Genomic DNA, 288,358 nt, shown 5'->3' on the forward strand with positions numbered 1-288,358 from the left:
TAACAATATCTGCCTAATTTCTATGAGGAGGTTTAAGGGCCAGGTCATAACAAGATTTGCATTTATTTACACTAACCACAGATACAAGCAGTCATTGAATGTAATTCAGTGTCACAGATATCAGCATAACATTCGGTTTGTGTTGAGATTGGAACAAAAAAAGTTAAATAAAATTCTGTGTCCAAGTTTGATGGTTTGTTTTCAGTGTGTTTCTTAATTCTTTGTGTCTATTTGTCTTTGATAATGATCGATGGTGGGCGTACAAAGTGCTGGAAACTGGCTCCCGTTCGGACTTTGGTTCAGCCAACAAAGGCATTTTGGTTATAAGGTTAGGAGGAGAGTCTTGGTTTCAGTAACATGCTCATAAATTAAACATGCTTGAAATCCCTGTGGACTTTACTGGTATCAAAGCAAGAGGACAGTCTTTATTTTAGTTATCTGTAACCCAATGTTAAAGGTGCTGTGTGTAGGATTTAGTGGCATCTAGTGGCGAAGTTGCAGAATGCAATTGGTAAATCATTCGTAGTCGAAAGCAGTCTTCTAAATTCAAACACAGAGGTGAAGAAAGTGTCTTCAAACAAAAGCTGCTGCGCTGACATTTTCAGGTCAGAGGTCTGGGGCAAATCACCACTGTGTACTGGGTGCAGATTTTCATGATTATAAACCTCAAAGTCGTGTTCACTAAGGCACTGATTTATTGTCAGCCTGAGGGCCAAAGGCGAACATACAAACCTACATATAAAACTTACGTAACAAACCTGCTATAGGTGGCCTCTGTGGAGGTCATGGTAATTGCTGTAATTTTATCCGTAGAGTCGACAGTTAATTAAATGTTTTGTTTGACATGATCTTTGTTGGACTGCAGTTGCCCTGGGGACAGACAGATTTGTGTCTTTATAAATACCATAAAGAAAAATATATGACTCTCTTAAACAGGAGGTCCGGAGGTGCAGGCTGACGAACTTGTTATTGAACATTTTGTTTTTCAGTTCATTTGTTTGTTTGTTTATTTTTGTCTTTTCCTCAGGGGCTACTTTTCAAGTCTGTGAGAGGCAAAGTATATGTCATATGGGGAGCAGGATTAAACTACAGGGTATTATAATGCACGGGTGTTAATGACATAAGCCAGACAGAACAAGGGAGGCATGCACAAGTATGCTGTTTTTTAGAGGCAGACATTCTTCTCATGCATGATGGCGGTGACATAAGCCATATATAAGGCCTCAGACGTAATGTTCAACTTATACAAACTGTGCTTTGTAACAGGGCTACCTTTGATCCTGACTGACTGAGAGGTTATAATGAATGAAAAATATGAAGTCTACCTTTGCACACAGACACTAAATTGAAAATTGTACAGAAAAATGTAATGAATTCCACTGTGAATGCCAGACTTGGAATTTAATTGAGTTTCTTATTTCAATTAAAATGTGTAAACAAACATGTTTTGATATTCGCAAATTTTCTGATAGCAAAATAAGTTGCTTAAGATGTATAAGAAGAAACACCTTAAAAGTATGTATTATTTATCCCCAAAGATTAAATAAACAAACAAAAAAATCTACCAGAGTCTAAGAAGCTCTTTGGCGCTTACTTAAGCCCATGAGTGAAAGAGAAACATCACGGAAATAATTCAGACTGACTGCTCTGGCTACTGGAGACACAACATGCATTCCCATGATTCCCGGGCCCAGACACACCGTCCGCGGTTTAGGATGGTGAACAGTCTTCGTGTTCTAAAACTGATGAGACAATCCAAGCCTGGAGCTGTAATAACATCACAGGACGTTGAACGTCTTCAAAAACAAGAGGCGAGGGTAAACGTGGTTCAGTCCAGCGTGAAGGGAGACATCCGTTCTGCTGTCCTTGAACCCGCAGGATAAGACAAGACTGTACAAATGTGGATGGGGGAGACAGATATCGGACACATACCAGGCAGGGCTCCCCTGGGAGGAGGCTGGTTAACTGGTCAACAGAAGCCCAAGGCATCAGAAATGTCCTTGGCTGTGTATTTTGATGGGAAGATAAGCAGAGACTGACACTGGGATAATTGAGGAAACTTCATTATACGCCACAAAGCCAGTTCAAGCGGCCAGCAGGAAATTTTTAGAAAAGGGGCCCCCAGTTTGCATCACTCACTACAAGGGCCATCGGAAATGAAAGAGAGGAGCTCTGGACAGTGACTGGGATGCGAATGCTATAAAGATAACCATCCTCCCTATCAGCACATGAATCCGATGAGCCGAATAGCTGCCGGATACCTGCAGCCAGTTGGCAATCATGTGCTTTCGCAATGGAAACTGTAATTAAGCAATTTACCTTATAGTAGGTTACTTGGAAATTGAGACAGTGCTGAAGATGCTGAAGTAATGAGCCGGTAGACTCTTTTGCAACAGGAGCTCCTGGATCGATGCTCCAACAAGGAGGACACAAAAATACATATTCTAGCAGTCTGGCAGGGGTGGAAGAAGAACATAGAGCTTTAACTTAAGCAAAAAGTAACATTACCAGACAGTTACAAGTAAAACTCCTGCATTTCATATCTTAAGTAAAAGTACCTAAGTGTTACCATCAAAATATGCTTAAGGCTCATTTATGCTCATTTATGCTAAAATATTAAAAGACCCCTTTGAGTATGATTTTGTGACATCACAACTAGTTTGTCAGCCAATTGTAGTCCAATACGATAAAGTCTGAGGCAACTTACACAAGTGTACATGAGATCTCTCATGCACAATAACTGTGAATGAACTTTTAAGTGAACTTTTAAAACGAAAAATATTTGGGAGAAGGGTCTGATGTAATAAAAAAGTAATCAAGTGTGTGATAAGTATTTTACATACACTATGTTTTAAAACACATAGGCATTTTTAATGGGCTTCATGGAGGGATGACAAAAAGCGGGTGAATCCAAATTTCTATTGGAAAAAATATTCTCTCACTTTCTTTCAATAAGATCCAGCCCACAGATACATTTGAGTGCATAGGCTGTTGTCCAGATTTGGATGATACCCACTTCTAACATTTCTGCTAAAAGGAAACTGGGTATACAGACAAAAATCCCATCATAGCAAAACTCAGAACCTCATGTTTTCATGCATATACATCACAAACAAACACACTTAACAACCTGAATATCACTGATACTCCAAACCAGTTTCCTGCAGCTTGAATAGTCTCTTCAGTTTGACACTTGACTTTAAATAGAGAACACTGACCCTGAATAAATAAGCCTGGTGATTCTTTGAGCAAAGCATTTCAGATAAACAATTCTAAACAGTTCATCACTGCACAAGGCCTTGCTCAGCAGAGGTGAAAGCAAACAGCATTCCAGTGTGTTGGTCAATGCATTCCTGCAGCAGTAAATACAACATCATAATTCAAGAGCCGGGTTTGAAATGCATTGAATATTTTCAGATGAGATTGTGCAAACATTACAGCAGGGGATGCTTTAACTCAAAGGTAACTGGGAAATGAAATGTGTCCTTTTTAATCCTCAAAGTTTGGGGTAATTTCCTCTTTTAGTAATTGCCTTCCCCACATGTTTTTGTAAGAGAATGAGCCAATTTGCCCAGGTTTCAGTTGGAGATTAGTAAACTGTACAATAAAACTACCTTAAAATTAGTCAAATTTTATAATAATAATAATAATAATAATAATAATAATAATAATAATAATAACAATAATAATAATAATAATTTTAAGAAGAACAAAATAAAGAAAGAAAGAAAGAAAGAAAGAAAGAAAGAAAGAAAGAAAGAAAGAAAGAAAGAAAGAAAGAAAGAAAAGAAAAAGAAAAATTTAAAAAAATAATTTTCCAAATCTGTTCATTTGTGGAACATTTCTTACCAAGTCTTAAATACTTGTGAAAGGCATCTGAAAGCACGCAAGAAAATGATGTTGCTTCAGGTTTAAAGGGTTAAATAACTCACTCTGCACTAAGACTGGAGATCAACTCTTCATAAAGCGCTTCAAATTTATAATCTGCTTATTTTACCTGTTTGTTCCACCTTGGAATTTTGTAATTATGATTTATATAACTATTTAATGTAAGCAAAACTGGTTATTAAACATTATAAGTGGGAAGAACTGTGGTGATGTGGAGGGTACACCATGGGGAAGGGCTTGGCTTCGCACTGTAAAAAATACTTAGCCATCATAATACGGGTGAAAATCAAGGGGAAAAAAACATTACGAAAAACAAATATTACTGCCCAATCATTTTGTTTTGTTACATATTTTGATTTAATAAGGCTCTAATTTCAGTGCATTTTTGAGAAAATGCGTCTTCCAAATCGATTGATTTGCACTGGAAGCATGAAACTCAAATTATAGTCCTCAACTGTAATATTCCTTATTCCTGTGGTGCCTTGCAGGACGCACATATCCTGTTTGAGGAAAAACGTTTGTTTAGGAGTTATCATTAAACCAAATAACTTTTAAGGTGTTTTATTTTTTGCAGTGTATCCGCTTTACGCACACGCTGTCTGAAATTTGATTCGCGTTTAAAAAGCCCCGGCACTAGCCACAAGTCAGAAAGCAGTGGCTTCCCCTCTGTGAGCATCAGGTAGCGCCATATACGGATTGGAGAGGCACCTCGCAGCCCCTCTGGCACTGCATCTGCTAGGGCGCACAGAGGGGCAGTGCCATGCACACTCCTGACTATGCGCTGTTCCTGAGCGGAGGGAACCAGTCTCTGGTCTTCAGTCCCTCTAATGACCTAACGATGGAAACGTCTGGGAACAACACAGTCCACGCGAACGGATCCGATCCGTTTGCGCGAAACGAGGAGGTTGCCCAGATCGAGATAATGGTCCTGAGCATTACCTTCGTGGTCGCTGTGATTGGGAACGTGAGTGTCCTGCTGGCAATGTACAACACTAAGAAGAAGATGTCACGGATGCACCTTTTCATCAAACACCTCAGCCTGGCTGACCTGGTGGTCGCCTTCTTCCAGGTGCTGCCGCAGCTCTGCTGGGAGATCACCTTCCGCTTCTACGGTCCGGACTTTCTCTGCAGGATAGTCAAGCACCTCCAAGTGATGGGGATGTTTGCGTCCACTTACATGATGGTGATGATGACCGTGGACCGCTACATCGCCATCTGCCACCCGCTGAAAACCCTCCAGCAGCCCACCCAGCGCTCCTACATCATGATCGTCTCCACGTGGATGTGCAGCCTGGTGTTCAGCACTCCTCAGTACTTCATCTTTTCCCTGAGCGAGATCAAAAACGGCTCGGACGTCTACGACTGCTGGGCGCACTTTATCGAGCCGTGGGGTGCCAAGGCGTACATCACCTGGATAACGGTGGGCATCTTCCTCGTGCCCGTGGTTATTCTCATGATGTGCTACGGTTTCATCTGCCACAGCATATGGAAAAATATCAAATACAAGAAGAGGAAAACGACCGCTGGTGTTGCGAAAAAAAATGGACTGATTGGGAAAAATTCAGTAAGCAGCATAACAACGATATCAAGAGCCAAACTGAGGACTGTAAAAATGACTTTTGTGATCGTTTTGGCGTACATTGTTTGCTGGGCGCCGTTTTTTACTGTGCAGATGTGGTCCGTGTGGGATGAAAACTTCCAGTGGGCTGGTGAGTGCTGAAGAAATTAAACTGGAAATGTCGCTTAATTTAAAACTCTTGCCGCTTTTCGAATTATGTGACATATTGCCAAAAACAGAAAACCCCGGAGAAAGCTCTTAGTCACCGTGCGCAAACAAAATTCCAGGGGCGCACAGCCATTACGCACGGATTTGTTTGGCACACAATACTACAAACACGCGTAAATAGAGTATGAATGAAAAGAAAACGACAAAAATAAAAATATTTAGCGTGATTATTGTTTACAAGCCATGTAATTTATACGAAACAACCGGATGCAGCACTCTGAGCCTTTAGAATTAAAATTTCACTGCAGAAACGGTCTTATTAAAAAGTTAATTAGCTAAGAAATGCCTAATATCTTTATTTAAAGTCTTCTATTTGTTTTCAGAATCTCTGCATCATCCACTGTGAGATCCTAGAAATGCCAACAATCTTAACTTCATACCAAGTTTTAAATTCTCTTTAAAATATTCATCTTGAAACATAAATACTTATATCAGGTGATAAAGTTACATTGGGTTGGTTCTTTTAATGAACTTTCCTGGGACAGAGTCAACATGTGTAGCAGACAGATTACTGCAGTAATATCGAGGAAATGAGTCTTGCTCCAAAAAAGTCTTACACAAAATTTGATTTGTATCAGAAACTTTCTCTTTTTTAAAGAAAAGTATGGTTTTACATTTCAGCACCAGATGAATTGACTTAGACAGGCATTTCTGCAGCCTGGTCTGGACCAGATGTTTTGCGGATTAATCATCCTTTTCCTCTCTCTGTTCTCCAGATTCTGAGAACACAGCAGTGACTCTGTCTGCGCTCCTTGCCAGTCTCAACAGCTGCTGTAACCCGTGGATATACATGATCTTCAGCGGCCACCTCTTGCAGGATTTTGTTCACTGCTTCTCCTGCTGCCACAGAGTGAACACTGACTTTAAGAAGGAGGACTCGGACAGCAGCCTCCGCAGAACAACGCTGCTGACTAAGATGACCAATCGGAGCCCTACGGGCAGCTCAAGCAACTGGAGAGAGCTGGACTCTCCCAAAGCCTCCATTCAGGCAGAGTAAACACACAGCCAGGCAACTTTGTTTACTGTTGTGGGGAGGAAGACATGTTTGCGAGTGGCACCGAGGTACACAAACAATATCAACTCATTTTAACTTTGGGCATGACTGACAGTGACTAAAATGCCTCACAAATTCAAAAATCATGAAGCAAATCAAGCTTTTTGCAACAAGGACAGAACATACAGATGCATTACTTGGTTCCTCTTGCTGGATTCTGCACGCAAATATTGTTTTTCACATAACTTCAGCAAAATATTAGACAAACTTTAGGAAAGGAGATGAAATTGGAAATTGAAGTTTTGTTTCTAATTTATCATGCGTTTATATCTCTGTGATTCTATGTAAAAGCCTTAGATGCTGAAAATTATGGGGGTTTTTTTGTTGTTGTTGATGTAATTAGTTGTAATATCTGAACACCTTACAGCCCCAAGTTTTGTAGTCAAGAGTCCTAATGTGATTTCATTTACTACTTTTACTTACTTACTTTACTTTTAAGAGAAAACCGATTTTCAGGAATACTGATGCTTTTACTGGTGGTTAGGTTTCCCTGCTGTGCTGCTGAACACCCTTTCCTGTTTGAGTGTTCACAAAGACAAAACTTACACAGCAGCCAGGAGGTGTATGGTGGTAAAAACGACTCTTCCAGACCGCACGTCTCTAAGTAACCGTGGCAGTCACCTCATCCTTTGTGTTTGGTTTTCCATTTTGTTGTTTTTTCAGAACCACAATTTAGTGGCTCGTGTAAAAAGGAAAAAAAAAGAAAGAAAAGAAAAAGAAAACTTTGCTTTGACCAGTCACATAAGAGAAATAACGTATGTGGGTTTTAGGCAACAACTATTAATCAGGTCATTGTGCGCGTCCACATTTTCCTAATTAGAATATATTGCAGCAGTGTTCTTTGTGTGGGTCCCTAAAGACTGGCTTCAATTTCTGTTCAGCAGAGGCAGATGGGATCCCCTTGAAATTAGCTGGATATTCACCTACACACACGCAGACACACACGCACAGAGTGCAGGGGATGTTTTGATTAAGTGAGACTGACCACAGTTGGAGGAGTCTACCAACAGACCCCTCCCATGGCTTTCACAAAATGTTGTGGAGAAGCTCACACATTCCACACACTCTGCGTCAACACACTTCCTGATTTTTTTCAGACATCCTGCACCACTGGGGGGTCTTTTTTTTGGCTTCATTTGCACTCCAGACTCCTGCATATTAATGGGATCTGCAGCACCACAATGGTTGTCAGACCACCATGGGAATGTGTATGTTATGATGTATCAAGAAATTTCTATCTGGCTGTATAGTATTTGTACATAAAAGGCACTAAAATATCTGTATATAGGAATAATATATGTAAATCTGTTCCACGAAAATTCTTGTCTGTAATGGTTTGTGTAAATTGAGAACAATCTAAATATACTATAAATGTATATTAAAAAATACACAATGATGCACTGAATGCTACACTGGCTTTGTGTCCTTTTTTCACAACCGTGGCCCGGACGCTTTGTTTGTCCTTTACGCAGTTGCTACACAACCAAAGAAATCTCTGGTGTTATTTTTGCTGAAAATTGAGCAATTTTGAATTTGTGTCTGAAGCCAACCTAAGCATGGATAACGTGCCAAGCTCTGGGGTTATGCAACGTTACATGACCTTTCAGCTGAAAATAATGTGAGAAAGCAGTTCTGTTAATAAGAGGCTTGCAGTCAATGCGAGGCTATAGCCATGGAGTCAACACTATAAAAGTGCCCATTAATAGCATGAAGTCAACAAATTGCCCAGTCCACAGTAGCTTTGAGCAAATCCCAGTAGTTACTGCGATGTGAAATAAGGTATAGTGACAGCGTTGTGAGAGTGCACTACAACGGTTCATTTTTTATGCAGATGGGAAGTGTGAATTTGATGTGAAGTCATTAATATATTGGGGGTATTTTGAGCTTATTTAACACATCCTCACCAATATATACTATAATTACTGCCTTGACTCAACGAGCTGACCACAAATATATGATCAGATAATATATTAGCGTGTAGAGCTGTTGATTGTAAATCTTCCTGTGACTCTGAAGCCAAAACAGACAGAGAGAGATATCTGAAAACAAAGGCAAACAAAACCAAATTTGCATGGATGCATACCATTTTCATGAGAAAATACATTTGTTTTTGTTATTTGGTTGATCTGCCGTTCATTAGACTCCATCAGGAGAGAAACATCATTTCATTTTTATTATATGATAATAGTGCTGCCTAATTTAGGTAATCCCATTATTCTGTTTTCACTGAAATAAAAAAGGGTCACACCTCATGAAATCATAATTGTGTAATGGGATAATGCAGTGCAGCATCGACCAGTAACTCATCTTTATTGCATCATTAAATTAGTTGAACATTATAATGTGTAATTACACCAGCCTGTTTGCATTATTCTGTAAATGCATGATGTCCTGAAGAGTAACTAAAGCCTCCCAACCCTGTTGATCCTCTGTGGTTCAGTTTATCTCTGACCATACAAACTCATAACACAAGGGTCTGATGGTCATGTCACAGGGGAGGGGACGTTCTTCAGGAAATAAAGTAAGCCCTTCAAATAAGGTAGAGAAAATTAAGGCCCACTATAAAGGATGGAGGTGGACATTGTAAGCAATAAAAAGGAGAATAAACCAAGCATCAGGCAATCCCAGTGGGTATCAACAGGGATTATGCAGCTCTGAGCTCTACTTAAGGCAGTATGGAGAGAGTACCGCTATAGCTCTGATGGACATGTCTCAAGTTCCCTGTCCAGCACTTGCACTGCCTCTCATTAGACATGCCAATCATTAGTAGCATGCCTTTGAAAGGCTGCCCATGCTAAAATGATCTGGGCTATGGCCATCAGTCAATGTCTAGACTGAGCAAATTCTTTAGGAGGCAGTGATTGAGTTTCTCCAGAGAGTTTAAGAAACTAAGACTGCAATTAACGGCGCCAGAAAACAGACAAATCTTATTATAACGGGTCGTAAAACAAAGAGCACTGTAATAAAAGAGGTATTTTGTACCAAATCTGACTTCTCTGCTCATCAAAATAAACACATGCCTTCCATTCAATTCATTTCAGTGTCCAAAGTATAACAGCTCTGTGACAAACTGTGATTGATCCTGCTTCATCTTTGCTTTCTTTTGCACTTGGATATATTTTCATTTCGTGATGACAACGAAGAACGAAAAAAAATCAATCGGAAAATCTATATGTTCTCTTGTTCATACGTTCTGAGCTGCTAGTGAGATGAAAGCAGAAAGAAAAGATGAATGGGTCCAACTGGGGCTTGAAAAGAGCAATAGCAACAAAGACCTTCATATCCTCTGCAGCCCTTTGTGTGTTCCATCAATACCTCAGGAAACTAGAATTATCGCCTCGCGGTTGGTTGCCCCCGCCAACTAGTCACGTTGCAGTTTACATCCACATCCAGACTTATAGATGCATTTAAGACCTTGAGGGAATTTAATAAAAAACATTATTAAACAACACACAAGTGTATTTTTTTATATTAACATGCATGATTCCAGTGAGAAACATGCTGTCGTCACTTAGAAACTATTTTTATAGAGGAGGAGAGATGGCTGATAGAGAGCTTTGTCAAATGGTCAATCACCTAAGGCTCAATATAAGGAAAAAAGTATGTATAATGTATCTAAATAACTGCCTTACTAAATCAATGACATAACATTGATTGGTTACCTGCCTGTGTTTGTTTTTCATAAAATTCAAAAAGACGTTGAATTATAGGGGCCCATTAACATGCTGCATTTTTTGCGCCCTCAAATTGATTGTACCAACACAGAAGGTGCTGTGAAATGGATTACATAATGGTGAGCATGAAATGTGGTAAAATTACATGTTTTCAACAAGAAAACAATGTTAATGCAAAGTCTATTAGGATCAGTCGAAGTTTGGTTCAGCTTGGAGAACAAAAAAACACTTGGTTAAGTTTAGAGGAAGATCGTGGTTTCCAGTTAAAAGAACTATGCTGGACATAAGTGATGTAAGTATTTTGGTAGTTAATGTTCATGTTTATTAAGTCATATCTACGCTGATTTTTGGTTTCACACGGGATGCAAACAGAGGTCTCCTGGTTTAAAGTCCATGTCCTTCATTTGACTTTCTCACTCTTTTTGCCTAATTCGTGTGTCCCTCCACGATAAAAGATCCTCATAGACTTTGCTATGTTTGTTTTGTTTTTGTGTTGCCAGCATGAAATTTTAAGACATTTTGTGCGTGCCAACATGGAATGCATTGTTAAGTGTTTGTGATCATTTCCCGTATTTCAATGAGACTGAGCTGGAATTCTTGAGTAATTGCCAAAAATATCTTTTGTGAGGTCACAGTGACTTTGACCTGTAACCATTAAAATGTAATCATTCATGCTTGGGTTTAAGAGGACGTTTGCGCAAATTTGAAGAAATTCAACTCAAGGTATAGGAGTCATAGTGTGCATGAAAATGGGATGGACATAAGGATGGACAGATAACCCAAAAACAAGGCCTCCTGACAAGGCTGTTGCCGGAGCGGAGGCATAAACACACTGACAGCAGGAAGTTAAAGGTTAAACAAAGAACAGAAGATGTGAGCTCCATATGAAGGTCATCGTTTCTTGTCACACTCTTGAAGACAGTCTCTCAGGCATGAAACACAACTTCAAGCATCCGTTTGCTGTTTCTTGGTAAACTCCTTTCACCCTCCAAGTGGTTTAGAAGTAGCTCTAAGAACGTCATCGCTCAAAGAAAACAAGTATAGCCCCCAGAGTTGGATGCAAGATCGCCTAATGGCACTCTTTCCTGTGTCGATCAGAAAGAAACATTTTGACCAAGCATTGTGTGGGTCTAATGCCAAGAAGATTCATGCTTCCTTTCTTAGTGAATAAACAGCTTCCACCAAGATTCCCGAGCAGGAAACAAGTCCTGTTTTCTGCCTATCTGGGCAATTGTGTCCACAGCTGGCTTTCCTCCACCTGACACCCTGGCCTTTCCTCAACCCACACCAACACTCTTGTTGGCTGGCCAGCATAAACGAAACAGGCTAAAAAAAACAGTCAGACAAATGTTTACAATGATGTTATTCTGACAGAAATGTTGAGTCTTAGCACAGCAGTTTTACATTTTTTTTGGCTGAACCAGATTGTTGGTCAGTGGTGACCCAGTGAGCCAGATAAGTTGGTAATTAGTGGATGAGAAAGTGAAAAAGTTTCTAATACAGGAAGTTCTCTCAGCGCTCTGATCAGAGGTTCAGATGAGACGAGGCATCCATTACACGCAGCCTCCGCCTTCCTGCTCCATTGTTCTCCTTCCACTGTCTTTGGAAAAATCACACAGTTCTATTTACTATTGTGCTGTGTTATCACTCTCAAGAGGCCATTCATTTCCCACAAACAAGCAAGTCTAAACATGCCGGTACACAAAATCTGGAACTCCATCAAACGTTGTTGTTCGAACTTGTCACGTAATGGCAGTGTGAAGAAGGCTGATACAGATAGTATCTAGAAAATTATCCACAAAATTAGTTTGGGGTTGCATACCGCCCCCCGCTCCTGAAGAAATGAACAGCTTGTCCTTGTCCCTGCTTTTTTTTTTATATATAACATTTGTTTATCCAGAGGTTAAACTTTTTTTCCCATTTAAATACATTGTCATCAAAACTATTTTGCTCGCAGGATCTGTGTACAGTTGTTTGTCTATTGTCAACTTCCTCGCTCAAGAAGTCAGCATATTCCTCGGGTCAGCTCAATGTCAATAAGTTATTATTTCCTACTAGCAAAGGGTGTTTTTTTCCCAGTACTTGTAGATAAGCTCCTCAAAAGGGGAACCGGAGGAACATGAAACCTAATTAAGATCATGACTATAACATGGGTGACATTTATCTACACTAATATTTCAGCAGAAGAACAACAGAATTATTTACTGTGTAAATTTAAAAAAGAAAGATAAATGAAATAAATAAAGAGGCAAGCCCTTGATCTTAAACATTAAAACACAAATAAAATAGTTAAAATTAAGAAGTGGGTATGAAAAGACAAATATCTGTCAAACCCCTTACTATAATGGCCATTGAGTAACCAGTATTGAACATGTTTGCATCTTAGTAAGTGGACCTCGAGTTAAGATTGGTTTGTCAAACTACTACTCCCTGGGTCAACCATAAACTTTCACACACACTGTTCACACTGTTCCTGCCTGCATGTACAAATGACTTATATTTTCAACAAATCCATTTGGCATTCATAAATATTCCACTCACTCTGGAGCCCTGGCTTGGACAGCAATCAATAACTTGAATGATTGCCTATGTAAAAAAGGTTTCTTGTTATTGCTTCTTTTTTTAAGTTAAATAGGCCACACTACGAGTACAAACACAATGAGGATTTTCTCATGTTAAATGTTCACATGTTCGATAGTTTCTTATTTTCATTTATTGATTTATTTAAAACAGGGACAGTCTACAATAGATGTACTGAACCAGGTGTAGTGCATAGCTAATTTGAATCTGTTGATCCTGGTCCTAACATTTGTGAAATTCCAATGTTTTGTTGCCGTTACTGAAAATGCAGTTTTAGCAAATTTTGTTGACTGATGTTTAATTTAACAATCTCACCTCACTGATCTAGTTTACATGCATGACAGCATGCTATCATTTGCATAATATCAATGTCAGCATTCAGTTCAAGGTGAACATACATGTATGGTTCAACAACGTGGTTTATGCATTAGAGGAACCATTATTACTGCATGTTTTATGTATTATGTTCACTTTTTTGCCAAACACTGTGACAGTTGTTTGGCCAGCTAGTTTGGCCGACTTGAAGTATGTTTTCACCAAATTTTTTATGGTTTAACTAGTCATACAAGCTTGTGATTTTTACTCAAGCTGGTTTATCCACTGAAGTTCCTGTAATATTGAAACCAAATCAATGTCCTTGAGTATGGAGAAATAAAAGTGTGGTGAGGGGAAAGTATGAAAAGCAAAGGGCATAAGTCAGTTAAGTCTTCTGTCATGAGATATGCATAAAGATAAATATGAGTGGCACACCCAGCTAAGCCATTAAAGACCAGCAAGAACTAAGTCAGGACCATCTTACATCTACTAAAACTGGCTACCAACATAAACTGTTTTTTGTTGGCCATGCCATTCAGGGTAAAATCATTCCATAAATAGTATCCAGAGGAAAAGATTTATAGTTAATTCATTAATTAGGTGCATCGGAGATAAAATATAAATAAATGGAAAGTTTGTCTAAAATGCATGATGTTACAATGGGTTTTAGAAATTCACACTAATGATTTTTTTTCCAAATGTTTCCATAATTTCTAAACTGATCACAAACGTGGATTACCACAACCACCTGGAAGCACTGACAATTATAAAGCAGCAGCGAACAATGAATGAAGGCCTGAATTACAGCACACAAGTTAAAGGAGGTGATGGGATCATACCCACCCAGAAATTTTGTCTCCTGGTCTCATACGTCTGTTAGCATATACAACCTTTTGGTCTCTTTTCTTGAAGAGGCATAAAGGTCACGTGGAGATTTTTCTCATGAATATGTTCTTTGATGTGATATAGGTTCACAGTCTGACAGGTGATAGACTTGCTCTGTGAACATCCAGAACAGGTGGAAATCAAAGACAGCCAGGAAGGTGAGATAACAGGCTGTTGGACATGTTATCTACTGCATTCAGCCTCTGATGTCTCATTATGTCTGTCTACAGAACGTACACAACACTAAATGCATGAAAACCACCATAGGTAACATGATATCCTAAGAAATGGCATGTAATCACGTTCTGATGCTAAAAGTTTTTCAGTATAGGCCTATATATATATTGCTCTGTATTTATTCTAAACGCATGTGTTTATTTTGCATGCATACATTTAGACTAAAAAGCTTTATTATCTGAGATACAAGAGACTGAAACTCACACACAACCACTAAAACACCAAAACAGTATGTGATGCCTTCACAGTGCAGTTGTTGCCTAGAAACCAGTCGCAGGTTAAACTGGCTACGTGGACTATGATTGATGAAATGTCACAGCAATAGTCCTCACTGCTCATGCCCACAGGTCAGAGAAAACTCGACCCAGCTCTCTGATTATCACAGCCTTATTTGTGAACAGAAGTGTCACTAGCTGAGAGAGATGAGGTGTTGCTCCAGATGCCTTCCTGCCCAGTTAGTGCTGCATGCTGCAGCATCTGACAGGCAAGCTGCTGCCTTCAGAGAAATGTCTTCTCTGGGATTTATCAGGATTTATCATCTGTCGGCTATGCTGTGAATGTCAAGTCCAAAGATACACTGTGTTGCGCCCAAAGAGAACATTTCTTTTTTAAATCAAAACAACTTTAAAATCTAGAAGGACACTCAGAGAGCGCAGATCTCAGCTAAAGGCAAATCTTGAAATGTCATTCAGAGCACTAATATGGCAGCAAAAAACCATTTGCTATTTAAAGATATATTGGAGTAACGGCATCCTGAGCAGAGAATGAGGACACGCTTCTTGTGTGTTCTAATCCGAGCGTCACTGTGAGCTAACCCCTGTCAGTCAGTCCGCACTGTTGCTATTACTATGCAGCCTTCCATTTACCTCAGAAGTCAGAGGTCGGAGTTGGAAATGACACCATACTGGGGTTGACTGCATACCAGCACAGCATGTCGGGAAACCAAGATGCTGTTAGCATTACTAGTTAATAATTGCACATACAAATACCACAAATACCATAACAACATGTTCTTGGATAGGACTGAGTGTAATGAGACACTAACAAGACAGAATTAATTAACAGTATATTACTGCTGCTTTCATGTCTGTTGAGCCATATTGGATTTGGCGGTCGAGTTTGTGGGGTTCCTTCTTTCCGAGTCCAAAATCCAACTTCTGGGGTTGTTGCAGTTGAAATTTCCAACTGGGAACCCAGAAAGTTCGACTTGCCAGTGCAAATGGAGCACACCATTAGCACTGTACTGCTAGCTGGCACCGACAGCTGTTTGCTTATGATGTCTGCGGTGATAGCTGTATGCATATATTGCAAGTTTGACAATAGTGCAAAATATTTTTTTGTATCCACCCAATAATTAGAGCCAACTCTGAAAGAAGAAGCCTCCTTGGTCCATTCTACACCCTTCCACCACGTTTCATTAAAATTGGACCACTCATTTTTCCGTAATCCTGGTGACAAATAAACACACAGATGCACGCACAGCATCGAAAACATGACCGCAAAGATAATGAGCGACTGTCATAACTGGCAGAGACTTAGTTAATAAATATACTTTGTTACTGTATTCTTATTGCCACGCAACATAGTTGGTGAAAATTGTTTTGGTACAGCATGATAGTTCAGTTCCAGTGCAAAGAGCAAGAGAAGAGACAAAGAAACAAGACACCATTAACCAGTGATACTTAATTTATGACCAGATAAGGTGGCCCACCAACCATTTCCAAAGTCACAATTAAAATAAATCCATTCACCCTGGGGAATTTTTTTTTTTCTACTCTGAATGTAAATAAGGTGCATTAGTGCATAGAAAGCACTAACATCTGACAGAAGTCAAGGCTAAACCAAAATGTCCTCAAACCTTAGAAACACCACTGCATCATGGATGGATTCCTGAATGGGCTGACTTAGCACAGACCTAAGGGCCTTCACCGAGAAAATGTCACTCAAATTAACAGGAACTCACCACAAAGAGAAAAGAAACTGCAAAGAGACACAAAATAACTACACTGAGACACAAAAAACAGCAATAAAAGAGGGCCTTTTTTCATATCCATGTCCAGGGGCCCATTGTCACATAATCCACCAGTGCCCTGCCTACACCTGAGCTGTGCTGGTCTGCTGTGACTAGATTTGCCTCTTGGCAAAGATAAGTAAAGACAGCAAATGTTGAAAGGTTATATTCACTTATTATATATACACTACTGATAAATATTATTAATGTTGTTTAGTAACTGGCCCTTGGCCTGACATTTTTCTTAAGTGCCCCCCAGGCAAAACAAGTTGAGTATCCCTGCCATAAACCATTACATCAGTGCACACAAAAAAGAATGAATGTGTTCAAATATATACATTGAAGAAAGTATGGTTCAGTTCTCCTGCATATCATGTATTGGCAAATAGTACATTAGCTGATGTACAAGTTCAATTTGAGTTAAGTCCAGGGTCTGCAGATCAGTGCAGGTCAGTATATTGTGGGGGGCTGTCAGGGGGAGTTATTGTTCTGACTGCTGAGAGAAAGAAGCTGTATTTTGAATTGGGGAATACTTATTAATATAGACCTCTAGCGCCTTCCGGAGGGGAGAACCTGGAGGAAAAGGTGGTCTGGGTGAGAGGAGTCGCTTGTTATTTTAGCTGCTGAGACCCAGGTGTTTCTTTATAAACAGGTTTCTTTTTGGGGGGGCAATGTTACAGCCAACTGTGTTGGATGCTTAAGCAACAATGTACTCTTGTTTCGTTTTAGAGTGACTGTCTGAGCTGCCATTCCAGACAGTGAAAAGAAAATGTGATTGATTGGCCCAGGATGTCATGTGTCACGTAGTTACCGTTCTTTTAATTATTTACTTTATGCTAATCATGAAAACTAAAGCAGCTGTGATTTCATCATGTTAATGGCCTATATAAAGCCACTTAAACTTACATTACAAAGTCAACATTGTTGCACATCAGATAGAGTAAAAGCCTTCAGTAGGTCATTTTAAATGAACAGGATTTTGTCTTCTGAATGTATTTTAATGAAAAATCTATCTTGGCCTTGTTGCAGAAGCTCATTGAAATTCACAAGGTTTTGACTAAATTAATATTCTGTTACTGTTCCATTATACAAGGCAGTATACAGGCATTAATGTTCCAGCTCTCCATTTACCGTGAAGGCTACAGAGTGCAGTTCCTGCTCAGTATGCATTGATCTGTGCCCATGTTGGGGCTATTTCCAGTGTTATTATGTCCTATGATGATGGTGTGTGTGCCAATGAGGCATGTGAAGGAACAGAAATGATCAAAGTGGCACAGGGCTCTTACAAATGGATTCACAGGGAAATAATTCAGTGGATGCAGCCTATATTGGACATTTTAAAAGCTTTCTAAAAATTAACTTAGAATTGTCAACCTGATGACTTTTTGATGAGAATGCACATTTGAATGATATCACACTAAAATATGAATTCCAAATTTATCCTCTGCTTTCCTTTGACTGTTACTGAATATTGTACCAACGCCTGAAACGGTTTGACACTAAACGATGGTTTTCACAACATTGCTATGAGCTTCCACTGAATTTCCAATAAACACTCAACTGATTTCACATATTTGCGAATTTCTTTCACTTGCAGCTTTCTTATAATGGCTCACTATCCTTGTTCAAGCAACTATCATGATGAAAGTTGCGAGAACACATTATTTTAGCCATATTTTTTGATGAGGCAAGTAGTGTTGCAACTCTGCTCCTACACACATTACATTTTGTCTAAAATTGAAAAAGCAGTAGCAAGAGTCAAAAAAGGACCATCATTCAGTTAATTTAGATATAGACCTGGAATAGATGAAAAATCTTTTGTTTTTGGCAACATGGAGCCATGGATAGATTAAAAGTCTGAGTCCTTGCCACAACGCCTTTGCTGCATGTCCTCCCCTCTTTCTCTCCCCTTTTCATGCTTGACCTACAAAGAAAAGGGCAAAAACTACCTCAAACAGATGCACAACGACTACAAAACTATGCGCAAAAACAACAAAAGAGGCAAAACCATAACAAATTCAATGCGTCTTGCTCCTTTGTAGAAAAGATGGTGGGTCCTATTGCAAATCAATGCCCAGGAGTCCCATTGTTTCCAAATTTGCCCGTAACAGTAGTACATAATAGACAGTTTTTTTCTAAATATTTCCCTCTAAGCTAATAAAGAATGATGCAAGATGTGTGATAGGTGAAAGTGCTCTTCAAAAAACAACGCATACATGCCGATGACCTCGACAACAACATATGTATCCTGTTTTTCCAATGTTTTTTTTTTTTTTTTCAGAAGAAAGGTGCCATTCACGATGGAGTGAGAAAAGCAATAACAGAGACAAATGGTAAAAACATCTTACCACCCCCAGCTTAACCTCTGATGGGACAGATGGGCCTGGAATGTGGGCCCATCGACATCCATAAATCACACACATTCACAGCTGAACACCAGCACCAGCAATATTGGTGGTGTGTGACCATGTGTTTCATCACACAAAAACATATTATGTGTGTGTTTAGGGGAGCATTGGATACACTGAAACCAACTGTATATGGACCTAAGAGTCTGAAATAAAGTTGATTGATTGATTGATTGATTGATTGTATCCAATGCAGAGGTGCAGAAATGTGCAATGTCATACATACATGCACACACATACATGCATATAAAGACACACATACCAAGACAACTGAGTCTCTACAACATAGTGGTCAAATAATGTTTCCCTCTTAAAATTCGCTGGTGACATCTGCTGGTCAGAAGTTAAAACAACAAGCTACTCACCAAACCTAACATAAAATCACCGCTGACTGCAGAAGATATACTCAATTTAGTTTAAGTGTAAAATCAGCACTTTTTACCAAGACCTCAACAGGTGAAAAAAAAGAGATAATATGTTTGCTATGTATTAAATTGAACAAGCTGTCCAATATCAGTACCACATGATTTAGGGTGAAAGTAAGGAAGAATCCAGAATCACCCACTGCATTCATGATGGATTACTAAACAGGCCTACCAGGCATAAGCCTGCCACAGTGGATTGGCTATTAACAGGTCAGAGCTTGCACAGCATGGTAATGAAAATAGTCTACAGTATACTCTTAAACTGTATGTGATTACAAGTGTTAGAAAAACTACTAGAATATTACACCCAAGAAAAAGTACTGTTATTTTAAAGACTTTTGTTTTTTTTTTCTTTTCTTTGCTGAAATAAAAGTAAGATTACTTTGGGAAAAAATGAACTTTTCAGAAGAAAAGAAAAAAAATACAAGAAACGTATATGATAATGTTGTATGATAGACCAGTTAAAAAAGCACATCCAGGCTACAAACTATTGCATTAACATGCCATCGTATACACAGCAAACAAACAATGCATTCCTTCTCTATTAATGCCACTTTGCAGCTTTGGCATGTAACTGATTGTCAATTATACAACCACATCCCTAAGTGTAGCTTCACTACGCTCAGAAAAGACACAAAACACTTAAAGTTAAACAATACACAACAAACAACTGTACGAATATGCACCATGGCGACTGCAACAAGCATAACAGCCTGACACTTCTTATAGAAGCAACGGTAGATTAAAACATCACAGGGGCAGACAGCACAGAGATGTATCATAAACAATGTGAACTCCACAGCAGCCAACAAACACACATCAAAAAGCCAGCACAGTTTTTGCTCAGCTTGTAATGCATGCCAGTGCACGCAACACAACTTTCTCCTCTGGAAAGGGTTAAATGCATGACAGTATGTGTTTTGTTGTACTCACCCATCATTCTGTGAGTTGTGTGCACCGAGAAGCTCTCCAGCTTTTACTTCTCTGCTCAGTCATTAAGTATATTATGAAGTATATTATAATCAGTCCCGTCGGCCTCTTTGTCCCAGTATAGCCAGTCCTCTGGGCCTTTGTGCCCCACTGTGCTTCTCTTAGTTTGTAAATATTTTGAGCGGAATGAGGCTCTGCAGTCACATCAGGGATTGTCAGGCCTCGCACACGTCCGTGAGTGGAAAAGCTCCCCGCGAAACGCAGACGTCACCTGAAGGATCCCCCATCTTTTAGCATTTAGCCTGTTAGCCACACCCAGCATGCACCTGTTGGGTGTGTTTGATTTGAATCACTGAGCCTGCAGGGCGGGTGGTGCCCTAAATCAGATCAATTAAGGTACACACAACCTGTCGTGGTAATAATAATACGTTTTTTATACTTCTACTCCACTACATTTAAGAGGGAAATATTGAACATTTTTACGCCATTTGATACTAATAATTTACTTGTTACTTTTTACATTAAAAAACACATTATATGATGCTGCAAAACTACCAATAGCCAAATATATACAAAGTATGTAAGATCAGCTAACATTAATGAACACTGAATAAAATGCTTTTACATTTGTAATAGACAAAATACTGTCTTTAACCGCTGTGAAAGAAGCCATTCTGCATGAGGACGTTTACTCTTGATATTTTAGGTACATAGGCTACTTCTATACTCTTACTTAAGTAACAATTTTAATTCAGGACTTTTACTTGTAATGGATATTTTTGGACTTTAGTATTTATTCATAACTTAAATACAGGATATGAGTCCTTTTTCCACCACTGAAGCCTTTTTTGCTACACTGAGGTACAATATTATCCTTAACCCACAATGACACGATTCTTCATGATACTGTATCATTGTACTATTTGCTAACTGACCCAGTTGCAGCAGTAACATCTCCTGCCACTCATCCAGTGAACATTTTTATTTAGAACATGCTTTTTTATAAAGAAAATGTATATTTACATTTGTATATAAAATGTATATTTACATTTTCAAGAGTGTAATCTCTCTGGGGCTTCTGCTCTCATGCAGCTACAGACACACCAGGAGTTTCTTCACTGTTGCAGCTGCTGATAAGCTCATTTTCTTTGGTTCAAGTCTCGTTTATCAAGGCTTTTTTTTCACTTTTGATTTTACTCTGTAAAGGATGCAAGTTGAAATGTTGTACAGTAGCCATCCATCCATGTTCATCAGTTTATCCAGGGCTGGTTCATGGAGACAGCAGAGCAGTATAATAGGGGTGTCAATAGAAATAGGTACAGTAATAGAAGAAACGGCAGTCAGAGGGTGGTAGAAGTAGTTTAGTTGTTACTGTTTTCTGTGTTCACCTCAACACAACCATTATGATGTGAGTGTAACTATTGTGTCTCAACTTCAGTGGAAAGACAAATGTATGCAGAGCTGACATGAGGATGTGTTGAACTATCTGTCTGTCTCACACCAACGTTTGTGATCATCCACACCCACACTTGGGTTCACCACCTCCAGATTATCCTCTGGTACAAATGCGTGTGGGCGGCCGTCTGTGTCCATCTGTGAGTCAGTCATCCATTGGACTAGCAGGCTGATTAGACACACAGACACACACACACACACACACACTTGTACACACACAAGCTGGTATAACAAAGGCATTGCTCTGACCAACTTGACCCTGTCATCACCGTCATAATCCTGTGATGAATAAGACAGAGACAGAGCAGGAGGGAGACGTTGTGCAGGGAGTGGACACAAAAATATAGTCACATCACATTAGCGTTCAGTAGAACTGCAGCAGGTAGTCGTCTAGCTTTTTTTGACAAAGGCAAGGGGAAAAATATCAAAGATCTCACGATGACATGCTGCATTTCTAATAAAGCAAAGTGGGAAAAAAAAGAAATAACGGGGATCACAATTAGAGCATCATATATTCTGACTTATCCACACTTACTGTAATATTTCCTGAGCACAAACCACAAAAAGATTAAAGTTGAAACAAGACTGCTGACATATTCCTTCTTCCTTATTCCTTCGTGGCCTTCTTCTACTCACAGAACATAGACAAGGTTACACAGATGTATTTTTGGCTCTCAATACTTAAGAAGCTGCCTGCAAGCTATAGAAATGACATCAAGGCGCTTCCCAATGTTTTCAGATAACTTCAGGGCCTTCCTTACAATTTATGTTCCTGACAGATCAGTGCAACAAATCACTCTCACATTAATTGTTCCTTGCTCCATGCAGGGAAAAATCTACGGTAATATAGCATTTAGTTGAAAGATTATGTGGAACTGCCTTCGAGAAAAACCGACAGTAGGCTTATTGTGAAAAGGGTTCAAAATGTACTGAGAGTGTGCTGCAAATTTTCTCTGTGTCAAAGATAAGACGAGTCAAGCCAAGACGGGACAAAACAAGACAAAACTTTATTTATTTACCCCCAAGGAAATTGCTGAGTGGTACACAACAATATATTTTGGGAAGCTCTGAGAAGTTTTCCTGTATAAGATTACATCTGCTGGTATATATTACATTATGTTTCTGAGAGGAAAGGTGATCCTTAAATGATTTAGTGTTATTTTACAGCAGTGTCTTACATAACAAATAATTTAATTTTCATCAAATGTTATTTTTAGCCCTATGACATGTGACATGGCTCTATGGATGGTAACGGAAATACACAACATGACCAAAAGTATGTAGACACCAATCAAAGCCAACAATTACACTCATATAGTTTATGAATGGTGGCTATTTCATTTCAAATCAATTTACCAATAACAGCCTTCATTTTGTGGGAAGGTTTTTCACAAGACTTTGGGAGTTTGAGACATTAGAAAGGACGGGCTTGAATGTTGGGTGAAAAGGCCTGGCTCTTATTTCAATTCATCTCAGAGGAGTTTAATGGGGCTGATGTCAGGGCTCTGTGCAGACCACTCATGAGCTTTCCTATCAAAGTGAAAAAGGAAACATTTCTTCATGGACTTCGCATTTTGCAAGGTGGCATTCTGATGTTGAAACAGGAGTAAGCCTTTCCCAAAATGGGTCTCATTCAGTGCTCCACTGTTTACTAACTATGGATGATTGCAAAGAGTATCATCTCCTGCACTGCAGCTTCCAGACAGGCTTGGTGTGTGAAATTAGGTCAGTAGAGCTCTTTGCTGGCAAACTCATGAATTATTGATTGGATATAGTCTGCAAATTTGGCAACTCCACTTCCATTAGAGTTCATTCACTTTTACTGGAGATATTGTGTATAATCAGGGAGCTCACAGTTTAAGTGTACACTTTTATAAATTAAAAATAACTGTTGGTGAATATGAATTAGGTACTATAAGTATTTTTTGTCATCCGCAGAGAGTCACGTGCTGTTTCCTCTTAAAAACAGCAAACTGCAACTCTTCAAACAAAAGAGCAGTTCTGAATTCATTACATGCAAAATACATTTCACACTTTTACCACATATGATGCCCATTTCACATGCAGAAAAAGTCCAATATTGGAACAACTGCTGGTATTGTATATAGATTAGATAATTGAGATAATTCTTAAGTGAAATGTAAAAAGAAAAAATAAATTCACTCAAATAAAATAAATGTAGTATATCTCATGTCAAACAGCATTTTATATGGGATCAGTTACCATATTGTATAAGCATGTATGTTATTCGCAACCCAATCGCCAGAAAAATGTTAGCATTGTATGTTTCTGAAAACTATGCACACATTACATTTGCATGTTATCGTGTAGCGGTTATAAAAAAAAAACCTATAAAAACTGATTGCATTTTGCATCACTATTTCAGCTGGAAATGTAGCGATGAGTCTGTGGGGGAGAAAAAAACACAGCTTTTCATGCAACATTCTCAGCTGGAAATGTAGCAATGTCTCAGTAAAAAACAAAAACAAAAAAAACACTTTTTGTGTCACCATCCCACATTAAAATATAGCAATGTCTCTGTAAAAAATTAGTTTTTTGTGAAACCATCCCAGTTGGAAATATAGTGATGTCTTGGTAAAAAACAACCGCCTTTTGTTTCTATTATCCTGGCAGGAAACACAGCAATTTCTCCATGAAAAACAACTGTTTTTTCTCATTTTTCCCCATTGGAAAAACAGCATTGTTTTACAACAATACAGCCAAATTTGGTGCCCCAAAAGTCCCTGGAAAATAGAAATGACTCATTAAATCACAATCAGTTTTGTTGTTTGTAGGTCTCATGGTTATCTTGCCCCGGTTGCACACCTTCCAACTTTCCCTCCCTCTCCCAGTGAAAAAAAAGCTCATATTTCACATTACTTTAGAAATGTTGATTTGATAGGTATGAATTATAAAAATGTAATATATCCATGGTTTGCAGAAATGCACAAAGCAAACACAGTCTTTTGGCAACTGGGCTGGGTTTTTAGTAGTATCGGTATCTGTGTGTGTAATGAAGTAGAAGAAGCGTGGGTTCAGGGCCATTAAGGGCTAACAGGAAAGCTTTGCACTGGGGCAACAAAGAGAGTTCATACAGACATGCTTGACTTGAGACTAAATAATTTTCAACCAACTGAAGAACTATTAGAGGTCACATGATCACACATCATGTGCAAATGTGCTCATAAGAGTGATAAATAGTGTTTTGAAACCATTATGCTTGTGACTATGATGCTAAACATGTATCTGAAGGCTGATCAGACATCTGCCAACTTTCTGTTGACTCAAGCAACATTTGACTTCTGGGTTGTTGACAAAAGCAGGTTCTGTCCAAATGGCAATTTCTTTTTTTCCAGTGAACCTTTGTACTAAGTGGGTTTGAATCAATTCCCAGATAAGTCTAACGTTGCCAATTTGTGTCAGTCTTTCTATCATTAACAGTTAAGCATTTTTAAAAGTAATTCTCCGGCTGTCATGATTTTAAACGTCACTTTTCAACACTGACGGTCTGTGAATAGAAAGAAGCCTTTGAGTCGGACCAGTGGGTTGGCTGCTATAAAGATTGTGGTATTGTATAACAGACAATTTTGTGAGGCTTGCTTCTTCAAAACACAGCTCTAAGTGTAAGTTCATGATGTTTTGACACACATCCTGGTGGGATGGCTGAACACCCAGCCAATCAGATTTAAACCGCCTCACAGGCCAGAACAAACTTTAAAAAAAAAAGAAAGAAGAATCCGAACATGAGAACACCAAAGTAACATTATAAAGTCTTGTTTAAATTTAACCTCTGTTTATCATCTAGTTCAACTAAAACACAAGAAACTTGTGCTCTTGAAAAAGATAAGCACTCAATGAAGAACCTAGGATCACTAATCAGTTATTATGGCTTAAATATAAAGGCCAGTGAGCAGTGATAACCAACACGTCTTTGGGGTCATCAGGTGGGAACCTCCTTTCATCAGTGTTTCACCTAGTTGGTCCCACAACACCTCCAGAAGGCTAGGCAATGAACTCTGGCGTCGCAGAGTCACTCCCCTAGTGCCAGTTCTCACTGCTCAAATGCAGCCCAAACAGCTTTGCCGCCTTCAACAGACCCAGGCTCTCTTTATGCAAGCTCCAGGTAGTGACAGTGCCGATGCTACCTTCCCTAGCAAATGCTACACACCATCTTACATTACCTCTCTTACCATATGGCTTATCACAGCCTAAACAGCACCTTGTCGATACAAGGTTAAGCTACCACATGGCTATCACAGATACAAGGCTAAGCTACCACATGGCTATCATAGATACAAGGCCAAGCTACCACATGACTATCATAGATACAAGGCCAAGCTATCACATGGCAATCACAGGTACAAGGCTAAGCTAACACATGGCTATCACAGATACAAGGCTAAGCTACCACATGGCTATCACTGATACAAGGCTAAGCAATCACATGGCTGTCAAAGATACAAGGCTAAGCTACCACATGGCTATCACAGATACCAGGCTAAGCCACTACATGGCTATCACTCATACAAGGCTTAACTATCACATGGCTATCACAGATACAAGGCTAAGCTACCAAATGGCTATCACAGATACAAGGCTAAGCTACCACATGGCTATCACAGACACAAGGCCAGGCTCCAACAAAAGCTGATTCTATGTGAATTACAGAACCCAGTTTTACTATAGTTTAGTGTCAATCAGTTTAACTACAGTTAACTCATCTTCTGGAAGATGAAGCCGCAACAGTCAATATTATGTCTCAAATATCTTCTCAAAACATTAATTGACATTAATCAAATATTCTTATGTTTTATACATTATGGATTTTCCTAATTGTCATTTTAGAACTATTTTTTGTTGTTTTCGTTTTCTTTTTTGTTGTTGTTTTTTGGGGGGTTTCCCTTGTAGTTAGTTACACTTTATTTTATCCATTTTTATTTTATTTACCTTATAGTTTCTTTTCAATTTAATTATTGCCGTTTGTAAGGCACTAGATATTGTTTTCTTTTTTTATCTGCTCTTTGAATAAATATCAATATTGTTATAATTATTATTATGAGACTACGGTTACACTTCATTTATGAATTGCTTATTTGGTTTCTTCTCAGTTACAACCGCTGTTGTCCACTCAGGTGCAGAGAGCATGCCAAAGTCAGCTGACTGTTCTGAGAGAGACAGACAGAGACAGATACCATGTGTGAGCTCTTTTCCACTTTGCCTTTCTCTGTCTTAAGAGGACAAACCACTTGCATATGAAAAAAAACATATTAGATCATGTTGTATTTTAAATTTATGTATATTTTATTCTTTCCTTTTAGGCAAGGTCCTTAGAAAAGCCCATTGTGGATTTACCTCATCCACACATGTAAAGTGTTATATCCCTTTTCTCTATTTTTTTTTCTTTATATCTAAATGTGCAAATAAACTTAAACTCAACATTGTATTTTTTCTTTTTTGGGAAGAGTGATCTAGAGTTGTAACCTTTAACAGAATTAGGATTAAATCCATTTGTAATGGGTGGACAGTTGGTGCATTGGGTAAACTGTGTTATCAGCCCACACTTTGATTATTTTCTCCACATTTCATGAGAATTGCTTACAAATTGTATTTTGAACTGATTACAGGTTTCAGAAATCTGCTCCAAAAAACAATGCATTGCATCTGCTTGGTGACCTAGAGACCCCTGCTGTAAAACATAGCATAGCATAATGGGCTTTTATTATAGTTGTATAAGAGCTGAGAGGCCTAGCAGGGATTTAAACATCTTTCTGTCCTAATTGATCCCAAACATGAATGGCATCACCCTGTAGGATTCCATAATGTATGTGTGTTTGTGAATGACTTTTTGTTAATCAATAGCCAATATATCATATGAAAATTGACATATATTCTTATTTTGTATATGTACATTTCAGTGTTTTCTCAGCTTCATTAAGTGAGCAGGGCAAGTCCAGTTTGTGGCAAAGGAAGGGTTACCAGTGTTGGGGAGTAACTAGTTAGATGAAATTAAATTATTTAAAAAAATGTAACTGTAATCAATTTCAGTTACTTTAAAATGTTATTAAATCACAGTATTACAGAGGGGTTACATTTGAATAGATTCTTTTCAGTTAAAAGTATAGAATTTAACGTGCATTCTGTTGCTTTGCATCTGATAGTTGTTCAGTTATGCCTTCTTTTCACAAAGTTTATTTTTGGGAATTTTTAGCTTTATTGCCCAGTTTAATTGTCAGAAAAGTAATCAAGTATGGTAGAAAATTATTGCATATGAAAATATCTAATCAATAATAACTGTATGAATTTGTGATTCATGTTCATGTTTAGGTACTTTTGGAGGCCTTTGAGTCCTTCACTCATGCATGTATGTGAGGACACTCTGGGGTGTCTGAAGGTTAAGATACTGCAAGACTAAGACACATCTGTATGAGCTGTGAAATGTGCTGTATAAGGCTTCTGTTACCTTACATTGTTGGTGTGTCTTTGCCCATTGTTTGTGTTGTACCAACAGCTCCTCAGATCAGATTTATGTTATCATTAAACCTATGTATTCATAGAAGATCAACTGTGGCTCATCTGATTTATTTAATATTTATTATTGTGAGGACTGACCAAAAGTTTTTTTTCATAAACAGAAAAAGCTTTTCAAAATAAGACCTCTGTGTCAGAAATTTAAAGTTTCTTTTTTTGTTTGTTTGTTTTTTTTTTTTTACAAACTTGGCATGTTAACAAGTTAGTTGCTGGCCATTCAGAATGTACCTGTGTCCCATTTTTGGACCATGACCCACCAGTTGGGAACCACTGATTTAAACGGTGGTAGCTTTCGTTTATTACATGCTTATATAGTGTACTGTATAGCTGGTCATGATAAAGGTATTATAGGCTAATAGCCTATAATAGGAAATGTAAGAAACCAAATGTAAGAAACCTAATGCTGACCCCGTGGCTACGGCCTTGGAAAGAGGGCCCACTTCAACTCTTTGATGACAGGCTGCACCTTGCCCACGAGGTAATCGTTCCTGCGGGATTACGCACCTTTGACCTCCAGCACTGTCAACACTAAGCTGCTGGCTGAGATGCCAGTGCGAACAAATCCACCAGCAGCAACCGGTTTGTCACATGACTAGCGTGCAGCGCTGCCTGTGTGTCTGTGTGGCATTTTATTTCCGCATTCACCGAGGGAGCTGCTGGGCTGAATGAGTCTTCACGGCCGCTGGGACTCTACACCTTTCACGCCGCGAAACTGCGTCGCCGTGCGGGGATCTGTCGGGCGGGGGGAGACTCACGCAATCGCATTGCCTGGACCCACGGTGCAGCAGGACCATGCTCACGCGGGTGAAATCGGCGGTAGCCAATTTTATGGGAGGTGTGATGGCTGGTGGCTCCAACGGTGACCATCCCGGCAGCTCGGATCTGCCGCTGAAATACCCGTACAGCAGACCGGAGTTCCTGGGACTGTCTACGGACGAGATAGAGTGCTCGGCGGATCACATCGCGAGACCGATCCTCATACTGAAGGAGACCAAACGGCTGCCGTGGTCCACCGGCTACGCAGAGTGAGTAACCTGTATGCGTCCATCTTTTCTTGCACAGCATCCTTTGGAAGTGAGCGCGTCCTTCCCGGATCACTCAGAGCGGTGTAAACATGAGCACCTTTTATTATCATTACTATGCCAGGATTCATGTATATGAAATTAAAAATAGGCCAAGGTGCTGCAGCTGGCCTTTCCCCACATATAGCTTATAAACATCTCCATATGACATAAATAGATAAGGTCCCTATAATCCAGGCCATAAAAGGAATGCTTTATGATTGTGAAGGTGTGGTGGATGGACAAATATCATACGCTTACTTTTGTTGCAGACCAACTGTGAGTGTTCAGAGATCTACAGTAAACTGCACAGATAAAACTAGGTTTTATTTGGAATAGCAAAAACATGTTTTATTTGCACTATATGAGAGCAGACAGGAACACAAATAGTCACCTGTTTCATTGTTATGTTGTGTGCATAGTATTAAAAGAGTCCCAGTGAAGCTGGTAAAACCTGACCCTTTCCTTCAGATGTACAGGGGACACACAGCAATCACTTGTAGAATAGCAGGTTTGAAGTGTTTGCTCAGTCAGTGTTTGCCTTGTCAGACACTAAAAGTCCTTCTACTTTACAGCTGAGAGCAAAATAGCAACCGGACCTGAGATCATCTGCTGTATTATTGATATCACATTTTATGTTTGGGCGTGCTCAAATCCATTTGGCTTCCCTGCATCCTCCCTGCCGAGGTTGTAATGAAGCGGCTGTGCTGTTTTTTTTGTTTTTTTTTAAAGGACATATTATAAACAGCATCAAGAGCAGCAGCTTGACTCATGAAAGTTGTGTTGCCAGTATGGGGGTGCAGAGAAATGGCAGAACATGAGAAAATGCAGACTTGGTTAAATATATATTTTTTTAACAGCAACAAACAGGAGCCAGGAATGACTTAGTTTGCATGCTGGTGAGAGCATCGTGCTGTACACCTCCTCAGGCTAAAACAAGACCTGCACTGTGCAAATAAAAGCTTTTAACTTCATATAGTTTACATTTACCTTTGACAGGACATAACTCAAAAGCGGGATCATGTTATCATTGTCTAATGCCTTGGAGCACAGAGTCACAATCACTTTCTCTCATGCATTTCTACATGAAGTATCTGGGTGCTCATGATTATAGAGGTCACAGATCAGTCCTTCAGGCAACTATACAGAGTGTGACACGGCAGTTTAGTGCTCTGAATTCATGCAATGAAGACGTAGTTGCTCTGTGCTTTTTCTCAACATGAAGTCTTATCTTTTGCTGAAAGGATGTTATGATAGAGTGCCTGTTTCCTCAAGATTAATTGTTTAATCGATGATGTTAGACATTCAGTAAGAGCGCTGCGTGCAGACTCACTTTGCATCACATGTTTCAACTTCAGCTGTCTGATGTGAACCAAATGTGCAAATGCTTGTCCTCTTAAGTCAACCAGTGTTTGGACACAACTGACCAGGTCAGTCTCAGTCCCTCAGACAATTGTTCTTTGTTTATAAGAAGTCAACAGGACAGAGTAACACTTTACCAACAAACAGAGAGAGACTAGGGCTGCAACTTGATACTTTTTTAACCTTGGTTTAATACATTCATATTTCCTAATTACAGACCAGATGTTTGCAGCATAAACTGTTAGAAAATACTGAAAAAATGACCAGCAGGAAATCTCTAGAGCTCAAAGTGATGTCTTCAAATAGCTTGTTTTGTCTGATCAACAGCCCAAAAATTTGAAGATATTCAAATTGCTTTCTTTTAGAACATCAAAAAGAGCCATATTCACATTTCAGAAGGTGGAACAGAAGTAAATTTGGCATTTTTGCTTCATTGAGTACTTTAAGTAGTTGATTAATTTTCCGTTGATGGACTAATTGAATTATTAAGTACTAAAAGAGATCCAAATGGTCTCTGCTTTCAGAATGAAGAAATCCTTTGAATTGGTTTGATTCTCATACACGCCCTCTGCTTTGCTTCTTCATGCTAATCTGCCGTGAAGAATTTTTAATCTCACAGCGGAAAAGAAAGGACCATAATTCGCTTCTGAGAAACCATCACATATATGTTCAAAAGTAGGTTGCATGATCTATTTTTTGCTAATTGTGTATTACTTTATTAATCATAATCATTACTAATTTATGGTAGAGAAACAGATATTTTTATTGACGTTTCTGTGTCTTAAAAAAAAAAAAAAATCAACATACTTCAACAGGATGTATAATTCTACAGGATCAGATGAACAGCCCTACTTTATGAATAGATGTGATGCAGCTGCCAGGAGTGTGTGTGTGTGTGCGTGTGCGCCAGCTTGGTGTAGCATCAGCCAGGACCGAGCCATACTGGGGATTTGTCAACAGCTGGCTGATCAGCAGGCTTTGTTGTTGTTGAGAACCTGAGCCCGTATGAGATGATTTGATGTGAAAATTAACAGGGTCAGATACGGACGGGTCTCTCGGATAAAACCTCTCAATGAAAAGTGCATTCAAACTTTATTAAACCAACAAGGGAAGATTGGTTGCAGCCAGGTATACAAACACCTTTATCTAAAAAAAAAAAACATGATTGCAGAAGTGCAACAATCTAAACAATAATAAGGACAAATGCACCTCAAATGAAAACAGCAAAAGAAACAGCTGAATACTAAATGCATGAAGTGCTTAGGTACTGAGATCACCTGTGCAAATTCAGACAACTAATTGCTGTGCAAACAAAAGAAACTTTGTATCTTTGTGTCCTCTGAGCAGTTACTCTGTGTCAAAGGCCTGAAGGAAGGATCTCATCTCAACTTGACTTGACGTCACAGAACAACTGCATTCTGTTTTTTTTAGGTTTTCTACCTTTTGAGCAAAAGCCAGTATTATTTTTTTGTCTGTTTTCTCTGGTCATGTAGCACCAGTTTCAAAAGTATGTGGGTCCTTCTATTGCATAGACGTCCTTTTTTAAGAGAGGACTCTCTTTATAACGGTAAAACAAATTTTTTAGGACTTGATGGTTACAGCTACCCAGGTGGCATTGTTAGGGGCTCTAATGACCATCTCGAATCACACTGTGTCTTGGTGCTTGTCTACACTTGTATTTAAGAGCCGTCCACTTGTGATCGGATCACCCGATCAAAAAACAGAGACAGAGTTGTAGTAAAGACCACCTAAACTGAGACCAAGTCATGACCAAGAATAGACTATATCAAGACCAACACAAGATCAAGACTTTAAGCAGTTAAGACCAAGTCAAGACCAAGATCAAGGCAGGGTGAGACTGAGTCAAGATCAAGACCAGACTGGTGCAAGTTCCACACTTCAGGACATACTTGGGATAAAGCGTGGAACAGGCAAACCACGGGCACATTCCTACTCTGTGCTTTGTTTTCCTCCGTCGTACCCCTGTCTGTGTCTGGCCTCTCTAAACTCGCTGAGGTTATCCTGGGTTATTGTGTTGCTCCCTGTGGAGACAGGAAGAGCAGCTCTAGCTTTATGAGAAGGATTCTGACGCCCTGTCTCCGTGTGGTTGCGCTGCCATGTCCAGTGAGCACGATCATTTGAATGGATCAGTGAGTATTGTTCACCGCCCCTCTCATCTCTAGCACACTTACAGGCCTCAATTTTGCAGACATGGGCTACAGTTACTGCTGTTTTCCACCCACCATGTGAACTCCAGCACTAACGATGATTCTCGCTTGTGAACTCACTGTTAGGGTGCAGTTCACAGTGCTGCAATGTTACATGTTTCTTGGTCTGTTTCCAAAACTGCTCCTGATGTCACCTTCTGTTGAGTTAATCAGGCGTGCTCTTTACAGGATGTCTTTTTTCAGTTTTGGAGGGGTTAACCTCACTGTCAAGGTCAAGGTCAAATTTATCTACATAGTACATTGAAAAACAACCAAGGTTGACCAAAGTGGTGTACAAAAGTACTGGATAAACTAAATAGTCAATAAAAATACATAAAATGCTGTATAAAATGCACAAGTAAAAACAAACATACCAAAACAATTAATCAAATACAAATATGAGGGATGAACTGTGACTATTTCTATCCACAAAACGCAAACTTTTAAGTCATATGCACTCAGTGACGACTTTATACACATGTACTGCCTAATGCAATTCAAAAGAAATTTTCTACCTTTAAAACAATTAGTTTTTGTTGACATTGCAGGATGGTGTAAATTACTTGTATGAACACACACACTTCTAGTGATACATAAGTGTTGATTTAGAGGGATTACTTTTGTTTAAGTCTAAAAAGTGTTTATTTGGCAGGAATGGCATAAGAGAGGAGAGAGTTAAAAAGCTGGGGAATCCCTCTAACATGGAGCTTTAGTTTAGATAAAAGTGAGATACAACTTATTGTCTTATCAGTCCAGTGGTGATATCATAATAAAAGAAGAGGTCTATTAAGAACTATTAAAGCACTTTATCAATAGGAGAGATCCAATTAAACAGATGGACTTCCCCTGTACATCTGTCCTCTCTTCACCTCCTCCAATGTCCTTGTTGGTACGTGAGAGTAGTGGCACCAAGACGATAAAGAAAAAGTTGTGACAAAGCTTCCCCACTCAATCTTTCACCCGTTGACCCAGGACCAATAACACATAATCCTGCAACCTCAGCAGCAGAGCGTTCAATGCTTAATCAATACGTGTGTCTGTAAGCTAAACGCTGCGCTCTGTATGTTTTGTCTGCAGGTCAGCAGACATGCATGAATTAAAATGTCAGTGCTTTGGCTTATGAGGAGATGGCTGAAGGTTGACATGCTCAGCATTGGTATCAAAGTTAAAAGAGCAAAGATAAGCAAGCAGCAGCTCCAGGGTGTTTAACTGTATGGGACGTGGGTTAGTGAATGAACTCAGTTCATGCATTTCCAAATAAAGAAAGGTAAAAGATGTTGTAAAAATCATGAATGTGCATGTTATTCTTCCATTTTTATCCGTAATACTGTTTGGTCCTTTCCTATACTTACATTGAGTGGTTGTCTCACTCAACTGTGAAGAGGAAGCACATGAGCACATACATACAAAGCTTCCCAGTGCTCAAATCACATGATCCAGCAGCACATGTTCTTGTGTTGTTTCTGCTACATCAACACGCAACATCGCCCTGAGGCAGAAACGACGTAATACTGTTTCAGTTCAGTGCCAGCCTTCCTTAATGTGTTGTGCTCATTAACTACCGCTGAATAAGACATGTAACTCAGTGCTATAATCACATCATAGGATCATCTTTATCGTCGTCTTAAATTGCCTGTTCATACAGATATTTTGCAGGACAAAATGCATTAGCACAGCTGCAAATACAAGAACTAAAAAGAAAACTAGAACGCAAAGGAATATAGTAAAGGGGTATCTAAACATAAATAGTTATGCAATAAGTTCAAAATATTTAAAATGACAAATTTAAATCAACAATAAGTGAAAGCAGCAGTATTTTTGGAATTTATAGAGGTAAGCATGTAAATTTGTGTTTTCATGATGATGCATATGAAGACAAATTTAATTTACAATATGGAGATGTGTTTGTTTTTTAAAAAGTTCACATAAAGGTGACGTGCAGAATTTTTTTCCCCCTTCTGGTGGTGAGACACAAACATAAACAATCAGTGTCCAACACACTCATTTATACGTGGCAGCCTGCCACCATTAAACCATGTATCGCCACAAATAGATTTTCTGTTTTTGTAACTGAACTGTTCTTTAGGAGCGCTACAGGAGTACCCTTCGATTATTCATTGCATCACACTCAGAGCATGGAGCATATTTAGAGACAGAGTGAGCAGCAGAATATCAGGCATACTAAAAAATGAAACTTAAAAACTTGTTCCGCTGGGTCTAAAAGTTTGCTTTCACTCACAAACAGCTGCTCTTCTCATCCATCAATCTGATCAGTTTTGAACAGATCAACTGATCAATCATCCACCACACAAGTCACAAACTGATGCTCTGGAGATTAAGAACTCATGGACAGTTCCACCTGTGCTGCTTTCACAGGCTCGCAAAAACCTTTGAATTTAGAGAGGGGAAACTGATTGATATAAAGGGATACACATGCATTTAAAGGAAAAAGTTTTAAGCTACGACCATTAATGTACTCTTTATTCTGTGGGAAACACTGCACTGTCAACAAGTGCCTATAATTTTTGCCTGCAGGTGAGCTGGCTGCATCTTCCACGTGTCATCGCATGTATACCTTAATACTTCCCCTAAACACAGAGTTTCTTATTAATAAAGAGCATTCACTCAAAAAAAGTTTCTTGAACTGCTCTTAGGATTTTCCGCTATAGCCTCTGCCAGACTAAAGAGAAAACAAGAAGACAAAGAAAACATCAGAATGATGCACATACAGATGAAGCATTGAGAAAGAACGAAAAGCAGTGCCAAACAGAAACACGACAGAAATGGATCATATCCAGCACACTTATGCAGAAAAGCTGCCACAGGCAGCTGATTCCAAAACTCTAGCATTCTGAGAAGGACAGCGTTTTTCCTGGTGGCAATAGGTTTGATCTGGTTGTATGAACTTGTTTGGCAAGGGCTTAAATGTACAGATCTTTCATTTGTATGTAAAAGTCCAGCACTGCAGCTTTACAACATGATGCCTTATAGACATTTAAACAGGATTTGATTAAACAGACAAGATATACTGAATTATGTGGTAGAAGAAAACCAGGTTAAGTAGGCTGTGCAGTGGTTCAATAACAAACCTGGGAAACAGTAGTTACTTGTTTTCTGTGAACTGTTTTTAAAAAGAAAAAATAAGCACAGAGATTCTCAAAAAGAAGGCACACAGTGCAGATTACAACTCTGACAGTAATTAAGGCCATGCCATTGTCTGAAATGTGTAGAAATGGAATGAGGTAACTAAATATGACAGCCCTGCTCTCGGACACAGCTCGCGCCTCGGGCTCTGGATGGCTTTTCGTCTCATATCAGAGATGAAAGGCTCGAACGCTCGACTGTTGTTAATCTTGTGATTTCCCAGGGTCAAATGAACATCACTCCCCGCAGTGGTTTGGTCTCAGACGCATTAGGGTGCATGAAGTGTGTGACCTCTATTCATCACATGAAGTTAAGGGAAAGAGTTAACCTTTTTACACACATCACACACTATATACTCGATTACTTTTCCAGACCGTGTCATCATTTCACAGACTGATTTTAAAAGCTTGTGAGCTTGTGTATACAACACATCAGAGCTGTTGCATGAACTAAAACCAACTGTTGCCAGGGGGATGAATTTCTAAAAAATGTTGGTATGTTGTTGCAGTAATTTACAATAAAATGGAAAAACAAAATTCAAGAGTGGTTTGATAAGAATTGATTTACGTTGGCATTTTCAAGGCAAACTAAGCAAACATCCAAACTTGAGTATGAAACTTGATTCCTGACCTTAGAAACACTATAGTTTGACAAAAAAAAGTTGACTCAAGATCTGCTTGCTATCTTCTCTTATCATCTTAATTGTTGGATGGAGTTTTTACATTTCACACGGAGAATTCATAGAGTTATTCAGGGCTGTAAGATGTGGTTGAAAGCCACAGAAAAAGCTTTGAAGAGGACCTGTGAAATTACACAAATCACGTAATAATTATTACGTGATTTGCGGTTTTACTGGGTAAACTACTACATCTCTGTTGAAATAGAATAAATACAAATTGTCCCTCTTGTTTTTATTTATTTATTTATTTATTTTTACATAACTTTGCTCTCTGGAAAAAGAAACCTGAATCTTGAGCCATATTTACAAACTATCTTTATATCAGACATTTTGACTTGTAGTAGCAGGAAAAGCAGAGGTGGAAAATACTAGTGATGTGTAGTGTAGTTTATGTTAAAACAACAAAAACACAGAAATGAATCTTTGATGTATCTGAGATCATAGGGTATCGCTTTTGGTTTCCAACTAAAAACAATCAAGTCATTCAGATCTACAGATTCATTCAACCCCATTCAGAATACGAGGAACACGATCAAAGTTCTGTTTCATGAACTGTGAAATCAACGTACATGTGACAAAACATGTTCAAGTTTAAATGAACTTGTCTGCATATATGACAGTTTCCTGAGCCTATGCTGCAATTATGTCATTTTCTCTATCAGTGATGAGGTTTAGAAATTGCTGATGTACGGCTGCAACAGTCATTTATATTGTCAATGCATGTGTTATTTATTTGTTTTTTTAAATTAATGCATTTGTTTAGTGTATGAATAAATTGAAAGTGGTGAAAAATGCTTGTTACAATTTCCCAGAGCCCAATGAGCAATTCAACTAAAAATCCAGAATCCAAAGCAATGCAATGTTTATGTAAATCATAATGATACAAAGCAGAGGGAAAAAAGATTTTTTTTTCCTGTTGTTCAACACACTAATGGATGAGCCGACTCGAACTATTCCGAAGTGAGCATTTATCCATGTTTGTAGAGGTAGGAGTGAGTTCATGACAATAGTTGGGTCGCCACGTAGGCAAATGAAGTGTTTCCTTTAACCCCATCTTATTGACACACTACAGAGAGTGGGCTATTATTAGTTTGTAGGACAGGGATGTGGTGAGTAACCTGTTGTGTAAGACTCCAATTAAAACCAATCTAACTGAGTGAAGGTCTACTCAGTCAATATCCTGGCGGTTTTACAACACACAGTGTTTTCTTAGCTGGAGACAGAGGATCTGTTCTTTGCATGTTTATTCCCATGATCAAGTAGGATTTTTTATATAGGATCCATTAAAGGGAGGTAATAACCGCCTCTCATATTAACACGTTGCCATATAATGTCTCATTTATTTGTTAGAAATCTTACTTGAGACATTGCTTAGTGATGCAGAGACATGCTCACAGTCTTTAAGCGTAATAACTTTGTTATTTTACCAGTCGTCTGGTTAAGTAAAAAGTGAATCACACACACACACACACACACACACACACACACACACACACACACACACACACAAGCTTTCTGCAAAAACACCAATTTATATTTTACATCTTGTTCTGGGCCACTGTAGACCAAACATCTCCTACTGACTGTGTGGCTAAATCGAGATTGCCTGGAGTATTGTTAAGCAGCATGTGCTTGTCCACGTCTACAGCAGCTCACAGCAGCGGTGCACCATCTGCCAGGTGTTGTATAATGCAGTATTTATGCATCAATCTGTCCTCTCCTCTTCATGCGTGGGTCTCACACTGAAATGTGTATTTAAAGAAAGTGAATCTGCTGATTTTATCTCACAATATCTAACTGGGGAAACTCTGGCACAAAAATAAAGTTTGAAAGGGTTTTATAGTCCTAACATTATATAGATTTAAGGTCGCAGCTTAAAAATGTTAAAAGGACAGTTCACCCCAAAATCAAAAAATACATATTTTTGATTTTGGGGTTTTTGATTTTACTGCAGTTCTGTTTATCAGTCTTGATTGTTTTGGTGTGAGTTATCCAGTCGATATAGACTGTAGAGATGTCTGTCCTCTCTCCAATGTAATGGAACTAGATGGCACTCTAGACAGGGAACTTTTTCCAGACAATATTTATAGTTACAATTGTGTAGTATCACAGAGCAGAAGGAAGCATGCATCTGCTCATGGACGAGAGGCTCATGCACATGATGCCACAAGATGAAAACATTAATAGAGTGGTGAAGTAATAAGTCCTAAAACGCGGAAGTCAGTTAGCCTTATAGCACTTCCGGTTCCCTCGTCTTAAAGTCTATGGATTTTTTGAATGGGTTTTCGGTAAAATGGCCTAAATAAGGTCTGTGGTTAGCACACAGGCAAAAGATATTTAGACGTTTTGTTCTGCAACATAAAATATATCCACTTAAACCCGATTTTTGGACTTTTAAGGTTTCACTCGTCTTAAAAAAGGCGGTTGCTAACAAGTGGCTAAATGGGACTACAGTGTTTATCGGGGAAGTTAGACGTTATCACACCAGACAGAAACTTATTAAACCCACTTGTCCGCGTTTACAACTTTACAGACTCGCAGACTTGTAGATTTATCTGTTTATAGTATTTTTTGATCATGTTTTAACATGTTTTTGAAGTGTTTGTAGTAGTGACGTTTAAGTAGTGTGACGACAATGTAGTTTGTGTATCGCCTAACAAGAGCTTTTTGCTTCTGGTGATTTAATTTACATGTCAAAACACACAAAAGTGGTGTTCATCTGTGAAAATGATCATGCTGAACAAAACGTGTGAGTCTCATAAACATGTGTTTGCCAAAGAGCATATTTTTGGCGATAACTGAAATTCCCATTCAAAAATCCCATAAGATTTTTGACGAAGGAACTAGTGCGATGCTTACTTCCTGGCTGGCCTACAAAAATACGTCATCTCTTCATCACTCTATTGCGTCCTTCTCTGCTGAGCTGTAACATTAGCTAGCTCAGTGGTGCTAGGTGAGCTAGCAGTGGATGCACGCTGCCTTCTGTGCGGTAATACGGTTTGGTCGATGTAGTTCAGTGGAAAGAAAATAGTTGTTTCATAAAACTGCTCACAAAAAGGTCTTTGGATTGTCTCAAGGAACCAGGTCATGATTTCTGGAAAGAGACATTGCCGTTGAATGTTTCAAGTTTGATTTTTCTGGTGCATTGCCAAGTGCCAACTAGTTTCATTATATTGGAGAGAAGGCAGAAATCTCTATTAACGATATCTCTATTATCTCTCTATTATCTATCTCTATATTGATAAATAGCGCAACAGGTAAGAGGAATGTTTTTTAATGTTTAATGTTTTTTATTCAAACATGCACATATATTTAAATCATATATAGTATGCCCATCGTGCCTGCTACAAGATTTCTGGATTTCTTTCACACAAATATTTGCACAATTGATTCATACAGTCTAAGGGATTGTTTTGTATACAGTAAAATATTTAAGTCTTTTTAATGCCATGTCTCCAATTTCTTTAATATCTTATTTTATTTTTATGTGTTTAATTACAGTAGTTTTCATTTTTGGCTTAAATTTGTTAAGTTGTTGTGTCCTGTTATTCCCTCTCTGTTTAGGGTAATCAATGCAGGAAAGAGCACGCTAAATGAAGACCAGGCCTGCTGTGAGGTGCTGGTGGTCAAAAGAAGACCTGCAGGAAGCTCCACACCCAACCGAACCTCCATGACCCGCAGGAGGTCATCCCTGCCCAATGGAGAGGGTTTGGGCCTCCGGGAGTGCCTGGTGAGTCTGGTTCCATCAGGCAATAAGAAGCTTTTCCATCATATCCGATCTGAATGACAGACTGTGCACATTTTTTATGAGCACAGGAAGTGATAAGGGAAACTTAAGAACAGCATACAAACTTTAGTGAGATCTGTTTCCTCCCGTGTCCATTTCTTACTCGTAGAAATAATCACATAACTGACAGAATGGATAAACGTACGTACTGCTGATGTCAAGATTTCTGGATATGAAAAAAGAAAAGACAATAACTAAGATTTGGTGAGGTGAAGTGGAATTTCATATACAGAGGTTCATTGCACAATTCTAAAATAAGATATTTTTAACATGTTTTTTACGGCAGCCATTTAAACAGTAATTTTAAAGAACAAATTACTGAATGCTATACTTAAGAGCCAGAATTGAAAATAAAATTATTTTTCCTAAAGCATCTATTTGACAAAGTGTTAATACTGATTAGAGAGTGGCATTGTCTCCATTTTAGCATCGATTCACTGATGAATTCCAGGTAATGGCCACAGTGGATGTAGTCTTTGAATGCCCCTGAGGGCCTGCTGTTGGGACCCACTGTCCCCTCATCCCGTCCCATCAGCAGTTTATTGGGGCGTACAGCACAGCGCCCTTGACACACCAAAGCCATGGCCTTCAGCAGCTCTCGACAGCCACTAACAGGAGCAGGCAAATGCGAGTAGATTTGCTCCCAGAAACTCATGAATAGGCTTTAAAGTTAGTCATGCATCCTTCTGCTGTTACTGACAATGTTGGCTCTGTCTCTTTTTGCTGCTAAGCTGAAAAAAAATATAAAACCACTAAACACTGATCTCTTTTGTTTCACTTTGTCTTTCTGATTTAACATGCACTCTGTGATTTCTGTATTTCCTCACTGTTCATGCATCTCTGTTTATATAAAGCAATTTGTCATTTCATTCCCAAAGGCAGTCTATATAAAGTAATACTGCTGCTAAAATTTACCCACAGCCCACCAGTACTTTACTCAGGCCCACCCAGAGCCTCCAGCAAACTCATGCAAGTACCTCATGACTCACTACTGCAGTGATAATAGAACCAATAAGAGTACTGGTGTAGAGCCTTTCTTGTGCTGTTTGCTTGCTTCATAGGCTCATGTTGTAGAATCTGCCTGCACTATATTTAGAAAATCAGAGCTTTGGTTTGTGTGCAGAAATACATGCTAGCAATGACCTACACTCAGTGACCAGAAAAACGCAGCATAAATCCTGCCTCTGCAGAGGAAGTCAGCCCTGTCTGGGTCACAGCATGATGAGATGTGAGCCATAGCAACTCCACGTCCACACTTTCAATAAAAGTTATTTAATGACGTAAGATGGAGGTAAACAGCATGGTCATTTTCCTCCAGAAGGGCGGAGGATCATAGAGTTGCTGCACTTTTTGAAGACAGCAAATTCAAAAGGTGCGCAATGAGTGAATGGGATCACAAGACGCTTTGTGGAAGCATTACATGGGAGGTGGTACTTTGTAGATGACACGTAGGACGATATCAGCTTTAGAACATACAGCGCATCGTGGTGGATCTATTAAAGCCTGCATATTGAGGCATTGATCTTAGAGCGTACATTTACATCATAGCAGACCAGATATGGCTCCCCCAAGATGAAGGCTGCTTTTAGATCAGAAGACATCAGTGAATAAAAGCCTGATAGCGTTCCCACTGAACACCTACAGGATAAATATAACACAGTGTCAACAACTTTGAGCAATGTGTGAAGCACTGATGTTTTCATGAGTCCATGACACCTGGACCGTTTGAGTCTCTGTGGCAGCTCAGGGCAAAAGTGGATCCAACATGGTGTTGAACAAAGGTCACTGGTCACTGAGATAGTTTATATCAGTAGTTTCATACCTTTTTGGCCTCTGACTCTTGACACAACATCTCCTCCTGACCCAGCCACAGGTCGCATGCTATATGTCTGTTGCAAGCAGTTCCACCTGTGTTGTTCCCCTCCCTTTAGATGCCTACATAATTAAACCTATTCAATATTTAAATAATAAATCAAAGATAAGAGAATAGCAAAGAAAAAATGTTTTTCCTTATTTACTTTTTCTTTATTTTCCTCCTGAAATTTACAGTATCTTGGGATGGGTGAGTCCCTCCAGGTAAGAAACCACAGCAATATGACTAGAAGGAGAAAGGAACATTGGAATTACATTCACAAATTACATTTTATGCATTTTGGTAAATAAGATATATTGTGTCTTGTAACTGAAATTAGTTATAAAAAACAAATGTCTTGTCAGAAACTGTAATATTGTATTCAGCTCTCCATGCATCCATTTAGAGTTGCACATTAAACCTTGATTTAATTGGCTGTTTTCCACTTCTGCTGGGTTGTTTAAGACACCGTTTATACTTTGTATATTGTATATTACTGAAGAACCATGTAAACACTAAAGATGCACAATATGAGAAAAATCTCCATGATTTCGCTGCGTTTTTGGGGCGATTGTTGGGGCCTAAGATGCCTGATTTTATTGAAGCCTTTTTTTTTTTTTTTTTTAAACTTATTGTGTTGCAACATATTTTAGGAGCTTTTGCAATGAAAATGCAGGAGCAAGTGAAAATGGCAAAATTAGTTTGTTTTAGTTTTTTTATACTCCACTAATGTTACTACTAACTATTAATATTGAATCTAACTTACTAACAGGTTTTCTGGCATTATGTGGGGGAATGCTGTAGATGTTGAAACTCATGGTAATCTGTGATGATAAGATGATGATTGGTCAAATTTGCGGGAAATGTTGCAGTTACTGGACAAAACTGCAAAGTCGTACAAAATGTAAAAATATGCCATGATGTTGTTAAATGTTGTTATAACAAATATTACTTGTAATAAATAAACACATAGTAGAGTGTGCTCAGTTCTCGGCTTAGACTTGCACGGTACCTGTGCCGTGTCGTCTCTCCTGTGTCTGAAATATTGCCAGACAGCTGAGGTACCAGCTCCTCTATGGAAGTCGCACTGCATTCATGCACTCATCTTGTCATACTTTCGTCCTTCAACCATGCATGGCGATATGTTTATTGCACATGTTGACACCATGATGACAATATAAAAACAATACAATATGCAGACTACAGAAGTTAAGCAATGCCTACTTCTCTCTGCTGACAAACTTATTGATCATTCTCACCCTGGATAAATTCCATAGAAAATGCTTAATTGATTACAAAACTCCTCTGCTTACAACACCCCACAGAAACACTGATTATTTATCAGAGTCTGCTTTGACTTTTTCTCAGGAAAGCTCTGAAGACCTAACCCTCCATTACTGGGCGTTGTTCGATGGACATGCCGGCTCTGGGGCAGCTGTCGTGGCCTCCCGCCTGCTACATCACCACATTGCACTGCACCTTCAGGAGGTGACAGAGATCATCTGCACTCCAAACCTGCTGCCACCTACATGCCTCGGGGAGGAGCCCATCAATCACCACCTCACCCCGACATCCCAACGCGCCCTCACCAGGGCTGCCTCACTCCGCGGTGCTGCAGGGGCTCCGGGCTCGCCCAGCACCCCACCCACACGCTTCTTTACGGAGAAGAAAATTTCACATGAGAGCCTCGTGGTCGGAGCCATCGAGAACGCTTTCAAAGACATGGTAAGAGGCACACACCTGGTATGAAGTGGAAATCTGAAAGTTTTTTTAAAAATGTGCTGACCTTTTTGTTCCTAATAAGATCTTAGACTAACTCTCCAGTGTTCAATGAAAATACCAAACACACAAATACCAGATCACTGAAAACACACATTCTGGGGCTTCTAATCCTCTTCTTGCACAAAGACGATTTCACCCAAAGATAATCTTAATGATATTCCACTAAATTTGTTTTTGTACTCACTTTTGCCTCCACATCTGGGACTGTCTTCTTCATAGTTCACAGCAGCTTTTCTGTCTCCAAGAAGATTTCAATGACCTGGAGAAATGGAAGAAAATCTGGTCAAATATTATCTATATCTAAAAAATGACATCATTAAGGCATGTAGTTTTATTAGTATTATTATTATAATTTTTATCATAAATTGTGTTCCAAATAAAATAAGGTCCATCAATAGACTTTCTTTCATAATGACACTATTTTAGAAATAAATAGATAGCACCGCCTCTCTCCTCCCTGCTTTTGTCACTACCAATAAAGCAGAAATGCAGACATGCCAGAAACATATAAAATAAAATCTAAATTTAAAAAAAAGAGATAAATATTACAGATTTTCAAGTAATAAATAATTTAAATAATAACTAATAATAAAATAAATATATATGTAAATAATAAAATATATTTGCCAACAAAGAAAAATAATGTACAGTATGTAGATCTATCTGGCCTGTTAACATTTTAATTACAGCTTGCTGCTGCCAACTTGAAATCAGATAATTTCCATTTGCTGTAGGCTTTTTTCAGATAGAATAAAATAGAATAAAAAGTAATTAAAAGCAAAAGAAAAAATATCCATGGCCTATTACTGGCTCATATCTATTTACTTATGCTTTTTTGCAGCAGTGAAGGGAATTATCTTCCCTGGACAGTATGACCGAAGAGATTTAAATATGTCGGACTTCAATAGATTTTCCCTGTAAAAAAAATGGTTGTAACTGGATAATGAAAACCGTGGTTCACACTGTTGGCTTTCATCAAAACTGAGTTGGGAGAAAATTTATATTTATATTTTAGTGACAGGTTTTGGCTCTGTATCAAAATTTCACGTGTTAATCTAAGTTTTTTTTATTGCATGCATTCACCATTTACTTTTTAACATTCACATTAAAGAACTTGGTAGAAGCTGTATAATGACATGAATGATAGAGTATCACAAAAATACTGTCGGCAGAATTTCCAAACTACTGTTCAATTATACCGCATTTATTTGTATCTGTGTATACATGGAGGAATCGGTATGATTAAGTATCATCCATTAGACTGCTTAATTGCTTACTTAGTAATTGCTTACTAATTCAGTAGATATTGATTCGCTGTAATTAGACAGTCAAGTGAAAGGCACACAGGCCTCACTGTTTCCTGTTGTTGGTGTACAAAGATAAGCATGAGTATGATGTGTATAATATACACACAAACATGTTTGTTTGATTACATATCTCAACCCCTAAACCCTGTAAAATGACACTAAAAACAAAATATGTATATGCGTACTATTACGCAGTGTTCTTTTCCAAATTCAGATTGTGTTACCGCTCCTCTCAAACACAGCATGGTGCCAGTCAGCCAGTAAAGAGCCTCAGAGCCAAGAGAACTGATGTACTTTTCCCTTCTAGCTGCTGCAGGTCACACACACAGGCCATCTGGCTGTGCTGTAAGTGGATGCTGGAGACTTAATTCATGCTGAGGCCAAGAGATCGAGACCAGAGCCAATCAAAACAGTGCGGGCCTGCCTGACAGGCTTTAAGGGGGAAGAGGTCAAAGGTCGCTGACCTCAGTTTCAACATCAGGATTTTAATCAAATCCTCTCTGTTATGTTTGTCCTCTGCTGGGTTGTGAAAGAGTAACGGTCTTTCGTTTGGTTACACTGAGAGATTAAAAGTCACTCGTCTTCTGAAACAGAGCTGTTAAAATTGTAGTAATTCATAATATGCCATGACAATTTAATGTCTGTCAGCAAATTTAAAAAGATATATACAACCATAATTCAGTACAGTACATAAGAGAAGGAAATCACAAGCTTCTAAATTACAGCAGAATAGTTTGTTATGTGCAAAATTAAAAGGTTTTATTGACATGATTAGCTCATTACAAAACAAGTCCGCAGTAAAACAACACAAACCAGTGGATCCTATAGACATAGGCTTCTATAAAACGTGTTTGCACCTAAACATATGGCTTCACCCATATTGCACCTACAACTGCAACTAACAATAATTGTCATTATCAAGTAATCTACCAATTATTTTCTTGGCAATTCCCAAAAATGCCTATCACAAGTTTACAGAGGTCACAGTAATGTGGTGTCTTATTTTTTCTGACCTACAATTCAGAACCAACATACGGTATAGTCAGCTTACCTTAATGGAAGACTAAGATTACAAAAAATATTCACAAACCTGGGAACATGTTATTTATTTATGTACTTATTTTTGCCATCTTTGCTTAAAAAAGAATACTTAAAATGATAAACCAAATATGAAAATAGCTTATTTATATTCTGTCAATTGATGCATAGTGTATTCTTCAATAGAAAGTAAAAAAAGCAATATGGCAAATAAAATAAGTATTTTGGATAAAAGGAAAAAAGAGAAAAAAATGAAAAAAATATTATTTAAAAATATTTAAAATATTTTATCTAAAATAATGAATAACATCTTTTTACTTTACTTCTTTTTGTGATTGTCATCTGCTTTGCTTATGTAAACATGGGCAGATTATGAGACAATAGGCCCCTGGTCACAGATAGACAAAAGGCCCATCACCTCTCATAGCAAGGCACACAGACTTTGTGGTGGCTTTTAGGGCTGCTGCTATTGAGTATTCTGGCGAGTAACTGTATTAGAAATATGCACACTCAGCTAATTTTTAAATACATTACTTTTGCATTATGTGAGGGTCACAAGGTCTCAAATAATTGGTTTCCTTTTTTGAAAAATCAACATTTTTATTGGTTAAATTGCAATAATATGTCTGCAGTGTGCATGTGTTAAAGAATCAAAGAAGAAAGAAAAAAACAGTCTGATGTACATTAACTTACTACGTTGAAAGGGTCCTTACACCAGCTGTTTCTACTCACTGCAAACACATTAAAATACATATACCTGCTGTATTGAACTTAATTACATTTTAGGACCGAATATGATATGTCAGACAACCTGAGAATGAGACTCAAAATTCAGCTTTCAGAACCCCTTTGTTAGTGTGCCAACATTAATCTTACATAGTGTAACATCCCTCAGTGAGCAGGTGAAGGGATGATAGTCACTTTTCTTGTTGCCTTTTTATTTCACCCTGAACACAGGTTACTGTAGGCTGTTACCAATACCTGAACGAAACAGTAGCCTTTAGTACCTACACTCTGCAATCGCTCAGCCCCCAACATCCAAAACTATCTGACCCATCTTCCTCCCAAGGACAACAAACACAACAAGCACTTCCCTCCCAGAGAGTTCCTTTGCATCTCTTTGTGATATTTTTGTGTCTCTTTGTGGTCATGTTGAGTCTCTTCCTGATTGGGTACATGTTCATTTGAGTGACATTTTGCAGATGAAGGCTGTGGGGGCCTCCGCAAACACTTTGGGAAGGCCTGGAAGGCCCATTCTGTTATCCATCCATGTAAACCCCAGCCACCTGGTGTTAGAAACAGGTTTTAACAGACACTCTGAACAGCCTCAAAGTGATGCTTGAGCCAGGTGTGCACTGCTCAGATTCTTTTGAACGTTTGAGATCACTCAGGGAGGTTAAATTAATTCTTGATGGAGGGCAGCACAGCTCAGTCTAATTAAAAAATACAGTCACTAAGGGGAACCATGGTGTTTCCACATCTGTACCACTAGATGGTAGTGTGCAATTACTTATTCTTACCAATCTACATTGCCATAATAAGGGAAATGTACTGGGGCACTAATGGCTTATGCAGGTGTAATTAATGATTGTATAAGGATTAATTAATGCAGTGGTTCCCAACTGGTGGGTCGCAGGTCCATTCTGGATGGACCAAAGGTGATTTGCGTACATCTCAAGTTTGTAAAAAAACAGACTTTATTTTGAAGTACAGTGAATTTCCGATACAGGGGTTTTATTTTGAAGTGCCTTTTTCTTTTTCCTTTTTTTGGTGTGTGTGTGTGTGTGTGTGTGTGTGTGTGTGTGTGTGTGTGTGTGTGTGTGTGTGTGTGTGTGTGTGTGTGTGTGTGTGTTGTTCACATTTTGTGAAATAAAATTGAAAATATGGTAATTTATCGAATGTGGACCTTGAATTAACGTATAAACCTTGAATTAACGTATACAGAGGAGTTTGGGCCCTGTGGCTGGAGCAGTTAGGAACCAATGAGTTAATAAATGAAAAGGTCCATTGTGAATGTATAGTTCACGATAAAGGTTTTGTTCTGTGAGCTGCAGTTGCACATTGTTGTTATGTCACAGTCTTTTTTGTTGTTGCAGAAATCTCGTTGTTTTCAAGGGGAATACAGGATATAGATTTGTAGGATAGGATATTGATTATGATCCATTTTTACTATAAAGTCAGTACATATTGCGACTCTACAATGCAATAGTTCTTTTTTGCTGACCCTGTTCTTCTGTCTCTTCCTTGTCAGAAACCTATCTGCCCACGGCTCCTAGCAGCAAACATCTATGTCTCACTCTGGTCCCTGTCTCTCCTCTCACATGCCTCTCTGGCTCTTTATCCTGCTCTGAATCTGCACTCTGTGTCCTCTCTCTTTCTTAAAGGGGAATTGCTCTGAAATCCACCATGTCAAATGTGGCTATAAATGTCACAGTGTTCCTCAGTCCTTGCAGCTACAAAACTTTCTAATGGCAGAATTAAAGTTGTTCTTTGTAGAGCTATATACAATATATTTCTAGTTCATTACTCAGTGTTTTGCTAATTGTTTTTCCAGGTGGTTGCAGCATTTTTTTCTCACCTATGGGCTTTAATTACAGTGCCTGCTTACCTCCAAAGCTGCCATTTATTTTAATTTCGGTTATCATTCATGTAAAATTGGATGCAACCTGGTTCATGTGGTACACATTTCTGCTCAGAACAAAAAAACTGTCACTTCTGCTTTTGCTGAGTAACTACCCAAAAGTCAATTTTGGCAGAATCTCACCTCTAAAGGCCCCTCCGTCTTTTTTTTTTTTTTTAATGAAGCTCATTCGTTAAGAAAATGGGATGTGTCAGAGTATCTTGGTAAGGTTTGGTATCACTCTAAATCTTTGTCTTGGAGTTCACAGAGTCTCTGTATCTTATCAGCAGGATCCGCCTTTAATTCTCCTCTGACACGACTCACTGCATTCCTGTGGAAGCGGCTGGCGTGTGTGGAGAGGCTGCCGAAGCCTGATAAACACTCAGGGATGTGTAAACATAAAAAATAATGTGTAGCTCAGAGACAAAGGCTTATAAGCCAAATTGTTGGTGGGCCTGTAGCAGAAAGAGAGGAGATGAGATCACCAGACTCATATGATCCTCTTTTTTTATAAAATATTTATTTTTAGGCTCTCTACTTGGTACTGCGTGTGTGTGTGTGTCAGGTTGAGCTATACTTGCGCAGACTGTCACTAGACATCTTACCACCGTGTGAGTATTTTAGGGCTTGGGTTATGATTTGGATTATCAGCAATAGTTAAACACTTGCTTTGGGAAATTAGCTGATTGCCTTTTTTTAATTTAGCAGCCAGTTAACTTATCTTAGCACAAAGACTCAAAACATGGGAAACAGCCTGGCCTATAAATGTTAGCATTTACCACAACATTGCATAATCCGTACAAAACTAAAGTGTAAAAACGATTCTCTTATAAACTGATATCTGCATGTTTTCAGAATCGGTAGGCAGCAAACAATATTTTGGTATTATAAGCATTCAGGTTTGCGTTAGTAGTTCAAGTAGTATTGATCAAACCATTTGTATGGCAGGTAAGCAGTCCGTGTGGAGAGGCTGAACACCTTGGTTTTAACTGCAGTCTTGAAATCCACTATCTTACGTCCAATAACGAGTAAGATTTATATTAGCTTTTGAAAAAATGTATCTGCATTCATATGCAGAAATCTATTTATAGAAATTAACCGAAAATCACCAGAAGTAGTCCTGGCGCTGAATCTGCTGGCTACACCAGATCTCGGGAAATATTGGCTGCTTCCCCCAGTGGCTTACTGTCATCGATAGCTGGTGGGTTTCAAGTTTGTGTTAAAACAGAATCATTACTCTAAGGTTGACAGGTAAATAGTGGAGACTTCGGAAAGTCACCCCTCCTGGCCAAGATATAGTGTAGCACAAACCCCCCTGTAAAACCTAATTTTGCTGTACCACGTGTTGTTGAGTTTGAGTGAGCTTTACAGGAGCTGTTGGGCAGATTTCGTAATCTTTGGAGAGCCAGGCTAAGATCAGCTAACTGGCGGCTTGAAGATACTTCATATTTAGCATACAGCATGAAAGTGCTGTTTACCTTCCCACCTAATTCTTTGCAAGGAAATAAATAAAAATATATACCAAAATATCAAACTATTCCCTTATTAGTGAACTTCAGAAGTGTTATGGGCATATTTTCGATCACTGGAAAGTCCAGATGTAATAATACCAAAAACTCATGGTACGATAATTCCATTATAAAAAGTCTATGACACAATATTTATCACAAAATGTTATGAAAAATTGATGATGAGTACTTAATAAAAAGATACATTTGGATGCCAATGTGTGAGCTAACCTCCATTTTTTCTAAATCTTTGGCATTGTATTGATAGATTCATTTTGTTATTTCTTCAGCTTTTTGTCAGAGGGAAGTTGGGCTGAAAATGATTTTTTCAGAGTCCTTTGGCCCAGCTGCAGCTTCATCCTCACAGCAGGTTGTTATTGTAGTAGTGATGATGATGATACATCACATGACTTCTCATGTCTGATGTATCTCATGTATTGTATCTGATCCTTTTCCAGCAGTATTTCATATTGTTTTGCGTTTGTCAGTCTCCTTTTCACCATTGTCTTTTCTTGAAAAGGGAAAACTGAAATACTGCCACACAGCAGCTCTTACAGTTGATGGACTAACCACCATCTCAAGCTGAAATTCTTCATTTCATCATTTGTTGCTGCGCTCATCTACTTCATACGCCATGTTCTTGTTGGGTCTGAGCCTGACTCTGTGAAGATGCCAGTTATCAGTGCTTGGCTTGCATGCAAAGGATGCCAGGAAGTATGACTGCATTCTCTGCTGTTAAAACAAAAACATTACAATTTTTGACGAGAGATAATAGAACACAGCTTGAAAACAACCTTGAAATATCACAGTAGATTTCGATCACGGTCCTGCGACGGTGTTGAGGCTTTTTTTTCTATCGTGCTATCGCAAAATTCCATATATTGTTACTTCCAAAAAGTTTTAAGTATTCCTTTAAGTTAATGTCATTGTTTGTATGAGGTATATTATTAAGCATTAGCCTCCAGGAAATTGAGGTCAATCAATATTATGTTTTAACAATTTTATACTAAATTTAAATTTAAAAAAAAAAAAACATTTTCTATGTTTATCAATATTTCCACTCCAGCTCTTATTCAGTGAGAAGCAGGTTAAAACCCAGGACAGGGTGCCAGTCTATTTCAGGGTGCTAGTTAATAGTTAATACCATCAATACAGTCATATCAAGGTGTGTGATTGTGTGTGATAGCAGCAGGTTATTGATGCTCTGTATTAAAGGAACATTAGCCAGAGAATTTGCTCAAAGGTCCCTTCTTATCCTCAAAATCAGCTGATAATGCGACTGCTAATCAGTTAAAATGATTCATTCAGTTAATTAATGATCTCAGAGTTTCCCTTTTTTTTTGTTCGACTTCTCTTTGTGCCATCTCTGTTGTCTGTGTTTTGTTTTCCTGTTTTTCTGGCTCTCATTGATTCTGTAAACGCATAAACAGAGAACAGCGTGGAGAAGGGAGCGTCTGACCTGACCTGTAGATCATAGATAGTACGGTGACTCAACATTTGCCAATGCAGGCAAAAACTTTCTCCTTTTCTTTGGCGAGTACGCTGGTTTGAACACTGTTGTGAAGCTGATGGCCTTCATAACCTATAATGTGTTGAATAGCTCATTCTCAACTTTTATGAAATATCTACTCAATCCTGCTGAGCCTGACTTATTGTGGCCATTTTGTGGAATTATCTGTTAATTAATAGGTCAAACACATGGCTTAGTGGTCTTAAATGAAGTATCTATATGTTTAAAACAACTATATTACGATGTTTGAATGAGAGGTGCTAAGAGATGCATCAGTGTTTTATTGTTTGAGATTCTCTCACTGCATTAATATGACAGTTAATCTGGTTTTATGTTTGAGCTGTGTGGATCTGTTCTGCAAAATGCTTTTTGTGTATGTCTTTGGCGTGTCCCTGACATTTTTGTGATATTCCATTGGATTTCGGTACAATGGCATTAATTCCGCTTCTGCGGTCAAAGCACTTGTCACTGGAATGGCAGCGTAGATTTTTCTTTTTGCTTGCTGGGCGATTACTTCGTTTACAGAATATTACTTCTCTTATAATGGCTGATGTGGTCATATGATGTGATGTGGGACTGATGTGAAAACTTGTAATGCCTGATTTTGTCAATCCTACTTTGTGCCATTTTTTCCTTCTTTCATGGAAACAAAAAAGAGATTTTATTTGAGGAAGTGAAAAAAAAATGTTTTCTCTCTTTCTGCTTGCTGGTTATTTAGCTCAGTTGTTCGATTCTTACTGGCGGAAATAGAGAGGAGAAAGGTATAGATGTTTATGCAGACATTTTCATTATTAAAGACTTTGCCTGCAGCAAGAGGTATTGGATACAGTGAGGATAAATATGTATGGCTTGCTATGGATTCATAATTCACTGAGGGTGAAGGACACATTTGTTCACCCTCCTCAACACACACAAACACACACATATCCATCTTCTGTATTTCTTCATGCTCTTTCACTCTTGAGAAATGTGTACAGCAGCAACAGTGGTGTGTGTGTTTTTGTACTAGCAAAATAGAGGATCAAAATGTTTTTAACCACAAAGTGAGGACCTTTTTTGGAATTGAGGATATTACTATTATACTGTCTCCATCCTCCAGTTTCTCCCTCAGGTCCCCCTGGTGAGTAAGCGGCCTCATTTTGACTACAAAACCCCTTTAGCATTGGTAACTGTTCGCACCAGTACCTGTTCAAACAGAGCTAACAATAGTTAACATTTGGGTTTTACAGCTCAAGTTAAGTCGCTTACTTACCGGGCGCAGTGTTGTAGTCAAAACCATACTAACCGGGACTATATATAGACTATATATTTATATATTTATTTATAAACTGTTTTCCTCTTATTAGCCATTATTATTATTGACAAAAAAAGCAAACTACAAATGACTTACAAGATTCGCTGGAAGATGGAGGTTTTACATCCAATCACAATAATTATGTCAACAAATAAATCTGTTGTGGTCTCAACCGTTCTCAATAAAAATATGTCAGAGACCAGTAAATTCCGAGTCAAAATGTGGTCGATTCTGAGATGAGACCAAGACCCTCTAAAAATGGTCTCATGACCAAGAAGCGAGTACTACAACACTACCGGGGTGAGCCGCTGGGGAGATGGAAGGGTTGGCACAACACTTCCGCAGCAACGCTGTTGGGTCGGGATGGTGTTATCAGTGCTAATACTTGCAGAATGAGTCATGCCACTAGCCAGTAAGATCATCCAGAGCCAGGTGGGGCACAGTGCAGTAAACTGAAGAGAAGCAAAATTGACATAGGGACCGACATGTAAACAGTCCAAAATATACTCTGCAGTAAACTGCTAATAATTAACCATTTACATCCACAGTTCAGGTTAAATCTAGCTTCAGGTTAGGGTAAGGCATTTCGTTGTGAAGGTTAAGGATACAGTAAGTGACTAGGGAATGCATCAAGTCAATGAGTCGTCACAAAGATAGAAGTACAAGAATGTGTTTCTTCTGAAAAATGAAAAGAAAGATGGAGTGCAGGCATTCGGAAACACACTTTTGTCTCATACAAAAGTCTGCACAAAAATGCCTACAAACACACATACTTGTGAATTTGTACACACACATCCAGTCGCACAAATTATTGAATTTCATGCACACACGTAGAACCATGAACACGCATTTGCACTCTGATTACACACACATTCGTCTTTTCTGCCAGTCACAAACACACACATTTATACACACAATGCACGCATACGCTACGATTCACTTCTGCCAGAGAAACACCAATGCTGTAGAGAAACGCGCACACTGACAGAGCTGTAATGAGATGGAGGTCGTCGGCAGTGGAGCAGAAGGCGATATGCTTTAGTTGGGGGTAACATCCCTCATGGGGAAACTTGTTAGGGATGGCCTTGCTGCAAATGTGTTCGCCAACATTTTTCATCCCACTCAATCTGTTGATAGTAACTGAGGGATGCGAAGGAGGCGCCAGAGGGGTCATCCATTTTCCCGACACAACTTCCTGCTTCTGTTTTGCCATTAAAGGCCCCGCAGGAGCTGTTAGCAGTGCACTAACAACAGCCGCGGAGAACATAAAGGGGTTAAACCAAGTGTGAGCAGCTTGGTTCAAATTTATGTTAGCGTTTTGATTAATTCGCTGACAGGTTAATTATTCATCTAATTAATGAACTGATATCATGGATTTTTTCACATCATTTTTTAGGTTTAATTAGCAACAAATTAATCTGGGCTAATTAACGGGTGTAATAACCAGCGGCCGCTCGCAACTTTCTCTCCCATCCTTTTTGGTTTCCATTCCATTTTATTGCTTCTTGACTTATTGATAAATGAATTAATTATGGTGCTATAATTAATAATAGTATCATGGTACCAATATTTAACTCAGTATCAGATCCTTGCTTAAATGCTTTGTAGTGCTGCGTGATAGGGAAAAAGTTTTTTATGATTAGAATACTGATAATGTGCAGAGGATGGCTTTAGGATTATATGCTCCCCTGATTAATCTGTATGTGTATGTGTGTGTGTTTGTATTTAGGATGTGCAGATAGAGAAGGAGAAGGCAGTCTACAACATCTCAGGTGGCTGCACTGCTCTGGTGGTTGTCTATTTGCTTGGGAAGCTCTACGTCGGGAACGCCGGTGACAGCAGGTTAGATACGTATATTCATATACCTTTGCAGTGACGCACAGGTATTGGCGCCACTTTCTCATGCACGGCAGCCAACAGGAGCATCGGTGTCCTAAATAAAAGTGAGTTTTGTTTTGTCTGCTCCTCTCCCTCAGAGCTATCATTATCCGGGCCGGGGAAGTCATCCCCATGTCAGCTGAGTTCACGCCGGAGTCAGAGAGACAGCGCCTGCAGTTCCTGGTAAGAAAGATCCTTTCTCAGCTCCTTTCTAGCGAGCACAGCTGTCAGACATTAGCAGAGCTGACCTCCCCTCCCGTGGAGACAGGGGCTATGCTTAGCTCTGTCTCTCTTACACTGCCTGCTCTCTTTGCCAGCTTAATAGACTGGACTGGAATTGTTTTTCCTATCCCCTGGGTATGTCATTCTTCTTCTCTCTCTGTTTTTTTCTTCTTTTCATATCAAAGGCCTACATGCAGCCCCACTTATTAGGGAACGAATTTACACATCTGGAATTCCCGAGGAGAGTCCAGAGGAAGGAGGTGGGGAAGAGGATGCTGTACCGTGACTTCACCATGTCAGGATGGTGGGTTGACTGATTCTTTGATTTTTGGGCTTATTTACTTTTTGGAATTCAAGACATACTTTAGATTTTTTGAAGTGGGGTTGTATGAGGTGCTTATCTATACTCAGTGTATTACCTTGACGTCGGTTGGAACGCCCCAGTTAACAGCCAGACGGCCCTTTCCAATGGGGAACTGAAGCCATCATTTGTGTTCACTTCAAACCCACCAAACTCAAAAAACAAAAAGAAATTTTACCTCACACAAACCACCCTAACGCTGCCTCAATCTGTTACTTTGTGTTATTGTATGATTTTGGTGTTTCAAAAGGTTAGTTTGGATTCATCAAAGTCACACAGTAACCCACAGCAGTACATTGCTTAGTTATTGTGCCTGTCTCTTCAAACATGAAGTGTGCTGACCGCCATCTACTGTTAGCAATACACTATGTTTAAGTACCTCAAAAAATCCGAACTATCCCTTTAAGTGTCAAAACCGCAAACTGTGAGGATACAACTATTTTTTTTTCACATTTTGCTCCTTCAGTGTGTATGTCAGTAAGGTTTTCCTCTGCCTCCTTGCTAGATGATTTTACAGTAGACACATTTGTTGAAACTACTACTCAATTTTTTTTTAATACTTGCACGTCCTGTAACTGTTCAGAGTGCTCACATGATTCTGCCTTGCTGAAACATTACATTCTGATATCATCTGTGATTTCGTATAATGCACCCCTTGTGAAAATAGCCAATACTTGCAATCTCTTTCCAACTGAGTGTGCAGCAGTGTAAAGCCATTCAAAGCTTTACTGTCAGAAGGAGGCCAGGAAGTGGCCTTGACATTTCTGTTTCTGTGTGTGAGAGGAAGGTGAGAAGGAACCTGTGGGCGCAGCAAAGACAGCTCTTTATCTTACTGTGGAGAGAGAGGTAAAAAAAAAAAAGGGTCAAAGAGATTGAGGAAGATGGTGTGAGAAGGTAGAAAAGTGAGACTACATAAGAGCTTAGATACAGATGGAAAAAGAAAAGGAGGTGACCAGGGAATTGAAGAGACAGAAAATAAGGGAGAGTAAGATAACTCGTGCAACTCCAAGTATACACGAGTCCAAGGACTTTAACCCTAAAGCAACACAATCTTATGCTGCATTGCTCGGCTGTACTCAGCTCAGTTTTGTTACCAAGTCCGTTTCTCTGTTTCGTTTTCTACTGCCAAAAGTAGCCCTTAGTGAAGGATTTGGAACTGATTGCCATGGCGAAGCTGCTCGAAACTGCTGTGGGATCACTCAACGAATCCTCAACCAAACAGAGAGGTGTCTGTTGTCTGCTGACACATTGTCAAGTGTACAATGTAGTGTACGGTGTAGCTTTTTGGCCTGCAATTTTTTAAATGAAATCTGGGTCAAGTAAGTAAAAAAGTTGCAGTTATTGAAAGTAGCTTGGCTATTTATATGGCAGGTATAGCAGCACAAGCGACAATTCTCTTTGACCAATCAGAGCTTTGCAGTCTTTTGACTCTATCTCATAAAGCCTTACTTTGCTTGAAACCTTGACTAAGGTGGTAGCTACCAAAAAAGTGCTGCGGACAATCCATGACTTTTGCTAAGTTTAAATCAAAACAGAGTGAGTCGAGTTGAGCAGAGCTGTGACGTATCATGCAGTGGAAATATGGCAGTGTTTACAAACACTGCTACTGCAGGTCCCATCTAGCTAAATGCAAATTTACAGTATTTTCAGATATCGAGTAGTAGTCGGCACTTTTATGAGTTTTAACCCAAATTCTACTCGAACTGTGGAAAAATGCAAACTTTATTTACATGTCAAAGTTTTTTTAAAATCAGTACACATACAGTAGGCCAAACGCACCTAAATCACCTGTGTAGCCGCTTTTGCCAGTAAGTAAAAGTACTGTATAACTTACAGTAATTCAAGATCCTGTAATTTCAAAAATGAAGTTCTTTATCCTTGAAATGTTTTAATTATGGCTACCCCTTGTACAACATGCTATACATACAGCATGTATGCACTCATGGATATACTGTAGGTATATGAGTGGTAGGTGCAGGTGAGTGACGAAAACATTTTTCTGGCACTACCCCTGCACAGTTGTGTTTTGCGGCGCCGCTCGGTTTAGCAGATGTAGGTCAGTCAGCCGCTGTGTTCCTTTCTGGGCCCAGAACTCCCAGCCTGTCGTCTGCCTGCTTACTGTCTCAGCAGTGCAGACGGCCTGTGATGTATTTTTAATCAGGTTCTACCCATAAACCAGTTCTGCTCGCTTCACCCGGACAAAGTCTGGGTCTTAAATTAGTACCCTGTCAGCCGCCGTGGCTGATTGCTCTGATGTGTGTGGGCATGACATAACTGTGTCATCTTGTATAGGTGCAGCTCAGACGCTCTATAGGTATAGAGGATCGTTTTTTATGTCTCTGCAGCTCTCCGTCTATACATGTACACTCTCCTGTCAGTATGTGCAGCCAGTGTGCCCACATGCTGCGTGTGTGTGGGTGTGCACTGGCATCCGATTCCCTCAAAGGCATCCATGATCAAGGCCATGTTCTAATGAAGGCATACAGGCCTGCAGCCCACCTCTCTCTCTGTCTTCCTCCCTCGCTTTCATTACCTCCCCCTCCCTCAGCCAGTTGGATGCTTTGGTGTTGCAAGCTATAATGGTTGCCGTCGTCCAGAATGGCGCATGGTTTTGTTTGCGAGATGTCGCGGCGTGATGGATGCTGAGCGGTCGGCCGTATTCGAGGTGATCCAAACACAACAGCAGCAAAGACAGCCAGGCGGAGGGAAGGTGGGAAAGAGGGTGGGTGGATGAAGAGGACAGAGTGAGGGGAAAATAGAACAAATGGGAAGGGAGAGAAATATAACCTGCTAAGATTGTAGAAATAAAGAAGGAGAGGAAAAAGAAAAAAAGGTTGGTAAGATGTAAAGATGCTGTCACATAGGAGGGCAATGATAAATGACAATGAACGATGCTCAAGCTGTCTTTCTTTAGAGCCTACGCCCACGAGGGTGTCTGTTCTCCCCCTGATCTTACAGACAATGAGTGTGAGAGGAGGGGGGACTAACACACACCTTCATCACTGTCACACGTATCTCTCCCTCTCCTACTCCTCCTTCTCTCCTTCCCTTCTTTTTCCATTATGCCTTTGTAGCAACATGACTGATGCCTATGGCTCATATTTGGAAAGTCGTCGGGTCAATGCCATTAACTCTGGCTTTGCTTTGCTCCTGAGCGCACCACTCAATCTATGAAAAGCCCATCAAGGTTTGCCAAAAAGTTTATTCAGAGCCGACTGTCAATTACGCCAATTTGTCTAACTCATCCGGTGCTGACACACCGAGACTCGCCACAATGTCACCTCGAAGTCTGTCGATGACTGTGTGAAGAGATGTATATAAAAGTGTACGACCGAGATCAGGATGCTGAGCACACACTGTTAATGTTTCCCTGTCGTGCCTTTTTGCATCGAGCGGAGATGACATCACTTCTCTCCTCTCTGGCCCGTCCCTCATCACCTGCAGAGAGGATGATTCAACCCCCTCCTCCCCCCCGCATCCTTCTTTTCCTCTCCCTTCCCCCAATCTCAGTCGGTCACACTCTGCGACGCATCAGCCGACCGAACAGCCCTTGAATGTGAAAGCGCTCAGTGTTGTGGTCAAACAGTACGGCCCTTGAGCAACTCGCCGATTTTGGACACTGTGTCCCAGAGCGGGAAGCAGGTATCATAACAGGATTAATGTGTATCTCTCGCTCTCTGTCACACACTCGTTATCTCAGCTCTGACAGGATGGATTTGCTGTAAACACAAGTCTCAAGAGGGAGACTGTCCCTGACAGCAGGCTCTGGGGATTTCATTCAAGACATCTTTGAAATACTAACATTAAGAGCGTGTCTCTGTGTAGTAGTATTTTTTAAGAGACTAACACTTCTTGAAGGTGACACAAATGAAAGAAGTTTGGAGTGATATGGCAGGAAAAATGGTGTTTCCCTTTTTTTTTTTAAATAGAGAACGTGAGGCCTGCCCGGGTTTAATTAGCGCCTCTTTTAATGCTCAGTTGACATCATCAAACTGCTGTTTTAGAGCTTTTTCCACACCATGAATATTGCAAACATTAGCGAGTAGTCTTCCACGGGCTGTTATTTTGCGCCACAGCTCGTCGCTCTAAAGAGTCTCAGGCTGCAAACTGTATTTCTGTGTTTGTGGGCTGCATTTCGCTGTGATAGTCCTCGCTCTGCACACTGTTAAAAAAGTGCTGAGTGCAGCAGTATAGCGCTCGCCTAAGGTGGAAACATATGGTCTCTCTGAGTGGAACCAGCAGTAATGTAAAAACCATCCTGGTCCCTGCTAATCTGCTTCACAGCAGCTGAAATACATGGGATAAGGTGTGTGGGGCAGGCCTGGGTCAAATTAGATTTGCAAATTACACTTCAGGTTTGTTTTAAGCAGGTTTTCACACTAGATAACTGTTGTTTTCTGTCCTTTTTTCACATAACTACCCAGTCTAAAGGCTAAATAAAGACTAACTTGTATTTCTAAATGTTATGTGTTCCAGGTTAGGATGCCAGATTTTTCTATTTGCAGCACCTGGTGTGAGTTGTGAATGGAAAACTTTCTCCTGGTAGCTCTTCTGGCTCAAATTTGTAATGTTTCTGGTACTGTACAGTGACACAGTTACTCCTCTGGGCTAAAACTGAATACTAGCTATGAGCAAGAGTGCAGGGGTTTCTTCGCTGCTACAATACAGAAGTGAAAATTGTATCTTAGGACCTTGCATTAATACATACAGTATGATTTTTTTCCATGTATTGCAGCTCTGTCTGGTCCCGCTATAAAGACAGTAAATTATTCATTAGTTGGGGAAGTTTAAACACTGCACTGCTCAGCAGGGGGAATGTAAACGTGGATACTCTTGCATCATCTCAGCTGCTTTACATTTAGACATTCAGGTACATACATGCAAACACAACTGCAGCAGACAGTCACAGGAAACCAACAGCACACCAAGAGTGTCTCGTGCATGCATAGACGTCTCTCTCTATGTCGCTAGGGAGACTTTTATGAGATTAGTTAGAAAGAAAAAAAGGAGAGAAATATGCTAAGGCACTATGTCGCTCTCTGTGATGTCTGGGTGGATTTTTTTTCTCCTCACCGTCTCTCTTTTCCCTCCTAGCATGCTCTTTGTCTGTGCCAGTCAGCTCAGCAGCACTGCCCGCGGGGGGGCGTGGGGGCGATGTATCTCCAGGGCACGTGTGAACTGCCTGCCATAAACCAAAAACCCATTAAAGTGTCCTCTCTCCTCTGTGCAGGGCATATAAAACCATTGAAGACGATGACCTAAAGTTTCCCCTGATCTACGGCGAAGGGAAGAAGGTAAGAAGTGCTTGCCAGTCGCTTGCTGACAGAGTTACTCCCACGGCCTTGTGCGCCTCGCCTGTAATCAAAGCTCGCCAGGGCACCATTAGTCAGCCCCCTCTTACTCCCCTCTGTCACTGTGTGGAGGAGCGAGCCAGTGGAAGTCATTCCTGGCCTCTTTTTCCACAACGATTCACATCCTGCACCAACCTATGGCAAAGAAAATCTCTGCTCTAATGGACCTAGTGACTGTGCGTTCCTCAGCGGGTAAAACGAAACCCAGCCAGGGGTCAAAGGTGGGCTAATCCGTTACATATCTGAAAGAAAAATGCAAAGCATCCAAATGGTGACGTATGTTAATTGGAGTATAACGTCGCAAAAACACTGACTTGCGTGGGAATCTTTTCACTATTTTGACACGTAACACAAAAGAAAAGGTCAAGAGCTCAGCACACTGTTGATGACATTTCCCGTTCCTTCAGTGATGCTTTACATGTGCTGGTGTGCAGCATCTTGTCCTTGTTGCATTGAAAAGGTCAGGGAGGAAACATGATAGATCTGAGTGTGTTTCACTGTGGTCTTCTACAGGTTTCTATTTAATACAGACAGACAGTAGATTTATGTTTGACTGATGACTGGGGCAGATGTCACCCCACAGAGCTTGCTGCCTGCAACCACACTCGGGTTTACCCCTGCACAGTTGGCCGTGCCCACGTCGCGTCCTCTCCCTTTGAAGTGAGGCGCGGAGATGGATGGCTAGATAGAGTGAGGGGGCTTTGTGCGAGGGAGAGGAACGCCAGAGCACTTCAAAGCCCCGCGCGCAGCCTGCTGGGCCCCAACGCTCAACAATTAATCCCAGGATGTTTCCCCTTCGCCGCCGGAGGACCTTTGCCGCCACTTTGAAACACTCTCCCCTTCTCTCCACCTCTCTGTTTCCTTCTCTCTGAGCTGCATACTGATGGTGGCCCATTCCTACCTGGCCTGACTCGCCCCCGTGCTCCTCTCCCCAGCCTTATGTGCCACACCATCTCATGAGCTGTACAATAGATTCAATTAGCCCAGTTCCCCAGTTCTGTGCCAGCAGCCATTTTTAGAGGCGGTGGTGGCTATCTGTGCAGACAGTTGGAATTAAAAGCAGTTTCGCACAGCTTACAAATGAGTTTGATGGTGTCTAGGGCCCTGGGGGAATGATTGTTAGGCTCTCTCAAAACTGGAAGATGCTTATGATGAGCTTGTGTTTATTTGCTTCAATGCTGCTCATTCATGCAGATTAAGATTCCCAGTGGGAGTAGCCTGTATCCGTCAGTGAAATGTCACCAGGGATGTGTCATGCAGGTTATTCTTTACAATTATCAGGGATGAATACAATAGACTTGAAGGGGGTTCACTGAACTTAGAGTATATATAGTATTTTAATGAACTAAGTCTCAACTTCATCCTAGGAGGAGTGGAGATGCTCTTGATCAAAATATCTTGCTTCACAGTTACACATATATTGATGCCTGATACAAACACTAACAGCTCATTAGAGCAGTTTGGGGCCAAATGATGTGCTCAGGAACATCTGCACAGCTGTCAAAGTGTTACTCCACTGCTTGTAGTGTTTACACAGTCATGACATTTTCAGAAAAGTTATAAAATTAGATTAACAAAATGTTTAGGAAATGTTCTGAATATACATTGAGTACATTACATGCACAAGATATTACATTTTTGCCGTTATTCCGAAAAATGCAATAATGCTACTAAGCTGTTTACATGGCTAATGAAAACTAATATTCCACTAACATTCCTGTTTATATGCAGCTGTCAATACTCCATCAACATGCCCTAAAGTGTCGTTTATAACTACAAAATGTATATAAAAAGTGAAACAGCTTGCAGCGGATGTGTTGGAGTGTGCAAATCTTTCATTTCTTCAGCAACCGTCTTGAAAAGGTCGGTGCTGCGATATTTGCACATACCCAAAAACCTGTTGATGTCCAAGTCTTTTATGATATTTTAAAGCAGCTGTGTTTCTCTTTCCACCAAGAGTGTGGCCTTTACTTTCAGACACGCATGTTTACATGGCTTGCAAGTCACATGTCTTAATTGGGAAAATGCTAAATTTGATAATAGGCCTACTTCAGAATAACCAAACAGAATATGCTGTTTACATTACCTTAATCATAATCAAAACACTGTCATATTCGGAATACATGTGCATGTAAACATAGCCAGTGTTTCGACTATAGTGTCAAATATGTTCATGATATAGCTAAAAACATGTCTAACATTACACAAAATACTTTCCTTGTATTACTAATTAAAAATCTAATGCAGAACTCTTGATGTTTTGATGCTGAGTGGTACAGCGGTCACATTTTGTTGTGGGGAAACTAAGTGTGCATACTTTTCCACATTTGGAATTGCACCCTACTTCAAATTGCTTGATGTCACAGAAGCATCCAGGCAGGCTATTTTAAAGGGTTTTGGTGAAATATTTTAAAAAAAAAACAAAAAAAAAAAAAACTCAAAAATGTGTGGGAAACCTGTACTTTTCACACCCTACTCGACATATCAGACATATTTCCACAACACTGCTGCTCTAGACTGAACATACAATTCTGGTTTATTAAAACTTGAGTCTTACTTTTGTTATGTTGGCCATCATTCCTTTGTGTAATTGTAACCTTGCACTCACAAATTAAATTGCTTCGATGTGAGCGACTGTGGCTCAGGAGGTAGAGCAGGTCATCCGCCAATTGGGAAGATTGGCGATCCAATCCCTGCTTCTTTCAATATGCATGTCAAAGTATCCTGGGCAAGATGCTGAACCCCAAATTGCTCCTAATGTGACTGGTTAACTAAATATCGAACCTTTTATGGTAGCTTTGGCCAGTGTATGCTTTGAGTGGTTTGAAGACTAGAAAGGTGCTATACAAATGCAAGTCCATTTACCATGTGACATCACTAAAACGAAGTCAGTTAGGGCAAGAAGCAAGCTTTCAGATGAAAAAAGAAGTTCTGAACAAATCCCCAGGAAACCAAACTTATTTAGAAGGAAAATGAAGGTGAGCAGTAACATTATGACCCAAACCAGACCACTTCCACTTCAGTTTACAGTACTTGACCTGAGCAGATTATTTAAACTGCACTCATAAAATGGTTTATATAATAAATTGGTGAAAACTGTTGTCTCACAGCTCATGTTTCTTGCCCTGTCTGAATATATTTGAGTGATGAGGTCATGCCCCCACATCTCAGAAAATTACTTTGGCAAATTTGATGTTATCTTGACTGATAGAAATTATGGTTGAAATAAGACCAGAGTTCCAATGAATTCAAAATATCCCTTAAAAGTTGCTTGTTGCTTTGTTTGACTCAAAAAGAGTTTGCACTTTATGTTACTCTGATTTTTTGCAGGCTCGTGTGCTGGCGACCATCGGGGTCACCAGAGGTCTCGGGGACCACAATCTCAAAGTGCACGACTCTAACATCTACATTAAGCCCTTCCTGTCCTGCTGCCCAGAGGTAGGCTCCATTTTGAATTTTGCCTTTCATCATGTCCTTCTTTACAGTGTGTACAGACAGATTGGAATAACTCATTCAAATGATCCCATATACATAACTAAGAGTGTTCTCACTGTCCTCCCTCTGCTGAAATTTGAGCTTTTTTATGTTGCCACACCAGACGCCTCAGCTCGCCATGAATTATACATAACCTGTATGATACTAGTTGCTCCATTAGTAAGTTTACAAACATGATATTGTATTGATCATGCTGTCACACTGCTTATTACTAATGCATTTGAATTGGATTTAGCACTGTGGTAGGCTACTTGTGAAATTGCCAGAACTGGTTCAGCCAGTTTGCATAAATCAAACCAGTTTAAGCTCATACAGTGGATCGTACCTGCAAAACTGGAAATTGACCCAACTCTAAGAGCCTATTTAAACAATCTATAGTGCATGGTCTAAAGTGCATAGCACAAAGTAGGGCGCAAAGCAGTTGTATTTAGTCTATAGTAGTATAGTATATAAATTACAAGTATTTCTGCTAGCAAACCTACTCAGCTGTTGAAAATACACAACATCATCAAAACTGAATATTGACAATGTGATTGACATCATCAGTAGCAGTGTGCTAACACTGCAGATGAACCTTTTTTTAATTTTTAATTTTACCTCATTACCTCGGCCTCTTCATGAACGAGAGCACAGAGGTAACGATGTAAAATGCCTTTGGCCATTAACAGTCCACACTGTGAACTATGTGGTCAACGTGCACATTAACATTCCCCACCAGCCGTCGCTCTGAAATGACTCCTTTCCTTCCTGGTGTCGACTGCACATGATTGCAGTAGTCACGAAGCCTGTGAATTCTCTTGATCTTTAATTCATTGCCCTTTGAGTTCAGTCATAGTTCAGCCTCCTTTTTGATGTTGTAGTTTTGTTGGGGTTTTTTTGTGGGGGTTTTACCAGATGCATGTAGTCACTATTGTTTCAGATTGAGTGTAAACACATTACTATTATTATATATAAGACATGTCAAACCTGAGCATTAGAAGTCTTGCTGGATGTTAAATGCAGAAAAAACTGACTTTAAGTCATCAGATCATCCTAAGATGAAATATGTGCATTGGGTCAAAGCTCATCACTCCTCTCCTAAAGATAATTTTTTTCTTTGAAATCTCTGTTTTGAAGTTGATTCTAGGAACTGCCTCAGTCCTCTGCAGTAAGTCTGTGTGTCTGCTGTGAATAGGTAACTCTTCCACAGTAGCCAAGGAATTACTTAAAGCAGTCGAACTAAGGCGGTGTTTTTCTCCCCAAGGCCACTAGGTATTATTTTTTTCTTGTCAATTCAACATATGCTTTTGCTCAGGCATAGTAATTTGAGAGACTGTGCCACACAAGAGTTGCCACAGTAACACATCTCTTTTGTTAAAGAGACCTTTGAAATATTGCAGCCATCAATAACTTCCAGTGAAAAAAGGAAAGAGAGGGATGTGTCAAACAATGCCTATCTTTTAGGTATCTGAATTTTCTGAGGAGCTCACTTTAATTAAAAAAAAAAGATATGTAAAAGGTTCAGTGGTACATGTCCTTCTAAAACAGCTTCTTCGACTAAAATAAACCGTAATAAAGCACAGTGACAGTGAGGCCTGTAGATTTTTAGTACAGGAACACCGAAAGATATTCCCTTGGATTTTTAGCCTGGCTAGCAGCATGACTCTGGGGCAATGTTGGTCTGTCCACTACTTTGGTCTGGATTAAAATATCTCAACAACTGTCTGAGCATTCAGATTCCACAGATGATGAATAGCAATGCTGTTTTGGGTTTTTTCAGAATTAGAATCTATGTGTGGTGGTAGATGGGGGGTGTCAGTAAAAAATCTTGTTTTTATTACCTGGTGTGTGTACCTTTTTTTTTAATTATTGTGTGTCACTTCTCTTAATTCAGTCATTTTTGCAGGTTCATGAATGCAATGCAGGCAGAGCTTCTCATGGGTTCTTTTTTCCCTTCAACATCTGTTAAAGTCACGGGGTGAATAAATGATCAGTCAATCCGTTCAGAGCTGATCAGATCGGTGGAGGAGCAGCTGCTGCAGAAGCAAACTTTTAGATCCAGCACAATTAACGATTAAGTTTAACAGCAGCTGGCAGGGTCAGGGTCAGCAGGGTCATTCTGCTGCTCCGTCTGTTGCCTAAGTACATTCTGCGCTCCGAGAGTGTAATGAAATCCGTAATGGAATGGTACACTCCAATATTTTTCCTAATGAATAGTTAAGCTCCAAAATTCTAAAGTCAGTATGTGATTGCAGATGTTTTAATGGTGGCGGGCTGCCACAAATAGATAAATGTATGGGAAACTCTCAAAACTCAAAATTTCGAACTGCCCAAAACTTTGGATTGTAACCGATTTCATGCTCACCTGACATTCCCATCATCCTCATCAGCTGGTCTTTAGCACTAATAAGCATGTTGCCATGCCATTAAACTAACGCTACACTCTGAATCATGCTCTTTTTAATTTCAGGACTTACTGCAGCTGCCCATTCAAAGTATATGCTGTTGCATGAAGTATGCATACTGTTGAGACCTAATAGTTGGTCATAACATTGCACCTTAAACTTTGACCTTCTCTCTCATTTCTGTTGCAATCTACTTGACCTCATGCAACATTAAGGTATCAATTACATACACAAAAAATATGTAGTACTTACACTTGAATGCTCAGTCATCCGTTATTGCAGTTTCTGTCAGCTGTCAACAAGCTGTCATCTGTCTCTGTCAGTGTGACGTATCCTCCACTGCACAGAAGATATGGTGGTCAGAATAGCCAGAGACTTAAGCAGGCTTGCATTTAACAAAATGCTTCCTGATGTAGTAAGACGTCCTGGTTGTTTTAGCACACTGCATTTCATATAAAATCTTTTTCTGGCATACTAAATAGTATGGTAGTATGGGTAATGGAACACACTGTAAGATGGTGAACATGATATGCTAAGAATAATTACGTTACCATTAGCCAGTTCCTTACCAATACTTAAAGGGGAATAATGATTTGTAGCTATTCATTTTGGAAAAGTGACAAATTAAAGTATATTCAACACTTGGGGACTGTTTACTAGGTCTACTTATGAGAGGGGAGGGGGTGCTGGAAAATGAGGGAGGCACTTCAAATCATTTTTAAGCCCTGGGGAGGGACATGCAACTCTAACTCTATGTATTTAATATTTATTTTAAATACCCTTTGAGCCCAGAACCTGCAAGATCACAAAATTCACACCTTTTGTTTTAGCCAGAAACTGCAAAATGTGATTATTTATGTTAGAAGTAAGATCCTGCATTTTTGCTTAGTCACTCAAGGAGGCTCAAGGAAAATATTTATTGCTCTGGGGAGTGTCATGGTTTTGAAATATAGTCACACCCCAGCCACCCCCTTACTCTGATAAATAAAGTACAGTCCCTTCTTAAAAACCTTCATGTTTTTAGTGTGCAGTGATGTACACTATTCTCTGACAGTGCATTGCAAAAAGGAACTGGAAGAGCTGCTCACAGCTGATTGAAATAAAGCACATTTGTGAATGGCTGCGCAACAGTAAATCCCAAGAAAACAGAAAGAAAACCAACATATAGCCTGACTAGCCTATTAATTTCTGTAAAAACATTTTGATGTCTCTTTAACTTCAGTGGGCAGTGTCTTTCTAAAGTCACAGTTTCACTTATTGTATCATTTACTCTTAATATGAAACACTCATATGTTTATTTTTTTTTTGTATACTAAGTGCAAACACAGTATAGCTCACTATGACAGCAAACACAGCCCTGGGCACTGGATGCTATGAGGCTATCAGGGCGGAAAGGGCTCGCTGCCGCCAGGCTAAAGGTAAACAAACGGGGCTTACCTGTTGACTCGCTGCGCAGGCACTGACCCGGCAGCCCTCACCGGGTGTTCTCGCTCTCGTGTCCGTCGGTACTCCACTGACAGTTCATTTACACGCGGACAAAATCCTGAAACAAAAACTTGAAACGGAAAAAAAAAAACTCCACCGTCCGTCTCCCTCGCCGCACCCAGAAACAGCATTCATCAGCTGCGGTCGCACACCTGGTCCGAAACGCCCCTTGATTACCTCGGCACGCGCCCCCTCTCAAACTGTCACGGGCTCGAGATAAGCTCACCTGGCCTGGCAGCCGTGATTCGTTCCCAACCTAGGGGTCTCGAGCTCCATTAGGGGTCGTCAAAGGTTCATGGGGCGTCACGGGGCCTTTTTGATTTCAAGGGGTGTAAGAAAATAAAAATGAAAAAATAAAAACTAAATGAAAAATTTAAAAAGCCTACAGTAGCATTTCATTCATTAGACAAATCAAGATAATAGCCCATATTATTAGATTTAATAATAATAATAATAATAATAATAATAATAAAATTATATTTGTAATGCACTTTACATTTGGAACAAATCTCAAAGTGCTACAGGATAAAAGTATTAAAAAGTCATAAAAAAAATAGAGCATAAAAGCTAGTAGAGCAACCAGCAAGAAGTAAACTTCGGCATGTCAGAGATCTGATCACAAGCTATATTCATAGACTTTATGCTGCATCCCATTTACCTTAGAAGTCAGGAGTCCTAGCTGGGAGTGATGCAACACCCGAGTTGATCGCGTTTCAGTACAACAAGTTAGAAAACCATGATGTTGTCAATAATACTAATTCAAGCCTTTGTTCAGGTTTGCCTTTGTTCAAAATACCAGTTGACATTTCACTACTCTTTAGGTGTGGAGCAGCCATATTTGATTTTGAGGTCAGGATTGGTGAGTTTCCTTTGACTTTAGCAGGCATCCTCGTCGAAATCTCCAACTGGGAACTCTAACTGCATTAGAAAAGTATATCAGTAAAACATCCAAAGAGCTAATAAAATAATGGCCAAGCATCAGGGAATAGAAAACAATGAAATAGTAAAATTATAAAAAACAACAACTATTAAGTATGATGGTTGTTTAAAAATATAAATGATGTTCATCATACAGAGAATGCTATACAAAAGTTTATAAAAAATATCAGGAAAACCTATCTCTTATGCAATATTCACAGGAAATAATCTGCCCAAAATTCAATCAAATTGCTTTTTACACAAACATCCTGCAGCTGGGTTTACTAATTTGGGTAGTTGTTCAGCTGTTCTGTGCTGTTATTGTTATGCGTTGAATATAATATTAAATACCCATAATACATGTCACTTAGTCAGGGGTTTTCAGTTCAGTCAATGATAGAAAAGAGGTCCCATAAGGAAAAAGGTTGGGACACTACAAATGAAATTGTGTTTAGCTCCATTCTATTGTGTGGAGGCAGAAATTTATGAAGGGGATATAATAAAACCTGGACAAATGTAACCAAAATGATCTGAATGGATAGATTCCAAACAGGGCAAGGAATAAAATAAGTTTAAAAAATATGATTTTTTTCATAAATGGAGTAATCTGAACCTTTGAGGTAGAATTTATGCCACGTTCACCTTGTGTAAACAGTATTCATGAGCAGCGGAGTGGGAAAAAAATTTCCGTCATGGTGGTTCGACAATATCTCCAACTTGGCAAAAAGAACTACAGACATGACAGCAAACTGTTGGCAAATTTGAGGTAAATGCATCACTACAAACAGCTACATCCAAATGAAAAAATCAATACTAGATCCATCCATTAAGCTAATTTTGTAGGTGCGATGCAGTGTTTGTATCTGGTTTCACTTAATTAACTGCCACAAATACATATCACAACCAAAGTGGTTCTCGTTCTTCCCATTTTTCCACAGAGCCATTAATATGACATCTTCACAGGAAATTTGTGCAAAAGGCTCAAATGATTCCTAGAAACCATGCATCTTTCACTACTTACCTTTTTTTCCCCTTCACCTCCAGGTTAAAGTTTACCCTTTAGCGCAGTACGAGCATGGAGCCGATGACGTTCTGGTGCTGGGAACCGACGGTCTGTGGGACGTCCTCTCGAACCAGGAAGTAGCCGAAGCGGTCACCTGTTTCCTGGCAAACTGCGACCCCGACGACCAGCACAGGCAAGTTCGCTCATCACGCAGCTGCAACCGCCAGCCAATGCTGAACTTCCTCTCACCCCGGTCTTACTTATAGAGGATGAACGTTTTTATCTTGTTGTAATTATGCAAATTTCCAAACATTTAGATAAGTAATTTCTCTGATGTCAAGGAATAGCTCGTAAGACCGTTAACGAGGTGCTCTGACTCTTCTTCTCCCGTGAGCTTAGTTTCCAAAGTTCACCATAATATTTTCATTTTTAGGCAGACGTACTTTATCAAACACTGTGCATGATTATAATCAGATTTGACCATTTATCTCACTGTATATGCTTTGACTACATCTTACTTGTTTATCACACTGTTTTGTCAGGTACACAATGGCAGCTCAAGACCTCGTCATGAGAGCACGAGGGGTGCTGAAGGATCGGGGCTGGAGGATATCCAACGACAGATTAGGCTCTGGAGATGACATCTCTGTCTACATCATTCCCCTCATGTATGGCAACAAGCTGAACTAACTGAGCTACGAAACTACAGCCACCACAGAAACGTAACCCTGCCTTGACTCCCACAGTACCCCTCATCCCCTGTGCTCTTTTTAAAGTGCTTTAGAGTGGACTTCCTCCTCCGCGGAGGGATCCAAGATGTCTCTGGTCAAAAATGAGATTTTTGTCCAGGCTGTTTTACCCATGATCATCTTTAATCAGGATGATCTCTTTTTGTCTGTTCCCTTTTTATATAAGAGAAACACAAAAAGAGCTGCTAAAAAGCTTAACTACTGATTTGTTTTTAATCTCGAAGAAGCCATCATGAACCTTGTTGTGGGACAATGCCTGAGGTGACGAGCATGGACTCTCACGGATGAGACAGTGATGTGCATCTCAGGATTGCAGTTACTAATTAATGCACAATATTTATAAATGTGAAAATGTAAATACTCCAAGGCGTCTGGTTGAACACCTGTACAGTGTATTACCCTGAAGACTGATGTCCTGCATATTTGAACCATACCTCCTCTGTTCCATGTAGAGCTTTTAAATTAGCCACGTTAGTCCATTATCCGAAGGAAAACGTGCAAGCCTTCCCTAGACACGTATGTCAGCTGTTTCTCCTGATGCTGCAGTTGCTATTTTTATTCATTTGCACACCTTGCATTGCAATACTGTACTTACTACTCATGAAGACTGATTTCTTTTAAAAATGAAGAAACACATTTATGAAGAAAAACACTAACAGGAGTTCCCTTTGAATTTTGATGTTAGCTACACATGAACCCGCTCTCATCATAGTATTAAATCTAACCCAGCTTTTACACTGATTTAAAGGTCCAGTGTGTAGGATTTAGGGGAGATATATTGGCAGAAATTGAACATAATGTAAAAAGTGTGCTTTCTTTTGTGTAAAATCAACTGAAAATAAGAATTCTCGTGTTTTCATTACCTTAGAATGAGCCGTCTACATCTACGTATGGAGTGGGTCCTTGTCTACGGAGGATGCCATGTTGCATCATGATGTTTCTACAGTAGCCTAGAATGGACAAACTCCTCAGATAGGGTCATTTGCTCTTTCCTATCAGCCACTATAGTTAGAAGCCCCCTCACAGTGAGCCGAACAGCATTGGGGAAAAAAATTATTTTTTAATGCGAGACTGTTTTATTCAGTGTTTTTACTGGTTTTAATCACCTCCCAGTTAAGACCTCCTCAGTGAACGCTAAGGGAATCCTAACCAGGAGCTAGGGTTCTCAATGGGCCTAAAAAATTACAACCCAAACTGAACCGACCCATGTCAGCTGAAGCCTGAACCCGGCCCATCTGATATCATCATGTAAAATACTGAGCCCACGCCCAACCTATTCGAAAAGACACTGTCAGCTTTTAACACCTCGGACACACTGGCTGTGTGGCAGCGCAAGCCACACGCACATCCAGTGGAAAATGGACCAGCTCAGTGAATCACAACTCTCCACACTGTATTTTCTCACCAGAAAAACTCCCTGCTCTGGCCGGGAGGAAGGACAGACACGGAGCCTGGCTGCTCCCTCTCCTTCTTTCTCTGCCTGCACTTACACTGACAGCTCCCTAACCCCAACCCCCCTGCTGTGTTACTCATTGGTCAAAAGTAAAACCAGGCTACAGCAAAAAAAAAGAAAAAAAAAAAAAGATATGATATCAATCAATCAGTATATTATCTATAATATATTTTGCATTTACATTTTAAAGAATAGTAATGAAATAAATTAAACACGGAGTGCTCCCTTTTTACTATTTTTTTAATTATTTAAAAAATAAGATAAAATTCCACAGCCCTATCTCTACCAGACCTAGAAAATCAGTGCACATTTCTGGCCCGCACTTGGTCCAACCTATCAGGCTTTTTGGGACCCAGCGGGCTTGGGTTAAGACTGAGAACACTACACGGAGAAGGTTCAGCTGATTGCATCCTGCCGTCCTCACCACTAGATATCACTAAATGCTACACACTGTTCCTTTAAGAAGGAAAATCAAAAGTCTTGCACTAGTTCACTGTCAGCCATCTACCTCATAATTTTGTTATCGTATTACACAAAACACATGTTGTCATTGTCCTCTTTGAGCGGCTGTTTGTATGCTACATCAGGTGCATCATCAGCTGCTTCCTGTGCCATTATTCAGTTACATTGTAATGATTTGCGCCTGTACCTGCAAGATTTGTCAAAAAAATGTTTTCAGAAAAGCACTGAAGGGGGAAAAAACCTTGCAGCGATCTGAGTGTTGGGTAGTATTGTACCAAGTATATATTTTTTATATATATTAACTCAAAAAACCCTTTGTCTAACACTTTTCTCAGTATCACCTGGATATATTGTCCCTGTTAAGATAAACCCATCCTTATCAACAGCAGGTGCCTCTAATAAATAGAATTGTTCCAATTTTTAATGTGTCACTTATGAGGAAGTAGCTATGAATAAGACTATCACTGCAGACATTTATGTCTCTAAAATCAATATTATTCCTTGATTCACATCTTAGTTTGTCTAGCTTTTGTAGCCCGTCTACTTGTGCATAAATATTGTATCTTAACTGTTGTACGAGTGGCTGAAGCTGGAAAACATGGAACAGAGCAACTTAATTTAAATGTAAAAATGTAAATAATGTTTTCAGTGGATACTTCTCCTTTCTGTTACTCTAAGTGATGCACATCTTACTGCATCAAAAGATGTAATTTGTACTGTTTTGGAATCCTAGGAACACAATAAACATTGTTTAAATGCTCACTTTTATGCCCTATTAAAAATAACCATTTTTTTCATATTATTCTGCTTTGTTATTGTTAAAAGTTGGCGTGCTCATTATTTAGCAGACAGAAAAAAACTGATACCAGATGCTGATTCATCCTGGCTTAGAGATGCCCTAAGTGAGTGGGAGTGAATAATCAAATGGGGGAAGTATCAGTAGATTGTGACCAGTGATCTGGTTGGAGGTGTAGTTCGGCACAGAGAAAAAAGTTCCTACATGAAACTGCTCACAGTTAGGTCAGTGGATTATCTTGAGTAACCAGGTCATGTCATGTCATGTAAAAAAAACATTGCTGTTGAATTTTTTAACTGTATTTTTATGGCACTTTTAAGAAACACAAGTCAAGTGCCATTTAGTTCTGTTATATTGGAAAGAAGCTGAACATGTCAACAGCTGATATTTTCAAAACTGGCCAACTCACACCAAAACAATCTACACTGATGAATAGCACTACAGGTGAGAGGAAAAATATGTATTTTTTATTTTGGGTTGAAATGTCCCTTTAAATTCTTTATATTTAGATATTTGACTGCCAAAAATGGAATGTAAGTGTTAAAAGCATTCTGTTGGCATGATGAGGACAAACTCCCACACAGTTGAGTAACTATACAGAATAAGACCATCACCACTCTGACAAACTGTGTCAAGTGAGTCCCAAAGCAATATGATGAAGGGTATCAGTTCACAGAATAGCCTGACAGAAGATTTCATGGTGGAGGCTGCAGTGAGGAGCGTAATTTGACACTGAAGCACATGCATGAAGCACATGCATGCTCCAAAGTGATGAAAGAGGACTTGATAACTTGACAAAAAAAAGTGCACAAGATGTGTTCCTTCATAAAAACAAGTAAAAAGTGAGTGTGGAACAATGAGGGATAACTTTCTAATTTTTCAGAGAAACTTGTGCAGTACCTCTGTATTACTTACCACGATACAAAATACTTGAAATACCTGAGACCAAAGATATAAATCAGATCACAGGATAAAGCTTTCATAGTTCGTGACATGACAAAGGTATCATATGAAAAATGGTGCATTCCAGAGGTTGTGAGTAGGAAAAGGAAACTCGCTACATTATATACTGCACCTCCTCGTGCTCAAAAGTTTTGTATGAACCAGCATGTTTTATACTCTAATGTCTTTTTTAGAGATTGTTTGTTCTTTAAGAACCAGTATATGTAGACTTATTTTTATTTTATTTCAAAATTATTCTGAGAATCACCACAGATTTCACATTTCTTGCCAAAATTGTATTCTTTGTAGGATGGAAACACTTCAATCAGAATTAAGTCCATATTTGACAGTAAGGACGTGTACAAACACTAGTAATAATTGGAGTGGGGCAGGTTTCACTGCCATTTCTCTGGATTGCAAAACCAGAAGCAAATATTTATAGGAACAGCTGGATACTGTGATGTGTCCAACAGATATTATCAGATATTATTTGATTATTATTAGATTTTTGCTGGAAATGTGGCAATAACAGCTTAAAATAGGCAATTTTTTAAAAAAAAATGTACAGTTAACATTTAAACTTGTTATAGCATGAGAATGCATGTGTCCCTTAAACAATTAACAATAGCTGTTTTATATCCAAATATTCCTGTAAGTCTTGACAGTGGCTACATTTACATGCATGCTAATATTCCACAATTATGCCAAATACGACAACATTCTGAATGTAATACTTTTCACGTAAACAGCATATTATGCCTTTTCCTGAATTTAGCATTTTCAGATTAAGACAAGTGGGACATGTCGGTATTATCTGGGGCTCAATAACAGTCTTTGGACATACAGCACATTCAGAATATGTGTCTCCCATGGGGTTTTTAATGGCACTTTTGCAGCACTTGGCCTCTTGTCCATTTACAGAAGGCTCTGTGCGTTGTCATTGACAGCCTACGTTGTGAACAAACCCACTTGCTAAAAGTTTGCAGGGCTGGACTAGAGATGTATGCTCAAAAGAAAGTCCACATTTCAGGTTGGAAGTAGAAACACACTCACTTTTAAACATTATGAAAGACTTATATATCCACAGGTTTTTGAATTTGCACAAATATCGCAGCACAGACATTCTCAAGAGGGTGGCTGAAGGGATGTAAGAGGGAGACGGTGTTTGTGCCGTCTAATACAGCCTTCTCTTCTCATCTTTTGATAAACGACATGTTGGAGCACATTCATCGAAGTACGCTTGGCTGCATGTAAGCAGGATATTGGCTGACCGTTCATTTTTGTTACCATGTAAACAGTTTAATAGATATATTGTCTTTTTTAGAGTAAGGGCAAAAAACGAATATTGTATGCATGTCAGTGTAGTCAGAGTGACAGGGAGCCAGCATGCATGATACCACATCAGATTTCAGTATTTAAGCCTGTGCTTCCCATGTGACATGTCAAAATGTCTTCTGCTAAAATGGCCTGTATGGAAGATCCCTTTCTTTATTTTATTCCTTACACAGCATTTTGTTACTTATTTTGAAAATGAAACATCAGAGTATATAAAACTGGGATTATGATAAATGAGGCATCCATAAGGACTTACTTTTTTGCTGAGGAAGTTGGGGAGAGTAAGTTTCAAGCAGTCCACACACAGCTGACGTGTATCAGGGAGCTCGGTCAGTGACAGTTTGAACCTGAGGCCAATTAAGAACCACTGCTGCACAATGTAAGTTAATATGTGGCAGTTGGTTTTGACTAAATTTCAGAAACGTTAATTTGGTGGTTGAAAAATTTTTTTTACATCTTTATTTCATCGATGATCTTTTTCTTGTGTTTCCTTGTCTTTCCCTTATTTTTATCCCTTTTTTGTGTAATTTGGACTTTCTAATGTCTGATGTGCAATAAATGTAGTACATAACAATTGTAATTGAATTGTTATTTACGACACCTATTGCACATCTGTCCATCCTGAAAGAGGGGTCCATCCTCAGCTGCTCTTCCTGAGGTTTCTTCAGTTTTCTTTCCCCCGTCACAGGGGTTTTATTGGGAGGGAGTTTTTCCTTCGATGATGTGAGGGTCTAAGGGCAGAGGGATGTCGTATGCTGTAACGCCCTCTGAGGCAAACTGTGTTTTGTGATAATGGGTTTTATAAATAAAAATGACTTGTTCTGAATTGAATTGAAGTCAAAATAAAAAATAATCCAACAAAATATAAGACCGGAAGTAAATGCTCTGAGGGATATCAGAGAACTGGAAAGGTTCATGTATCACTCATGTCAATAACAATTGTGAGAAATCACTTTTGGAATTGTTTGATTAATGTTATCCTGCCCACACACGAAGATCTGTGTATGAGCACCTCACACACATACTTACCTTCACACAATCCTAAAGTGCTGTCATGAGAGTCTCACGCTCCTGGGTCCTCTGCAGGAGCTGGAGGGCCATCTGGTCCCCATAGGCCAGCGCCGCATCCTCCTCCAGTCAGGCCAGCACCGATCTGGCACTCCACTCCTACTCTCCACACGTGTGTGTGGTCCAGATTGGATGACGGCAATGATGACACAGTCATTCCTGTGGGCGGCTTGTTTTTCCAAGGTTACAGCACTCCCACCCCACCCGTGGATAGATCTGAGGGAGATGCTGAGTGGGCTTGCAGCGAGAAACTCATCTCTTGTAGCCTGTTGGAAAGGTGATGTGCTGCTGGTGCCACAAGCTTCAACCCTCCTTTCAGTGAAGGATACATTGAAATGACATCGTTCATTTTTGATTTATTGGCATTCTTATCTCAATATTTTGTAAGACTAACAGCCTAAAACCTTTAGATACTCAGTTTAATGTAATGTAGGGAAAAGGCTGGAACCATCAAATATTAGGCATTTTTGCTTAAAAAAATGACAAACAATTCATCAATTATGTTATAATATATGTTAATTATATTATACGTTCTGCCGACTGACTTATTGTGCTTTTGGAAGAAGGTTGCCTTTCAGGATTTTTGCCAAAAATGGCTTTCTTGGTTAAGACTAGGAAACAAATTATGGTTTGGGTTAAAATGAAGAGATTTCTGGCAGAAATTCCCGAAGACAAACTTCTCTCATGTTCGCTAAGCTTTTCAAGAGTCCATGTGTTAGGCCTGCACAATTAATCAGAATATCAATGTAAATGCAACATGGCCAAGTGCAACACTCACATCACAGGAGCTGCTTTTTTTGATACTGGTAAAATTTGTGTCAAAACGTATCATTATATATGAGGCATTGTGGTGCTACAGCTAAAGACCAGATGGAAGGGAACATGCTTGTTTGATACAGATTCCTGCAAAAAAAAAAATCGTCATTTTTATATTTTTTTTCAGTGAAAATTAAATGAAAAATTACCATCCCCACTAAAATCGTGACTCATATCGCAATGCAAATATCTAAAAAATAATCTTTTTTTTTTTTTCATATTGTGCAGCCCTAGTCCTTGTTGGTAATTTGCTGTTTATTTTCAAAAATTTTAATCAATTGGTTTTAAAAACATCTGAAAATTGTGAATAACAAGTTTAAACTATAAATAAACTATTACTTGATTAGGCCTACTTGAAAAATAACTGTTTGATCATGAAAAAAAAGTTAGCTGTATCCCTTTTTAAAATCATATGAAACAAAGACAAACCAGCAAATGTTTGGCATTTTGCTCAATTAATTACTAGTTAGATTGTTGCCGATTATTTTTCTGATGATCAGCTCATCAATAAATCTAGGGCTGGGCAATATATTGATAATATATTGATGTTCTGATACCAGACGAGATATCATCTTTGATGGCTGCATTAAAGCAATGTTCTGGATGGTGGTATTATTCGCCTTTACCCACTTGGTCATTATATCCACATTACTGATGATTATTTATCTTTCATTTTGTGAAATCTGCAATCCTCATATTTTGTTGCAATATCGATTGAGGTATTTGGTTAAAAATGTTGTGATATTTGATTTTCCTCTATACTGTCCAGCTCTAAATGAATCTTATAGTTTAAGCACTGATTCCAAACATGTTGTATTTCAGAGGCAGCATGCGTAAAGGCATTCGGGGAACACAGACACACACGAGGGTCGCCTGTCCTGTCAGGACAAGGGTGCGGCAGCTTCAGCGGTGCAGCTGTGATACCCGAGCGGGCATTTTCCACAGGGGGCTTGAATTAACTGCTTTAAGGCTTCGGCTGCCTCAAGTATGATTTATCTGCGGCCCGGCTCAAATGAGAGCTTTGACACAAGATGGATGAGAACATGGTCTGCCTCTGCGCTGCTCACTGGTCCATAGGCTGGCTCTCTTTACAGTCAGGATAAGATAAATGATGTTTGGTTTTACCCTGAAGGCTGTATTAGTTGTATTTCTCACATGAGACAGACTCTTATTTGAATAATGCAGACCTGTAGGACTGCTACTCAACAGGCTTGACAATAACCACAAGTGTCATGTGTGGTTTGTTTATTAGTCTGCTTCTCTTGCAAAAGAAAAGCTTTTCAACCTATGAGCATCTCTTCAACGAGTAGCTGGAATAGAATGTATTGTTTAATATCAGCACAGATGCTAGTGGGCAGAGCTGTGGCCCAAGATGAACATAACTCAGCCTAACACACTATCAAGTGTGAACTCATAAATATTTCATGGGAGTCTTCTTGGAAGGTCAAATGCAGGATTTAATCTTCAGTCAGTCACCGAGTAAGCGGCGTGCTCTCATCTGGGTTGTGGGGGTCTGAACTCAAGACTGCAGCCCCTGCACGGTTTCATCGACCCAGGCTGCATGGCCCCTGCAGCCAATCAAAGCTCATTATCCATTCTGGTCCCCACCCCCATCACGAGACCCCTGACTGCCCATACTAATGTGATACAGAGCAGCCAGATGCTGTTGGGCAGCAGAGGGAGGATTTTCAAAGGTTAACCCACAACGCATGACCCACATCAGCGCTGCGCTCCCAGACCTCTGTGAGGACAGCACTGCTGAAACGCCCTGTGGGGGTTAGATCATGTGGTGTGTCTGTCCCTGCACGCCATAGAGTTCAACACACCATGCAGATTTATAATAATCAGATTATTACTAGTGCCAACAGGGCTGCACAGATTTATGCTTGAGCTCTGTCCTGCATAGAAGAGGCGTTCAGGTGCAGGAGGAGCACACGCTATCTCTGCCTGATGGTATGCAGCATTATCAACAAAAGGACGTCGGGGAGAGCCATTAAAGCCAGCTTGTGTGTATCAGAGCAGATGTACTGTAGGATACCTCTGTGGGCAGCAGGAGCCACGTCACTCCTCTCCTCATAGCAACAGTACTGTTGACCTACATGCTTTCTACTCAGCCTACTCCGCCTGAGGTGGTGGAAAACTATGCAAATCCATACGAGATATCGACTTCCTCGGGCATTTTTAAAATGTGCATACCAAATTTACAAACTTGCATATCAGATTTCAGCTAATACATGCACGCTTTCTCCTCCATCCTGCAAAAAAATGCATTATGGCACCGATTGCAATTAAAGGCACATCTATACATACGGTGTGTAAAATTAAAACGGCATACAAAGTGCTTTTTTCCTCCACAGTCATTCACTATTTTATTGGATGAAACATGATACAGTTCTCAAACGGCTTCAGCTCAAAATGCAACAATGCAAGCCATTTTTCCCGATTAAAAGCAGCGCATTACAGCTTTAAATGTAACACGGTGGCTAGCTGCAGCGATAGCGGTGTGTATTACCTGTTAAAACCGTAAAACAGCGTAGTGAGCAGGGCTTCCCCCCCCCTCGGATGAAGCGGAGGCACCAGCACTAGCAAGGCAGTAGCTTGCGCAGTCATCTCCATAGCGGGCAGTGTCACAACCCAACCAACAGCACAAACTACTACCTCAGCCAGTACGTGGTCAAAATGCAAGACGAGAGGCGAAAACGAGGACATTAGAGAAGAAAAAGAAAAAAAGGTAAAGCTAGAGTAATGCACCGTCTCGACTCCAGCGACATTCCCATGCAGCCGCAGCCCGTCAGTCCTCTCCCGCTTCGCTCCTCTCTGCTGTGCAGACTTGAAATAAGAGGGAAACCCCGCCCAAGCAGACCTGCTCCCTCCGCTCTCCTCCTCCTCCTCCCCTTCATCCCCTCCTCCTTCTTTTCCTTTTCTTCAGTGCAAACCACAAAACGGTCCTTTCCCCTCATATGACCTACTGGATGATCCGAAACTGGGGCTCGGGGACCTGCGGGGGCCATACAGGGGAAAGCGAGGGGTCCCTAAAGCATGCAGGGATGACTGCCTGTGCAATGTTGTGTGTAGGCATTGAGCACAACGTTTTTAAGTGTGAAGGGGTGTTTTCTATAGCTGAGCTGTTGTCACCGTCACTCCACCTACTGTACAGAGCTGATACCCCATACTGTACAGCTGCAGGAACACACCTGACCCTCAATGCTCAACGTATTATCTTTAAAATGTCTCTAAACTAAAGCCCACATATATTATAGGTCTACCTCTGTGATACCATGCACAGTACTAATTAGGGGTCAACAGATATTGTTTCTTTTTTTTCAGATTATGTTTAGTTGTTTCAGTTTATGAGACCGATAACTGATATTTGGAACGAATATGCAGTTACAATAACAATGAAAATATTTCTGTCGATATTTAGAATTTGGAATAGAACAAACTCCAACTTTGTTTAAATGCCTTTAGCAAATGTTTAATCAAAACTGAAACGTTCAGCATCATATAAGCAAGTTCCCAGCAACCTTTTTTTTTAAAAAAAATAAAGTTCAATGAAACTTAAAAAAATAAAAAATAAAAAATAAAATTAAAAAAATACATAAAAATAGCTCCCAGGGGCTTTACAAAGTAAAAGTTCCTCTCATGCTGATACTTTCTTTGCTCTTTTTAATTAATTAACTTTATCAGCGATCACTAAAACAAAATACCAACACAGATAATAGGCAAAATGCCAAATATGGGCCCCAATATTCAGCCAGACCAATAATCTGTCGACCCTAGTATTAATATTGTTCAGTGGTATTTGGGGAGTTATATCAGCATGTTTAAAAAATAACTACAAATAATAATTAACATATATGGATGAAAATATTTGTCTTATCCCTTTGAAACACATATCAAAAGTGTGGGCCACATTACATGTGATAAACCTATTATGAAATATTTAAATTAAAAGGTATACTATGCAAAATTTTCTTTGCAAAAATTATACTCCAAAAAAGTAATCCATCTCAATCATCACTTATAACCCACCAGAAGTGTGTGGTGATATATTTATCTGCAGAGATGCTACCCTCTTACTGTATTTTCTTATTTTCTTTGCTGTTTTTGGGATGTTCCTGGGCTGGGCGCGAATGTGAATTTGGGAATTTTTCTAAAAGGTAGCAACTGTAAGCAGTACACATCCAAGAGGAAGCTACAAAAATCCCAGTTTTCTTTCTACATGAATTTTGGATTTATGGAGCCCGAAGTGACCCTTACTTTGTTGAATTTAAAGGTGTGAGTTATATGAAAATGGTCATTTTGCAGGGGTTGTGATGCTGAAAAAAATATCCACTGATGTACAGACATCTCTTTCTCAATGTAGGTCCATGAGGAAAAGTCTTTTTGAGTTGTAAGTTGTAAGTTCCAAGGTGAGACAATTACCAAAAGGAACTTCATGGGGGTTTGGACCAAAACTGTTTTTTTTTTTTAACCAGTACTATAATTACGTAAATATGCTGTATAAGTGGTAGTTTCTACGGGGATTGAGTTGCTTTTGGAGCCAGCCTCAAGTGGCAAACTGATGAACTGCAGTTTTTGGCACTGACGCACTGACGTGTTTTTCAGACTTGAAGGTTGCTGCTTGGTTCAGCCCAGCATATGTAGACATTTCAATGTTGCCACCTACAGGCAAACAAAGAAGCAGCCGAAAGGTTAACGCTCGCACCACCTGCAGGCAGTAGAAGTTGTAGCTGCTGCTTTGTTTTGTAGGTTTTAGAGGTTTTACATTTTAAAACATGAGTTAGAATTTTTAATCATAAAATAAATATTTGTTAGTGAATGGCAACAAATTTGAACCTGGGACCACATTGATGAAACTTAATAGGATTATGCCTATAGTGGTGGTGACATTTTAACAAGGTTAGGCTGATATCAGGTTGAAATAATTTTCATACGTCGTCTTTAGGTCAGGACATTACAAATATCATTATGAAATAAAAGGGAATGTTAAAGAGAAATCCTTGCTGATAGTGAAAGGAAGCATTTTTTTTCATCAGGGATGTCACATTTTGAGAAAATGAGATTGATAGGCCTATTATAGTTAATTTTTTTAATTGTACGGTATGGAGCTACACATGCGTTGTAACTGAGCACACTCAGAGCACAGAGCTGGTTGTAGAATTGTCCCATTTATTTTATACAGACAAGTACATCCCTTCTCAGATGGCTGGCTAAAGATGACATGGAATGTTACAGTAAGATTTGTTTTCTTGCATAAAATCCTCACTGTTGAAAATGTTGCAAAAGTCTAAGTGTTCATTTTTTAAGATCGATAAAGCCCCGTTTTTTGCATGTTTTTTTTTTGTTTTGTTAATTACATCATCACCACTATCACCACACACTGTACATCGACTCAGCCTCATCAGGAGAATAAAACAAACTAAATTCAGAGGCAACACTGCAATTTTTTTTAGATCTCTGTAGTTAACACAAGAGAGCAGTCAGTCTGTATGAGAATGGAGGGGGCAGAGGCGTGATCAGCTCACATGAGAAGCATACGATGATGCGTATGAAGGTCAGGGGCTACGGCGTGGTCCGAGCGGGCCTCGAAACTCTGTTCACCGTGGGTTGCTTCATGTCACCGTAGATGGGGCTCATGTGGAGTTCATGTCCGTGCACTTGTGAAGCACGTGGGTCGAGAAGACACATTCAAGATTTCTTCATTATAAAAAACGAATGAGAGCGAGCCTGGTCAGGACTCTCCGTTCTGGACTCTGGAGACAGGTGGCTGCATAAAGTCTTTAAAGGGCCCCAGGGCCTCCTTCAGGGCTGAGCTCACCTCAGAAGAGGAGCATGTAATGCACTCTACCAGTGTGGGGTACAGGGCAATCACTTGAGCCCATGTGTTGCCGTCCACTGAGGGCAGCAAACAAAAGAATCGCAGAACAAGAGGGGGAAAAAATAACAAAGGAGAAGCGGGGTTGGGAAGGAGAGGAAGAAGAGAATATGAATTGTGATAGAAGGCAATCAAAGAAATCATTTCCTTGATAAAATTCCCACAGGCAAATGGAAATGAGTTTTGCTCTGAATCAAGGGCGATGTAATGCAAACATCTTGAAGGGCACTTCAAAAACGTAATTTTAGAACGACTTCAATCTATTGCGGTTAAAAAATAATCATTCTCTGTAATTGACCTTCCTGGAAACGTAAACAGTTTTACCCAGATTGGAGATAAAACTCATTTGAAAAATGGTCCCAACTGTACCCTGACACATTTATCTCAAATGAATGGATGATAGATAACGTGGCATTGTTGTATTTTTCAAGTTGTTTTTTCACAGCTTCACCTCTTTCTAAACTCTGTTTGATCCTTGAAGCAGTCTGATACTCACCATTTTCTGGCTGTGTCTTTTTAAGTGAGTCCATCAAAGTGCTGATAGCTTTCAAGACAAAGATAATCTCTGTCACTTGTTGCCTGAAATAAAAAAAGACCAATGACCTTCATTAGCAACAATGGAAGTACAGAAAACCTGTAGATGTCGAGGATTTGTGAAAAAACAAGGGAACAGTGTTAGAGTCAACACATGATTTCCATTCTTTTCCAGGTTGTGAGAGCTGTTGAATGCAAGTTCAACCCTCGAACCACCAAAATTAGTGTGTATATGAAGGTGTTTTAATCACAAGGAAAAACCCATTAAAACGGCTTTAGACTTGTTTTCCTTCTGTCAGAAAACAAAGCTGTGTACTCAGTGTTTCAATTTTAATACTGTGTCAAATCTGATATCAGAAACGCGCCGGAAAAGAGATTATTAAAAAGAGGAAAGCAGCATGGAGGCCAGTGAAAAGGTTATGGTGGTCAAGTCTTTCTTAAAATCTCTTGCTTATTTAGTCTCTTTGTCAAACTTAATGTTTCAATGGTTAACTAATTTTCAACGTTTTAGTGTCGCTTGGGTGGAGAGGGACGGAATTTGCGGCAGTACATCATTTCATTGCGCTGGAAAGGGGGCAAAAATTAATGCATCCACCCCAGCGTCAAATTTCCATTACTGCCGAATGGAGCAGTCACATGTCTTGGTAATGAATACAGATTTTAACCTTTCCTACTAAAGACAAAAGCCAGATGTTAGTGGGTGTTAGTGTTTTTTTTTGTCCAGTGGGAAAGGGACTCAAGATTCAGTTTCTCTTCTCTTTACAGGAGATAGGAAGGAAATTGTTATACTGTGTCTGTGATCCTGCAAGATATTGATGTCTGATGGGCAGCAATTACAGTCAAAGCATTGATCAAGAGATGAAATACGATTAATCAGGAGATTAGACTCAACATATAATTAACCACCATGACTCAATGTACAGAGAGATAAAGCATTTCTTAAGTACTTTTATTAAAGTAGTTTAATTAAATTGCAAAAAAGGAAAACCTGCTCATGTCAAAATCTGAATCGTGTGTACAAGTGGTCAGTGGCTGAGTTATGCTGTTGCATTATAGCCACAGGATTGCCCATTTTGTCCTGTTTGTATCTCACAAACCAACTTTAAAATTATTAGTTGTAAATTCTGCAGTTTTCTCTCACATTTATAAATATTCTCATTAAAAGACTACTTTGCTGGCACAAAGTACTCCTATGACATTACTGACCGGCAGACAGTGAGTGCTGGGGAATAAAAAAATAAAATTTGATAAAGCAGAATCAGAGTGCTTGTCTTTTTTTTGTCACTAAGTGGCACCTCAATTACTCTCGATGAAACCCAAGCGCAGACATGGGGTCAGAGTTTTGGCTGTATTATGCTAGTAGTGGCTTATTCAGCCTCAAGCTGAGTGACATCACTTGAGGCATTCTGTCAGATTTTATTCAGCTCCCTCTGGAGCCGCAAAAGGTTTTACTCAACTTGTCCTACATATACAGCAGCACACTTTGATGTAATTAGTAGGAATTAGTTAAGTTCCCCTTAAAGTATAATGCAGATTTGAATAATATAACCTTTGACTGTGAAACTATTTCCTACTTTTTACAGTGTATATATTTTGTTGTTGAAGTTCTACTTTTTTTTAAATGCTCAAATTCAATCATGCAATCTATGATTTTCTCATTCTTTATATTCATATACATTGTATCTATCATATTTTAGTTATAAAATGTTTGTAACCTTGCATTTGCTATACATATGTATATCATAATAATCCTAAACTCCCCCCACCATCCCTTTATCATTTTTTGTGCTAATGGCGCAATATTCACCTGGACATAATTTAATTTTCCTCGCATCTAAGAAAGAAAAAAAAATGCACTGCAGTACGAAGTGTTATACCTGTGCCTAAAATGTGATGCAAGTGTCTAAAACTGGAAAAATACAGTGGTTTTGTGTTGTTTAGAAAAGAGAAAATGAAAAATGACAGATGCATAGCTGAAGCAGTGGTGGTTTTAGTTTTCACTGCTAAATGTCTCAGTGGTAACATGATGGCACTAACAAACGCCAATGTTTGGAGCTGAATTTCTGATGTGGACGTCAGTCACAAGACGTGCAAAAAAGGTGTTTCTGGCCAAAGCAAGGTCACCATTTTTTATTCAGAGGTGTATAGTGGGGTGTACCTGGGCAGGGGGCAACGTCCGCTCAACCTCTCATCCTCTACGTAGCGTCGGAGAACATCCTGGGATCTCTTGAGGAGCACAGAGAGCGCCATACGAGAGATGTAGCCCTCCTGTGGGGTGGACACCTTGTTGCTGAAGGAAAACTGCAGCAGTGTCTCGAAACACACCTTAGAAAACTCCTCCCTCATCCGCACATCGATCTCTGCCTCTGTCAAAACAAAACTCTCACATGTTAAACATTCTGCAGACGCTGCTCTCCAGAGTGATTTACAATGAGTGGACAGACTGGGCTTCACTGTCTTGCTCAACACATAAAGAGTCTGACAGGAGCGATTGTTGGTGATGAACCACAGGAAGAGCTTTTGCAACAAACCAGTGATTTAATGGTTTCAGTATGATTCCAGCACCCTGCTGTCTTATCAGAGATACATGCAAACAACACAGCGAAGTCAAATTAATTTAGCTGCTAAAGTTGCATCTTACCTGTGAATGAGGGGGACTGTGAATGAATGGAACCTCTATTGAGCATAGTCATGATCTGGCCAACAAAGTCTTTGGGGATGAAATTGGCGAATGGTAAAATCTCTGTGCTGATCAACTGGACTACCTAAAATGAAGAGAATATGCTGGTGTCAGATACCAAACAGAGTCTTTTTAACATACTGGATGCAAGAACAAGTCTTTACCTCTACATCAACTGCTTCATTTTTCTGAAATTCCTGGATAGACAGGTTATCTGGAGGTGTGCTATAAAAGGAAAAAAAAAACAAAGAATGAGCTTGGTACTTGGCGTCCAAATTATGCATACTCCACTTGAAATCTAAATCTGTACCTTTTGGTAAAAAGAAAGTCTTCGAAGGCATTGGCCAGCTCAGGCCACATTGTGTCAAACTTTCCGGATGAGGCATGCTGGCGTGCCACCGGCAGTCCAATAGACAGAACCTTGAGCAGAGACGATACTGCGAGCTTCCAGGTGCTCTCAGATGGACAGGCATACTTTAAACCCAAGGGCATTCTTAAAGTCTTGAAGGTTACCGGAAAACAGAGGAAGAGACATCAGTACCAATACATCATGAGACTGAAACACTTCAAGACTTCAAGGTAAAAATAGAAAAAAAAAACGGACTGCAGCACCCTGCCAACCTTTCACCTTCTTTTGTATTGAAATCTGGAGAGACTTTAATTCACAGAATCAACATCAAAGCAGAAAACACTTTTTGCACCTGGAGTGGTCCTATTCATTTAACAAAACCAGAGAAAGTAAGAGACCATCCTCTTAACAAAGCCCTCTTTTCAGTGCACAGCTGGGTTCCCCAAGGTTGGGATTTTACAAGTATCGCCTTCTTGTTTTGGAGACAAAAAAGGGCGGGGGGCAGATTTGGTTTTGTCCATTGGGAAGCTTCATAATAGCTCCTTGGCAAATTAACTCTCTTCAGTTTGAGGTTTATTATAAACAGACTCTGGGAAAAGAGCAGTTAAACCCAGGTGTCAGAAACTGGATAAAGTGAAAGGGTAAGTGTCAGCTTTAAGAAATGAAGGCTTTCAATGACTTTCACCGATAAAATGCTTTAATATTTGATAGACTGCATTCAGAACATGCAGGTTGCACTTGACTTCTGCAGTATTTAAGATGTAAGCCTTGAAATCAAAACTTTCAGAGAGATAAGTGAAGTGAAAGTTGTCCAGAGGCTGGCAGACACTGACAGACTCCTCAGAGAGCAAACAGAAATGTCTTATTTCAAAATATACCACACTCATTGCATACAAGGCATCTCTTGGACTTGTGATGTCTTTATACATCCATCCTCTTGAAAAGTAACTCACCCACAGTATTCGCTGAGTGAACTCTGCACTCATTCGTTGTTAACCTTGCAGATGACTACTGCTAAAACACTGAATAAGGATCATTGTTCACTCACTTCATTTTTAGAACACTGTAGAAACTGTGTAGGCTACTTCATATCTAGTATGTGTCTGAGATTTAGAACCTGCAATACCTGTGGGTACTCGATACTGCCTACATACATACATACATGTAGAAATTTAATCCATAAAAAAATTATTGATTATAGCAGCTTTGAGAGAGAATCAATGCTGCGATGCCTGTTGGTGCTCTACCTTAGTCAGCCAATGCACCCGTTATGACATCACTGATTGGATACAACATAAGTTCAACTTGCCTAAAGGTTTTATCCTGCAGGTAGCAGAGAGGCAACAATTTCCTGCCCTGTGTGATTCTGTGTTAATATGCTCTTAAAACCACAGCACCTTTGCACAACATCACACTACATTTTATGACTGCACTGCGCAGGTTTCAACATTAACTGCTGCCCAGTGGGCCGAGAGCTCTCTAATTGCACAGTGTATTGTGACGTAAATCTGTTTTACGAACTTCATGTCTGAATACTCCGTTAATGTTATAGTAACATTAGCTTTGCCTCTGACCTTAGTGATCAAAGTGCTTTTTCAACTTTAAGTTAGTTACTTTAGCTTTGCATATATTAGTGTTTACTGTTCATTTTTGATCATTTTAATAGCGAGGTTAGCCAGTTCAGTCGCCCTACCAGCCACTAAAATGATGAAAAGCCCTGTCAAGTTAATGAGGACGTTCAACATGCTTTCGCAGGACAATGTATTTTTGGCTGCTCTCCAAAGCACCGAGTGTAAAAGAAAGCTACCTAACATTTACTTCGGTCAGGCACCACACCAACAATAACATTATATACAAACATGAATGGTTAATAGTATTGTAAATATCTACAAAGCTAACTGAAAGTGTCTTATTCAAAGATGAAAAAGCATTTTGATCAAGATGATCAGAGGTGAAGGTAACGTTACTGTAGCGCTGACAGGAAGTAAGTGAAATTCCTGAAATGGATAAATGTCACACTACACTGTGTTCAAAAACGTACTGTTCTTATTGCGCTCCTGTTATAAAAACAAAAAACACACAGGCCTCAATGCTGCCTCTACCTAAGCATTGACACATTACTCCCCATTTGAGAGAATGCATGTGGACCAAACTTTAGAGGTGCTTTGATATGTGTTAGAATTTTTCATCACTAATCATTGTGTTCAATCACATTTTTGTTACTTTTATTTGTTTTTTAAAAGTATATTCTTCAAAAACAAACTTGTCAATTCCAACCTTTTACCAGTAGTCCTGTGACCATGAATATCCCGTCCTGGTAAAAAATACCTTGATGATGTTTTGCAGAACTTTCTCATTGATGACAGCTTTGTGACACGCTGTTTTATGGTACAGGTCCACCACCACCTCCAAGGAGCGCTCAGCAAAGGGCACATAGTTTAAGGCAACCCATTCCGCCTGTGAGGAAAAGAGGATTTAACAAGAGAAAGAAATGGAAGTGGTTATGAGTAAATCAAATCTGCAAAATCTCTACGTTTTGGCAGAGCCACATTGAAAGCAGTTTTTAAAGGCACACTTTGTATAAGTAAACAAGTAGCACACAAATTAATCTGAAAGGTGCAGTGACTATTAGTCAGCCACAAGTTTTGTTAGGCTCATGTGAGTACCACAGCCAAATGTTACAGCAAAACAAATGATTTGATGCTACAAAGTGTGTCTTTAAGAGATATAAACCAAACCACACGTGTGCTTATGAACAAAATCACCAAAAAGACAAAATCAACTGAAAATGGAACGGCACAGGGACTGTGCACACAGAGGCATAACCACCAGTTAGTGGCAGGCAGAGAGGGGGAGCATGGAGTGAAGAGACGCAGATGAGACGTGAGAGCCTACCATGCGGCGTGATATCTACCGCAGAGGGTAGGTCGTCACCATTCAGCACAGCTTAATAAAACTATAGAGGGGGGGCTGAAGGACATGACGGAACTCACCGGTGCAAAGAGCTGGATCTAAAAAGGTTATCCAGTGAGTAGTCCCAAGAAACAGAATGAGAGAAGATCGCAATTAAACTGCTGTTTTCAAACTGCATCAAATTTCCAGTGGCTGCTTGGCTAAATGAGATTCAATAACCAGGACTGATTTGGGGGGAAAACACTAACTCTTGGCACCAAAGACATTTTAGGCAATCTGATTGGATTAAATCCAACAAGGCAATAAAGACCCCCCATAACATCTGTTTGGCTGGCTGGGAATTGTGTTTGACCCTCTCACTTAAAGAGTTTAAACAGATTGAGATTCACATAGGGCTGGACCTCATATGCAGGACCAACAGACTGGCAGTCAGGATTGTGTAGCGTTATCGTTTCTTAGCATAAATGTACCAGACGGACAGTGTTTGATCGAGACAACTCTCAGCTTTCCCCTGAAGACACAGCACCTGGTGGATTTTGTAGGTTTCCGCGACAACAAGAGTGAGTAACAAACACACTGATATCAGAGCAATGTTGTGAAAAGACTCCTCTGTTCTTGAGGAGAAATGAGAATTGTTTGTGGTTTTATAAATGAAGTAATCTTACTCAAGATCACTAGCAAAAAAAAATGTGTTTTTTTTTTTAATACATCTGAACTGTGATTGAACCGAAAAGCAGTAAAACAGTTCTCTGGCATGCGGCCAGCAGGATGGAGCATGAGAGGGAATACAAGGAAGAAATGGCTTGGGGCTAGTAATAGGGGTCCAGAAGTATCTGTCAATCTCATGAAGGACCATGATAGGGGCTTCATAAGGACTAGACTGAAGGAGGGAGGGAGTGTAGATGCTTTATGAACATCAAAGAAGAGTGATGATCTTGTTCACAACAGCTGAAGAGAAAAGGGCAACAAGTAACAGTGTACACCATCCAACATTTTTATGAAACAAACTGGAAAAAGACACAAACTGCACATGAAAACCAAGCAGGTAAACAGTCAATTCCATTTCCCCCCACCTGGTTGTATTTGGCATTGGCCACGTGTTTGGTTTCCATCCTGCCGTACTGAGGAGGCTTGCAGGAGAACTCCACGAAGAGTAGCAGCTGTTCAAAGATGGCTGGGTACATGACCTGCAGGTTCTCCGGGCCCACACAGATGGCCTGCAGCAGGGAGGAAAGGGAGGAACAAACACTGCTGACATCCACCACGGGACTGCATGTTGCATAATTTAGCAGACTGACACATTGTTTCCTGGACTGAGTTGACACAGAATGGGAAGAAATAACTTTTGGTTGACAGGGAAAGTAAAGGTCTGCAAAACAAAGAGATTGTATTCATACCAGAGAGGATTGAGGTTGCTGCATCAAGTCAAGGTATCAATTAAAGATACAAGGAAATGTTTTGTCCAAATATATTGTTTAACGGTCCAATAAAAACACCAGCAAAGAAAAGGCATTGCTGACAAGACAGCTACAAGTTGCATTTGTTGATTCCACTTTCTCAAATTAGAGGATTTGCTGTTTTTCTCTGTTGTTTATTTGAAAAACATATTTGGACTGTTGGACATCTCCTGGCTAATGTTATCAATAGCACCTTTAAAAAGTATAAACACTAAGGTAAAGCATCAGGGCTGCTCCCACATAACACTGCAGTTTCTATGGGGATAACTTTGTTTCCCATCTTTTATTCTTGGCTCTGGAATCTTTTAAAAACTTAAAATTTCCAAGACTGTAAAGCAGAGAGATGGAAATGTAATCTGGTGAAAGAGGGAGTTTGACATGCAACAAAGGTTCCCTGCCAGATTCTAACCAGGGAACGCTGTGGTTACATGGTATGTGTCTTAGACCCCTCATTGAACGTACACCCCACTTGGCTCTTATCATAATGCTATTTTGTATAATGTATAACTGTAGTTACCAACTGGTCCAAGTCACAGGATCCAGATTTCTCCTTTGCTTTTAGTTCAAGGTCCACCTATTATAAATGACCAAAATGTAAACAACCAGTTTGCGAAGAACACAAAGAAATAAAAAAAATAATGTAAGAATAAGAAGAAACGCCACACTAAACATTTTATGTACTTCAAAATTAAGTGTGTTTTTACAAACTTGACACGTTCATGTTACTTGCAGTCCTTTCAGAATGAAACCATGTACCACCTTTGGACCACAACCCACCAGTTGGAACCACTGATGTATAACACAGTTAAAAGTCTCTTTGGTACCCACAAATATGTTTTCTATCAACACATTTTGCTTTTCCTACCTTCTGCAAAACATCCAGAGCGACGAGCACAGCTTCCTGCAGGCTGGTGAGCACTGCCTCAGTGTAGGAGGGGAGAATGAAGGGCGAGGCATCACTGCTGATAGGCACAGACACGGCCCCATGGAGGATGACCCCCAGCTTCTTCAGATCCTCCATACTGAAGTTGGCTTTTATGTGCTGGTAGAGTGCTGGAAAAATCTGGATCAACGCTGTGAGGAAGGGCTGGCTGGGGATGAAGGAGAACTTCTCTGTCGGGCCACTAGGTGGTCTTGTGCTGTCCGTTCCTGTTCGATACCACGTGTTCCAAGCCGACCACCACAACGCAGAGTCCTCTAAGGCGGACTCCTCCCCTGGAGGAGGGGCCTGCAGCTCAGCACCGTTGTATCGTGTCAGCCGCTCGACAAGTGAATCTGAACGCACTAGGGGTCTGCCAGGACCAGATGCTGAGAGGGGGTCAATGAGCACTGGGGGGACGCCCATAGCGGCAAGCGCATCACCTGCTTTGTCCGAGTCTTTAACAGGTGTAACAATCTGTAGGATCTCCTGGAAGCTCTTGAGGGCAGCCAGAGAGACCTCGTTGTTTTTGCTCAGAGCAGCTGACTGAATGTGGTTCAGCAGGACCTCCCAGGCCTCGAAGAAATCACCTGCAGATTCACAGCACCAAGATAAGCGAGTGTGAGACCGCCAATAATCAGCATGTGTCAGCTGACTGATATGCGACGTTTCAAACCAACAAAAGGCAACTAAAAGAAGTTCAGAGAGGCCACATAGTATGAATGGCGAGGACTGCAGGTGTATCAGACGCAAACACAGTTTCCTGTTAATAAATTTAGTTAAAATGAAAGTGAGCCATTTTTCAATGACATACAATCATCCTTGGAGGCCCATACGGTGGTATCATTTTGCCAGCAACAGTTAGTCATTTTATCTCTGCTGTATGTAGGAAGAGCAGCGTTCCTCTCAGTGATTTAATGTGTAGTAGGCTGGTAATGTGTTGTATATTATGAGTCACCTCTTGTAATTTGGCAGTGGCTAAAATGTTCAGACGGATGAGTGCAGTTAATGAGGAGCTCATGTTTTATCATTCATATCTCGCTGGAATGTTAATCCTGTCCGTATGGGGCTTAACATGACTTAATGTGTGGTACTATAGCAGTAAAAACAGCTGGGCTGTCACTGATCTTTTGCTTTACTTAGCACAGGCTTATGAATATATTTTGAAAGGCAATTTTTATAGATTGTAATTCTGTGGCAGACTGTAACATTGTGTCATATTCTACCTTAACATACAACAGCATTAGATAAGAGATTTTTTTAAGTGGTTCTGCATGAATTACTTATCCGCAGTCAGTGTATTACTTATAGTAGATGATGGTGGCTCCCAGTTTGGAGAAGCAGGCCGGATACAGGCTAAGCGATGTTCTGCTGCAGATGGGGCAGGCCAATAGTAAAAAATATTGTAGCAACTTAAAAATCAACATCAGTTTAAGTGTGCACTATATTTAGAGTATTTATACCACTTTACCTTACCTACGACAAACAGTCATTTCTGACAGGGAAGCCATTAACGGCTTTAGTTCTCCATCTCTCTCTGGCTCTCCTCCAAACCACCAGACTCCATTGACAAAAACAGTAATTTTAGTCTGCTGAGCACAGGAACTGCTGGTCTACAGCTGCTTTGATCAGTTAGGTTGGTTTATTGTGTGACTTTGGTGAATCCAAGCAAACCCTTTGAAACTTAAAAGTCACAAAATAACACAAACGAACAGAGGTAGTCCAGCAGTTTCTCTGTTCTGTGATGTTAAATAACCATTTGTCTCCATTTGTCAACCATTTGTCTCAATGTAGTGTGCAGGCTCAGTTTCCTGTCTGAAAGGGGTTGACAGAAGGCAGCATATAGCAGTGAAAATAATCTAAATGTAGCGTACACTTAAACTGATATTGTTTTTTTAGGTGGCCAAAATACTTCTGCAGTAGTGGATTGCTCAGTTTCCATGTCAGTAGTCCTGCCTGATCCTCCAAACTGACATCTACAGTATGTAATACACTGACTATGGATCTAAACTCTCCCTTAAGGTATCAGAGAAGATTACAACTGGCTCACCTAACTGCTGGAGGAGATACCGCCTTGTGTTGAAAATGCGTGCCACCCCAGCTAGCGTCAGCACCCACGTCTCTGCCCACTGTTTTTCAGCTGTATCACGTGAGTGATGAATGAGGATGTTCCCGCCGCCAGACTCGATTTTCTCCTTGTCGGCTGTGGTGGATGACGTCCTCACGCAGTCCAGTAGGTGGAAGAGCACCTGGTGGTGACACCAAGATATTTCAGCCAGCAGATAGAGCTCCAAGGTCAGCCTATTCAGAGTCTATTTATATCTATATTATTCTGTACATGCAATATGTACAACAGCCTCCCCCATTTTCACTAAAACAAAATACAATCAAAAATTCTTGCATGCTACCTTCCAGATGACTATATGCCATGTTGGCTGCTGCAGCAGGGTCCCGTGGGCAGCGATGGTCGAGAACAACGTCTGCCCAGCGCTTTTGCGCACAGCAGGCCTTGGGTCGACACACAGCTCGCCCAGCTTGGCGTACAGGCACAGCCACAGGCAGTCAAAGGGAGGAGCAGGGTGGAATGGCCTGTTCAGGGTCTCTCCTTTCTCTTGGGCCTGCTTCTGCAGAGCCTCCTCCTCTCTCTCCAGCTCCTGTGTGATGGCTTCGCCTCTTTGGAAAAAGTAGTCCGAAATGTTCCACTGTGGGTTAAAAAGGGGAAGTGGGGGTAGAGAGTGCGGGCATAAATTGGAGAGGAAGGTTTGTAAAATGCTTCTGGCAGTTCAGCTCTCCTATTACCATAAAGTAATCTCGCTGGAGCTGCCACACTCCAAGAGAAATAATCCTGCAAACCACAGATCAATATCGGGCTTTGCATGTCCTGTATACTGTTCAAAGTATCTATGAAATGTCAGCGGAGTGCCTGAGTGCTAATAAATTAGATAAGATAATACAAGGAATCATGCAATATAATAATTATCTAATCATATCATACATACTACATTTCAGCTTTAAAACTACTGGAAAGAAACGAGTCCAACCAGTCACTTCCTCAGACACGAGTTTTATTTCCTAAAATATATATGAGGCAGTAAGTTTAATGTTGTTGCGTTCTTCATTTAGATAACCATATTCTCTGATAGCGTAACCCACTTCACCTTTATAGTTACACACATTCACCCCTGGGAATTGACCAGTTACATCATATTATTCTAAACCCTTTCATTAAATGTTTTCTGAGCATTTTTACATTACATCACGAGAGTAGATTATTAACCACTTTGAGGTATGTGCATCTGAACATAAAACTTAAAAACAAAAACCACAGGACATCTGTTATCTCACCAGTAGGCCAATCGAGGTTAGGCTAATGTTGAGCTCCTGGTTCTGCAAGCCGAAGCTGCCGGCTACATCCACTACAATCTGGAGGCACGTGCAAGGCATGGTGGGCAGGAAGTCAGTCACCACCAACTGCAGGCACTGGAAGGCTGTTCGGATCAATGACTCGCTGAAGGGAAACAAGACGCACAGCATGCTATGGCTGAGTTCAGTTTTTTTACTTACTTGTTTGTATAATCTTTGTTACGACAGAAATTCAGGATGTCTCTCTCAGATAAAATATTTCCAATTTTGATAAAACAAGAACTATTTCAGCATAATGAAAACTCTGCCTGCTTTTTCCGTGTCCTCCTCCAATCTCGTGCTCTTACCCTTGATCGTTGCGGATGGCTCCTATGACACCCAAGACAAGGGGCCAGCCGGGGCCCAGGCTGTCCCCCTGGCTCTGGAGGATCTGCAAAACACTCTCCAGCTGTTTCTGCCGGATGTCTGCATGCAGCACGTTAGACAACTCCTTCAAGGGGTTCAGCAACAGAAGCTGCAGCCGCTTGGAGACAAAAAGAGGTAGAAAACCACATTTGCTCACTGATGGACAATTATCTGATTAAAGTCTTACATTGCTATTACAACACTGCATAGTGCATATATATACATATATATATATATATATATATATATATATATATATATATATATATATATATATATATATATAATTTTTACATGAAACACTTAGAACAGTTGGTTGTGGTGCATTAATCTAAAAGTCAGTTTTTTAAAACTCATTTATTAATTCCAATTTTGGGGAGGCATTTACAGTCTACCAAAGATGGCTGAAGAAATCTGACCATAAAAAGGTTGTTCAAATTAGTTTAAACAAAATTTATGCAACAAATGTTAGTGCACTGATTACTTTTTTTTTTTAATCTCTCGGACTTACTTATTGCACACACCCAAGGACAGTATGAAAGTAGTGGATGTAGCCTATGGGTCTGAAAAATGAAGCCAATGTGAAAGTACCACAAGCCTGCAGTCTTTCTAATGGCCAGCAGGGGGCGACTCCACAAAAAAAAAGTCTGATTGTAAATAAGTCAATGAGAAAATGATCCTGCTTCTCAGTGGATTTATTATTTCTGTTAACAGTTTCCTAATGACTTATAGTCAATCTCTAGTTTAAAATCTTCTTCAATTCAGCCTGATGTTGTCAGTGTAAATTATGATCCTATTTGGAGTAAAAATAGACCATAAAGCAGGGTGTGCTTTTCGTAGCTACCTTGTGATTGACTATTGGCATCCTCTCACCCAAATACAACAGCGGGTCAAGGGTTCAAAACAGTAGTTCACAAACGTCACAGCTATGTCCATTATTTTTTACACAGTCTACGTATTGAAGTTTGGTTTAAGAGTTAGCTCGTTTCCAAGTGAGGGCAGATCATTTTTGCTTTTCATTTTATGGTAATTTTGTGTCCTATATCGAGCAGAGTGTAAGATTGCCGACAGCATCATGCTCTCTGCCTTATATTCTGTGGAGCCGTCACATATTAAGATAGGCAGGTCCAGATTGCCCGCCCAGCTAGGTTTATGCAAAGTTCAGTGGCAGAATGTGTTGTGCATGGTTTTGTTGTTAAAACATAAAGCAGACTAAATGTATTTTAATATAAAGCAGCTACTGGGGGCTTTGTAGTATTTTTTCAGAAAAAAAATTCATTTAAGTAGTTTGGGCACTTAAAAAAAAACTTTTATTTTTGCTAAATTTATTTGGATTCATGATACAAAATAAAAAACTCCAGTGATACTACTTCCATGGCTAGCTTAACCACCTATTTTTACTTCCAGGGCTGAAGAAAGGGGAGTCTAACTGAAATGTCTTTCTATTTTCTATTGCATATCATGAGAAGTTGGGTGGTTACATTATTTCAATACAACTACTTGCAACGGCATTGAAGAAGTGACTGCATTGTGCATTTCTACAGGACAGCCATCATTTGTATGGCTTTGTGCTGTTTCTATTAACCTCCACAAAGCTCCTCTGCCCTGTTTTAGATAAGCTCTGTGCCATTCCCTTTATCTCTCTCACTAAGGTGAAGGTCACAGACTCTGTGTTTGTGAGTGACAGGGAGAAAGTGTCTGTGACATTTCTGTTTTCTACATTTTAAGCATTTGGCACACAGTCTTATCTGTCATGACATACGCTGCAACAGTGAAGGAGATTTCTCAAATGTCAGCATTACGTGCACACAGACAATATTAAGGAGTGAAACACAAAGAAGACAAACAATATATCCATCTTGTAAAATATTCCAGAGTCCCTAGAATTTTCATATGACAGCGGAGGGCTACGAGCAAAGAGGAGACGGTGAAAATGTTTTTGACATGTTTGAGCTTCACATTGTTTTATATGTACAACTTCCCAGAGAGAATTTTTGTTTTCCTGCCTTGACCACAGTCACATGTAGTGTTAGCTACCTGATTCTGAGACAGTGGAGGGTCATGCTTGTAAGCCAGGCCAGCCTTGATAAGCGCCGTCAAAGCCTCGGCCCCCCACTCCCTCATCCTGGAGTTTGGGTGCTGGCAGACCTACAAGACACATCACACAGACACACAAATGCGGACACATGCGCATGACAACTGATCTGATGCAGAGGCTATTCAGAACAGTGTTTCCCATCAGTCTTTACAGTGGGTGGGTGTGAAACAAGTAGGTGAAATTAACCACAGCCTGTGTGATAAAGACTAGGATCCCCTGTGATCACAAGATATTTTGTGACAGACAGTGTAATCATGAAAGCTAGAATAGATACACATGAAGAGGCCAAGCTCAGCAGAGAAAGAGATACAAAACCTGTTTTCTGCTTTTAAGAATAATGTTAAACTTGTGGTCCAAATTAAGCATCTTGGAGTCTACAAGGTTTTTCAATTTTTTACTTTTATGATGTTAAAGTTCTAAGAGGAGAAAACTTTGTATTGCTTAGGCACATAACGAGAAACTGCTAGGCAGATACTGTAGCTGTACCCCTTCAGAACCCAAAAGGTCTATGTGTATCTATTTAATAATTTGTCTTCCATAAGGCCTTAATTCTCAGTATTTATCATAATGTCCATCTGTAAATAAAGAGATTATAAAGGTAATGGCATGTCACATTTCCTTAAACATAGAAAAGCACTGATTTTGAATTTGAAGCCTGCAGAGAAAGATAAGCAGCATTTTATCAAAGTATTCTGGTGCAGCTTCAGATTCTTCTTCTGTGACAAATCAGAGCTTCACATTGCAACTTGCACACAACAATGCAGGGTCAAACACTGGTAGCGGAGCAAATGCACTGTGGACACATTAAGACACAGCGACCTCTCAACTCCAACATGTTCATGCCAGACGGAGAGGGAGAAAGAACAGACTGGGAAAAAAAAGGAAGGAAATGGGAAAGACAATGATTAAAGAGGAGGGAATCTGAACTTACCTTCTGCAAAACAGACACGAGTGCAAAAAGAGAGGGGAGATAGACAAAGAAAATATGAAGAAATCCTCTAAATACACACCTTCAAACATTTATAAAATGAGAATCCTTTTAGAGATATTTGGACAACTACACAAAGTGTATTATAAACTCACGTTTACTCAGCTCTTATCTACAGTATATGGCACTTTACAAATAATGCAGTTAATCCAAAGTGCTTTAAACCCAAATTTCTTCTACTGCATGTGTCTACACTGCCACCTTTCCCTTTACAAAGCAGCATATGCAACCTCAGATCACACATTTGAAATGGTCCCGTGGAGCGTATACTCAAACACAGGGCAATTCTGATAAAGAATGTGCCACAACCATCTAAACTACAAAAGATGTTAAAAGCAGAACATGCTTCAGCTTTGGAAGTTTAACCAACATGCAAAAGCAAAGAGGAAGAAGGAGAATAAGAATCTCACCTACACTACAACCTATTGTGCATCATTCACTCTGTTTTCATCAAAAACTGTAATACTAATTTAAAACTTTCTACCCTTCTTTCGCTTGTTCAACCGTTTTTTTCCTTCATGTCTAAACCACACTGCATGTGCGGACCAGACGCCATGGAAAAATGGCATTATTAAAGCCTTGGTACTGGGTGAAGTAACCAAAGGGCTGAAGGGGGCAATTTTGACATTCTTTTAGGCTTAAGTCTCCATTATTATTATTATTGTTATTATAGAGTTTGGTTCTAAATTTTTCAATGACATCTTCAATGAGATCATAAGCAGCACTGGAAAAAGTGACGAACACTGTATTCAAATTTGGAGAAACTGGAGCTAAAGAGAAATGCCAAACAGGTCAAATTCCTCGTGAGCTTATTGTACAACGTGAAATAAAGTGTGATGAAAGTGTATGTTGTAAAATTAATTACTCTTCTTGAGTGACTGTAAGGATATTGCTGTCTGACCTTGGTTGACAAAATTATACCACATTTCTGAACTGAAATTTTCATCCTTAACAGAGTTTGAATGGAATGTGTGTGTGAGAAAGAGCAGAGCTCTCTATCTGCACCATGTGGGATGTAACTCTAAATAGACATTACCTCCAATAAGTGGCCTGTCAGGGGTCTCCACAGGATTTCTATGCGGTCCATGTTAACAAGGCCAGTCTCCAGCAGCTTGGCCACAGCAAACAGAGAGGGCTCCTGAAACCCAGACAAGAAAACAAAAACCATACACAGGTAAGATTATATCCATCTAACAGAAAAGAAAGACAACATCCACTTCCTGCAAAATTTCATTAAACCAAAATGTCTTTGAACCAAGTTTCCAAGTGCTAAAATACAAAAATTCTTACCTTGTTGTTTCCATAAGCCATTTCCATGGCTTCCAGAGAGAGGGAACAGAGAGCATTGATCAGGTGATGCAGAGACACATCATCCAGGTACCTACAAATAAAAAAACACATTATGCATATTATATGTGCCTATTTTGGCATTGCAAGAATAATTTTGATTGTTAAGACCTCAGATTTTCAACAGGAACCTTATTTATCCCACATGTAGCTGTATATATAGATAGAATAAATGCTATTCTTCAGGTCTGTCCAATAATTACTGGACCACTAGGAAAAAAGGCATGATATTTTATCATTCATTATGTTTAAAACTCTTTTGCAAACAAGACTATTTCTACCCATATGATTATTATTAGTTCTGAGCAGAAAATGTAGTCTAATTAACAATAAGTATATTTCTTAGAAAAAAAAAACATTTGCACAGGTATCAGTAATTGGAGTTTGTATAGTGAGTGGGCATTATCACAGATGGTTAACCGTTCCTTACTGGGAGCTCTCAAAAAGTCTGGACAGGATATTGGAGATGACGGGCAGGTCTGTCATCACAGCTGTGGTCAGCACCTGTTTAGGTTAAAGATACAGCCGCAGCCCTTTAGCTTATCGTCTTTAACAATAAGGTGAACACATACAGTGCAATGCACGGTCACCATACAGCTTCTAAAAAAAAAAACAAAAAAAAAACACTCACTGTACTAGGTCCCTCCACAGCTCGGCCAGGCTTCAGGGCACCGCCCACCCCTGGCTTCAACCCCAAGATCCATACTAAGTGCTGGGAGAGAAAAATGAAAGCTGAAGGAGGATTGAAAAGAGAGAAAACTACATCTACATCAACTAACAAGGTCATACTGTTTACACTGATGAAGTTTTCACCTTAAATAATAAGAAATAAAACAAAAATCATTAAATTCAAACTAAATTGTCTCTTGTCTATTTCTTTAAGTGCTACAATGCACACATAAAAATCACCAACACAGGTAAAGTAACACATTTTAAACAAAAGTTATTCTTGGCAGTTAATTTATTTCCTAATATGCAGTGCAAACGCAAATGTCATTTAGCCTTTTTAGAGGATGAGGTGTACATCTGTGTGTGTGTGTGTGTGGAGTGTGTGTGTGTGTGTGTGAGAGAGAGAGAGAGAATGTGGACTGCCTATTTTGCCTCATCTCATTAGAAAAGAGTGTGTGCATACGTGTGTGTGGTTGTGTGCAACGGTGTGGTACCAGGTGGTGGTAGTACCTGCAGCGTAGCCAGTACAAGCTGCCAGGAGGTGCCCAGCACGGCCCCATGGCAGTGAGCCAGATTCAACAGGGTTCGCATGCACTGGATGTTCTTGGCAGTTAGCTGGAAGAGGGACAGACAGTTACATCATGGTACATTTTAACACACAACATCAGCTGACAGAGCAAATCATAATGACTGAGATTGCAGAAAATGCTAAAAATGCATGTCTTATTACAATTTTAAGTCAGTGTTTCCAACACGTCTGAAATATAGTTGGAAAGAGCTGGCATTAACTGCAAAATTGGGCTTCTACATGTAAAAAAAAATAAAAACACTTTTGACCTTTAACACTAAATTTTTATTTATGGAATATTTCTATTGATTTCATATGCATGATGTGGAAAAAGTTTGTAATTTATTAAACACAATCTGAAACAGCACTGACACTAGGCAATTTGTAATAATGGGTAGATTTTAAGATTTCATCATTTGGGAGATAAAAATCAATGGAATTGAACCTCAGAACAGGCAAGCACGTGATGCATATCTTATCATTTATCATAATCAGATCATTTCTCATGTATAAGATACCTTTTATATCTGTTGTAATAAATTATCAATTTGTTTTCTTGCCAGATTTGCTCGCAGCTCATAGAAAAAATAGACCCGAAGCCTAAACTATTGATGCAGATTGTGAGCCGGACACCAATACCCAGGGGCGCCTCTGCCTTGGCTGCATTAGCAGAACGAGCAGTAGAGCGGAGCACGGGACACAGGAGGAGTAGAGTGAGGGGAAATTTTCCCCTAGTTATTGATCATGGATAGAGTTGTTCCCTTGCATGGATAAAAAATAAAAATATGGGTCGCTACAAATACCTGGGCAACCTGCGCAAGTTAAGTGGGAAACACTACTACTACCATAAACATACAGCAATACGACCATGGTAACACAAAGAGGGCGAGGCATTGTGTGCATACATAGTAGTGTAAAAGGTTAGGCGAGACAAAAAACATGTTAACATTATTATGACTATAGGGAGAATTCTAATTACAGAATAATGATTGCAGGTTAGGGTCAAGGTTAATGCAAATGTATTCTGAAATGTTATTGCTTTAAAACGGTTGTCCTTTGCCTGAATAGCATATGTGGTTTAATGTGGTGTTGTGCATACAATGCATATTTAAAACATGGATAGTCTGTTAAACAAATTGCTTTGCTGTGAATTTAATTTCATCTAAAAGGTATGGGTGTTTGTTTTGTCACAACTCATGTTGCGCTCCACTTTGCTCTGTCTTGCCTTAGACTTTGGTGGTCACGACAGCAGCTCTCATTTGGAGTATTTATCATCCCAAACAGCAACAGTTCTGCTTTTTTTTTGCAGCTGCTACATTGCTGTATGACTTGATTATAAACTATTTGTAAGCTTTGTTTCTGTAAAAAGGCTACATGAATTAAATTATTGAATGTCAAGTGTAACCACAGCCTCTTCATAAATGTGTGTGTTTGTTGTGTGCGTGCGTGTGTGTGTGTCCTCACCACCACAGTGCCCTGGGGCTGGGCAGTGAGTGGCTGCCCAACAGCCACCACCTGCTGATGAGATTCACTGGAGGGGCTGATAATCTGCACACTCTGGCCTTGGATCGAGTAGGCTGTGTAGAATACACACAGACAGACACATTTGCAAACACGCAAACACACACACACACACACACACACACACACACACAGGAGTCAGGTTTTTCTATGAGAGTCAGTAAAACACACAAACAGGTTTTTGTAACAAGCTTACGACATGCAAGGAAAGCTTTCTTAATTAACTCCAAGGCAAACATCCATCGCGAGTTGAGACCCAATTTGCCGGCTTTATCTCTACAAGCTAATATGCAAATAACGAATGTCTGAGTGGCTGGTTTGAGAGCAGCTGTGTGTGTTTGTGTGTGCACGTCTACATTCCCCAGACACATTCTCCTCGGTGTTCCTAATTAGAAGCCGTGGCAAAAAAGATATGGATTAAAGCAATAAGAGTAGGGCGATAGGGACGGGCAGAGAGCCAACATTTTACATGTTAAGCTCAGTTTAGCAGCATGCGCGTCTAACCATATGGGAGACGAGAAACACTCGTTAGTTTAACATAAACACACATGACCAGAGGCCATCCTATGGGTTGGAAAAGGAGATTTTGAGCTGTGTGTGGCTAAGTTGTGCAGCAGAAATACAAACATGCAAACCAAACACAGACCCAAATGCTTTGCAGTATTATCTAGGTATTTCAGGTATTTATGTGTGTGTGTACAGGCAATAAAGCATTAAGGCCACATCTTGTACATATAAAAGATGCAACCTGAGGTACCGCATATACTGTGTTTTCTATGTAGTTTTTATTATGTAGTTTTTGGCATTCTCAGCTGAGGAGCTGTACCTTTGCTGGAGAGGTTGGCAGCGTTGCTGCTCAGAACAGTCAGAGCGTAGTGCGGTGGCAGAGAGGCCTTGCAGATGGCTGTGATGAAGGCGTCACGGGGCGTCACCAGGCCCAGACGACCACACAGCGAGGCCATAGTCAGCTCTGCCTTGAGGATGTTCTCTGTGGCCGTCTCATCGGTGCTGAAGTGATGGGACAAAAGGGAGAAAAACAGGAAAAATTAAATTTGCTGTGTTAGCTTGAACACTTAAATTATGACGTCTACACCAATTCCATTAAAGCAGATCTAAATGATTTTATTTGGTATAAGAGGAAGATTATAATCACTCTGGGGAAAATAAGCACTATGTGTGTGATGTATAAAAAGGAGTAACTCACCTGCAAAATGTAGGTATGTATATCAGTTACTTACTGTATGTTATGTTGAATTTGCGAGGAAATCTTTTCTCGCATTCCTTCACATTAAACGGAGAATCCAAAAAGGCAACATTCCTCATGAACTGAAGTAAGCAGTGTCCGCGTTTATCACCAGCTAAACTATATCAGTTTACAAACATTCACACAACTCGTGCAGTTTAATCCAAGTCTCATTCATCCAGTCACATGATCAGTACTTGCCTACATACATATGAGCTAAAATGTTCTGATTTAAAACACATCAGTACAGGCACAATCGGGGCACCATAATTGTACACAGAAGTGTTTGACATTGTAATGTTTTAGTAAAGATGCATGTGTTTGGGCAGTGCGGACCATAGGACTGGATAAATGAGACTTGGATTATACCGAACAAGCTGTGTGAGAGTTTGCAAACAGATGTTTTAACAGCTTCACTGTTGTTAAAATGGTGCCTGCTTACTTAAATTCATGAAGAATAATGCCTTTTTTGGATTTAGATTCTTTGGTCACCATACAGGCATATGAGAAAAAAAGTTTTCCTCACAAAATTAAGACAACATGCAATGACTAACTGATATAAAAATTGTCATTTTGCATGTGAAGTATTGCTTTAAACTAAATTTTAATCGTAGTGTTTTTTTTCTCACTATACTGGAAGAGTTGTGCGGACACTGAATTCTTAAGACGTATTTTATCTTGCTTGGCCTGAGCAGTAGTTGCTTGTAAAAAATACTGACAAATCAATATCTGAATAAAAGAACTATTAAACAGTCTATATAATCATTTCATCTAAACTGCAGTGCTAGAAATAATCTGAGGTCCAAGTTTATTGACATTTTCAAATGCTGCAACAGGAAATAAACTGACCCACATTTAAACGGTGGGTTTTCAACTGAGCATACACATTAATGGATCAGTAAACAGTATAATTTGGGGTCCTCCTGTGGGACAGTTTATTCTCTCCTGCTTGATTGCCAAATGTGTACATACAATATGACCGCTCACTTCAAAAGAGCAGTTTGTCAAAAGGGAGAGAGACCTTTTACCTGGCATCTAGTAGCAGAGACAGAGCAGCCAGTAGTCCACACCAGCAGGCACTGACCATCTCCTCCCACACCAAGTGGGCTCCTGGGACAACAACACAAAGCCTTCATGAGTTTATTATCAGGAATTATTTTCTATCAGTATCACTTGGGAAAAGAAAAAAAAAGCCTCCATTTTTAAACAGGCACAACACTGGCCACCAGGGCTCATAGGGTGGCTACCATCCAGATCCCTGATGGCCATGATGCAGCACAACACACAAACTGTAAGGATGTGTGTACAGTTTGCACAGATGCTCTGATCCCTCTTAACACGTTGCTTCTCAGTTTGCTGCACTTCCTCAAGCTTACTTACCACTTTCTATTGAATTTGTTTAGTTTATAACTCGATATTTCTCTGTACTGTCAGAACATGCTTGTCTTCCTCCGTAAACTCCCCCACCCTGTGCATTCTCACCAGGTTGTGGCTGCCACTCCTGATCAGGATGAGTCTCCCTGAACTCAGCAGCTGCCTCCTCCTCCATGGCCAACTCTCTTTCAATCATAGAGGTGATGCCCCGCACCAGGTCCAGCAGGGCACTGAAGGCCACAGACATGGCGTAGCCCTCCGGGATGGACGGGGGCTCCACCTTGTCCAGCATCTCTAGACTGGAGGATGAAAGGAAAGAACAGAGCAAGTGAGAAGGAGGTTAAAATGTGTGCATGTGTGCATTTCTATGACACTGTGGTAGCATCTGCTCTTTTCTATGCAGTGGTCTGCTGGGGAGCAGGGAGCACAGATCGGGACAGAAAGAGACTGAACAGACTGGTCAGGAGGGCCGGTTCTGTCCTGGACTGCTCCCTGGACTCCATTGAGGAGGTGGGTGAGAGGAGGATGTTAGCAAAGCTCACATCCATCATGGACAACCCCTCTCACCCACTGCATGAGACTGTGGGGGCTCTAAGCAGCTCCTTCAGCAGCAGACTGAGACATCCACCCTGCAAGAAGGAGCGCTACCGCAGGTCATTCATCCCATCTGCAATAAGACTCTATAACATCAGCATCACTGGCTGAATAATTTGCACAACAAATTTTTGTAAATTCTATTCTCAAATCCATCTTTTGTGTACATACTTATTCTATTACTTACTTATTATTATGTGTACATACCTTATTTCTTCTATGTACATACTTATTTTATTACTTATTTATTGTTATTTGTTATTGTTATTTTCTTTGTTACATTTCACTTTTCTTTTTTTCATGCTGCTGTAACATTTGAAATTTCCCCCAATGGGGGATCAATAAAGGAATATTCTATTCTATTCTATTCTATTCTATTCTATTCTATTCTATTCTATTCTATTCTATTCTGTGTCCTTGTGTGAACTGAATCATGTCTATAAACAAATGTCCATTTATATACCAGTGTATATGTGTACATCACAAGTTCTTTTGAGAGTCCAGATATCTAAACACTGCTTCCCTCTACAACAAATCACTGCATTACACGGATTGTTCCAGACTTTCTTCTTATTAATGAGCACTCAGCTTTTAAGACAGCAGCATCAAAGGCGTGTGCCCAATTCCCCTTCATACTAAGAAAAGTCAAAACCACTCGCAAGAATCCTAATTACAATAAATAGATACCAGAGAAGGCAATTTAGACAACACCCCTCTTTGTAACAGGAAGGCTTCTAGCTAATTTAACTTCCTGTATCTCCAACCTTGCTTTACTGTGAAATGCCAAAGACCGGTGACAATAACATTTTCAGTCCTCAAACTGGGATAAACTTTTGATCTCTGTCCTTTTATGATCCCCTGTTGTTTGAAGCAAAATCATTTATCACTGCTTGCAGGACACAGCTAATGCCAGTTATGTTAAGAGCTTATATCCATGCCAGTGTTCGCTTGTTCTGTGTGTGTTACAGGATTAAATTTGAGTTAACAGTGTAGTACTTACTAAGTGGCTTTGGCGCTGCCCTGGACACTAACAGTCATAAGGGGGATCCAGGTACCCCGGTATTCAAATGCAGCCTGGGTGGTCAGACTGCCGCTGACTCCTCCTGCCCCGGGGCCACCTTGTGCTGCGCCCTGGGCTCCTGAACCTGAGCCACCTGAATGCAAAGTTTAATGGGGGAAGTGTGGATACAATTAGTAAAATAATCAGAGCTCAATAAAACACAATATAGAAAAAAAAGTAAATCATAAGAAGACACATTAATGCTACCAAATATCCTTCACATTCCAATGACTACTTGTGTCTCTACATCAAGTGTGTTGATTTCATTTTGAATATGTTTCCTTTCCCATCTTGTTATTTGTTTAGGATGTTATTTTTCAAGTGCATATTAATAAGTGTCTCATCTAAATCATACTTTCAGATGTATCTGAAACATCTACAGAACTCTAAGGACACGTGGAAATGAAATGTATTGGCCGTCCAGGAAACATAATTGTTTAAAAATAAAAAAGTATGAGTAACATACTGATTACTGTAAACATCCTTATAAGGCTCACAATGAGGATTTGATTATGACTGAAAATCAGTGTACTGACCAGCTGGTGCATTAACAGCAGCAGTGTTGCCTGCATTGGGGACAATGAAGAGGGACTGGATGAAGGATCCCAGCGCGTTGACAATGTCTCTAAATACCTTCGTGGAGTGCTGCTTCATGTCATATGACTGGCAGAACGAACTGAAAAGGAAAAAAGTACAGAAAGACATGGTCCTTTAGGTGCTGATATAATACAGAACTATATTGAATAAAAAAAACACCAGTTTAGGACATCTCAGACCTAGCCTAGCTTACACTCGGCTCTATGTCATCAGACTTTGCTCAGTGTTCATCAGACTAAGCTCGCTGTCAGGATAAGCTCAACATTCGTCAGGTTCAGCTGCATTTTTTTCAGCCTCCGCTGTACATAGCAGCTGCTAGCATGCTAATATGCTAACTTTACATGTCAAAGTTGACACGTAAACCATCCTAAACTCATGGAATGGTGAATGTCAAATGCCAAATCAAAAAAATGGCAAAAATTTCAATATGGACCAAAGAGGTAAAGAGATGGATTAAGTCACTGACCAACATTGCTATTCTTAGAATCATGCTGACTGCATGGCTAAAAATCATTCATACCATGTAAACAATTTACTATTCTGTTGACCGCATGGACAGTGCAGTATCAAAGGTGAAGATACAGTAGATGCTAACTTATGTTTTATGGGTGTTTGTGGAGAGTGTGTACCATAGTGGTATGTTTTTTTAGATTTCTTTCCTGCTTAGCTCAGCCTCTGTTGCTGTATCAAGAGATACTGTAAATAAATCAGCATTACTCGAAACATCCAGCCATCATGACCTGATACATCACACTGTTTGAAAGCTAAGTGAAGAGTCATTAAGGATAGTCTGCCCAAAATCAAGTTGTGTGAGGCACAAATCAAGCATTTGTCACACTGCAGCTGTGGAATATGAGTTAATATTTAAGAAAGACAATAAAAACATTTTAAAGTGATGAGACTCGTTAATGAAAATGTGCAGCTGGTTTTGTAGAGCTTGATATTGCTTACCGTAATAAATGTGGCTGCACACAAAGCCTATGAACTGACTCCACAGCCACAGCTCTCAGCCACTGCGGCTTCTCCCCATCCAGGAACTTCACCAGCAGAGACAAGAAGATCTCGCACTCAGTCACCTATAACACAAACACACACCAATCAGATTGGGACAGACGTTTTGCCAGCTTTGTCCTGTACCTGGAGGCCGGCCTGGGGCAAAATCTCTAAATCCCGTTGGGCTTTAATGAAGCTATTCTTTGGCTTACCAAGCTTCTTGACAGACATGCGAAAGCCTAATTTCCATTTTAGGGATTGATAGAAAGTCACTAAATAAAAACAGCTGCAGTGGTTAATTACTTAACCACTGCAGCTAAGCTCATTAAAGCGCCTGAAGCAGAACTAAGACAAAACTACAACCACGTTAATCCAATGCTAATCAGACCAGATCAATTAAGAGTATCAGCTCTGTGCTGAAGAAAATCCCATACTCCTAAAGCATCCATCAGGCAACAGTTCTGACCAGTCGACCATCACTACAGACTGGTCCCTTACCAGTAAGCTGTAGAAGTGTTTGATGAGGACTGAGACCACGCGCAGCAGCCTCATGCAGATGGGAAAGTAAGGTTTCTCCACAGGTGCTGGGGAGGCGGCGCTGCTGCTGCCCTGCCGGAACTTAATGTTGGGGGAGAAGAGCTTGATGACGAGAGGACAAACCCGCTCCTTCAGCAGGAAGCTGAACTCCTGGTGCTGGGTGAAAAATCAGATCATTATTCTAAAGATAAAACTTTCTGTGGTAAATCTATATTCTGTAAATTCTGTATGCAATAAAAGTCAATGTCAATGACATGTAAGGCTGCATGTACCTGTAGGAATACCCCGGGAAAATCATTAAGAACAGACTCCAGCAGCTCCAGGCCAAACGTCCGAGTCATCTCTGTCATCCCCACCAGCCAGTAGGGGGCGTCAGCATTCACGAGCTGACACAAGTCCTGCAGGGAGGCACACAACAGCATTTTTTTAAACAATAGAGTGCTATGTCCTCCACACATCACAGTGGTGGAAACAGTGCAGTCACTGAGCTCTGCTGGAAGAATAAGCATGATCAAACAAAAGCGCAGCGTGGGTGAGGAATGACAAGGGACCTTTGAATTCCTGTTTCTTGCAAATTTCACTTCATTGCAGAGATGAAATCAACTTCTTATTCTCAACTTTAAAGCTCAAGGTTGTGTGGTTAGGAATATCCATAATGTGCAGTTGTTGAGACCTTTTGGATTTACTGTTACTGGTACACAAATGATAATAACATCACCCATGTTTCAAAACCAACTTGGTCCAAAGGTTTTACCCTGGGAAGAGGGCATAACACTGTGTAGAAAGCTGCTGCCTCCTTGTGGACATACCTGGAACAGCATGTATGCATCTTTAGCGCTGGGCCTCAGAGTACTAACAGACCGTCTGTTGGTGTTTCCCTGGACAGGAGGAGGCTGCTCTACAATGCCTGGAGGTGAATACAATATATATTTTAGGCATTTAAACACCTCATCTGTAGTACAACAGTAGACACATAGCTTTCAGGGTTAAGTGAGTTTAGAGTGATGATGTCATATGTAAAACCTGTATACTCCTCTCTTCTCTCCTTTAGAAGATCAGACAATGCATCCCTCTTTTATAATTTTGCATGCCCTCAATGTTTCTACTTCCATCACTATCACTCTCTGACCTTTGAAACGCTCATCCTCAGCCACCATCCTCTCGAAGACCACAGTGACGACCTGTCTGACGGTTGCAGCTGCTGTGTTGTTGGTGATGTTGTCCTTGGTGAAGTGAAGACGGAAACACAGCACAATGGCCTGGGCAGGGATTACACATAAACATATTATGCAGCACATGCATTTTGTACATAACATATAAAAAAAAACGTAAATGAATTACTGCTGCCTATGTTGTCCATCTTCAGGATAGGACGATTGGAGTCTTAAAGCTCCAGTGTGTAGGATTTAAGGGGATATATTGGCAGAAATTGAATGCAATGATCATAATTATGTTTTCATTTGTGGATAATCACCTGAAAATAAGAATTGTGTTTTCGTCAGTTTAGCAAAGAGTCCACCATATTTCTACAGTAGCCCAGAACAGCCACGCCAAACACTGGCTCTAGAGAGAAGGCGTTTTTGCATTTTTACCTAAAGGCCACCATAAACATGCTTGGAAAAGGAGGGCAGAGACATGGGGTATTCTGTGGTGGCAATCTGCAACCTTATTGCCAAATGCCACAAAATCCTACAAACTGCACCTTTTTTATCATCTGATATGTTAGTGTTTTCTGGCTTTTAAAAAATTGTATGAACAGAGTGAGTCCATAAAAGCTGACAGAGCGTTATGATGCTGCACAAACTGGTGCAAGGATACCTCAAAATATTTATTCATGTGTATAACAAAACATTACAGCTACAGTTTTAATAATAGATGGAAGATGACTCACTGAGAAACAGCATGGGGTTATACGGACAACTGCAAGGTACACATATAGATACAAGAAAGTGGGACATATATACAAATAATTATAGAGGTGTGTTGTTTGTGTACCTTAGAAAGTACTTCATCGTGTACGACTGTGTTGGTGGTTAGCAGGACCAGGACCGTCTGTAAAAGTTTCAGCTCCTCCAAACCATTTTCCATCAGCTGCCACAACATGTTGATGATGTTACCTGCAGCTGCCTGCCATGCACACAAACATATTCAATTGTTTACATTGATCAAATCCTAGCTTATCACTGATTATCTGCACACAAGCAGTTGAACTTGAGATGCAGTATCAGAGTTGTGACAGGGAAAAAGTCAAGTGAGAGCTCAGCCTGAGGTCACACAAAACACACACTTGTGGGACCAGCTGGTGCTGCCTGCTTAGAGGTCACAACATCATAGGGTTCAAAAACACCAAAGCGAGCTGCCAGTTGATATCATGTCACTTGATGCTTGCAGAAAGTGACACTGCATGTCCTTTCTTGGGTCAAGCTGTCCAAAATACAACTAGTCTTCACACTAAAGTCATAGGAGGACACATTACTTTGAAAAAAAAAGAAAAGGAAAAACAAAAACAAGAAACATCTCATTTTCATTTCATAGCAAGTAACCGAAGATTAATCAAATAATCATTTAGTCAATACATGTCACAAAATTGTTTATGTCATACCAAGTGTACAAAACAAAAAGACAGGAGATACACAATGATATAATATACTATAAATTGCCTTAGTAAAATGAGCGCAGCTGAGTTACATAAGAATGTACTCCCTATATAGTTGTCACGAATGCCCAAATTAGCTGTAGACCTGGTTGTAAACATGTATACTTCTGCTGTAAAGTTGGGCATTTTAACATGAGAATAGACTCACTTCTGAAACCAGCCTCAAGTGATCATTAGAGGAACTGCAGTTTTGGCCCTAGGTGTTACTGCATGAGAAGAAGCAGCAATTATTTGGTATTTTTTGCTTAATTATCACTTCATTGATTATCAGTTTGTTGTCTTATTGTTTTGTTTCTAATACCATTTCTTTCAGCTATATTCAAGATATTGCAGGTTATAACAGCATTTTTTTCTCTCTGCAGAGAGTTTATACTACATTGCAACTCCCAAACATTTCGAAAATAGTTTAAATGCAAATGGTTCCGGATTTGCTTCAGTGTTGACTCTGTTATTGAGTGTCAATCATGTAACAACAACAACAACCTTGTTTGCTGACACACATTTTACTATGATTATCATAAGCAGTGGTAACAATTATCAAGTGTTTTCGTTGCAGAGGATGATGCTCAGGTTTTGAAATGTTGACAATCTTGTTTCTGTGGTGTTTGACATGGCCAGATGCTTTTATTGGTGTCTAATCAATATGAGGCAATTCAGTGTCTGCTCTTTCCTTTTACAACATTTTCTTTCAAGACATTTGAACCTCTCCTTCCCCAAGGGAACAATATAACATTGCTAACACCACAATCTCTCGACCTGACAAAGTGTCTGACTAGGTTGCCTCCAGTGACACCTTAAGAATCAATACTGAGATAGCAGCCTTTTGTCTTGTGACGCCCTCAGGTAAACCCTGCAGTTCAAGGCTGCTGATGAAATGGAGTGCTGCTGGCAGAGAGAAAGAGAGGAGTTACAATGTTCAATGGATTAGAAAATGTGTGTGTTGTAGAATATGTGAAGTGTCTCTCTTAGATGTTCTGGATGTTTGTTGGGTGCGACAGTGAGACAACAGCCCCTCAAAGATGAACTCTGGCAAAGGGAGGTAAAAAAGACTGAAACAAAGACAAAATGCTGTCTTAAAGGCCAACAGTAACTCCTGCAACTTAAGACAACCTGAAAAAATCTGCCTCACACACTCAGGTTGAGCTGCCCTTGAACACACTTAACAACCACCCACCATCTTTAAGGTGTGAAGATATGCAGCAGTATGAACTGACGTGGATGAGTGTTGAAACGATTAGCTGACAGTTGACATAAAATAAACGAACACTTTCGATAATCATGGTAATTTATAAAGCTAAAATGAAAAACAACAGCTGTTCCAACCTCTCAAAATGTGAGAATTTTCTGCTTTTCCCTTTCCTCGACAACTGTAAATCAAATATCGTACGGTTTTGGACTGTTGGTCAAACAAAACAAGCAATGTGAAAATGTTACATAAAGCTCTGGGAAACTAGGATGGGCAATTTTTTTAAACAGATGAATTAGTGATGAGAATTAGTTGGGAGGGACCTAAATGTGCATAATTTGGACTGAAAATAGGAAAAATGGTTGATCAAAATTACAAGTCACATTTATTTTACAAGAGGCTTTATTCTGGCTGTGTAGCACACTTTTTACTCTTCTACCAAAGGCAGAAGCTTTGAAACCTGTATTAACATAATTAAATAAATGCCAGATATCAAAATGCAGAAAGCATGGGGTGGCTCCATAAGCTTTTAATAACAGTCTTTTATGGTGTATTAACAGGGCAGTTGTGCAGCAGCTCCGGGGTACCAGCTTTGAAACAGCTCTGGCTCAGGCTGGGTAATTTAAAAGGTTTTAAACCTTTTTTTAGCAATCACATACACTTATTTTAAAATACATTTGTGTTTCAGAAATTCCTTCAGTCAGACCAATTTCCACAGATGGATACCTTATTCTAAATCATCTTTCAGGGCTGTTAAACTGCCGCTGCACACATACTGTAGATCCTGTGAAACTACTGGAGCATCCTGGTAATATCATTTCTAAGCCAATGACTTACTTGAATACAGGGTCTAATTCATTTTTTGTTTTAATTTGTATAACCTTTGTTAGGTTTAGTTACGCCAACACTACATGTAATGTGGATATTCTATGTTACGACTTTCGAAAATGCTGTTGATCCTGTTTAAGTTTGACAATTTCAAAATTGATGTTTAGTCAAATGGGCATTAATTACAGGACAGAAAGAGTGGTGAAAGAGCAAGTGGGGGTTGGCGCCTTTCAGATGTAGCCACCAGTGACAGGAATACATTTAGATTCTAATATTTACATTGTCTGATTGGGTATTGATGAGCAGCATTGATTCCTGCATTGATATGAATTAATTACCCGTAGGATATTAGACAAGATGTGCCTGAGGTGATAGGTGAACTTCAATTTGCAAGCCTGCCTAAACTGAATGTGCAGAATGGCAAAAAATAAAATCTTAAGACACACTGAGGTCTTTGTCAATATGCATTCATTCAGGAGTTGAAGAATTGACATGTGAGAATAAACAGAAATAATGCATTAATTATGGCAATCCATAATAACTAAACAAAGCCCATTCTTCGAAACACATTAAAAAATATCTTGGAAAAACAAACAGCAAAGTGATCAAGGGATTACATGACCTCCATCACACAGCATATCTGAAACTACAAATACATGATTGTTTCTTAATGACTAAATTGGAAACATACTCTCCATGAGGGCGTGTGTATTGATGTGACACTCTTGGGGATGATCATCACCTTGTGTCATTCTTTAAATTAGAGGGACACTAGGTGATGAATTCAGATAAGAGCAGTGCGCCTTTATTGATCACACTTGTTAAAACCACCTTACTAAAGGGGAAGATGGAGGAAACAAAGCCTGAGGGATTTGGGGGAAAATGCAATCAGCAAATTAAGGGCTGAAAAATGAAGTGCCAAAAATTTCAGTTCCTAGAACTGCCACTTGAGGCTGGCTCCAAAAGCTAATATATTTCCATGAACACCCATGTTAAAATATCTAACTTTACAGCAGAGATAAACATTTTTACAGCCATTTTCATAAAATTAACCTCTTTATATATTTCACCCATTTACATTTTATTAAGGCTTACAACTAAACATAATAAGCATGTGGTTGATTTCGGTGACAGGCTGTTTAAGAGGCGTCACCTGAGGCTCTCAGTCAGCTTTAACCTCTCGTCCAAATATAATCACTTCTGGCTCCAAAAATCCAAGATGGCAACAGCCAAAGTTCCAAACCTGAGGCTTCAAAACGGGAGTCCATGAACCAATGGGTAAAAATTACAGTGGCTGCGTCTATTATTTTTATATTAAGTCTATGGTTATCCTCTGATTTAAAACTGACAGAGAAGTCATGACACTACATTGTTCAGGCACGAAAAAAATGGATTCAACAAGATAATGGTAATATGAGTGTAGCAATACTGACATATTCTTTTTTTCTGTAGCATTTTAATGGGCTAAGAATAAAATGAAGGCCAAAAATGTGTTATATATATTTCCAATTATGCTTCAGTGTTTTATTTTGAATATATTTTATCATACTGCTCTTTGATTAATCTAAGAGTAACGTAATATTTTTTTTTGTGCACATATCTGAACTCAAAACATAAATCTTATCTGGGTAACTCATGATCCTCACCTCAGAAACCACCTCATGGGACATGAGTCTCTGGATGGCAGCCAGACACAGCTGGGTGATCTTTGGCTCTTTGGTGCCACAGCCCATCAGAAAAGGCTGCACGACCTCCGAGCTGTTCTCCTTCAGAGCTGCAGGAAAAAGAACAGTGGTAAAGTGAAATGTCACTGTAATTTTTTTTTCAATTTCTTTTATAAAGATGCTGTTAGTAAATTTACATTAATGCCGTAAAATGTATGAATATGAAACATGAAACATCACTGCATAAATCACAGCACAATGTGTTGTGATTTAGGCGTCCAGATTCAAGCCTTGATGTATTTATATCAAATAGTGGTACTGCAGAGAAAGAGAGAGCTGGAGAACAAACATCTAACCCAAGGCACAGATTGAATAGTTAAAACTGCAGGATAAAATAACAGACTAGGACACTTTAAACAACCATCTGTTCCACAGCGCTTAATTATTAATCCAAGGTTGATTTAAAAAAGACATTTTTCAAATGTTAACCAACTTTTTTTTTTAACAATCAAAGTTTGAGGAGATATTTGCACTTTGTTTTTACTGAATTTCAAATTGTTATTCACAACAAAGTGTAAAAAACAAAATGAAAATGTGGCCTTGATACATTCGTGCTGTCTAATCATAGCGAGAGAGTTTGCAGTTTGCATCCAGCTAACTGTATCATTTTCACCTTCACTGCATTTAGTGTCTTCCATCATTTACACCTGCACAACAGGTTTCACCAATCAGTCTTTTTCTAACACCTCATTACACTGCTGTGACAACCAACAAATCCATTCTGGAAACAAAGATAAATGAACCCTTCTGCAGTGAGTTGCTATGCAGTTTACACTTCGCAGAGAGGCAGTCAGAGTCGGACAGTCAACAGTGGAACTCGGAAAATGTCGACAATGTGTCAACTCTGCAAATGTTACTAAAAGCTGTACTCTGTCTATGAAGACAGCGCAGAAACAATTTCCTAGTCAAGTGTTCAGGAGACCAGCCGCATTTGAAAATGTTTTGTAGTGAATTCAGAACATGCAGGTGTCTAGTCAGTAAAATAGAATCAATCTTGGGAATTTACATAAAAAAGATGAGAGATGAGTTCTGTTCATGTGTGGGACTGCTTTATCTTACAGAGCACTGGGTGAGAAACAAATACGACATATTTTTGGAAGAATCAAAGGTCAAGTGCTAACAGTATACTTCCCACTACTCTTATATCCAAAAAAAGGAAAACTGTCATGTGAATTTAAAACATTATCAATATTGTTTACTTGTATATAGGATGGTGCCCATAATTAATCAACAGTTACACTGTAAAGATAGAATTTATCACCGTTAGCGTGTGAAATCTTCAGTTTTGGCCAAAAAATAAGTTTTTTGTGAGATCACAGTGACCTTTGCCCTCTGACCACCAAAATCTAGTCAGTTCATCTTTGAGTCAAAGTGAAGGTTTGTGCCAAATTTTATGAAATTCCCTCAAGGTGTTCATGACATATTGCATTGTATTAGTTAGTTATAGTATTATAGTAGTAGTATTGTTAGTATAGTAGATAGATAGATAGATAGATAGATAGATAGATAGATAGATAGATAGATAGATAGATAGATAGATAGATAAATAGACAGATAGATAGAGCATTTTTCTACATACTTAGCCAATAAGGTGCTTTAAAATTTTTGTAAATAAGCAAGAGTTGGTGTTTAAAAAGACAACTTTGCACCTGTAATCCAAAATCAATGAAAAACAGACAAAGAAAGGGAACACTGTCAACAATAATCTGCTCACCATGCAAACATTAAATTCTAATAACTCAAGAGATACAATATTTTGTGGGATTTCACCATTTTCAGATCAGAGTGAAGTGCAACTTGATATCTCAGATGAGGTTAACCACCACCTTTCTCACTTTCTCACCTGCCAGTATGTCTGTATTCCTGGCTGCAATGGTCTTAATCTTCACAATGCCAGACTCTGCAGCCTAGAAGGTAAAAACAGAGAGTTGACGTTAAGGTTGGCATTCAATGCAATGTGTATCAAAAGGTGCTGATGGTGCAGCACCACTGTGCTAGCCGTGGAAGACACAGCCTCTTGTAGTGATGGCCACGGGGGGAGAAACAGGAAGGCCTGGCTGCAGAGAGACAGGAGGAGGGCTGGCAAATCTGTTAAAAAACGGACTTCAAATTGAGAGGGATGTGCCAGTGGACAGTGATTTCCCTAGCGAGGTGTCTGGCAGTGGTAAAATGGTAAGGGGGGAAGGAAGAATGTCAGTAGAGAGAAAGGGCAGGTGGAGGGGATGACATGAAGACAGACTAAATGCGAGTCAGTCTGAGATACTGAGCCATTTACCAGTCAAAGCAGGTACTCTTGTTATCTTTCTACAACTGCAAGCTACTGCAAGCCTTTCGTGATCTTCTCCCCATTTTTCCAACCTCTGCTGTCGCTTTTCTCTGCATTCTTCCCCATCACTACTCCCTCTCAACCTTTCCACCTTTTCTCAGTTTTACTCTTCCTTTACCTGTCTCTCACAATTCTGACCTTTGTTGTCATAACCATAACACACACACTTTTCACAGCGCAAACCACCCCCTAAAAGATGCAATGTGCAAATTTGTACCTTAAGAAAATAGCTGCACTGCAATTTTGCAGATTGGCAAACCATAACAACATCATTTACCTCCTTTGTCATCTCAGTGTGTATTTTTCTTTGGCAGACTGATGCTGAAGAAACCAATATTTGCAAAGCCCAAGAAAGGCAGTCTCTGGTTTTTAATTTCATGCATTTTATCACAGCAATTGGTATGAAGAACTCTGCTGAAAAGAAAAATGTAGCATTTAATCAATTTCTTTTTTTTATACTGGAGAAAGACTTGCATATTACTACTTTTAATCACAACATCTGGCAGATCACTGACGTCAGTGTTTGCAGCTACATTCTCAGCTGAATTAACAGTCACTGGGCCGACATTACCTTGATGCATTTTTCATACAGTCGCTGCATGATCTGACTTCATCCCGAGCATGCATGTGTTACAAATGACTGGAACCTCACCTCCTACAATCTCTGCAGCCACAGACGATAAAGTATGAGCCCACTTCTAAAAATAAGACATGGGTAGGTGACCACTACATGGGCAATTCAAATAGTTAAAGGGTAAACTCGTATTTTTCAACCTGGACCCTATTTTCTCATGTTTTTCTGTTAAAATGACTAAAGGGCACAACAATTTCATAGCAAACAGCGCCAGAATATTTTCAGATCTGAGCGAATTAAGGGTTTATTTGAACCCAAACAGTGTGGGGGATTGTTGGAACAGTAGAAAGACAAACAAAAAAGTTTTTTATGAGATTAATCTACTGATTATTCATGTGGAGTCTTGTTTGTTTGGTGATAGAGAATTTTGGGAATATCCCTCATTAAACAAAAGGATCTTTCTCTTTAACAAAAACTTCTATCTTTCAAGTGATCCTTTCAATAAAGTATTTATCTGAACATGAAAACAAGCACTTTTAGTAGACGTGAATTTCATGATGCAAAAATGCACTGAATAGTTACACTGCAGCCTTTTTTGCAACTGCTGGCTGCAGCGGTGTCACTCACTACTGGAACAAATTCTGAATCTGTTGTTACCAGTGGTCACTTGGACAAAAAAAACATGGGAAAATAGGTTTCTGGTTGAAAAATGTTGAAATGACCCTTAAACATTGTGAAATTTGTCTTATCAGATTAGTAAAAAAGAACCACAAGATTCAGAAACATTTTCTATGTGTATAATATTGAGCACTGTGTAATAATAAACGAGTCATACTATGTTGCTCAGACACCACTGATGTGAAGAAATAATGAAACTGCCCTTTTCGTCAGAGGGCCTGAAATCCAGAATTTGGCTGACGACGTGATTTTATCTCTATAACTTGTCATTTGAACAGCCACAAGGTCGGGCCACTGTGGAAGTCAACAATTCATAACCTGCTCAACAGTGGGTTACTATGCAGCCGCTGGTTTGTGGGTTGGGCTGTTAATACAAACTGAGCAGGCCTATTACCATACAGCTCCTTAAAAAGTTAATCTTCAAAAAAATGCTAGTCTCTCCCGTCTCCTTTGTTCCTCAAACAGAGCCAGAGGTCTTTACAGGGCAACGAGGAGAACACAGAGCTTAGTCCCAAATAATTACAACAACACTGTGGCTACTTTAGATATTCCCAGAAGCTGAGGCCGTAATATACTGTAGCCATGAAGGACAACTAAACAGACAAGAGCCACAGCAGGATATTTTGGGATAGTGGAGTGGCTTTTCTTTTTTAAAAAAAGGAAGCTGCTGAATATTTCCTGTATTATAATAAAATCTTGGGCAATGTTTTTTTCTGGCTTTGCAATGACCATTTAAATTCAGACCTCAGTGAGAGCTGTCGTCCGGTTGATTGATCGATTAGTGGAACTTAGAAAAACAATAGTCAACTATTTCGATAAGTCATTCGTTTCATTTTAATCTATTAATTATTACTTTATGAATTCATTAATCAAAGGAAATTACTAAACATATGCTGTTCATATTTCCAAAATATTGGAATTTGCTGCTTTTGTAAATGTAATATTGTTGTAAATGAAATATATTAAAAGTAAAACTGTTATTTTAGGACAATGCTTTCAGTTATAAGAACTTGTAATGGACATCTTTCACCACTGTCTTAGAAAAAACTATTAATTGATCAGTTATAGAAAAAAACTAACACAGAATCATGGATAATAAAAATATTTGTTAACTGCTGCCAAAAATGTGTTGTGATTAAGTAGCTGCTGATTTTCAGATGTATTCACACATGTGAACCTATCAATGCCTACATACCATAACATAACCTAACTGCAAACTGTGCGACAGCTATCAATCTCAGCTAAAATGAGTCACCAAGAAATTCTGCATCCTGTGGCCCAAGGGTAGTGAGAGAGATGAGCATGTGCCAATCGGCAAGTTAAAAATAGTCTTTCAAGTCCTCTTCATATTCAAGAGCCTTCTTTATTCTTATCAAAAGACCCGATTTTGCCAAACTTGCCACGGATGTTTAAAAAAGAGACCAGCTAGGGCAATAAAACTGACGGCGCACTGAAGGTATTAATTCAGATATTTGGTCATTAGGTGAGAATACTGACAGTTAAAGTTTATAATTAAGAGGAGGCTGGCGATGATAATGATGAGACACCAAACTGCATCTTGAGAAAAAAATCTTGAATAATCTCATCCACTGCACAACTCCTCAAGGAAATGTTTTCCTCTGCTATTGTAGAATCTATGACTCAGCCAAATTGAGCCAGTAAACCAATGAATGCCTCTAATTAGAAGCAGATTGTGTGGGATTCCTTTGTGCATCCTCGAGTGGCTCTATCTGGAAACCAGTGACGAGAAATCCCTGCATGTAAAAAAGGGTTACATTCTTGTGCACACAACCTTGCCGGTCTCCACAATCTTTTTGATTCTGGCCTACTTGATCCTTTATGTAATCAAAGGTTGAAAGCAGTGAAATCTCTCTTTTTGTATGTAAACACATTTTTTCACCCACGTCCTCATAGAAAGTGCTGTTTAAGCTTTCTGTTGTAAAGTGTAGACTTCACATCCTCTGAGAACTGTCAGCATTATGAGGTCACCACAGTGTGGAGGAAAATACCAATGGTCTGATGATGTCACTGTAACAGAAAGACGAAATTCCACCCCAATCCAGTTTAAGCGCTAAGTTATAGAGGATTTCTTTCATAAGTCTTTCTGAAAAACTAAAACCAATTTGTGAAATTTTTGCTTATATGCTAAGGGAAGCCTCATAACCTATTACTATTAGCCATTGGCATGTAGTCAAGGTTTTATGTGGGGTTTTTCTTTTTTGTGGTTTGCAAATGCTTTTATCTACCTTTTAATCCCTGTGCATCTTCAAGGTCACGCTTGCACTGTGTTTGCTACGGTTGGGTATCAAATCTTAACATTTTCTCAGTACCATCTAAAATTTGTCTGTATCACTGAGTCTCCACAGTAAATAGTAGAAAGTTGGGATTATATGCTTGGTCAGGTTTTTGTAGTTTACTTACATACTTCTTGAACAAAATTAGTAAATTTAGATTATTTCAGGGCTAACTTAGACTATTTCAGGGCTGCAACTAACTATTTTTTTCATGTTTATTAATCTGTCAATTATTTTCTGGATTAATCAATTAGTTGTATGCCCAAAATGATGTCCACAACCCCAAATTATCCCAGTTATTAGTTTTTGCTGTTGTACGTTTTCTTACTTTCACCAAAACGTATAGTGAGGCATCTTTTACGGCCCCCGTCTGTGGAACAGCTTACCTGAAGACTTGAGGGCAGCACGTCATGGTAATATTTTCAAAAACAAACTCAAGACCTACCTTTATAGTCTGGCTTTCAACTGAATTTTATTTTATCCTCTTAGTCTGTTTTATTGATTTACTGGGGTCATGTATTCTTTTTTGCTTAATTTTTTTGTTTGTAAGTAAAGCACTTTGTGCTGCATTAATTTTGTATTAAATGTGCTATAAAAATAAAGTTTGACTGATTGATTGATAGGGAAGGAAAAAAATCATATATACAAACCACGATATTCACATTTAAGGAACTGGAATTGGAGAATTTGGATATTTTTTTAAATTAAAAAAAATACTCAAACCAACTAATCAATTATCAAATTAATTGGCTATGAATTTAATTGTTGACAACAAATCGATTAATCATTGCAGCATTAGACTATTTTAGGGCTGCTTGTGTTAAGGCATCAATAAGCAATGATAACATTTTAAAAAGGTGGTGGTGGGGGGGGGTAAAAAAATCAAAATAGTAATGTGGCCTTCTGCAATTTTGAAATGACAGGACATGAAATGTTTTTTTAATAATTAACTCAAATATTGTTGTGGCGTATACATCATATTCTAAAGGCTTAATCTTTCTTTTTTTATGTAAAATTACGTTAAAAATTATGTAAAATTATTGTAATCTATGTTAAAATTTTGGAATTCTATTGATGCAAATAATAAGGTAAAAAATACTGTGACTTCAGTGGGACCGGTACAGTACATATAAAATCCTGGACAAAATTAATTTTAAGTCAGAATAGTCCGTAGAAAGGGACATTTAACACTGGTTTCTGCTGCACAGAACCAGACTGTATCAAAAAGTGCTCGGTACTCTCAGTTTTTCTCCAGGGCCTTTTTTGTGTGGAGATCCTCAAAGCGGAACTGACCCACGTCTGAGTGCCAGCTCATTTCTTTGAAAGGCAACATTAGTGAAGCTCATCACAGATCCACTTCCTCAGAAACATGCTGCGAGTCTATCAACTCAGCAGTTTTTTGGAACTGACTTTGCATATTATGAAAAGGGGGCTTATTCAGTCAGAGTTTCAGTGCAATAGTGTCAGTTAACTAAATCCTCACTCCATGTTTCTTTGTCTCTGTGCAGCCTACATGACCTGTCGAGCAAATGAGTTGTGCTAAGCAAGCCGCACAAAGGATGCCCATAATACTTTCATTAAATCTGCAGGTTTTCCCAAGACAAGCAGTCACATTTTACAGTGAGACACGTGCATTTAATAGCACCTGACTATGATCTATAGAGAGAGCAGAGGGCTGACTGCCTCCTTTTTTTACCTTGGCAAATGCAATCATAACACACACAGCAAAGCCTTGGCAGTTTCACTGACTGCTACTCAATGAAAGAGAGGTTCTGAGTGTGATGCTATGATGCAAAGAAATCGATGGGACTCTTTTTGGCTCCTCTTAACCTAAAGAAACCACTGGCTGTGGCGCAATACCTCCATGGGAGATGGATTGGGAATCAGGGGAGGAACTGGAATGTAGATGGGCTGGGAAATGAGGACAGGGCTTCCTCGTTCTTCTTGCAGTAAGGATGTAATTCTTTGGTATTACGTCTTAAGCAGCGAGTTCATTTACATGAAGACCTCTGTCGAATAAACTGTAAATCTCACAAAGAAATCAGTCTAAGAACTGACAGAGTGAAGACTACATTTGTGTGCTGTAACATGCACGCAAATAATCTGAATTCACAACCACAGGTATCGGTGCTCAGCTTGTTCGTGGCACAATTATATCTCAGCAAATATAGCCATGACGGCTCAAATTGGAAAAGGTTGTTCCAATCACAACACAATCAACCAGAGCGTGAGTGAGCTCAGGTCATGGGGAACATCAAAGTGTCTCTCCTGCACTGCTGTGATCCCTGGGGGAAAGATGCTGATAAGGACCAGGAAACATGGGTGGAGACAAATCAATATTGAAGGAGATGCTTCATGAGGCCTTCAGGCAAGGGCCAGCAAGCAGCCTGGGACATGAGACCAGGTGTGTGCTGCAAGAACTGGAAGCACTTGCTGGACTATTGTAATGTTGTCTTAAAGCAAGGTGAGACCTGAGGAAAAACAAACTGAGCTGGCATAGCCTGATATGTATTGCCCTGCTGAGCTGGCTGGCAAATATTTCCATGGCCTAAAAGCCCCTCATACAGTACAGCATTTCATCGAATGACCTGTGTGACCAGTGTTACATATGCAAGCAAACGGTGAGCTTGCTAGAACCTAGGAATTACAGGGATTTAAGGTAAAGAGGATCTGACATGCTGTCAGTTGAATCACATAACACTGGCAAACACTTGCTGCTCTGTGTGCATTTCAGTGACAAGAAAATAATTGGTTTGAAGTTGTTAATAAATTCATGTAACTGTAAATGAACTCTGGCCCAGCCCTGTGGACTGCTGGACACAGGTCATGTAATAAACAGGGTTGTATTGTCATAAAAGCTGATTGTATTCATGTGCAGATCTAACAATACACATTCACTGTAAAAGGCCTTGACACTGCACCTCCTTGTACTATTCTTTTCTTAAACTAAGCCATGATGTCACCAACAGTGCCACACAACGAAGCCAGTCAGCAGCCACCAACAGTAAGTCATTCCAATAAATATTAAAAAAAAACAAAAAACAAACACTTGAATCAAATTACTCTTGGCTAAACTGTTGTGAAACCAACTTGCAATGTGACATCCTAGATGCACCTATTTAGGCCAAACAGAGGTTCTGTATGACCTATTTCATCAAGAAAACATTTCGCCTAAAATAGCTCCCCTGTGAATCAAAAAGGGTCTCATAATCAGAAATACAAACAAAAGGTTCCTCACTGGTGGCATTTATCTAGCCAAGTTGGCTGCTTTGGTTTTATTTGTGGAAGTACTTTAAGTTGATATCTGATATCCATCTCTGGTTTCTGTAGACACCCCTGCACACCAGGAGTTAATGGAAAATTATTTGAGGTGCTCAAAGCATTGAAAGATGACAGCACCATGTCTAAAGAAAATGACAGTTATTCTGGATAATTCATCGAGCTTAGTGTGCACAGGTGAGGAAATATATTGTAATTTGGATGAACTGACATGTTGGCATGTGATGGGGAGTGATATTTTTTTGTTTTGGCTTATGGGAGGGACATTCAGCTTGAGTGGTTGTATTTCGTATTACAAAAAAACCACAAATGGGTTTGAAAGGCATGCTTTTTTAAAAAAAGGTTATTTATGAAAGAGGGAGGGTCATGCATTTTCCCCCAGTCACTCAGGGAGGTTCAAGGAAAATATTTTACATACAATATACATGTATAATATAATATAAGACAACATAAGATAGACAGATAGATAGATAGACAGACTAAGTCCCACCTCAGCCACCCTCTTCTCTAAATAAAGTACGGTCCCTAACTGGACCTTACAGCACCAATCTCCACCAAAATAAAAGGGGTATACGACTATGGGGTGAACAATTACTTCCATAAGGCAGACATTCAAAATTATTGATTACGTGCATGCCTCATATTAGCCAAAGCTGTGACTGTGGCCATTGAAAACACCTGTATGTCCCTTTAATTGAACGCCTGGTTGGCAGGAAGGCCCAGCAGCTGACACAACTTTTAATTTACCCGGACAGTATGAGGAAACTCGTCCCATAACAGAGTAGAGGCCCAGTATGGAGGGGGAAACGGGTTCAAACAAACACATATGTGCAGTAAAATCGACATATTAACAAATATAAAAGCATATACACACATGAGACAAGCTGCTGAACACCAGGGTAACGGCTCAGTGAAGCTAACTAGCGGGCTAACCTCTTTGACAGGGGGGAATTTCTTCTTGCACTCCATGGAGAGAGACCGCAGGTCCGTCTGCATGTTCTCCAGCAATTTCTTCACCGCTTCGGGACTGCTGGTCGACATCTTTGACGGCGTCTTCGACAGAAATCTCAAGAAACTTCACACGACAAAGAATGCGGGAGCGCAGTCGCCCCCCACCCATCCACAGCGGGGATATAATCCGTCGTTACTTTATTCGGCTGCTCTGGAAAAGAAAATAAAAACGCCGCGGTCCATTGACACAGTATCCCACTTCTGTGCTTTGAGCGCCCGTGCACAGGAGAGCAGCGATGACGCCGGCATATGTTCCTCCTCTTCACAGTCCGTTGACTTTAGCGTCGTGAAGCAGCATCATTTCCCCTGTATTTCTGTCTCTTAGGGTTGCTCAGTTATCGAAGATATTTGTCAAAATGAGCAGTCTGCCAGTATGCCATCAGCGGCCGTCAGCCCTACTTTCCTTCCCACAATGCTTCGGTCGACAGTGACACGTCATTTGGACTTCCGTAAACAGTGACCGATTCAGAGTATTGACTGCAGCGCCCCCTGCTGGAGGAGCGCCTTACAGACAGACACCGACAGGCCACGTCTGGGCATTTCTGCACAGTTACACGCCGACATGCACCGCCTAAAGGCTAGGAAAGAAGTTGCAGCAGAAGTTTTAGATGTCTACTTTTTGAGATTCTTTAATTGTATAAATTACGCAGTGGTGGAAATCCTATTCATACTCTTAAGGAAAGAGAACTATCATCTTTAAACTTTTCTGTCCAAGCTAAAATCCAACATTATTTTGCTCTTCAGTGTAATACACCATAAATAAACAATTAATGATATATAAAGGATAACATATCAAAAGGAAAACATATGGAATATACAATAAACAAATGTGCAAATTTGTTTACTTTTAGTTGCAAGAATGCAGTGTGGTAAATGGGAGAAAGATGTGCAAATTCGCCATGTGCGAGGTAACTGAATACTGCACATCTTATTCTCCCATCTACCCCTCTGCTTTCTTACCACCAAAAAAACAAAAAAAACTGGTATGAAAGATCCAGGTCCAGACACTCGGGGTTTGACAAGCCTAAAAGGCATTTAATTCATTAATGTTTCTAGCCCTATGAATAAAGGCCTTTTATTTTTTTCAAACCATCATGAGTGACTGGACCTGGGTCTTTTATACCACTGTTTTTTGGATATAATATCTCATTTTTTTAAATTATATTTTTTAAGTATTCCCTTCCATGAGCACCAGTGTTTGAGGGACACCAGAAGCGCTCCTGCTATCTCTCCTTTTCACCTTAAGGACATTTTGAAGTTGCATATTTAATTTAATGTATACACCAGAAGTATGTTATCCTATTGATATATTAGCTAATAGTTTATTATTTGTATTTTAGTTCATTTATAGTGCATTTTTCACATTCTTTATATAATATATTCTTTTTAAATGTCATGTTTTCATTCATTACATTTATCTGACAGCTGTAGTTACTAGTTTATGGTGCAGGTTAAGATTTTGCATCTAAACACATGAATGATTTATAAACTGTAATTAATTTTTAAGATTAAAATGCACAACAGATTTTCTATTCAAAATAGTTAAAATTAGCTACAACTCAATCAATTGTAAACATTGAAATGCTTCCTACATTATTATGCTTCAGCATATTATTCCAATTATAAACTGTGTTATAACATAATGACTGTTCTTCTGCATGATAAGTACTTTTACTTTTGATAGTTTAATTAGTTGCTGATAGTCGTACTTCTGTACTTTTACAAAATACAATTTTGAATGCAGGACTCTTTCTTATTATTGATTATTTTTACATTGTGGTATTGCTCTGTCTACTTCTAAATTATTTCAGTTGCCTACTAGGCAGAATATTAAATATTTAAAATATATATCATTCAGTCTGTGGCTTCTTAAAATATTTACACTGAATTTATGAAATATTTCCATATTCATAGGCCTACAATATGTCCTAAACATGTATTTGGTTGCCAGTTTACTAGGCACACTTGGGGGTATTTATTTTAAGGTAAATGTAGGAGGGTAGCATCGAAGAGGTGAGATGTATTAAAGGTAGGAGCAATAGCCAGCATGGTGAGACTGAGAAGAAAAAAAAACATGAGCAGATATAGCCAAGTAAACAAGAACATGCATTCCCTGAGGCTGCACAGTGACAAGCAGCAGGGGCCCACATACTACCTGTGTGTGCAGAGAGGCAGGTCTCCGTTGTGCCATAACTGTGAACAGACTGTACCAAGTTGCTGATTCTTTTTTAGTCCTGGCTCAGATTTCTGTCCTTTTTCATTCTATGTTTTCTAAAGAAAATGTATTAATTGGTACTTTTTTGGCAATCTAAAAACAGCCAAGAAACAATTCCACTCCTTTAACAACATTCAACTTGTAGGAGCTGCATATCTCACATGAAGCCTGCCACCCGTTGCTTTCTGTTTTTTCGGCTGCTGGAGTTTTGTGTTGTGTTGCTGAAGAAACAGCTCTTGTCCTGAGGGAGTTGCAGTATAAACTTCCACACCTTCTTAACTCCTTTTGAATTGTGATGAAAGGGAAAACAGCACTGAGAGGAGCAACAAGAGAAAAGAAAAGCTTTTCATTCCAGATAGGTGGAATTACTTTCAGATTAGTCTGTTCCCTTAAATTAAATACGTTGTAAGATTTCTGATTAGAGCATGTGTAGCCGTTGAGAGTTTTGTTTCCCAGCATTAGCTTTACATTGAATTACGCACATATTCATGAACTTTCCTTTTTTAATTGCAGTGTTTTATATTATAAAACAATTCAGGAGCAGTTTTGCACATCATCAAATCATTAATGCTCAGATGCTCAGAGCTGCACTCCAACCAAAACTTTTTGACTCTGGTGATGATACTTCAATAGATGTCAAATTGAGACATCAATTTTACCTTTCCACCGCATGCTGCATCTTGTCAGAACATTAAAAGACAACACATCAAGCATTCCCGGAGATTTCACTTTGAGATGTGAAAAAGAGACAGCATGAAGCTGATTTGTGTAAGTCATACCATTTCCCCAGTGCTGACTATAAATAACTTCTCTTGTACAAGCCATTTTGATTTTTGTGTGTTTGTGTTTTTCGTCAACAGTTGTCTTACTTTATCCCAGAATCCTGCTGATCTGAAATGACACCAAAAAACAGCCTGCTGATTTGAAAGTGTGAGAGACATGGAAGTGAATTATCCATACAATTACAATCTATGGATTTTTACATTAAAAAACTATCACATACATTTCACAGTTGGGAAAAATATGATTTTTAAACTGAAGTTGAAATGACAGATATACAGTATCTAAGTTTAGTAATGGCTGATGTAATGGTTGTTCAAGGATAATATCTATAAGATTCACACGTTCATGCTGATTTCTGTAAAACTGCATGTCAAATCTTTTAAAGCTACATGTTAGGTAGCATTTTGTGAGTTAAATGTTAACACAGAGATAGATAAGTACAGGGTTTCTAATAACTCCTCCATGTTTACATCAGAAGTTCTCAGAATTAACGCATTGAAAAAGCACTACAATACATTCAGTTATTGGATGGATGAACTACAGACATAAAGAACTGTTTAAACATTGAGCGTAGACGTATTTGTGTATACTGCATTGTATTGTCTATATTGCAATGTGTTGCACGTTCTGTATTTTTTTACCACAATCACTGATGATATTTAAAAAATGTAATTATAGAACATACATTACACTAGCTTGGCAAATCTTAACACTGACAATATCTTCAAATATGTATGTTTTAAGAGCACCTAAGGCTCTAAGGGACAGTAGAGTATAAAATGTTAACCAAGCTCGAGGGTTACATTACATTAAATCTACCCCCTAAAATGTTTACATTCTTTTTACTTTGTTGTACATGTTGTATTTTTAAGTCAGCACACCATTTCACAAACAAAATAACATCCAAAACTTGTAAAATGTTTTAAAAGATTACTTGATAGAAAAATTGGACTATTACTTAACATGAAATGTTCTTCTAAATAAGGACTATATTGCTGGAATTAAAAATATTTCTTTTTTGATAATCAAAACTGGCACATGGTTGATTTAATATCATTCATGCCCTGAATAATGAACAGGGTGTCCCACCAAAAAGAAGCACTTATTTCAAGAGTGATGTGTTTTAAATGAAAGTATTTTTATGCAGTCATAAAAAATAATTTTAGCATATAAAAGTTATACATTTAAAAGTTTTCCCTATCAGCAATCAACGATCATCCACTCATTCCAACATCTAAGGAAACACATAGTGAAGGTCATTATTATACAGCAGAAAAAGAGATGCCGAGAAAAGATTTGGAGAGTTTTGAAATTAAAACCCTTCAACCAGCCTGCCCTGTTCAGATTATCTAAGTGGCACAACTGTCTCCTTTAGGCACTTAACATTTTCATTTCATACAGTTGAATGCATTAGAGATAAGGCAAATTCGACTAAATTTAAATCATGTCAATAATCAGAAAATTGAAAAAAAAACAAAACACATATTCACACAACTCTGCAATGTTCAGCAAAAGAAATAAAAACATATTGAATAATGAACATAACAGCATTAATCTGAAAAAAGCAATCATAGCAAAGCTTAACTGAGTTGTGGTCAGTTTATCTAAACATAGATTTAAAAATCAAAATCTTGCATTCTCTAGCATTGGTTATTAGTGTGCTTTGTAGAATTTTTTTTTTTTTTTTAATTCATGTGACATCTCATGTGCTCCATCCACAGCAGATAGCTGTTAAAATCAATAAAGTAGCCGGAATGTGTCAGAAAAACTGAACAACAGAGTTGTCCATAACAGAAAAAAATGCTTCCTTAGAAAGCAGACACGATCAAATGTGAATTCTTAGCCACTGTGTTACAACAATGGCCACATTTTTTCAAGTGTACATGTGACTCTGCCTCTGGCAATGAGATGGAAACCAACTGATGTAACTCTTGAAGTAAGAATGCTGATGCCATCATACTGAGGGCAGTGTACAAAGGAGAACAGCTCCAGCAGCAGATCAGCAGTTACAGGTCTGCAGCATGCCTGTTATGCCACCTTGTCTGGTGAGGTATTGTGGAGAAAGATTAGGATGGGGCCAGACAGAGTGTCAAAGCTGAGGAGTGACCTTTGACCCCTAAGAGGCTCTGATTCCAACCAGCAAGTGTCTAGCAATGAGACTCCTTTTCATCAACAGGGAAGTAGCCGTCCTTAGTGGGAGGAGATTTTTGATGGAGGCTGTCACCGTCTGCTGCAAAGATGGCCAGCAGCTTCTCCTGTTCCTGTTTTGTCTTCGGTAACTCATCGGAAGGAGTGGTCAAGAGAATGATGCGCTGTGAGCGAAAAATTTGGAAAATTGTGGAAAATATATCAGTGATGGCCTACAGTGTTGCAGCAACTGATGATCAATTTTCAAACAAAAGGTTTATTACACAGGAATCTGCATCAATCATCTAATTAAGACTGTATTCAGTAACATTATCAAAAAGATTATTCAAGATCAGTACTTCAATGCAGCAGAAAAACAAAAAAACAGGAACACTGTGGCTGTTTATGAAAGACCTTAAGCACTAGACGACAAGAACACCACTTTGATTATTTTCAAAAAATAATTTACAGTTTTAAGATAACTGCCATAGTTAGGCTTAACAAAACAAAATATAACTCTTACAACTTGTAAGTTACTTAGATGTGCTGCATATGATATTCAGAGCATGATATTCTGAGCTGGAATTGTCTGCAAATAGCAAACAGTACTGCCAATGTAAACAGTGCTGATAGAGCAAACTTTGTTAACCAGGAGGGAACTGGAGGGTGAACTTGACAGTTTTGTGATGATGCTGTTGCCATTATCAGCGGTAATTGCCCATAACCTCCATGTTAGTGCAGTGCAGAGAGGCAGCAATTAGCGAGCCAGTGGTATTCAAACACATGAACTCATAATAACATGCACAAACAGCCAGACCTATCACAACAAAGAACAGAGAAGCTTGGATGAGAACACACAGAGGGAGCGTGACTTCATTCTCTGCTCAGGACGCCATTACTCTACCTTATCTTTGAATAGCAAACAGCAGTTTTCTGCTACATTAATACTGTGAATGTTTCTTACAGAACCTTAATTCCTTTTTTTTGACTACTTCCTTTTTTGTGTGTTTACAGCGACTGCAACTCACTGTAAACACAATATTGACACATTATGGTCCCACAAAGTTGTTAAGTTGAATGTGTTAGCAGTTGCCTATTTGAACATACAGCAGCAACAGTATTAGCATTCATTTCTGTTATTGTACATCCACCAAATGCAAGTCCAAAATTCACTCCCCTTTTATCTCTATTTTGGTCTCCACCAACCACTAAGGGGAAAAATGCCTGTTTAGCTGCTAAATGCTCCACTATATTCAACTAGTTGCTCACTTTGTTCATCTGCCATCTGGTTAGTGACACTGAAGTTGTAAAACGGAAACAGTGAGCTGAAAGATGCTCTGCAGTAGAGCAAAGGGGGGCTGCAGAGTTGTTTGATAATTCTCTGGGTCTATTACAAAGCATGAAACTTTGACATATACATAATCATGTGATTTGTAGCTAATACACAAATACTGATAAAAACAGCTCGAACACAATTAATTTCCTAAGTATCTATGATCATGTGGAGTGCTTTCTTTTCTTGGTTTATTCTTCTGAATTTACAAAGACTGAGAAACATACCTCTTTCAGTGTTCCAGGGGTGTAGTACAATTTCACTGCCACCCAGGCAGGGATACACAGCATGGAGGACAGGGCCAGGATCCAGCCTATGCCATTGCCCCACCATGGGTATATGTATTCATTGTTGTACTTCAGAGGTGAGTACTTGATCAGGGCAAAAGCAAATGTTCCCTGAGGACAGAGACAGAAAGCTACTCAATGGTTATGCATGGCGGATGTTGACCATGCTACAAAACTGAGATTTAAATTAACTAAATTATAAAGAAGGCTTTGTTTACTATCTGTAGTAGTTTGCAAATTAAAATGTATTTTCTCTGTTGCCAGCAGAGGCTGCTCTTGTCTCAGAAGAATAGATTGAAAGCATGCATATAAACAAAAAAAATGAATGTGAAACCCACAAAGCATGTTGCAGGAGTGAAGAAAAGCCAGCAGTATTTTATGACAGGGCTGGGGCGATAGCCAATCATGTCCTCTATGTTGTCATAGAAACGGTTGGCACCTGTAATCAAGGAAAGACAAGTGAAAGACAGCGGAGACTTACATCAATATCAAACAGTCATCTGAGTTAAGAATCACTCTATTGAAATAGCAGAAATGTAAAAACGACAAAGAATAAACATTATTGAAATGACTGCTTAGCAACTATACAATCTGCTTCAATACAGTTGGCAACTTTACTGTGATTTAAGTGAATGTTACTATTATTAACTTTATTCACTCAGTTAACCAACTGACTGAAATAACCCTCAAAACACTCTTTGGCTCGAATGTATGAACCAAAGAAAAGAGTTAATTCTTAGTGATCGGCTGAATGCAGACGGCATTGTGGACTGGGATGAATTGTGCCTACTGAGAATAAAGCCTTTTGTTTTTTAAATACCACCACTCATGAATAGCTTTCCTAACACACTCACCATAAATCCAAGCAATGCAAACAGTCTCAAAAATAGCCACAAAGAGCAGGCACATCCCACTGGCTGCATAGTAGTCAAAGAGCTGGAAAACATACATGCCGCCCTGTGGAGACAGACACAGGTAATAAACTTATTACCAGTAACAGAAAACTTACATGCTGTCAAATTTGAGAAACTCTGCACATTATGAAAGCTACTGAACCAGTAGAAAGAAAAAGGCCATTTCACTTTTAAAAGGCTTTGATAGAATATCATCAAGCTTCTTAAAATCTTCAGAAAGTCTTCATTTGGCCTTCAATTTTGGGCAAAATTACATGCGTATTCTGTAATCTTAAAGGAATACTTGACCCCCTCAAATGACCATTTGTGAATCAATTACTCACCCTGTGTTTGGCTGAGTTTTGTGAAGGAAAGTGTTTTTCTTATATGCCTCCACAGTGAACGAAGAATCCAAACAGAAGGAACTTCATAATGACTTTAAGTCACTGGGGTTTTTGTATTTAAGAATGGTAAAACTATATGAAATCATCCATGTACAGACTCTCACACAACTTGAGCAGTATAATCCATGTCTCATTTATCCAGTCATATCCTCAGTGCTTCCCAAACACACAGCCCTTTCTGATTGGTAACTGATTTAAAAGTAAAACTTTTATTTTACCACCCTGAACAGGGGAGCTGCTGGTCTACTGCTGCTTCAATCAGTTAGTTTGTTTTTGTTTGACTGACTTTGGTGAATCCAAACTAACCCTTTAAATCACCAAAGCTGCAAAAAAGCAAACTAACAAACTGATTAAAGGCAGTGGTAGGCCAGCAGCTCTTGTGTTCAGCGAGGTAAAATAACTGTTTTTGTCAATGGAATCTGGTTTTGAAGAGAGCATAGATTACGTTTTACTTCTAGTTCTGTTCCCCATCGGAGAGGACGTTCTGTTTGGCAAAAGAAAATTATAGTTGCTGTTAAACGTAGTCGTCTATAACAAGGTATTTTCACGTTTGAAACCAACCTCTGTCAGCATGATGAGCCCCAGGAGGAACGACACCACAGCCACTGCCAGGATGAAGAGCTCCCTGCGGTTTTTACGTCGGAAAGTGGAAGGATACATGTCCACCATGGCTGTCACAAGGCTCTCCACACACACAAACTGTTCAAGAAAGACACAAGCATGAGATATTTGTATACATGAGTGCATCACATGTTTGTTTGTTAGTGCATGTGTGCTGCTGACCGGTCCAAAAAACACCTGACAAACAATGTGTAAGCAGATCTGTGCACATTTGCTTGATAAATACTCACTGGTGCTCTGCGAGAATATTTTTTAAGCACTAATACTGGAATTCTTTGTTCGTGTGGGTTTGTGTGGTGCATATGTTGGGCTCACTTGACTATCCAGTCCCAGAAAGACAATCATAATGAAGAAGCAGCAGGCCCATAGAGGGGAGAACGGCATCATGGACACAGCACGGGGATATGCAATAAAGGCCAAACCTGGACCTGTAGACAGATTCTAATCTCATTTTTTGACTAAAAATACATATATGCACATTTTGATATTCAATCAGCAACATCATCAGCTTTGTTCTGACTCATTTAACATAATTCAGCCAAAGTAAATCACCAGAAACAGATGTTTCAGATAGACTCCCAGAGGATATTAAACCTATCAGTATGGGAGCAGAGATGCTTTTAATAAACAATAAAAGAAAAAACAAACCAGATTCAGCCACTTCTGAGATGGGCACGTTCTGCTCGTAGGACATAAATCCCAGGATGGAGAAGATGGCAAACCCTGCAATAAAACTGGTACCACTGTTCAGGAAACAGAGGGACAGGCAATCCCTGGAAATAACACAGACAGTGGTATTTGATAATTAGGAACTGCATGTGTTACAGTTTTTCTCAGTTGCTCAGACACATTTGTCCATGCAGAAGTTACATTCTCAAAACAGTTCACACGCAGGCCTGAAGTTTCTGGCTAAGAGGACACATTTTGTTTGCAAAATGCTCACATAGTCACAAAACATTTAAAACACACAACAAAAGCACATTTTTACATTGATGGATGGATACATTCTTTTTACACAATGGACAACAAAATAGAGCTATAAATATACACCAGTTCAACATTGGTTTGTGCTATATGCCTGCACCAGTAGTTGATAATTTACATAGTTATAGTTTGTGCCAAAAAGGCAATAAAGCATATCATAGCATCATGAGCTCTGCTGCACTTAGCACCTTCAGGTTTTCTTTTTTTACAATTTTTTTTAGGTGTCTTGTTAAAATACTGTAGAAACCAGAGATGTATTTTCTTAGAAAGAAAGAAAGTTTTCCTCATTTATTTTTTTTAGCTTTTCATTCATTAATTACTTGTATGTGCATTCGACCTTTTTGATCCATGCTTGCAACTAGCATAGAAATTGCCTCTTTAATAGATGGATGAGGACTGATTGCTGATCAAGAATTGTGCAAATAAGTTTTACACAGATGCATTAGAGATTTAAACTTATGCAAGTAATTTCTATCAGCTGTCAACAGATGTTTGCATGAAACCAATAAAAAAGCGTCAGCACATTTGTAAAAGAAAACTTCCACTGTGCTAAGAAGGTGATGATAAAGATCAAGTGGATTCGAGTTTCATTTTACAGTGTCTTAGCAATCAAGAAAAACTGTAATGGGTTGAGAATGATACTCAGCATTGTCTGAAGCAGAGATTTAATTCCCTTAAAATGTCTACTATTATTGTAATCTCAAACCACCCATCAAATTGTACTGATATCTGAGAGTTTTACAACTGATTATAATGCCAACTTTATTATCATTTCAATCCTTACCTGTAGCAGTTGTTGTTATATTTGTTGTAGCTTCCCAGGGCTGTGAGGCAACCCAGGCAGATAGCATAGGAGAAGAAGATCTGAGTTCCAGCATCCATCCACACCTTTAGACAGAATAGAAACAAGGTGAGGAAACAGAGAGCTGAAATTAAAAAGGACATAATAATGATGATCATCATCATCATCATCATCATCATCATCATCATCATCAAGAAGATGATTCAGAAGAAGAAGAAAACAATTTTTTGTTTCAGTTTTTTTGTTGACTTTGAGTCGTCCCATTCCAAAAGTTAATTCTATCTAATGAAGAAAGTGTGAAGTGAACATTTTACATTGTGCTGAATGTTGAATGAGTCATCTGTGAAAATGTGTCTTTTTGAGGAACACTGTATTCATACTGATTTTTTTCAACCTGGATAACATACAAAAGACCCACAGCTCCTCTGACACCGAACCAACTTCCTTTACAAGTGAAATGTCAGGGCTTTCTGAGCTGCATCAGCTCTCAGAAACAGAGTAATCATGGATCCATTATATCGAAAGAGTTATCTCGAGTCACAATATCTCATCTCTTTTTAAAAGCACAATCTTAACACTCAATGCATCTATCAAATCCCAAAACTCTAAGCCTGAAACTCACCCTCTCAACCCTGCATCCTGACATCACCCACCCAGCAAAGCCTATTTATCCCTCTGTCTCTCCAAGGCACAAAGTGCAGCACTTTAACATCCTCTCTTTGAACACTCAATCGCACTTCAAAATTCAAATGAGGTTTGTCTTGATGCTTGCAATTCTGGTTAAGTGCTCCTGGGGCACTGGGGCATGTTTCAGATAGCTGTTCACCAGCACTAAAGATCTGATTGACTGAGGGTCCAACCAACAGCACAAGCTCCGGACACAACATTACACAAAGGCAGGTATTCCCAAAGCAGCAGCTCCACTAGCCTGGCTCATCTTGGCCTGCACAAACAGGGCTTGTATTCATCCCCAGAGCCCTTAGAGGGATTTGAGAGGGCCCCGCTTTGGGTTTTCACACTGGTTGCAATCTAACAGCAAGGGGAAGAGAAAACTGTAAAGTCCCGGATGCCACTTCTATTCCCAATCCACTCTCTTTCCTTCAGCAGTGAATAAGTCCTTGACATTTTGCTAGGCACATTATTAAATGACACTGTCCATTTATGAAAAAAATGGTGGTAGCATTATTAGTTAAAACTGCCTAAAGAAAGCTATGTTTGTGATCAGTGCAAAAGCAGGAAGTAATGGGATTTTATTTTCACAAAATGTCATAGAAAAGTGGATGAATGGATACCAGAGACAAGATCTGCATACCTAAACCTGCAAAAAGTGGCATTTTGGACACTAGGAGGCAGCAGAAACAAGCTGTGAACACAACACGGACATAAAAACATGCAAACGTGGTAGCAAACCATTCCAATCAGAAATAACATTACAAGTCATTTGGAGCTGTAATTCTGATCACCTGACGAGTTTCTGGCTCATTATCTGCCAAATGTCTTACTATGTAGGCTACGCTAACTAGTTGCCAACTTTGTCTGTCCGCCACTTGGTGCTCAGCAGGTCTGTCAATCATGCTCCAAAACACTGAAGCAGCCTGCCGGAGGATCTAAGAGGAGCTGGAAATATTGATACTTTCAAATGTAACCTGAAAACCTATCCTTTTGGTCTGGCTTTTTTCTTAGTGTCTTACTATAACAGTTTTATGGTTCATACTAATTCTGTTTTTTAAGATCAATTTTTGCTTATTTCCTATGTCTTTCTTCAATAAAGCTGTAAAGCACTTTGAATTGATTTGTTTGAAAGGTGCCATATAAATAAAATATGATTGACTGATTGTACAGTGAGTTATTGAAGAATAACTAAGCCCCACACTCTTGACTGAAAACTTTTCAACTGAGAAGGTGGTTTGGGTGTTTAGTTACTCTTTAAAGCTTTTTCACTGAAAACAACTCTCTGCTGCAGCTGAAAATGACACTATGAGAGTGATAAGAGTGATAACAGTTTGGTAAAGTTGTCTAAACCTAACCACACCACAGCCAAAGACACAGCAGATTGGAAACACTTCATGCTGGTAATTCTGAAATGCGCTAAGAAAAACCCACTGTACTGACAGCACAGCTTTTCTGAGCGATCAAATTCAGATTACAGGCATAACAAAACTTCAAATCAAATAGATACCAGCTGATCAAATGCTAAGTCGTATTTGCTCCATGAGGGAAGTCAATAAAAAGCTTTCAATGATTAAGCCACCAACTTTTTACACAACCAATGACAGCCATGCTAATTTACTCCCTCCATATGGTGCTGAAACTTTTGGTCGCTGGTCACCTAGCTGCCAGCAGAGTTACATTTTGCTAGGCCAGTTCAGTATCATTTAATTTTTTTATGAAGCCACAGGGGGCATGGAAGGAAGGACATGTTGGTTTTAACATGACCTGAAACACTTACAGTAACTCTAGGTCCTTAAAAGTGTGCTTAAAATACCAGTCAGTCAGTATAATCATGTAAGGGTGCAAGTGTATAATTAGTAGGCAGCATTGTTTGTGCCAGTTTAAATATTTAGGTAACAAAGCAATTTGGAAGGCCTTAAAATGCTGGTCAAGATGAGATCATCGTCTTTTTAACAGTATCTGCGTGTCTAGGAGTTTGTGTTTCTGTGAATCAACAACAAAATTGTATATCTGAGTGCATTTCCAGCCTACCTGTGGGTCAGCCAGCCGTCCCAGGTCAGGGTAGAGGTAGAAGTGGATTCCCCTGGAGGCTCCTGGCAGGGTGACCCCTCTGATCAGCAGCACCAGCAGCATAGCGTAAGGAAAGGTGGCTGTGAAGTAAACCACCTGCAGGAAAACAGCAGCATTTCTTTATCAGATATACATGTCTAAAAGACTTATGACAAGAAGAAATTCTTTCTTCTCTAATAGTGTGTTTAAGCTTTAATATGACTGTAATGCATCACTTCCTGCATGCGTGAGGAAAGACTTAACCACACATCAAGCGTCTCGATCAAAACTAGTGAAAAAAAGACATAAAATAATCCTTTAAATAAGTAATGCTGCAGAATACAATTGATATGATAATGACTCATGATTCATGAGCATAATCATGACTCCCTTATTCTTACTGTATGGTGAATATTTGATTAATTTTGGTTATAGATGGAGTTGTGGTTTCACCTTGCCAGTAGACTTGACTCCCTTCCAAATGCAGAAGTAGCAGATGACCCATGCAACAGCCAGACAGATAACCAGGTCTCCATTTAAAGAGCCAATGTGGTCAATGCCTGAGGAGATTCTCAGCACTCTTCGCCTGACACACACACACACACACACACACACACACACACACACACACACACACACACACACACACATCGAAGACAAAAATGAAAACTCTTGTTATCAAAGTCATAAGTTTGTCAATGCTCTCAGGCGTTAAGAAGGGGTAAGGGGAAAGGGTCAAAAGCAATTCAAAAGGCCTGGTAGCCTGGTAGCTTGAGGGGCTTGAGCAACATCCAATTTTAGGGTTATATCAGGAATAACTGGTGAACACCACCCTCACAGGCTTGGTTCTCCAAAAGACTAACAATACACTTAACGTATATTTTTTATTTATCACTGGCCATGAATAATTATAATTGCACCTCTTTGGAGATAAATACATGGTGAAAAAAGGTTGGAAAATATTTGCCACAGTTAGGGGGCCGGCTTAATATTATGTAGGTGCTGCATCCCCCTTTGCCCCCCTTCCAAAACTTCTAAAAGTTGTATCTAGTCATACATTTTGCAATAGTATGGAAAACAACATTGAACTACTTGTTAATAAGATGAATATGTGGTGAACTTACTGGCCCCAATGAGGCCATTTGAGGACATGGCCAAACAAAAAAGGCACTTACTCCCAGAACTCAATGACAGGAGAGGTGGCGTTCTCATGGTGATTGATGGAGCTATTCCCCCTCTGAAATGCCATACAGGAATCTGGAATGAAAGGAAAGACAAAAAGACATTCAATCCCATGAAGAAATCCAAGCTTTCTCTCAGGTTTCCAAGTTACACACAGGGAAGCGAAACAATGCTACCACTGAGGCGGCGGAGCGAAACGGTGCAGCAACATTCACTCCTTTAAGATAAATGGAAACAATAAATGAATGAAATGTCAATGAAGAACACCAGAAAAAGAACAAAACAGCATTATTTGAAACAGATATATTTATGTAAACAATGCCAAAAGTCTAAAACCATGCTAGCAGTTCAATGCTAACATGTTGTTTAGCAGGCATAATGCTTATCATGTTCACCATCTTAGCATAGGGTGTGTGAGCATGCTAACATTTGCTAATTAGCACTGAGCACATAATATAGCTAGACCTGATGGGACTGTTTTGCTTTTTTAAGGTATTTGATCATAAATCAAAGTAAATAATAAGTAAATAGTAATAAACCCCCAAACCACCCTTTTCAGTTGAAAAGCAAAAAGGGTGTTTAGTGTTGATTGATTCAGGTCCAAGTCCTGACATTTGAGTGCAAAGGATGAAAATTCTACATATTGTGTTATAAATATGTACAGTGACTGCCCTCTAAAAGGTTGAAACCTGGCTAATACAATTGAATTTTTTACGATGGCGCAATAGGAAAAACAAAACGAAATGCCAAAGTCATTAGGATTCATCCTCTCTAGATCATGAATGTCTGTTAAAAGCCTTACAGCAATCCATAAAATAGTTGTGGCTGAAGCAGTTTATAGCCACTCAAAAAGCATATCTTGATGCAGACCTGGCTTCACCTCATCAATGATTACACACAGTAAACATAACTTGCAGAGGCACGGCACATCTTTTTGCTTCGGTTTATAGATAGATAGACTAAACTGAGAAATTAGCATCCTGTGGCTCACCTGTGTTCCAGGTGTTGTTACAGGAGGCCCAGGGCAGATCCCAGGTGAAGGAGTTGGACAGGAAGAAGATGGCCCACGCTAACACGACGATGTAGTAGATGTTAAGTAGAGCAACAATCACCTGGGTGGCATAACCAATTCCTGGAATTAAAAAAACATCAAGTTTTTGAATGAATAATAAAATGTGGCCATTATCCTATGGGTTTTTGAGGAAACAAAGAGGAAATTCAAAGCAATTTTTAAAAAAAATGCAACCATGTAGCATGTTTTAAAAAAAACCTGGGCTCAAGTGAGAGTTGTGACCACAGAGAAACTCTGCATTATGGCTTTGACAGTGCCATGAGACTAAAAATAAAGTATGTGTATATGTGACACATATTTTTGATTTCCACAAAGGCATACAGTAACATAGTTTCAAGTCTGCTCAGGGACAGTGTCTTGCATCCTATCTCCGCAGACACTGTGGTGCATTTTCACAATTAAACTTGAGCCCTTGACACCCTTGAACAATCATACCTATTGCAGAGATGCATTGAGAGCACTGTTGCAGTGTTGAATAAAAAAAAAGTAAATTCAGTTAAATTTACAATTTACATCTCCCCCTTCACATACAAGTAACTTCTGTAATTTATTTCAAATGACTCACAGAGATGATATGAATCAGTGACAGTTCCTTTCACATTAGACAAAGAGACATAAATTGACCCTGGAAAAAGCACATAGTTGTAGCTCAGTATTTAATTAAACTCATCCTCAGTTTACTGCTGCCATTCTTTTCATTATGTCATGAGTAGGTACAGCAAATTAAAAGATTGTAACAGGCACAATTTTAAACTCTTATTTAAATTATGATTGTGTGCCTGACTTGACTCTTTACCAGCTGTCATCCTGTGTGGATTATAATTATAGCTGAATACAGACTCATTCAAAAAATGGAACATTAGTCAGTGTTTGTTGCTTGCCAGCAATTATATCTACATTCATCACCAGCTCACATCTGTATGACATGTATACTGCTTGTTTGACACACGTGTGCAAACAAACACTCACAAAATCACACTTGTGCAGTATGCATCCAAATGCATATAATGTATACTAAAACAGCTACATGAACATAGACACTTTGTACACACATGGCTGAAATTCCTCTGGCGTCCCACGTTGTTGCACAGACATATTCAGATGTTGTCACATCTTTGCCCTCATGAATCTATGTGGTGCATAATTAACTCATTGTTTCAGAATAACTTACGTACTGTGGTCATAACATTTTATTATTCAGAACACAATGATGGAGGTTTCTTCAAACAAACACTTTTTCAAAACAGAGGAAAGATATTAAAAACATGTTAATTATGTCATAAAAGTGTAAATAAGCAGATGTTGGGGGTGCATAGCACAAAAACTAAACTAGGCTGAAGAGTGTGATCCACGCATGGTGCTATAAACACCCTGAAACATCCATTAAATTGTATTTCTTAATGAAATCAGTTTTACCTTCAAACAGTGGGCAGATTTTCCTCCAGCAGGTGATGCCTCCCTCACTGGTGTACTGGCCCAGAGATGTCTCCAGGAAGAAGACCGGAATCCCACAAGCGAACAGGAAGATGAGGTATGGTATGAAGAAGGCACCTGTTTAGGCACACAGATTAAATGAACAGTTCATTCAGATATGTCTGGTGCGCTCTCAAGCAATGCAGGGCAGAAAGTGCTGATTTTTTTTTTTTTTTAATTTAGAGCAGTCAGATATAAGCCATTATACTAAAGTATACAAATATTATCTTAACAGAAAAAATCAGAAGAAATCTGAAATCATCCACCTAGTTGCTAAAAGAATTTACTTCACATGGAACATAAAAAAATCAAGGTTTTATTGTTTGCAATTTTTTTCTCTTTGTCAGTGTGCTCCCATGTATCAGACATTAGCTGACTGGCCTCCGAAATCTGTCTGGCTCTTTTTTTTTTTCAGTGAACTATCACCCATAATGATCAATAGATCCCTTTGGAATAGATCACATATTAACCCATGTATTAGCTTTCCTCTCAGAAGCCATGCAATTGCGAGAAAATGTAAAGATGGAATTCCCAGAAGCCTTGTGCTTATGTGGTGGAATTACTAAATAATTCTTTCAACCCTGATGTTACATGAAATGCAGAAACTTGAGCTTTTGTGTTAAACATTTTTTATCATGAGATAAAAAAGTTATTCCAGCACTCACCTCCTCCGTTCTTGTAACAAAGGTAGGGGAAACGCCAGACATTCCCCAGGCCAATAATTTCTCCGGCCACCGACAGAACAAACTCAATCTTGTTGCCCCACTGACCCCTGTCTGTCATCTTCTCCTCTGTACTGGGCACGATCTCCAGGGGCCTGCTGTGCCCATTGGAGGGCTCCACCTTGGACGTGTTCTCTGTGTCCCCTGGGTGACCAGAGTGGGGAAAAAAATTTACAAAGAAGAAATGGACAAAAGACATCGTCATTTCAAGCATTTCTACTTTGATATCGAAATTCCTTTGAAAAAGAATGACATAATCCAATAGGTTATGTTCTACAATTCAGTTTTCATTTTCAATTTTCAACCAGAATTTTCTTTACATGGTTACCAATGAAACAAATAACAGAACTGGTTATGATGTCACCTGGAGACACCTTTACGGACTCACTACCAAGACCGCGTTGGATAAAGATCAACATCAAAACTTTGATATTTTTTTGGCTAATGTAAGCAAAATCACACCAACAAAATCAAGTTGATGACAGCTTAGTATAATGAACTCTGTTCTGCTGTCATGCATCATGTCCGTCAAAAATATGTGTAAATCAAGAACATGTACTTAAAATTTTTTTTGAATGTGGAAATGGCTCCAAATTATATATGTTGAAACTTTGGTAAAGTATAATATCATATGACATCACAAATGTGTCAACTGCAACTAACAGTCAATAAATAATAGCCTCATCCTGATGTAGCCTGTGTTCCTGTCCTTTCCACAGTTCTTTAGTAAAAAAAATAAAAGTACAAAATGGGTTATGGAAACAAATTCCTGTAACAGTTGTCTGTTTTTGGAGATTTTAATATCTAAAATGACTTGAATTAAAAGTTACAATTACAAGTTGTTCAGTATGCCTAAAATTGCATCCAGTAAGAGGGCTCCAGCCAGTCTTCATGCATATACTCATGACTGACTACTCACGTCATGAGTGTCAAGAGCTGTGTTCCAAACCGTCCCCTCATTCACTCACTCACGATTCTCTTTGTAGTGTGTATTAAATAGTGGAATTTATAGCCCTATATTGTGAGATAAAAGTAATTCAAGCACTCACCTCACAAATCTTGTTCATTATTCCCTAGAATAAAGATTTTGGACACTACGCTGGAATTTTCTTCCCCCATATCCACACTCAAATTTGCGAGCACCACTACAAAATGGCTAACACACCATATAGTGCACTAGTTCCATGATAGGGAACAGATTCAAACATAGCTAAGGTGTCTTAAAAAAAAACCCACCAACAGGATACCAAAAACAAAGAGTACAAATAAAATATGAACCAAAAACTGAACTGAAACAAACCAGGATAACAACAAAGAACTCTGGGCAGGATCACGTGGGTTAACAGCAAGGGTAACAGAGTAAAATCACAGCAAGGGTTACAGACGAACTGACATGGAAAAAGGGAAACACACGGGTATATATACACAAAGAGCACTAATCAAGACAACACACACACACAAACACAGTGACTGACCAACGAATGAAGGTGAGGCAGGGAACACAAGAGTGGAGCAAACCAGACTAAAACAGAACAGGTGTGCAGGGAATACTCTAACAAGGGAGGACAAATGTGACTGATAAAAGACAGGTGAAACTAATCAGGGAAACACAAAGACGGGAAGTAAAACCAGACATGACACATGAGGATAGATGCTACAAAAATAAAATTGGATACAGAACAAGAATAACATGAAAATGTAACAAACCCCAAAAACAGAGTCCAAATATAACTATAAACACGACATAAAGGACTATATTATCCACAAATGGAAAAATCTGTAAATACATTAGTCAAGCCAAATCACCGTAAAATTTTAAATATGCTGCATGAGTTGTGTGAGAGCTTGTAAACATATGTTTTGGTATTGTTTTGCTGTTAAACGTAGACACCAATTTTTCATGTAGGCATGCAAAAAAACAGTTGACAAGACTAACTGATTTACAAGCGTCTCTCAGTATAACAGAACTATCTTCAAAATTCATTACAGTTGCATTTACCTTGCCAGTGAAGGTAAAGGGGATCTATTTAAAGATTAATTGTACTTAAAAGCTGGAGGGACAAGAAGGAATTTCAGGACCTTGGCTAGTTCTCAAAAGTAATTCCCACTGATGTTCCAGATATGCCTGTTTTTATTTACATGACCTATGATGTGTGTCATTACTTTTCCTGAGATCAGTAATGATGCTTGATGTTACGTGACCACGCTAGAAGTTAGTCAAGCCAAGGGCCAGACCCCTGTTTAGAGGCCAGTGCTGCTGAAAGAACTTCTCTCTGTGGAGGAAACAGACAACTCACTGACTGTGCTCACTCCTGTCAGGTTTCATTAACAGGCTTTTCACAAGTCCTTCTGTTATCGCTCTCTCTGAAGCCCATCATGACTGCTTTTGCAGTCCAAATTCAAATGAATTGGCTCTAAGTCTGCAGAAAAGACACTCAAACGAATTCAGTTAGAATATCACATGTTGGCACCAAGCCTCCGTCACTTCCTTTATCATTAATACATCCACAGAAGCAAACACCTTACATGTTGTGTGACCTGGTCTCACGGGACCAATGAAATCACAGGGTATTGAAATCCCATTTAGCCTTATGTGAAGCCACCTTAGGAATGCGCTTCTACTGGCAAAGGGCAGAGGTGGAGCACAACTGTGACTCTGTGTGTGCCGCGTGCATAGTGTTAGAGGTTGTACCCATTTTAGCAGCCAAAATCTCCGGCACTGAAGCCAAATTGTGGCTTGAGGTAAAAATAGAGCCCCTTGTTTTCAGGAGGTTCTTGGTGGGAATGAAGACTTGGTGCAACAAAAGCTGAGGAGCCCCACCACTCGGTGCTGGCAAATGAGAATCCTCACTGGCCAGATCACAGTTCACCTCACTTTTTCACAGTTTCTTTGTGGATGCTGGGAAGCTCAACACACAAGCCAATACCTCACTTCAAACAGTCCTTTTAATAGGTGAGACTAAATATTGTCGTTATTTATAGTAGCATAGTCAGACTGAAATAGTTTTTTACACATACATTGTTTATAGGCCTTCACGGGAGAGGCATGCAAAGTATGCCAAGACTGAGAATGACCTCATTGAGGCCCAGTGGAGTTTTATCCCAGGAAACAGAGCCAACTTCGCTTCCCTGAAAAGCTGTGGATTGCAAGTGACTGACAGACTGACCTATTGAAGGATTGCCTAGATGAATGAATGTGTGGCTGACTTACTGGACATTGGGCGCTTTGTTTTGTCTTTAATCGCCCATAGTACCCTACCCATTTAGCGTTACACTTCTATAGCATTATCAGATGCACAATGGACTGGGGATGCATGATATTGGATTTTTAGTTAATATTCGATATGCCGCTATATAGCAACTCTATGTGACCAATACAGACATCGATATATCCACTTTTTCCTACACCTAGTAATTATCAAGTTGCTACAGGAGTGGAATTAACCTCATGTATACTCTTATCATGATGGCCAAGCAGCAGACAGAAACATGTAATACAATGCTTTTTTAGTGTATGTAATATTCATTTATTGTCCAGAATACGAAAAATAATTCAACTTATGGTTGGTTTTTGCAGTTCACTTTGTCAAAATAAATAAGTAAATAAAAATATTGGTTTGTATCTTGGCATGAAATCAGTATGCTGGCTGATGCCGATATTTAATTTTAAAGCCAATATCTGCCGATACTGATGTATGTCAATATGATTGTGCATTCATACAATGGACATTTTAAAACAACCAAACAAGAAACAGCTGCAGCATTAAAAGTGAGACATATTGGCACTGCTCCTGATGCCATTGGGCACTTTTTTGCATTTGTAACAACATTCTGAACACAGTCAATGTAGCAAGACCCTTCTTACCCATATCTATGATGCTGGTAACCCTTAATAACGCCTACTTAATTGGGTGATAATATTCGAAGAGATTTTGATGCACTGCAGGCCACAAACAGAGATGAAAAGTGGGTTAAGAAGCTAGGTCTGATAAGCTCACTTCTTCCTGCTTTAACTCTGCTACCTAACTTTTTCACATTTTCATCTCATTTTCTTGTAGCCCCAAACAACATAACGTCACCTGAGGCAATTTATCACACCTAGCACAGCTCCCTGTGGAGCCACAAAAGGCTTTATATGTTTTTCACACATGCATTCCTCCCAAAGACCTGTAAACAGCCTTGGGTGTGTAAAATCAGTTTATCTTTAAGCATCAACAGGACATAAAAAACAATTCTACATGCTTGCACTTTGGTTAAACTCTGACGTTAACACAGGCCATTTGGGACATTATTCTAAAGGTAACTTTAAGTGGTACTACAACATTTTGCATTGTACTTATTATGAAGTTGGGGACTAAAAAAGAGCAAATTAAAAAAAATATGTCAAGATGAAAGCAGAAGAGATCAAAATATTCTGCCTAGTTCTAGTATGAGTCAAGTTCCAAAACACTGGATCCTGCATTTTCCATATTGCATCTCAATAACATATTTCATTAGGCTCAAAACAGAAACTTCTTGTTAACAACTCAAAACCTCCACTTTGGAACACTACTGTAGCTTCCTGTGAAGAATATTTAAGTCTTGCAGCGGAGATAAGACACAGACAATAAACCTGATAATGTAATCAGAGTTACTTTTTTCAAACATAGAAAGGTCCCACAAGAACCACACAAGACATCATACAACTGTTTTATTACAATGACTAGTACTTGCTGTGCATAGTAAACTAAGCTTTGTGTAAAATCCATGGCGTGCCCCTTTAACACTTGATTGAAAAACATTGCTTCACTGCCCCAAGGCTTTACAATGTTCACCAGCTATAGTCACTAACTTTGACTGTTTGCCTTGTCGACTGGTGCTGGAAACAGCTTCCTGCTGCTGCTGCTGCTGCTGCTGGAAAAAAAGTCCATGAGAGTGGTGAGACTGAACGGAAACAACAAAATTGTGGGCCATAAAACCAAAACAATGGGCTGAATGACACTCAAATGCTTTGCACAGCTGCAGGCAGCAGCAGAGTCTAGTTTTAATTCTTTGTGGGTTTGTTATTACAAGTGACCCCTTTCTCAAATAGTCATGTAATTGATTACCAATATAAAAATGTCTCTTTTTTCCTTTTTATATGATGATTACTTCTGATAAGAGTTACAAATCAGAATGTTACATACATACATACCACTATTTAGGCAATGTGAGTGACTTGTGCGATGAGTCCATACTCTGTTAGATGATGACTACATGCATCAGTCAGACCATAGTATGGTACTTAGTTTTCTTCAAAATATTGATTTATGTAGGAACAAAAGCCTGAAAAACAAGGGTATCCCAGTCCTGTGGATCTTTGTTGTACCTCACACAAAAAGCAGTAATCTTGATCCTGCTCTATACAGCCCAGAGTTACATATTTACAAAATACTGTGCCTTAAGGCTCCGGCAGTTGGGTAATGCATAACTGGGCCAGTTAGTGTACATTTGGCAGGTATAGGTTCAATGTCACAAGTCTATCTGTAAAGATTTACAGTTGCTGCGAATGATGTTGAATACTAATTTATGTGCGTCTACATGGAAGCTAGAAGTGATAAATCTGGTTGGTGAAAAAAAATTCAAAATAAAAGCGATACCATATGCTATGACTAAAAATGGCATAAATGTATTTTAATTATGAATTAATTTATGAGCCTATGATTAGGTTTAATAATCAATTTTAATATCCTTGCAATAATTTTCTTTTAAAAGTGTCAGGTCTGAAATGGTGAGCACTTCAAATCTTTTCAACTGTAAAACAGGTCTATGTTTCACGTGATAAAGCTCCGTCGAGGCCACTCTCTGTGATAAATGAAAATGTAGAATTATGGAAAATGCAAAATAAAAATGCCCTGTATTAAACATATGAGTTACAAAAGCCACGTTTTGATTCCTGGATGTGCCGTATTTGCACTTGAGCATGTTAGTAATGTTTTAATACTGCAGATCTTTCATTAGCTGGACAAAAGCATGCATGGTTTATTTTCAAAGACTCTAAATATGCCAAAATTAATTGGTTTTACACAGTAACTTTCACTGAGCTCTGCTGCAAATAAATAAACCAAATCAAAATGTTAAGATGTCTGTAATTATGTTCATTATATCTCATAAATAGCTGTAATTTCACTTGTTATCCACCTTTAACTGCAAAAAAAAATCAAATCACATGATCAATAATCAAAGGCACTCACCTTTCATAGTGCTGACAGTTTCAAGAAGAGAGTGGGCCACCAAATAGAGGCCTGCTGTCGTTTAAGGTTTCACTATATAACATTCATGGAGGGGCGGAGATCTGACAAACTGAAAACTTTGGTGCAGCCCGCAGTGAGATTTTCCCTCTGGGTTGCCCCTCTCTAAAGTCCCCCCCCACCCCCCTCCCTTTATCCAATTCCATTCAGACACCCCCACACACATACACACACACTCACTCTCCGCAGCACACTAGAGGTCTGTGCTGTCTCAGCATGGTGGGCTGATTGCGTAACCTTTTGACACACACATTCTCCCAGGGCCTTTCTGTCCGGACAGCAACCCTAGAGTTTGGGGGAAGAGGCTGGTCACACTTGTGTTAGGATGGCATCTCAGATTACATGTCAACACAAGCATGCACACACGTGTTTTTGAGCAGTGATGATAAATATTTATAAGATTGGTTTAAAAAAGATTTAAAGATGCAAAAATGCATGATCTACAATTACATTAAAATTTTAAAAAATGTATATATAAAAAAATAGCAGCCTCCAATATTTCAGTGGTCTTTTGTGACTGATTGTAATTAAAACATCATTATTGCTTCATGAAACCCCTGCTCCAAACAAATCCTTAATTCAGCCCCCGGAAAGGAGTCTTTATTCCCCCCACAGACCCAGCAGCCCATTCAGAACATTTTCCCACCGCAGGGGTCCAGAGTGGCCTGTTTCACGGCATTTGTTAGAAGGTCACAATCCAGAGGGTCTTTATGGAGGTAGGGATGGGGGAAGTGATGTGCCTCTGCTTTTCCTTTCTGAAATCTTTCAGGGTGAGGTCTTTTTGTCCCCAACCCCCATCTCAAATCAAATTATAATTCAAGACACGGACACTTTGGCTTTCTATAAAAATAAAGCCGTCTTCCTGACTTTAGTTTTGTGGCAGTTTAGACTTTTTATTTGTGAATGAACAACCTGTTAAATCTTTTTTTAAAATCAGTTCAAAAATGACTAAGAAACACGAGTCCACAATGCCATGAAACCATTCATGATAGTCACATGTTCTCACCTACAGTAACTTTTCAATCCCTCTGCAATTTGCAGCATGGGTAAAGCTCCTGGCCATAATAACACGGCCCATCTTTGATGACATGACAGTACATGGCTAAAAGTGACACCGGCAAACAGTGGGACTCTGCATCTTTAGCTGAAAAGTTTGAAATTGGAAAAAGAAACACCACCCCCAAAAAAAAAAATCACGCAGCAGCAAGAGAGGCACCTGAAAGGCACACTGTACCATAGGGAAACAATTGTTTTGCTGGTGACACTTTTCAAGTGAAGCATCTCGATGTGATTATTTGCTTTCTTGCCAAAGCTTTATAAGAAGATTGATACTACTTCCATCCCACAATCCTTATATACAGAATGGCGAGCAAGTCAATGTTAAAGAGGCTATATAGACATGAGAGTTGTTATATATCAGTCATCTCTAACGCTATCAAGAAAGCAAACAACTTCCTTTTTACAAATTTCAAACTAGCTCTTTCTAGCTATACAGAATCATAATAAGTTAGTTTACATATACAAATTAGAAAATACTGGTTACACTCTGATCTAAAAAGGAAAAAAAAACAACTATTCTGGATGATAGGAAAGCAGGTAAAAAAAATAAATTAAAAAAATTCTCTCAGCGGTTATGATTTAGTGATCCTGTCAGCAAAAGTCTGTTATGGAACTGTTCCTTTCTTCTAAACTGTAGTAGCTCATCAAGAGCTGTAGTCATGCTTGTAAACGTCCACGGGGCACAAAAGAAGGCAAAACAACAAAAGGGGGTTCATTAATGAAGTGTATTTGTTCCTTCTCTCTGCAGCCTCCTGCTGTTCTACAACTGTACGACCACAGGTCACTGCTCAGATTGTAGTCTGAAGGGTCCATCCTGTCTCTTCAGATCAAACTCAAATGTTCTGGTTAAATTAGAACATCTGGTTTAAGAGATGCTGGCATTAGAGGTTACATTTCAGTCAACAACAGAGCAGACATTTTAGGGCTTGGGGGGGAGCTCTCTCCCAGGGCTTGTTAATGATTAATATTTGACCAGATATGGAAAACTTGAGGTGAGTTACAGAAAACAGAATTGTGCATTTCAATTGGACTGCATGGTTGGATTATCAAGCTTCCTGTTATATATTCATTTGGATACACTGATGGATTGATGACCAGATTCAAACACCTTCACTCTTTTCCCTTCTTTTCCCTTCAGGTTTTGCAAAATCAAACCGATCAACTGTGGCAGAGACAAATATTTACTCAAACCTTTCCCGAGAGGTGCCTGTCCAGCAAGAGTATCCTTAAAAAACATCATAGCAGATATCAAGTCACTAATAACAAAATACCAACATTTGTGAAATGCTTGTGACTGCTCCCTCCTTTCACGTAGAGGTAAAAAATTCTGTCTTAGACAGACAGCCAGGAAGAAAAATTGGCCATGATGGTTGAAGTAGGTAATAGGTGTGTACACAAAGATTACACAGTGTGTGTCAACACTGTGACGACAGATTGGGTCTGATTAAACTCAAATACCCACTATGACCAAACAGGACACAGAGAGCTCGGATTTAACCTGAGCCTGGTGGTTGTTGTGTCATGCATTTAAAGAAAAACACCAGCAGAGATTTGGCTGTCATGTGACAGATTCAGTTTTGCACATTAAGAATAACCAAATATAACTACACAAAAAAAGGTTCAGCTGTAATTGTATTTTTCTCAATTCAATCCCCAGAATGAATGTTGGCATTGTATGTACATTTCTGCAAATCATGTATGTAACATTTGTACATTATTATGTAGTGGATATGTTAAAACTTTGTATTTTAACTGTGTTGTGGTAATGTTATGTTTATGTTTATACTTGGTGATGGTCAGAAAAGGTCATTTTATGGCTTAAAATACGTGGCTTGGTGGCACTATTCCTGCTGCAAATGCTGCCCATGTCTTGTCAAAAAAGAGAAAAAAGGTTTGTTTGTTGGTCCCAAACAGTGACAGTGGTCTGCAGCCTGGCAGCCTCTCGTCTAGGTGTCAAGCCATCTACTATGCCCTCCCCCTCCTGATGGCAATGAAATTATCTCATTTAAGTAATCAGAATTATGTCACTCAAGAGACGTTGATATGATATGTATGAAACATACAAATGCAATGTATATGTGGTTTGCAGAAATGCACAAAACCATAATTTCTTTCAAGTAACTGGGTTGATTTTGTTTACTATTGTCAATGAAACATGTTCTGATGTCTGTAATCATCACTGAATGACTATAACAAGCCTGAAAATCACTTCAAAAGGTTGAAATCCATATCCAGAGACACCTTAGTGTCATTTTCATTTTCAAACCACATCAATCTCATTGTTTTTCATATGAGTTGTGCAAATCTAAGGATATTTATGTGTTCTCACTCTTTAATAGAATAGATTAAATCCACCTCTCTTGTCCGCTACAACAAAGATGTCTTTCAACAACATACTTTAACCCAAATTAGGGACTGAAATACTTAGACAGCAGGACAAAAACAACAGTGGCTTAAACTCCGGTCACGTCAACAAGTGCATTGTTGCCACGGTTACATTTTGCTTGCACATACTAAAATAGTGCCACAACTGGACCTGTGAGTAGCAAGTGTTTGTCTAATACATCTGTAGGAATTATACAAGAGCTGCAGAGAGAAAATTGTATTAGTACGTAATGCCTAACAGATGGAATCTGCACATTGTAATGTTTTCCCTTTAGGGCAGAGTGTTTTTCATACATTCAAACATAAATTTAACTTGATACTTCTGTTAATTGAATTTTTTGTACATCTAACAAAATAATGACACCCCAAAAACATATCCCGCATTGGCATTCAGCAGAATCCATGATAATTACTATCTTTTCTCATATTCTCCTTTGCAGTTACAGCTGCCAAATATGCTTAACCTTAACCTTATCATATGTATACTTTTTTTAATCAGTTACAACTACAGGTATTCTATATTTTTGCGATCCCCCAGAACTGAAACCTTTGCACTCCTAAGAGCCATTTTTATATTTTTGGCTCTAAGACTTACATAACAACCTCTTCTATATCTGTGATGTTTACTCTGTTTTTGACTTACCCTGAACAGGGTGCAGGAGCTTGGTCAAATTTGGTTTTGTTTTGGGGTTTTTTTGTAACTGTAATCTTCATACTTATATATAGTAATCATGTGGCCATGAGTAGCAGATGTATCTGAAAAATGTTGTAAAGACAAACCTGGATGGATATTTCAGCAAACCAGAGAAGTGTCTATCCACTTTTTCTCCAAATATTTAGTCACATTCAAAGGGATATATTTTCAAAGCAAACTTTATTTATAACATCAGGTGCATCAATTCATTTCAAATCACTAATAAGTTACAATGAACTCTTTTAGGACACAAGTCTCATGTCAGTGTCAGATGAAATTCATATGCAACAATTAAACAACATTGTCATCATACATGTGAGCAGTGTTATCTTTAAAGGCATCCATTTATTTGTGCTTTTCATTTACTGTGAGCTAGAGCCCTCTAGTGTTTACTGTGAAAATGTACCATTGCAAACTTTATTGGTGAATTCCAGACACCAAAAAGAGTCAGTCAGAGCATTAATATTCATCATGAAATGGGTACTCTGGATGATCACTCCACCTGCGTTAAAACAACAAAAAAGTGTTATAATTTTGCAGTATGACAATGTGGATTTAGTCTTTTAGGAAACTGTTCTTGCATTAGACTTAAAAAACAACACAATGCATTAGAATGCACATTCCATCCTACAAGTTGAGTGTTAGGTTAAACCCACTTTTGAATATATTTTACCAACAGTACTTATACTTACATCAACAGCTCCACAAAGCGAATGTTTTTGTTCAATGCTTCAATGGCTTTAATTTCTTCCTCAGTGAGTGAAAAATCAAATATCTGAAACAAATATGGAGGATGGGTAGAAGAGACCAAACAGTTAGAGAAAGGGAGGGCAGTTTTGTAACTTGCATAATACATTGTGATTATGTATAATGTATACCAGAATATTTTGAAAATCCAATGAAGAGATGGTTTTCTTTTAAGTGTTTTCTAATCCCACCTGGAAGTTGTGTTTGATCCTCTCAGGGCTGAAGCTCTTTGGGATCACGACGACTCCTCTCTGAACATTGAAGCGCAGAACCACCTGGGCAGCACTCTTGTTGTACTTTTTTCCAATGGATACAAGCAGCTCGTCCTCCAGCAGGGGAGGACATTTAACATTTACCCTAAACCAGAGACAGAGAAGAAAAATAAAGCCAGGATAAAGACCTTTATTAACAATTTGATGTTAGCGTTTCACACACTCTAGCTCCATGTGCATTTCTCTTATATTTAGATGATGTTTTTGCACTCTGGCCTTTACTGGCACCCTGATATATATATATAGGCCACACCCTTGTTACACAGCTGATAGTGATTAGATGATTACACCATTAGGATGAGCAAAAAACAACCAAGAGTCCTTCAATGAACGAGACCTTTAAACAAAACAGTGACAGGAGCTACAGCCAAACAGATTCCACCAGCCACGTATATCATACTACATTTCATTACAGTGTCATAGGCTGACATGTTGCAAAGATATTATCTTTGAATTTTGCACATTACCAAATCATAATGATCTTGGCTGGGTACTTTTTATGAAAAAAGCTATGTGTCATGTAACTTTTATTGAAGATTCTGTCTATTCACGCAATGAATATCCAGTATTTCCTTGCTTTTGTCACAGAGATTTTACTGCCCAATTTTTTTTTCAAGTTTTCTTCACCCTTCCATGAATATAATACCAACTGGAGAAAAACATTACAGAATAACAGCTGTCAGTGAAAAGTGCATAGATCTTAAAAACCTACATACCATGATGCATCTCTGGAGGAGCCAATTGGGCAGTAGCCAACAATCACAATGTCATTCTGACGACAGTACTCCAGAAGCTTGGGTTGTGTGAAATATGGATGGCATTCAACCTACAGGTATGTAAGACAGAAACAAACTATTTAAAAGATAAGTGGCCCAAAGTAAGCTGACATTATATTAGTACCCTGCGCTTTAAGTTACTAGAAGTAAATTGGATAGGAATGTAGAGGAAAGGACTAATACCATTAAAGCTAAAGAAAGGTGTATTTTGAGGTAATCTAGGATCTATAATAAGGCATACTATATTAAAAAAAGAATTCACAGTTGTACTGCACCATTTACTGAAACTTGTTCCAGTGTGGGAATTATCCAGTATGCATTTATCTCTGATGATGGATGGAGTCTAAAGAGAAAAGTTGGGGTCACCTGGTTGGATACAGGTTTGTGTTTGAGGCCGGGTTTGTTGAGCAGCAGCTCCAGCTGTCTGCGGTTGAAGTTGGAGACTCCCAGAGATTTAACCAGCCCTGCATCTTTGCAAGCCTCTAAAGCCTGTTGAGAGGAAAAGATTTACATCTTCTCAGAGACCGATAGTGATTATCTTTTCAGACTTACTGAGAGTGTGGAGAAAAATACAAAGCACACTGAGGAGGAAAAAAACAGAACTTTGAATCGAGCTTGGCTCTTTGTGACACCGTCCTTGACGGTTTCTGATGCTGCAGCAGAGAATGTTCTGGCATCAGCTTTCAGGTATACAAAAAGTGGTTTCTCTTGATTTATTATTTTAATGTTGGCACTGTCATATTTTCTTGGAGGATATTCACCACTATTTATTTGCTTTCTGTTGCTTGTTTGATTGTTGTTTTTTTTTCTTTTTCTTTTTCTACATGATCCATTTTATTTCTTAGTAGTCTTTTGAATACAACTGTAATGTTTTTTTCTCAGTGTTTTGTATTTAATGTATTTCTATGCCCCTGTATAGCACTAAAAATGGCCTTGTGTATAAATAATCCTATACAAATGAACATGCCATGCCTTACAATGCACAGAAAAAATAACAACATGGAAAAGGGCAACCAATTCAATGTAGCTCACCTGACATTAATGACATAACACTTGCTTGACCTTGGGCCTAGGTGGTATCTACACATTAGACCTGAAAAAATTCTTGACATTTGACCAGTATGAACTGTGTATTACGATATTAGAGTTAAAAAACAAACAAACAAACAAAACTAATTTTAAAGCCACTGATTATAGATGTCACTATAGCATGTATGACATACTATTGCTCCTTTTTTTCAGGCTCCTGTAAATGCTGGTGTAACGTGTATATAGTTATTTTTGTCTCTTCACACTAACATAAATACATGTCGTTTATAAGTGTTTTGACATATTCCCTGGTTCAACTTTCAAAACATGAATAAATATGTTAAGTGAGAAGACAACATGCCATATCTAGACATTACAGACAACAAGGTGGAGAGACAAGTCATGAAACAGAATGATGATCCTTTGGAAAAAGAACTCACCTCCCATGTTGCACAGAGGTCTGTGTGGTGGTAGATATATTTTCCATCCTGGTCTTTTGGATAGAACTCATTTCCTGGCTACAATTTAAGCACAAACCAGTGATTTGCATTAACGTTTATTACTTAATTTTAATGGCATGGCTTCGTCATGTATATACTGAACAATAAGTGTACAAAGTGAAGATTTGAGGGTGCAGTTAGCTTCAACTTGACTATAGTGGTTAATTTCACAACTCATATAAATATCTAGCTATGACAAAGACACTAACGTATACATAAAGTAAACAGCCACATGGACCCAGTTGCCCAGTCTTAACCAAAAACACCCCTGGCTGTTAAATCTTTTCTTGAACAAACTGTAAAACTAAAATATGAGCCACATTTCACACATGTAATGCAGTTAGCTGCCATGTTCAAATGTATCTGTTTAATAAAATTGTCTTGTTTCTCATTGGATATTAAATCTGTTGTTGGTAACATCTATAAAATTAGTTTTTGCCATATTTGATAAAATGGTCACTATATCCTGACAGTAGTATACAAGACAGATTCCTCCTCCTCCTCCTAGTGCTCCTTATGCAATAATCCGTTGAACCTGAACAAAAACAACAAATAACAGCCATGCATTCTCTGACACTGCTGTCAATCATGTCAATCACCTCTTGATTGTACTCAAAAATTACTGTCAAAGGTGCTTGGTTTTCACTTATCCTTAATGAAAATGGCTTTCGAGACAAACTTTCTCATTTCACAGCTAAACAGTACACTAAATATGTTTCTGAAAACAAAGGCGAGAGATAGGCGAGAGATAGGCAAAGATAGGCGTACACAGCTGTGTTAGAAACTTGTTTTGAATTCTTGCAATTGCCATCAGGAGCACTGGGAGGAGGCAGGAGAACATGATTTTTTTTCCCCACAAACTATCTGTCTCATGTCGCCTACTGCTGTCAGGATATAGTAACAACAAGTTGTTTTGGGTTTTTTTTATAAAAGTTTCCAGCTGCAGCAGTAAATAATTTAAAAAAAACGTTAGATTGTGAACAGTCATGTTAATGTGTTGTTAGGTTTGTGTTGCCATATTTTCCAATTCTGTTCTTTTATTTTAAACAGCTTTCAATGAGTATTTTTTAACTTTGAATTATCATGTATGACATGTTAAACCAATAAGTGTATTGTCCTAACTAAGCATTGCCAGTGTGTGGTATATCTAAGGGCAATGTTCAGACACTAAATGGGTGGCTGATAAGTGAACTGCAATCTATTTGTGTGCTAATATAGAAACCTTGAAAGCCATAGGGAGCTCAACAATATAGAGATCCACATAGTCCAGTTTTAAAGCTTTCAGTGTCCTCTCCAAAGCCGGTCTCACCAACTCTGGTGGGTGAAATGTATTCCAGAGCTGAGGAAGATAACACAGAATTAGTTATAAAAAAGATTAAATCGAGACAAATGAAATGCCTGACATATGACAGAACTTGATACCTTTCCACAGTAAAAGATGTCTTTTCTTTGAATCGTTCCATCAGCAATCTTCTCTCTAATGGCTTGACCCACTTCGTGCTCATTGAAATACACCAGTGCCCCGTCAAAGTGTCTGTAACCCACATCTATGGCCAGCTTGACACACTCAAGTGCTGTGCCTTTGGGAGTCTATAGAAAATCCACAGAGAATGTAATTATTACTTGACCTGCTGTACTTTGAGTCATGCTGCCGTTTGTGCTAACATGCACTCCTGTCTGAATGATCAATAATTGTTCATGTTTTGTTTTTAATAGAAATCCAATCACTGCAAGCAACAGACACTAGCACTCGTTCATTGTATTGCCAAAGCAATCATGAACAAGCCTGGCTTACATACAAATCTAGAAACACAGATGACATTCCTCTTACCGTTTGAGGGTCCCCATAGGTCCCCAATCCCAGCAGTGGAATACGGTTCCCATCACTGAGAGGGATGCTGTGGCTCTCTGCTGTTAGATTCATGTGTGTGAATCAGTGGATTGACAAGAGTGCCCTATAGCCTGTCTGTTTATCTATGGAACACCATGACCCTTGAACCCTGATGGACTTTTGGTACATTATGTTGCTTCACAGGCTTCACAGCATTTCCTTATTCTGAGAGAAAATGAAGTCAAAGGGAATTCCAGCAGTAAACTGAAACATTTACTCTTCTCTCATAAACTCTCTCATATAAATATTATCCAGCTTTTGACCATGCTGTGGTACCGACTAAATAGGCATGCTGTTTTTGTTACTATCGCTGTTATTGTTGTTACTATAGCAGTTTAAATAGGCTATGCATTATTGAAAGCAGTGGCAAACAAATTTAATATAACAATGGATGTGATAGTGCAGCATTATTGCAATACACATTAAAAAAACATAACCTCCATTAACCCTCTCTGACCACCTCCTTACAAGGCTACACAAAACCTCTTTATTGATTCATTTACTTATTTATTTATTTTTTTACTTTTCTATTATTATTGTCTTTCTTTATTATTATTGTTATTTGTTTATGCAATTATTGAACTAATTTATCAACATTATTATTAGTACTATTTATTTACTTATGTATTTATGATGTATGTATTTTCTCTCCTCCTCAACTATTCCTCTGGTTACAGCTTCTCATATATAAATAAACAAAATATGTATACAACACAGTTTCATGTGTGCAGACAAACACATCTTTGTTTTAATTTCTTTATATTTGTATATTTTGTTACAACTCTGTAGAATTTGTCACCTGTTGTCAACTGGGCCTGCTGTGCACAGGCCCAGGGACCCAAAGTGTCAAGGGCCTCTCAGAGCTTTCTTTGAAAGTTCTGGGACCATTGGAGCTTTTGACTCTTTGCTCTGCCCATCCTAGTTATCTCAAACCGATTAAAACGATTGTTTCATCTAAAGCACATTTGCAGCAGCACCTCAACAACATGTTTGGTGACTGGCTTTGAATATCTAAAGAGCCTAAGATGTAAAGCCGCATTCGTCCCATTTTACTTGACTCCTAAATTACCTGACTTCACCCTTAATTTCCAATAATCTCTCACAGGTTTAATTTTGTGTCAAACAGATGAATTACCAAATGTTACAAAATGAAAAGTTATGCAACGTGTAAGGGTAACGTACTGCCTCACTAATTAACTACAGTAATAATAAAAATATCTGTCCAGTAACGCAGTAACTCTGGGAGTAACAGGCTTCAGTCTTTGTCATTCACCAGCGCCCGTCTATAAGAGCGCGCGCTGTTTGACCCCACCCCTCTCGTGCCGCAACGAGCGCGTGCGGTGCAATTTGAGCAACATCACATCTTACAACATCTGCGGCACGACACCGTCACGCGGAGGTAATGTATTTAATTTTTTGAACTACAGACTGCAGCAGATATATTGTCGCTGTACAAAGAGGCAACACGTTAGCAGGATTGTTGTCATTGGTTAACAGCGCTGTGGGGGATGAAGTGGGAGAGAGTGAGGAGGAAAATGCAGGTGTGAGAAGATGCTCTATTCGCGAAGTCTTGGAAAATGACTCGAGCCTGGTCCGCTCACCTGTGTCGATAGCTTACCTCTCGTATACTTGTAGCTTGGAAGGCTAAAAGTGCAGCAAATGGACGGACGCACAGAAAAACAGGAGACGGGGGATGCTGCTGCCACCGCCGTCGAGAACGAAGCTGAGAGCAAGCAAGTGCAAGAGGAAAAGTCTGCTGCGATCGGCCGAAATTACCTGGACACCTGCCCCGTTTGCCATCTAAACTTTCACAGTCGAGAGCCCAAACTTCTGCCGTGTCTGCACTCTTTTTGCAAGAAATGTTTACCTTCACCCTCCAGGAATTTGGCCATGGCAGAGCCGCCGAACTCCCAGGTCGACAGCGCGAGCAAACCACGTGAGTCACTTTGTTTACAAACAATGACCAAGTATCGACTAAATTGTATCACCTTCACTGCATGCAAGGGAGTGAACATTTCATTGTAGCTCTATACGGCTTGTCGGTTTAGGTGTATGCATTTGAGCATCTGGTGTCATGTGTTAGTTATGCCATCAAAAAAGCACATATATTTCCAAATTTACTGATTTTAACCAACGTGTGATTCTGTTTAATTCCAGTGAATGTGATTCGCTGTCCGGTGTGCAGGCAGGAGTGCATGGAGGTAGATGTGATGGAAAATGTCTTTGTGAAGGACTCAGTTGAGGCTCCCAGCAGCACAGTGGAGAGGACAGTGCAGGTTTGTCACAAAATGCGTAACCATATGGGGGCAGCATTGTTACTAGTTTGTGGGGTCATGGCTATAATATTCCCTCATATTAAGCAAGTTTTGTGTGCTTTGAGGATTAAAACTGTGAAAACTGAGGCGCTACATATGTAACAGGTGTAACAATGTGGGGTTTTGTTATGTCTTTCATCCACTCTAACATTATTTTTGTAAATTAGCATGATCAAACAGCATCTCTCCAACTTCTTCTCACCTACTGACCTAAAACATATCAGTCTGTAATGGTTTTTTCCATCTCCCTGCAGCTCTGTATGACCTGTGATGACAACACCGAAGCTGCCGGGTTTTGTGTAGACTGTGTTGAGTACCTCTGCTCCACCTGCGTGGAAGCTCACCAAAGAGTCAAATTTACCAAAGACCACACCATCAGACAGAAGGCAGAAGTATCACAAGGTATTCTAACCTCATACAAATATTATTGTTTGAAGTAACCTTAATGTGGATCTCCTAAGAATGGAAAATATTGCAAGAGTATTTTAATTGCCCAAATAATACATAGAAATGTCTTATCTCTCATGGAATAAAAGCAATTTTGTGGTACTGTGGGCAAATAAAACCTTCACACCGAGTAAAATATTGGAATGCATTGCTTTCCGCATTTCCATTTGCAGCAGAATTCAAATTAAATTGAAATCTCTGAGATATGCGGTCGAAAAGAAGCAAATGTCAAAGGGTTTTTATCACGGATGTCTCATGATAGACCCAGAAATGACTTGCCAGTTACTCAGAGTAAAGGTTCAAGTGACGATGTTGTTTTTTCTTCTGTTGATTTCTAGAGGTCCGTGGGGTTTCAGCTCAGAGGCCGATGTTCTGTGACATCCACAAACAAGAGCCGCTGAAGCTATTCTGTGAGACCTGTGACCTGCTGACCTGTCGTGACTGCCAGCTAGTAAAGCACAAGGACCACAAGTAAAGTCACAATTTCCAGTATTATATAACTACATCATATAAGGGTTCAGTTGTGTTTCAGTTTTATCTGTGACAGTGTTGTCACAGAATCCCTCTGCAGGCTAATTAAGGGACTTTGTAACGGCCCTGTGGCACAACCTCCATGTAAAAAGAGCTATAGATAGAGCCTCTTAAACAATGCTGTGCATTTAAATGTTATCAACATAGATTTCATGATCTGACATTTGATTATGCATAAAAAGTGTCACTGAACCCATGTCAGTATTAGGCATGCTGCTGTATAAAACATTTACTTTTCATATTGTACCCACTGCCTTAATATGTTCTGATTGGATTAGTTACCAGTTCCTTGAAGATGCTTACAAAAACCACAAACAGCACATGGAGAGCATGACCCATCAGCTCCAAGAGAAGAAAAAACTGATTGAAGAGGTATCAAACTCCATAAACAATGGGTATGTATTTCCACACGTCATAAGATTACATATGTCAAGTGTGCAAAATGTAAACAGAAGTTGAATGCACTCACAGTTTATAGAACTGTTTAGAAAAAAAATTCTCTTCCACATGACCTCCAAATCTCATGGACAAGTACAACTGTGTAAGCATAAAAGCACACATGGTTCCAGTAATAATAAGATGCCTGAAAAAGTGCGTTCTATTTTGCATATAATTTGTATAAATGTAATACTTTTTGATAGTTGTTAATGTGTGCTTTTCAGACTTCTTCAGGTTGATCAGAACCGTACGTCTGTTCACAATGAAATAAAGAAATCCATCTGCAGTTTGATTCTGGAGATAAACAAGAAAGGCAAGATGCTAGTCAATCAACTTGAGGTATGACAAAAGCATTTGAGTTTATTACAAATATACTAACATAGTGGAATTTATAAGTTGCATGCTGCCGACCTATAGATTGCTGCTGTGTTGTTTCCAGACGAACATTACTTGCATGCAAACTCAGTTGACTGTCTTACCCCGAGGCCCAGAGCGCATACCCTCGAGCTGTTTGAACACTGCAGATGTTCACTTATTTATGTTTTCCAGGCTGTAACAAAGGATCATGAGACTGTCCTGCGAAAACAACAGGAGGACATCGGCTATCTATCCAGACACCTGGACCATGTCATCAACTTCACTAAATGGGCTACAGCCAGGAATGGGGGCACGGCCCTCTTGTACTGTAAACGTTTGGTGAGGCTTGTCTGGTCATTTATCTCCTATCTCATCACAGTCTCGTTTTTCCCAACATGAAACTCTGCTCTGAGAGCTGGTGACGAGCGTGGTCTAACTTGGACATGATGGAGTGGGAACATATGCCTTTTGTAACACATAAGCATCCCCCTCTAAAAATTATTAATAACATCCGTCTGTTGCAGATCCTGTTTCAGATTGGAAACCTCCTGCGGGCAAAATGCAGTACCTCGTTTATACCACAGAGCACTGTACGCTTCCAGAGTCGATCCTCTTACTGGGCCTCAAATGTTGATCTGGGTAAGACATGAACTAATGTCTCTGTTGTAGAAGCTAGTCAGGAATCCTTAGAAGGGATTTATTATAGTCTGGACGCTGTTTTTATTTATACATTTTCTGTTTTAGTGGTTTCTGACAACTGCCACACAGTCTTTGGCCATGTGATAAAGGCCACATTAATCACTTCAGCCCAATCACCACAAAAACATGTTGGTGTTGTGCATTTCCTCAAACAACGAAAATGTTTATTATGTATGTGTCATACCTTATATGTCTATTTTAAAGTAATGTAGTGTATGAGCTGACTGGGTACGGTTGATGGACACACCTTGGTAAGAAGCCTGCCAAGCTGCAAACCACTGTTCAAGACCAACAACAAACAACAAGAAAATCTTTTTTTGTCTGTTTGTTTTGGCGAGTCATTACTGCGTTTTCAGCGTCTTTTTAGCCACTTACCATAGGTGTGTATTTTGCAGTCTGTTGCTTTAAGACCACAGAGGATGGTGCCACAAAAAATGTTTTTTACGGGACATCATTGCATTTCCTCCCAGGACAGTGCTATGAAAAATATCTTTTTGTGACTGTTTGTTGTCATGCATTTTCAGCCGGGATCTCTTTTAACCATAATCTAGCAGATTTTGTGCCTAAACCAAACAACAATGTTGGTGAAATGTAGTTAAAGTATCAGTGGTTTGCAGAAACATACAATGCCAACATTTATTCTGGCGATTGGATTGCTTATTAAATAAGCATTACAGCAAAGATAGAGGCAGACGATGTTATTATGGTGAACCTTGCAGGAACTTCCTAAAGCTAGTGCTAGTTCTATCAGTCGCATGTCATGATTGTCCGTCACTCAAGAGTCTCGTGCGTCACTTTAACAACGCAGTGATTCAACAGTTACACTCTCTTGACTACATAAGAATGGAATTATGAATAGTGTGGATTTGCTTTTTTTCTGTTTTATGTCATATTAAATTAAAGATCATTTGGTTTTGGAATGTCAACAGGAGTCATTTGAAAAAATTATACTGGGCTTTGGGAACTTGTGAGGGACATTTTTGAAATATTTTTATTCTCATGACACTAAACCATCAAATAGATTGGTGATGATTGATAACATAACTTATAAAAATATCATTAGTTGCATCCTTACTTGTTTTAATCTTCTTCATATCCCTAAAGTTTCCCAAACTTTTAACAGTATTACTGCCCAAATGTTCTTCCCAAAGTTTTCTGTAGAAGTTTTGCCTGTATTTTCACCCATACTTGTTGTGCTCCTCTTGTCTCTGTGTGTACGTTCCCTCAGGCTCTGTAGTGGTGGAGAGCGTACCAGGACACCAGCTGGGCGGTTTTCAGGGTATCCCTCATCAGCTCTCCCACCCTGGGCAGGGCCCCTCAGGCTCACCCCACAGCTTTGCCCTGGGAGCACCCCACAGTACTTTGGCTCAGCTCCAGATGCAGGTGGATAAGCTAAACCCGCAGGCCAACTGGCAGCCCCAACCACCTCCTCCACCCTGGACATGGTACCAGAGTGTTCGACTACAGCGAACCATCCCAGGGCCCCTTCAAGGAGGCTCCCCCTCCCACAGTATGCTTCCCCAGCCAGGCCGCAGGTTTATGGTGCCTCCTCCCAATCACGTCAGCCCAACTAGCAGCCTACCAAGCCCTGGGTTTACGCCCCAGGTTAGTGCACATCTCTGTGTGTGAGTGTGCATGTGTCACACGTGTCTGTTTGACTGACAAGCCCTCTCGACAAGAACCGACAGTGGATGGCATTGTCCTAAATAGAGCTGACAGCCTTCACATCCTGGGCAATTTATGTCTTTCCTTGTCAAGATGGATTTGAGTCTTGGATGAGCTTATGACTCAAAGTCATAAAATAAAACAGCTAAATCTGCAGTGCAACAGCAGCCAGCATGTGACAGAGGACGGGCCCAAGATTCCATAAGAAAAGGGTCGATAATATCTCGTCATCCGGGGTTGTTTAGTCTAGTTCACAGGGTGTTTTGGTTCCAGCTCTGAAGTAAAGGCTTATTCGTGGGACAATACTGGTGTGTGAAGTGCACACTTACATTGTGTCACACTGATGTGGACAAGCTGTTTTAGCTGCATAATGAACTCTCAAAATGTTCTCTGTGGTAAAGATATATATTAGTGCTGTTGCATATTTTACTGCAAATCTTGCGTTGATACTGCAGAGTATTTTTCAAAGCAGGCTGTAGTCACACTGCAGAAGGTTTTTGTATTCCAGATGCTAAAGTTGCTGTTTTTCTTAATATGTCACTATTTTGTAATCAACTTTAAGATATTTGAAAATAACTGACAAGGCTGTAATTGTAAGTGAACAGAATGTGTGCCCAGATTTTTGTCAAGAGTTATTTTATTGTAATGCGATCGTGCAACTCTAACAGCAGATTAATATAAAAAAAAAATTACCTCATAGTGTTCACATAATCTTGATAAATAGAAACACTGACATGATGAAGCAAGTAGATTTTCACACTGTTGTGAAGTCAATGAAAACCAGTTGCTTGCAGAAACAGTGACTGTTGCATTCTCTACAAACTGGTTGGTATTAAAGCCTCTGAAAACCTGGCTTCAGATCTTAGGTATTAAAATAAGTACAATAAATATCCATGACTTGCAAAGTTTAGCACGCAAAACCTCACTGCGTGGGTGTGGGTTGATCAGATTTTACCGACATGTAATTTCACGTAAAACAATGACAACTGTTTTCAGATTGGCAGAAAATGTGTTGATGTTGGATCCCAGTGCTCATAGTTACAGACTGATTGAGGAAAAAGTAAATGTATGTTATCTGAAGTGGTGCGTCATTGTAGTATGAAAGCATTAAAGATGTTGATATGGTACTTTAAAGGGACAATTTTACCCCCAAATACAAAATACATATTTTTTTCTCTCTAAAAAGAAAACAGTTCCTACATAAAACTGCTCACAACAAGGTCTACAGATTTTCTTGAGTAACCAGGTCAGGATTTCTGAAAATGCTGTTGACTTTTTCACATGTATTCTTTTTGGAGCTTTGAGCACCACAAGCCGAGTGCCATCTAGTTCCAATATATATTCGTGAGAAGACATATCCATGGCCGATATCTTCAGCAGTTGGCAGCTCACACTAAAACAATAGAAACTAATACATAGCATTGCAGGGAGGAGAAAAATATATGTATTTTTGATTTCAGGGTAAACTGTCCCTTTTAAGTGCTTCTGAACTAAACTAAATTGGATACATGCATTTGAATTCTGTAAGAGAAGAAAGATTAGGTGCACCTGCAAGGTTAAAGCTACAATAAAGCAAAAATAAGTCTCAGGCAGATCAGTCTGGAACTTCTAAGTGTTTTTTTTTTTTCATGGTTTTATTCGTCTGCATTGCGGTTGTTGCCAGGTGGTGTCGACCCACGCAGCCAGAGACAGGGTAATGAAAGAAGACTCTTTCATCTCCACCTCCATCATCACTTACTTACAGACGCTGACAGGAATGTAGGATGAAAGTGATTGCAGCATTTCCATCCATCTTTCTGTTTTTCTGTCTTGTAGCCTCTGAGGGGGATGGGAAGCAGCTCCAGCTACCAACCCAAACCGATGGACGTATATCCCTCCTCACCTTTGTACACTCAGATAACACCACTGCCCATCAATGGTGGCGTCAGTTCGTCTCAGTCACGACAGATGGCAAGTGACTCAGTCTTTACTAAAAACGATATTTATACAAAGATTCTATTACCAATGTGGCTAACAACATGCAATGCTGTGTTTAGATTGACCCCACATATCTGAACAGGAGGAACGATTCTGGCGGTCCGATCTATATTTTAAAACCAAACTATTCCCAGAACCTGCCACCTTCTTTGCTACACAGAAATGGTATGTCTGTGCTATTATGGTAATTTGTACATTTGCAGACTGTATGCGTCACTGTATTCCTGATCTAAGACTTTTGTTTCTTTCAAGTGCAAGGACAGCAGAATCCACTTGGGTATGCTGCTGTGTCCCAGGAGGAGAAACCAGGGTAAGGCGACAGCTTCCTCGTCCCTTTGGGCCATTGGTCTCTCGAGTGGATTTTGCTATATTCCAATTGGTTCATTCTTTGTCGCCAAGGACTGAAACCTGGAAACCTCCAGAGACACACCAGGCGAGTGGAGCGGTGGGCTCATCTGTGAAGAAAAGACGCAGATCGTCACCAGGGCCCATCATTGTCATCAAAGATGAGCCAGATGATGACAGTAGCTACGTAAGAAGACAGTAGATTATTATTACAGTTCAAGGACTATTCCACATCTACTGTAGAGTTGAATTTTTACAGCTGCTTTTATCAAAGGCTTGTTACTGTTGCAAGACAGCATTTTTAAATAACAGGTTGGTCTCCAAATGGAAAAATGTTGACACTGTGCATTACTGCAAACCACAAATACAATATACAAATATGATGTGCATGTTTCATGTGTATCATATCAGCATTTCTAAAATGATGTAGTATAAGATTTGTCTTTATCATTGGGAGGTGGAGGGGATGGTAGATGGTAGATGGTAGATGGTGGATTTGTGTTTCACATAGGCGAGCAGACCACTGTTCAAGGAACTGTGGATGGTAGATGGTGGATGGTTGATGGTGGATGGTGGATGGTTGATGGTGGATGGTTGATGGTGGATGGTGGATGGTGGATGGTTGATGGTGGATGGTGGATGGTGGATGGTGGATGGTGGATGGTTGATGGTGGATGGTGGATGGTGGATGGTTGATGGTGGATGGTTGATGGTGGATGGTGGATGGTGGATGGTTGATGGTGGATGGTGGATGGTTGATGGTGGATGGTGGATGGTTGATGGTGGATGGTGGATGGTTGATGGTGGATGGTTGATGGTTGATTGTGGATGGTAGATGGTAGATGGTTGATTGTGGATGGTGGATGGTTGATGGTGGATGGTGGATGGTTGATGGTTGATGGTGGATGGTGGATGGTTGATGGTGGATGGTGGATGGTGGATGGTGGATGGTGGATGGTGGATGGTTGATGGTGGATGGTTGATGGTGGATGGTGGATGGTGGATGGTGGATGGTTGATGGTGGATGGTGGATGGTTGATGGTGGATGGTGGATGGTTGATGGTGGATGGTTGATGGTGGATGGTGGATGGTGGATGGTTGATGGTGGATGGTGGATGGTTGATGGTGGATGGTTGATGGTGGATGGTGGATGGTGGATGGTTGATGGTGGATGGTTGATGGTTGATTGTGGATGGTAGATGGTAGATGGTTGATTGTGGATGGTGGATGGTGGATGGTTGATGGTTGATGGTTGATGGTGGATGGTTGATGGTGGATGGTGGATGATTGATGATTGATGGTTGATGGTGGATGGTTGATGGTTGATGGTGGATGGTGGATGGTGGATGGTTGATGGTGGATGGTGGATGGTTGATGGTGGATGGTGGATGGTGGATGGTGGATGGCACTATTCAAGACCAACAGACAACAAAACTGGTTGTGATGTAGTGAGTCATTGCTGTGTTCCCAAGAGCTTTTTAGGCCCAGAAATGGGTGTTGGGTGTTGTATTGACCTGTTGCTGTTTTTCCAGAAGAGATAGTAGTACAAAAAGTAGTTGATTTTTAACAAGACATCAGTGTTTTTCTGCTGTGATCATGCCACCAAAAACCAGTTGTTTAAAGCCAAAACATGATCTTTTCCTAAAAATAATTAAGTGGTTTTTGTGTCTAAACATAACCACAAGATAACCACATTATTATAGAAACACTTTTTAGTGTATCTGCTACATATTAACATGCAAATAGCCATCGTTTGCCAACATTTTTTCTAGCGATTTGGTTGTAAATAGACTGGACAAACACACAGTGTGAATATAAATGCTAAATGCTGGTTTATTACAACTCAGCCTTTTGTTTGTTCATATAAATTATTATTATTTCCCCCATATCTTTTCAACTGGTCATCAGTCACTTAAATGCGCCGTCATCCATCATCGTGGTTTCTGACAGCTATTAATCAGCTATTGATCCACTGTCAAACTATCACCTGTTTATGGCTCAGTGAATGTGAGGGATTGTTTGCTACGCAGAGGATTACAGGTCAGAATAACTACGAAAGTGCACTAGTTTGCATACTGCAAATTGTGACCTGATCTAGTGGGACGTCCTAGTATTTCTATCACACTGCATTTGACATACAATGTATTGGGACATATAAGCGCAGAGGTTGTAAACAACCCAGCAGCTTAGTAAGATTTTCAATCTCTCTTTATTTGGAGGTTATACCAAAAAATGATGGCACCTGAAAAGGCAGCCATAATCCCTTATAAACAGAAAAACTGTCTGCGTATACAATTACTACAATTACTGTAGATCAAAGATGAGCCCATTCTTAACATATTGGTTACAATATTTTCAAAGCTGTTTTTTCTCTCTGTGGATTTCAGGTACAAGTCAACCAAAGAGCCAACCTCCCTGACAGCACAGGTGACCAACCCCAAATCAGTGCCCAAGGTGAGGGGAGCAAAGCCCCAACGCCTCTTCAAAGCACAGACGACAAACCTTACAGCCCTTCAAAGCCTCCGTGCAGCCCACAGGACCAGAGTAGGACTAATGCTCTAAATCGCATCTGTTCACTGAGAGGACAGCAAGTCGACCAGCACCAAGCTCTGCTGGAAGACTCTAATGAAGTCCTGTGTGCTGTGTGTCGAACTGGGGGAGAGCTGCTGTGTTGCGATAAGTGTCTCAAAGTTTTTCACCTTTCGTGCCATGTTCCGACTCTCCTAAAATTTCCCAGGCAAGCTCTGACAGAGGAAATGAATTTATTTATGGTCTCGGATGAAAACCCCATAACTCATCTTTTTATTCGAATCAAGAAAATATGGTCCTGTGTTGGAATGAAAACCCCTCTGCTATTAAGAATGAGGCTGTATGACATGTTTTTTATATATATTTTAGTGTGAGGTTTTCATCTGAGAGAAGAATTATGCATTTGTTAATGTTTGTTCCTTCTTACAGGCTTTTGTTTTGATTCTCTGGGCTGTCTCTTTTCAGTGGGGAATGGTTTTGCTCTTTCTGCCGTGACCTGTTGGTGCCTGAGATGGATTATGACTGTGAAAGCAAACCTGAAGCCAAAACAGTAAAGAAAGAGCCAGATTCTGAAGGAGGATTTCCCCCTGTGGAGAAACGAGTCAGTACTCTTTTTCTTAAAATTATGCCTGTAATTTGCCTAAATTATAGATTATAGAATTATATAATAACAATCTTTTGGATAGTAAACAACTCGATTCACCTCTGTACATTTGAAAGTTTGTAGTTTCATCCACGGCAAACATAATCATATCTTCCCAAAATATGGTAAATGCTCAAAGTCTGTCTCTTTCCTTATGCACAACCTTTTGGAACTTGCTTGTAGTTACATACCATAGTTTGTTATAGCACCCTCCTCTTTCTTTAATGGGCAGAATCCACCAGACTGCCAGCTCACTCACTGGCTAGCCTGAAAAACTCACATCTTATTTGTCCATTGATGTAAATTTGAACACCAGGCACAAGATATCCAGTTCTCCTGACCGGGAGCAGGAGTGCAGAGCAGATTCTGTCTCCAAAGTGTATGCATGACGGCAGTGTAATGAACATAAATCCACAATTATCACCTGGCATTACATCTGGACAGGAACAATTCCTAAACCCCAGTGACGTAAAATGTCAGTTCTTTAGAAAAACAAATGAGTCCGCCAAAACTAACATTACCACTACAGATGTTGTCCCTAGATTCCAAACTGTGACAGTTAGTTGATCACTCTTTGGCCTCTACTAGTCAGTTAAGAGACATCAGAAGTCAACAGTCAATCACAATATAAAACAAATAATAATCAATTATCGCAACCATGAAAAGTCCTTGAGTGCAGTCATAACTGAGCACGAAAAATATTAGGGTGATAGGTCAAGTAGATAGAGGTATTAGCTGTGTACAGACAGATACACACGCACACACAACCAAACGCTTGATTCCCGAGCGCTAAGAATTAGACACAAGCACATCAGTTTTTGGGAGCAAACCTTACCAATATGGTCCTTGAATTATTAAGTAAGCAATAAACCAGAGAATGAGGAAGTGTATTTCTTAATTATATGCTAATATGTGTGAATTGTGTTTCTCTACTGCTGCAGAAGTGTGAGAGGCTGTTGCTGCACTTGTTTTGCAGTGAGCTGGGTTCAGACTTTCAAGGGCCCACATCCCCCTCGGTGAGCCTGGAAGCTTGGCTGACTACAGGCGAAAAGTTCATGGGATTAATGTCACATGGAGTTACTGTAACTGTAATTTTAATGATGTGTAAGATGCAGTATTTATACAGAAACACTATGAATCAGGCAGAGCAACAATAATCGGGTGCTTTAAATACACAGGGATTTGTCTTGCTGACACTGAGCTTGCATTTGTTATTGAACAGAGTTGATGAACACTAAAAATTCTAGACTATAAACTGTACATCACAGTAATTACAACACTATTTCTGTGCAGCGCTTAACCACAGTGTGCATTTTAGCTTGAATTACTGTCTATTGTTATAAACCTTCACAGAACAAAATTGGGTAAAAACTCGTAACCTCTCAAGCACAGTGCTGACATATAATATCTTGTATACATTAGATACTAATTATGATTGTATTTTAACATCTTCCCATGAAGTTTTATTGTTTTATTATCTCTCCCTTCCTAAATACTGTAGGTATGTGCTACTAACAGACTGATGATAAAGGGACCGGTGAATCTTTCCACTGTGAAGAAAAGACTGGAGGCGAAGCACAGTGTGTGCTACCAAAGTCCTGCAGAGTTTGTATCAGACGTCAGACTCGTCTTTGGCAACTATGCAGTCATCAGTGAGGTACTGTGTTAAGAAATGATTGCAAAAGCCATTTTTTTTCATTATTATTAAGCTCTTGTCATCTTGTAAGCATTTTTTTGTCCTCAGGCTGACACAGAGGTCACCACAGCAGGCAGGAAGTTTAAAGAGCTGTTGGAGGAGCACCTGAGGATCACCTTCCCTGAACAGACCTTTCCAGAAATCAAACTGGAGATGATACCTAATGCCCCTATTGACTCTCAACTGTCATCTCTCGACTATATATCTCAGACTGCAAAGCGCCAGCGCACATGTTCAGACTCCCAGGATGCACCGAGCTGTCCCAGTGGGGAGAAGGAAATATGAAAGCACAAATTCATCATTTATTTTGATAACACTGCTGGCATCAGCTAATATGGGGTGTGTCCCTCTTTATTGCAATTTTTATTTCTGATACACAGCTACCTTCAGGTCGGCAAACTTGTTTTTTAAGTTTGATGATTCAATTGTATTAAAAGCAAAGAACCGTGATACAGGGCACCAAATTATTTCTACTTTTTGGACTTAACCGTTACATAGGTTTTGCATTTAGTCTGGGATTTATCCTGGGATTCATGCAAAACACATTAATGCAGCACATTTAGGTAATTGCAGGGTAAATTATGGGAAGTCTGTTTTAAGTTATCAGTTTAAGGTATCAATTTGCTCACATAATGTTCGCTCTTCTCACAGTAGTTCATGGACACTGAGCTATAGATGCTGTGGTCAGATCTGCTGTGTTTTTTTCTGTTTAGCTCTCCATGTGTAAATATAGAAGTTATTGAAGAGACGATGATAATCATCAGCTTTGATGTTTGTGGTCTGTCTTATGTAGAATAAGATGTGTTACGGGGCCCCTCGAGGCCAGTAAAATGAAAACATCAAAGCAGTCAAAGCTGCCTGATAAAACCTGAGACTGTTAAAGATGTTACATTGTCACACACCATTACACAATATTTCTGCCTGGGTCATTTGTCAGTGCAGAGCCACAGATCTAATGTTGTAAAGCTACAAGTTATGTGAAAATGTATTTATTCATGTTTATTTTAATAAAGGTTTTTGGATTTTATTGTGAAGAGTCAAGCACGGTGAAAATGTTATGCGAGAATATTTTTTCTATGATAAGTTTTCTTCCATTTCTTCCACACACTCTCCATTGTGAACTGTTTTCTTATAATATCCATGGGCCAGAACATTTCGCCATAAACCTACATGCATGCAAGCCAGCTTGCAGGTGTTTACAGGGTAAAATAAAATATGATAGCTCACATCTGAGCTAAGATTCTGGGAAATGATTAATGTCATAAACCTCCTTCACCCTATAAATGCACGTTAATGGAGTTTTTTAATGCTCTTTTTGGACATTTATTCCCCTTTTTAAAACTTTACAGTGAAGCAAAGCCACTTTCTCCCTCAACAAGTTTCTGTGTTGACTAACAGTGAACAAGTCCTTCGGACCCCACAGGGCAGGCCTCTGACTGCCTGGCTGTGTTAGCAGCCCTCGGCTGATTGACACAGACGTGGCAAGACAAGCTTTGTTGAGCTTCAAAGGAACTGTACTGCACCCCCCACAACAAGATTAACACTGTTTGAATGCGACCTCGGCCACTCCAATTTCCTCCACCTAGGAGCTCGGAGGTCAGCTCATGCTGCTGTTTCTTGTTAAAGCCCAAATGTAGATTGGAGGTGGAGTGAGGGGCGGGTAGTTTCTGGCAGGCAGGCATGAAAAGTTGCCCTCAGATGTTCACTGTGTTGTTGGTGTTCAGTAGACAGTGTGAGTCTCATTTTGGGCATTCTTTATTTGTTATATGGCCTCAAAAGGCCTATTATCTCTTTTCAACAGCAAGGCAAAGATAAGATTAAGGAAAGCAGTAAAAGGGTGCTCTTTGTTGTTTTGATAACTCTAACATCACAGAGGGGGGTTGCCACATCCTTGACTGATAAATGACTGCAGGGACCATATCTTTGCTGCCATAGCAACAGTCTACTTTTAACCACGAGGTCCTACTTCACAGTTTAAATATGTCTACATGGCCATTAGTGTTTTTGTATGTTTTATTTCATACACTATAAGATCACTTTCAAAGGTATGCTGTTGTGTTTATAATTTGTGGGTTTTTTTCTTTTCTTTTCATAGCTTTTCATTCATTTTGCAAAGGTTTTAATATCAACTTGCTGAAATGTTGGGTGTCCTGGTAGCGCTCTTGTTAGAGTGTGCACCCTATGTACCAAAAGGTTGAGTCCTTAGCAGCCATTTGGGATTCGATTTTGACTCGTGCTCTTTCCTGCATTTCGTCCTCCATATCTCTCCCCGCTTTCCCATTAATCTTCAGCTATTCTTTCACATAAAGGCAATGAAAGCACAGACTATAAAAACAATGGACATAGCTACCATGACATCACCCACTGATTTGTGGACCACCATTTTGAAGCCTCAAGTTTGGCCAGAAGTGACCATATTTGGGTGAGCCGGGGAAACTTTCAGAAGATAGCCAGCCACTCAAAGAGGCCAGCTTTAAGTTTGCATAGCTTTAAGCCTTACAAAAATGTAAACGAATTAGTTGTATTCAAATTTACCACCCCCGACAGTCGTCATGAAGGGGAAATCAGATATAAAGACGAAATCTGTTTTTTGAGCCAGCCTCAAGTGGCCATTCAAGGAGCTTACCACTTCAGTGTTAGCTCATTTTTTTCAGTCCTAGATGTTTCAGCTTTGATAAAAACCCAGAAAATAATAGGACATTTTAAAAAAAAAAAAAGTACAGAAAACCTGCTTACCCGGTAGAATAAACACTGTGTCTGCTTTTGTTGTTGTTAGGATCAAATCACTGGAAAAAAGTATAGCAATAATTGCAGCTTTACCAAGCAACCGTAAAGTAAAAGATAAAATATAAAGCAGACATGTTCACTATGATGGATTACCTCCTCCAGCACATTCTCTGCAAGCTTGTTTTTACACCACAGAAGCATGATTTTTTATAAATAGGTTTTATTTGGAAAAAATGGATCCCAATGTTGAAAAGGGCAACTGTATTAACTAAATAAGGACATTACATGACATAAAGTTCAAAAACCTTCACTACCCAAAGCCAGCTCTGCAGTGGTGGCACTATATAGAGGAATAATTGGAGGCACGTGGCTGTCTGGAAAAGTCCAAATAACATTCCTAAATGTATATTACGCATTTTAATGGACTGAAACATTCAAAACACTGGTATGCTCTATTAAAATGCGGTCTTATAGAAAGACTGTTAATGGAGTATAATAACCAACAGAAAACGCAGACTGTGTTGGACCTACGAGCACTAGAGATTGAGACACAACTTGTCGCACACTACACTGAAACAGTGCAGTTACCCATTTATAACTGCCATATACTTGTGGGCTTTCCTGTATGCCTGCGGTGTCCTGATATCAAGTCCTTGGTGATGTTTCTAGACTGGCTAGACTGGTGGTGGAGACATGTGGCTCTGATTAGAAGATCATTTAACCTCTCTCTGTCACCATGCCCAGAGTCAGTAGACTGATTGAATTTGCAGAGTTGGTACAAAATGTTTATAATGCAGTCTAGCAATTATTTCTCCGCTCCTTGCCAATTCCGGTAGACTTGCATGTGTGTGTGCATGCACGTGTGTGAGCTGCTTGTTTATACCCAGCTCCCTCTCACAGTTCGTGATCACTTTGGCTGACAGTGTGCCCACATCTGTGGCAATGTTACAAAAGCTTTAATTCATTAACTTTAAGGGAAATGGCCTCATTTTCTTTGGTGCTGCTGTGAACTTCAGTAACTTCAGAGTAAAATAGGCTCAGCAGAAGGTCTACAGGAATCTTTATCATCACTGTGCAGATACAATGAGGATTAAAATTTAAGCAAGTATTCAATGGGCAGAGACAGTTGCTAATTTGATCTATCATCTTCCTAAAAAGGGATAGTTCAGATATTTTAAAGTGGGGTTATATGGGGTACTTATCCATAATCAGTGTATTACATACAGTAGAAGGCAGTCAGCACACCCTCAGTTTGAAAAAACAGGCTGGAGTCTGACATGAAATTTAAGCAGTGTACTGCTGTAGATGGGGGTCAGCAACAAAACATACCTTAGCCACCTAAAAAAGAAGTCTCATCTTAACATATCAATCTAAGATTAAGTGTACGCTATATTAAAAGTATTCTCACCGCTCTAGAAACAGCCTGTTTCCACAAGGAAGCAGTTAACGGCCTCAGTTCCCCCATCGTCTAAGCCACCAGACTCCACTAACAAAAACACTAACTTTTTTTTTTTTTTTTTAACTCTCTTTAAAGTCAGACTCTATTGAGAAAAACAGTAATTTTACCTCACTGAACACAGGAGCTGCCTCATTCAGTTAGTTAGTTAGTGTTATTGTGTGACTTTGGCAAATCAGAACTAACTCTTAAAAATGCCAAAGTCCCACAATAACATAATAACTGTTTGAGGCAGCAGTAGATCAGCAGCTCCTGTGTTCAGCGAGGTAAAATTACTGTTTTTCTCAATGGAGTGTGACTTTAAAGAGAGCAATATCATGGCTTTATTTTCCCATTAGATATCACTGTCTGACATTATGGTAAAGCAGTGAAAATATTCTAAATACAGCATACAATTAGTATGTTTTGTTACTGATCCCTCAACAGCAGTAAAGTCCTTAGCTTCCATGTCAGACTCCCACCTGCTTCTCTAAACTGGGAGTGTGCTGACTGATATCTACTTTAAGTACTGTTCTGTCTATGGGACGTATACCCTTTAACCCAAAAAAATCTGAGCTATCCCTTTAAGGTGCAGTAAACTCAAAAGTAGCAGCCAAATAAATATAGTTATTTTCAGGCAGTGGTGGTGAAATTATTTACTTTTTGATTCCCCCTATTTCCTCTAACTGAGATATCCAAAAGGTTTCAAGGCTTACAATCTGGACATAGCCACAGGAGATTTTTTAAAAATACCCCAAAACTGGCTCCAGATGTTGAGTAATCAGTACAATCATTAGTCACAGACAGAAGAAGTCTACTTTGCCATTGATGGGAAGACAATTTCCATGTGTGCATGCATACTTTACAGCACAGTAGCCTGAAGTCACTTGAAATTCCTCCTACAGACAATTAAAAAAATATATATTCAGCCCGCATCGCCCATGGTAGTATTTCAAGTCAAGTCTTTTTCTTTCCCATGCACATTAATGTGCCAATCATATAAAACATTTTAGAAGGACTTTTGAATAAAAAATCCTATCAGAATACAGCAGAGGTGTGGACTTGAGTCACATGACTTTGATTTGTGTCAGGCTCAAGTTACAAATTGGCATTGGCACACACATGACATTCAGGAAGAAATAAATCGGGTTGCATCTGGTTGCCGATCTCAGCTGCTCTGGATGGACTCTGGATAAATGATGTCCCAGAATCTGGCCAAATAAACTGGCCCTATTCCGGCTGCCGACACTGCCATCACTGAGTTGTTTCAAAATATGACCTGGCCCAGCATCAGCCCACAGTCAACACACAAGAAGAAATAAGTTGGACCACATCCTGTTGCCCGACTCGGCTAAGACTCAGGATGAATGACACCCCAGTCGGGCCAAATAAACTGGCCTGATTCAGCTGCTGACACTGTCATGAATGGGACTTGATATCTTCCCCCAAGCCCAAAGATTAAAAAGTACATTTTTTAAAAGTGTGCCACAAATCAATGAACTTCCTTTCATTTCCTGATCCAAGCTAACATTATTGCTAGGGAATCCCAGCAGCAAGTTGACACTTAACATATCAACTTTGTTTGAACCAATAAGATAGCATTCAGTTAAGTTGCAGGAGAGACCCTTGAGGAACTAACTTTGCATTACTGAGTAGAATTTGAGGAAAAAAATGATACCAAAAATAATTTAATTTGAGTTCAAAAACTGTGCGGAGTGGCAGTATGCAAAATGTGAAAGCCGAAAATTGCAAATTGAGATGCAACAACTTTGAGCAAGCTCGTTTTAACAAATTGAAACAAATGTGTTGTGCATTTTGTAAAATGAACATGGCGGAGAGCGTATTACGACTGGTTTAGGACTCAATTCAAAGTTTAGGATTTGGGACTTGATTTGGAGTGCAAAGACTTGAGACGTTTTTGTAACTTGCAAAACAATAATTCTATAGTGATGAATCACACAATAAACTGCCAAGAGCCAATCAGTAAGTCCCAAAAGCCAAATAATTTCTATATTTGTAATGCAGGCTATACTGTAAATATGCTCACGATTAATCTGGAGTTCACACTGGAGGGGACAAAACATTTAGCCTATTAGCAATAAGTTTCAGTGTGCCTGTGGCCCCAGCCCGCCCCTCGCAGTGTCATAATTGGACGCTCATTCCTCCAGTCACGCTGCAGCTGCGACTCACTCAGCTCCATCACATCCACCTCTTTCCCGCGGAGTCAGTCTTTCTTTTTTTTCAAGGAGAGCTACTGTTTATTCACTCATCCTGCACAAGAACCAGCATCGGGAAAGCTCAAAGCTCTCGGACTTCTTTTTTTTTTCTCCCCACAAGTTAAATCTCTTTTTCATTCAATGGGTCCGTGTGTAGTGCTGCTCTGCTCTCTGTTCGGAGTTCTCCTTGGCCAAGGTAAGTTACCTCTCTGGAAGAAACTTTATCACCACTGCATGACGACTTTTAAATAAGATCCTCAGACCGGGCCAAAGAATGGAAGTGGCTCTTAGGTTGGTGGATATTACATTGCAAAATAACTTTGTACATGACTTCGTGTAAGTATTTACAGTAAGACTGAAAGTGATAAAGTTAAAAAAGAGTGAGACCCTGGGAGGTGACGAATTTATCACAGGACTAGTTTGGGCATGTGATGAGAGCTAAGCTCACAAAGCTGGGTGCTTCAAAGTGCTGCAGGTTTATATTGAAATGAAGAAAGGTTCAAATGAACCTTTATGTTGTTAAAAAATGCAACAGAACAACATTAGTACAGTTTTTTTCTGTTGTCTTCCCTCAACATGAAATGTAGGTAATGATGTGAACTTTCACTGCATTGCATAGGACAAAATCCAGATGCTATGCATTTACATAACTTGACAATGTCATATCAAAACATAAACTGTCTTTCATTCATTACATTCTGTTTATGCTAGAGCCTAACTTGATTTATAAAGTGCTTTTTTTTTTTTTTTAAAGGCCAATTCACATTACATAAAGAGTGTTAAAATGCAGTTTCGCATCAGTTGGAAGTCAGAGCTCTCTCTGCCTTGGTTTCTCTACTTTTTGCCCTCTAAGTCAAAGGCCAAGTGTCTTGGTATGCTGTGATGTTGTGTCAGAACAACCAGTGTCTCATCAGGGCAGGGTGGTTTGGACATAAGAGTGTGATTTATATGTATCCAAATGTTCTTGGTCCCCTGGTCACACATGGGGCAACTTTCACAGTCAGCAGGGTCACTTTTCTTCAAGCTGCCTCCTTTGTGGGGGGTTGTGTCACAGGTCAGGTTGGAGTGAAAATTTGTCAGCTATTAGTTAGATGAAACTCACAAAAGCACCTAAATGTGTCATGTAAAGATCTAATAGATAGATATAGAAGTTTTATGTCACTGTGACTGACAGAAACCTCTAAATAACAGCCTGGAGTGCAGCCTGTGAAGGAGATGCACACTGCTGTTGTGATGTCTGGCTCAGGCTAAACTACTCTGTCTGGGCGGAGCTCCACCACTGGGCTCATTAAGCCTTGTTTACATGAGGCGTCTAGACGCAGGCAAGCCATGTGCTGCTCTGCCAAGACCGAATGGCCCTCACAACCAGTACCGCCATCCAAGATGGAAATCAGCCCTCTCAAGACAGACAGACAATGCATCACAGAGACAGGGAACAGCGACAGACTGCATCTCAGCCGGAGCACGGCTGCGCCTGGTTTGCTTCTTTTGATAAACCAGCACCACACAGTTTTAAAGGCGCTTCTGGTCTTTCAATTTGCTGGAGAAGCAGACATTGGTGGCGCTGGAATGACTCTGTGATGCCATTGTGGGTTAGAGTTAGTTATCAGCAGAGAGCTACTGTGGGGAGAAATCTCTGAGGCAATTTAACTGTCATTTAAAATACACATGCTGCATACTTCAGGAGTATTTGACTTTTGGTCATTAACACATTTATAAGAGGCCTTAATGGCGCTTAGTGCATTTATATCCATATCATATTTTTGCAAGCTAAGTGTTTTGTTATAGTCTTTTTTTGGAACTACCTGGTGTCACTTTGCAAACAGATAGATGTCTTGAAAGGGGAACACCACCTAAATTAAGAATCCCAAAATTTTATTTCCATGACCTTGTAAGGTTTGATCAGTATTTGTGAAAATGAGTTACTATCTCTCAAAAGTCAGAGCCAGAGAAGTAAGTCTCAAAGTTGTGGTGTCATAGGGTATAAAATCTGGAGCTGCTCCACTGACAATGAATGGGGGTCAGATTTTGTGTACTCACATAAGTTTGTTTCATTTTTAGTACCCATCTAAGCTTTATTTTACTTAAGTGTCCTGAAGTCCTGAAGTACAAAATGTGACTATATTCTGGGAACATCCCCCTGGGTGCTCTTAGAGTCATCTAGAACATCTTTCGCCATTCATTGTCAATGGAGCAGCTCCAGACCGAATACCCTATGACATGACAAATTTGAGTTTTAGCACTCTAGTTTTTGGATTTGGGAGAGAACTGTTCATGTTTTCTAATATTTTTTTTTAACTGTCTTAGACCATAGGAATGACCTGTATAATTGAATATGGGTGTAGTTTCCCTTTAACATTTAGAGACAGAGACAGATTCTGAGAGGGCCCACTTGGTAGGCCCATGTGAAAAGCTTTTAAAATGCCATCTCATTTCATCCAGCTGCTACAAGGTTTATTGGCCAGAGGATTCTGGGATGTGCCAGACTTCCAGAAGTCAGTAGTGAGTCAGCTAATGTGGCTGCCTTGTAATAAATCCTCTGTCTATATTCACTCCTTTCTGCCAGCTTAATCATCCTTTGCGCTGCAGCATTAGTGTTTTCACTCTTTTTGTTTTCACGTAGCCTACGCTGGAGAAATGACTCGCTTTCTTCATAAGAAAACCACACATGCTGCTTTCAATAAACTCTTAGTCATTGTTATGTTTTGCCCCTACATATTTCTGTGCTGCAAAACTGTTTATAGAAGCCTGCAAACTGTTCTTGGAAATTAAGGGTTTTATTGCAATGCCTACATTGTGTTGTTACAACGTTTATCAATGCAGAAAACTGTGATGATGACTATTCCTGCTTATGCTTCATCTTTGATTTACTGGCTATAATAAAATTCCTCCTGCCCCTCTGGGAGAAAGCAGCAGATCTATAAAACTGAGGACTGCTATTCCAGACACTTGTCCTCCCAACGTAATCTAACTTATTATCTGAAGTTGCTGATTCCTGCCAGACTGCTCACGGCAGTGTCTCAAACAGATGGATTTGTTCAGTGTGTTTCACAATCACTATTCCCAATAATTCAGAGCATTCAGTCACTGACCAGCAACAAGTCGTATTCTATTACAATGGGTCGACAGAATTTATTTCACGGTGAGTTTGTTTTCTCTGCTTTTATCCCGAGGGACTTATTGTTAATATCAATTTAGCGCACTTATCCTGGTTTGAGCCGTAGGCAAAAAAAAGTCAAGGGAGCCAATCTGCCAAAGCTATTTCACGTTTGGCAGATCACACAAACCACAGGCGAATGAATATACTTGATGTGATTGGGACGGCTGATTGTTTACAGAGTCGAGGCATTCCACGCTCTCTAATCCACATGAATAAACAGCCAGATCACCGCAGAGTTGGTTGTGCTCCAGTAAAAAAAAAAAAGCCTCTCTTGTGTCTACAACAACATATCCATCATTCATTGTATTTGGCAAAAAAGAGCCTACAGGCAATTCAAAATTTTGTTTTTCCATCTTTTAGAGAATGCCTCAGAGGACAATGGCAATATCATTTGTTGTTAGATTTCCAAATTTGATTATCATAACTTGTCTCAATCAGCACGTTTGATTTTTGCCAAATGAAAAGTATTTGTCAAAGAATGCCTAATGTTACAAAACAGTGCCATCTGATATATTTTGCTTCATCATGAACAGTTTAAAGGGCATGAAACTAGTCCCGGAATGAGTTTGTTAACAGTGGCAGTCCAAAAGGGGGGTTGATGCTAGTGCTTGCTCCCCCAGCCAAAAATAAATGGGAATCAACACTTCTGTTTTTAACAGGCTGTGGTGTACTTTTTTTTAACTACCATGAACATAGGGGTATCATATAAAACAAGACAACCTAAGGCATCCATTGGTACAAACCATGTCAGAATAGCTTGTTAATAAGCAGCTTAATAACGCTTCAAATTTAGGCAAAGTTTTGGCGATGCACACTTTCAAATTAATGCCCTATAATTGCCTCTATAAGGAAAAGGATAGCATGCCTATTTGAGGACCAATGAATCACCTGAAACATATATATATGGTTCAGAGACTGCAAAATAGATGAATGAGCTCCCCAAAAGTGCAGAGAATACATCTTGATCGCCCCCTGGTGGCTGTCTGTATTATAGGTCATAAACTCCACCCCTTCCATTTTAGTGGATGGGAAATGGGTCAAGCTATAAACTCAAAGTACATGTCAAATAAGTTTTTCCCAGTGATGGTTTCTTTAATTTAGGCAGCTCTTAGCACACTGATGTATCTGGCCACAAATGATGTCACCAGTATGAGAGGGCAGCAGCCATATTCAGGATATTTTGGCTTTATTTTTGTACAAAAGGAGTACGTAGAGATTTGTCACCGATCTTTATATACAGTCTGTGGTACAGATACATAACACATTAAGGCTGGATTGATGTGGAACTCAAAATGTTAACTAGACCAGTAGTAGCCATCAGGTAATTAGTAACTTTGAATGTAAAATAAAATAACAGCATCAGTATGCAATTCCTAAACTCTCCATACTGACGGTTCTCAACTACTTCAACAGCATAGCAGAACTCCTAAAATTCAGTTATTGCTTTGGGTTTTTGGCGTGCCACCCCAAGATTTTCAGTGGCCCCATCTGGCCACCCCTAATTAACATTTCTGGAGGCGCCACTTTGTCTTCACTATCTTGTGTGTATGCAGGCAGGTGTGGTAACTGCAGATGCAGCAGTACCCCAGCGGGGGTCTATCTCCTGCAGCGATTACATCAGTGGGGGTCCCCTCACTGCGGCAAACCAGACAATACCACATATGAAAATCTCCCTCTGACAGTGTGCAGTGAGTGGGATGGACACCATTTTTCACCTGTTCACACAAACATACATTGTTTTTTATGTTTGCAGGAGCAGAGCCGATCTCCATAAAGGACTGTTGTAAAGATGGCCAGAGGCATGCCAGTGTTAACACAGACTGCGCGTCCCTCCCTCTCATGTCTGAGTCAACCACATGCAGGTGAGCAGCCGCTATCTGCCACTTTGCTCTCAATGTCTAATTGCAAATCTATACACGATAAGAGCTCTGGTCAGGAGACTTGCCTGGTGCTTATTTATATTTACAAGTTATTAAAATGTTGCACCCTTTGTCACAATCTTACCTCTGTACCGCAGAAGCTCCTGCAGTATTGGCCCCAAGGGATTTGGCCTGTACCATGCATTGGGGCGGGAAATCTCTGTAGACCCTTAATATGAGATTGCTTTACCTTACTCCTATAAATCTCCAGGCACATTATTCACTTCACGTGAGAGCAGGAAACACTAATAGTGATGGGATAATAACAGGTCTGTTGGTAACCCTAGAGGGTGTGCTGCCACAGGTTCAGGGCCCATAAGCCGAAGAGATCTGCCGCTGCGAACACTGATGGCAAACACATTTACCGTAGCCACCCTAAGTGATCCCAAATTTGTCTAAATTATAGTGTGTGGGGAAGAGAGGAAAAGGGCAGAGGTTTGTGGGGGAGCAGGGTGGAAAAGGGTTGAAGGGGGGGGGTCAGAAAGAGGGGCTGTTTCAAAACCCAGGAAATACCTCAGAGGTGAAACGCGACATTAGAGGAAGGATGGAGAGAGGCAATAACAGGAAATCTGAACGATTACTTCAGACACCAAAAGGCGGGGGTGGGGGGCGTGGGGGGGAGAAAGTACGAAAGAAAAAGAGCGAAGAGAAGAGAAAAGAAAAACAGGAGCACAACTGTGCCCTTAAAAGGTTCTGCAGAGGAGGTGTGCGCTTTGACGTGAATTCGAGATCTACGGTAGTTTATTTGGAAAGAGATTTCTGGTAAGAGTTGATAAAGAGGCTGGTTGGAAATGAGAGAGGAGAGGTGAGGGGGTGGAGTTTTATGCTCTCTGTCTTGTAAAGTTGCAGTGAGACAGATATCCAGACCAGACAGAAACAGTCACCCCACTCTTAACTGATTGGACTGTAATGCAAATGATAGACAATACAATGAAATCTGATACTTTTATAATCATAGTCTCATGAGGGGCTGTCCCAGATATTGCTTTTGATATTTTAGCAGCCATTAGAGTTATATATAGTATTTTATTGATCCCTGTAGGGATATACATTTTATGATCCTCATTCGCACAGAGCTCAGAGGTTAAGGTAAACTGGAGTACTTCCCGTATTTCTCCCTTTATGCTTTAAAGGAGCAGTGTGTAAGATTTAGAGGGATTTAGTGGGGATCTAGTGGTCAAGATTGCAGACTGCAACCAGCTGGAATTTCTCCTGATTCAAATTTCTTTAGCATTGTTCATTTAGGAGGCTTTTACTGGGAGCTGAACATTGCAGATTAGCTGTTTGCCCAGCACCTGCTAATGTGTGCTCATATTATTTCTTGTTCAGACATTTAGAAGGTTTTTACCATGAGCCGAATTATCCATAGAGGTTACTGCCTCTCCAAAACAAACAGATCCAGCAATTATGACAGGTATAAACACTGAATAAAGCAGTTCCAGTTTACAAATGAGTGTTTCTCCAATGCTGTTTGGCATGTGAGAGACAGGCTGCTAGCCTAGCACTTGTCAATACATGCTCAACTGCAGACATTCAGGAGGTTTTTACTGCAAGCCAAGGTTGGCCCTATCTAGAGCCAGTGTTTTTCTGTTCTGAAATGGTGGTGCAACATGGTGATCTCCATAGATGAGAACCTGCTCCCTATGTAGATAAAAAAGGCTCATTGTAAGGTGATGAAAACATGATTCTTATTTTTTAGGTGCCGAGAGAAAACATACTTATTATATTATATTCCATCTCTACCAATACACCCCCTTTAATCCTACACACTGGTCTTTTAAATCACATCTGTAACATGTTGACACTGATTTCTAAGGAAGAAGAGGAGTGATTCTGCTCTGGTGATGTCATGTCCCCAAAGCAAACTGTATATACTTGCAACCATTAGTCACCCAGTCAGTGGGTAGCTTCTCACAGGAGACAGCATGCTTATCTAAAGGGAGTGGTTTGTTTTGGTGATATTATAATAAAATGAATCCCTTAAGAAAAACACAATCCCACCCCGATTAAGGACATGTGGAGGTGGACAAATGTTCATCTTGGGACTGAAATGTTGCTTCAACTCAAGTCTAAAACAACAGAACAAAGGGCTCTGGGAGTGCAGCTCAAACCAGTTTAAATCCAGTGATGTTGGGGTTACGAAACACAAATAAACGACCAGTGCCCTTCTCTGAATCCACACACGACTCGCTCAACACACTCATCCATGCATTTTTAGTGTGACAACTCTGAGATCCCCATCAGGCTTGCCTCGGGCTGATTTTAATGGGCTATGCTTTAAGGCAGAGTTGTGCTGCAGCACGGAGATTATTGATAGAGCCGAGAATAAATGCACCACCTGTGTTTTGTGGTTTCTCTTGCTGACAGGATAGTGCAGGAGCAGTGCTGTGTAACAGTGCTGGAGGATAACATGTGCACCACTGGTATCAACATGGCCAAAGACCAAGGAGCCTGCGATTCTTTATTCACCAACACCTGTGAGACCAAGACTACGAAGGTGTGTTTGTATGTGCACATGCAATCTGTGTAAGTGTGCCTTACTAACTGAAAATACTAAATAGGGACAAAAATAGGGATCAAAATCACAAATATGCACCAAAAATCTCCCTCTACTCAATCAATGTACAGTATATCACTCTGCTGGACAGCCAGTTTGAAGGCAAATGATTGATGAGAGTGATGGTGTGTGCTTGTGTGTGTGTGTGTGCGTGCGCGTGTGTGTACGCATGCGTGCACTGTGAGCAGGATGAGGCATGTCACTCCAGGGAGGAATGGAGCTTGTTGCTGTCAGATAGATTATAAATTCAGCTCCGACTCTAGAATCTTCTGCAGGCTCACGTCCAAGCACTTTCCAGCCTTTCTGTGTTTTCTATTCTCTCAACCCAACCCTCAATGTGCCCCAATATTTTCACAACATACTGCACTTCAACACATCAGGAAGATAAATGCTTGGCAAAATGTGCAAAGGAGGGGATGCAAGTTGGTACATTATTTCAAAAGGATGAGATAATTGGGAGTGGGGCAGCTTGTCTTTACTTGATCAACTGACGCACAGCTGGTGGCTCAGACTGAAAGGTGCCCAGATACTGTAAGGTGAATAACACAAAAGATATGTTTGAGTTGGAGATGTTTTTAACATCATTCACTGGATAAAAATGGTCAAGAAGTCCTAATAACTCAAATGTAAATACATTACCTTGAAGGACTCTGACACAGCAAGCTGATGGTCAGCAGTTGGTCAGTGTTTGGCCATTGGTGAGTGTCTGTCGCTTTAGTTTTTGCTGTGCGTCCCACACTGTTGGCCCTTGTTGGCTTTTTTCAGACAATTCAGCATGTTGAATCAGTGTCAGAGCAGGCAGAGCCAGCCAGTGAATAAAATCACTCGGCTACAGTCAAGAGGGCACAACATCGAAACCAATTTGTTATATTATGTAAGATTATGTTTTCTTGCCATTGAGCTCTGAAGCAGAAATGTTCCGTAATTGTTTTGTTGTGTTTTTGTTTGAGTTATTCTTCACTAGTAATTTGTTCTTTAATCATCGGGTTGTGTTGTTAATGTTCTAACCGGCTAACCAGCATCTGTAATCAGTCCTCATCAGTCCTCATCAGTTTCTCTGTTGTAATGACAAATATAGACTACTGCCACCTGCTGGGTGGATGGGTTCTTTCCACACATGCAAGCACAGTATGTACTTTTGGTTTACTATAGCCATCCCTCATTATTATACTTACTTTTACTTAAGTAACATTTTCAATGCAGGATTTATACTTGTAACTGCGTATTTTAGCGGGTGGTATTAGTACTTTTACTTAAGTAAAGGATCTCAATACTTCATCCACCACAGCATTTCATGTATATACCCTCAGTTCCCAAACTGCAACACAAACACCCATCCCCCACACTCCGCACCTTTCATCCCCCTCACCGACTGACATTACCAGGCTGTCATAATGATTGATTGAGCATTCAGCCAGAGGGGATGATGTCATCTCATCACTGTCTGTCTGCCTGCTTGCCGGCCTGTCTGTCTGTCCGTCTTGCTTACTGACTTACTGCGTTTCATCTGTCTGTATGAAGCCTGTCAGTTAGCGTGTCTTCTCAATCAACCTCCTTTTTTGTCTGTCTGGTTGATTGAGAGCTTGGCTGTCTGTCTGACTCACATCCTCCTTATTTGTCAAAGTAAAAGCTCTTCTCATCTACCTCCAGTATTTTACCAACCATCATCATCCCACAACCTCCTTTTGCTTGTCTGCAGTTTTCGTTTCACTTCCCATGGTGCATTGGAGAGCTCAGTGGCTTGATTACTCCCTATGATAGTGTTTTTCCTGTGTTTTTCTGTGTGTATGCTATGTTGGCTTTATGCACCAAAGGTTATTGTGTTATATTTTACTCTGTGTTCTGCAGATGTGCTGTGACTGTTGTCTTCTGGGGAAGGTAGCCCAGGAGCAGGGCCTAACCTGTGACCACAACCTGTCAGTGGGTTACCAGTGTAGCCTGGTGTTCCGGGCCTGCTGCGTGAATGAAGCTGCAGACAACCAGACCACACCCACAGCAAAAACTGAATGTGGGTGAAAAAAACTCAAACAAAAAAACAAGCGTGAAGTAGGCCAAACGTGAAAATGTTTTCCTCAAGTTTGTTTCCTACAAAGCAGGCAACTTATATTCGGGTAGAAAAACAGATAACAGGATGAGAATACTTTCAACTGAATGTAAAAATATGGCAGAATGAACTAAGAAAGACAAATAATTGTGTGAAAATCGAAGCATCAATGATGTTGTCAAACATAAGCCCACACTGCCGCCTCCTGGATGTGTGCGGTCATTGCTTTTTGATCATTGCTGTCAGCTTTTAAAGTAGGCGAACCATGATGACACTCAAAGGAGAGTGTAATCACATTACACAGACAGGTCATGTTGAGCTAAAGGCCACTAAATCTTCACCTAGGGGTTTAGTGTATTTATTCATGGATAGCAAAGATTTCTTAGTTCCAACTTTACGGTTGGAACGATCTGCAGCCTTTATTTGTCCTTTTGAAAAATTTTGCATCTTTGGGTTTTGGACAGACAGAACAAAACTCTTGAAGATGTCACTTTGGTGTGTCGTATTTAAATGGATATTTGATTTTATTTTCTGACCTTTAACAGACTAAAACAATATTGAGTTAAAGGAGCAGTTTGTATGAATTAGTGGCATCTAGAGGTGAGAATTGCAGATTGCAATCAGCTGAAACGTCTCCCGTGTGCTGAGCATGAATTTCTCTGGTATTCATTATCAAGGAGGTTTTTACTGCAAGCTGAATTCTCTGCATAGGTCAGCTCTTTTCTAAAACAAACAGACCAGGCGATTTAAACCAGTAAACACACAGAGGGGATGCTAATTATGGTGGCTGACACAAAATCACGAATTACCCTAACTAGAGTCAGTGTTTGGTTTGTGTATTACTGTAGAAACATAGAAAAATATAGATATTATATCATTCTAAGGTAACAAAAACACAAAAATTCTTATTTTCTGTTGAGTATACATAAGAGAAAACCTATTTATTATTTATTAACTTACTCACTTACTTACGTATGTATGATTTATCATATTATATTCTATTTTTACTAATATATCACCCTAAATCCTACACTCTGGACCATTTATTGAAAAATGTATTGGCAGTTTAATTAATAATGATAATTTAATTGATGATGATGATAATAATCATAGTTGCAGCCTTGGCAAAAAAAAAATAACAAGTACAATTTTTTTTGCTTCTTACGATAAATGCATGAGGCGTTAAGATGCAGCCATAAAAACTTGTTATTTTTTTCTCTCATACAGTTCTAAACACGGATGAAACCAATGGAGACAATAGAGATAATTCAGTCTTAAGTGAGCTCTGCCAAGGTCTAGTATATATAAAGCTTTTCTACACATTAAATATTTAATTTTGCCAATACATCGATCAATGATTAATATGTTTGTATTTCTTTTATAGGTAAATGTGCTCATAACTGTGTGGGCAATGACACTTGCAACTGCTTCAAAGGCTACAAACTCAAGCCAGATGGAAAGAGCTGTGAAGGTCAGTAATATTCCAAACCTAGTCTTTGGCTTTGAATGTTCCAGTTTGTGTGACAAAAAAATTAGACCACGGAGAATGCCTTTCGATACAATTACTGTACTGCTGTGTGTCCCTAATGGAAACTTCAGCACAATAAGAAAACCCCTGTTTTCCCACACTCACAGATATCAATGAGTGCCTGCTGGGAGCCAGCAACTGTCGGGCAGGAGAGCGCTGTATCAACACAGACGGTTCCTTCCGTTGCCAGAGAGAGGTCAGCTGTGGGACTGGCTATGAACTCACTGACAACAACAACTGCAAAGGTCGGTCAAACTGTGCGCAGTCTGGCTTTGTTACTGCGTATCAGAGTCATGTGGTTTTTAAGTTACTGGCACTGTTTTTAATGACAGTTTCTTCTGTGATTTCTCCATCCAGATATTGATGAGTGTGAGACTGGAATCCATAACTGTGGCCCGGAGTTTGAGTGCCAAAACACCCAAGGGTCATTCCGTTGTCTCCCTAAGGTCAAGTGTGGTGCTGGCTTTATCCAGGATGCCCTTGGGAACTGCATTGGTATGCACCAAACTACAACAGTACTAAACAACAAAAGGAAAAGAATATTTTCGATGGATATTTTGTATTATTCCTAGGTAGTGCTTAAAATCACAAAAAAAAAAAACACTGAAAGAAAATGCACATTAGACAATCTAGCAAAGAGTGCAGACTGACTAGTAAATACTGCAAGGCTAATCAGCGAAATGGGGAGCAGGTGAGTAAGTGGGTGATGATGGTCAGGTGTAGTGAGTGGCAGAAAGGGGTTACTTTGCTCATTCATGGATTTCCATATTGAAAGCCTTGAGTTTGGCTGACAACAGCAGAACAGATTTAACTGCACATGTGCTGTACCCCAATTGTGTGTTAAGACCCTGACTTCACCTCTTTCTATGCTCCTTGAAACTGTGGAGGAGCAAGAGTTGGATGGAGGACACTATTCTCGGCCAGCCTGTCACTCAGAGCGAACACGCCACCAAATACGGATAACTTTAAATCTTTTTTTTTTTTTTAATCAAATGATTAAGTTATATAAAAAAAATCACCCCTACACAGTTGTCATTGACATTGAAAAGAACTCCAGACACCAAACTTGTGTTTTGAACCAGGCAGTAACATGTTTATTTTGGCAGTAAATTATAGCATTTTAATACAGCTGTAAAAAAATGGAGATTGATTTGTTTTTGGAGCCAGCCTCAAGTGGCCATTAGAGGAACTGCAGTTTTGGCACTTCCATGTTGGCTTCATTTTTCTTTTTTTTGGTAATGACAGGGAGACTTGGGCTGAAGATATACTTGCTTTTTAACTACGTGTTCATGTTTGCATGATGGTTTCCTTGCATATCCTGCATCTGCCTGGAGCGTTAGTCGTGCACATCCTCAGACATTCATGCAAGGTATCCACAAGATGCAATACAGACACAGAATAGGCAGCGTTGGCAGAACGAGAGAAACACATTATCACAACGTGAGTTTACAGTTAAAGAACTGTATAATCAGTTATTTTATCAAGATGGACCGAAGCAATCTGTTCATGATTTAACAATGTTTTCTGTGTCTTTGTGTTTTTCAGATATCAATGAATGTGTTAGCCAGACAGGCCCATGCCACCGCGGGCAGACCTGTATCAACACAGTTGGATCCTACATCTGCCAGAGGAACTCTGTTAACTGCGGTCGAGGATACCACCTCAACGAAGAGGGCACGCGCTGTGTTGGTACAGCTGAAAAACTCACTGCTCCTGATTAACAAAGCATGTTACTAATCTACCAAAGATGCACATTATGGTGTTCTCTGTTGTTTGCATCCCTGTCCGCAGATATTGATGAGTGTAAGGGCCCTGAAAAGGTTTGTGCAGGTCATGGTTGCATCAACCTGATGGGCTCCTACCGCTGTGAGTGTGAGGGTGGCTACATCTTTAACAGCATCAGTCGGACTTGTGAGGGTAAGCAGCTCAATTTCACCTGGTGTTCTTACACAAGTACCTAATCAAAGTGTATTTTTTGCATGTAAATAACATGCATGCTGTATGTGTAGTACTGATCAAACTGTGCACAACAGGGACTTATCATAATTTCAGCTTCTTTTATGGCATATATGGACTTTGTGTTTCAGATATTAATGAATGCAGGCACTATCCTGGCCGCCTGTGTGCTCATAAGTGCGAAAACACTCTGGGATCCTACCTGTGTAGCTGCACTATCGGCTTCAAGCTAGCTGCTGATGGCAGGAACTGTGATGGTAAGGCAAATATCTGAATCAGGAGAGTTGCAACTTTTTATAAAGGATATAAGTTATACCTTGCATATATTCCCGGTTCTGAGTTTGGAGACCATTTCCATTCGATTCCACCGGACACATCTGTTCCACCAGTTGCTATGGCATTAGGATTTTTTGGTATGATTTGTTCATTGATAGCATTCTAATGTATTTATCAAGTGCAACATATCAGACTTTGCCAGGTTGCACCAGGTTCTCTTAGTTCTCTTAAGCTATAGGGCAAAAAGTGATTGAAATGATACATCAGGACTCATTAGTTTGATTGTAAAGTTGATGATGTTTATTTCACCAGCGAGACCTGAGGTTCATGTATGCTACTCTGGCCTAAAGACCACTCTAACTAAAATATTGTTGGAGAAAATAATGTTTTCACTTCCTGTGGCCAATCAGTGAAAAATGCTATAAAAGGCTGAAGTTAATACAAACAACAAAATAGTATGTCAACTGGGATAAAGCATGATGATTAGGCAGTAACTACCTTAAGCAACCTTGGTGCAGAATAACAACGGTGACATCAAGTGGTGAAATCATGAACTACAACACAGGGTAATATAGTATCCTATTATTGGGCATGTGATACTGTAAGATTACAACAAACACAAAATCATGGCAAATAGCTATAAATTAGCTGTTTTTATTAGAAAGTTATTCAACCCAATATTATGCTTGCCAGTGTGGCACAGAGAATATTTCTATGCAATTTCCCACTTTTATTTATTTAATGTTTATTTAAAAGGGACATAGCATATGGATGAACATCAGTATAAAATCCAAATGTAAAGAAGCTGGAGTTAGCAGGACCTCTGATTAATATCTGTAGTCCCTGGCAGGTAATAGACAATAGGAACATAGAAAGAAAGAAAGAAAGAGAAAAAAGAAAGAAAAAGAAAAGAAAAGAAAACAACAATTCAAACAAAGGACAAAAGTGCATTAACAGTGGCAATGTCAACTGTATGGCATAAAGTGCACGGTGCAAAGTGCTTTATCTGCATGCAGAGTGTAGAATTCAACACACGAGTTGGTTGCGCACATACATCATGGATCACTGGATCAAAGGACAAGGAGCTATATTGGCAATGCATTGCATCAGAAGAACCTAGATGGATTGATCTTCTCCTGCGGCCTGGAGTGGATCTAGACGTGATATATTGTATTTTATATGTATGTACTTTATTTTGCATGTTTACACAACTTACCATTCAGTTCAGCATTTCTATTTTGAGTATGTCACAACCTGCTCTTAGGCTGGACAAAAAGAGGGAGACACACAGGTAAATTAACTAATAAAGGGATTTGTTAACTAAAGGTAAACTCAAACAAATTGCACAAAGGAGAAATCTGTTGTCAGTAGTGTAGAAAGTAGATGAGTGGAAATATGCTTTAAGGGTATTGTGCTGTGAAAACAAAGAAAAATTAAACAAACACAAAGCAAAGGAGTGGTGAGGAGGTCTGACAGCACAGACTCACTGTGGCTCTGTCTTATGTGCATGGGGCACACCAGGCCCAGGTGTATCCCATGATGCTGATTGCAGCTGCCCTGGAATGAGAAAACAAACAGCACAAGCAGAGGGACCTCACAGAGAGGCCCCAACAAGTGTAAAAGGCACGAGATCACCTGTGGGTCTAATCAGTCACGGAGAACCAGTAGGCTATCATTCTCAAGTTATACAAACTTTCGAAGGGACGCACTATGACAACTGCTGTTTTAGAGAGTACTGTACACGTACTAAGTGTAAGGTGTAAGATTGAAGTTATAACTTATAGTGAAACAAATTTAACCGGTGCAACCCAGTGCAGTTTTATTTGGTGTTTCACAGTCGACCATTTGTTGATATGGAGACAGGTCTTTAATGTTAACAAATACACAACTGTACTATATCAGACCAGAAAGTATTTTAACAGGCCTTGTGGTAAAACTAAAAACTGATTAAACTGACAATTAGTGGCCTCCTTTAAAAAAACCTCCAATCACATACAATCTTTTCTCCAAAGTTTATTATTTTTTTGCCTTTTCTCAATAACCTATGCACACGCAAATCAAGTGTGTAACTGTGCAAGCAACTGTTTATGTAGTACATTTTAAAATTGACATGGGAGGATCCACATCTCTGCAAGTGCAGGCTTTTTCTTCTGATCACAGAGGTGCATTCATTTCATAAGTTCATAATGGTCTGTAATCACCTTTTTTCTGCATAGATTTGAATGAGTGTGAGAGCAACCCATGCAGTCAGGAGTGTGCCAACGTGTACGGCTCCTACCAGTGTTACTGTCGCCGTGGCTACCAGCTCAGTGACATAGATGGCATGACTTGTGAAGGTAAATTGGAACTATCCATATCATATCAATCATAAGCAGTAAAAATATATATTTGTTATATTTACTCAGTGGATTGACTTATTTTTATCTGTCTGTTACATTTTGTAGATATAGATGAGTGTGCCCTGCCCACTGGAGGTCATATTTGCTCATATCGCTGTCACAACACTCCTGGCAGCTTCCACTGTTCATGTCCTGTTACTGGCTACACTTTGGCACCGAATGGCCGCAGCTGCCAGGGTAAGATATCCCACACGATGGTTGCAGGATAAGTTCTTTTTCACCAACAAAGATCACACTCTATGCATGATATAGCAGTAGTTTTATTTGGGATGACTAGAGGATGAGGGAAAGATGGAATGAGGGTCATGTACGAATGGGGGTTGAGGAGGGCGACGAAAAAGAGAAGGTTGCATGGAGATGAATGGGATTGCAAAGGGTCATAGTGTGGCAGCAACGTTGATGAGAGCCACTTGATCACATATTTTATACTCGGCAAAAATGTTTGTGTCGGTACAAGGCATATTATATAAGTTCTGATGATACTGAAGTTAACATACAGTTTCAGTATATTGTAAATAGTGTATAGTAGTGGACTATGTTAAAACTCATTCAAGTTTTTTTCCTGCCTCATTTGAGTACTATGGTTTTTCAAAAGGAAAAAAAAAAAAAATTAAGTTTGCACATCTATTTTTAAACAGGTGCGTAGGAGAGGGGCGAACAGAACACAACATAGAGAAAAACTCCGGCACACTGTGTAATTTGCAAAAAGCATTATTTAAATGCAACATTTTGGTACAAGACCCTCCTTTGCCTGATGAGGGTCTGGTACTGAAACATCTTTCTCTAACTTCTCCTATGGATTTAAAAAATAAAATAAAAAAGGAAGTACAACACTATTCAAAACCAAGACACCTTGCAGAATAAGTGACCTAGGAATTTTGGTATGGTACAACAGCTTATATCTTCTTTTTGTTAGACAATGTCTTGCTGAGAAGAGGGTTTGGAGGGAGGATCATGAGAACAAAGATAAGCAGGAAAGAAAGGGTTAGACACATCTGTATAGGGCTGAGTAGGTGATTGAATTAATAAGGAACAGGTGGTTGAATTAGTAAGATGCAGGTGACTGAGTTAGTGGGAGAGAGAAGCATGGTCTTATTTCTGAATCTTAGTCATGGTGAATTCATATGTGGATGTTTTTAAATCATCTTTTTCCACTTTTTGTCTATTCGCTCCCAGACATTGATGAATGCGTGACGGGAACACACACATGCTCGGAGAATCAGAGCTGCTTTAATGTACAGGGAGGGTTCAGATGCTTGTCCTTCGAATGTCCGAACAACTACCGGCGCGTTGGAGATACGTGAGTATCTGGATTGCGTGCACATTGCTGCTGAACAGAACACATTTGTTAACAGACACAACTTTAAATGTGTCATTTGCGCTCTTAGCAATATTAGATTGACTAGATGGACAATAATAATACAGACATTGACACAAAACATTCACAGAGCAAAGTCCATGTTCCTCACAGTTAGATCTGAATCTTCATCCTGCCAGTACAACGGTAAATAATGTCAGGCCTTTTGAACCGACCCCTAGTTATAAGATATCTAAGGCTCTGCATGTCCAGTATGCTTCATGCTGGAATGACTTCAAAAAAGATTTGGCTGTAGCATGTTGTGTTAGAATGATGAAATGCATATGGATATTTTCTCATTGGCTCAGTTACAGTAGAGGCTGTGTATGAGCACCCTGCAGGCACCAGTGACTCTTGCATGATCCCACAGAGGGCACCATGACTGGCCTGTGAAGTTTTACGCTGCAGAGACTGATGTATCTTCCACTGCATGCCATGCACGGCAAATAAAATTTACACCTGGTCTCTCTCTCTCCTTCTCTCTGTGCCTGTTTTGTTCTGTCTTGTCCCATCCTGCCCTGCCCCCCTCCCCCACTTCTCTCTCTTTGCAGTCGATGTGAACGCTTGCATTGCAATGAGTCTGTCGAGTGCCTGGCCATGCCCCTGAGAATAACCTACTACTACCTCACCTTCCCCACCAACATTCCCGTCTTCACCAACATCTTCCGCATGGGCCCCACACACACCGTGGCTGGCGATGACATCCAGATTGTTATCACCGCTGGCAACGAGGGCGGTTTCTTCAAGACGGAGAAGGTGCCCACAGGCGGCGTGATGTCGGTGGCAAGGCTCATCAACAAGCCACAGGACTTCGATCTGTCTCTGGAGCTAAGGCTGCGTCGCTACGGCACTCTCAGCACGTATCTGGCTAAAGTGATGGTGTTTGTTACCCAGGAGGAGCCCAGAGTACCTTACAATCCCCTACTAGAATAAACACAAGAGTATAGTTACACAAGTTACTACAGTCTTAAAAAAGATGTGTCATTTTTAATACATTGCTCCATAGAGGAAAAAAGGACACCCCCCCCCAAAAAAAAAATATATATATGTTTGAGAGATGACCATACATTATGTTGATAGCAAAGCATGGTTATGCCATGTAGACTACTGCACGTGATGTAATGCATAGATATATCCATTTAAATATACATATAAATTAGGATTTGCAGTGACTACTTATTCATCTTTATAACCACAGATCATTTATTTGTCTTTCTTTCATAGATGTATGCAATTAGGTTAAGGCTTGCCTCAACATGTGAATTATGCTAATTCTAATAAATCACAAATATGACCCTGTTCAACACTAAACACTTGTTAAAGATGACACATCATTTTTAAGAGAGGATATGAAAAAAAAGTTACAACACACAAAATCAAGAGAAAGAAGCACAGCTTTTAAGTACATAATCAACTTTTTAACACTACAATTAAGGATCATTATTCAGCAGTACAAATTAGGGTCCAATTGAATGTATCCTCTTGGAGGTGAAGCATCGTGATAGCCGCTAGGTGGCGTTCTAGGTCAGAGTAAATCATCAAATGGTAACGACCCAAGACTGCCTACAACTGAGTGTAATTTGATGATGGTTGCATGATAAAGTCTGACGTTTTGCAGTATTTTATGGTTTATGTGTTGGATGAACAGTTTTCTATTAAAATTGAAATAGAAATAACACATGTTCAAGTCAAATCCAGTTCTTGATAATGGCGCATTGTGGGGTTTAATCAAATACAGCGAAGGGAGCAGCTGGAATGTGAGGCCAAATCACAGATGGAGGCACAAAGACTTCCTCACATAGTTTCATATCACTATTATTCCAGCAGCTTCATTGAAGAGGAAATCCATTGATATATGCAAATCTGGAGCTATGCATATAAAGCTAAAAGTACATTCTGTGATCTGATTGAAAAAAAGGTTTGATTTACTACAAAAATCTAGTCACAAGGACTTTAAATACACATACTAGCTCGAAAAAAAATCCTGATTTACTTTATGATTATTGATTATTATTAGTTATTAATGTGTCCTGATCCCATCTATAAGTTAAACCCTTCAGGTGTATACTATATCTGCATATATGTCAAATTGCACTATTTATTAGGTCTATAAAGTAATTCCACACCTCCAAATTCCAGTTAGAAATGAGCCAGACTGGGCCTATTACTGTATTGTTACTCCCACTTCCCAAACATCAGTTACGTTGTACCGCACATATGTCTTTGTCTGGCAGTTATTTTCATGCACATCTCTTTAGCTCCCATTACAATTTAGGTTTAATGTGAAATGCACAGATTTCCACTGCATACTGCGGGTGTAAACCCCAAAGCAGACAGATAATCCAAATGAAGGCTGAGTAAGTGACACGCGATGGGATGCAGTGGCAAAGAAGAGGGAAATGTGCACCAGCAGGAGAGAGTATAAATAGTTTGACGTGCTGTGAGGCTGCTGCCCGAGGGCTGTGGCTTATAATAACTGTAAATTCAGATGTCCTAGGTTCCTCCTGTCCTGAGCTGTCAGGCCAGTAAGGATGCACTTGGTCCCTAGTGGGGATATCCTTAAAATAAGAACATAGTGGTGCGCATAAGGTTTTTTCCTCCCCTTTGACATTGAGTTATGGGGCTCTGGGCTCTGGCCGGTGGTCTGAACAATTTGTGGTGCAGCAACATCACCGCGCACAGAATGAATGATGCCCTGCAGTGTTTGTGTTGGGGCGTTATCAATGTGCCGACTATAAATAATAATTACCAAAAAAATAAAAGGCCCCATACGCTTGACCAGAGGACTTTCATCCAAAAAGTCTGTTTTTCTTTCTGGTCTGAAAGTATTGGGGTTTTTCTCCTGGGCTGGGCCACGTGAGGCATTGGGAGATGAAGAAGACGTACATTTGTGCATGCACGCACACATATACACAAGCATGTTTGCATGCACAAAGGCACACGTGCACAAATAAACATATAGACGCATATATAGGTACTTTTAGTGCATACATATACATGCATTAGCACACACGTGGAGCTGTAATTAGCTCCACTTGCTGCTACTGCTTTGAAGTGCCCGTCTGTATGTAAGGGGGCAGTTCACCCTGGGTCATTATCTTCTCGTAAATTTACTCTCTACCCCAACAGAGCTTTCACCTCGTCCTCTAGAGCCCCGCTCGGGTCTTTCTGCAGCTCAGGCCGTGGTATTATAAACTAGGAGAACATTTTGTGGGTTTGGCGTGGGCCAAAGCAAAACTTGGACCCACCCGCTAATTGCTAATTACAAGCCCCTACCCAGTGGTGGCTTGACTTTTTGTCAGGGGCTTCTCTCCTCGCTCTCCGTGGAAGGAGCCCTGCAACCCAAGCCGGGCCCGGGCTTTGAGCTGCAGCCTATAGGTCCCCTGAGGAGCGCCAGAGATCCACGGCCCATGACTCACAATGTGGCTATACGGCTGCCATGCACATTAACTGGACTTAAACATGGCAACTTGGCTGTTTTCATAACCCAATATAACCGTGTACAGACTTGTCTCCTTTGTGAAAAAAACAAGCTTGAATTTAACAGTCTGGATGTCAAAGTCGAGGCTTTTATTTTGTTTCAATAGCTCTCTCATGATTACAAGTTCCTCAAAGACAAACTCTTGATTTATGGGGTTGTTAGTGCTTTAGAAACCTCTCTCAAAGTCTTACGCAGCAGACAGGTAGTGAATAGCGATACTTCAGGTGGCGTTAGCCTTAGGAGCCAGCAAAGGCCCTCCATTCCCTCCGACCTGTCACTGATTAGTCTGTGGAATAAACAAAGCCCTAAATAATAGGATGAGAGCTGCCCTGGGGAGAGGCTGGGGAGTTGTCTAGTCATGTTGCTCACAATTTAGGAGTCTTTTAGAACACTCCCTTGCCCCATAAATCCTCCTCTAGAGATTATCTGATGTGAAGTTGGGGATGCTCAGCAAATCCAAATATTTTCCTGAGCAGGTTGTGGATCATTCTCTGTGAGTGTAGTAATTCATTTCCCACACAGCTTGAAATAGTGCATCAGAAAAGCGTCAATGGCAGCGCTGGTCTCCACAAGACAAGCTAAAAAGGTTGGCTTCAGCATGAGCTTTGGCCATTGTTGGTTTATTATTCTTCCAAACCACACAGAATTTGCTTTGTTTTTGATGTTGACTGCTATATCCAGTGTCCCTGCTGTCTTGTTCAGATATTGTTTGTGTAGCGGCTATTGGAGTTGTCCCACTGGGTTCTTGATTACGCAGTGGGCTGCTCCCAAGGATGCCCTGTTATTGTGAGCTTTAGAAACCAAAAGTGGTTGACTTTATATAGACATTACCTAAAGGTCAGAGGCCATGTGTGTTTTTGTTTTCTTTTTTTCTGTGGGTGTCTACGTTTGTTCTGTCCTTTAGTGTGGCGAGGCTTCAACGCACTGACACCATTCGCTGTGTAAAGTCCTGTCAGCCCAATGACGTTGCCTGTGTTCTGGACCCCATGCACTCGGTGTCCCACACCTTCATCTCCTTGCCTACCTTCAGAGAGTTCACAAGGCCAGAGGGTAGGCACAAGTTCATTTTTATGATGTTACCAATGATTGGAATTTATTTTTGGATTAGTCCAGATGGGTAAACATGCAGCAAAAGTGTAAAAAGGGGACAGGGTCCTCTGTTCGCAATCTTCCCAAGGGTCCTATGTTCCCAGGTTCCAAAGGTTCTATGTTCCCAAGGTCATATGCTCCCAAAGTCCTATCCCATGGTCTTATGTTCAAAGCATCCTGTGTCTCCAAGATTCCATGTTCCCACTTTATTATGTTCCAAGGACCCTGTGTTCTCAAGTTCAATAGTCTGTTTACAAAAATTAACCCTCCTATTGTTTTCATGACAAATTTAAACCTGTTCAGATATTTCCTGAATAAACTAACCTGACCCAAGATCTCTTTCGTAATCTTAACCTGTTTGAAATTGACAACTACTACCATTTTTTTCTTCCATTGTTTTTATTCTGCTCTTTTAATAGGTTAATTAATTGGCCGACTAATTCTTATGTTAAATTTAGGGCTGGAATATGATTGGGAGTTATCTCCATTCAAAAAGAGTAAGTATTAAAGTGCCCGCTAGCTCAGTGGGTAGAGAATCTACCATTAAGGCCAATGCCTATGCATTTTCATGACTCTCAGACTCATGATTATAGCTCCCAAACCTTACCCTGGCCCATAACATATTGAGCAAATACAGTGCTGGAGAACATCCCTTTCAGGTTCCTTTTATGTGCTATTTATAACTGTGGAGCAAAAGATCCTGGGAGCAACCCCAACTCACCTACAGTAGGAGCACCTCTAGAGCTCACTACTGAACATGTTAAGTAATTGTCACAAAAAACAAGTAAAAAATGACAGTCTGCATGTGTGAACTAGCAAACTTTAGAGGGTGTTTAGTTGTTTGTGTCTCTCTGTGTTTACATTCTGTACAGATATAAAAGTGGTATTGAGTGTCTCATCTAACTATCGGCAAAAAGGCAAATTAGTGTTTCAACACCACATTAATTTTTATGCACAATCAAAGGCTGTAAACTGATCAGTCTGCTCCAGTCTCTTTGCTTTCCCTTGAAAAGTCTCTGTCCTTGAGCTGAAAATCGCCTGATTTGGCCGCATGCTGTTGGATGATACGCGGGGGACCCTGTTTCAGGCAAATACATGTATTTTCTAAAATGATAAACTATTGATTTAACACAAATCTCAACTCCTCTTAAATTTATTTTGTATTTTATTTATATTGTCTCAACTCTACATTTTCACTAACCCATATAGGCCCATATTTCAGGCTTCATTTTGTGCCTGTTAAAATCTTTGGAAACAACAAATTCGTAGACAGCATGATAACTTGTGTTTTTTTAGTGTCATTGTGGTCCTCAGCATTTTTTTTCTTTTTAGCTCTGCTTTATCTCCCTTAATCTCCGACCTCCCATCAAACACATTTCCCTGCAGTTGTCAGAATCCATATGACTACCTCTGACCTCCAAATTAGTTATTCCATGATGTTCTTCATGCAGTCCGGGGCTTGGCTGGCCCACACCAGAGAGTAAGTGCCATGCTGGTTGGATATGAGTAACCACGGTAATCACTCGCAGACAGTGACAGCTGACAAGCATCTATTGGCTGGCATGCAGTCCATGTTTCAGACACACTCATGCTCAACGTCACGGGGAGTTAAGCTCTTGTCATTTCTCGTAAACTCTGAGTTGGGGTGTAAAGGACTCGAGGCCCTTCAGCTGAACAACAGCATTGAAAAGCCTCAACCTTCCTGTGACCCTCTCAGTGCACAATAAACACAGACCTTTCCATGTCCCATTTTATTGTCTTTCTCTTGGAAAGAAAAAAAAAGGAAAAGCAAGAGTTGGCACTGGATTGGCAGTGCAATCCCAGTGTGATTATGAGGGTTTAGTCTCCGAAAGCTTTTTGTGTCTAATTGTTATCTTCCAACAGAGATTGTTTTCCTGAGAACCACAGTGCCGGCTTATGGGTCCTATCACTTAGGCAGTTACGACGTCAAGTTTGACATCCTGGAGGGCAACGTGGATAACGCCTTCGACATCATCAAGCGGGTAGAGAATGGAATGTATGTGGGTGAGTACAGGGATTTTACTTCGCTTTGTGTTGTGGATGAACCAAACTCGTGCAAACATTTGACAATATGCACCCTGCACCAGCCGACAGCCTCAGTGACTGGGAATTTCTTTTTTTTTTTTGTTTGACAAAGAAGGCAGTTTTTCTTATCTGATTTTTCATTTTAAGTATGAAATATTATTTTTTCACAGATCAAACTCACATGTGCACATTGAAAAAGGGACAAAAAGCACAAAAATCTCCCAAAAGGGATGTCTGGACGCTCTGACATAACTGCATCTGACACAGCCCGTTATGGTCTTTGCAGTGTTGCGGCATCATGTAGCTGTCATCATCTTCACAAAGGCTCTTGGTGTCTCTGTCTTTGGCGAGTTGTCCTCTGAGTGGCTCTTTGAGACAGACGAAGGCCTGTTTCTGTCTCGCCAAATATTTGGCATCCATTTCCACAGTCTTGCGGTGAAACAAAGTACCATTTAATTCACTTATCTACGGCTATGCTTATCCCAAGCAGATCATTATTTTCCACAATAAGTTACGGCAGTCTGAATGTACTGGAATCGAGTGCATAAATCTACGCTTGTGTATTCACATGCACGAGTGATTGCAGTTGACAAGCGGTTCACTATAACTACCTGTTGCAGCAACCGCCAGCATGCAAAAAAGAGCCCTGCACTAGTTCAAGTAGGAGCAGCAGATACCATCTCCAGTGGTGTGTAACAACAACACATGTTTGGGGGAAAGCCATTCCCATCCTTTAGTCTGGTGGTGACCCAAGGCTGCTGCACGCCTGTGGGAGAGCTCAACTGAGCCTTGGCCCTGGGAGGATGAGGGTTGTTGTGAGCCCAATGATGACACATTGTTGGGCCCCGTCTAGGTGTTTTGTTTTTGAGCTGAAATGCAGGCTGTGTGATAACGTAAGGACAGCATCTTCTTCTCTTGCTGATGGATGAAGGGACGGCCCATCAGTGTCCACATCTGTCTTTGCAGATGGAAAGAGAGAGAGAAAGGGGGGGGGGTGATTGTCACTAGTGTAGGCTGGGTTGTGGGAGCATGCGAGTGTTGCTCTTTTGTACACTTGTGCAGAAACAGATGTGTGCTCATCAAACGTACCAAAATTCACAGACCAAATATGAGAGAAAACCAGCAAGAATTCACATAACTCACTGTTAACCATTTGATACCTAAGCAAATTGGCTTAATTTCTTTCAAAAACATGGGAAGAGGCAGCTGAGCAAAGAAAATTACCTAGAAATAAGCGCAAAAAATAGAAACAAAGAACAAAGAAATGCCTTCAAGAAAGGACCAAAACATGTCGATTTTTTTTCTTTAACAAAACATTTAATTAAGAAAATGACAAATATAGATTTCTTGACATTTTTTACTCCATTTTTTTGATATGGAAATCTTCCAAGTTGCTCATCATGTTTTTTCCTGTTTTTTAATTATTTTATTTTTTTAAGAAATCAAACTAAAACTGATGTCGATGTAGGTGTTAAAGGGTTAAGCAGCTACAATTATTTTGTACTGTCATATCATGGTATGTGTTTGTTGGAGTGTGCAATGGTGTAATTCTTGCCTTATTTTGTAATATCTCGTCTACTGTGTGTGTCTCTCTGTAAAGAGGATTTAGGAGAAATTCCCTGTTTATAGTGGTGCTCATTTACAGGGGCAAGTACACTGTGTGTGTGTGTGTGTGTGTGTGTGTGTGTGTGTGTGCGCAAGAGAGGGAAGGGGAATAAAATTGCAGAGGAAGACAAAGTGAGAGACTGTGATTCAATGAAAGAGGAAAGAGCGAGAGAGAGAGAAAATATGTGCAGAAGTAATCCTGGGCGCTTTGCTTCATGTGGTTAAATGTATTGTTCCATTTCCCCACGCTAGGCCTCAGTGTCTCGCCGAGCATTAGAGCACTTAAACTGACGACCACATGAAAGGCCTGTTTGTGAGGAGCCACTTCTCTCCCAAAACCCATTGGATGCTTATTGGATGCAGCTCTTGCATGTTAGCACCAGTTACCCGTCGCATAACCAAATTGAGGCGCTGTGCAATGGAGCCTTTGGTCACTGACTGCTCGCTGTGAAGTGTGGCGTCCACGGTGCGATGAAGGCCCTCTTGGTTTTATTTAGTGGGTTGTGCTGCTGGTGCTTTGGCCCGCAGATGCTGCTGTTGCGTAACCATTGTGTGAGGCCCGCTGACGTGTCACTTAAGGAAGCTTAGTTTCCAGTATCTCCAGTGTCTCCAACAGTGGTATTACAGCTTGGTGGGATGTGAAGAGTAGCAGACATTGAGGCTCCACTAATGAACAAGTGCGTGAACTCAAACTAACTTTGGCCATTATTTTTGGCCACTTCTTGTGTTTTTCAAAGGGACAAAAGAGGCAATTAAGAATACTCAGAATCTGTTGCTAACTTGAAAAAGTGATTCTTGAAAGGTTTGATTGGCTGACACTCTTTTCCGTTATGCTCACTTACTCTTTTAAAACCAGTCGCCTGCGCACACAGGCATGCACTGTTTGCATAGACATATGCGCACACACACACACACACACACACACACACACACACACACACACACACATAAAGAGGCTGACAGGACACCAAATAGTGTAAGAATTGCACCACTCTTTCCGAGTTCCTGGTCATCCATCACTGGTTTTCCCAGCACTGTCACATTTGGAAGACAACCTTGACAGCCTTACGCATCTGTGCAAACACAACACTTGGAAAACATGATCAGAACCAATCAAACACTTACAAATTCCCATGACGACCACAGTAGCACAGCAGCGGCGACCACACAAAATCCCCGCAGGTATGCAAACGCATGGCAGAAGTGATATGTGTCCTCCTTGCAACAAAGACAACATTTGTGTCACATCGTCGACATATTTGGAAACACAAACAGTGAAAGGAATGCATTAGTCATGCTGACGCTGTCGTCCACTTTTGATTAGGGACAGGTTGTTTGAATAGGGTTGATAATGGGATGATTGATTTTTGCAGTCAGCATGTGGATGCGTGAGTCCTCCCTTTGAAAACACTGACTCTGTGGTCTCTCACTGTGGTCTCATAAAAAGTTGGTGCTTTCCCTGTTGTTTTATCTCTCAGTGGCATCAAAGTGGGGATCAGTGTTGTCTTTGACCGCTCCCATTGATAATATCGAAAGCTTGGAACCATTTTCTAATTCACAGTCAAAATAAAGTGGGTCACAATGGAAACGGTTTTCTAACTTTTAGTATATACAAGGAACCAGAGTGCATAAAACAGCACCAAAATAGAGATTCTTCATTAAAAAAAAGTGCCAGTGGAGAATCACCCTTCCACACTTGCCACCTTAATACCTCAAAATAAGGGAAGATTATCAACAACATATATATGTATATATGTATGTATATATATATATGTGTGTGTGTGTGTGTGTGTGTGTGTGTGTGTATATGTATATATATATATATATATACATATATATATATACAAAATGTCATTTAAAACACATTTCCCTCAATTCTTCATCCCCTGCACTAGTCTATATAAATTACATTGACGAGGTAGAGAACAGCTAACTTCTTCTACAGCTGCCAACAGCCCACCACCATTCCCAGCTAGAGAATGGGTGAAATCAAAGCAAGGCAGTTGGGCTGGGGCCCCCAATACGTTGTTGTATTTATAAAGAATTCCATCTAACTAAAACAAAGTCTTCTGCAGAAGTCTGAAGAAGTCACCTCTCACCGCTGAACATTTTACTGTTCAGGCACTTTGACACTGAGATCTCTGCTGTTTGTCTGTCTCTGTCACTGTACTGCACTTTCACTCTGCTGCAATCTATCGATCAGCTGTTTAATCAGCCAGGTGTGCTATTTGTTTTCATTACTACTTGTTTTTGTTAGTGGTTGAAATTAGTAAAATTAATCTCTTAGGCTCAGTTACTTTGGTTCAGATAGAAATTTGTATCCTTAGCCACACTCTAGTATCCAAATGCACACACACCTGGTGCAGTTTGTATTCAGGGACGATTCATAAAACCGTAACAAATATTTCTGTGCATTTCCAGTATTAACTTTCTAACAAGCTGCTGCATGTTGGATGTTCAGTAAAACGTAAGACACACACATTTTTTTAGGTCGGTCAAATTTCTCAGTTACTCTCAAATTTCCCCAGTCCCCTGTGGAGATTACACACTTGTTTGAGGGGCTCTAAATTGGGAGACAGGAAAATACAGGAAAAATGTGACGCAGGGAGGACGCTGAGAGAGGACAGTGAAAAACTCCCTGGAAAATCGGAAAGGTTGGTAACTATGGGAGTAAGGTCATCACACACTGGACCTTCACTGGACAATATCTAAAATAGTTTATTTTCTAATGCATTGGCCAAATTTATTAAATGACTTTGGGTCTGTGCCCACCAGTGTGAGGGTCCCTCTGGCCTTCACTTGCAAAATGTCAAAAGTTCCGTAACAGATATCGACCAGGAAGAGACTCAAAATGACCACAAAAAGACAAAAAAAAGGCCACAAAATTACCTCAAATATACACATCAACAACACGGAGATATAGGGGCCCATTGTATCTTAATATAAGTACATGCCTGTCAAATCAGAATGATTCAGATTCACTAACGTAGGCACGATGGAAAGAACAAAATCGACTGGAGCGCATGTGTCATCTGATGGTCATTTTGCGTGCAAACATAAAAACATTTCTATGTACATATTATTGAATGTAGCCAATTGTGTGTAAATCGAATGCACAATACAGTCAGTAGCCAACTGTGGAATCAAATAGTCAGCGCATGTTTAGTCATCCCTTCAATGTGTCCAAATAACTCCTCTTTATGAGTAATTATTTGTCATGGAAGGATTTTACAGTACCATTAATCACTGCTGTCTAATTCTTTTTAGCAGGAAAAACTGATTTATGCCGCATTTATACTTATCTTACTGGACACTACCAGATAATATAGTACCTTCTCTTCATGAATCATCCTCTGGAGAAACTGTAAGTCTAAGAAGCTGCAGCTAAATTCCATTCATTTTTGAAATGCAGGTGGAAATATGCCTTTGTGGTTTATATCGTGTGCAGAGAATAAATACCTTTTGCATTGCCATTGACATTGCTGGCAGCCAATGAGGCAGCCAGCAAGATGAATGGCAGAGGAAGCGGACAGTTTGTCTCTGTGCAGGTAGTCATGGTCGTCAGTGCAGCCGTCCGCAGTGGCTGGTGGAATGTGAGCCTACTGTGTGAGACATGACTGCTTCAGAGCCAGTGGAGCTTGCTTGCGGCTCTGGCTTGTGGCTGTGCTTGGTGAGGAGTTGAGGACAGCAGTGGAGATAAGCAGACAACTCGCTCCGTTTGAGCGGCTGTCATTTGGATGAATCATGACATGGCAGCAGCGGGCCCACTAGAGCGCGCCAAGCCCATAAGGAATCGTTGTCTGCCCCACAAGAGATTAGTACGGTTAATCAAAACAGGGTCTTCTCTCCCTGACAACCCCACAGCCAAACACACAGTGTTCCCCCAGGGTGGTCCTCCACCACCAATGTACTGATGAAGAGTTAGCGATGCAGATATGCCACGTTCAAAAAGATACCGGTATGTACACTTATAGTACATATTACATGCAATAAAACTGTCTTCATAATTCAGCAGATACACTTATCTCCCTTGGTTTGGTGATCTATTTAATTTATACTTGTCATTATTCTCTGCTGTGATTTTTGGAAAATGTAACTTTGTTTAGGTAATAGCTCAACTCACAAAATGAATGCCGTTTTTATCCAAGCTCATATAGTAAAATGTCAAAATAGATAGCAGAGTACTTAAATAGCTTATCAAGATGTTCTTCCATTTATAATTTTGATGGAGAATATAATAAAGTGCAAACAAAGCAAGTTTTCATATCCTTTCCATTTAGTCTACACTGTCAAGTCTATATTTTGCTCCTTAGTTATGGGTCTTTGCTTTGAAAGGTCACTTGCAATATAGTGCAAAGGTTGTGGTAAAGATAATGGTGCATGTTATGTCATCTCAGCTGCTCTGGCCCACAACTGCTAAAACAGAAAGTCCAAGAAAAGAACCGACCAATTCCCCCATGGCTACTTTTCAGTGATGTCACTGCCCAGTTTGCGACACAGTCCAACAATGACCCATGGGCCATTTGAGAGATCTGTAAGTATGACTCGCTGTTAATTGACCTTAAAATATCAAGCCACATATGCTGGCCTTTCAGAGCAGGGGTGGTCAGGGCTCCCACCCCCTCTTTGGAGTGGTCAGGGTTGGGTTTGGACAGCCTGACCTGACTGGCCATCCCTGTACCAGTGAGCAGTGACCAGGCCGTAAACACAAGATCCAGTACCCGAGGGGCCTGTGCACTCAGTGTTGGCAATTTGAATGGATTATATTTCAACCATGCTGACGGGTTATCAAAACTGAAATTGGTTGCTTTGCTAATAGGGTAACAAGGGAGCTAGTTAGCAATTCCTTTGGCACAGCTCCTCGCTTTTATGTGCTTGTTGGACAAGAAGTTTCAGGCAGTAAAAGAAGAATAATTGAATAAGAAACCACTCCTTGCTTTGATTGTGTTTATGCCAGCAGTTGTACACCAGCGATATGGTCATATACAAAACATATCACTGTTTTAGCCATAATGATGCTGAAGAATGCCCTCCAGTGCCCTCTTTGCATACTGGAACTTTGTACACCACCTGGATACCCTCCAGTGGTTTCACTGCAGTGAGCATGCATCGCGCCACAACCAGTGTGTCATTATACAATACTGTGGTGAGGCCAATGCATATTTTTCATTTGTCTCTGGTGTTAAACCCGTTCATTTTGGATTTTGTCATACACTTCCTCGCTGAGTTGTAGAAACCAGAAAACCCCGAAATTGTACTGTTTACATGTAACCCTTCAATATTGCAGCGCTCGTGGCCATGAAGGATGACAAATGCCTCCTGGCATTTGCTTCACTTTGTTTTGTGGCAGTGTCTCTGCTACTAGCATACATTTATTTAAGGCTATTTTCTACTTAAGGGGCTACTTTATGGTGTGGCAGAATGTTTTGGAGAGCAGACAGATTGTTCAGCTGTTTGTTTGATGGTGGCTGTTCAAGCCAATGCAGTCACCTTTGCACCCTGTGGCAGATACCTCAGTGAGATGGAAAGACACCACAAACCTTTCCAGTGCTACAACTGGATCTACTCGGTAACTTCAGGCCTCAGATTGCATGACCTTGCAACCCAGTCAACAGGGCAGATTGTCAGCCGTAGGGGTTTTCTAAAAAACCTCTGCATGTTTATTTACATGAGTCTCAGGTGGTATGGTAACCAATCAAAGTCAACCTGTTTTGTGGCTCTTGGCTTTTTGCCTTACAGCCTGGTTGAAATGTTAAAGATGAGTATGTGGTTCTGGTTTCACCTCAGGTTCACTGTGAGTATGTTGAGGCCCAGCTGTTAGCTGATGCTTTCCCCACATTCAGGATACCACCGTGCTTTTGATGGGAAGCTTACGGAAACACAGAGTCATCATGGTCACACGCACTGACTTTAGTATCCTTTGTGCAGAATTGAATCCATATTGTGTACATAATTGTCTTTTTCTCGCCCTCAAGGCTGTGCAAAAAAATAACTTAAACAAAGGCTAAAGGTTGAATAAAACATGTTTCGACAATTGGGGTGTTTCTTACAGTAATGATACATCTTACATGTTAACATATGCTCCTTGGTTTGTTATCCTGCCCGAAAGCGTCCCAAAATCCAAAATCTGTGTTTTGCGTTAAGTTTCAAATCACCAACAGTGAGCTCAGAGGGAATTTGAGGTTTCGGAGAAGCTTCTCGGAGCTTATCCAGAATTTCTGTTCTTAAGAACACATCCTCTGCATGTGCTAATGAGACCACAAACAAATTTACAAAGCAAACAAACACATTCCACATATTGCACTATTTAGATGTCCTTAATAAATTTTAAGTTTGGATGCATTATGTGTCTGTGTTTTTGTTATTTATCTATGCAGTAGCATTGTCTAGCTTCTTGAACAATTTTTAAGATTTTCAATGGAAAACTTCCTCACAGTTAACCCTAATTACAGAGAGTCAAATCCTCGTTAGATAAAGGCCACACTCACTGCATTTTAAAAAAGTAATCGTTACTGGATTGAATCCTGCCCGTCTTTGCGGTGGTCCATATTGTGCATGATATCTTACTCATATTTTTTCATCTCACTCATCCTCATCATGTGCTTGCTCAACCCACTACTGAAGCTTTTGGACATTTTTTTTTTTTTTTTTAATTTAAGTACACCGATAACTCATGAACCTTCAGAACTCACTTTGCATCGGGCAACTCAGAGTTTTGTGACATCTTGTCTGGCTTATTTCTGAGAATAATTTTCAGACTCAAAATTCAGTCTCGTTTTCCATGTCAGTTATTCTCTTAATGTTGCGGCTGTTGTTAGGTTTAAACAAAGGTTAGCTCTTTCTGATGCTGCTGATGCTTTGGAAACAATAAAATCTGAGTGCCACTCCCCTCTGTCTGGTGTCACTATGCAACAGAGTCCCAAAACACCAAAACAAGGGGGCAACCCTGGTCGAAGCGGGCCCCATTCCACACTCCTCCGAGTGCTTATCGCCGGAATCTGCTGGAATCTGTATTGTGCCCGCGGATCCGACTCGGAGAGGGACGAGAAAGCAAAATAAAGTGACAGAGAGAAAGAGAGACAGCAGTTCAAGCTCCCATTGCTTGCCCCTCCCAGAGTTTAAAGATGGATTCCTGGAGGAATGCCTCCATGGCTGTATCGCGTGACTGCGACTGCTCCCCTCCATCAAACACATGGGACTCATTTACCCTTGTGGGCCACAGTGATGGTGCCACAAACACCAGGCCCCCTCAGGAAGGGAAGAGAGGGGAGGAAGAGAAGGAGGAGGATGAGTGGGTGGGGGGGGATCTGCCATCATACAATGCCAGTGTCCCAAAGGACGCAGCGGATGGCGCATAATGGATCATCATCTGCCCTGTGGTGAACGACCAAATGGGTTTTACTGCTTTATTACAAGTACCACAGAAAGGAGCCTCATAATTCAGACCGATCAAGGCAGTAATCTGTCGTCATTTTGATCCATGTTGAGTTAAACTCGTGAGTCATCATACTAAGAGCTTGAACAATACTGACTCACTTATGAATAAGAGAGGAAATGGGATGAAGAAGGAGGATGGTTGAAGGTGTGATAGGAGGACAGCGTGGTGATTGTGCTGCCTGACTGCACTTTGGCTGTTCAAACTGGCGATGGCTGTTCAAACAGGCCAGAGCTGAAATGTCACCAGCCATCCGCAGAGAAAAGGTCTGCTGACAGCCTGTATAAACACTGGCATTTTTTTGCCCGTGTAATCGCATGTTCACTTAAAAAGAGCACCCAATGAATTCCATGGGCATTCAGTAATGCTCTGTTTATTCTCCCATCTGTTTTACCATGATAGAGGGTGTCTCGTGTCCAAGGGGAGGTGCAAAGTGGAAGGAAGGAAAGAAATTCAAATTGTAATTGACAGTCCTGACATCACTAGACTGTTCAGTATGTCAACACTGCACCTTATTTGAATGCTCATCCGAATGCATCGGCTAGAAGAATGGCAAACCTAACCCTAACCCAATTCAAATATCTGAAAGAAAAATCAGATATGATCCAAATATGGAAATGCAAATGTAAAATCAGTATAAAATTCAGAAAATTTAATAGAATAAATAAATAATAATATCAGGATAAAAAACAGAAAAATACAATCCAGGTTTGATCAAAGACCAGTCCAAAAATCCTGACCTTAACTTCTAAGAAAAAGAACTGTCAGAAGCTAAAAGTCCCTTATTGAAGAAGTATACTACAACACACACAAAAACAAATTCAGTATATACTCCGTAGAGTAATGTGGGAATGGTCTGCGTATGACTTGCGTCAGCCCAAGCCTTGCCTTTGGCGCCCCAGTTCAACTGCCTAGTTATCTAGGTAACTTGCTCCTAATCGTTACGCGTGCACTACAAACTGCACCCTCGGGATGTGGACCGCCACTCTTTTAACTTTACCCTGTTTAATCCCAGGTTTTAGTCCCTTGCCTCCTGGGGGAAATGACCTATTCAAATAATCTGCCAAAGTCATTGCCTTAAGAGATCATTTGTTGTTATGGTCAGTATTCATTGGAACTATTTTCAACCAAAGAAACAGTCGCTAAGAAAACCGATGACAATTAGGTCTGTGAACTATCCTCAACATCACATCTTGTCTTCACCAGCTAGTGCAAGAAGCACATCAGCATCGTAGCTGCTTGGTTTGGCTGCACTCATGGCAGTGGGTGGATGATGAGACAATAGACCCATGGGCACAGACATGTAAAAGCCATGTGTCTTTTAAGATAATTTTGTGTCTCTGAGGCAATTGCATGTCTCTTAGTAGTTGTTTTATGTCTCCTTGAGGTCATTGTGCATCCATTTGCAGTAATTCATGTCTCTTTAAAGTTAAAGTTTAAAGTTTTGTTTGTCTTTGTAGTTTCTTTGCATCTCTTTATGTCCTTTAGTGGTCTTTTTGAGTCTCTTCTTGGTTGGTAAAAGTTAATCTGAACGACATTTTGCAGGTGAAGATCAGGGGGGTCCTGACATTTTGGGCCCCTGGGCTCGGTAATCCAATTCAGTAATCCATCCATGCTCACTGCTTCATACACAATCAGTGTTGTCAGAAGAAAAGAGACATAAAATGTAAAAAATGTAAAAAAAGAGCAAGCCATTGCGCAACCTATGTAGACAGCTGTACTGAATAAAATAGAAGTATATATAAATTTCACAGAGCTGTCGGACATGCTTGAGACCAATGACCGAAGAACAATTCTGAAACCCATCTGGTTTAGACAGCCTGTGTCCGGGACATTGTTTTGAAAGACAAATATAAATTTTTTTTAATGCGCTGAGCATCATAAACAAAATTCTATTATCCTCTATTGTATTGGGGTGGCGTCAGCATTTCTAAATCAAAACTTCAGCCCCTAAAACCAAACCTAAAGTGACAAAAACATGTTTTGGAGTTGGGGGTTAGGGTTAGATTCTTTAAACCAAATAGCAATACATAAAAAACCCCATTAAAAATCACATTGAAATGAATAAGCCAGTCTTATCTTTGCTAATTGCTGCTCTTGGTCAACCTCAACATTTGTGACACTGATATTGTTCTTTTTTGTCTTCTTCAGGTGTTGTTCGCCAGGTGAAGGCTCTGATTGGTCCATTGACTGCAGTACTGAAACTGTCCATGCGCAACCTGACAACTCAGGGTGACTCTGGCCAGAACGTCATCAACGTTCATGTCTTTGTCTCTGAGTTCTGGTTCTGAGAGGCCAAATTTTACCAAATGTATTAAGACATCCATTGTCAACACTGTACACATTGGTTTTGTTATATCAATGCATAGATCAGTGTCAAGGTTTTAGTTATGTTTGATTAGTTTTGACAGTTTCTGAGATGAAAGGCTACTAGCTGCTTCTGATGACAGCATGACACTTTGTTTTGATGACAAGTTCAGCCTGAAGTGCACTCCTGCGTTGCATCTGGCATGCTGAAGCTGATATGGAGAAACTTTGTTATTTTAAAATCTATAAGAAATAGGACATCCAGAAAGTTTTTAAATTGAAAGTGCATGCATTCAGAGAGGTCATTAAAGGATACGATGATTAAATTCAACAATATTCTTTTCATGACATTATAAGTCTTTGTTTTTGTAACATTCACTTTTCCTTTCTTATATATGCATCGGATGAGGTATTTTTTCTATGGAATAAACACTATTTTAGTTACAGTATTTGTTTTTTCGTATTTCCTTTTAAGACCAGCGCATGAATTCCGTACTACAGTTAAACTCATGGGATCAGGAAGTCGATAAAAAGGGGAAAAAATCTCTTTAAATACAGGGAAAATAAGGAATGTAAAGAGATAGCTGCTTCGTCTGTGATGAAAAACAGTTTTGTGAAGTGGTCATTTTCAGACGGATTATATTTCTACAAATATGATGAATTTCAGGATGGAATATTCAAATCAGGACCATGTGAAACCCATGCATTGGTGCAGCCAGACCTCTCTTCCCCTGTTGTCAAGCGGAGGCAGATCACCATAAAGCTGGTAACGTTAGCTAACACTATTCGCTCACCGAGACGGCGGTTCAGTTTTCCACAGATTTTTCTCACACCACAATTCAAGTTCTCGTTGTGCCCCATTATTTCTCTTTGTCCCAGCCTGCTGATGGTCCTTTGGCAGGATCAAAATTAGAAGGCTGCAGTTCATCAAATGTGTATAAGTACTTAGTTAGTATTTTAAACCTCATCTGGCTGGATGGGGTCTGTCATTATAATTGTTGTACTTGTCTGTGCTTGGTTCCTCTTCCCTATGTGACGTAATGTTCCAATTTTCCTGTCTTGAAGTGGGATTATATCTATATATAGGGTAAAGTCCGGTAATTTGGGACACTTTTTGGTAGATTACCAAGAACATCACCGAAACAATTCTTAAGACTATTGTGAGAATTACTTTGACAACTTGTTATGTATCTCTGCCATTTTTCTATGAATATGTTGCCAAATAATGTATAGGTAAAACTGAACAGTTATGTTTGTTTTTGAAATGGTTATATCCATTTATCTGTCAAGTCATCAAATCATTAAATCATTATATAACAATTCACTAATCAAAAAACTGTCCAGCTTTTCTGCCATCCTTTTCCTCTTCTTTTGCTGCCTGTTTCCTTGGTGCCACCTGGGCATGATGCAGGTGTGTGCTTGCGTGGCGAATGAGACTATTGTGGCTCACATGGACTCTCTGCATCATCTTTAATACTTTTAAGTGACAAATACATTAAATATGCTTTCATATGACAAGGTGGCACACAGTAGCAAAGCATATGATTTTATGACACCTGGTTGTCTGAAAACATGCTGGTTTAGCTTAAAAAATGTCCAATTTTACCTAAATGCATTAACTACTTACTCAAAACCTTTCCTATAAAAAACTAAGAGTTTTGTGAAATTATTTTGATTATAAGTCAAACAGTTGATAAAATGCAACATCCTACAGGGGCCAGATGGGCTGATCCACCTTGTGGGCCCATCAGCAATGGTAAAAAAAGAAATGTACGGAGAAAAAAAAAACAGAAGGAGTGATAAAGAAGCGGCCTAATTAATGCTGGAACAACCCAAGTGATTACATGACCCAAAAATGTAAATAGTCTAGCCACATAAGGCAGGTGCAGTGTTACCGGCCATTGCCCCCCCCCCCTCCGCAGCTTCAAGTGGATTGGTCCACCATGTAATGTCAGAGGTCAAGCAAGAGTTCAAGCAGGAAGTAAATAAAATCGAGGCAGGTAGAGTGGTGTAAGTAGAATAAAAACACAAATTAGATGGAAAATGGAGTCAGCAGCGTCAAAAATCTTAGTTAGCAGCACCAGAGGAGGGAAGACATGACGGATGAGCAGCCGCAGGCTGACGACTCCAGGCATGGATGTATTAAGAAGATCGGGGGACAGGGTCCAGCGGAGGCTAACGGAGCGGGTGAAGCTAACGTCACACACAGACAAGGACAGAGTGTGGACAGAATGGACAGAGCCAGGCTGATACCAGCGGAGTGACGTTACAGGCCATGGACAAGAGAAGGGGGACAATCGACATGTCAACAGGTAATACCGCTAATGCTAAGCAAGCTCGTTGTGACAGTCAACGGAGCTAGCCAGTTAGCAGCAGCACTGGCATAGCCCATGCTATACACTGAAGTGGCGTACACCTATCTCCTTTTAAGTGTATCTGCGCCGTAAATTTTGTTTTAAATAAATTCAATGGGGAGGATCACACCGAGATGCCTCGCCAGACAAACCTTGTCAACAAAACCATTGTTTCCCCGTGGTACAGTCCACCTGAGGGCGCTCCTCTCTTGCTGCTGCGTCACACGTTTTTCTGGCGTTTTTAGGGCGTGCATAAAAAATTAAAATATTTTCAACTTTTCCCTTCAAGCCGGAGTCAATGTCACTTTTGGCCACGCGCACGCAGGCCAGTCGATCCCAGCTGTTTTTCCAGATGGGTTTTGCAAGGCGTTTTTGGAGCGGTTAGGCCTGGCGGGATGCGTCTTGGTGACCAGCAGACCGTTGCTATGAACAACGGGTCTTTGCTTTGGACTCAGTTCTGATCATCGACATTTGCCTTTAGCTATAAATATTTCTTAAATTAATGTGGAACCCTGGAGTGATGCAGGACGCTATATGCTATACATTATCCCTTCGTCATTGTGCTGTGAGATTTGAGTGTTCCTGTACTGTAAATCCTGTTGAGATGCAGGTGAATATCTGTGCTGTGCTGTTTTTAATTATTGCACCTGGATCCTGTGTTGTTAACCCTGTATTGATGAAATACAGGTGAGATACAGGTGATTTTTGTCTGCTTATTGTGCTGTTGGCTTGCAAGTAAATGCATATCTATGCTGTGTTGCCATTAATTTAGTGTACCTGGATCCTTTGTTGTAAACCCTGTATTGTTGAGATACAGGTAAGATAGGCCGTGATTTTTTTCTGCTTATTGTGCTGTTGGCTTGCAGGTGGATATATCTGTATATCTGTCTGTGCTGTGTTGGCGTTCATTTAGTGTGTAGCAGTGGGCCGGTCCGCTGTAAAAATGCCAGGGCTGAATTTTGTTCCTTGTCTGACCCTGTCCCAAAACCACCCTACCCTTATTGGTATGACTGCAGTACTCTTACTACCAAAATGAGAAAATCAACCTACTTTGCAACTTCTTGGACCAGTGATTGTTTTTAATCTTTGCTCTACTCATTCTAGTTATCTCAGACCAATTAAATTATTGTTTAATAGAAACGATATTTGTAGTAACAATACGATTACATGTTTGGCTGCTAACATTGAAAGAGCAAGATAAAAAACCTCATTATCCCATTTTACTTGATGTCCCACATAACCTGATTTCTCCCTACGTAGGGGATATCTTCATATTCCCAAGAATGATCATTCATACTTGAAAGTGTCTTAATCTCAATTTTCTACTCTGGGTGTCTACTACAAGGAATTACGAACAAGTTAGAATTTTAATTTCCCAATATGCTAACCAAACAAAATGCCATTTAAAATTTAAATGTGTGATGTGTGTGTTTTGATCACATTAGTAATTCTGTGCAGTTTTTACTTGGTGAACCCCGGTCATGAAAACATTGATGTTTTCATGACCGGGGTTCACCAAGTAAAATTGTCAAGTCATGATCATGACTTGTGCAATACCCTGAACTAAGTCACAACAGGAAACATGAATATGATAACTTGGACATGTCAATATTAGCTAACAAACAGAGACACGCAGATAGAGCTATCTTAGCCAGTTTACTTTTATTCATGGCGGTCTGTGGAAAGTCAGTTTCCATCGGGACATTTACAACATTACGTTTACTTTGCACCCAATGATATCTGTTTCGGGGCGGTAGACATGAATGTATATTAACAGCTTGTCCTCAGAATGCCCTCAGTTCAGTTCACTTCAGTTCAGTACAATTCAATTCAGTTCAGTTCAATTCAATTCAGTCCTTGTATCATTCGTTCAATTAATATTTAATTGAGAATCAAAAAATGATAAATTAAACAGAATAACAGACATTAAACAGAGCAAAGCGCTGTTATAATCGGCCCCTGTGATGTTCCTTGTTGTAAACGTTTGTGAATATTGTAGTCTACTGTGACAAAGATGGAACCCTTTTTAATGATAAAAATAAATTACTCAGTTTAATTTCTGTCATTCTGTTTACCTGCCGTCAGAAATAATGAAACAGCTGATGAATGTCTCTGAGAATTTTTCCAACTCGACCCTCTCCTGCATGCACTCCCATAAGATAGCCAGTCATAAACTTGCGGCCATAAGATGGGCCCGTCTGTTATGAGAGAAATAGCCATTTATTAAAATTTTTAATTCACAGACAGTAGGGTATGCACAGAACATCAGGCCAGCTGATTACCTGTAGACCTAAACAAACAAGAAATCTTACCTCATATATTGAGCCATGCACCGCCCTCTCCAGCTCTCTGTCCAATACGTGCCCTTTTCGCTTGGATCTGTGCTTAGCACAGAATCTTCTGACACTCATTTCGGGTCATTTCTGGATACCGATCTGCTGCAGCGTGGAAGAAATTTCTGAGTGTGTCTTGCCAGCTTCAAACAACTCCTAATAACATGCGCATGTGGCTCCAATGTGGCCATGGTCTTAAACTCAACTGCCCACACTCACATTTCTCCTCTTAGATTCTAACTTTGCCAACAAAAAATATGAACTTCTGGGTCACACAGATCAGACAAATTAAATAATAAAATCAAATTTGGCCCGTGACCCGTATTTCAACTTAACTTTATTTAATCCTGATTAACAAATGGGATATTGAAAAACAAACTAATTTTCATATATTTGTTTATATTTCAAAAAGGAAAGAATAGCGACCAGTTTAATTAATCATTTTTTGATTCTCAATTGAATATTAATTGAAAGAATGATACACAGATTCAGTTCAATTCAATTCAATTCAATTCAATTCAATTCAATTCAATTCAACTCAAATCAGGTCATCTCAGTTCAGTTCAGTTCAATTCACTTCAATTCAATTCAGTTCAGTTCAGCTCAGTTAAATTCAGTTCAGTTAAATTCAGTTTAATTTTATTATTGTACTCGAGGGTAATTTGTTTTGCATAAGCGTCTCCTGAACATATTCTGTGCATGCATGTAAACACGTTGACTGTGGTTCTCCCTTGTAGTCTTATCATCATTCTTGGAACTGCAGGATGTAAAATTTTCAGAAAATCTTCTTTGAGGAGATGAATAAGACTGCAGCGGTAGTTAAAGACCATGGGCATGGGCACCAGCAACCACATTCCTAATTGCATTAATCAGTGAACCGTAACTTCTCTCTTCCTCAAACATGGGGGGTGGGGGCATCAAACAGAAAGTCAGCTGTGCACATGTCAGTAACAGCCTAACTATGAGACTGAAATCATCCCTGTGGCCGGGCCCAGCCAAAGCCTCCCAATGCTTCAAGGACAATAGTGGAGGAGGCGCATATATCAGGATCTCACGTCGTCTGCTGTGATGGATTTGGAGGCTCTACTGAAGGGGGATATCCTCTTCAGAGGAAATAGAGGCCAGCAGGTCAGACTTGTGGTCGACATGAAAAGAGGGAAGAAATGTGTGTGTGTGTGTGTGTGTGTGTGTGTGTGTGTGTGTGTGTGTGTGTGTGTGTTTGTGTGTGTCTGTGTGTTACCTCCAAGGTCCTAAAACCAAGCTTTCAGTTAATGTTTATTATTGTTCATGTTTTCAAAAACCTTTAATAGAATTTTCTTAAATTATACAAACAGAGTAACCTATCTTATGTGATAGTGAAACAACCCTGTCTCCTGGAAATTACATTTGAACTTTACTTAACTGCCTTCTTAATTACATTGTTGTCGCAACGTAATTGCTGCCTGGATTATGTTCAGAGACATTTCTTTCAGGTAATGAAACACTACATTCATGTATTGCACAGGCTTTGCAAGGAGGGGGTTGGAGAGGATGGCAGGATTACAAAGTGCAGAATCTAGACATCAGAACTTGGGTTCGCATCCACACTTCTGGTTAGTTTTAGGTAACAAAAGCAATTTGGTAAAGGTACAGGAAAGATGGTTAATTTGGGTCGAAAATAAATTAAAAAAAGCAACAAACAAACAAAAAATCAAACCATAATGACAAAGACTCTTGTTATAGTTTTACATCAAATGATCTTTGGTTTAATTTAGGGAAAGACTGTGATTTTGGTTAAAATTTAAATTTAAATTTAAATTTGTTGTATAATGTCATTTCTAAGAGATAAGGCTATAATGATAATAATTCCAAATGAAGAATATGTGGAAAATTTCCTTTTTTTCCCCCCTGCATGGCAGTGTGGCACTTCCATGAATTCTCTTGGAAAATGTTGGCATTGTATATTTCTGCAAACCATGACTACATTACATTTGTGCATTTCATACACATCATGTCAATGTTTCTAATGTGACACAGTATATGAGCTGAATTTTTCATCCTGAAGTTGAGGGAATGGTACATGGCGTGACACCTATGGGCAGACTGCTGCCAAGCTGCAGGCCACTGTTTGAGACACGACTGCATTTGTGGCCCCAAAATTGTGTATTTTGATCCTTTCCCAACCAAAACCAAAAGGTTTTAAGCAACATCAACAAAACCAACATCAACAAAACCAAAAGGTTTTAAGCAGCATCAACAAAACCAAAAGGTTGTGATGCCTAAATATAACCACACATTAGCAGTGTTGGTGAAAGGCAAAGAAGAAACATAAAGTTTCAACATAATAAAGTAACCTACAGTATCAGTGCTTTGCAGTAATGTGCAATGCCAAAATTTATTCTGGCGATTGCGTTGATATATTTCAACTGCTATGCTAATCGGAATAATAAAATCTGTGCATTTTGATTCATTTTGAAGGCATCAAAAGCACGAGTACACTTTCAGAAAGGAGCCGTACACACCTAACAGAATGAGGGCCGCTTCTCTCCAAACAAGTTAAAAGAGGACAATATCAGTCATGGCAAAAATCAAGTCAGCTCATCAGTGTTAGATTAGAGGCTGTCAATTTCAATCATAGTTGGAGAAACAATTTAAATTGGCTCTGAGTAGCTTGTGAAATTTAACAGTGCCTCTGTATTTGGCTCATCCATGCTGCATAGTGATATCCACAGAAAACGCATTGTAAGGACATAAACAGCTGAATATGAGCAACAAAAAGCCCTATAGCCAGACTGTGTGGGAGGACATTACCCAGGAAAGGCCTGGCTGGCTCTGAATCTGGACAGTAAGAAAAGCTGGGGCAGCAGTCCCTAGCAGCGTTACCAAACCACATACATGTGTGGGGACAAATGAGCAAATATCTTCTGCCAGATTCTCCATCCAAAGCCAAGAGGGAGCTGCTTGCACTGGAAGCCTATGGTATGACTAAGCCGAGTGGGCTTGATGAGTCGACGTAATGGCAGGGGAGCAGACCTGTGTGTCTGCACTGTTTGTTTGTGTACTCTGCTGTGGCACAATGGTGGTCAGGCCTCTCAATACAAGTGGTCATGGTGGTGTCTGGCCCGGAGTAGACGGGGTATGGGGCTGATGGGAGTCTAGCCCAGGGGTTGGTGAGGTGGACTGATCCCAGACAGAGACCAGAGGACCTCAGGAGGCACGTGCTCGGCCGACTCCTGCACTCACCCACTCCCTCTTTTTCCTGGCGTCCTACCCCGGCTCCCACCGCAACACATGTTATAGGATATAAGTGAGTTCTTTTAATAAATTTGGGGGTATTTATTTTTTTCCTCTATTTTACAAACCACTGTTCCTCATTACCATAAACACAAAAATGTTTCATGTAGATGGGCACTACCAACCCGCTGTGGTTTTGTTCCCGTCTCCCTGAGATTCTCATCTCTACAGTACATTCCCAATGTTCCCAGTTCCCAAAGATAATGGGTGAAATCACATATTGTAAATGTGAAAAAGTGGTAAGTTTTGTCTTGCATTTATTGCAAACTTGGTTCATCTGTCATCTGTCATTCTATATATCTGGGAAAAAAAAGGAAGAAATTATCAAAAATTATCTCCACTTATACTTTCACATTGTACTTTTTAAAGGAATTTCACCTGTGTCAAAAACTGTTCACTTACTGGGCTTTTACAGGAATTTACCAAGTGGTATTTCCTAGAAGTCCAATAGATGGCAGACACATACAACACAACACTGCACAGCCAGAGAGATCTAACAATGCATTTCCCTAGAAAACTGTCACCACCTTACAATACAATGGCAGAAACAGCCAAACTAAGACTAATGTTTTTTTACTTTTCAGTAAAGAAAAATCCCTCATGAATCTTTCTGTCCAGTAGGACAGACTTTGCAATAAAATCTGAACTTACTGACATTTATGCCCATCATTTTAAAATACATTCCACTGGGACCTAAATAGTACAAAATTAAAATCCTATAAGATTCTGATTTAAGCCTGACAAAGTGTTGGATTGCACAAAATACAATGTGGGAATATGATTTTAATGTTACGGAAAACTCTACTGGGACCTTCCCCCAAAATAGGATCGTAAATGATTGGCTCCGCAGCTCTGTGTTTCATGACAAGTTCCATACAGTCTTTGTGATATGGGACTCCTGTTATTGCCTCCCCTTAAATCAATTAAATATTTTGAGGTTTAAGTTGATAGACAGTCCACCAATTATACGGGGGCTCCACCTTGACCCAAAGAAAAACAGAAAGCACACAAGTGTGCCCCTCCATAACTTACAGATTTTAAACGTAACCATTTACAACCACTACTGAACTCGACCTGCTGCCAGAGTACACAGTGGATCAATCACATTTGGGAATATAGACCGAGGTTGTACTCATGAAAATTCAGCATGTAGTCTCTCTGTTGTTGCAAGCAGCTCTGAACACACTGTGACGTCCATGGTGCTAAAGTGGATGCATATCATAGGGAAGGAAGGGAAACAAATCCAACCACATATAAACGTGGTGTGATGGCCACCTAAAATAGTCGCTGACCTTAAACTGCGAAAGTCATCTTTCCTGAAATGAAAGTGGTGAGTTTAACATGGCATTTATTTGTTTCATATTTGGTCAACTTTTATTGCCTGTTGCAACAATTAAAACAAATGTGCTCTTTATAAGGATAAAAAGCACATTGTTTATTGGGGAAACTATTCCTACTCCATGAGACACTAGCTGTTAGATTTAAAAATCCAATAATGGGAAATAGCACTTCAAAAGTGGTTTCTTGAAAAAGAAAAAAGTGAATTTCCATCATGAGGCTCATATGCCATTTTCCAAATTGTCATGTCAGTTTCAGTACAAATCAAAGGATTTTAAGGGGATTCTAGTCCCATATCAAACCTACGTCATAGCTGTCTGCACTTTGAAAAACTGGTCCAGTGGTGAGGCTTGGCCCGTGAGGACTTTCGCTATATAGTCCGACAATGACCATGATTTCATAGCATGCCTACGAAAGACTTCACTGACATAAGTGGCCTTAGGACCTTGAATGTTTGAGCATTCATTGTATGTGAAAATGAGCTGGGAGTTTGCTGTGTCTGCCAAAGAGTTGTTTTGTCTGTGACTGAGTACACACACCCAACTGTCACCCCTCAGTGGACACCTTGCACCTTCTCAGATGTCTCTGGGTGTCGGAGCACTGACCAGACAGGGAGAGAGGAGAATTGCTCTGTAAACACAGAGAATTGTCTGTGGACTTTGGCATTTTCAGTAACTAGGAAAACCATTACGTACTGTATGTTTTGATCTGACGTGTCAAGTATGTAATCGTGGGGAACTTACTTCGCACTTGCCCTTTGAGTTAACACTTAGAATCATCACTTACAGTGGTCAGTATCACACCCAGTAATTCATCACCAAATCATTCAGCAGAACGTGTCATGACCCAAGCTTTAAATGCTGTGTTCCTATTAGCAGAAAGATATGTTGGGTTAGGATATTATTGGGCACTGTTTATACATATACTTACGAAAAAATAATGCACCAGAATTTGAGATCAACCCATGTGAGCCAGTAATTGGTGTATACGCCATGTAAACGGGAAGGCTGCGATCACATGACCAATGTGTTGACGGGAGTAAAGAAGGAAATAGTATAAAGAACAAAAGTTGGAGAAGTGTTGTCTGGAAGACCAGTGTTTGTTTCCTGTGTAAACCAAGTGAACTCTGAGTTATTTTAAAGGTGCATTATGTAAGATCTGGACATGATTTTAAAACAGTCAAAAAATGAAGTAACCCAATCAGCAGAGTGTAAAGAAGAAACACCTTTGACATTGTGTCCAAGATGCATGTTTATTGTATTGCAGAGATGTCAACTGCTAAACAGCCAGCTACAGGCCGTCCCTTCTGTAATAACACATCCTGGCCTAAGAGGCGATAGTGAGTCATTGTAGCCTCTAGAGTGCAGCAGGAGAGGATGAAGAAGTTCAGCCAGCCAGAGCACAGATTCAATGGTTACTGCACAGAGGTTACAGTCTCAGTGAATACTGTGTATGAAACACAGCAATGGCAGAAGCTCCGGGAAAAAAACTGTTATCCTCATCACAAGCAGCTCCAGGAAAGAAGCAACGTTCCGCGGCGAAGAGAAGAAGCGATGTAAGAAGAAGCAAACTAGAGTGAATATTGGTGTGGCTTTCCATTGCTGGAGCCAGCTGTTTGAGAGTAAAAAGATGCGGTTTGATGCTGAACTCGCAACGTTTCTTTCAGACTGATGAGTAACATCTAATGTTGGCTATTTGGTGAAAAAAAATCTTTAATGTTACTAATGACAACACAAACTGTAGGCTTACAATTCACGATAAACTTTTCAAATGGCGTGATGTGACCATGTTTATTTTCCTAAACCTATCTGACATTATATTACTTCCTAACCTCACCTACCTATGCTTCCATATGTTAGGTACGTAACTTGATAACGCCCAACTATGTATGTTTTCTTAAATCAAAACTACATAACTTGCCTAAATCTAACATGGCTAACTTTACTTTCCTAAACCCAACAACCCCACTGTTACTTGCCGAAGTATGTAATGTGACAACACCCAACGTTTCTTTTTCTAAACCTACCCGATTAAATTTACTTCTTAAACCTAACCTACATAATTTTGCCTTATGTAACTTAAGGCTAATTACGTAGCTTTGCGTAAATGCTAATTTCTCATATATCATACTAACAGTTGTAGGCTATGTGCATTTTTGTAGGGTATATAATCTGTTGTATCTGGATACGCTGGTTGAGTAACGCCTTACAAAATCTAAGAAAACGTCTGGCTTTGGACAAAAAGGAGCCTGCTAACGTACTCAGTCTGAACCAATCCCCATCTGACAGGGGAAGTGAAAAATAAATCAGCCGCTATGAGACAATATAAAAGCTATAATTGTTTTTGCCTGAGCTCACTGAGAAAAAAATGTTTTTTGATAGAAATACTATTTATGGGTCTGCAATGGCAAAGCTCGATCTTCCAGAGCACATCTGTATGTCATTGTTCCTAAACCACTGTCTCTGCATACACTCACATTTTAAGAAAAGACATTCAGGGAATTAATTATCCAATTGTTCAGAGGCATCATCATAGGGAAAAGGACTTAAGGCGTCAAAAGGCACATTTTTAATTTGGTGACAGTCACAATGTGTTTGCCTGCTTTCCCATTAACATCATTGTATCTCTGTCTACTCAATGCTCTGTTTGACTCGGCGCATGACTATGGTGTGATTGAGGCTTCCAGGAACCACAATGAGACAAAGGTCATCTGTGATATTAATGAGTGGAAGGCCTTTGAATCTGGCACGTTGGCATGGAGCTTTTCTCTGTGACTAAATGTAGCTCACAATTGCCAATGATAATTAATATGTCACATGCTGTTTCTCAACAGGGTGTTTTCTGCTTTTGTAACTTCAGGGGGTTGGGGAAATCCATCAAAAATGTTTCTCCCATTGGTGCTAGGTCATATGCACAAAGTAGCTTTGGTTAATGGTTACCCACTACAGTATGGACGCCTGTAGAACATGTCTGTGAACCAAACGCCACTCCATCACGACAACACGGTCTGTACACCATACGTCTGTTGACACAGCAGTCACCCTTGTGAACACACACTTCTACTTCACAAAACAGAATGCCTACTTAATGGACATATGGCCTACATTGTTGGTAGACCGCTGTGATGATGTCTTTTTCTGTTTCCTCTCATGTCTGGATGACTTAAATAGATCAAGCCTCCTTGATTCCGACCTATTAGTGTAAAGTTCAGAGAAACCAGACTGGTTGTTAGACACCATATCCTGTGTGTATGATGATGTTATACAAACTGTGTATCACACAGCCTTGACTTGTTGTGCGGTAAGGATAAAGCAGATGCAGCAGATAAGGTTAGGGTTAAAATGCAGTTAAGCCGGAGGAGACTCTGGAAGCCATTGAGTCATTGATCTCAGGGTTCTCCAATCCATACTGAGCCCCGAGTTATTCTCTATCCCCTCACCCTCCTTCCTTTTTTACCCTTTGTTGTGGTCACTGGGACAATCGGTTACAGCCCAGCGGAATGGAAACCACTCAGTCAGTCCCCTGCTACAGCAAACTATTAAACAGAGGATCCAGTTACTATGATCAGTCTGGGAGGGAAGGCATCTTTAGGGGAGATTTAGTTCCTCAGAATGCTTCACTTTAATCCAAGCCAACAGAAAAACATTTTAATACGTTATTTCAATCACAACATTTCAACTAGTGGAATTCCGGTGACTCCCGAAAAATGAGCTTTTACATGAATAGCCCTCAGTACAGTCTTTTCTGTGTTTTTTTTTTTCAGCATAAATGTTGTGTTTTAACCAACTTTTCCCCAGTATTTCTTTGCATTTGGGATTTCATGTTGTAAGTGGCTTCATTCCCAAAGCTATCGAAGAAACGTCAGAAGACAAACACAACAATGATGATGGTGGATAAACAACATTCCCCCCACAAACCCAATACAACTTGTTGCTGTGAATTTCTCTGTCTGTGTGTCTCGCTGAGGCAACAATGGTGATTTCTGTTTGAGTCTTGTGGCTTCCAACCCCAGACCCTGTCTCCCAGTTGGAGCGGCAGAAATGGAGGGTCGTGGTCGCCGTGGATGCTTTGTTTTCCACAGTCGCTTTCTCACTGCCGTCCCGCCTGCGATGGGACCATCTGCCTTCTCAATTAAAAGGCATGTTTGTGCTCCACATTTGTTTGTGCTCACAGATGATTTTTGTAATAAAACTCAGACTTTCTGGTATTTCTTGGATTCCTGGGTGATGACATTGCGCTTTGCTTTTTTGGGCTTGTGGCTGTCTCCCGTGGAAAATGTAGCTTGCAGAAACTACTAGCTGTTTTCTGGTGTGTCTGTGGGATGAAATGAAGAATAGAATGAGTCTTGCCGATGTTCTCCCTGCCACAATTAAGAGCAGACCCGCTGTGTGCTGGGGAACGCACAAGATGAAGAAGCAGCCTTTGCCATCTCCTCTGAGACTTGACTAGGGGGACAAGTATTTCAGCCCAGAAAATGTCATCATAATAGTCTGCTCCATTGTTCTGTCTTATCATCACAGTTACTGAATCATCATAATCTAAAAGCAATTTCTTTGTTAGTTACATTAGAATGTAAATCTTTGAGGACTAAGGGCACAAATGTTTTCCAAATCCAAATTGTTAAAATTGTTTCCTATTGTTTTACTGTGGCACAAAAAGTGTCCTCTATAGAGCAAGAAAAACAATACTTTGACAGGGACACTGACACATGTACAATCCAATGTAAAAATTACAGCATATTGTAGAAGAGTAGATGTCCTTTTATATATTCTTCAAAATATGATTCCCTGAATTCAAGGAAGGGTTATTATGTTTTTACGTACATTGTGGATTTGGCATTGGCTTTCTTTTGGACAACACCGGAGTGTCGTGGGAGCTCCATGGACCACACACAGCCCTTTACCCAGAGTACGTTCTGGCCAGTGCCCACTTGCCTAGACACCAAGTGTGGGAAGAGGGTGGTACCGACCATGACCAGCAGTCACCCTTTGGTTCAGTACTGTCCAACAGATGGACCTGCCAGGAAGCCATCCATTTGTTATGAGGAATTGCTGAGAATAAGGTTTAAACCTATGAGACTATATTTGACATTTACATTTCTTGCTGATATTGGGTCATGGAGTAAAGAGTGCATGTTTCAAGGGAGAAATCAGCTGTGAAATATATTGTGCTCTCATTAGATTGTCAAGGTTCCCACTTTCGAATGACCACTTGGGCAAAAGTAGGTAGATTTAAGAGAACTCTTTATTTGAAAAGGAGCTTTTTGCCAATCAGTCAATGGTTTCTGCAATTTATGGATTCCGGCTGTGTTTTGAAATGGACTGTGTGTGTGGTATATGGTAATTTAAGAAGAGAGTGAGAAGGCCCAGTCTGAACGCACTGTGGATTCTGAGAAGCCATCGCTTTTGGTCGGCCCTTGCTAAGCGGCCATGTGGCCTCTATAGCTTAATCTCAAGGATGTGCATATGGGCTGCAGGGTGATGAAGCAATAGTAGTTCACACAAGGGTCTGTCACCAAACCTCCCACCAATACCACTCAACGAGCAGCAGCATGGATAGATTTCTCGTTAGGGCATGGTTGCAGTGGTAAGGGGTCTTACAGTGTAATGATTTTAACATGTGATTCCAGAGCTGTGGCTTTTTGCTGGGTTTTCTCAAGACAGTCATGGGTATAAGACCTCCCTCTACACTTCGATGCTTCAAGTCTCCTTTCCACCATTATGAATGAAGCATGGCACCATTTGGCTCAGGGGATTAAAACCATAATGTGATTTCTCCCCATTGTTCTTTTCCCCCAAAATTGCGCACCCAACACTTAAACCAAGATTGTCTTTGGGGATATCTATGACTATGGCTGTGACCTATTAGCAGTCACTGGCGAAAATCTATAAACACACAGAATACTTGGCATTTACCCCTCCACAAAAGTACAAACAGGAATACTTCAAGACACTGACTGTCTTCTCAAAGGCCTGATGAAATACTGCCTGGATGGTCTTACATATTCAGCCCAGTCGCTAAGAAAATGTTAGCATTGTGCATTTCTGCAAACCATGAACATGTTACATTTGTATGTTTCATATTTATCACATCAGCGTTTCTAATATGACATAGTATATGAGCTGAACTTGTTAAGCAGAGGGGGAAGGGGATGGTAGATGCTGTGACCCCTCGGTGAAGGGTCCATTGCAGACCACCGTTTGATGTATGTATGTTTTAGTGGCTTGTTGCTGTTTGTCCACTTGGGTTAATGCCACATTGCTTCATTTCCTGCCAGGATAGTGCCACAAATATACAGTATATATATATATTTTATTAACGGAGACATCACTACATTTCAGAGAGTTGCTGAAATGTAATTTTCTCAATATATCCGTTATATTGTAATGTACAAATGTAACATATCCGTGGTTTGCGAAATGTACAATGCAAACATTTTTTTTCTGGTATTTAGGTCGAAATATTATTGTTTCGTCTTTGGGGAAAACAGTAATTTTTAACATTTGAGCTAACTACAATAAATGTTCTGCCATTATTGTAGTTGTTTTTTGGCATCTAGACATTGCGGATGGATAATAACACTAAAGAATGGCGTTTTTATTGATTCAAATAAAGACATTAATATTGTTTTATGTGCTGTTTATTTATATTTTCTGTCAAAAAAATGGCATATCTATTACATCAGGAAAATCTACAAGATACTGACGTATTTCTCCCTCTGACATGAAGCAGTGTCATCCTTGAATTAGCTGTGTCAAACTCCTTTATGCCAAGAAACATATATCTCTGTTAGCTCTGAAATTGTCATCTGGGGCATCAACTTTCATCTTTGCATGTAGTAAGTCCTTCCCTTGGAGGATCTGCAGTTACATAAACACGGAGTGTCTTATGGGGTTTTATAATTGTGTTATTCATACTGCATGATACAATCAAACCATAAGCCAGGTTGGGTGCAGTGCCATGAATGGTAGGGAGAATATGTGAGCAGTAAACATGAGAAGGTCTGCTCCATTGACAGGAATTCCACTTTCTGCTGCTGCTGTGAAACATGGCATACCTAATTGTACAGTGGTCACCCACTAGGTCTAAATAGGGTTCAAGACCACACAGTACGATGCAGGCCCACTGTAGGAAACTCTAAGAGACACAGGAAGAAACCGTGAGCTTTCTTCACTGATTGTTTTACTTCAGGGTGATCCATCTACGTAAGATCTGAAAATACACCATTCTGCTTTTATATCTGTTTCATTGCTGCACCTCTGTTCATGTGTTCCAACAATGGGGCCACATGCCAAACACTTTAGAGCAGAGATGTCAAACTCAAGGCCCGCAGGCCAAATCCGGCCCGCAGTGTAATTATATTTGGCCCGCGAGATAATATCAAATGTCTATTAGAGCTGGCTCGCCGGTATATAGCGCATGCACCTCTAATAGTACAAATCCCAGAATGCACTGCAAGTGCGTTGGCGCGTCAGTCAAGACCTGCAAGCGTCCCTTCCTCCTCTGTTGACATTCATTAGCAACCTCATGCTTTCAGTCACCTCAGGCCAATTTAAGCTATCCCTCCCAAAAAATGGTGAAACGAAAGGTGGACTTTGAAAACAGGAGCTTTCTAGGCAGGTGGGAGGCAGAGTATCTGTTCACGAATATAAAGGACAGACCTGGTTAGATCTTCATTGAAGAAAAATTATATATACAGTATTTTTTTGGTTGTTTTATTGTTGGCCTGTGAAAAAGGGTTTCCATTGAAAATGAACTCAAAAGGCTACAGATAGAGAGAGGGGCATACAGTTTATTTTATTTTATTTTATTCATTTAAATAAAAACAAGAAACAAATGCCACAGATGTGTCTTTTATTTGTAATTTGATTTCTCATGTGTTTAGAATATTAATAAGCTGTGCTTCTTCCAGATTCAATGTTTAAGCAAAACGTAAGTTTGTTTCCATATGAAAAAGTTTATCATTATATATCTGGAGAGAAGGGAAACATGCTCAATTGTAGTTACTTTTTCAATAAATATCGAGGCTGGCCCACGGCTTTGGCCCAGTTTTTAATTTTGGCCCACTGTGTATTTGAGTTTGACGCCCCTGCTTTACAGTATGGAGCCATGTGACAAAGGTGTTTGCTTTGTCTCAAAAATGTGCATGATGCAATACGTTTGGTTGCAAGACCTGCAATAACAGCACATTCTCATCCTAACTTGTCACATGTTGCCTCTTTGCTGTGGACTTTTGTGTCTACATATTGCATTTTAGGTATCCCTCTGTGTCTGCTGTTTACCTTCCAGGATGGTATCGTGCTACCGTGATGTCAACAAATGCACCTGTGGGATTATGAGGCATTTGGTTATGTTTAGACACCACAAGCACATGGCAATGCCAGAAAGTCAACAAATGCACATTCTGGAATGGATAGTTAGGATTAGGCAACAAGGACATGGTTGTTTAGGATAAGGGGAAGGAGGCACATGGTATGGTGTATTAAAAAAAAAAAAGAACAGACGTATTCAGACGGGAAGCAAACACCGGGATCTATTCACCATCCCTCCCACCCTCAGGGTCCTTATATTATATCATTACCAGTAGTATTTCAACCTGACGCTGTCACCAGCCATCTTTTGGTATATAAAATTACTGTCAAAGCGGTGCTATTACGAGTTTGTGATAAGAACGGGCTAGCAATACTCATCTTCTCAAAGCTTTTACTCTTTGAGTATGGAGCAAAATTGTAAATGTGGCTGTGTGACAATAATACCTATCAATGTATTATTGTCACACACAGGTATCTATGATATCTTACAAAAATACATACATACAATTTACTTCCCTGCAAATGATGTTACCTATTTAATGTTAACTCATGTAGGTTTGGTTTAGGTAAGTAAAATTACGCAGGTTAAATTTAGGAAAAGAAACATGGTTGGGTGTCTTAAGGTTTAGGCAAGTTGTTAAGTTATGTAAGTTAGGTTTAGGAAAGAAACAAGGTGAGAATGTACCTTAAAATAATGCAAAGCTCACTTGGTTTTATACAGTTCGAAACACCAGTCTCCTGCGGGGGACATCCTGTATTGTTTGAACCACAACCCCAACCTGCTTCCTTACATGGACTTTTGGCCTTTGTACTACCTTCCTCTTTACTGTCTTAAGTGCATTGGTTACGTGATTGCAGCATTGAAGATTATGTGGGTTTTTACACTAATTACTAATTACATGGGGTATATACTAAATGTGGTGAATTAGTTTTCCTAGGTATACAAACGATGAGTGCATGAGAACAGGAAAAAGAGACAGAAGCCATAGAAGCTTCATGAAACAACAGCTTCACGACATGGACAAGTGATGAGGAGGTGAGAAGATTTATGAGGTGATAAGTAGTGTGTTTACTCTTGAGGCTATGGTCCCTAAGTTGCCCCAAAAATCTCTCAACGAAAAGGGAAAAAACAAGTGGTGTCTTCGGTAGTATGTGAATTTCACTCTATCACTGGCCAACCCAAGTTTAGATCACCCCCCTCCTGCTAATGACACATTCAAATTAGCTGTGGTTAGGGTTTTCTTCAAATACACAGCTAGATTCACACAAATTCTTCTCCCCACCTCACCTCTCTCTGGTCTGGCCTAAGAAAACCACATGCCGGGGTCACTGCGCTCTCCTCAAGCCAAACCAGACCCATAATTTTGCTTTTGTTTCAGATGTAGCCTCAAAGCCTGAAATATAAAGACCCAGGCCAGCCTGGGAAGGTCAGTATGTAGAGGGAAAGATAGAGAAACAGAATGGGAAAAGCTGAAAGAAAGCAAGAATGAAAGAAAGTAAGAATGAGAGAGGGGGTAGAGAGAGAAAGAGGAACTCGAGAGTGCTGGTGAGAGCAGAGTGGTTTCCAATCTGTTGAGGAAGTCTTTATTATACAGTGTGTGTGTGGACAGGAAGAGCTGTGTAACGAGGAGCAGATCTCGCCAAACCACCGGCCATTACTGACCATTGCTGACCATTACACCCAATGAGCTTTAACTATTTTGGATGTGTGCTATCTCCAGGTTAACAGAGTACATTCACACTTAAGTGTAATCTCACGATGGGAATTTGGAGCAACTTCTCTCCCATAACTTCTTCCTTTGCCAGCCACTGACTTTAATATAGCTTAGAAAAATAAAACAAACGTCTCCTCATGGATGACCTTATAAAATGAGATGACTCAATTTTCTGTCTTTTTTTGACCGTACAGAACATACTTATGAAAATGACTTTTGTCTTAGCTAATGTTAAGAGATTTGTTTTTTGTTTTTAAAGTTAAATGAACCATTATTTGAAACAAAGAAATGGCCCCAAATTACCCTAAACTTTTACAGTGGCTGTTCATAAATTGACTTCTTTTGCAATATGTTGTTTATTCTATGTAATATTGTTAATGTCACCTTTCCAACAATGGCACTACTCTTTACCAAATTTATACACAGCTGACATTTAGGTGGGCCAAACCAGAGCTCCAGTCACGATGAAACACGTTTTCTGCCAATCACCACCTCGTGTTAAAATCAAAAAGGTTCCAAATGCACACACCATAAGGCTTCCATTGTAACAAATAGAGGGGAGTGGAGGTGGTGTGGTGTGGGGGTGATGGACTGAAACCCAAAAACCTCAGCCTCCTTTTAAGAAAAACAAACCAGTTTTATTTGAGAGCCAGCTTGTGCATTATACTCCCCTGACCTCAGGAAGCTTTCCCTTTCAGTCCAGCTCTGGACACGCTGTTCCAACATCAGGGGACCGGGCAGATCTATGACACATGTGATGGCCAAACTACAGTGTGGCCCTGGCCACAAATCCAGCAACATTTGGCCCCTGGAGCCTTGTTTCGTGGGAAGCTGACGCTCCGACCACAGATGGACAATAACATGGTTTTTGCTTGGCGTGCATTGGTGTTTTGTAAATTAAGTGACATATTGCTTGGCTTAGCATAACCTATTGTAAAACTATCCATAATCATTCATCCTCATGGGGAGGGGATGTTGAGTAACGGCAGTATAAGGATTTAGAGTGATTTTTACACAAGTATTTCAGGGTTATTTAATGGAAGAATATTTCAAGAAATTACGTGGAATATAAATGTAAGCCACTGCTAGTTGTGAAAGTCCTACAGTACACCACAATGCTTAGCAGTAGCTTGGTCATGCTGCTATCAGCTTCTGATGGTGTGACAGGTTTAAGTCAATCATGTTGTAATAATGTGAGGGTAATACCTTGTACGTCTTGACAGGAATAATCCTCAAACCCCACCACGTTTTTGGGATTCCCCTTTTATCGGGCTATTTTAAAGCAGCGTTGCCAGGTGTTCGATAATTATTGTATTTGTACAATAATCTTCCCCTCTGTATGATCAATAACGTCACAGTCTGCTCTGTGTCCAGAAGCCTTCAAATTTAAATAAAATTTTAAATTTAAAGAATCATTTAAACAATATAGTATGTCTTTTTTTCACATCCAATTCGTTTATTATATAGAGGATTGTGTTTTCTGGGTTTTTGGGTTTCTGTTTTCACACACCTTCCCTGCATCAGCCTCATTATTCGTTCCTCGCTCCAGAGTTTTTCCAGCCAATCAGCTCCCTGACTGTTCTCCCACCGCATCATCACTTCTATGCTGCATTAATGGGATGTCGAAATAATCGGAATGACAGCTTTCCACCTGGGAAAATCACATGAGCGGCCTCTCGTGTCAGAAAAACAATCGCAACTCTAAGATAATTTTATAACATGAGTTGCCGACTTGATGTCATAAAGGCATAAGTATGGTGGGCAAAAGTCAATGTTTGGTCACTGGTAAGAAACGTTTCCATTAATTCACATATTAATTATCAATTTTTGATAACATGTAATGTGTAATATGGTATTAATGTTAACTGCTGACTGTGTAGAGTGACCTAGATTGATTAGAAACTTTTTTTTTTTCATAAATCCTGATAACAAGTCAGGTGAAGCTATTTCAGCCTTTCCTTATCCGTCTGACAATGATAAACCTCTGGTAGCAACAGCCATTTTTTTCAGCGGGTCTCCTCAGCCAGTAGGTATCTGGGCCAAGATTTCCTCCTCAGGGTGCTGCTCATTCCAGCTAATCCCTGTGAACATATATCTACATATGTCTGCAAATAAATAAATATAAATTCAAATATAAAGCTAAGTGGCTGTCAGACAACAGCTGACGGGGTTCTGAGATTGCATTTCGGCCAATATGTTCTGCCTCTTTTGCTCTCCACATGAACTGTTAGCCTGCTGCTCAAACGTGATTGGTCAGTGCTACATCTGTAGGTATCTGCTTATAGAAATGTAACAAATCAGACCGCTAATAGTACTAACTCAGTACAGTATTAACAATGGAAACAGTGCTGACTGAGTTAATATTTTTAACCCAGGGGAGAAACAGGAAGATAGGTGCTATGCTTCTGCAACTGTATGGACACAGTGCAGAGCACTGGCAAATAGCTAGCCAGGTGGATAGACACACAGGGAATCACATGCACTAACATGCACGAGCAGTCTGACCAGCTAGCACAACAGCGAACACAGAAGCTAGAAATATAACACACAGAAAGGCAGCATGATGGGCATTCTGTCTGTGCTCAGGACGCCATTACAAGCAAATTTTGGTCTGCTGCTGTATTACAGCTCCTTTAAGGAGAACATTACATCAATGATAGTAATTCCACAGAATCGAACTAACAATTTACCTTTTTTGGACAGTAACCATACATTCTATTTTTGTTATTCAGTGAAACTTGTATATGAGCAGCAGGTTTTTTATTTTGGCAACAGTTTTGTTGGACTACCCATTATTCTGTTCCAGGAAAGCCATGCATACCTCTCCATCAGACAATGTACTGATTTTTATCTCCTGCTTGACAGAAATGCCACAGACTTAAACACTTTTTTTTTCTGTCGGCCTTGTCCAGCCTTGTGCTGTTGGATCGAGTTCCTTGGAAACCTGCTTTGTAGAAAGATGACATCTGGAAGCCTTGGTGTCTACTGCTTTCATAGTGAATGTTTATGTTTTGAGACCACTGGTGAGTCTAATCTTGTCATGTTTTATTAAGACCTGTATGAAAGAATCTACAGTGAAGAGTCCATGACAGACCTGCGAGATACCACCATGAGGAGTTTTTGTAATCAAAACTAAAATGCACTGCTGAGGAATTTTCTGTGCTCTTACTCTATGCAATCTACTCATGGCCTTCAGTACTGAGCATGAAACACAGACATGTTGGCATCTGGCTGGCCAGGCCATGTGTTATATCCAAGGTCAGTGAAATTGCCAAAATCTCAGACATATTATTGTAACATACTGTACACACGCTCCCTACACTGCAAAGTAAACAACATTATATGCAGCCCAGAGGGCAACAATTTACCCGAGAGTGTATTGCTACCTCTATTGTGAATTGTTTATTTCTAAGACGAAGGTTTGCTGTACATAATTGCATCTGACAGAGTGCCCTGTGACAAGAAACCACACAAAGACATTATATGCTGGTAGATTGGAAAGAAATGTATATTTGTCAGCATTATGATTTATTTTGCCTGCGTACAGTAAACAAGGCGAGACAGGCAATTCCTTCCTCTCTGAAACCAAGCATATCAGGCTGGATTCCATTCTTCTCCCGTTTCATTTCATATTTCGTACAGCCCATTTGAACAATTGTGTTATTATGGCAGTGTAAATAGACCTTTGCACTGGGCAAGACTTCAGGAATGCTGATGATGTGTTAGCTGACACTATGCTGGCCGCAGGAAGCTAAAGCATCATTTATTGTAGATTGGTGGCCCTAGTGATAGGTGGGTGGTGTTTATTGCCAGCCAATCGTGTGCACAGACCGTCACAAAATGATTGGCAAAACTGTATCAGTGTCAGCATGAATTAAATATAATAACTGGTCTGGAATTGCAAATATGTGCCGCTTTCAAATGGCTGCCTCAAATAGTGTTATTCTCCAATCATTTCTATTTACGATGCAATGTAATGTGCACCTCTTATTTTAGAGACACATTTCTACCTACTCTATGCTGTGTAATAGCACTGAGGATGTTATAGAGAGAAGCCAGGTTCAGATTACAAGACTACACATTTAAGAGCCCAGTGCATGCACATAAAAATGGTAACACTTCACACATTATCTGCTGTCAAAATGTTAAGTTTCAAAATACAAAGCTTTGGCGGTTTGGTATAGCGCGGAGCTTGACCCTACATGTAGACGTTTGCTTAGTGTATGTACCACAAACCGCAGGTCAAAGCATCAACTGTCATTTACTCTCCTTTGCTGCGCTGCACAGCTGAGATGCTTTAAGTTGTGTTGCTGCTTGTAAAGTGGAACTGTGTCCTGTTATTTACTTACTGTGTGTTCAGCATTGCAGCAATTTGACTTGGGAATCGTGGCTTACAGTGAAATAAACTGCTTGTTGTGTTTGACATTAAGGAAACATTTAGTGACATTTATATGCTTTTACTTGCAGTTTGCTGTTTCTATCCTCTGCAAACCTGGGATGCATCAATTTTAAAATTCTGAGCTGATACCAGTGTTCAAAATAACACTTTGGCTGATGAAGAATAGCTGATAGCAATACCAGTGTTTTTATATTGTTGTTTATTTGGGTTTTTTTAAGCCTATTTCCCTCTTTTGTATCACGGAAACAATAAGATCTACGTTCTAAAAAAATAACTGAGTTGTTTAAAAGTAAATTAGTCCTTCATTACTCTTCCTTTGAATGAGCACAAATTCAGTCATAAAAGTTTATGAAACAACCTTCTTATATAAACTTTCACATGAAAAACATCTTTAAAAAAAAAAAACGCCTTCAAAAGCTTTTTCCACAATAAATAATATTTATATTTCCCTCTCTAATATCTATTTCATATTGCTGTATTTATTCATGTTTCTCGCCAAAAGAAATACATTTTGCATTTTTCAAATTGAACACATCATGCGAATGTTATAATTTCCCTTCACCTAATACTCATTTTTACTAAAAAGAGCTGGAATGCAGGATGAGACAATGGAAAAACAGTGGCCACTGCCGTCGGTGAATGTCATCTTATTGGGCTGATGACAATCTGCAAGACAAAAATCAGCCGATACTGATGTTCAACCACTGAATTAGTGCATCCCTTCTGGAAACATCTCCTCTGGCCCACCTTTGATGCAGTAAAGCAGCTGGACCTTGCACATTTGGCGCACCAGGCATAGCCCAACTCTTCAAGAAGGTGGTTATGGGAATTACAGAGGGAAGCTGTGTTTGCATGGTCAGCCAAGTCTGCCGCTCATGGAAACTTTTTTTAAAAATCCTATTTTGATACAAAGAAGCAAAATAACAAGCAGCTCAAGCTGCTCCACTTTTCCATATTTTGATTTTGTTTTTTTAATGGAGACCCCAGTAAGAGTAGCTACTGTGTAAGCTAATGGGGATCTTAATAATCAACAAAACAAATATGATAAACAGCATGTTAGGGAAACAGGGTATACTCTGCACAGCTGCATATAAACAGGAGTATTAGTGGAATATTCATGTTTATTAGATATGTAAACAGCAATCGCATTTAGGAAAATCCACCACTGCAATAAAGTTACTGTCTAGATTTTTGCAAAATTCAGGTTTAAAATACGACCAAATACAACCAATCATATTGACTATTGCAGGAGACTGATAAGGTTTAGATACTGTCATTAAAATGTTCACATAATAAGAAATTCTTTGAACATTGGTACCAACCAAGCTTATAAACCATCATTTTTCACCTCATAAATTCCACTTACACAGCTGACTCAAGCCACAATGATAAAGGCCAAGTGAGTATAGTTACCCTGGATCATGTACAGGGCCTGGATTAACCCCTTCCACTGCCTCCGCCAGTGCCCTGGCCTTGTCTGCCCTCTGCAAGCCCCCATTTACCTCCACCTAAGAACTCATGGAGCCCAGCCAAAAAAATACATAGTATGTAAGAGCACAATATAGGCTGAGCTGCCAATCTGAATACAGTGAGACTTTCCACTCTCTTTCCATTTCACTTTATTCATTTCTGTGTAAAAAGTAAAAGAAAAAAGGGGTTTGTAAGCATAGAGGATTTATGCAGAACTCTGATGGTGTACCTGAAGGACAACCACAGTGTAAATCTTTTCCCCTGAGGAAGGAGATTCAGGATGTGGCTTTGAAGGAAAGCAGCACTCTGTGTGTGTATGTGTGTGTGCGCGTGTGTGCGTGTGTGTGCGTGCGTGCGTGCATGTGTGCTTGCGTTCGAGAGAGAGAGAAAGAAAGAAAGGGAGAGAGCATGAAAGTGAGTCTTGCACTCAACATCCATGCATGCATATGTGTTGGTGTGAGTGTGTGTATGTGTGTGTGGTCCTCTTAGTGAGGTGGAAAATTATTTTTAAGTTTTAGTCAAATATTTGCTTTTCCTTCGAGCTGCCAATGACGTTTTTAGAACTAAAGCAGGACTTGACACTGGTGAGACGTGTGTGAAAAACTGAGAATGGAAGTTTATGCGGGATCCTAAGAATGAGCAAAGCATTACTCAATAGGAGGGGAGATCCTGAGGCTTATTTACTACATGAGAGAACAACAAATTGCATGCAATTAAAGTCATGTTTATTTTCATCACAGGAGTGTTTGAACCTTTCCCCGTCTGGGATTTACATCGAGAAAATACACAGACACAACTGCAGACATCACAAATGAGTAACTTGGCATCGGTGACACTGTGGCAGAACCCAAACAAAAACCCAGGTTTGTTTAGTCAACCTGACCAATACTTTGTATTGTGGGCGACGCTGTTTAGCTAGGTTTAACTGCAATACAAAGCTTGATGTAGTCTTCCAGCCTGGTAAAGAAGGAGCTCTGAGGGCTAGCCTTATAGGACTCAGTCTTATCAGAAGTACTCGATCCCCGAGGGGAAATTGCCTTATGTTAGTCATTGTGAATCCATAATGCATTGGGGCTTTTGTTTACCAGTTTCGCAAGTGTAAGAAACGTCCTGAACATCAAGGAAATCTAGAAATACTCTAAAAACCAAAGATGACTTATTTCCTTATTACCTATGCAGCAACTGACAAAATTACACTGACTGAGAAGGAGGTTCAGGGGAAACGGCATCTCTAAACTCTGCAGCTCTGCAGTAATTCCAAAAACACACCAGTATCAGCCTGCAGTGAGCTGCCATGCAGTGTCAAAGTAAATCTGCGGTGGCTGCTCCGAGCTGCAGCCATTTGATTCTGTGGTGAAGTGTGGCTCGACTAAACTGGGGAGAATAACGGTGAATTGCAGCCAGAGAAAACCTGCAGCCATAGATGTTTTCAGGGGGACACAGTGGACATTTCGCCTTCAGTACTTGTGTATTTGTCCCTATTAAAAACATGAAAGTGGCAGAGGACTTACATTTTGACAAAATGAAAGACATCACCATAAACTGATGCAGAAAAATTCACCAGAATGTGGGGCGTCTGGTGGCTCAGTGGATAAAGCAGGCGCCCCATGTACAGAGGCTGTGTCCTTGCCACAGCGACCGCGGGTTTGATTCTGGCCTCGGCCCTTTGCTGCATGTCGCCCCCTCTCTCTCTCTACCCCTTTCACGTTTAAGCTTTCCTGTCAATTAAAGGCATAAAAGTCCCAAAAATACTTTTTTTTTTTTAATCACCAGAATGCAGGACAATAAGTGTTTGACATTTAAATTTTCATTTTAGTATTTTTCATTTCAGTGTCAAATGTGTAACCTTGCAACCATGCCGTCCACCTGCCCCATGAAAACACCTCCTTACCTCTGCTCTGGAGTGAACGTCACCGCCTTCATCTTCAGCTGAGCTGTGTGATTGGCCAGCTGGGTGGAATTGAGGAAGTATGCAAGATTTTAACTTCTTTCTCAGGCTCAGTTTTTCAGTCTTTACACAACTATTTCTGGCCTTTGTTGTATGTACAGCGGAGTGCAACACTATGAATACCTTCCAAGAAAGATGGTCTTAAAGTGCACACCCACATCTCCATCATTAAACGATGAATGTGCATCTCTCCCCTCATGAAGGCCAGCTTTTCAGACTCCTGTGATTGTCCAGTGTTTGGCCACTCAGAACAGCAATTCAAGCAAAAACTTTTGCATTCTGACCTTCTCAGGTAACACATAGTATGATTTCATTCATAAAAATTTTAAGCTCTACCGTGCCAAAAAATGGGGTAACCAAGAGGACTCTTTTGTCAATAATTACTTGTCCTAAAAGTTAAGTGTTAAAGTCATCTTTACCAAGGAAACAATAATTCAACAAAAAATCTTATCCACTTGCTAGCTTTTTTTCAAAATAGGTAATTATTAGTTGACAGCGGCTTATTTGACTAATCTGCAGCGCTTGTTAACTTTGATTCAGGCACGTGGCTTATGCAAGATACAAGGAATCTTAACTTGTCCTCTCTCAGCTAACTAGCTCTTGTCAGGAGAAGAAATGCAAAGAAAACTTTCACAACGGGTCTCACAGTATCATAAATAGCTGCTTTTTGTGTGAGAAGCACAAGAATCTTCAGCTTATGTGATTATTTGAGTCTGTAATGTGGAAATACTTCAACCAATCAGTGGCCAGGCAGATCAAAGACATAATTTAGTTAGGTTTTAGAGGTACTCTTGGTAACTTTTTGAAGACATGCTAAAAGGAAATTTAACTAGGAACAAATCCCAGGAAAAAAATACTTTTTCAATATGGCATTTGAGTTGTTCAAATTATGTCCTAAATTATTTAGGAACTGTAAAAAAAACAACATGGTTTTGGAATGTAGCAAAAGAACTTGAAATGTTTGTTTCTAACTCTATAATGACTTAAGAGTTGTTGATCAACAGTTTATTTCCACAGTTTCCTGTTTCAGGCTGCTCAACAGTCTTGGCACTGTCATGTTGTGAGGAATGTGCTGTTAAGCCAGTACCACCGCTTCTCAACTTCAATTAGGAGTGGTGGCCAGGCCCAGATGGACTGCTGTATAAAATCATCTTTTCAAAAAGAGAAGGAATTACTCAGTGTTTCATCAACAGATATTGATTTGGACCCAAATGAAAATTCCCAATCCTCCAAATATTTATCACCAGCTTGCCTTATCTTGATTAAAGTGAATTCCATTCAGAGTTAATCATAAATGATTCATAAAGGAAGCGGTCACTTCTTAAGTATGTTATCATTATTTATATTGTGGTTCAGGCTGTTCTCATTCCCTGTTAGTACTCATACCTATGAAAAGTAATGCATTATTTGCATATCATCCATGTTAGTGTGAGCCAGGGTTTGTGTCCTGTGTTACACTAAAGAGCAGTGCTGAGTCATTTTAAGTTATGTACACCTCTAACGTCGCCTTGTCGCATTATGTTAAGTACGTAACGTGATGACACCCAAACCTAATTCTTTTTGTCAACCTAATCTAACCAGCAGGGAGTGCTAATTAGTAAGATATCATGGTGCTGATTCATAAGATATCATATAAAGTGGGTGCAGAATACGGTGTGTGTAAAATTGCAGATTTTTTTTTTGTACTGTGCTCCGGATGGCTTTTACCTTTTAATATTCACTTACTCTAATTGTCTCCAAATACACTTCACTCCACCATAAGCGTCAATGTTCTAGCACGGTTTGACTGTGAAGACCGCTCACTGATGAACGCATTAAGTTGTACTGCACCACCGGGACTATTACAGAGCGACAGTGAGCCTTATATCTTTGGATCGTTTTCCCTTCATGATTGATTTCTTTGACTGACAAAAAAAATATATATATATGAAAAAATGGCTGTAATGTGACAGAATCACAATATTTATTTACAGTAACTTCCGGGTAGAAACCGCTGTGTCACGTACATATAATTAAACAGCACTAAGCAAACTCTGCCTTAATTGATCAGTTTTAAGCCACCTATAAAAAGGCCCACCAAAAAAAATTAGTATAGCATATGCATATAGCATATATTTAGAATATTTTTACCGCTTTACCATGCCGTAAGACAGCCCTTACCAATGGGAATTTGAAGCCATTATATCAAAAATACTCAGCTGAGAAAAACGTTTTACTCATTTTCCTCCACTGATTAGATGTTGTAAAAGGTAAAGCGGAGCACATATTCAAATAAAGTACACAATTAAACTGGTACTGATTTTTTAGGTGGCTAAAATATGTTTTTGCTCTGGGCCCATCCATCTTTCGCACCGTTAGATTTGGTTTATCAAAGACGTCAGAAAAGCAACACAGTTCATAAAAGAAACTCATCAGATCGGTCAGACCACTGGGTTTAACTCTGTATCCTTTCATGGTACAGTTAGGACTGAAAATGACAATAGAAAGCTAGTTTTCTACCAGGAAGTGACTTTTGTTGTTGGCGTGACGTCACTGTGATCCGGTCTATTTGCACGCCCCTTTGGGTGGTGCCCTGGGCAGCTGTTTGTCACCCACAGAAAGATTTGCCAATAAAACATATGCGCACATTTTTGGATGATTTCATACAAACTGTTGGGAACGTGTGGTTAAATCACAATTAGTTGTTAGACCTTGATTTCTTCTTTTTTTCAACTGTTCGACATTTTGTGAACCCTTTACTATGTTTAAATTTTCCCAAAAGAAAGTAATGGTCCATGATGAAGCTTTCAAATGGAATCTCCCTCCCTTTTATCATGCACTTCACCACAGGTGTAAAATTTTTTTTTTTTTAATGTCAAGATATTAATCAGTGGAAGCAGATGAGAGCAGAAACCAGCAGCCTGTAGGTCATGAATACGTGATGTTGACGAAAACAACTGACATCCCTTTGACAAAAAATGTTTTCCAGCTGTCCTTCAGTGGTTGAAGCACCCTTCCCTCCTGCTCTCCCTGAAATCCCCACCTGCGACGAGAGGTACCAACATCTTCTCTGCCTACCTACTGCCAAAGACTCCCCGGCTCCTCATTCCAGCGCATCTCTCAGCACTGCCTCTCTTATCCTTCTCTACACTCTGCCAGAAAAGCACCTGAGGGCCTGCACTCCTCCGCAGGTATTTCTGCTGAAAGCTATAATAAATCATTTGCCTTTTGTGTCTCGGCTTTCTGCCTATTTTGCTAATGTGTTTTCTCTCCTCCATCCTGGTTTCGGAGTTGAAAGAGGCCTACTTTAAATAGGTGCAGGAGTGTGCTAAGACAGATTCGGTGCTCGCAAGTGATTCTTTCTCCTTGTCATCACTCCAATGCCCCATTTCCCCAGGCTGAATAGCACAGGAAGCACAACGCTGGAGACACATTGTGACAAGTAACAGGTATAGGAGAGGAAGAAGAGGGGGAAAAAAGAATAGGCTTTTGTCAAAATGTAATTGAATATTTGATTCATAGTCCTCTGTTGACTTTTGTTGCTGTCCACAAGTGTTTTGACCATAGCGCTATATCAAATGCCAGTGACTTTGGTTGTGGTAAAGTGACTCTGCAGGGAAGAAAGTATAGTGTTTATTCAAGGGGGAGAATTTCACATTTTGACCAAATTGACTCTGTATAGAGAACAGCTCAGCAGGCCATGTAAATATCAAAAAAGGTTTAATGAAACCAAGAGGGATGACAGTTTCCAAAGTACATATTATCTATGGAGAGGTCACAGTGGGAAAGCGGCCCGCCGTCCGTCTGCATTGCTTTTGGTGGCCAGAAAGTCATGAGCGATCATTGGAATTTTCTGGTCAGAGTGTTTGAGCCCGAGCCTTCCTGACAACCCCTTCCTCACTGTGTCATCCCCCCCCCCATGCACGCACTAACACAGACACATGCACACGTGTACACAAAATATGAACATATGAACACACACGCACGCACAAATACACACGCACAAATACACACACACACACACGCACACACACACACACACACACACACACACACACACACACACACACACACACACACACACACACACACACACACACACACACACACACACACTGCCATCCAGCTCAGTGGCTTGGAGCTTTTGCAAAGTTCCTAAATCCGCCTCTTGCATTCGGGGTCGGTGGGAGCGGACTTCCTGAAAACAATGGAATGGACTAATCTGCGGATTTGCCAGTGGATTTGATAAAGGCCCATGTTCTAAGCCAAAGTTTCTCTGACCTCTTGTTAAAAACTTCTCATCTCTCCCTGCCCATCCCTCCCACCCTTGTTCTTTTTGTGAATAGGGTGAGTGGATTACCAAGGTGCTGTGTCTCTAATTAAACTCTTCTCTCCGTTGCATCCCCCCGTTACTTCTATCCTTCCGTCTTCTGTCCCACAGGCACGCAGACAATCCTCACATTCTCCCTTTCTTTCGGCATTTCGGCACAACCGTTAGTTGTGATGAAAAGGCTCATGCTGATGCCTCCCAACAGGAGTAAGGCACAGCGGTGTCAGGGTCACAAGTCAAAGGTCAATCCTCAAGGGTCAGGCGGAGGTTAATAAGGTGTTTTGTCACTTGAAGAAATGTCTAATCTCCCTGAGATTCAAAAGGATGCATCTTTCCTTTGGCAAACTTCACAAGTAGCCGCCTACCCCCTCCTCATCCTCCGTCTAACCTCTTCTTTTAAGTCCACTCCTCTTTGTAGTCCACCCTTTGTAGTCCATTTCAACAAGGCAATACTTTCCAAAGCTGGGTTTGTCCAGGATTAATTTATGGCAACATTTCCCAAATCCTCTCTTTCTATCTTCTCATCATCTTTCATGGAAAGCTGTCCTGCGCCAGCCTGTTTGAATGGCTAACTAGTTGATTCCCGTGAAACAATTAAAATTCCAGCCTTTGGCCCTCGCTCCGTGAGCTGTCTTGAAGCAGGGAGCCCGGTCGGGCACAGATGCAACTTTGCTGACAGGAGCCCTCTTGATGAGGGTATTATTTTAATGGAAAAGAGTTGCCTATTCATTACGTGCATGTGGCCATCACTGAGACACAAAGCACAGATAATGACAGGAACCAAAAGCTGGCGGGGCGCCAGGTCAGCTAAAAACGCTGCCCACTGGCCAATTTACAGTGCCAGTGACTCAAGCAGACAGCTGCAGACAATAAAGTGGAAAACAGGCCTCCTTTATGGTTTTAACTGAGCTCACAAACATCACATTTACATATCGACTGTCACTGATTAAACTTGTCATTTATTTGACTGCATGAAACAATATTATTTCCCTCCAAAACAAGGAGTAGATTTTTTTTTTTTTTTGCAGCAGCAGCAGTGATAGCCTGCTGGCTGTTTTCACAGTCTTTCCCAGAAATAGATGCTGCTGTGCTGAGGACAGACTGGAGCTGAAACTGCAGAATGCATTTGGCATTCTTACGCCCATGTTTCCTGTTTACCGTATTATTTTCTCATGTGGTGCTTACTTCCTTATGGGTGGGCGGTAGGATGCATTTCTGTGTGCAAGTGTATGAGCGTGTGAACTTGCTTCAAAGCATCATCTTTATGAATTGACCCTAATAATCAATATTATTATTGTTATTATTTCTAACAACCGTGCTCCATGAAAAATTGCTTACAGAAAGTTATCAATGCAACACATGCTAGTGTGAAATGTGTGTTTGTGAAATATGCTCGGCTACTCCTATGCGGAAACCCACAACATTAGGTCAAGGCCATGTGGTGTGTTGTGCCACTGATGGTGAAGAATGTGACATATTGAGGACAAACAGGCTTTTCCACAAACAAAAATATGGGGAAAGCCCACATTCGTGTTTTCCACTTGTTTGTGAAACAACCACACTGTTATTGTTTTCCTGTCAATTTAAATTACAGTAGTGTGAGAGAGGACTTTTTTGGCCTTCTCTATAATTGTCCATTTCTGTGTGAAAGGAATCCCCGGACACTGTACGACTTCACTGAGAGAGAAGTTCATTGAGTAACTTATGAACATCCCAAATCATTTTGGTTTCAGGAGAGGGATCTGTTTTCGCAGTTTAAGCCATTTCTGTAAAATGTAATTTTTTTATGCAACATTACAACAGCATAATAAAAGACACTCTAGGGCTGTGCAAATAGCTTAAATATCAATTTCACACGAGATTCAATAGAGTTTTGATTAAATGTACCACAGATGCCTTGTAATTTGTCTGTATTTCCTGTTATGAATAAAGTTTCATCTGTGATGCATTCTTTTATGGTAAAGAATTTTTTCATTGTACCACATTGTAGACACATAAAACTTAATTGTATCTTATGCACAGGCCACCTTGAGATCTGTAAAAAAATAATATCTGTAAAAGATCCCTTGCTCCAAGTGTGTATTCCTTATAATTAAAATTGTCTATATTAGGTCAAGTTAGCTTTTTCCTTTGTTCATATTATATTATGCTATATGTGTATATTTGTTCAGAGAGGATGTCAAGAGTTTTTTATGGTGTTCAGAGGTTTATGATATTTCCATTATTATTTTATTATCCCCCCACCCAGAAGCTGATTGGTGAAAGTTTGTATACTTTTATACAAAGTTATACATTTACCATGACTTTTATAACTTTTAGGGCCAAAGAATTACATCCTGTACATGAACCACACATCTGTAATAACTCATATGCTGTAAAAAAAAACGTCATACAATACAAAAATGAAAAAAGAGACCAAAACCTAAAAACAGGAAACGCGCCACGAGGTAAGCCTGTGCTTGTTGAAATGTTTTTGTTTAATCACATGTATGTATATGTTGTATTCAACATCTTTACCTACACTAACATTTTACCAAAATAAATAATATTAAAACAACTACAGGATCTAAGTGTAAAATAAAATAAAATAAAATAAATCTGGGACCATGACATGTAAGTTTGATCGTGACATGTAGTTTGTCCAAGTGGCGTAGTTTAGGGCTTTTATTTTGAAATGGTAATGGAGTAAATTACACTTTAAAGGCGAGTGCTTTAATTTGAAATGTTTGCCGCCGGTAGGAGGAGAAACCATGCTAGTGTCCTGCACAGGATAGTGTACAGTCAATGCTTTTTCAAAACGAAGGAAAATGTCGTAGTAGTACCTGGCCGATAAGGGCGCAAGGTTCGTAAGTGTTTAATGTTATTTGCTATATAATATTACGTTATATAATAAAGCCCATTTAATCGTTTTTCCGAGTTTAAATGAGTACGTTTACGTTAGCAAAATGCTATATTACCATTAGCTCAGTGCACCGGATGTCTGTCATGCTTGATTATAAATTAGCTCTCCTTGGTCAAATTAAGCTTGCTATTTGGAAGAAGTGTAATGTTCTTAAAGATTGTTTTGCTGTAGCTGTATTATTTTTAAATGTGGATGGAGGAGGTTTTATTTTATGTGTGATTTTTGCCCAGTTGAAATGCTTTTTTATTGATTGTACCTGGGGGGTTAAATAAATATTTCAAGCTAAATATGCTTCCCTACATTATAGCACTCCATTGGAGATTGTTAAGCTACAAGGGTTAAAAGTTGTGATTAAATGGTTGTGTATTAATGATAGGGCCAGTTCATTTTCTAATGTAACCTTTAACATATAAAACCTGTGAGTTGTGGTGGGATGTCATTGGAAGGTTATAGTAGACTGATATGTTCCATCAGGATGTTAAAGAGTTGTAATGGTTTGCTTTTGTTCTGTTTATGTGATGTGTTCACAGCATGTTTCGTCGCTTCAGTGTCATAAATACAGCTTTTGTGAACCATCACTAAGAGAGCAAGACCATCATTCAGCAGAGGATGCAACAAGTACTTCATGGACAGACGTAAGTTACATGATGCTACATTTAGACAGCACTGACTTTTGGCTTTACGCTCAACACGAACAGTGATCTTCACAGTGAAAGTATGTGTTTGTTTGACCCATCCACCATCCCTTCCTCTCACCCTTTGCTTTGTCAGTTGCTCTGAGAATCACATATTGCCGTGGATGGGTTTACAATGGAGTTTGTTGAAAGCCCAGTGTAACTCACAGAGATGCCAAAGGAGGACTTAGAGGGGCGTGATGACCTTAGAATTAAAACTGGCTAAAATTACAGATGATGATACAGTGAAAAATTAAATGCTGCTTGGCCCAAGGTCACAGGCCCACAGGCCCACAACAATAAGAAGCTATGGTAGGGTTATCACGATACCAGAAATTCAGTAGTCGATACCAATACCAGTAAATTTCTATAATTCTTGATACCAATTTCCGTACCATGGTCAAAGAGAAAAACAAACAAAAATAAAAAACATGTATTTCAACATAAAACTTGTTTATTAAAAGCTGTTGGATATTCAACTTTAGGTATTTAAGCCTTTAAGTATTTAATTTCATACTGATATTTACTATATTTATCTGTAGTCTAGGGTTATGTGGGGACAGGGGTGTTGAGGGTAGGCCATTGGTCAATACCCCAGAAAATCTCGGTCTTTTTCACAGCCTAATGTTTGTAGGGATGGAGGCAGAACTGTTCTTTGTTTTTGTTGTATTAATGTCAGTGAAATTTGGTTTGGTCAGGGCTATTAAATATTAAATCATTCATATTTGCTCACTGCATCTTAGCCATACTTACCTTTAGGTATGCATAAACTACAGGTCATGCATTTCTTTTTAAAATACAAAAATGTGAAATTTCTGATTATCATATTGGTTATCAGCCTAAGGAACGGGCAATTAACAGTATCAGTATCAGTTAAAAAAAAAAGTAACATCCCGCATCCCTAATGTAAAACAAACAAGAAGCCTACTGTGCTTTGTCACAAACAACTTTTTAGATTGCGCAGCATTTCAAGGTGGTGGAGGTGATATTTTTATGTTGAAAACATGAACAGCTTTTCTCCTTGAAACAACTGTAGCCTATTTGTTGAAATCACAGCCAAAAACTATATTTCACAAGATTATACTGAACTCATCACAATAATGTTACCTTTACCCAAATAATATCTCATTTTTACTGAGCAGAACATATCACAGTGTAATTCAGTATAACCTTTGTTCCAAACGAATTGAACTAACAAAAGTTCTTATCAAACGCAGATTACTGGGCCATTATTATTAGTTTAAAGCTTCGGTTACGATGAAAGGGGAGCTGTCACCAACCTCTCGAAATTTGTTAATAGGTCAACTTGTCGTTTCTTCAGGTGCTTTGCTAAACTGATTGTGTTAGTACCTTTGGTGAGAGAAAGACGAGAGACAGTGGAGTGATGAGGACAGGCGGGGCTGTTTGGGCACTTGTGCATGTGTGTATTATCTTGCTGTTTTTGCGATGAGTGGAGGTGGAGCTGCGGCTCTGGCCACATTAGAGTAGCCATCTTTGTGTGTTTGTGTCCCTGCTGGTAGGCGTTCTCTTGGCCTGCTGATGGCGATATCGTTGCTACGGTTCCATCATATTTTTGGTGTGTTGGCATTGACTTGATACCGAAGAATTGGTTCTCGTGACATAGCCTGTGGGTCCCCGTAGCAATGGTTGTTTTTACCTGGTCAACACGGTGGCAAATCGCAGCTCCTAAGGCAGTGGACTTGAGATAACTCCACATTTTCAGCTACATTTTCAGGCTCAGATCAGCATTAAACAACCAACCCCAACAGTGCATGTTTTACCCAGTGACAAAATGTTAATGATGAACTGTAGTACCACAGATTCTTACACAATACGATGTGGTTTCCTTTCTGAACGCTCCGTCTCATTTGGCACAAAAACCTTTAATAAGGGCTGTTTTTCCCTGAATTTGCATGACTATTTTAATACCACTGAAAATTCTTTTAATGCTGAAAAACTTCAACCACTTGTAAACCGCTCAGCAGTGGCAGTTAGTGAATCCGCTCTGTTGCATGTTTAAAGTGTAACGTATAGAGTTCCTTGCTCCTTAAAGTCAGTGGTGGGATGGTTGCTCTTCGCTGACGTTCTCTGTGTGGTCAGTTATTTCAACGGTGGGTTACAGCTGCTCTGCTTTCGCCGTGGCTCCCAGGCTTATTGCGCGTCCTGCGGTTTGGTATCGCCCAAAGGTGTCTGATGCATTTGGCCGTCGTGCTCGGGTGGCCTGCCCTGCGGTCGCCCTCTGTTTGGGTTTCTGCTTCATGCTCAGATTAGCAGCTATCTCCACTGGGCTCTGGCTTTTCCTGGAAGCTGGCTCTTTCATTGAGTATTTGCTTATGTTTCAGTGTGAACTGGCACACTCTTCCGCGTTCCAGATAGCCTCCGCTCTGAATGGTTCAGCTCGGTGCCAGGAGCCATAGTGTACTTCAATCTCCAGCTATTGATTTACAATTTTGACTACGGACGGTACAGCCACTTAAATAGCCACTTAAACCTGTATCTGGTCTCATCGAACATAAACACATTTCTAGATCGCAAAGTCAAGCATAATAACATACTACACTTGATACAGAGATTATTTTGTTTATGAATGTAAAGTATACAAGGTCAGTGTTTGTGTGTGTGTGTGTGTGTGTGTGTGTGTGTGTGTGTGTGTGTGTGAGCTCTGTTTAGTGTCTGGATAAGTTGTTGTGTATTCAGGTGGTTTACTTGCTGTCATCTAAACCACTTATTGTGTCTATATGGTGCTTGTTATGTCTGTGGGAGACTTGTGCAGTTTACAGGCTTTTATTATCAATATCTCCCATTGCATATGATTGCACATACAACAAACTCCAGTAATAATGAGGATTGCCAGGCTCAGAGTTCGGAGCTTTGCATGAGATGAAGCAATATCAGTTGCACTGCCAGACTCGAGTTAGCGATACCCCTCTGGAGGTTTCACCACACAACTCAAACATGATCAATCCCAATAAAACTGTCACATAGTGCATAAAGATTTCTTCTTCTCAGCCTGCTCATCTCTCCAAAAACATTCTGTCAAATATTGGTGACATCTTCCTCATGATGTATACAACTTTACAGCATGCTCTGCTTGTAAGGATTTTCCTTCACTAATGAGTGTATCTGGTTGCCCCGAACTGCAGCGAACAAATTAGCGGAGATGATTACACTGCCTTTTTACAAACTTTATCTGCTAATCTCTTGTTCTCTCGGTTTCATTTACCCTCTCCCTCTCTGTCTGCTTGGTGGGAATACATCATTGTCTCAGCAGCGAGTGTGTTTCAGTCTTGCTTTGAGTGATAAGTAGAACCCCTGAGACGTGCCAAGTGCTGTTTCCCAGAAGTTTACTAAAGGACGTTTCAGCACCTCTTTCGCTCTCATTGCTTTCATTGTGCTTATTTGCATTCATGATTAGTCTTGCTCTACTGGAAGTGTGGCCTCATCCCCACGGCATGAGGCCAGCGCCTTTGTTGGGCTTCTTATAATAAATGCAAAGCCTGGCTTTCTTGATTGGCTCTATCATTGTCTCGTTAGGTGCTCTGTGGTTTTCTTCAGTTTGCACGTGGAAATAGAGATCCTCCTCTCCAGGCTGAGATAGATAGATGGAGGAGCAGATAGCTGTAGATAGGTGAGGGAGGCAAATGTGTATAGATTTTAGGTGTGAAATATGAGCTCCCAGTAAACCAAGACTAGAGCTGGGTACTCTTGGAAGTTTCCCAAGCACCAGCTCTGATTAGTCACATTTAATAATGTTCTCCAACATTATTTTTCATGATATCTTTTATGTCATTGCAAAAAACGCAGATTTAGATATTTACATGAATGTGGGTGAGTCAGTTGCCTGGCGGAGGTGGGGAGGGGGTGAATGCAGCAGCGGCCCAAGCTCAGTCATTCTCACGAGAGCGCTGCTGGTTTAGATTTGGAAGCCAGGGCAAAGTGCCAGGGGCTCTTTTCACCGGGGATGAGCCACTAATCTGAGTTTGTGTCCCACTGATGGGGCTTCCTGACCAGTTGAGGATGTTGTCATCATTGGTTAATGTTGAACTTGCTCATGGGGGGTCACATGAGCCGCTGCCAAGCAGCCGCTGCAGGCAGGGCGAGGGAGGAGGGAGACAGAGGTGTGTGGCCCGGGCACTGCCATTTTCCATCCTCAAAGGTCTCATTTATTTATGTTGTGCAGAAACATTACTATTTTAATTTCTTTATTTCAGTATTTCAAGTCTATATTTTGTTCCATCAATAGCTTTATTTTAAGTTCCACATTTTGGGAAAGTATACTTATTCACTCTTTAGCCAGGAGTTTTATGAGAAGATCAACACCATTCTCATGTCATTATGGTACACATGTAGCAAGACCTTATGTATAGAATATTTTGTCAAATTACTTTGTCTTGTTTACATTATGTGCAACTAAAAATAAGACAATATGTGCAATATGTGACAAATTTATTGCTTTATAGCTTTATTTTCTGAAGTCTTACACAGTCATTTCTAAATTTGTAGGTGTCAGAAACAGCTCCTAAATCAGCCCAACTGTCTAAAAAAAGGTTTGCATTGCACGTTTTTGCAGACGATGATTACGTTACATTTGTGCATTCCGTATGTGTCATACCAGAATTTCTAAAGTGACGTGATAAAGAAGCTGACTTTGCCATTGGGATGTGGAAGGGATGGTGGATGTCAAGACCAACAAATTATAAAAACAATCTTTCGGCAACCTTTCGTGGTGTTTCCTAGCAGAGTTTGAGCCACTGAACTTTTATATTTTTATCAGCACATTGTGGTTTTTCCCAGTGGTGTTTGTGGCAACGAACCTGGGTGTTTTACACCAACACATCACAGTGTTTATTAGTGACATTTGAGCCACCAAACATGGGTGTTTTAAGTGAAAACATGATCTTTTCCTAACCATAACCAAGTGTTTTTTGTTCCTAAACCTAAAAACACACAGCATTGTTCAGGAAGTTTTAAGTTTCAACTCGAGGTCGACAGATTATCGGCCTGGCCAAGTATTGGGGCCGATTTTCTGTATCAGCGTTATATTTTAATGATTGCCGATAAAATTAATTAATTAAAGTGCAAAGAAAACGTCAGCATGGGTGGAACTTTTACTTTGTAAAACCTCATGGGGCTGTTTTTATTTATTCATTTTATATTTAAATTTTCACTTGACTTTATTAAGAAAAGTTGCTAGGAACTTTCTATATATAATGTTGAGCATTTCAGTTGCTATTAAACATTTGCTGAAGGCATTTAAACAAAGCTTCGTGTTGGAGTTGTTATAGTCCAAATTCTAAGTACTGACAGAAAGATTTTTTATTTTTATTGTAAATGCATATCGGTTCCAAATATTGGAACGGATAAATCATTAACTGCTAATAATTGTTATCGGTACCAACCCTGAAAAGCCAAAGTCGGTCGACACCTAGTTTCAACATACCTACTACAAAGTCACAAACAAAATAACACATCTGTTATTTGCAGAAACGTATAATCCGAACATTTTTCTTGTGATTTGCTTGCCCAAATATTATGTGGCTTTGACTATCGTGGTGGCAAGTGGTTTGCCTCTACTTGAGACCTGATCTACTCATCTGACCTTTGCAGTCCAAATCACAGGTAATAACCTACCAGCACGCATTTGTAAATGTGCGGAAGCTTCCCTCTTCCATTACAGCTCTCAGTGCCAACATGAGCACACTTTGTGTAAATCTCCTCTACAGAGCAGACCTGATATTAGACTTGTGTTTATTTGAACAGTCTTAGAGAACCAGGTGGCTGGGGTTTGCCACAGCAGGTCAGCTCAGATAGTCTGTTAAGTTGTCATTGAAAAGTGCAATAAACTTTCTTCCAAGCACTTTCCCGTGCTTGTCTAAACAGTCTTGGATTCACTTATTGTCCTGTGTGGCAAATCCTACAAATCTGGCACCTCAGCAGGCAAAAACAAACAGTAGAACAGTATTTTCAACAGTGTTTGACCCAAGTCTGCTCCAGAGGAAGAGCAGCTACAGTAGAAGGGCTATATTTACTCTCCTGGTTCCAGCTGAGAGCTTTTTGAAAGGAACCAGCTCCTCCACCACAGGAAAGGTGTCATGGTTTAGCAAGGTGTGGGCACAGCACATTCCTGGCATCGCATGCGAACCCGCGGGTGGAAGCCACCCTGCTACCGGCCCTCATGCGGCTGGTGAATGGAGGCTGTTGGATTGAGAATGAGGAGCTGCAGGGATGGGTTCATGTTGAGGTAAACAGAAAGTGTGACTCACTGCTAGTCCAGACAAATGCCACCCGAGACCACAGACAGATAAGTCTGCCACACTGTCTGTCAGCCACAGATGATGTAACAGGAATCAGAGCCCCTTCCCCACACCACCACCACCACCACCCTCCTCTTCTTCACTCTGCTGTGTTTGTCATCTGCCTCTTTGCTGACAGCTTGGTACAGGCCAGGTTAGACCAGGCCAGTCGCCACACAATCCTTCTTCTCTGCGCCTCTTAGTCACCTCCCAGACTAAACCAGCTGATTCCTGCTTGCCTCTCTGATGCTAAAATAGTTGCATTATGTGATTGCCATCTGCCCAGCCAGACATGAGCTGTGTTCAATAAATTGTGTTCTTCTTTTCAGCATCCCAGACACTCTGCTTTAAGATGCTGATGTGAATTCAGCCTGATGCTTGTCACGCACCATTTTCTCCATGTGTTTCGGAAACAGCAAAGCGAGATGCACAGAAGCTTTAGTGATGTGGTTCAGCAGCACTTAGATTACCTACATGCTTAGCATTCATCAGTCAGGTATACCAAGGAATGTGTTCACGGCAGTCTTGGCTCATTGCTCCTCAGATATCATACCACCACCATGCCTACCAGAATAAACATTCAGCCGGAAGGGAAACATGCAGCTGTAATTCCCATGGGAGAAACTGAAGAGGGGAAAACCTCTTTCTGTGGTTGTGGTGGTCGTGCTGATCTCATGGAGGACTTCATGGGATGATCATTGAAGGAAGAAGGAGGTCAGCTTGGTCATTTTATGGCACCTCATTATTGTGGGTGTATATTGATGTAAATGAATGCATGGACGGATGTTCATTGCCTGCCTACCACCGGTTATGTAGTGTAACTCATCCATTTTCATTTTCCATGAGGTGTTTAACCGTATAACCTTTGAAATGGTCAGGCGTGAGAGGGGTCTCTGACAGTAAAAGAGACACTGGCTGCAAATTCATGAGACTGCGTTTTTCCTTCTTAATATGATCAGTTTGACAAGTTTCAAAAGTGTTTCCTTGATTGCTTAATAAAAAGATATCCTGTTGATATAAATTCACAGCCGGGAAACGGAGAAAATGATATGTGCAGTACACCAAATCTGTCATTGCACCATGGGTAAACGTGACCTTTAAAAAGCATGAACCTGTAGCAAACACAAGTCACCTTAATTGGTTCATTTCAGTGCTTTTACACTGATGCAATAGTTAAACCACTGCTTTAGCACAGCTCAAGAAAGTGGTCGAGAGCACCTGCAACGATCAGCGTTTTTTGCACCAAACAGTTCTGGGGACTCCCTGAGAGGAACTGCCTGCTGGGGAGCTCCTCTGAGAACTGCATACCGACAAGGTCTTTTTCTTGTCAAGTCAAAATCGCATTGTATGTCCGCCGTTTCATACATGTTCAGTACAGCCTGGACTTCACTGTCGGTCCATCTGTGTTTTTCCCCTTTTTTTTTGTTATGAGCTATTTTTTGCTTTTGTGTGGTCCGTTGTTTACACGGCTAGCAGGCTTTTAAACATGGCAGTTGCTGGTGCTGCATTGTTTGTGTTTGCCCACAATAAACACTTACGTCAGGTTCCTCTTGTTCTGGGAGAGTACCTGCTCTGAAAAAGTCCCTCAAAATGGTGTACTAAAAACTTAGGTTGTTCTTATTTCTTGCGGTGCGAAGACAACAAAAAGGGGGTTGTTTATTAAAACTATGACAAAGTTCTTTGGATTCAAAAAGAGAGAGAGAAAAAGAGGTGTGTCATGACAAGTGGGCATGGCTAACTGTCAACAGAACATTTTCTTCAAATACTTTAATATTCTTTTTATATTTTGACCTAGTATGAAGTGTGAACATGCTCATCATCTTACAAGCTAAGGTCAGTCATCAGTAGATGATCGAGAGGCCTATTTCTTTCAATAAAACATATTTTAATAAGACTTAACTCAGTTTAGTAATTTTGTTTTCATAATGTCACAACTATTATAATTGACATTGTGCATGTGACAATTCAAAGCCTCGTTCTTGAACTTAAAATGACGAAACAACCCCAGCACAAGATCCTCGTACTATGTTTTGATTCTGGAGCTCTCAACTATGTTACATACTCTTCTTCAGTAAAGTGAGTTCCTGAACAATGTCCATCTGCTGATGAAGACCATGTCAAAAATGAATGTGTTGATTGTGTCTACTTTCTTGTACATGCTATACTACTGATTTTTTTTTTTTACTTCTTTCATGAGATTCCTTTTAAACCCTCTTGAGGATTTTTCAATCTTACCAGCACGACAGTATTTACATCCTAACACATTGTCTTTTGTGCTTTCTTGTTTCTACAAATTAATAATGTATACTATAACTAAATGGTTTAAATCTACAGGAAAAGAGATAATAAATAAGTCCTTTTGGGGCTTTATTTCCCCTCTCTTTTATTTATTTACATTGATTTAAAAATTTGTGTAAATATATAAAAGTCAGCAGTGAAAATCTTAAATCTACATGCCTGCTTCCTCGCCTGTGTGTTGATGTCTGTGGGTTCTCATCGGTACTGCTTGTTTTCAGCTCAAGCACACACACAGCCCAAAATGCACATTTCTTCATATTTCTGTATACGGGATTGTGCCAACACTTCGGCATTGCAGTGAAAGTTTATGATAGGGGGGCTTGAAGCAGTGACAGCTGGCTTTATGTGCGTTACCATTACCAGCAGGGCCAGTAGGATGCAGCTCTCAACACCAGCCAGCAGAGCTGCTGAGAGGGGTCCTGGAATTTACACGCATAATTATCACTCTCTGCTCTATGGCTTTAAGAGGCTCACTGTACTTGTATGTGTGTGTGTGTGTGTGTGTGTGTGTGTGTGTGTGTGTGTGTGTATGTGTGTGTGTAAGCCATATCATTGCATGTGTATTTGTCTTTGTGCAGTTACAGGAACAATGTCACGTTCAATTATATCAGCATCACTCACCTCTTCTCTAATTCCTATTTTGGTTCAAGCCTCTCTTCTGTTTGTTTTGACAATTCGGCGTGGGAAACACAAACATACAGTGAAGTGCTACCTTTCTGTTTGTGTTTTTCATACCTACATGATCTTCTTGTATTCTGAAGCATCACTGACAGGCACTGTCTTGTGTTGCTGTAATACACCATTAATAAACTTGATGTGAGCAGTCTATGAGGCGATCTCTAAATCGCATGCTCCAACACTAGGTGTCAGTGTCGGGTCTAGCTCTCCTAATGCCGGCAACAGACTTTCCATCCTCGCTTTATTAGTGACTTAAAAACTCTCTCACTGACCTACCACAATAGATGACAGAGACAGGATAATAGTTATAGATGCTCCGCTTCGAATTTCACTTTAGCAGATCTTGTTAGGGGAAAAATAGGCAAGTGACATGACAGTGTTGTGAGCGTTCATTCCACCATACTGAAAGTCCCTCATACAACAAAGAAAATGCAATTAAGGGTTATATGTGTGCATGGTGGTAAAGCGTTTGAAGTTTGCTTCTTGCTGATTAATTCATCAATTAGGCGTGTGCTCTTCTCCGTCTTAAGTTTTATGAAACACCCTATAAAAAAAGACGAGCACATCTTTGAAACAGAATTCCGCTATTAAAACTCATTTATAGATTAATACAACTGGTTTGCGTTCCTTTCAAAGTCCATTAAATAGAACCACATATCATGACCTATTTGGTATTGTGCTGTTAACAGAAGTAAATCATTAAGCAGGCAAGTGCATGACCTGTTGAATGTGCTGTTTTTAAGTAGTCCTTACAGCACACTGTTTCATTGAATGGGCAAAGTTAGCACCTCAACCTCTCAGAGGGCCTCTCAATAAAGACCTCGGTGTGCTGATAAGGACTGAGGAGAACACACTTCATTATTTCTTCAGTACAGGATAGGAAGTAGAGAAAGATGGGTCTGCAGAATGTCATGGTGATCCCTTGAGCAACAGCATGCTGCACCACCAAGAGAGAGTACCTCTGACTCCCCACATTTGACCACCTTTACTTGTTCTCTTCTTCCTTTACCTTATTTCATTTAATCATCCATTCCTTCTCCTCTGTTGCCGCCTCCTTTTTTTTTTTTCAAGTTAGTTTGGAAACACTGCACAGTTGTTTTAGGCTCAGCAGCTGCCGGTAGCTCAGCCTGACGATTATGCAGATTAGTTCATTCTGGATGACAAGGTGTTGTTACTGGAACAAGGAAGAGGAAGGATTGGTGTTCCCAGTTTTACAAACCAAAAACGCCTCAAGGCACTGTAGCCGCCTCACAGCAACTAAATGTAGCACTTTCATTTGTATATGAAAGAGGTGCTGAGTTGGTGTTCTGATGTTAGTTGGTGGTGGAGGTTTGTTGTGTGTGTCAGTTTTAGTGTGTGTGTGCGCTTACCAGCATAGACTTAACCACTCATGTTTGTAAAGAAGCACACTAAAAATTGCATGTCTGCACTTCAGCCAAACAGGAGCTGGCCTTGTTAAAAGGCACTTTCATTCACTTTTATTAGACATCTACCCAATTTTTCCCCTACTGTTTCACCTTGAATACTTCAGTGTACCCTCAGTGCTTCCTGTTGCAGTCAACTTACAAGACTTCTCTCACTGCTGACTGGCTCTGTGCTGGAAACGCAGGTGCTTGGTGAAGATGATAAGGCTACGTCTTCTTTCTCCAACAGAGTAGTGCGCTTTCAAGAATGGCACTTTGTTTCACACTGTCCCTCTAATGCATTTTCAGTTATCAAGGTCACATGTAGTTATTTGTCCTATTGATTTGTATGATGGATTTTTTAAGGGAAAATGGGGAAGGAAGGAAATGAAGATGCAAGAAAATTTAGCATGCTGTAGAACAGCAAGGAAGTCTTTTTGAGACTTAAATTTGTAGTAAATAATAACCCCCAACACTTAAGTATTTTTGTTTCATTTTTGCATTTTTAGGTTGACCTAAATGAACTGACACAACGCTGATGAGTCACCAGCATGCAGATGGCAACAAGAGAGGATGCGGGGGCCCAGACCGACCACCCAGCTCCAGATTGAAGTGCCAACAGGCTGAGAGAAGTCAAACTCATTGGGGTTCAGGTAAGGCTGTTGTCAGTAACCGCTGGCATTCAGTGTTTTGGCCTTTAGTGGCTTGTATTGCTGAATGCTTACTCACACAACAATGAATCATCGTTATAAAAGAAGTATGTGTGGTGCGCTGGGGGAACCCATTATTTACACAGCTATAATAATGAGTGTGAAGCCTGCTTGATGTTTTACTTTAACCTGGTTGCTTTCAGCCCAGTCTCCATAGGAAAATGTTGGCATTGAATGTTTCTGCAGATATGTGACATTTGTATCTTTAGTATGAAATTTCTAGAGTGACGTAGTTCAGATTACATGTCTATGGGCTGAGGAGGAGAAGGCAATGGTGGAGGATGTAAGACCCAAGTGAGATGGCTGCCAAGCAGCACACCACTGCTCTGGACCAGTCGAGAATTGACTGGTCCAGAGCAGTGGTGTGCACACTGGCACACACTGACACACTGGCACATTTCCAGCGACGATTGTGGCAACAATACCTGGTATTATAAACCAAAACACGATCTTTTCCTAAGCATAACCAAGTGGATTTTGTGCCTAAATCGCACGTTATCCACAGCATTGTATCCACATAAAATTGAAACTTCGACACAAAGAAATGTAACATGACAATGTATTCACTCCATGTGACTCCATGTAAAATGTAACATCCATGGTTTGTAGAAAAGTTCGATGCCAACATGTAATCAGGGGATTGGGTTGTTAGTTTACACCTCAAGAAATGTGGCTTAACTCTCCATATGAAACAGGCTTGCCTTTAATTAAATAAGCACTTCAATGATTGCACATCATGAGCACGACTTAGCTTGTGAAAACAGTTGTAAAATGGCTTTGAGCAGTTTTTAGAACAAAGTCTGTTGATGTCAGCAGGGGTTATCTTTGGGCATGCACCACTTCTGACCATGACCATACTAAGGACTAAAAATAAGGATATTTCTTCCTCTGCATCATTGGTATATTAGACATTGACAACATGTTCCTTGAAATCAAATATCTTGGCATGTAAGCTTCTGTGTACTACATGTTTGTTTGAGTGATAAAGAGACCTGGTCATTGGTACATCTCTCACTGTGAGGTCATGTAGTTCAGCCGGCACTCCATGGTGATCCAGCAAGGTGTATGACATCTGCTGGGGTGGAAGGCGAATGTCCAGTAGTCATGGCTACGAGGAAATGTGGCCACATAAACACTGTTTATTTTTGAAACACACAGACAGTTAAGGTAATGGCTAATCGCTTATCTGAAGAATCACAAGTATGTGTTCCGAGTTTAAAAAGAACATGGGGATCTGTGTTGAGTTGGGTGCCTATATGGAGTTGCAGCTTTGCGCGTCATAGAGGAAATTGCAAGATTATGCCTTAGGCCTGGCCAGTAGTAATTACTGAAGAAGTGGCCTATAATCTGTGGTTGTTCTGTGATGTGTGTGAGTATTACTGTGATTGTGTGGAGGCCGGGATGGCATTGTTGCGCATATTTTTGTACTCTTCTATAAAGGTTTGTGGCCAGTCACATGCGTATGATATGCACTTAACACCTCACCTTTAAGATAAAACTTATTCAGATTTCAAATATGATGAAAAGGGGGGCTATAACGTGCCTTCTAAATAAATTACATGCCAATAAAGTTTAATACAGTTGATTTTGAAAAACTGATCATTGTCAGAAAATAACACACATTTTGACTGTCATCTGTCACCCAGAGGAAGGGAAATGGGGCATCGACATTTTAACCACACAGACTAGTAATTACAAACCTTTACAAAATAAAATCAAACTGTAACATCAGTAGCCCGAGGAAGATAAAAGCCCCTTTTAAAAAGTCTCACCTTTGATCTCACAAGATCACTGGCACACGTTTAATTACTCATCAGTTTTTCTTGGCTCTTTCTTTGTCTTGCTTTCGTCGCCTCTCCTCTTGGCACCAGTTTCTGCATCAGGATTAAAGTTTCGCTGGAATTATGAATATGAAGTTATATTTACCAGCCAATCATAATTTTTGTGTCATTAAGGCTTGATAAAAGCCCTCGTTTTGAGGAGAGCACCTGGTCAACCTGCCATCAGCTCCTCATGTGCTGCATGCAGCTGCTTCTTTGGCTTGCCCATCGCTGTTCAGTTCCAGGCCCTGAAGCCCATTACCATCAACACTCACTCAGAGCTACCACATTAAGGTTGGTGACAAATGACCCCTGAGGTCATGGCTCATCATAACACCACATCATAACACCTCACAGCAGCTCGTGACAGCTCACGGCAGCTCAGAACATCTCGTCCCAGCCAGAGCTTTGATGCATGCCAGCCTTATTAACCACAAATGGAGGCTGAGTGTCGGATGCATCGGCTGATGGCGCAATTAGGGATTTCCCAGGCAGAGAGGTGAGGTTATTAGGTCAAAACAATGCTGAAATTACAAGGAAAGCAGGACTGGATATACTCTTTGTTTCTGACACCTGTCTTATTTTGAGTTGCAACCCAAATCACCCCTTCCTAAATATGTAATGTAAGAAGTTGGTGCACACGTCCATACATCACCAGAAACTCTAAAGGTATCAAAACAGGGAATTTATATTGTACAGGAAAAGTACATCACCTTAGGGGTTGATTATTTGTAAAGAATTTGTGTAAAGGAAACACTTTCAGATTTAATGATATGGAAAACTTAAAGGGGAACACCAAGAATTCCAATGTGTTATTTCCATGGCCAAGGAAAGTTCAATCAATATTTGTGAACATTAGGTACTCCCTCACAAAGCCAGATGCAAGAGAAGGAAGTACCAACTTATGATGTCATTATGTTTAAGTCTGTGGCTGCTCTATAAACAATGAATAGAAGCCTGATTTTGTGGACCCACAGAAGAAGTTTCTTTTTTATACCCAAATAATCTTTACTCTATCGTAATGTTCTCAAATGTGAAACTGAAAATGTATTCATAGCTGCTCTCAGTGTTATCTAGAACATCTTTCACTATTCACTGTCTGTAGAGCAGCTCTGGACTTTAATTCCTATGACATTGCCAAATTGAGTTTTGGCACTCAAGCTTTTGGATATGTCCTATATCTGCACACCAACTTGGCAATTAGTGAAATTCCTACTTGTGTATATCCTTATAGTAAACTACAGTGTAGAATTGATCTGTTAATTTGTTGCACTGCTCCTGCCTCACTCACACTGGATCAGTTGCATTGCAGAGTCAGCAAACAGCCTTACATTATTTGGGATTTTTACATGGTCTAAAATGCTTGCACACTTAACTTGAGAGATGGTTTGGTGTTATGATAATATTTTCGGCTCAGCTTTTTAGTTTCATCGATTTTTCTTTAGCTAAAAGAACAATAAACCTTGTTTACCGCTTATCAATGAATTTTGACATGAAGCAGATTATTTAATATTCAGCTTTTCCCATGTTTGCATGGTTATTTGAATGTTGAATGAACAGTACTAGCCTTTGGACTCACTTTCTTTGTGCCTCTGATTTGGAGACACTGTGGACAAATTTAAAGGTCCAGTGCATGTTTTAGGGGCATCTGTTAGCAGAAATTGTATATTAAAAAATACTGAGCTATGCTTTGAGTAGCTTATGATAAATATTAGGACCATTGTGTTTTTGTTACCGAAGAGTGAGCTATTTAAATCTACACATAGAGCGGGTGCTCTCACTGAGTCAGCTGTGCTGTTTTGACAGTAGCCCATAATGGACAAATCAAACACTAGCTCTAGATGGGGCCATTTGCATTGTGTTTTCACGTTGGCCACTGTAGTTCTGTTGCACACTTAGTACACAGGAGGTGCATTTGAATTTTTTCCAGGATAGGGAAGGCATTGCCCACCCTGCTCTCCCTGTGACTGGCTAGTACTTGTTGCCTTTATTGGTTGGACTGGTTAGCTTTAGGTAAGGGAAGTATGATTGGTTTGGGTTAGAGCGACTGTTGGGATAAGCCAATCAGAGGCAGAGTAGGCAGGTCATGACTTTGCTATCCAAGTAAACGCAAACTCGTATGTGGGAGAAGTTTAATTTCTGCAACATCACCGCTAAAGCCACAAAATCTGACACTCTAGACCTTTAAAAAGCAACTCAAAACCACAGTTTGCAACATCTGCTCTTTGAACCAAGTGTTTAGCTTTTTGCTGATACTGTGTTACTTTTAGTCATAAATATTCCCTGTTTTTATGTCTTCAACTTTATGGCCCGATTACTTCTTGTTCGACATGGAAACAGAATATCTGCAGTGTTTGTATGCGATGGTGAGAACAGGAGAAAAACAAGAGAAGCCAGGGGTGTGTATTTTAGAAACACTCTTGCTTTCAAAAGACCTTTTTGGTCTGTCTGTTACCCGTTCTGTGTTACCCTTCGCTTGCTGCTGATTTATGGGCTTGTCTGTTGCTATGATACGGACGCTCACAGTAGTTCTTCATCACTTTGAGTAGACAAGATATGTTGCCAGAACCTGGTCTGGACTCAGAGCCAAACACTAATGCGAGCACAGAATGACCTGCAATAACTGTAACCCAACCTGCCAGTCTAAGAAAACACAAGCATTAGTCAGTGTGGGTGCAGCATGTCAAAGTCGGCACGAATTGGATCAATAACCTGATCAAATAACAATCACCAGCCAATGGTCTATTGTTGTGAGACCCAAGTTTACATCTCCAGCAGCAGACTACTACAGCTCTCTTGCTACGCTACCTATCCACTAACACGCAGGCTAATTACCGCATAATGACTTAATGAGAGCTGCGGGTTTGACTCAGCAGGAAACAACTGTTCTGTTTTACATCCAGTAGCATGCTCCTGCAGCATGACTCACCCCTGCTTGGCCCAGTCATTGGCTCCGTGCATGCTGGGAGACAGTGCACAGACCTGACTGCCAGTCTGACTGCCTGACTGACTGATTGACACCAAGACGGATGAAGGGGGTGTGTGGTTTAAGAGAAAAGGTGGAATTAAGGGTGAGATAAAGTACAGTTGTTATTGTGATTTGATGCAGAAAAAGCCTTTGACAGGGAGCAGGACACTGTAAGGTTATTTTCAAATGTGTTTTAAATCTTGCCAGAGATTTCGCACAACGGTCATTCACCAACAATGCTATTCTTATCAAGTTTTAGCCAGGTGTTTACTTATTTTTTCAATGACAAGTAGGATAACAGCATACTTGCCTCACAATATCTGAAATAGTGTGTACATTAATACAATAATGACTAAAGTGTAACACAAATCAAAGCAGTTTCAAATGTTTTTGTGCCTCCTGAGTTTGGCGTGTGGCGTCTTTTTTCTCTGTTTTTAATAGTAAATTAGGCAATTTTGGTACAAGATAGATAATAGTATTTACTTAATGTTTATATAATAATCCACGCTCACAGAAAGGTGAGATTTTATTCCCTAAAGTTGAATTCTTGAAGTCAGCATGTTTCATTGATATAATTATCTGGGTTAGCCATGCTATTCACTGTAAAGTTAACAAAGTTAAATATGAAATGTGATTGACTTCACTTATAAGAATTCATTCATTAAGACTCATTTGTTAAGGTCTCTGGATTTCACACTGTTCCAGAGAAAAAGAAAACATCCCGTCGGTGCACCTCCTGGCGGGAAAAAGGACCAGGTCAGGCAATGTTTAACCTCTGAGATTCTATAATCCTTCCTTAATACTGGCTCACTCTTCCACTTAAATGGTCTGCATGTCTGAAGCTAAGCTGACAAGATGGAGGTATTGACATGAATCCAGCAATAAAGGGCTGCCGGCTCCAGTTTGTAATTCCCTCTGAGGCCAGTTGGCTTATGCAAATAGTAGACCACCCGTTACCACTGAAGAAGGATTAGAAACCCACTGTAATGAGTCTGCAGCCACTCTGAATGACAAGTTTGGTAGCAGTAACAGTTCACCAGTATATTAACACCAGCAGTGGTGTAGTGTTGCAAAGTAATAATCATTTGTTATAGTACTTCAGTATTTTTGATTTTCAGTTTTCCTTCATTGCATTTTCTTAATAAAATGTATGTTTTTACTTCAATTCCCCAAAGCATTTTAGTTACTTACCACAAAATAGGGCCATTAAATATGAGTATACTCTTGTTAAATCCGATTTGCATTTAAAGCCCCAGAAAGTTAATTACTGTATTTTTCATCATAAAAAAATGACAAAATACTCTTTATATGCATCTACCATCCAAAAAACAAAACAAAACATTAAGCAATGCTACTTTCACTGACAGTAAAATTGACCCAATTCTGAGCCAACCTACACCACTAACTCACCTGGCTGTAAAACTATAAGAAGAGGCTTTACTGTAACAATACAGATCCATCAGCAGATTGTGGAAATGACTGATGAGCGTGCCAGTGTGTGTCTCAGGCAGGAGTGTTGTTGGAATGGATGGCAGTCAGGCGCATCCACTCTCACTGGATGAGAAGGAGGCACACCTGCAGTCGCGCCATATCTCTCTCTCATCACATCCACTGAGTGTCACTCACAAGGACAAACACGCTCCTCTTACACACTCGGATGCTAGATGTGTGTGTACGTTCATCGACGTACTTGTAGCCACAGAAATCTAATCAGTATGTTAAAAAAACTTTTGCCACAATTAAGCTACTGTCTTTTTAATTCACCATTTTGTACTCTGAAATTGTCACTAATTTTTATCGCCTTGAGGTAACTTTAACCCCTATAGACAGGCAACTCTCTTTACTCTCACGTTAGCTTCAGGGTTAATGCTTCTGTTGATCCAATTTTGCTGCTGGCTGGAAATTGTAAACAGTATATTACATTTTCATAAGTTTGATCACATTATAACTGTATGTCTTTGTGTTATTTTCTGTTTAGAGATTAGTTAAGTTGTTTACCATCAAGGCAATTAGAGTGACTCAGTCTGAATCATCTTTTAAATGTCTTACTGAAACTAACTTTTATAGGGAGATTTTTCATTATTGCTGTGACCTCCCTGTATGACCCTTGGGTTGCTTTGAGATCTGTTACAATTGTTTTCTGTCTTTCTTTCTTTTTTCTTTCACTCTTTCCATCTTTTTTTTAGTATTCCTTGCTTCACAGTCCTTTGTGCAGTACTATGAAATAAAAAAAAAAATTTCCCTCCATTACAGATTATAGAACAACACTTTGGCTTGCATATCTTCATTCATCATTTACCTCATTGAGGTTGTTTGTAAGTCAAAAATTGGTTATATGGTCCAGCGCAGGTTCTGTGGGAAAACCAGCTCGGTTTAAGGTCTCAGACATTAAAGAGTGGGACCACACGGTCTTCTCTGACCTGTGTCTACCTGCTGTGATTGATAACTCTGCACTGGAACTGGAACATTAGGACACTGTGACAAATAGGCAGATCTAAAAGGTTTTGGACAGTTGAGTGTACACTTAGTGGCATGGTTAATGAGATATGCACTGTAGGCTGTAGGTTGTGCTTGTGTGTGTGTGTGTGTGTGTGTGTGTGTGTGTGTGTTTGGCTCCATGGACCTGTGGTAATCAATTAGGAGACATTAGGCTGTAAAGTGAACTGATGCCAACAGACTTTTTCAGTCCAGCTCGTTCAGTTAGAGCGAAATATGTTGAACTCTGAGTTTGAGCTCGGCCAGACAGATGCAAGAGGTGTCCTTGTAATTTTGCTCTTAACTGTTTCAATTGGCAGACTCCGTGAGGATGTTTTTATAGCGGGTTCATGCACAGAGCATTGGGCTGCCCTTCCCCTCCAAACGGGGGGAAAAAAAGACTTGCACGCCATTTTATTTGTGTTTGCTTTTGCCTTGGCTTCTTGTGAGGCGCGTTTTATGATGTTGGGTGAATTCATGTCTTTGTCATGCTTGCGGTCAAGCCTGTGAGCTCAACATGCACTCTGTATTTTGTTTTGAACATATGATTAGCAAATAAGCAAATGTTACGCTCTTGGCAAACAAAAAAGCAATATTTTGCTTTCTGAGAAGGCAGATTTATTTCAGGAAAAAAAGCTATGGTGAAGTTACATTTCAGGAAATAAAAAGACAAAAGACAACCTAACCACCTGCTCTTAATTTTACTGGAATATGATCAAAACATGGTTAGCTAATCAGGGACAGATGATGTTAATGTGCAATCTGTATTTTGTTAAAAACGAGAACTTAAAATGGACTTATGCACTTCTTAGGAGACCAGTGAAGCCTTTCAACTGTAACAGCTAAACATGTTGTGAATTAGTGCCAGAATGCCAATTGAACCACAAGCCAGTCCAGTTTTGACCTTTGAACTTGACTATACCCACCGGCTTCATGTTGGCACTCCCTTTTCCTCTGTGCTGTGCTGTGTGTGTGTGTGTGTGGTGGATGTTCATTCATCTTCTTGTGGTTTCTGCGAGGATATTGGAGGCTGTCATGCAGACATGCATGGGAAAGGTTTGTCGTGGCCGTGCGTATTTGGCAACACAGGGTTAGGGCTGTTTTTATTTGGGTTTGCAAAGTCGCAGGATAGAGTTCACGGACCTGCAGCCAGCATTTAATTGGTAAACACAATTCTCAAAAACACATTTTATGGCTGTCACCGGGGGTGTAAGGAAAATGAGATGGAAAGATATGTATTTATTTGCACATTAGCTGTCACGGCATGTTTTTTTTGCGCTCGCTATAAATGTGCCAGCAGTTGTAAAGGAACTCATAAATGATATTAACTATGTATAAACAATTTTGATTAGTTGCTCATGCTTTAAATGAGCTTTTACTCATGCTTTAAATGGGCTTTTATTTGGATTTGTTGTCCTTTGGTTGTTGCTTTAAATCAAGATGGTTTTGAAACCTCCAGTTCCACACACATATGTTGATATCTGTATGGAAATGTTGTCCACGCTTAAGAACACATACAGTTTTGCTCCACTCCTGCCAGGTGTTTGAAGCTCCTACAGCTCTCTTGTAATGTTTAACTAGATGTTGTGACTCTTTTAGACGTGAGGGTGGTCATTTGGGGGCCGCGCAAATTCATGAGCTGGGAAACACACACACACGCATTGACATAGTCACATGCATGCTGGATGATACTCATATAACATGCACACACACTCCTCGCTCTAACAGCCCCGAGGGATTAGTAATGGTTTCTTGGCAATGAGCCTGGTTTCTAGCACCACTCATCGTTGGGATCCCATATCGAGGGGATTTTCACTTCACCTCGCGCTGTTTTTCTTGCACTAAACTCATATGTTTTCATCTTGACAGCACATGTTAAAAGAAGAGTGATCATTGCAATCAGGGTAGAACATGAGAAGAGTTCAAAAGGGGACCACATGCTTGTCTAGTTGTGGTTATAAATCGTGTATTTCTGATGCGTGCGTCCACGCTGCTTTCACAACAAATCCACTAATGGTTTCATAGCCGCCAGTCGCCATGGCAGCGCTGGAAGCCAAAAGAAGTGCACCCTGGAAGGACAATATGAGTGTGTTGAGTGTCTTCAGGATTAGGACCACAGGGCTATTTTTCATTTCACCTTTGGGCCACTGAACAAGAGAGTAATGGGGAGCATTGCCTCTCCCAGCATCTAATCTCCCTTCAGCAATTGAGGCCATGCAGCCGAGTGGGAGGATAGTTTGTGTGGGTCTGGGCATGAGTGTGTGTATTTGTATGAGAGTGAGTAAGGCCCAGATGATGCATGCTAACAAGTGAAGCCACAGAATATTAATCACAGAGTCCATAGTCTTACCAGTGCTTTAGCTGAGGAGAGTTTCAGCATTCAGGACATGTCTACACTTGAACAGCAACACACAACCAGCTACTTGAACTCATTTCTGATGAAATGAGTAGGTTTGAATGTTTTCAAGCTGAGAAATAGTCTCCCAAAAATTGTATTGTGAATTAATTTTCTTAAAATGAAAGTCCAGTGTTTATCAACATGAAAAATGTTCCCACTGATTGTCCATTATGACTATTGGGTCAAACTCTCCTCCACTGTAAAGATTTGGGAGTGGTAAACTCGAATAATAATGACATAAACTGAGGCATAGAGCATGAGGAGGACTCTCTCCCCCTCTTGTAGTTAACTGCTTAGAACAGCAGATAGACCTCTGGATCATTTATCAGCCGTATTCATATGTGCATGTAGAGCAGTGTAGACAAAACATGAGAAGATGTTTCCTTTCTGCTGGTTTCCAAAATGCAACAAAGCCAGGGTTGCAGCAGTATACCGTGGTATGAAAAATGATTATTATATCATGGACATTGGCTCATCTGTGGTAATGTAATAAAATAAACACAACCAGACAAAGAATCTCACCTATATTTTAGATATTTTCAAAATTGTTTAGTTGTAGTAATAAAGCATTTGTTCATCCATAAAACCCATTCTATTTTTTTCTTTGTGTCATTGTAAATAATAATAATAGCAATAATTTTGTAATAATGAATACCAACATATCATTAAACTGCTATACTTTCTGAGAGCATTATCATACTGTAAAAATCTCATACCTTTGCAACCCTAAATGCTACACGCAATACAGTTTTCATCAACTGCCATTGTACATAAGGGATATATCAGCTTTGGGTAATTAGTCTAAAACTGCTTTTCTACAACAGTTGCAGGGATTTTTCATGTTTTTGGGTATAGGATGCTTGTGTATCTTGAGGTTGGTCTTGTTAGAGTCTCTCTCCATCAGCAATTCTCAACCTGGGGGTCAGGACCTCTGAAAGGAGTCAAGAAATGAATTTGAGGTCACAAGATGATTTACAGGATGAGAGAAATTGTAATTTTTCCGGCTCTTTTTTAAAATTATTATTTTCTAACTCATCTGTAGAAATTCATTTTGCTTGTCAAATACTGCATGGGTTTACATTTTCCAGAAATGATTCAAATAAAAGAATTTGACACTGAAAATCACTTTCTTTTAAACTCCTCTGAACTCATAGACATAATAAAACTGTGACAAGGGGTCATTGGAAGACATAGCTTAATATTGGAGGGACAAAAGCAAGGCATTTCCAGCAAAAGTTGTCGGTTAAATGTTATCGTGACCATTTGCCAAAATGACCAAAAAAGAGAGAACATCTTTATTGCAGCTAGAGACATCTTTCTTCATGAGTATTACTCTCGTCAGCTGTCATAAAGCCTATCAAGAAAAGTGCACTCAGTGGAGTGCAGATTTCAGCAGGGCGGACACTTTACACTGTAATTGTAATTCCAGCAGATGCACCACGTTTCAGCAGCTGATTAAAATACAGAATTTGTCTAGCAGCACAACAGTGCATGAAATAACAATAAACATAATGAAAGCAGACAGAAAAAGAAACTATTTAATTACATAGCCTACTTACTAGCTTTTGGTAGAAACACAGTTGTTAAAAATATGTGGTGTTGAAAAATAAATACCACATTAACAAAAATTTGCAAGTCTACAAAATCAAAAACTCTGCTTCTGAAATGCTCCTAGCGTGGTATGACGCCATGCGGAGGAAGTCCCCCCTGTTTTCCTTACAGTCAAGATGGCGGAGAAGATAACAAAAAAATGGGGATTGATCATTTCATCTCGTCTCATGGCTTACTTTAGGGTATCATGACATATCAGATATAGAATTAATGTGTAGATGCTTTGGTACAAAGTAAGACCAAACTTTTCTATAGTATCAGTTTTTGAACTATGACAGAGACCTACATTTGGCCTGCAACAGACCATAAGACTTGTTAAAACAGTCAGTAAAACAGGTTTCTCACTAATTATAATTACCACAACCATGAGAGGTCCTTACATTCATAAATGTCCATGCAAAATATAAGGCTGATTGGTCCGGTATTTTTGTGGAGATAATAACAGGAATGGCAGGGTGCATGTTTTTGGAATCTTCTGTACATTTTTTTTTTTCATATAAAGATTTTATGAACTTTCTCGTTAGGGCTGTTACATAAAATCACTAAAGAAATTTTGACAGTGGACAAGACTGTTGTGTCACCGTTAAAAGCCAGTGTGGATGTCTATGCTGACGTTTTCAGGTATACAGTACTGAGCAAACTGTCCCCAAGGGGGGAAGACTTATGAGACTCAGCTACCACTTTCTAGCAGACTGAGTGGTTACCTGGGAGAGAGAGGAGCAGAGCACACAAACACATGCAAACACACCTGCATGTGCACACACACACACACGCACACACACAAGCACACATGCACAGCCATGCACATCATGTTTAATGGTTTCTGTGGAAAGCTGCCAAACTCACTGGAGATCTTTCTCTCCTTCTCCTCCTTATTCCCTTCATCCCTCCCATTTTCTCATCTTTCTCTCTCCCCTCTGACCATCTCTCTGTCCCTTTCTTTTTTTCAGATAGCATGCTCTTAACCCATCCAACAATGTGCCACTGCCTTCCTTATGAAAGAGAGGCATGACATGTCTGTGAAGTAACAATCTGTCATGAAACACAGTGTGCCACACACACAGAAGAGGCCTGGAGACACAGTACCACCTTATGTCATCTTCCCCATTGCCTAAAAGCCTTTTTTTTTTTTTTTTTTGGAATTTTTTACTTCTGATTCAAACACAGGCTGTGACTAAGCAACAGTCTTATACAGAAAGCAATGGGGGTTGGCGGGGGTCTGGTCAGGAATGTGGGGGAGCATTTTCAAATTGCTAAAAGTTTGTGTTAGGCCATTCTGCCCACGCGTCAGATGGGTTTGTACTTAACCATGCTACATTCTCTTTTTTGCAAAGTGATGTTTTAAGATGCAGCTGATAACATACAGAGATGTGGTGCGTGGGTGAGACTGATGTCATCACTGTGCCTTTAATGGGCTGTTTCAACACACTGATAATGGCTTCCATCGGTGTAGATTAGTGCATAAAACACTGTGAGAATTAGTATCAGTGCATACAGTTTTACTCCTTCGGTGCTTTGGTCAGTGCTTTAATACGATATGACAATGTAGATGCAGACCAGAAGCAATTGCACAACATTTGACCTTAATGCATTATGGGAAAAGCTGGCAAAAAGGTTATGTTCACATTCAGTGTCTCCCCTAGGTTTACTATTTTTTTTGGGCGGGGGCTTGCTGCTTGTCAGGGGATGCAGTTTAAGCAGGAGAGCTGACAGTGTTCTGTTTAAGACTTGGTACTTTGACTAACAGCAGGGCTAACGTCTGCTCGCCACTGATGCAAGTTTCATGGTGTGTTCGTCTAATAAATACGGATATTTTTGCCTGTTTTTCAGGTGGTTGGGGTCGGCGTCTTTCCATTAAGGATTTATTTGTTGGCTTTTAGACTGTCAGTCTTGGGTGGGTGACAAATCACTCGCAAAAGCTGCAGTGCTTTGCAATACACTTAACGTAATGTGTAGAATCTTTCCTCTGCTCCGCTGACTGTGGGTGTGTGTGCACCTATGTGTGTTGGTGTGTGTGTGTGTGTCAGGGCGGACTTGACAGCGATGCAGTAGAGTCTGAAACATAAGTTGGATAAATAACATAAGCATATTTAGTTATTTTAATAAAAAAACATGGTCAGGACCTGTTCTATATGAAAGGTGACCTTAGATGACTTCTGTTGGGGTTTTGCGTTAGATATAAAATTTATTTGACTTTTCGGGGGGGGTGTGAGGTCTCTTGAGGGGGGGAGACCCCCCAATTTAATGACACAACAGGTAAATGGGGCCCAAATCTTTTTTTTAGTAGTGAGTAGTGTGAACAAAGAAATCTGTTTTTTTCATATGTGGTCCTTAATCCAATACATATTTGATCACTGGCCTTCTTATCGAAATTCGTGGGTGTTTTTCCCACACCTCCATGGTTTTTCCATGTCATACTTCATTGCACACTCAACCCGCAGTGCCAGAGCAGGCTTGAAAGTACAAAAGTCTGCCAAAGCCATACTGCTGCTGGAGTAGGCTGCCTCGGTCACCAGCCAATAGAGCCCGACTGCTAGATACTTTCTGACAGGGACAGAGATGTTGGAATAAGGCTTTTATTGTTGTTCCAGGGCGCATGCTTGTGATATTGTTGGTTGCATGTGAGATATTTTAGGGCAGAGATCTGTTCACATTCATGTTTGAAATGACCCATATCTGACATCACTGTGAACAGTCTAGGCAGGAAAATTGGATCTGTGTGGATGATTGAAAGTAGAAAATGAATGTGAATGTAGTCAAAGTCATAGTGGTGAACAGGTGTGAGTGTGGAAGGTGTCTAATTTTCATGCAGAGGACAGGAGTTTGTGTCCAGTCAGTCTTTTTATTAACTAAAGCCGTCTTCTTTTCCCAACTTAAAGTGTTTTAGTTGCTCTCTCTTTACCATAACTTACTTGCCATTACCATTATCTTGCCCCAAACTTAAATGTATCAAACTTGCCACAAGATGACATTGTAGAAAGCGAGAATAAAGCATTGTTATTTAAAATAATCGAATGACTGAACTGTCCAATATTGACTTTGTTGCAGGGATGCAATTATGGCAGATTCTAATTTTGCATTTAGATTTTCATTTGGATTGTTGATTGATTGGAGTACTCACCTTTGACTGATTTCCGGCAGTTCTATTGAATTCTTCTTTCACAAATGTTTGCACATTGCCTGCTCTGCATTCATACTGTACATGGAAGCTGTCCAGTGCTTTGCAGATGTGGACTATTAAGTTAAGGACTATTATGCTAACAAAAGTTCAGTGCTGTAACATTACATTAGTGGCTGAGAACTGCAGGGTTTCAGCTGACAGATGTTAGCTTGTTTGTCACTTTAGGATTTTTTCCATCCTTGGTGTGCACTTGCAAACACCCCATCTCTAACAATCAACGCTTGTGTTTTTTGATTTGCATTGCAGTCAAGAATGTTACGTCCTTGACATGCAGCAGTACTTTTTTCTGTGTGTGTGGAGATCAATGAAGTGAATCGCTGTGGATGACGCAGGATAAACGGAATCAGATGTATGTGGTTTTGATCGGGAAGCTGAAGGAGAGCGACATCGAATACTTCCTCTCCCCATTGTCATACATGGATCTCACCTTTCACAATACATTATGCCCAGACAACGGAAAAACAGGCCATATAATGGATCCTTTGATAGCATTATTAAGAAAAAATGGCATTGTTGTTTCACTGCTGCAACACATCTGTCTACTTCCCCTCTCCTCCAGATGTTTCTTGTTTTCGACTGCTTGGAGTTTTTACATCAGTCAACATTTTCAACCATAAAAATAACTTTTTGATCTTGAGTCTTTGGTCCCACATCATGCAATGCCTCACAATGAATTTCACATTACACCATGCCAGTTGTCCTGACTGAGGCTTGTAAATACCTTACACTTGAATAAGTATTGTAATTTGTCATTTAACAGCAGTGTAAATTTTGACACCCAGATTTGGATTTCGTCTAGACTTCTTGTTTTGTACTCGTACAGCACGTCTAAGGCAGCACCTCTTGTGCCCAGTATTTTCCATCCGCAAATGAACATTTGGAAATTTCTATCATGGAAAATGTGATGATATAACGGCTGAAAGTAGATTACTTTGTTGCAGTTTACCTTCACTGAAAACGCGAGTATTATTGCTTTCTTTTCTTATGATATCTTACAAAAACGCACATACTAGGGTTTGTATGTAAAGTTATGTAGGTTTAGGAAAAGACACACGGTTGGGTGTTTTTAGATTTAGGTAATTAAGTTACGTAGGTTAGGCTTACGAAAAGAAAGAGTGATGAGGCACCTTAAAATAACTTCAAGCTCACTTGGCTTCACATGGTCCAAAACATTGGTTTCAGGGGGGAAAGTCCTATGTTTTGTGACATATCCACCAACCCAAACTGTCTCTGGACTTCTGGTCTTTGTATTACCTCCTTGTTTACTCCCGTCATCGCATTGGTCATGTGATTGCTTAATGCTTACGTGGTTTGTGTAAGAAGTAATGGCTCAGGATTATGTGTGGTATATAAGAACTGTGGTGCATTACTTTTTGTGTGTATGTAGGAGTGCTTGAGAACAGCCTGGTTATTGTAAATATGTAACAGGATCCTGAATTCATGGAAGACTCCTAACAACAAAACATGCAGGTTGGGTAAAAGGAGGACAGCTGGATAATGTGTCCTTGGCCAGGTCATGAGTTTCCTCGCCCTCACCAACCTGTCTGGAGTGGACACTTCTTCACCTCCGCCCCCCTGCTACACAGAGCCCCAGGGCTCCCAACAACACATAGGATTAATCCATATAATAAAGCGGGTGGCTGAATGGGTTTTGTAGAGAGCAGAAAGGAGGTAATGCTCTGTGTTTTATAAATGGGGGAGCAGAGGGCCTTTCAGAGGGAAAACATGCTGATTACTGTATTGTAAAATGGCTTTTGATTCCCCCTGCCTGCTTTAATCCCCGGGACACAACAGTGGCCCTGTCTCCAACCAATGGCAATTGAGCCTCTAAGGAGACTTGTATTACCAGCGAGCAGGGTTTAATTGTGAACTCGATCAGTTATTAAAGAAGCCAGGCCTGCTGAATTGGAGACTGGTGGGCCAGTCCTCCACTGCTTTTGACCGTTGTGCCTCTTTCTTCCTAGACTGTGGTTCGCAGTTTGTTGTTTGCAATGCATAGACCAGGGATGAATGCAGGCTCCCCACTATAGAGTTCTTTCTTTTCCCTCCTCCCTCTAAGTTCTTCCTCCTCTTCTCCTACTGGCTTCCAGGAACGCAATTAAATTGGGGAATTTTATGGGAGGATGGAGCACTGGTGGGGAGTGGAGGGGGAGCAGGCCAGCGAGGCTATTATCCGTCCCGTAGGGTTGAATGGCTGGCCCCCCTCAGCGAACACAAAAGGAGTGGTCACAGCCGAACTGGAGAGCGGCCCCATTTGAAGAATGGTGGCCGTCAGCGGTGGCTGGTCCCTGCTGGCTTTACGTCTAAGGATGGTCATGGTGTGAAAACTTTTGGTCTCAATAGTGACATATTTCTTCATCCTCAAAAACGTATTAAAAGACTTGCTAAAAGGTCAGTCAGGTTTCTATGGATGGGATTACCTGCTTTAATTAACACTGTTCTGGAAGAGTTCCAGTGTCTGCAAATAATCAATTTTTCAAGTCAATTATCATACTTTTATCTGTTTTATATCATTGTTAATGGGACAAAATAGGTATATTGTTATTAGGGTGCCCAACAGCCCACCCAGTAGATCAGACACCCCATGTCCTTGCCTCATCGACTGCGGGTTCAATTCCAACCTGAGGCCCTTTGCTACATGTCATCCCCTCTCTCTCCCCCTTGCACACTAATAGCTGTCCTATCAGATAAGGGCAACCCCCCCCCTCAAAAACTAACAATAATCTTTAAAAAAAAAAAAAAGTACATAGATATTGTTGATAGTTTAAGAGGGGGCATGGCGACCGCCATGGGCAGGTGCGGCAGGTGCGGTCCGGCGGTCTGATGGTGTGTAATATCACAACAACCAGTTCTCCCCGGCTACGTTCTCACTTAACACTGTCTGGTGGCCATCTATGTGCACATGAATGGTGCCTTTTGGTGTCACACACATGCACCAAAGGCACTGACAGAGCAGCGCTATTTGATGATTTTGGAATCAGAGCGGGCTGCACAAACTCTGGTCAGTTTAGATCTGTCCTCTTCCACCTGCCTTCCAATCACCTGAGATTTCCATCTCCCCACCTCCACCTTATTCCCTCATCAGCAACTCTCTATGTATATTGGCCCACATCCATTGTTCCTTTGCCAGAGCATTTAACCTGTCTCAGTCTGCCTGTATGATCCTTTGCTTTCAGGTCTGCCTTTGTTTTCTAGGCTGTTACACGAAAGGGTATTATTGCACCCACAAGTGTAACAGCACAAGTGGGTGCCACACTACTTAGAACATCGTGAGTCTTGTAGCTCCCGTTCTTGGTGAATTCTGCAACGATCGAAAGAGGTGACATTAAAGAAAAGTGATGCTGCCATGCAGTCTCAGCTGCCAGTAGGTAGTTTTGCATGCAGTTTCTTTCCTGACATCCCCTGTTAACAAATATCGGCATATTAAACACAAATATAACACCACATGCAACAAAGCAGTAAAAATGACTCAAAATGCATTACATATACCACAACATAGTTCTACAGGGACAAGCAGGGCGATGATTAACTATTTGTTTTTTTTATTGCAACATTTCTGATGGATCTAAAACAGGGCACACATCCAGCACTCCGTCTTACCTCAGCATTCCTTGCCATCCATCCGCCTAGTTCTCCATAAGCAGACAATGGTGGATTGAGGACACCCTGGGCAGGCCAGCCTCTGTGGGGCCTGTGAGCTGTGTGCCAGTATGGGTAAATAGAGGCTCTTTAATATCCGCCAGGGGGCCGAGGGGTGGGAGTGGGGTCAGGGTATGGAACTCACTGAGCTGGCAGCCATGCAGCCCATTGTTGCTGTTTGTTAACAGGTGTGTGTGTTTAAATGGGAGCCTTTCAGTGGAGCTGCTACACGAGCCCATGGGGCCCAAGCACCTCTCACCCCCTCACAGTGTTCTCATCAATGACAGCTTTTCAGCAGCCTGGGGTAGAGGAGGAGGAGGAAAGGAGGACGATGAGGCTGGCTGAGAGATTAGAAGTGAGAGTACAGACTGCACTACAGTACACAGTATGTGAACAGGTACATTACAGTCAGGGAGACTCCATTTCAAATTGTATAGAAGAGATAATAATAATAATAATGAGAAGAATGATGATGATAATAATAATAATGATAATAATAAATAATAGTAATTGATCAAAGATCTGTGGCTGTGTTTTAGACATATAAAAAACAGTCATTTTCATATTATATTATATCTATATTTCACATACAATGCCTGATATTTGGGTTTTCTGGTTCTCCAAACAAGCCTGAGTGGAGGCATGTAAGGTGATGTGCCAGCATGATAACATGATGACATGATTTTTTTAATTTTCATTTTCAGCATATAAATACACCTACATATAAAAACTGGTTTGAAACATACATTTAAAAAAGCCCACATTTTTTGAACTATTCCTTTAAACTGTGCGCTGCTTATTCACATCTTTACGTTACTCCTCTGTTGACACTTCACAAAAACTGTTTTGCAGTCGGCCGGCCATCACATTTTCCTTCCCATGTCACCCCTGCCTGTGACACACCGAGGCCCATGAAAAAAAGGTCAAGTCTTACGCATTTTCACCACGCGCGTATCAGGAAAAATCGTTACCCTGCGGCTGTGGAGGTTTAAAAACAGAGGGCAGCAAGTCTCCCCCGCTATATTGGGCTGTGTGTTGGGGATTGCTGTACTGAGAGAGAAAAAGAGAGAGCGAGAGAGAAACAGACAGAAGGAAAGGGAGAGGGAAAGCTGTGTGAACGATAACCTCGCCACACTGCTCCATGGAACCCTGCCCTGTTAATAGTTTCCACCATGGGCGAGTGAGGAGGAGACTGAGAGAGAAAGGAGGAGAAGAGGGGGGGGGCAGTGGAAGATGCTTCCTGTGTGGCTGCTTGGGTGCTGGCCGCACCACGGAGAAGGAAGCAGCCCTGGGCACTGTGGAAGAAGTGATGAAAGATACACTTTCCTCCTCATGCAAATAAAAACTGGTTTATTGTTTTGTCAGCGTGCTGCAGCTAAACGCCTTCATCGTACACTGTGATTCTGATAGTTTCTTAAAGAAAGTGTGCTGCATAAACGTAGAAGACGTGATTTTTTTGCGTAGGGAAGGCAGTAAAATTTTAATTACCCAAGTCTTTGAAGTTTAGCGTTTGGGCCAACAATTTGAGCTACTGTTTGTTTGGTTTTTCATCCTAGATTGGATGAAGCCTGGTCTACTTTGGCCCAGTTTAGCCTGGCCTGGTCTGAGTGGATCTGATTGGTTTCCAGGCTGTTTCTCACCACGTGTCAATAAAGAATCAGTCTGTCAACATGGCCTAGTGAAGGTCCAATTCAAGTAGACTTCAACTGAGCAAGTTAATCCACAAATATACAGTGTTAGATGCTCAGACGTCTCAGTGGATAAGGAGTGGATGACAGAATACATTTGAATTTTTTGGTTTGAATCCTAACTGAGTTGGAATGATATTTCTACTTCGTGTGTGTTCTCTGATTTTTTCGACTGTTTTGACTTTTACTTCTGCTTGCTTTCTTTGTTTCTCTCAAAATCTGTCTGAGATATATGATTGCCCAGTATTGGCTTTGACCATACAGTAAACTGTAAACTTGCAGTAGATCAGATTAGATCAGAATACATTACAGTTTATTTTGAGATGGTGCTCAAAACTTATCATGTCATCCTATGACATAAAAACAAAGATCTGTGTATTCCAAAGTGAAGTGATCCACCCTCTTTCCTTTATTCTCCCTGTGCACATTAGTGAATCACTGTGCCAAGTACTCAGGTAGTAAAATATGAATTTTGAGTCTTCAAGAAAAAAAAACTTCTGAGGCCAGTGCCTCCTTAGCCACCACAGGCCTTGGCACTGTCAGGCCTCAGTGGTAGAACAGTAGTACGTAGTAAAAGGCAGCTGTGCATTACAGATTATACATGTTGGGATGGCCCCGCTGATACGGCGGGTTGAGAAAGCCGTTCACTCTCTCCCTCGGGGAGATCCTAACCCCAGGCAAAAATGAAGCGTAGCCGTGTTTTCCTCTATAGGGTAGAGCAGCCGTGACATGTTAGGCGCTTCAACCAAAATAGAGAGTATATTTAGGGTGAGTCAACATCTCCAGAAAACAGTCCCCCATGCTTGAGTTAGCAAGCCACACGGGTCTTTAACGTCTTTATTGTAAACTGTGTAGAAGAGCTCTTATTCCAGAAAATCCTAGAAAGAAAACAAAGACTGGAAATCAAATGTGTATTACAGAGGACTGCACACAGTACTGTGTTTTAAAGAGATAACTAGCTGTAGACATTTAATAGTCTGAGTGTTTAACCTGTATGATGTACAGTAGGTTATGCCAACTAATCCTGTAATACTTTGCAAGGACTGAGTTTATTTTATGTTGTCTTACAAACATCTGTTGTCAGACAGTGAATTTTGTTATCAGTATACTATATTATACATAATCAGTGCTTAATTTGTAAATCAGGAGGTGCTGGAACACAGAGAGGTTGATAGAAAAAAGTCAGAGCATGCATCAAAACCAAAGTGTCTGGTGCACAGACAACACCAAGGTGCTGCTGTGCCATGTTATCTATGGCTAATGAAAACTCTCAAGTCGCATTGTTGTTGGCATAATATGTGCATGTAATATTTCGACATATACTCCCACATTGAGTGCAGTGTGCTGTGCAATGCATTTCAAAGCACAAACCTCCAAGTTCTTAGCTGTGAGGCTTACAGTTAGGGCTGCAATAATGAATCGACAAAATCGACTATAATCGATTATTAAATGTGTTGGCTAAAATTATCGATTTGTTGTGTCGCGCGATTATTACGTCACTCACTTGTCGCAGTACTGATTAGGTCACATTGTATATCTTATCTCTTTCTCTTTTATTGTAAATCTGTATTTTTAACTATGTTTTTATATTTTATTACTCTGTAAAGCTTCTTGAATTGCCCTGTGTATGAAATGTGCTATACAAATAAAGCTGCCTGGCGTTGCAGACGGGAGAAACCGGTGTTTTGTAGAGGCATGGTGGAGGCAGAGAAAACATTTTGTACGAAAATTTCAAAAGTTTGGGGGCACTTCACGTTATGCAAAACAAGGAAGTGTGTTAGTTGCAAAATATGCAGAAGTGACACAGCATGGCACCCGAACACAACAGCTGTGATGCAGCATCTAAAACGAAAGCGAAAGTGAGGAGGAGGAGAGCTTAATGGCAAAATAAATCTTGACAAAATAAACAGGTATGTTCAATTTAATATTATTTTGACAGCTCAGGGATGTTCAATCAACCGCCTGTTCATGCACTGCACTTTTTGTTCTGTTGTCAATGATAATCTGTTTTTGAAAAAAAATGCTTATTTTATTATTATTTCTATTTTTATTTTTTTTAAACCCAATTCATCGATTAATCGAAAAAATAATCGATCAATTGATTATCAAAAAATAGTTAGTTGCAGCCATATTTACAGTAATCATATGTAGTGTTCCTTCATTCATCTACCTAATGCATCAATCTTCATCAAACACATTTTCACCCTTCTAATCATTCATCAGCACCCCACTCAGCAGAGAGCAGTAATTAAAACCAGTGCTTACAGATCTGTTTATTTGTACAAAATGGCCCACAAAACATCCACAGAGCCGAGCACAGTCTGCTAACAGGTGCCACTGCTAGCATCACTGCCTCTGCTTTTAATGACTGTTAATATTTCCAGTTGATACATATAACCATGGCTTGCTTAGTATCCTGATGAAGAAATTCAAAGAAGTCTCTTCTTCTTTTTGACATTTTATCAGTTCCCTCCTTGAGTCTATCCTAATACAGATCACAGTATGTGCACAAAACTTGCAGGCTTGAGGCGTCACTGCTTGACTTGAGTGATTGACATCTCTCTCTCAAAAAAAAGGATTTAAAATATACCCAGACTATACAAACAAGCAATTTATGAGTTATTTCAATGGGAAATAAAAGTGGCAGAACAGAGATTTAATATTAAAAAAAAATTATTTACAGTAAGTGGCACCAGATCCACACAAGTAGGTACCAGATCACAGGCAGGCAAAAACGAAGAGGTGCCTGCCAGAGCAGGATCTGAAACAAATTAAGCCCTGTACATAGTTCTGTAGGGTTGACATCTATTGCTGTTTTTGTCTTAAATGCTGCGCAATAGTCAAAATTTCTATATTGAAAACGGAACAAATAACTATCGAATATAATGGGTGTATATGTAGTGCATGGGATGTGGCGCTTAGACAGTGATAACTCCCACTCTTGGACCCACCAGCCAATTTATTTGAAATCCTGTTCAACCAATTATCTAATAAGAATTGCTTACCTGCTGTAGGTTGACTATATGTTTGCCTCTTTGTCTTTTTCATCTTTGACTCAGATGAAGACTGCACATTTAAATGGTGCTAATTAGTTAGCATGCTCCAGTGCTGTCTTTTAACTGAGACCCTGGATTTAGCTGTATGTTGTTTCAAGATGTGCAGGGAACTCAGCTTCATCCAGTTTTTTTTTCCCTCAGGAGTTGGCAGAGACTAAAACAGTGCTTAGCGATGAGTGAATATTGGACTTACATTGGTTAGGGTGTCAAAAACACAACTTCAAATTAAAGTTAATTTTGCGCCCTGTCTCCTGTCAAGTGATAATAGGAAACGAATAGCTTTCAGCATACATTAAGAAAGTGACAATATATCAATGCTGTATGTATAGTGTGTTCCTTAAGTGGCCAAAATATAAGTTCACACGGTTTGATTTTGCTTTTTTGCACATAAAGGCAAATGACCTAAATTAATGACCTCTGGAACATGTATTTGTGGTAAAATATTCTAAATTGACACATGGCCAAGTTCCATTTGCTGAAGAAGGCAGTGAGTTAAGGTTGAGAAAGCTTTTAACTGAACCATGAGTTTAAAGTATTAAATCACACAATTATTTTTTTATTTTTCTTTATAATTTTCATGTGTTATGTTGTACCATAAAGTAGACTATTATAGATAAGAGAGACTGTTAATGAAAGCAAATATCAGCATATAAAGCTATAAATTAATCAATATCACAGTCAGTCACTTTTAATCCCACACAGCATGTTCATTCAACTTCCAACTGTATGAAATCTCAAGACTCCATTTCTCAGGGAAGACAAGTTGCATTATTATAAAATTGGTCACACATCATTTGTCAGTGAGCAGATCATTTGAAAACAATAATCATATGACAAAGATTGGTTGGATGGAGTAGCCGCACGTAGGGGGGTCAGAGAGACCTCACAGTGACCCCCGTGACTGATCTGCATCTGGACCATGAGCCTTCATCTGTGGAAAACGTGTGTTACTATTGTGATGCCGAAAAAACATGTCTTTGAACTTCCTCTTGCTCCGAAGTGCATGCTGAAAACAAGAAGAGGGCTTCCAAAAAAAGACGTGCACTTGAGGAGTAGCGGGAACACAGATTGACAGTCTTTGGTTTGGTGTGTGTTTTTCTAGAGCATCTGTCTTCCTGCTCCGGCTCAAAGAGACAAGCCGGAGGAAGCGTTTTGCTCCTCTCCAAGGCCTTGAATGTGGGGAGGAAATCAACCGTACATTGCGTGAGACCCGACCGTTGTTCGCTGGTGTCTGTGACAGCACTCATCAGCGCAGCATTAATTAAGGATAAATACAAAGCATAAACAATAAACACGTGACCACAAAAGCCACAACTACCTCCCATACCAATTCAGAGCCTTGCCAAAAAAAGTAAATACAATAATACTTTCAAGATTTGTCCCCCCCACCCCCACCCCAACCAGCCAGAGAGCCCCCCCATCCCCTATATGAGGACTTAAGTGAAATGCATTATTCAACAGATAGGAGCGTAAGGATGTCATTCATTGGAATCAAGCAGACCAGCGTTAGATCGTATTTCACATGGCAGCTTGGCAGGATCAGACTGCAGATGTGCAACTTGGCATATCATGTCATTTCTAAAATAACCTGTTTTTGAGTGCTGTGGGTCTGGGTCCATGTCTGAGTTTTGCTGGAGCACCCGTTGGAACTGATTTGTACGTGTTTATGGAGAACTGTGTTTAAATGGTTCTGCCTGTGTGTGTGTGTGTGTGTGTGTGTGTGTGTGTGTGTGTGTGTGTGTGTGTGTGTGTGTGTGGTTGAATGGGAGTAAGTGAGTGCGTGCAGAGGGGGGATGGTTGAGGGGACAGCTGTAACGGAATCACTTCATAAGTGAAATACCACTCCCTGTACAATAGCCAGCCACAAACCAGAGCTGTGGTGCAAATGTTTTTCCAACATGGCATGGATCTATCCCTGCATACTGAGATTAAAAAATGCATTTTTCACTTCCTTCAAACGAGAAACCAAAGAAGGTTATGACTGGTACACTCAGGGTTTGGGGTCTCAGATGCACTTCATGCAAACAGTTTCGAACAACGTTGGCTGCTTTTGTGAACTTTTAAAATCCAGAGATTTATGTTTCCAGTGCTGGAGTATCATCAGCACTGCTAGAGCTTGAGTTGATGATCACATATGTCTTCCCTGCTGTTTCACCGTTTCATTTTGGAGACAAGTTTACCAAGACAGGCATCAAAATGCCTGTGTCAATGAAGACAGTCTATTGAGGAGTAGATAAAGGGCGCTAAAATGCATTCGTTCTACATAGTTTCACATGCTGAGAGCTATTTTGCATCCCCCTGAAGAGTTAAGATTCAATAGCCTCCAACCCTGAATTTGTAGAATGGCCTTATTGAGGAGGCTGAGGGGATGAACTACATTCCAGAGGCCTGCTGGGAGAAAACAAGATGGCCGTGTGTGACATGTGGCTTTGTTGGCGGGCGAGGGATGTCTCTCATGGCCATCAGGGTGTCAGAACTGGTTACCTCTAATCGCGCCTGATAGGCAGAGAGGGCCTGGGCACAACCGCAGGGCCTCGTGATTCAAATCACAACCGCTTACAAAAAACGCACCATGACCACACATTGACAGATTAACATTCCGCATGTTTAACTCATATCTCAGGAGCTGTGAACAAGCGGCGGCGAAACTCCCTCCCAGATTCCAGATCACATTGTTCGACCTTTTTTCCCTAGCAGCCTCCGTGATGTGAACCTGAGGGAACAGCGGCATTGGAATGTCCAAGATGGAATTCCTCTGAATGGCCGTTTGACCTGACTCACCACTTAGTGTCAGCACAAGGAACACACTCAATCATTAACAACTGGACCATGGTGACCGCTGATGAGAATGGCTGTTGTGACCCAGGCCTCATGACTGGCACGGCCACTTGCATACACAGGCAGGGAAATCCTATGGCCCTGATTCCACCATTAGCCATGACCTTCCTATTACAATGATGGAAAGGAAGCTTGGGAGGTATTTTGTTCGAGTTGTCAGCTGCTATTTGAATGAATGAGTTATCGCCATGGTAATGATCTGTTGGGTTCTGGCGTGATGCTTAAATAGTGTTTGCAGCTGAAGAAACAGCACTATAATTTGTAAGTCTGGTGTAACTGTGAAACAAGTCTTTTCATTTGTTCAACATACTTTGTTTTGTATAAACTGTGTCACTAGGAATACAAAGATCCTACTTTTCCCAAAATCACTTTTGATACCTCAGCTCAGGGTATCTGTAAATACTGATCAGATACAGTTATTTCTTTATAACAAACACTTTTTAAGAGCATTTCTAGTGCTCTGAAAAAAAAGTCTGAGCCAGTTTTGTCTGCTCTCAACATGGAAGTTGCTGAGCTGACTGCTAACAGCTAATGGTGCTAAAAGCAAAGACAGTCATGACTGAGCTAATGGTGTTAACCAGGAGTGGGGCCATTGCTGTTATCAGCTGGAACTGCCTGCAGCTGTGATACAAGTGCTGTGCATTTTGCACCTCAAATGTTTTCAGAAACATATTTTAGTGTGCTGTTTAGCTGCAAAGTTTCAGAGCTGGCTGCTGTGTTGAAAACAGTCAAGCCAAAACCAAGCACCGCCTACTGGCTGGATGAAGACTTTCTCATTTTACAGCTAAACAGTACGCTAAAATATGATTCTGAAAACATTTAAGCCAAGAAATAGGCAATGCAATAACAGAATTCAACTTTAATCATCACTACCTCATTTGAATACAGTTCATGAGCAAGGATTAACATGATTGACAGTTGGGAATGAGATTACTTGACTTTGATTTGTTGTTTTTGGTCAGGTGTTGTGGATTTTTGAAAATGCCATCGGAAGCACTATGAGGAAGCAAAGGAACATGATTTCTTTTCAGATTATCAGTTTCATGTACTACTGTCAGGATATAGTGACAAGTTACCAACTACAGCTTATTCAGTGTCCCTTTTATAGGCCTGTAACTGTGTCTTAATTAATGTAACTGAAAGCAGAAATACTATACACTGAAACTC

At 39.9% G+C, this 288,358-nt stretch overlaps 7 protein-coding genes and 1 long non-coding RNA gene across 13 annotated transcripts; 4 read left to right on the plus strand and 4 right to left on the minus strand.

Annotated features, from left to right (window-relative positions):
* Positions 1–4,548: 4,548 nt before the first annotated feature.
* On the plus strand, positions 4,549–8,138 carry avpr1aa (arginine vasopressin receptor 1Aa). Its single transcript, XM_042496564.2, has 2 exons — positions 4,549–5,597; positions 6,391–8,138. The coding sequence occupies exons 1-2, from the start codon at positions 4,649–4,651 to the stop codon at positions 6,669–6,671; spliced, it is 1,230 nt and encodes a 409-aa protein (XP_042352498.2). The 5' UTR covers positions 4,549–4,648; the 3' UTR covers positions 6,672–8,138.
* Positions 8,139–28,750: 20,612 nt separating this feature from the next.
* Positions 28,751–73,890, plus strand: ppm1h (protein phosphatase, Mg2+/Mn2+ dependent, 1H). 2 transcript variants are annotated; one of them, XM_088080330.1, is made up of 12 exons: positions 28,751–29,201; positions 40,194–40,359; positions 41,338–41,385; positions 42,466–42,492; positions 43,637–43,993; positions 55,057–55,169; positions 55,304–55,388; positions 55,613–55,731; positions 61,019–61,082; positions 64,470–64,577; positions 70,466–70,617; positions 70,967–73,890. In XM_088080330.1, the coding sequence occupies exons 1-12, from the start codon at positions 28,969–28,971 to the stop codon at positions 71,112–71,114; spliced, it is 1,620 nt and encodes a 539-aa protein (XP_087936456.1). In that variant the 5' UTR covers positions 28,751–28,968; the 3' UTR covers positions 71,115–73,890. The 2 variants fall into 2 exon arrangements, with proteins under 2 accessions (XP_087936456.1, XP_042352437.1); XM_042496503.2 differs by lacking the exons at positions 41,338–41,385; positions 42,466–42,492 and having other exon boundaries at positions 28,756–29,201.
* On the minus strand, positions 43,993–69,704 carry LOC121950486 (uncharacterized). Its single transcript, XR_015777041.1, has 3 exons — positions 68,456–69,704; positions 67,271–67,357; positions 43,993–44,309 (listed from the first exon to the last, which is right to left on the minus strand). It is a non-coding gene; the product is annotated as an uncharacterized LOC121950486 (long non-coding RNA).
* A 9,307-nt stretch (positions 73,891–83,197) lies between the features above and the next one.
* On the minus strand, positions 83,198–127,127 carry mon2 (MON2 homolog, regulator of endosome-to-Golgi trafficking). 2 transcript variants are annotated; one of them, XM_042495673.2, is made up of 35 exons: positions 126,611–127,127; positions 118,370–118,433; positions 116,449–116,576; positions 112,128–112,259; positions 111,262–111,391; positions 110,942–111,039; positions 110,405–110,530; positions 110,094–110,288; positions 109,554–109,678; positions 108,542–108,681; positions 107,946–108,099; positions 106,460–106,650; positions 106,006–106,087; positions 104,561–104,742; positions 103,678–103,790; positions 102,156–102,260; positions 101,608–101,688; positions 101,407–101,480; positions 100,920–101,010; positions 100,666–100,767; positions 98,581–98,691; positions 96,486–96,661; positions 96,121–96,283; positions 95,184–95,477; positions 94,826–95,024; positions 92,722–93,365; positions 91,473–91,616; positions 90,480–90,497; positions 89,815–89,943; positions 87,448–87,638; positions 87,302–87,362; positions 87,099–87,222; positions 86,616–86,823; positions 84,420–84,502; positions 83,198–83,943 (listed from the first exon to the last, which is right to left on the minus strand). In XM_042495673.2, exons 1-35 carry the CDS (start codon positions 126,716–126,718, stop codon positions 83,780–83,782), a joined length of 5,130 nt encoding a protein of 1,709 aa, XP_042351607.2. In that variant the 5' UTR covers positions 126,719–127,127; the 3' UTR covers positions 83,198–83,779. The 2 variants fall into 2 exon arrangements, with proteins under 2 accessions (XP_042351607.2, XP_042351609.2); XM_042495675.2 differs by lacking the exon at positions 90,480–90,497.
* Positions 127,128–130,803: 3,676 nt separating this feature from the next.
* slc6a13 (solute carrier family 6 member 13) lies at positions 130,804–150,665 on the minus strand. Of its 3 annotated transcripts, none has more exons than XM_042495876.2 (15): positions 150,520–150,665; positions 144,251–144,451; positions 143,529–143,663; positions 142,032–142,172; positions 141,034–141,115; positions 140,312–140,444; positions 139,841–139,975; positions 137,120–137,223; positions 136,000–136,124; positions 135,667–135,779; positions 135,292–135,429; positions 134,288–134,390; positions 133,772–133,872; positions 133,374–133,544; positions 130,804–131,998 (listed from the first exon to the last, which is right to left on the minus strand). In XM_042495876.2, exons 1-15 carry the CDS (start codon positions 150,524–150,526, stop codon positions 131,834–131,836), a joined length of 1,854 nt encoding a protein of 617 aa, XP_042351810.2. In that variant the 5' UTR covers positions 150,527–150,665; the 3' UTR covers positions 130,804–131,833. The 3 variants fall into 3 exon arrangements, with proteins under 3 accessions (XP_042351810.2, XP_087936457.1, XP_087936458.1); XM_088080331.1 differs by lacking the exon at positions 150,520–150,665 and adding an exon at positions 145,783–145,900; XM_088080332.1 differs by lacking the exon at positions 150,520–150,665 and adding an exon at positions 145,608–145,763.
* A 4,210-nt stretch (positions 150,666–154,875) lies between these two features.
* LOC121950382 (aldo-keto reductase family 1 member D1-like) lies at positions 154,876–160,028 on the minus strand. The gene is made up of 9 exons (XM_042496365.2): positions 159,870–160,028; positions 159,461–159,628; positions 159,261–159,377; positions 157,979–158,056; positions 156,876–156,998; positions 156,450–156,559; positions 155,653–155,818; positions 155,407–155,489; positions 154,876–155,216 (listed from the first exon to the last, which is right to left on the minus strand). The coding sequence occupies exons 1-9, from the start codon at positions 159,960–159,962 to the stop codon at positions 155,174–155,176; spliced, it is 981 nt and encodes a 326-aa protein (XP_042352299.2). The 5' UTR covers positions 159,963–160,028; the 3' UTR covers positions 154,876–155,173.
* A 116-nt stretch (positions 160,029–160,144) lies between these two features.
* On the plus strand, positions 160,145–174,617 carry LOC121950364 (transcription intermediary factor 1-alpha-like). The gene is made up of 18 exons (XM_042496337.2): positions 160,145–161,865; positions 162,087–162,205; positions 162,499–162,646; positions 163,030–163,162; positions 163,501–163,617; positions 163,885–163,999; positions 164,210–164,356; positions 164,542–164,656; positions 165,945–166,321; positions 168,197–168,331; positions 168,418–168,523; positions 168,611–168,668; positions 168,758–168,890; positions 171,091–171,440; positions 171,698–171,833; positions 172,817–172,891; positions 173,377–173,532; positions 173,620–174,617. Exons 1-18 carry the CDS (start codon positions 161,589–161,591, stop codon positions 173,854–173,856), a joined length of 2,934 nt encoding a protein of 977 aa, XP_042352271.2. The 5' UTR covers positions 160,145–161,588; the 3' UTR covers positions 173,857–174,617.
* Positions 174,618–179,910: 5,293 nt separating this feature from the next.
* On the plus strand, positions 179,911–215,557 carry fbln1 (fibulin 1). 2 transcript variants are annotated; one of them, XM_042495870.2, is made up of 17 exons: positions 179,911–180,145; positions 184,863–184,971; positions 187,396–187,525; positions 189,434–189,593; positions 190,857–190,922; positions 191,014–191,100; positions 191,265–191,402; positions 191,515–191,652; positions 192,703–192,846; positions 192,949–193,074; positions 193,245–193,370; positions 195,606–195,725; positions 195,834–195,965; positions 196,965–197,088; positions 201,531–201,676; positions 203,600–203,740; positions 214,953–215,557. In XM_042495870.2, exons 1-17 carry the CDS (start codon positions 180,091–180,093, stop codon positions 215,090–215,092), a joined length of 2,082 nt encoding a protein of 693 aa, XP_042351804.1. In that variant the 5' UTR covers positions 179,911–180,090; the 3' UTR covers positions 215,093–215,557. The 2 variants fall into 2 exon arrangements, with proteins under 2 accessions (XP_042351804.1, XP_042351805.1); XM_042495871.2 differs by lacking the exons at positions 201,531–201,676; positions 203,600–203,740; positions 214,953–215,557 and adding an exon at positions 197,697–198,821.
* Positions 215,558–288,358: the final 72,801 nt, after the last annotated feature.

The sequence above is a fragment of the Plectropomus leopardus genome, chromosome 7 (genome assembly GCF_026936395.1).
Source record: "Plectropomus leopardus strain MGB_pleo_1.0 chromosome 7, ASM2693639v1, whole genome shotgun sequence".
Lineage (NCBI taxonomy): Eukaryota > Metazoa > Chordata > Actinopteri > Perciformes > Serranidae > Plectropomus > Plectropomus leopardus.

Coding starts and splice junctions, on each gene's coding strand:
- avpr1aa (XM_042496564.2), top strand. CDS start 4,649: ATGCACACTCCTGACTATGCGCTGTTCCTGAGCGGAGGGAACCAGTCT. Junction 5,598..6,390: donor TGAAAACTTCCAGTGGGCTG/GTGAGTGCTGAA, acceptor TCTGTTCTCCAG/ATTCTGAGAACACAGCAGTG.
- LOC121950364 (XM_042496337.2), top strand. CDS start 161,589: ATGGACGGACGCACAGAAAAACAGGAGACGGGGGATGCTGCTGCCACC. Junction 163,618..163,884: donor TCAAACTCCATAAACAATGG/GTATGTATTTCC, acceptor TGTGCTTTTCAG/ACTTCTTCAGGTTGATCAGA. Junction 168,891..171,090: donor CAGATGATGACAGTAGCTAC/GTAAGAAGACAG, acceptor TGTGGATTTCAG/GTACAAGTCAACCAAAGAGC.
- ppm1h (XM_088080330.1), top strand. CDS start 28,969: ATGCTCACGCGGGTGAAATCGGCGGTAGCCAATTTTATGGGAGGTGTG. Junction 55,170..55,303: donor GGGAACGCCGGTGACAGCAG/GTTAGATACGTA, acceptor CCTCTCCCTCAG/AGCTATCATTATCCGGGCCG. Junction 55,732..61,018: donor GACTTCACCATGTCAGGATG/GTGGGTTGACTG, acceptor TCCTCTGTGCAG/GGCATATAAAACCATTGAAG.
- LOC121950382 (XM_042496365.2), bottom strand. CDS start 159,962: ATGAATCTAACAGCAGAGAGCCACAGCATCCCTCTCAGTGATGGGAAC. Junction 159,629..159,869: donor CCTATGGGGACCCTCAAACG/GTAAGAGGAATG, acceptor GATTTTCTATAG/ACTCCCAAAGGCACAGCACT. Junction 155,217..155,406: donor CGCTTTGTGGAGCTGTTGAT/GTAAGTATAAGT, acceptor GTTTTAACGCAG/GTGGAGTGATCATCCAGAGT.
- fbln1 (XM_042495870.2), top strand. CDS start 180,091: ATGGGTCCGTGTGTAGTGCTGCTCTGCTCTCTGTTCGGAGTTCTCCTT. Junction 184,972..187,395: donor TCTGAGTCAACCACATGCAG/GTGAGCAGCCGC, acceptor TCTTGCTGACAG/GATAGTGCAGGAGCAGTGCT. Junction 187,526..189,433: donor GTGAGACCAAGACTACGAAG/GTGTGTTTGTAT, acceptor TGTGTTCTGCAG/ATGTGCTGTGACTGTTGTCT.
- slc6a13 (XM_042495876.2), bottom strand. Junction 139,976..140,311: donor GAGTCAAGTCTACTGGCAAG/GTGAAACCACAA, acceptor GTTTTCCTGCAG/GTGGTTTACTTCACAGCCAC. Junction 134,391..135,291: donor GGCTCATCATGCTGACAGAG/GTTGGTTTCAAA, acceptor CTGTCTCCACAG/GGCGGCATGTATGTTTTCCA.
- mon2 (XM_042495673.2), bottom strand. CDS start 126,718: ATGTCGACCAGCAGTCCCGAAGCGGTGAAGAAATTGCTGGAGAACATG. Junction 101,011..101,406: donor AGACTTTTTGAGAGCTCCCA/GTAAGGAACGGT, acceptor TTTTATTTGTAG/GTACCTGGATGATGTGTCTC. Junction 87,223..87,301: donor ATGAAGCAGTTGATGTAGAG/GTAAAGACTTGT, acceptor TCTTCATTTTAG/GTAGTCCAGTTGATCAGCAC.